The sequence below is a fragment of the Musca domestica genome, unplaced genomic scaffold (genome assembly GCF_030504385.1).
Source record: "Musca domestica strain aabys unplaced genomic scaffold, Musca_domestica.polishedcontigs.V.1.1 46, whole genome shotgun sequence".
NCBI classification, from domain to species: Eukaryota; Metazoa; Arthropoda; class Insecta; order Diptera; family Muscidae; genus Musca; species Musca domestica.
This window is the reverse complement of record NW_026712336.1, coordinates 6,129,989-6,396,303: the sequence shown is the minus strand read 5'-3', so window position 1 is coordinate 6,396,303 and position 266,315 is coordinate 6,129,989. Positions and strand designations below refer to the sequence as shown.

Here is a 266,315-nt window from a genome sequence, read left to right as displayed (position 1 = left end):
TTTTACACACACTACAGGGTGCTTCAGGATAAATATTCATGTCTAAAAAAACTGATCACAAATAATAGCTAAAAAGCCAGAAATGTTAATATTTAAGGAGTTATGGCCATTTTAAAGTATTGAATAATTCATGCCTAAAAACTGATCACAAATAATAGCTAAAAAGCCCGAAATGTTATTATTTAAGGAGTTATGGCCATTTTAAAGTATTGAATAATTCATGCCTAAAAAACTGATCACAAATAATAGCTAAAAACGCTGAAATGTTAATCTTTAAGGCGTTGTGACCATTTTAAAGTATTGAATACTTCATGCCTAAGAAACTGATCACAAATAATAGCTAAAAACGCTGAAATGTTAATATTTAAGGAGTTATGGCCATTTTAAAGTATTAAATAATTCTTGCCTAATAAAACTGATCACAAATAATAGCTAAAAAGCCCGAAATGTTAATATTTAAGGAGTTTGGCCATTTTAAAGTATTGAATAATTCATGCCTAAGAAACTGATCACAAATAATAGCTAAAAAGCTCGAAATGTTAATATTTAAGGAGTTATGGCCATTTTAAAGTATTGAATAATTCATGCCTAAAAAACTGATCACAAATAATAGCTAAAAAGCCCGAAATATTAATATTTAAGGAGTTATGGTCATTTTAAAGTATTGAATAATTCATGTCTAAGAGCTGATCACAAATAATTGCTAAAAGCCCGAAATGTTAATATTTAAGGAGTTATGGCCATTTTAAAGTATTGAATTACTCATGCCTAAAAAACTAAACACAAATAATAGATAAAAAGCCCGAAATGTTAATATTTAAGGAGTTATGGCCATTTTAAAGTATTGAATAATTCATGCCTAAGAAATTGATCACAAATAATAGCTAAAAAGCCCGAAATGTTAATATTTAGGGAGTTATGGCCATTTTAAAGTATTGAATAATTCATGCCTAAACAACTGATCACAAATAATAGCTAAAAAGCCCGAAATGTTAATATTTAAGGAGTTATGGCCATTTTAAAGTATTGAATAATTCATGCCTAAAAAACTAAACACAAATAATATATAAAAAGCCCGAAATGTTAGTATTTAAGGAGTTATGGCCATTTTAAAGTATTGAATAATTCATGCCTAAAAAACTAAACACAAATAATAGCTAAAAAGCCCGAAATGTTAATATTTAAGGAGTTATGGCCATTTTAAAGTATTGAATAATTCATGCCTAAACAACTGATCACAAATAATAGCTAAAAAGCCCGAAATGTTAATATTTAAGGAGTTATGGCCATTTTAAAGTATTGAATAATTCATGCCTAAAAAACTAAACACAAATAATATATAAAAAGCCCGAAATGTTAGTATTTAAGGAGTTATGGCCATTTTAAAGTATTGAATAATTCATGCCTAAAAAACTAAACACAAATAATATATAAAAAGCCCGAAATGTTAATATTTAAGGAGTTATGGCCATTTTAAAGTATTGAATAATTCATGCCTAAGAAACTGATCACAAATAATAGCTAAAAAGCCCGAAATGGTAATATTTAGGGAGTTATGGCCATTTTAAAGTATTGAATAATTCATGCCTAAAAACTGATCACAAATAATAGCTCAAAAGCCCGAAATGTTAATATTTAAGGAGTTATGGCCATTTTAAAGTATTGAATAATTCATGCCTAAACAACTGATCACAAATAATAGCTAAAAACGCTGAAATGTTAATATTTAAGGAGTTATGGCCATTTTAAAGTATTGAATAATTCATGCCTAAAAAACTAATCACAAATAATAGCTAAAATCGCTGAAATGTTAATATTTAAGGAGTTATGGCTATTTTAAAGTATTGAATAATTCATGCCTAAAAAACTGATAAAAAATAATAACTAAAAAGCCCGAAATGTTAATATTTAAGGAGTTATGGCCATTTTAAAGTATTGAATAATTCATGCCTAAAAAACTGATCACAAAATAATAGCTAAAAAGCCCGAAATGTTAATATTTAAGGAGTTATGGCCATTTTAAAGTATTGAATAATTCATGCCTAAAAAACTGATCACAAATAATAGCTAAAAACGCTGAAATGTTAATATTTGAGGAGTTATGGCCATTTTAAAGTATTGAATAATTCATGCCTAAAAAACTAATCACAAATAATAGCTAAAAACGCTGAAATGTTAATATTTAAGGAGTTATGGCCATTTTAAAGTATTGAATAATTCATGCCTAAAAAACTGATCACAAATAATAGCTAAAAACGCTGAAATGTTAATATTTAAGGAGTTATGGCCATTTTAAAGTATTGAATAATTCATGCCTAAAAAACTGATCACAAATAATAGCTAAAAAGCCCGAAATGTTAATATTTAAGGAGTTATGGCCATTTTGAAGTATTGAATAATTCATGCCTAAAAAACTGATCACAAATAGTAGCTAAGAAGCCCGAAATGTTAATATTTAAGGAGTTATGGCCATTTTAAAGTATTGAAAAATTATCACAAATAATAGCTAAAAACGCTGAAATGTTAATATTTAAGGAGTTATGGCCATTTTAAAGTATTGAATAATTCATGCCTAAAAAACTGATCACAAATAATAGCTAAAAACGCTGAAATGTTAATATTTAAGGAGTTATGGTCATTTTAAGGTATTGAAAAATGATCACAAATAATAGCTAAAAACGCTGAAATGTTAATATTTAAGGAGTTATGGCCATTTTAAAGTATTGAATAATTCATGCCTAAAAAACTGATCACAAATAATAGCTAAAAACGCTGAAATGTTAATATTTAAGGAGTTATGGCCATTTTAAAGTATTGAATAATTCATGCAAAAAACTGATCACAAATAATATCTAAAAAGCCCGAAATGTTAATATTTAAGGAGTTATGGCCATTTTGAAGTATTGAATAATTCATGCCTAAAAAACTGATCACAAATAGTAGCTAAGAAGCCCGAAATGTTAATATTTAAGGAGTTATGGCCATTTTAAAGTATTGAAAAATGATCACAAATAATAGCTAAAAACTCTGAAATGTTAATATTTAAGGAGTTATGGCCATTTTAAAGTATTGAATAATTCATGCCTAAAAAACTGATCACAAATAATAGCTAAAAAGCCCGAAATGTTAATATTTAAGGAGTTATGGCCATTTTAAAGTATTGAATAATTCATGCCTAAAAAACTAATCGCAAATAGTAGCTAAGAAGCCCGAAATGTTAATATTTAAGGAGTTATGGCCATTTTAAAGTATTGCAAAATGATCACAAATAATAGCTAAAAACGCTGAAATGTTAATATTTAAGGAGTTATGGCCATTTTAAAGTATTGAATAATTCATGCCTAAAAAACTGATCACAAATAATAGCTAAAAACGCTGAAATGTTAATATTTAAGGAGTTATGGCCATTTTAAAGTATTGAATAATTCATGCCTAAAAAACTAAACACAAATAATAGATAAAAAGCCCGAAATGTTAATATTTAAGGAGTTATGGCCATTTTAAAGTATTGAATAATTCATGCCTAAAAAACTTATCACAAATAATAGCTAAAAAGCCCGAAATGTTAATATTTAAGGAGTTATGGCCATTTTGAAGTATTGAATAATTCATGCCTAAAAAACTGATCACAAATAGTAGCTAAGAAGCCCGAAATGTTAATATTTAAGGAGTTATGGCCATTTTAAAGTATTGAAAAATGATCACAAATAATAGCTAAAAACTCTGAAATGTTAATATTTAAGGAGTTATGGCCATTTTAAAGTATTGAATAATTCATGCCTAAAAAACTGATCACAAATAATAGCTAAAAAGCCCGAAATGTTAATATTTAAGGAGTTATGGCCATTTTAAAGTATTGAATAATTCATGCCTAAAAAACTAATCGCAAATAGTAGCTAAGAAGCCCGAAATGTTAATATTTAAGGAGTTATGGCCATTTTAAAGTATTGCAAAATGATCACAAATAATAGCTAAAAACGCTGAAATGTTAATATTTAAGGAGTTATGGCCATTTTAAAGTATTGAATAATTCATGCCTAAAAAACTGATCACAAATAATAGCTAAAAACGCTGAAATGTTAATATTTAAGGAGTTATGGCCATTTTAAAGTATTGAATAATTCATGCCTAAAAAACTAAACACAAATAATAGATAAAAAGCCCGAAATGTTAATATTTAAGGAGTTATGGCCATTTTAAAGTATTGAATAATTCATGCCTAAAAAACTTATCACAAATAATAGCTAAAAAGCCCGAAATGTTAATATTTAAGGAGTTATGGCCATTTTAAAGTATTGAATAATTCATGCCTAAAAAACTGATCACAAATAATAGCTAAAAACGCTGAAATGTTAATATTTAAGGAGTTATGGCAATTTTAAAGTATTGAATAATTCATGCCTAAAAAAACTAATCGCAAATAATAGCTAAAAGCCCGAAATGTTAATATTTAAGGAGTTATGGCCATTTTAAAGTATTGAATAATTCATGCCTAAAAAACTGATCACAAATAATAGCTAAAAACGCTGAAATGTTAATATTTAAGGAGTTATGGCCATTTTAAAGTATTGAATAATTCATGCCTAAAAAACTGATCACAAATAATAGCTAAAAAGCCCGAAATGTTAATATTTAAGGAGTTATGGCCATTTTAAAGTATTGAATAATTCATGCCTAAAAAACTGATCACAAATAATAGCTAAAAACGCTGAAATGTTAATATTTAAGGAGTTGTGGCCATTTTAAAGTATTGAATAATTCATGCCTAAAAAACTAATCACAAATAATAGCTAAAAACGCTGAAATGTTAATATTTAAGGAGTTATGGCCATTTTAAAGTATTGAATAATTCATGCCTAAAAAACTGATCACAAATAATAGCTAAAAACGCTGAAATGTTAATATTTAAGTAGTTATGGCCATTTTAAAGTATTGAATAATTCATGCCTAAAAAACTGATCACAAATAATAGCTAAAAAGCCCGAAATGTTAATATTTAAGGAGTTATGGCCATTTTAAAGTATTGAATAATTCATGCCTAAAAAACTGATCACAAATAGTAGCTAAGAAGCCCGAAATGTTAATATTTAAGGAGTTATGGCCATTTTAAGGTATTGAAAAATGATCACAAATAATAGCTAAAACGCTGAAATGTTAATATTTAAGGAGTTATGGCCATTTTAAAGTATTGAATAATTCATGCCTAAAAAACTGATCACAAATAGTAGCTAAGAAGACCGAAATGTTAATATTTAAGAAGTTATGGCCATTTTAAAGTATTGAAAAATGATCACAAATAATAGCTAAAAACGCTGAAATGTTAATATTTAAGGAGTTATGGCCATTTTAAAGTATTGAATAATTCATGCCTAAAAAACTGATCACAAATAATAGCTAAAAACGCTGAAATGTTAATATTTAAGGAGTTATGGCCATTTTAAAGTATTGAATAATTCATGCCTAAAAAACTGATCACAAATAATAGCTAAAAAGCCCGAAATGTTAATATTTAAAGAGTTATGGCCATTTTAAAGTACTGAATAATTCATGCCTAAAAAACTGATCACAAATAGTAGCTAAGAAGCCCGAAATGTTAATATTTAAGGAGTTATGGCCATTTTAAAGTATTGAATAATTCATGCCTAAAAAACTGATCACAAATAATAGCTAAAAAGCCCGAAATGTTAATATTTAAGGAGTTATGGCCATTTTAAAGTATTGAATAATTCATGCCTAAAAAACTGATCACAAATAATAGCTAAAAACGCTGAAATGTTAATATTTAAGGAGTTATGGCCATTTTAAAGTATTGAATAATTCATGCCTAAAAAACTAATCGCAAATAGTAGCTAAGAAGCCCGATATGTTAATATTTAAGGAGTTATGGCCATTTTAAAGTATTGAAAAATGATCACAAATAATAGCTAAAAACGCTGAAATGTTAATATTTAAGGAGTTATGGCCATTTTAAAGTATTGAATAATTCATGCCTAAAAAACTGATCACAAATAATAGCTAAAAACGCTGAAATGTTAATATTTAAGGAGTTATGGCCATTTTAAAGTATTGAATAATTCATGCCTAAAAAACTGATCACAAATAATAGCTAAAAAGCCCGAAATGTTAATATTTAAGGAGTTATGGCCATTTTGAAGTATTGAATAATTCATGCCTAAAAAACTGATCACAAATAGTAGCTAAGAAGCCCGAAATGTTAATATTTAAGGAGTTATGGCCGTTTTAAAGTATTGAATAATTCATGCCTAAAAAACTAAACACAAATAATAGCTAAAAACGCTGAAATGTTAATATTTAAGGAGTTATGGCCATTTTAAAGTATTGAATAATTCATGCCTAAAAAACTAATCGCAAATAATAGCTAAAAGCCCGAAAAGTTAATATTTAAGGAGTTATGGCCATTTTAAAGTATTGAATAATTCATGCCTAAAAAACTAAACACAAATAATAGATAAAAAGCCCGAAATGTTAATATTTAAGGAGTTATGGCCATTTTAAAGTATTGAATAATTCATGCCTAAAAAACTAATCGCAAATAATAGCTAAAAGCCCGAAATGTTAATATTTAAGGAGTTATGGCCATTTTAAAGTATTGAATAATTCATGCCTAAAAAACTGATCACAAATAATAGCTAAAAACGCTGAAATGTTAATATTTAAGGAGTTATGGTCATTTTAAGGTATTGAAAAATGATCACAAATAATAGCTAAAAACGCTGAAATGTTAATATTTAAGGAGTTATGGCCATTTTAAAGTATTGAATAATTCATGCCTAAAAAACTGATCACAAATAATAGCTAAAAACGCTGAAATGTTAATATTTAAGGAGTTATGGCCATTTTAAAGTATTGAATAATTCCTGCCTAAAAAACTGATCACAAATAATAGCTAAAAAGCCCGAAATGTTAATATTTAAGGAGTTATGGCCATTTTGAAGTATTGAATAATTCATGCCTAAAAAACTGATCACAAATAGTAGCTAAGAAGCCCGAAATGTTAATATTTAAGGAGTTATGGCCATTTTAAAGTATTGAAAAATGATCACAAATAATAGCTAAAAACTCTGAAATGTTAATATTTAAGGAGTTATGGCCATTTTAAAGTATTGAATAATTCATGCCTAAAAAACTGATCACAAATAATAGCTAAAAAGCCCGAAATGTTAATATTTAAGGAGTTATGGCCATTTTAAAGTATTGAATAATTCATGCCTAAAAAACTAATCGCAAATAGTAGCTAAGAAGCCCGAAATGTTAATATTTAAGGAGTTATGGCCATTTTAAAGTATTGCAAAATGATCACAAATAATAGCTAAAAACGCTGAAATGTTAATATTTAAGGAGTTATGGCCATTTTAAAGTATTGAATAATTCATGCCTAAAAAACTGATCACAAATAATAGCTAAAAACGCTGAAATGTTAATATTTAAGGAGTTATGGCCATTTTAAAGTATTGAATAATTCATGCCTAAAAAACTGATCACAAATAATAGCTAAGAAGCCCGAAATGTTAATATTTAAGGAGTTATGGCCATTTTAAAGTATTGAAAAATGATCACAAATAATAGCTAAAAACTCTGAAATGTTAATATTTAAGGAGTTATGGCCATTTTAAAGTATTGAATAATTCATGCCTAAAAAACTGATCACAAATAATAGCTAAAAAGCCCGAAATGTTAATATTTAAGGAGTTATGGCCATTTTAAAGTATTGAATAATTCATGCCTAAAAAACTAATCGCAAATAGTAGCTAAGAAGCCCGAAATGTTAATATTTAAGGAGTTATGGCCATTTTAAAGTATTGCAAAATGATCACAAATAATAGCTAAAAACGCTGAAATGTTAATATTTAAGGAGTTATGGCCATTTTAAAGTATTGAATAATTCATGCCTAAAAAACTGATCACAAATAATAGCTAAAAACGCTGAAATGTTAATATTTAAGGAGTTATGGCCATTTTAAAGTATTGAATAATTCATGCCTAAAAAACTAAACACAAATAATAGATAAAAAGCCCGAAATGTTAATATTTAAGGAGTTATGGCCATTTTAAAGTATTGAATAATTCATGCCTAAAAAACTTATCACAAATAATAGCTAAAAAGCCCGAAATGTTAATATTTAAGGAGTTATGGCCATTTTAAAGTATTGAATAATTCATGCCTAAAAAACTGATCACAAATAATAGCTAAAAACGCTGAAATGTTAATATTTAAGGAGTTGTGGCCATTTTAAAGTATTGAATAATTCATGCCTAAAAAACTAATCACAAATAATAGCTAAAAACGCTGAAATGTTAGTATTTAAGGAGTTATGGCCATTTTAAAGTATTGAATAATTCATGCCTAAAAAACTGATCACAAATAATAGCTAAAAAGCCCGAAATGTTAATATTTAAGGAGTTATGGCCATTTTGAAGTATTGAATAATTCATGCCTAAAAAACTGATCACAAATAGTAGCTAAGAAGCCCGAAATGTTAATATTTAAGGAGTTATGGCCATTTTAAAGTATTGAAAAATGATCACAAATAATAGCTAAAAACTCTGAAATGTTAATATTTAAGGAGTTATGGCCATTTTAAAGTATTGAATAATTCATGCCTAAAAAACTGATCACAAATAATAGCTAAAAAGCCCGAAATGTTAATATTTAAGGAGTTATGGCCATTTTAAAGTATTGCAAAATGATCACAAATAATAGCTAAAAACGCTGAAATGTTAATATTTAAGGAGTTATGGCCATTTTAAAGTATTGAATAATTCATGCCTAAAAAACTGATCACAAATAATAGCTAAAAACGCTGAAATGTTAATATTTAAGGAGTTATGGCCATTTTAAAGTATTGAATAATTCATGCCTAAAAAACTAAACACAAATAATAGATAAAAAGCCCGAAATGTTAATATTTAAGGAGTTATGGCCATTTTAAAGTATTGAATAATTCATGCCTAAAAAACTGATCACAAATAATAGCTAAAAACGCTGAAATGTTAATATTTAAGGAGTTATGGCCATTTTAAAGTATTGAATAATTCATGCCTAAAAAACTGATCACAAATAATAGCTAAAAAGCCCGAAATGTTAATATTTAAGGAGTTATGGCCATTTTAAAGTATTGAATAATTCATGCCTAAAAAACTGATCACAAATAATAGCTAAAAACGCTGAAATGTTAATATTTAAGGAGTTGTGGCCATTTTAAAGTATTGAATAATTCATGCCTAAAAAACTAATCACAAATAATAGCTAAAAACGCTGAAATGTTAATATTTAAGGAGTTATGGCAATTTTAAAGTATTGAATAATTCATGCCTAAAAAAACTAATCGCAAATAATAGCTAAAAGCCCGAAATGTTAATATTTAAGGAGTTATGGCCATTTTAAAGTATTGAATAATTCATGCCTAAAAAACTGATCACAAATAATAGCTAAAAACGCTGAAATGTTAATATTTAAGGAGTTATGGCCATTTTAAAGTATTGAATAATTCATGCCTAAAAAACTGATCACAAATAATAGCTAAAAAGCCCGAAATGTTAATATTTAAGGAGTTATGGCCATTTTAAAGTATTGAATAATTCATGCCTAAAAAACTGATCACAAATAATAGCTAAAAACGCTGAAATGTTAATATTTAAGGAGTTGTGGCCATTTTAAAGTATTGAATAATTCATGCCTAAGAAACTGATCACAAATAATAGCTAAAAAGCCCGAAATGTTAATATTTAAGGAGTTATGGCCATTTTAAAGTATTGAATAATTCATGCCTAAAAAACTGATCACAAATAATAGCTAAAAACGCTGAAATGTTAATATTTAAGGAGTTGTGGCCATTTTAAAGTATTGAATAATTCATGCCTAAAAAACTAATCACAAATAATAGCTAAAAACGCTGAAATGTTAATATTTAAGGAGTTATGGCCATTTTAAAGTATTGAATAATTCATGCCTAAAAAACTGATCACAAATAATAGCTAAAAACGCTGAAATGTTAATATTTAAGTAGTTATGGCCATTTTAAAGTATTGAATAATTCATGCCTAAAAAACTGATCACAAATAATAGCTAAAAAGCCCGAAATGTTAATATTTAAGGAGTTATGGCCATTTTAAAGTATTGAATAATTCATGCCTAAAAAACTGATCACAAATAGTAGCTAAGAAGCCCGAAATGTTAATATTTAAGGAGTTATGGCCATTTTAAGGTATTGAAAAATGATCACAAATAATAGCTAAAAACGCTGAAATGTTAATATTTAAGGAGTTATGGCCATTTTAAAGTATTGAATAATTCATGCCTAAAAAACTGATCACAAATAGTAGCTAAGAAGCCCGAAATGTTAATATTTAAGGAGTTATGGCCATTTTAAAGTATTGAAAAATGATCACAAATAATAGCTAAAAACGCTGAAATGTTAATATTTAAGGAGTTATGGCCATTTTAAAGTATTGAATAATTCATGCCTAAAAAACTGATCACAAATAATAGCTAAAAACGCTGAAATGTTAATATTTAAGGAGTTATGGCCATTTTAAAGTATTGAATAATTCATGCCTAAAAAACTGATCACAAATAGTAGCTAAGAAGCCCGAAATGTTAATATTTAAGGAGTTATGGCCATTTTAAAGTATTGAATAATTCATGCCTAAAAAACTGATCACAAATAATAGCTAAAAAGCCCGAAATGTTAATATTTAAGGAGTTATGGCCATTTTAAAGTATTGAATAATTCATGCCTAAAAAACTGATCACAAATAATAGCTAAAAACGCTGAAATGTTAATATTTAAGGAGTTATGGCCATTTTAAAGTATTGAATAATTCATGCCTAAAAAACTGATCACAAATAATAGCTAAAAACGCTGAAATGTTAATATTTAAGGAGTTATGGCCATTTTAAAGTATTGAATAATTCATGCCTAAAAAACTGATCACAAATAATAGCTAAAAACGCTGAAATGTTAATATTTAAGGAGTTATGGCCATTTTAAAGTATTGAATAATTCATGCCTAAAAAAATGATCACAAATAATAGCTAAAAACGCTGAAATGTTAATATTTAAGGAGTTATGGCCATTTTAAAGTATTGAATAATTCATGCCTAAAAAACTGATCACAAATAATAGCTAAAAACGCTGAAATGTTAATATTTAAGGAGTTATGGCCATTTTAAAGTATTGAATAATTCATGCCTAAAAAACTGATCACAAATAATAGCTAAAAAGCCCGAAATGTTAATATTTAAGGAGTTATGGCCATTTTGAAGTATTGAATAATTCATGCCTAAAAAACTGATCACAAATAGTAGCTAAGAAGCCCGAAATGTTAATATTTAAGGAGTTATGGCCATTTTAAAGTATTGAATAATTCATGCCTAAAAAACTGATCACAAATAATAGCTAAAAAGCCCGAAATGTTAATATTTAAGGAGTTATGGCCAGTTTAAAGTATTGAATAATTCATGTCTAAAAAACTGATCACAAATAATAGCTTAAAACGCTGAAATGTTAATATTTAAGGAGTTATGGCCGTTTTAAAGTATTGAATAATTCATGCCTAAAAAACTAAACACAAATAATAGCTAAAAACGCTGAAATGTTAATATTTAAGGAGTTATGGCCATTTTAAAGTATTGAATAATTCATGCCTAAAAAACTAATCGCAAATAATAGCTAAAAGCCCGAAAAGTTAATATTTAAGGAGTTATGGCCATTTTAAAGTATTGAATAATTCATGCCTAAAAAACTAAACACAAATAATAGATAAAAAGCCCGAAATGTTAATATTTAAGGAGTTATGGCCATTTTAAAGTATTGAATAATTCATGCCTAAAAAACTAATCGCAAATAATAGCTAAAAGCCCGAAATGTTAATATTTAAGGAGTTATGGCCATTTTAAAGTATTGAATAATTCATGCCTAAAAACTAAACACAAATAATAGATAAAAAGCCCGAAATGTTAATATTTAAGGAGTTATGGCCATTTTAAAGTATTGAATAACTCACGCCTAAAAAACTGATCACAAAAAACAGTTAAAAAGTCCGAAATGTTAATATTTAAGGAGTTATGGCCATTTTAAAGTATTGAATAATTCACGCCTAAAAAACTGATCACAAATAATAGCTAAAAACACTGAAATGTTAATATTTAAGGAGCTATGGCCAGTTTAAAGTATTGAATAATTCATGCCTAAAAAACTGATCACAAATAATTGCTAAAAACGCTGAAATGTTAATATTTAAGGAGTTATGGCCATTTTAAAGTATTGAATAATTCATGCCTAAGAAACTGATCACAAATAATAGCTAAAAAGCCCGAAATGTTAATATTTAGGGAGTTATGGCCATTTTAAAGTATTGAATAATTCACACCTAAAAAACTGATCACAAATAATAGCTAAAAACACTGAAATGTTAATATTTAAGGAGTTATGGCCAGTTTAAAGTATTGAATAATTCATGCCTAAAAAACTGATCACAAATAATAGCTAAAAACGCTGAAATGTTAATATTTAAGGAGTTATGGCCATTTTAAAGTATTGAATAATTCATGCCTAAAAAACTGATCACAAATAATAGCTAAAAACGCTGAAATGTTAATATTTAAGGAGTTATGGCCATTTTAAAGTATTGAATAATTCATGCCTAAAAAACTGATCACAAATAATAGCTAAAAACGCTGAAATGTTAATATTTAAGTAGTTATGGCCATTTTAAAGTATTGAATAATTCATGCCTAAGAAACTGATCACTGAAATGTTAATATTTAAGGAGTTATGGCCAGTTTAAAGTATTGAATAATTCATGCCTAAAAAACTGATCACAAATAATAGCTAAAAACGCTGAAATGTTAATATTTAAGGAGTTATGGCCATTTTAAAGTATTGAATAATTCATGCCTAAAAAACTGATCACAAATAATAGCTAAAAACGCTGAAATGTTAATATTTAAGGAGTTATGGCCATTTTAAAGTATTGAATAATTCATGCCTAAAAAACTGATCACAAATAATAGCTAAAAAGCCCGAAATGTTAATATTTAAGGAGTTATGGCCATTTTAAAGTATTGAATAATTCATGCCTAAAAAACTGATCACAAATAATAGCTAAAAACGCTGAAATGTTAATATTTAAGGAGTTATGGCCATTTTAAAGTATTGAATAATTCATGCCTAAAAAACTGATCACAAATAATAGCTAAAAACGCTGAAATGTTAATATTTAAGTAGTTATGGCCATTTTAAAGTATTGAATAATTCATGCCTAAGAAACTGATCACAAATAATAGCTAAAAAGCCCGAAATGTTAATATTTAAGGAGTTATGGCCATTTTAAAGTATTGAATAATTCATGCCTAAAAAACTGATCACAAATAATAGCTAAAAACGCTGAAATGTTAATATTTAAGGAGTTATGGCCATTTTAAAGTATTGAATAATTCATGCCTAAAAAACTAATCGCAAATAATAGCTAAAAGCCCGAAATGTTAATATTTAAGGAGTTATGGCCATTTTAAAGTATTGAATAATTCATGCCTAAAAAACTAATCGCAAATAGTAGCTAAGAATCCCGAAATGTTAATATTTAAGGAGTTATGGCCATTTTAAAGTATTGAAAAATGATCACATATAATAGCTATAAACGCTGAAATGTTAATATTTAAGGAGTTTTGGCCATTTTAAAGTATTGAATAATTCATGCCTAAAAAACTGATCACAAATAATAGCTAAAAACGCTGAAATGTTAATATTTAAGGAGTTATGGCCATTTTAAAGTATTGAATAATTCATGCCTAAAAAACTGATCACAAATAATAGCTAAAAACGCTGAAATGTTAATATTTAAGGAGTTATGGCCATTTTAAAGTATTGAATAATTCATGCCTAAAAAACTGATCACAAATAATAGCTAAAAACGCTGAAATGTTAATATTTAAGTAGTTATGGCCATTTCAAAGTATTGAATAATTCATGCCTAAGAAACTGATCACAAATAATAGCTAAAAAGCCCGAAATGTTAATATTTAAGGAGTTATGGCCATTTTAAAGTATTGAATAATTCATGCCTAAAAAACTAATCGCAAATAGTAGCTAAGAATCCCGAAATGTTAATATTTAAGGAGTTATGGCCATTTTAAAGTATTGAAAAATGATCACATATAATAGCTATAAACGCTGAAATGTTAATATTTAAGGAGTTTTGGCCATTTTAAAGTATTGAATAATTCATGCCTAAAAAACTGATCACAAATAATAGCTAAAAACGCTGAAATGTTAATATTTAAGGAGTTATGGCCATTTTAAAGTATTGAATAATTCATGCCTAAGAAACTGATCACAAATAATAGCTAAAAAGCCCGAAATGTTAATATTTAAGGAGTTATGGCCATTTTAAAGTATTGAATAATTCATGCCTAAAAAACTAATCGCAAATAGTAGCTAAGAATCCCGAAATGTTAATATTTAAGGAGTTATGGCCATTTTAAAGTATTGAAAAATGATCACATATAATAGCTATAAACGCTGAAATGTTAATATTTAAGGAGTTTTGGCCATTTTAAAGTATTGAATAATTCATGCCTAAAAAACTGATCACAAATAATAGCTAAAAACGCTGAAATGTTAATATTTAAGGAGTTATGGCCATTTTAAAGTATTGAATAATTCATGCCTAAGAAACTGATCACAAATAATAGCTAAAAAGCCCGAAATGTTAATATTTAGGGAGTTATGGCCATTTTAAAGTATTGAATAATTCACGCCTAAAAACTGATCACAAATAATAGCTAAAAACACTGAAATGTTAATATTTAAGGAGTTATGGCCAGTTTAAAGTATTGAATAATTCATGCCTAAAAACTGATCACAAATAATAGCTAAAAACGCTGAAATGTTAATATTTAAGGAGTTATGGCCATTTTAAAGTATTGAATAATTCATGCCTAAAAAACTAATCGCAAATAGTAGCTAAGAATCCCGAAATGTTAATATTTAAGGAGTTATGGCCATTTTAAAGTATTGAAAAATGATCACATATAATAGCTATAAACGCTGAAATGTTAATATTTAAGGAGTTTTGGCCATTTTAAAGTATTGAATAATTCATGCCTAAAAAACTGATCACAAATAATAGCTAAAAACGCTGAAATGTTAATATTTAAGGAGTTATGGCCATTTTAAAGTATTGAATAATTCATGCCTAAAAAACTGATCACAAATAATAGCTAAAAACGCTGAAATGTTAATATTTAAGGAGTTATGGCCATTTTAAAGTATTGAATAATTCATGCCTAAAAAACTGATCACAAATAATAGCTAAAAACGCTGAAATGTTAATATTTAAGTAGTTATGGCCATTTTAAAGTATTGAATAATTCATGCCTAAGAAACTGATCACAAATAATAGCTAAAAAGCCCGAAATGTTAATATTTAAGGAGTTATGGCCATTTTAAAGTATTGAATAATTCATGCCTAAAAAACTAATCGCAAATAATAGCTAAAAGCCCGAAATGTTAATATTTAAGGAGTTATGGCCATTTTAAAGTATTGAATAATTCATGCCTAAAAAACTGATCACAAATAATAGCTAAAAACGCTGAAATGTTAATATTTAAGGAGTTATGGCCATTTTAAAGTATTGAATAATTCACGCCTAAAAAACTAATCGCAAATAATAGCTAAAAGCCCGAAATGTTAATATTTAAGGAGTTATGGCCATTTTAAAGTATTGAATAATTCATGCCTAAAAAACTGATCACAAATAATAGCTAAAGACGCTGAAATGTTAATATTTAAGGAGTTATGGCCATTTTAAAGTATTGAATAATTCATGCCTAAAAAACTAATCACAAATAATAGCTAAAATCGCTGAAATGTTAATATTTAAGGAGTTATGGCCATTTTAAAGTATTGAATAATTCATGCCTAAGAAACTGATCACAAATAATAGCTAAAAAGCCCGAAATGTTAATATTTAAGGAGTTATGGCCATTTTAAAGTATTGAATAATTCATGCCTAAAAAACTAATCACAAATAATAGCTAAAAACGCTGAAATGTTAATATTTAAGGAGTTATGGCCATTTTAAAGTATTGAATAATTTATGCCTAAAAAACTGATTACAAATAATAGCTAAAAACGCTTAAATGTTAATATTTAAGTAGTTATGGCCATTTTAAAGTATTGAATAATTCATGCCTAAAAAACTGATCACAAATAATAGCTAAAAAGCCCGAAATGTTAATATTTAAGGAGTTATGGCCATTTTAAAGTATTGAATAATTCATGCCAAAAAAACTGATCACAAATAGTAGCTAAAATCGCTGAAGTGCTAATATTTATGGAGTTATGGCCATTTTAAAGTATTGAATAATTCATGCCTAAAAAACTGATCACAAAATAATAGCTAAAAAGCCCGAAATGGTAATATTTAAGGAGTTATGGCCATTTTAAAGTATTGAATAATTCATGCCTAAAAAACTGATAACAAATAATAGCTAAAAACGCTGAAATGTTAATATTTAAGGAGTTATGACCATTTTAAAGTATTGAATAATTCATGCCTAAAAACTAATCACAAATAATAGCTAAAAAGCCAAAACTGATCACAAATAATAGCTAAAAAGCCCGAAATGTTAATATTTAAGGAGTTATGGCCATTTTAAAGTATTGAATATTTCATGCCAAATAAACTGATCACAAATAATAGCTAAAAAGCCCGAAATGTTAATATTTAAGGAGTTATGGCCATTTTAAAGTATTGAATAATTCATGCCTAAAAAACTGATCACAAATAATAGCTAAAAAGCCCGAAATGTTAATATTTAAGGAGTTATGGCCATTTTAAAGTATTGAATATTTCATGCCAAATAAACTGATCACAAATAATAGCTAAAAAGCCCGAAATGTTAATATTTAAGGAGTTATGGTCATTTTAAAGTATTGAATAATTCATGCCTAAAAAACTGATCACAAATAATAGCTAAAAACGCTGAAATGTTAATATTTAAGGAGTTATGGCCATTTTAAAGTATTGAATAATTCATGCCTAAAAAACTGATAACAAATAATAGCTAAAAAGCCGGAAATGTTAATATTTAAGAAGTTATGGCCATTTTAAAGTATTGAATAATTCATGCCTAAAAAACTGATCACAAATAATAGCTAAAAAGCCCGAAATGTTAATATTTAAGGAGTTACGGCCATTTTAAAGTATTGAATAATTCATGCCTAAAAAAACTGATCAGAAATAATAGCTAAAAACGCTGAAATGTTAATATTTATGGAGTTATGGCCATTTTAAAGTATTGAATATTTCATGCCAAATAAACTGATCACAAATAATAGCTAAAAACGCTGAAATGTTAATATTTAAGGAGTTATGGCCATTTTAAAGTATTGAATAATTCATGCCTAAAAAACTGATCACAAATAATAGCTAAAAACGCCGAAATGTTAATATTTAAGGAGTTATGGCCATTTTATAGTATTGAATAATTCATGCCTAAAAAACTGATCACAAATAATAGCTAAAAAGCCCGAAATGTTAATATTTAAGGAGTTATGGCCATTTTAAAGTATTGATTAATTCATGCCTAAAAAACTGATCACAAATAATAGCTAAAAAGCCAGAAATGTTAATATTTAAGGAGTTATGGCCATTTTAAAGTATTGAATAATTCATGCCTAAAAACTGATCACAAATAATAGCTGAAAATGCTGAAATGTTAATATTTAAGGAGTTATGGCCATTTTAAAGTATTGAAAAATGATCACATATAATAGCTAAAAACGCTGAAATGTTAATATTTAAGGAGTTTTGGCCATTTTAAAGTATTGAATAATTCATGCCTAAAAAACTGATCACAAATAATAGCTAAAAACGCTGAAATGTTAATATTTAAGGAGTTATGGCCATTTTAAAGTATTGAATAATTCATGCCTAAAAAACTGATCACAAATAATAGCTAAAAACGCTGAAATGTTAATATTTAAGGAGTTATGGCCATTTTAAAGTATTGAATAATTCATGCCTAAAAAACTGATCACAAATAATAGCTAAAAACGCTGAAATGTTAATATTTAAGTAGTTATGGCCATTTTAAAGTATTGAATAATTCATGCCTAAGAAACTGATCACAAATAATAGCTAAAAAGCCCGAAATGTTAATATTTAAGGAGTTATGGCCATTTTAAAGTATTGAATAATTCATGCCTAAAAAACTGATCACAAATAATAGCTAAAAACGCTGAAATGTTAATATTTAAGGAGTTATGGCCATTTTAAAGTATTGAATAATTCATGCCTAAAAAACTAATCGCAAATAATAGCTAAAAGCCCGAAATGTTAATATTTAAGGAGTTATGGCCATTTTAAAGTATTGAATAATTCATGCCTAAAAACTGATCACAAATAATAGCTAAAAACGCTGAAATGTTAATATTTAAGGAGTTATGGCCATTTTAAAGTATTGAATAATTCACGCCTAAAAAACTAATCGCAAATAATAGCTAAAAGCCCGAAATGTTAATATTTAAGGAGTTATGGCCATTTTAAAGTATTGAATAATTCATGCCTAAAAAACTGATCACAAATAATAGCTAAAGACGCTGAAATGTTAATATTTAAGGAGTTATGGCCATTTTAAAGTATTGAATAATTCATGCCTAAAAAACTAATCACAAATAATAGCTAAAATCGCTGAAATGTTAATATTTAAGGAGTTATGGCCATTTTAAAGTATTGAATAATTCATGCCTAAGAAACTGATCACAAATAATAGCTAAAAAGCCCGAAATGTTAATATTTAAGGAGTTATGGCCATTTTAAAGTATTGAATAATTCATGCCTAAAAAACTAATCACAAATAATAGCTAAAAACGCTGAAATGTTAATATTTAAGGAGTTATGGCCATTTTAAAGTATTGAATAATTCATGCCTAAAAAACTGATAAAAAATAATAACTAAAAAGCCCGAAATGTTAATATTTAGGGAGTTATGGCCATTTTAAAGTATTGAATAATTCATGCCTAAAAAACTGATAAAAAATAATAACTAAAAAGCCCGAAATGTTAATATTTAAGAAGTTATGGCCATTTTAAAGTATTGAATAATTTATGCCTAAAAAACTGATCACAAATAATAGCTAAAAAGCCCGAAATGTTAATATTTAAGGAGTTATGGCCATTTTAAAGTATTGAATAATTCATGCCTAAAAAACTGATCACAAACAATAGCTAAAAAGCCCGAAATGTTAATATTTAAGGAGTTATGGCCATTTTAAAGTATTGAATAATTCATGCCTAAAAAACTAATCACAAATAATAGCTAAAAACGCTGAAATGTTAATATTTAAGGAGTTATGGCCATTTTAAAGTATTGAATAATTTATGCCTAAAAAACTGATTACAAATAATAGCTAAAAACGCTTAAATGTTAATATTTAAGTAGTTATGGCCATTTTAAAGTATTGAATAATTCATGCCTAAAAAACTGATCACAAATAATAGCTAAAAAGCCCGAAATGTTAATATTTAAGGAGTTATGTCCATTTTAAAGTATTGAATAATTCATGCCTAAAAAACTGATCACAAATAATAGCTAAAAAGCCCGAAATGTTAATATTTAAGGAGTTATGGCCATTTTAAAGTATTGAATAATCCATGCCTAAAAAACTGATCACAAATAATATCTAAAAACGCTGAAGTGCTAATATTTATGGAGTTATGGCCATTTTAAAGTATTGAATAATTCATGCCTAAAAAACTGATCACAAATAATAGCTAAAAACGCCGAAATGTTAATATTTAAGGAGTTATGGCCATTTTATAGTATTGAATAATTCATGCCTAAAAAACTGATCACAAATAATAGCTAAAAACGCTGAAATGTTAATATTTAAGGAGTTATGGCCATTTTAAAGTATTGAATAATTCATGCCTAAAAACTGATCACAAATAATAGCTGAAAATGCTGAAATGTTAATATTTAAGGAGTTATGGCCATTTTAAAGTATTGAATAATTCATGCCTAAAAACTGATCACAAATAATAGCTGAAAATGCTGAAATGTTAATATTTAAGGAGTTATGGCCATTTTAAAGTATTGAATAATTCATGCCTAAAAACTGATCACAAATAATAGCTAAAAACGCTAAAATGTTAATATTTAAGGAGATATGGCCATTTTAAAGTATTGAATAATTCATGCCTAACCAGTAAAGAAAGTCTTAAAGTCGGGCGGGGCCGACTTTATGATACCCTACACCACTTTGCTAATTTAGTAGAGCTCCACATAACAATTAAAAGTTTTATGGGAGAATTCAATCATACACGCTATGATTATAATTTTAATTTAAAGTTCAAAGTATCTTTTAAATTCGGACTTGTATTGTCCATTTGGTGCACAATTAATTTAAAATCGGATAAATATATATATGGGAGCTATATTCAAATTTGTAAAAAATATTTCTGAGCTGTATTTGATATATTTCCCTGAATATCGTTGTTACGGAGTGCATATTACGGTTGTGGGTAACAAATATAACAAATCGGATGAATAATATATATGGAAGCTATAGCTATATCTGAACCGATCTTCACCAAATTTGACATACTAGCTTCTAGACTCTATTCGGCCGTAAGTGCCAAATTCCATCCCATTTGGACAAATATTAGACGTTTGGTGCACAATAAAAATTAAATCGGACGAAGTTATATATGGGAGCTATATCCAAATCTGAACCGATCTCGATAAAATTTAGCAAATGTATTTCTGAGCTGTATTTGATATATTTCCCCAAATATTGTTGTTGCAGAGTGCATATTACGGCGGCGGTGGACAAAAATAACAAATCGGATGAACAATATATATGGGAGCTATGGCTATATCTGAACCGATTTCGATCAAATTTGACATACATATTTTCAGGCCTAATTTGGGTGTATATGCGAAATTCCATACAATTCGGGCTGATATTACACGTTTGGTGCACAATAAAAGGCAAATCGGACGAAGATATATATGGGAGCTATATCTAAATTTTGACCGATTATTTCCAATTTTAATAGGGTTCGTTCTTGGGCCAAACAAATAATCTGTGCAAAATTTCATTTGGATCGGGCAATAAATGCGACCTGTACTTTGTTTACAAAAATACATGGTCAGACGGACGGACGGACAGACGGACGGACGGACATGCATAAATCGACTCAAAATGTGATTCTATGCAGATCATCAAAAGGAACTATGGGTCTATCTCGTTTCCTTTTGCCTGTTACAAACAAATGCACAAAGACATAATACCCTGACCACCTTGTGGTGTAGGGTATAAAAAATAACGTGAAAATGAGCATGATCCTTTTACAAAAGTTGGGGGCTATTCTAGAAGATTACGTACCAAGAATGAGCATTAAATGCCCAATTTCAGATTAGTCATTAATTGTACAATAAGAACTATAAATACCATAATTTCAAGGAATTCCATTTAAAATGTGAAGAAATTACGAAATGTCGATTGAACCTAACATGGAAGCTATACGGAACTGTAGACCTATGTGGACAATTTTTTAAGGGGAGTGGGAAACCACCACTACCTTTAAATGTCAAATTTTGAACAAATCCGTTAAAAAATTTTAGCTAAAGTATGAAAATAAAGGTACCGCTTTGCGAATCGGGGACCTATATACAACCAATAACAATAGTTTCTCAAAATATGTTAAAATCATGAACTTCAAGTACCGGTTTTCAATCAATACCCTAAACTACACTTTAAAAGGAACTTTAAAGAAATTCAGAAAAGTCTGTTTAAACCACCAAAATACTGTAGGGGGGTCATACTAAAATATTGGCCAATAGTGGTAGGTACCAATTATAAATTTCAAATACTAAATTCTAGAAGATTTGGTTTAAAATGTCACTGGGCCATATCGAAATCAGTAAGGAAAGCTCAAAAGTCGGGCGGGGCCGACTATATGATACCGTACACCACTATGCATATTTAGTAGAGCTCTCATAAAAAGGTTTATACAGGGCATTTCAGAGCTCTATGAGATATTTGGTACAAAATCAAATCTCTGAACCGATTTTTACTAAAATTGGTGTACTTGCTTATAGGCTGGTTTCGGTTGAATTTGCCAAAATTCATGCCATTTGGGCTGATATTGGCCATTTGATGCACAATTAACACGAAATCGGATGAAGATATATATGGGAGGCATATCCAAATCGGAACAGATTTTAATAAAATTAAAATCAACTATTTTTGGGCTTTATTTGATATCTGGTACCAAATATCATTCCTGTGGAGTGCATATTACGAATGTGAGGGACTTAAAGACCAAATCGGATGAAAGATATATATGGGAGCTATAGCTATATTTGAACCGATTTTTACTAAAATTGGTGTACTTGCTTCTAAGCTGGTTTCGGTCGGATTTGCCAAAATTGATGCTATTACGGCCATTTGGTGGTCAATCACCCGAAATCGGATGAAGATATATATGGGAGCTATATCCAAATCTGAACCGATTTCGATAAAATTTAAAACAGCTATTCCTGTGCTCCATCTAATACCTGGTACCAAATATCACGGTTGTGGAGTGAATATTACGAATGTATGGGACTAAAACACTAAATCGGATGAAACATATATATGGTTGCTATATCTATATCTGAACCGATTTTCACTAAATTTGGTATACTTGCTTCTAGGCTGAATTTGGTCCGATGTACTAAAATTCAGTCCATTTGGACTTATATCGGCCATTTGGTGCACAATTAACCCGAAATCGGATGAAGATATATATGGGAGCTATATCCAAATCTGAACCGATTTCGATAAAATTTAAAACAGCTATTTCTGGGCTGTATCTTATATCTGGTACCAAATATCATTCTTGTGGTGTGCATATTACGAATGTGAGAGGCTTAAACACCAAATCGGATGAAAGATATATATGGGAGCTATAGCTATATCTGAACCGATTTTCTCCAAATTTGATATACTTGCTTCTAGGCCGAACTCGGTTGGGTGTGCCAAAATTCAGGTAATTTGGACTGATAGTGGACATTTGGTGCACATTTAACCCGAAATCGGATGAAGATATATATGGGAGCTATAGCTGTTTCTGAACCGATTTTCTCCAAGTTTGTTGTATTTGCTTTAAGGCTAATCTCGGTCACATGTGCCAAAATTCGGGCCATTTGGGCTGATATTGGCCATTTGGAGGTCAATTAACCCGAAATCGGATGAAGATATATATGGGAGCTATATCCAAATCTGAACCGATTCGATAAAATTTAAAACAGCTATTTCTGTGCTCCATCTAATACCTGGTACCAAATATCACGGTTGTGGAGTGCATAGTAGGAATGTGAGGGACTTAAAAATCAAATCGGATGAAAGATATATATGGGAGCTATAGCTATATCTGAACCGATTTTCTCCAAATTTGATATACTTGCTTCTAGGCCGAACTCGGTTGGGTGTGCCAAAATTCAGGTAATTTGGACTGATAGTGGACATTTGGTGCACATTTAACCCGAAATCGGATGAAGATATATATGGGAGCTATATCTAAATTTGATCCGATTCTCACCAATTTCAATAGGATTCGTCCTTGGGCCAAACATACATTGTTTGGAAAATTTCATCTCAATCGGATAATAAATGCGACCTGCATTTTGTTCACAAGAATACATGGACAGACGGACGGACGGACGGACAGACGGACTGACATGCATAAATCGACTCAGAAAGTGATTCTATGAAGGTTCTCAAAAGTAACTAGGGGTCTATCTCGTTTCCTTCTCCATGTTACAAACAAATGCACAAAGACATAATACCCTTACCACTATGTGGTGTAGGGTATAAAAACTGATCACAAATAATAGCTGAAAATGCTGAAATGTTAATATTTAAGGAGCTATGGCCATTTTAAAGTATTGAATATTTCATGCCTAAAAACTGATCACAAATAATAGCTAAAAACGCTAAAATATTAATATTTAAGGAGTTATGGACATTTGAAAATTTTAAAAATTCATCTTTAAGATCTGGAAAGGCCTCTTGCGACCCTTAGAATTTGCAATTCCTTCGCTTTGAATTGATTTTGCTTTTGCCATTTTCTCCAGGGAAATCAGTTCAACTCCCAATTCAAATTGTTAACTCTGACGTCACAGTTCTAGGAAAAAACATCCAAATATATACTGCCTTTACCCTCTCGATGTCAAACTGTTGCATTATTACGTGCGAACACTACAACGAAAACTTCTCTCAACCATCAATGAAGTTGTAGTAAACAGAGCGACGACCATAAAAACAACGTTGTCTGCTTCCGCCTCCAGCAATTATGGACTTATTTTGTTACTTATTTTAAGGTTATGGCAATTGCATAACGACAGACAGGACAATAACATAAATTTACAGTTAATAAATCCAACACTATGCTCACCCGAACCACATTTGCACTCAATCCCGCACAGGAAGAAAGCGCAAAAGCTTTCGCCATCACTCTCAAACGTTATACCTGTATGAGTTCAAATGGCACTTATCTCTTTTACTCAATTCTGCTCTCATCCCCCAACTGTGAGTAGCAGCCATTAATAGTAAAACGGAAGTTCTGAGTACAGCAGCTGAGCATCCCGAGGATGCGTTAACAACCAGGAAACTTACTTGAATGTACTCGTAGGAGAAGAGCCAGCCAGAACACAGAAAGAAGGAGGCTAGACAAAAATGGAAAAAGGAAAGAATTAAATTAAAAATCAAGAGCTTTTCATTCATAACCTTGTAAAATGCGAGGGTAGGCATTTGCAAAGACACAGGAAAGAAATGAAAAAAAAAAACAGACAAAGAAGAATAAAAATGCGCAAAAAACACTTCGAAAGGAAAATAAAACAAAAGAAAATCGGGGAAAAAGTGGAATACAAAATTTTCCAAGCAAACAACATTTATCCAGAGGAAAATCCAAAAAAAAAACTAACAATAAAACGTGGAAAAATATCTACAATAAAAAAAAACCATATACATATCGGACATTTCCCAAAAAAAATGGGAAAATGTCACGTTTTTGTCATTTCCTTTTATATGTGTATATGCATATGTATATATGCAAACACACATACATCCTCCCTATACATATGTATGCACATCCTTACTCTCAAAGGTTATTAAATCGTCTGTCATAAAAATGCCTTCACCTTTTCACGAGGCTGCTGTTGCTGCTGCCGTTGATGATAATAATGATTTTCTTCTTCTGTCCGCAGTAACAGCTGGGCCAACCAACCAACCAACCGACCAGCCAGCAAGCTTGTTTGCTTGCTTTCTTGCATACATACCACACAGCTATAACCATGACCCCACTTAAACATAAATACTTATACACTCTCACTGCCATAAATACATACATTCATAAATCCAGCAAACTAACAACCATCCAGCCAGCCAACCGAGAAACCATCGAACATTGGTCGTTGTTCTTGTTGTTGTTTGTAATAACAATGCAATTTGTTGTGTGTCCTTACCAACTGGTCGTATAAATGTTACTGTAACCGGTTGAGAAGTTACGTTTTGTAACGATTGACTTTAATGAGATTGAGAGATATGAGAGATGAGAGATAATTGAGATTGCAAACGATTGACTTAATTGATTTCAATGAGACGAAGATATGGCTCTCTGGGTTCTTGAGATCTAGGTCCGGAAAGCTTATAAGTCTCTAAATTGTGTTGATACTATTGGACACCTCAATGAATCGCCAACGAAAGGCCGAGAACGTCTTCAGGAAAGATTAGAAGATACCGCCAATATAAGCGTTTTCACAGTAGTCGGTTACAAATTATATCAATTCGGTTTAGAAAAGACAATTTTACATTGAAACCAAATGTCTATGGAACACTCTAAGATAAAATATACAAAGTATCAGTAACGTTTTTATACCCTCCACCATACATAGTATGGAGGGTATATTAAGTTCGTCATTCCGTTTATAACTTATCGAAATAATAATTTTAGACCGAACAAAGTATATATTCTTGATCAGCGTAAAATTCTAAGACGATTCAGCCCTGTCCGACCGTCTGTCCGTTTGTTGTAATCACGCTACAGTTAAAACGAATAAAGATAGGAAGCTAAGATGTTGCACAGATCTGTCTTTTGTCTGCAGGCAGGTCAAGTTCCAAGATGGGCTCTATCGGTCCACGATATCGTATAGCTCCCATATAACGGTATCCCTAGATGATTTAGCCCTGTCCGTCCGTCTGCCCGTCTGTTGTAATTACGCTACAGTCAAAACGAATAAAGATAGGAAGCTAAAATTTTGCACAGATCTGTCTTTTGTCTGCAGGCAGGTCAAGTTCCAAGATGGGCTATATCGGTCCACGATATCGTATAGCTCCCATATAACGGTATCCCTCGATATTCGATATTTTGATGATTTTAGCCACATATTTCAACGGAATTGTCTGAAATTCTACACAAGGAGTTCCTTGTGAACACTTTACCCCCCTGAATGAGAATTGTCTATATAGGTCTATGATATTGTATAGCCCCTATATAACGGTACCCCCCGATATTCGGTATTTTGGTGATTTTATCGCATAGCCCCCCTATAACGGAACCCCCCGATATTCGGTATTTAGCCACATTTTTCAATGGAATTGTCTGAAATTCCACACAAGGAGTTCCTTGTGGGTATTTTACCCCCTGCAAGATAATTGTCTATAGTGGTCCACGATATCGTATAGCCCCCATATAATGGTACCCCCGATAACCGGTATTTTGATGATTTTAACCACATTTCTCAATGGAATTGTCTGAAATTCCACACAAGAAGTTCATTGTGAGTACTTTTCAGGCGTAGATTTATCTGTATAGGTCCACAATATTGTATATCACCCCAATATATCGGCACCATACGATAAGATTTTAACAGAATTTTTAATGGATTTAATTTTTTTGAAAATTTCCTTATTCGTTCCAAATGGTGGAGGGTATTCAAAGTTCGGCCCAGCCAAACTTACTGCTTTCTTACTTGTTTAATTAAAACATGTGAGAAAGCAGTAAGTTCTGCAGGGCCGAACTTTGAATACCCTCCACCAATTGGGAGGAAAATTTCAAAAAAAAAAAAAAAAAAAAACAGTAAGGAAAGGTAAAAAGTAGGGCGGGCCACTAAGCTCATTTAGTAGAGCTCCTGTAACGAAAGAAATTTATATTGGAAATTTTTGTTAAGTAGATCATACCAACTATAAACCTTATTCAAATACGTACCATGGCTTCAGAGTAGCCAAAATTTGAGAACAATAAACCTGATATCGGATAAAGATATGTATGAGAGCTATATCCAAATCTACTCCGATCTCGATACAATTTGACAAAGGTATATGGTAACAGATATATGGTAACAGATATCACTCTTGTGGACTGCATATTACGAATGTGAGGGACCTAAATACAAAATCGGATGAAACATATATATGGGAGCTATAGTTATGTCTGAACCGATTTTAACCAAATTCGAAGTACTTGTTTATAGGGTGAATTCAATATGAATTGCCAAAATTCAGTTCATTTGGGCTGAAATTAGCCATTTGGTGTAGAATTACTCTCATAACGGATAAAGATATATATGGGAGCTATATGCAAATCGGAGCCGATCTTGACAAAATTTTAAATTCATTTTTTCAGAGTTGTACCTGATGCCCGATATCAAATATCATTGTTATGGAGTCCATTATACGAATGTGATGGACTTAAACACCAAATCGGACAAACATAGCTATATCTGAACCAATTTTCTAATGTGCACGAAATGTACTAAATGGTACTAAATTTGTTACTATTTCGATTTAGGTAAAGTGATAAAGCTGGAAAACTGAAATTTGGAAATAAATTTACTATTGCCATGTAGGATTGGAATATGTAGGAAGCTTTGGAAATTCGTACTTATGTGTGCTAAACGGTACTGAATTTACATTTTGGGAGAACCGGTAGAGTTGAAATCTTGAATTTGGGAATGAGAATCCTATTAGATTGTGTGATGTACGTAGTTATGGAAATTTGTATTTATGAGTACTAAATGGTAATAAATTTGGTACAATTTGGATTTGAGTGCATCAATTCTGAAATTTGGAAAAATATTAATATTGGATAGCGGGGTTAATTGAGGTAGTTTTGGACATTTTTACTTAAACGTACATAAAAGTACTCAAAGCTGAAATTCTGAAATCTGAAGTTTAGATTACTTTTGGAGTGTAGGATTTGGATATGGAGATAGTTTTCGAAATGTTTACTGGATGTTAAAAAAAAAAAATTGGTAAAATTTGTAATTAGGCAAACCGATCCTGGAATCCTGAAATTTGGAATAAGTATTAGTATAGGATTGGGGTATGTGGGAAATTTTTGAAATTCGTACTTATGTGTACTAAATTTGGTACAATTTGGATCTGTGTCAACCGATAGAGCTGAATTTCCGAAATTTTATGTTGAAGTCACTGAAATTTTATGTTGAAGTCACTGTTGGTGTCTGTGGTTAAGATATGATATTGGCAATGTGTACTATTATTGTACTAAGCGGTACTAAATTGGGTATTGGGTAATATAGAGCTGAAATCTTGAAATTTGATACAGATGTCACTGTTGATGTCTGTGGTTAAGATTTAGAGATGGTTTTAGAAATATGCTTTATAATTGTTCGAAAAGTACTACATGATACAATATTGGGTATTAGAGATAGAGCTGGAATCCCGAAATTTGATATTGATGACTGTTTTGGTATCTGGTGTTTAGAAGCGGTGGGGCTTAGGAAATGTGTACTATAATTGTAAAGTATTAAGTGGTACTAAATTTGGTATAATTTGGTATTGGGTGAGGGAATAGAGCCGGGCTTCCGAAGTATAATATTGGTTTTGGGTGATGGAATAGGGCTGAAATTCTGAAATTCTTCCGAGTTTCGGTCGGGCCGGGCTTTGAAACGAATTTGGCAATTTTCAAAACATAAATAAAATCCGTTAAAAATTCTGTTAAAATCTTAAAAATACCGAATGTAGCCGTTATATCTGTCCATACGACGACATGGACTTGCATAGGCAAACTTTGTCATAACTAATTGCAATATTCAAACACCAAACTTGAAACAATTCCGGCGAATAATGTAGCTAAAATCATAAAAATACCGAATATAGGGAGGTATCATTATATGGAGGCTAAACCAAAACATGGACCTGCACAGACAATTTTCTGTCATAGACTGTAGTATCCGTTACGAACTTCAAATGCCAAATTTGAAATAATTCCGGTGAATAATGTAGCTACAATCATCAAAATACCGAACATTGGGCAGTACCGTTATATGGGGACTTTGCGAAGACGTAGACCTGCACAGACAATTTTCTGTCTTAGGCTGTAGTATACATTACGAACTTCAAATACCAAATTTGAAACAATCCCGGTGAATAATGTCGCTAAAATCATCAAAATACCGAATATCGGGAGGTATCGTTATATGGGCGTTCTACCAAAACATGGACCTATATGGCCCATTTTCAATACCAAAAGTCCTGCAGACATAACATACATTTAAGTTAAATTTTATCAACCTACTTCATTTCGTTCGGAAGCTAGAGTGATTTCCACAGACGGGTGGACACCGCTTAATCGACATAGAATTTTATGCTGATCAAAAATATATATACATTGTGGGATCTAAAATGTATATTTCGAGGTGTTACAAACGGAATGACAATCTTAATATACTCTCCATACTATGGTGAAGGTTAGAAAACGTAAATAATATATAGAACCTTAAAAGTCTGAATAATTAGTAGAATGTATGCCATGAATGCAACTAAATTGAATTCAGATAAAATAACTGAGCCGGTGACTATCTATGTGGATATTCAAGTGGCTCTTGAGGCTATAGACTCTTTCTGAAGAGTAAATTGATGTTTGACACTTCCCGCTGCTCTCCAGAGAAAGCTGATAAACTGGCAAGGAAGGGTTCACAAACATTAAACCTTGAGGTCGCCGACTCTCCACTCTTTGTCACTTTATCAGAGCATTATGATTATTCATTAGAGAGGAAGTCAAAGCGAATTGCTACAACGAATCACGGTCCAGCTGTCCACTAAATGTGTGATCGAAATATTTAAGTATATGAGAATTATTTCTCATATGAAGTAACGGTAATTCATTGCTTCCAGAATTATCATTGGTACAAGTAAGGCTCTATTTACAGTCGTATAAAATAACTCTGGCGATCTCTCAACTGTTTCTGAATACAATAACCTAGAGGTGGTTTAAATATAAAGATATGACAGAGCTTTTAAGAGCGGAAAAATTGATGGCACATAACGTTAGAGTTGGGATGATCGGCCTTTCTTGTTCCTTTCATCAAGAGGAATAGGTCTAGCACCTTTACGTTAAAGAAATCTTTCTATTCAAAACAAAAAGTCTATTAAAAATCCCACATTGTATTCCTTTGTGGTTCATTCAGAAGGACTCAATTCCAAAGACATTTAAAAAAAAAAGTTATTTAACAGCAGCAGTTTTCAGTTCATTTTCCTGTATCAGCGGCATCACACTGAGGAATAAAAGGTAGTTACATTTCTACAAAGTTTTGATTCCAATCATGGCTACAAAACTATCTTGTAAGTCATACAACTAAAATAACCGGTTCTCATTAAACCATTCATTCATCCTATATCCCTCTATTGCTCTTTCCCCACACAAATGCATAAGCGTTACAAGAACAAAACACACATACACACAATATTATATTGGCTTGCATTTAAATCCTTTGTTGATGACATTCGAATACGCCTCTCCATGTACAAATATATCCCTTTTGCCCCCACCCCCAGAAGCAGCAGTAAATATATATTCATGTATGGCTGTGTGCATATATTTTACTACATTTACACAATGAATACATATGTATGTATGTATGAATGTATACACACATGTAACAACATCTACATAAGGTCAAAAATACAACAACAGTAACCCTGTGCCTATGGCAAGGTTAGTTTTTAAAAAGCGATTTGTAACAATGAAATCACACCAACATCCTTAAATTATGGCTAAAAAGGAAATACGGTATAGCTGCAAAAGCAGAATGGCAAGCTGTAACAGCAACAGTGGCAGCAGTGGCAACAGCGACACATTTTGCTGTGGCAATACCGACGAATACAATGGCCATCTTTTGTTCACTTGCCCTTACAATCATCAGCCATGCCATAAGTGACTGACTGCCGGGCCATTCAGCGAGACAGCTAGACAGACGGACAAGAGACTCACATTAAAAAGTTGAAGAGCCCATCCCTCCAGACGAGTCTTGCTGTGAGCCAAATTTTTTTTTTGATTTTTTAGCATTCAAAGAGTTGCCATATTTTTGAAAGGGGGACATTCCTTTTTATTTGGGGAAAAGGAGAACAAATTTTAGTTCTTTCGAGATATAAAGTAATTGACAGACTGACCGATTGACTGACTTAACGATTCATCAACGCCCAGACGGAAGGGCTGAAGCTAGAAACTTGAAATGTTGGTTGAGGGTCACTTTTGGTTCGAAGGGGTCAGAAGAGGGTTGTTTTTTTTTTTGGAAATTCGTACTAGAACTAAATAAGGTACTAAATATGGTACCCTTCGTATTTGAGGAAGCAGTAAAGTTAGAACTTTTAAATTTGGAATAAGGGTCACTGAAGGAGTGTATGATAGATGTATTAAAGGGTTTTTGGAAATTCGCACTATAAGTGTACGAAAAGTACTAAAATGTACTATTTCGTATCATGTGAATGGTTAGAGCTAAAAATGTTGAAAAATTGATTCCCAGGTTGAGGAGTATAGTCGATATAGGGAGGCAGTGAAAGGGAAGTGTGTACTCATATACACGGAAAGTATTAAACGGTACTGAATTTAGTACAATATAAATTTAAATTTAATATTAGTGGCAGAGTGTGGAATTGGGATATGGGGGAAATTTTCGAAATTTGTACTTATGTCCATGAAAAGTACTAAATGGTACCAATTTTAATAAAATTTCGATTTGGGTGAACCGATAGAGCTGGAATTGTGAAATTTAGAAAAACGATAACTATAGCATTGTACGACTGAGGTATGTAGGTAGTTTTGGAAATTCTGACTTATGTGTACTAAATTTGGTACAATTTAAATTTTGGGAGAATCAAAAGAGTTAGAAATTTGGGAAATAAGATTACTATTGCATTGTAGGACTGAGGTAGGTAGATTTTGGAACTTCGTACTTATCTATACTATATGGTACAATTTGTACTGTTAGGGATGGAATCCGGAAATTTAGAATTGTGGTTACTGTGGGAGTGTAGGATTGGGGTATGTAGGAAACTTTGGAAATTCTAAACTAAATTTGGAACAATTAGGATTTTGGTGAACCGATAGGGCTGGAATATTGATATTCGGGAAAGCGATTTCTATTGGATTGTATGATGCAGGTTGTTATGAAAATGTGTACTTATGTGTACTAAATGGTACTAAAATTTGTACAAATTGAAATTGTGATGAACCGATAGAACTTGAATTATGAAATATGAAAATAACATTTCTATGGGATGGAGGTAGTTTTGAAAATTTTGGTCCGCACTCCTGAAATTTTGAATTTGGATGACTCTTGAAGTGTAGGATTGGGATATGTACTAAATATGTGGGAGTATATGATTGCATATGTAGAGAGCTGTGAAAATTCGAACTTATGTGCACTATACCGTTTACCCCATGAGGCGAATAATTTTCATTGACGTGATAGGGCCGGTCACATATAGTATTCGGTTTGGTATACGATGATGTTCCGTAGGAGTTTCGGTTCGTTGTTCCGTAGGAGTTTCGGCTCACTGTTCTCTAGGAGCTTCGGCTTGCTGTTCCGTATCATAGTCAAACATTGGTACTGGAGTAGAGGTAGTTATAAACAGTGGCGATAGCTAGAATAGCTGCCTAGCCATTGTAGGCGACCCGAATAGCTAAACGCGAACACACCCACAGTAAGCTACTAAACCCGAACGAGTTCTGATCCATTTACAAAGACCTAGACACCGGTTGCAGAACCAAAACTCAGTGAGCTACCAAACCAAAACGAGACCCTATCCATCTACAAAGACCTAGCCATCGGTGGCCGAACCTACACTCAGTGTTCACGGATAAGTGAACATGTTTTTATAATAAAAGAGAATAGCTGGGTCTACCTAGTGTAGAAGAGAAGGGTTAGTTAAACAGGGATCTTTTTAATACAGTCCACATTAAATACGATAAGAACATGTGGCGAGTAGACCTTTGAGTTAGAAATAAATAATTCAATTGCTGCATGTGGTATGTTTGAGTTAGAATACGGGATGAGATCTTAACTCATACTGATAAGCAAGTGTAGCATGTTTGCTTGCCACAAGTGAGATAGCTACGCATGTTTTGTGACCTCCCCTAGGATTTATGGCGGCATGGTGCACAGGCATCAGTGTTGCCGTTTTGGGCGTTTCCGTCCAAATTTGGGCGGAAAAAAGATAAATTTTGTGGTTTGGGCGGATTTTGGGCGGATTTTGGGCGGATTTTTTCCATATTGGGTACACATTTATTTCCCATTGTTTATTTTTACGTAATTTAATTTTTTTATTACTTACTGAATTTTATATATTTTTTATTGAGATAAATCGTTATTTATTTTATAGTTTTTGTTAGGTTTTTTAATAATATATATATATATATAATACATTAGGCTATAGCCATGCGGGGCCGACCATGTGATACCCTACAACACTACAATATGTTAGAAGCCCCCTCATGTCCAAATCCATTTTGGAAGATTTCGCTTTTGAAATTATGTCACGGAGCACTGCCCAGATATTACCCTTAGCATTTTGACCAGGGACATTTTCCCAATATTTATGCACTCTGTCGTGCTGTTAGTTTTTATGGTCCATTTTACAGCTAAATATATTCCAATGGTCATCCAAAATGCCAGAATTCTTCCCTGTTCTTACCTATCTTCTCAGGCGTGTCGATTGGCTTCAATTGTGTGATCAGGAATTTTTTTTCTGTTTTTGGCTCATTTAAACCCCTAAATATTTTGCGATCATCTCCAAAAGCAAGAGGCCCCTCTGTGTCTCCAAATTTAGACTCATCTATATGATTTGCTTGTCTACGATATTTGGCTATATTCGTCAACGAAATCAGCACAAAAAAGCCAGAAGTTCGCCTAATGTGTATCGCCTGTAAGTAATGTTGGTATTTTTTTACACAAAAGTAGTGGTCCATTCTACCCGCTGGTCCATTTCAACCCCTAAATATATTGCGGACATCTTTGAAAACAATAGGCTAAGCTCTTCTGAGCCTAACCCTACCTTTGTGAAAAATTTCGTGAGGATCGAACGATAATTGCAATCTGTATGTAAATAATAACCCTAAACTGTGTTGTAAAGTGAAAAAATATAACAAACAAATACTTCAATATTATAAGTCAATTTGAAAAAATCGCATGCGATAAAAAATATGAAAAAATAAAAAAATGTCACAAAATACTACAAAATCTATATGAAGATCATTATTGGTATCTTTTTTTGCGATTTTATAGTATTTATACTTTAATGCCACAAGGGCATTCTAAATTGACAACATTTGTCAAAATCGCTCCATTCTGAAGATATAAGCATTCTAGCTGACATCCCCTTCCTTTGTATATATACATTGTATATATTTCGCTATATATATCCGATATATTTACTATCGGCATCTACGTAACGGTCAGGATTGACCTGTTCGTCTATTTGTAATTTCGCCGGCGGTAAAAATATTCGCGGATTAATTGAAAAATTGACTTTTATATATCGCAAATGCTATGGTCTACTAAACCACTAAATATTACCTGATGACCATCAATTTGAATTGGAAGGCTTCTGTCCAGCCCTAATCTCTAGCCCCATGCTAAATTCCACGTCGATTGGTCTTTAATTACGACATGTAGAGAAACTGCAAAATCAGGAAATATTATGCGATCATCTCCAAAAAATATAAGGTTCTATTTTGGCCCCAGTCCAACCTCCATTCTAAATTTCATGAAGATCGGACCATAATTGCGATCTATAGAGTGATTACAAATTAACATAGACAGACGGACCGACGGTCATACATAGCTAGATTGACTTAGCTTGGCGAGATAGGAAGATCCATATATACTTTCCTATGTGGGAAACCAATATTTCGTGGTGTTACATAATTTTTGGCCCAATCAAAGATAATACCCCCAACACATAGTGTTGTAGGGTATAAAAACCTGAATAATAATAATGACTTTAATGTATTTAATACATTGAATTCTTGTATTATGTTACTTTTTCAAATATATATATAAAAAAAAAACTTGAAGTAAAATAACATAAAATTTTTAGTTTCTCTAATGTATTTAATACATTGAATGTAATAAAACTTGAGTACATTTTTAAGTATAGTGTAAAATTTTCAATAAAATTTACTTGAATACAAACTTCATATAAATTATTCAACTTTTTTACAGTTTGGGCGGATATGGTCGATTTTGGGCGGTTTTTAGAAAAAATTTGGGCTGAAATAAAAATTTCAAACGGCAACACTGACAGGCATGTGTACATTTGTATCTCTCTATTTCTCTCTTTCTCTCTCTCTTACACTTTATGCTAGACTAGGTTAAGGAAAATTATCATAACTAGAACTTAAGAATTATTTTAAATGAATAAAACAGTGTAGTAACAAAAGTAAAACGGTGCATACATTTCTTCCGCGTACACTCAGTGAGCTTTCAAACCAGAACTTAAATCCGTCTACGAAAAACTGGGCAGTTCATCCCGAGTATCCCCACAGTAAACTACTAACGTTTTTACCTTGAGTTCCCAATCCATCTCCACAACCAACATCCCAACCACCTACATCGCATACCCCGATTGTTCACCGCTCGTCAACACAATGAAGTTCCCGATCTCCTTCAAATTGTCAACATTCCGAAACGGCGAGGTGACGGAGCCCAATTACCGTAATTTTCTGATTAAATTCAACGCGTTAACAACCGGCGACCATAAGATCCCGATTACCTTAATATCGGCCACATTTCCGAACGCCAGCATCACCCGAATACAAATATCTTAATTCCTGATAACAGTCAAATCGTCTACAACCGGTGACCACAAGTTCCCGGTTACCTTCAAATCGTTAACGGCATTACCCAAACGTTGACGCAACATTGTAATTCCCGATCTTTCTCACCAAACAACATCCGACGGCAATCCACAAGTACCCTATTACCTCCGAATCGTTGGGTAATAACACTTCATATCAACCACCCCAGTACCTATTGTGAACAACCCGAAAGCATCGTTTCCGATTGTCCACGAGTCGTTCGCCTCCTTGCCCACGAGACGATTAAACGTCGAATTCTCGATCAACAATCAAAACAACACAACTTTGAATTCCCGAACAACTTCCAAGTCCATCCGCCATTATTTATTCAATATCCATCGTATCGTATTTCGATGCAAATAGATTGTAATTTAGTATCAACAAGTAAAAAAGCTGTAAGTTCGGCCGGGCGGAACTTTGAATACCCTCCACCATTTGGAACGATTTTGGCAACTCTAAAAACAATAAAATCAGTTAAAAATTCTGTTAAAATCTTAAAAATACCGAATGTAGCTGTTACATTAAGGTCTATACGACGACATGGACCTGTATAGGTAACATTTGTCATAAGCCACTACAATATTCAAATGCCAAACTTAAAAAAAAAACAAGTAAAAAAGCTGTAAGTTCGGCCGTGCCGAACTTTGAATACCCTCTACCATTTGGAACTAATTAGGACATTTTCAAACAATAATAATAAAATCCATTAAAAATTCTGTTGAAATCTCGGAAGGTGCCGTTATACGGGGGGATAAACGATATTGTGGGCCTATATAGACAAATCTATGTCTAGAGATAAAGTACTCACAAATAATTCCTTGTATAGAATTTAAGATAATTCCGTTTAAAAATGTAGCTAAAATCATCAAAATACCGAATATCGGGGGGTACCGGTATATAGGGTTTATACGATATTTAGGATCTATATAGACAATTCCCTTTCAGGTGGTAAAGTGCTCACAAGGAACCCCTTGTGTAGAATTTTAGACAATTCTGTACCGTCATATGGGGGCTATACGATATCGTGGACCTATATAGATAATTCTTAGCCAAGGGATAAAGTACTCACAAAGAACTCCTTGTGTAGAATTTCAGACAATTACATTGAAAAATGTGGCTAAACTCATCAAAATACCGAATATCGGGGGGTACCATTATATGGGGGATATACGATATCGTGGACCTATATAGACAATTATCTTTCAGGGGGTAAAGTGCCCACAAATTGCCCTCGTGTGGATTTTCAGACTATCCTATTAGAAGATGTGGCTAAAATCATCAAAATACAGAATATTGGGGGTACCTTTATATGGGGGCTCTACGATATCATGGACCGATATAGCCCATCTTCGAACTTGACCTGCCTGCAGACAAAAGAGAGATCTGGGAAAAATTTTAGTATTCTATCTTAATTCGTTTAGCCTGTAGCGTGATTACAACAGACGGGCAGACGGCCGGGCGGACAGGGCTAAGTCGTCTTAGAATTTTACGCTGATCAAGAATATATATACTTTGTTGGGTCTAAAATGATTATTTCGATGAGTTACAAACGGAATGACGAACTTAATATACCCTCCATACTATGTATGGTGGAGGGTATAAAAATAATCATCAAAATACCAAATATTGGGAGGTACCGTTATATGGGGGCTATACGAAGACGTGGACATGCACAGACAAATTTCTGTCTTTGGATGTAGTATCCATTACGAACTTCAAATACCAAATTTGAAACAATTCCGGTGAATAATGTCGCTAAAATCATCAAAATACCGAATATTGGGAGGCACTGTTAACTGGGGGCTATACGAAGACGTGGACCTGCACAGACAATGTTCTGTCATAGGCTGTAGTATTAATTTCAAACTTCAAATACCATATTTGAAACAATTCCGATGAATTTTGTAGCAAAAATCATCAAAATACCGAATATCGGGAGGTACCGTTATATGGGGGCTATGCCAAATACATGGCCCATTTTCAATACTAAAAGTCCTACGGACATAATATAAATTTGAGTAAAATTTTAACAATCTACTTCAATTCGTTCGGAAACTAGAGTGATTTCACAGTCAATATTTTGAATAACAAAACGCTCATAAAATCGAAATAAACATCCAATTCTCTTTAAATTTCACACCTCCCAATATTTTAATCAACGAAAGATCTGGAAATTTTCAATACTTCAAAATTTTGATTATCACATAAAATTGGAAAAATTATAATGAGCGGAGAACATCGTCGTAACATTGAGGACTACATCTATATATTTATAGATATTTAGTAGGTCCTAATCACATTTGTATCACATGATATAAAAAGGCCCAACCTTGTGTCATTTTCACTACTCCAATGTTCTGAAGATTTTGGTGCCACTTTTCAAATGGCCCAATAATTGTTCACAACAGCGATATGGCATTCTCCATGGCATACATACGTCTGCCCGCCTCCAGCATTTGCCAAAAAGTATGTGCAAAGGTGCCATCTTTACAACCAAATGTCTGGCTGTCTGGTTGGCTGGCTGCCTGCCTGGCAGGCTGACTGAGTGACTGACTGTTAATGGTCATGTAAAAGCGGCAAGGTTATACAATTTTTGATTTTAAACTGAACAATGGTTATAACAAAAAACTCACACACACGCACACACTCACACATTTTGGGGAAGGAAGTTCATACACCAAATCATTGGCAGAGCATCTGTAACAGAGGCGACAGAGAGGTGGAGGTGGCATCACCACCCCCACACACGCACACACACATGAAGTGGATAAGGCATTAAACGGAAACCAGTGAAACAACCCAGCAAGCATTTGGAAGTGTGTGACTCACTTCCATTTTAAGATGCCACTTCTGCGACGCTTCTAATCCTATTAAATGCGATAGTATGCACTTTTACAATAACAAAACTACTGTTGTCTACTTTCTATCGTCACGTAGTTGCTATTTAGTGGCGTCAAGAAACTTAAACGAAGGTGTCGCGTGTGCAGACACTATCTAGTGACTACCATCGGATAAAACAGTGATAGTTTGCCATCATTTACGAGTTGAACATAAATAAGACTTTATTCTATCTGAGGAATATAAGACACTGTGGCGCAGTGGTAAGCATGCCGGCTTTGCTCTCTGAACACCTCGGTTCGATTCCCAATCCAGACATCACATTTTTAAAACGAAAAAAAAATGTTTGAGAATTTCATCTAATAAGCAGTAGTTCTATGCAAATGAACATTGGAAAAAGAGACAATAACAATAAAAAAATAATAAATGCTTAAGTCTGGAGTAAATTTTTTTTTTTTTGTTTTTTCACTTCCAATAACTATCGAGGAAGTGACTTCCACGATTTTTAGAAAACTATCGCGGGCGTGGTTCATCTCTTCCCGAAGGATGATCCTTCCGGGGTGAGAAATCAGACGCGATGATTTCAATCGCTTAGGCGTGACTTCTAAGTGATTTGGGGGATAGATTTTGCTTGCTGGGAATAACGAAAAGAAAACCACTAGTGGGAGTGTGAGAGTGTGAGAATAGAGAACTTACAGTTGTTTTGCTGGGAGGCAATGTTAAAACATATGTTGGTGGCTGGCTCTCTCTCTCTCATTTTCTCTCGTTGGCTCATTGTGGGTGCTGTGGCGGCCAATAATAAAAAGAAACAAACAGATGCTGTAAAAGAGATTGTGGCTTACTTGAGTTAATAGTGAGACACAAACGGTAACGGCAGATTTAATGGGAGCGGAGAGTAAATTTAAGCTGTTAATTTTGTTGCCTGTGTTGTAAAAATTGTTCATAATTTAAGTAATTTGTTGCTGTTATTGTTATTGTCAGCAAGTTATTAGCGGATTTCCGTTAAAGCTTTCTTCCCTCATTACTAGCGTTATGATTTTTCTCCCCCCCCACACACACATCAATGGTGGGTGGGAAAAAGCTTTTTTTACTCTCATGCTCAGGCTCTCCCACTCATAGGGATTATGCTCTCGGAGGATTACATTTCCTAATTTGGTGGGCCGCATAACGGTGAAAGCCCAACAAAAAGAGTGAATCGAAATCATTGTCACTCATACGTCCAGCTGGACGACAACAATTTTTGTGTCAGTTTTCTGTGAAATGTTGCGCAAAGCAGATAAATGCGTAGCGAATCTTTGAATAAATTTAAATTAAAGCAAAGCAAAAAAAAAAAAAAATACAAACAACAAAAACAAATATCAGTTTAAGCAACAGCAACAGCAGCATCAGCATTACAATAACAACAAAAACAATAAAAATTTAAAAAAAAATCTGAAAATTCTGGAAGAAAAATTTTTGCTCAATTTAAAAATGTGAAAAAATCGAAATTTTCATTCAAAATTTATTTTCAAATGCTCAACGCCTCTGCTTTGAACCAAATTGGAAACGGAAGTGAAAAAATGTAAAAATAAATTTCATTTAAAATTTAATTAAAGTTACTTGGAAAAAGCAAAACGAAACGATTTGAAAAAAAAAAACAGGCACCTACTTTTTGTTCGCTCTCTTCCTTTGCAAAACCAGAAAAACGAAGGCTAAATTTCCATTCGTTATTGTCCCGTTGTGTTGTTGGTCTTAACAATTTTCGTGTTGTTCGTGCGTATTGCCAACGATGATGTATTTTGTGTGCGAGTGTGTGCGTGTGTGTGTGTGTGTGAGCGAGTGCTACGCTATCCCGTGTGTGCGGGTGTCAGATATGTAGATGTGTGTGTGAGTGCGTTTGAACATACAAAGTTGTAAGGATATGTTGTTGATGTTGGTTGTTTGTCACCCACTCCCCTCCTTCTGCTTCTCATCCACAGCTTCGCTCACTTAAAGAGAGTAGAGACATTCGATATGTGCTTGGCTGGTATGGTATGGCATGGCATTCAATGTAGATAGGTCCTGATTCCAAATGCTGAGGTTGTTACTGAGGTTGCAAGGAAGGTATTTTCAAGCTCATTCATTCATTTTTCCCACACATACATATACAAGGATCCACCTACACACACGTACGGAGACATATAATTGTGTGTGTGTGTGTTGTTTTATTTCATTTCTTATATGTATATTGTTTTGTTATTGCTTTCCCAGTAAATTGTTGTTGTTGGTGTTTTGTTTTTGGTTTAAGTTTTCAGTGCCACTGTGTCGTTGGTGGCTTCCGTACACACCTCGATCCCCTCTCTTTGCTAGGAAGATGGATTTGATTGTTGTTATCCTTAACCATAGGTAGCTTTGGGTTTTTTTTATTTGTTAATTTTGCTCCTGGCAATGTTAGTTTTTGTTTTTTCTTTTCTCATCTTACTTTTACAGATGTTTTTGTTGTTGTTGTTGTTTTTTCTCTGCACACAAACTACAATTTTCTGGATTCGCTCTTGTCAATGACACAGCGAATGCGAGCGAGCCAGCAAAAACAAACTGGATTTATGTCAAAGTCATTATAAGTAGGTTTTTATCTTTGTTTGAATCTATTTTGGTGTTTTTTTTTTTCTTCGTTATTTATTTATTTGACTTTTTTCTGCTGCGTATATTTAAAGTAATTCCATTCGATTTTCATTAAGTGAAATTACAGTTATTTGTCGAAGTTCATTGCGAACCAAGTTGTAATGTTGTTTGAAATGAAATTCAAGACTTTTGGGGAACTTGTTTTTCCAAGAAGCCAAGGGGACACTTGTTTGAAATTTTTGTTGGGTTTAACTTTCCATTTTTTATTCGCTTGAAATGTTTGAGTATACACTTTTTCATAAAACCTGAAACTTATAATTTTCTCTTCTACTTAATTTTAAAAAAGGTTTATATTGCATTAAAGTTAATAATACTTTATCATTATTTGTTTCTAGGCTGTAGGAAAGATAAGGCTCAGCCCTTAAAATTTTATCAATCATTTTTAATAGCAATACTACAACAAAATCAACTCAACAAGAACCGCATAGAAATTTGTTATTTTTTGGTAATGCTAGTGTAAGATTTATATATCTAACTAGTAAGGAAAGGGTGGAACCGACTATATGATACCCTACACTACTATGCGTATTTAGTAGAGCTTCTATAACAAAAAATGTTTATTTTGGGAATAGTCACAATTTGGAAATATCCAACTCTAAATCGGTTTCAACAAATTTCACGGAAGCTATTGTACCTCTGGTACCAAATAACATTGCTGTATAGTGCATGATATGACTTCGATAAGGAATATATTCAAAAATATTTATTGCAGTAATAGATATTCCGCACCGAGTTTCACCAAATGGAAAAATTCGTTTGAATATGAAAAAATCTATTCAATTTGGGCTGATATTACATAAATGGTGGTGATCGGATGAAGATGTCGAAGTTTTATAAAAATCTGAACCAAGTTATAATTATATCTGAACCGATTTTCACCAAATTTGGTGTGCTTACATCTAGACTGATTTCGGTCGGTTGTGTCACAATTCACTCCATTTGGGCTAATATTAGCCATTTGGAACTCGAAAACCCTGAAATCGGATAAATATATATAGGGGAGCTATATCCAAATCAGAACCGATCTCGATAAAATTTGGCAGATGTATTTTCGAACAGTATCTGATGTACGGTAACAAATATTATTGTTGTGGAGTGCAAATAACGCATGTGAAGAACTTATAAAGCCAAATCGGATGAAACACATACATGGGAGCTATAGCTATATCTGAACCGATTTTCCCCAAATTTGATTTACTTACATCTAGACTGAATTCGGTCGGATGTGTCAAAATTCAAGTTATTTGGACTGATATTGGCCATATGGTGCACAATTAACCCGAAATCGGTTGAAGATATATATGGGAGCTATATTTAAATTTGAATCGATTCTCGCCACTTTCAAAGGGATTCGTCCTTGGATCAAACAAATATTGTTTTGTAAATGTCATCTCAATCGGATAATAAATGCGATCTGCATTTTGCTCGCAAAAATAAGTCGACTCAGAAAGTGATTCTATGAGGATCTTCAAAAGTTACTATGGGTCTATCTCGCTTCCTTCTCCATGTTACAAACAAATTCACATAGACATAACACCCTTACCACTATGTGGTGTAGGGTATAAAAACAAAGAAGAACTATTGTTTTTCAAAGAACAAATAATTTTGTTTTTTTTTTTCTCTTGACACCTCCTTTCCCCCAGTTTTGGTTATTCTAAACTTTAACCCTTTGTGGAGGAGGTAACAGAAGGAATGGTTCGATCTCTACCATCATTATAACATATCTTGTGTTGATGAACATATTGAGATGTGCCAAGTATGGAATGGAATCGGATATTAATTTCGCGTTTTATGAGCATCATGGATATTCAAACTTTTAACCCTTTGTGGAGAGGTACCAGAAGGAGTAGACCTTGGATTAATAAAAATATTGTGATATGTGTAATTTGAAGGCTATTGGACATTTTATCAGAGTTATAATTATTCCAAATTTTGCCTGTTTGTGGGGGAGGTACTTGATGGAGTAGACCGATATTGTCCATTTTCGCTCCTGACCTAGCACTGATGCAAATATTAGGATGTGCAAAGTTGGAGCAACCTCGGATTATCTTTTCTTTTTGTGCTGCAAATAATTTTCTTTGAAAATGTTGCATTTTATGTGGCAGGTACCAGAAGGAGTGGGTCGATATTGCCCATCTCCAAACTCGATCTAAGTATGTATCAAGTTTAATCAAATCGAATATTCCAGTCGAGAGTTATCGCGAGCAACAGCCAGCCACATCGCTAGATCGACTCTAAATGTTCTGAAACGGATTTGGTCCAAGGAGACCTGGGGTCTAAAACCGTTGAGGCACGTTTTGGCGATATCAGATGATATACACCCTCTCTAGCTTTATGACGGAGGATGTAATTAGCATCAGGTTTGACAAATTGAGAAGGAAGCGAGATAGATCCATAGTTTATTTTGATGATCTGCATAGTATCAAATTCTGAGTCGATTTATGCATGTCCGTCCGTAAATGTATTTTTGTAGACAGAGTACGAATTGCAATTATTGCCTGATCGAGATTAAACTTTGTCATCATTACATTTTGTTCGGCCCAAGGGCGAACCCTATTGAAATTGGAGATAATCGTTTAGAACTCAGATATAGCTCCCAAAAATATCTTCGTCCGATTTGCATTTTATTGTGCATCAAATATGCAATATGAGTTCAAATAGGTTGGAGTTTGGCACGTACAATGAACTTGAGCATAGTGACTAGTTATAGCAATAGCTGCCATATATATTCTTCATCCGATTTTTTACTTTTGTCCTCCACAGTCGTAATATACACCCTGTAACAACTTTATTCGGAGAAATGAATCAAATACAGCTCAGGTATACCCTAGCCAAATTTTTTAATTTTTTCAAAAAATTTCAAAATGTTTGCCCAAGGCTTTTATACACCCCCCAGAATATTTTCGCGATAATATTCGGCATTTATTCTGATGCCACGGTCGATTAATACGAGCGGAGAGAGACCATCGGCTGTTATGGCGGCCCACACCATCACCATGGCCGGCGCTTGAGTTCTGGTGGCCAACCGAAGGTGCACATTTCATCTGACCTCTTTGGCAAGTAAACACGATCATTTTCTTTGTTTACAAACTGCTGGACAACGAATGTTTTCTCATCGGAGAAAACCAAATTCGGCAGTTCACCACTTTCGATCAAGCGAAGCAACTCTCTAGCTCCTTTGAGTCTATTTTCTTTCCGTTGCGGTGTAAGTTTTTGCACTTTTTGGAATTTCAATAGCTTTACCCCGAGCTCATTTTTCAATATTTTCCGAATGGAATATTGCGATATGTTCAGCTCACGAGCCATTTTTCAGTCGCTTCTTTACTTTTCGAACCATTTCTGCTGATGTTGCTGTTTTCTTTCATCCACTTCCTTGACGTCGGGCTACGCTACCAGTATCACGGTAACGAGCGATGGTACGAGACACAAACGATTTATTCACCTTTAAATGCTGGAGTGCTCTAACGATAGCCACTTATGGTTTTCCAGCCACATATAAAACCAGTAAGGAAAGCTCAAAAGTCGGGCGGGGCCGACTATATGATACCCTACACCACTATGCATATTTAGTAGAGCTCTCGTAAAAAGTTTTATACAGGGCATTTCAGAGCTCTATGAGATATTTGGTACAAAATCAAAATCTATCTAATTCTATCGTGCATTTTACGAACTATAGCTATCTCTGAACCGGGTTTCTCCAAATTTTACGTATTAGCTTCTAGACTGAATTCGGTCTTATGTACGAAATTCAGGTATTTGGGCTGATATTGACCATTTAGTGCACATTTAACCCGAAATCGGATGAAGATATATATGGGAGCTATTACCAAATCTGAACCGATTTCGGTAAAATTGATGTACTTGCTTCTAAGCTGGTTTCGGTCGGATTTGCCAAAATTGATGCTATTACGGCCATTTGGTGGTCAATCACCCGAAATCGGATGAAGATATATATGGGAGCTATATCCAAATCTGAACCGATTTCGATAAAATTTAAAACAGCTATTTCTGTGCTCCATCTAATTCCTGGTACCAAATATCACGGTTGTGGAGTGCATAGTAGGGATGTGAGGGACTTAAAGAACAAATCGGATGAAAGATATATATGGGAGCTATAGCTATATCTGAACCGATTTTCTCCAAATTTGATATACTTACTTCTAGGCCGAACTCGGTTGGGTGTGCCAAAATTCAGGTAATTTGGACTGATAGTGGACATTTGGTGCACATTTAACCCGAAATCGGATGAAGATATATATGGGAGCTATATCTAAATTTGATCCGATTCTCACCAATTTCAATAGGGTTCGTCCTTGGGCCAAAAATATATTGTTTGGAAAATTTCATCTCAATCGGATAATAAATGCGACCTGCATTTTGTTCACAAGAATACATGGACAGACGGACGGACGGACGGACAGACGGACTGACATGCATAAATCGACTCAGAAAGTGATTCTATGAAGGTTCTCAAAAGTAACTATGGGTCTATCTCGTTTCCTTCTCCATGTTACAAACAAATGCACAAAGACATAATACCCTTACCACTATGTGGTGTAGGGTATAAAAATCACACAATCACGCTTGAATTCCAGCACAAATAACTTTTTTTCTGGAAAATTCTCACAAAAATGCTTTGGTACGCTTGTCAGCAATATATTGTGCTGTCACTGGAATAATTTTAACAGATGTCGGACAAGTGACTTAGAAATGACAGCAGTCTGAAGTTGGTTGGTATATGTTTCTTCTTATTTTGTATTAAAGTGTCTCGCACCCGTAAAATGTTCTCCACAACAACGATATTTGGTCCCATCTATTAGATACAGCATAGAAATACCTCTGCCAAATTTTATAGAGATCGGTTTAGATTCATATTTTAATTCTACTTCTCGTTTGTTGTGCCTAAGATTTGTAATATCAGGTCAAATAAGATGGATTTTAATGAATATCAAATTTAGTAGAAATCGATTTAGAGAAGAATATACCTCCCATATGTAAGTTCATTTTGCCTTTAAATTATAAATCCTATAGCCTTAATACACATTCACAAATTATCATAGTTGGTATGATTAATGTTTATAAATTCCCCATAAAAAACGTTTATTTGTTACGAGTAGCTCTACTAAATATGCGCAGTGATGTAGGGTATCATAAAGTCTGTCCCAACTGACTTTTGGCCTTTCTTTACTGATTTTATTTTGTCCTCTGCTGGTATATAACTCTCTATCTTCGTATGTGTATTTAAGGGCTTTGTCTCAAACCTTACATGTACATAAACGACGGTGAGCCGAAAGCACGCACACACATATATCTTGTGTCTCTGTTACTCATTACTAAATTCTGAGGAAATGATTACTGTGACACTAAATTTTTTGTTGGAATGTAACATACTCTTCGATTGGACGTCTTCGGGGTGTGTTCACCCGTTACAGAATTATCGAGTGGATATTAGAATTCTGTATTTTTTCTTAAATCAATTTTCGAAGCCATTATTTAAATTTCCGCCTCTTTTGAATTTTGCAGTACTAATTGAAATCGAAATGAAACTAATTACAAAACTAAGTACCTGTGGATAATACAAAACCCCAAAAAACAATTCTGCAAACATTGTTTTAAAACAATTCACTAAATGAAACTCAGCCAAGCGAATTCTTCAATTGCATAAGTGTTAAAAAAAAGGATATGAAAACATTTTCCAAAAAAATATAATTTAATTTAACCTCCACACAAATAAACCACCACCAGCAATTAAGAGCAGTGTTGGTAACTTATTAATTAAGCCAAACAAAAAAAGTATAACTATCTTCATACTCACACAAACAAAAAAGAAATATTTAATCAAAATCAACAAGTTCCATAAAAGACAAAGACAATAAACAACAAGTTCAACAAAAACAACAATAAATAAATTAAACTCTTAACCAGGCGACAAAGCAGCACTTTTATTGTCCCTTCGGGAAGTGACAATTTTCATTCAGCTATTTAAAATTTTTAATGAAATTATTTTGAAAAGGCGACGAAAAAAAACTAAAAATTTCATATTTAATTTTCATGCAATTCAAAGCACGAGTCCTTCAACTTAAACTACGTTGTTGACTATTGATGCCACACATACGAGAGTACATACAACACAATACCCAACTGTGCGAGTGTGTGTGAATGTACACATGAGGACAATCTCTTAGAATTGTATTTACTGGACAATAAGCATAGGAACAACAGCAACAACTACTACAACATGAAATAAATGCGACATCGTCGACGACGACAACAATGACGATGACAACAAAAGCCACAATAGTATGCATATGGTAAGTACACGTGTTATTAAATATACATACATACATACGTATACGACATACAATAATGTACACAAATATTCATATATGCTACATGTATGTGTGTGACTACACATATTAACACACACGCTTACACACATAGTCATATGCGTACTTTTTTTGTTCGCAATGAGACATAATAACAAACAAAGCTCATAAAATGTTACAGTATCCGTTTAACTTATTATTACCCATATTCAAATGGGGGGAGTGTTTTGTAAAATTCACCGGAAAAAAATTGATGAATTGTTGGTAATTTATAAATTTGAAGATATTCAAGAATAATAGGCTGGCAGAATTGTGTGACTAGAATGGTTTAAAAACCAATCTAGCATATAAACTAGTTAAAACGCAAGCATGGTTGGAAATAAGGAGGATTTCTAAAAGTAAAAATAGCACTATTTTCAGCCAACAAGATGAGCAAATGAAAACATTGGAGAATATGCCCGAATGAACCCGTTTCAATTTTTTTTTTGGCAGGACTTATTTATTCCTAATAATCCCAAATAACATTCTAAATAGAAGTGGATGTCAATGCATAAAATCTGAACGAAATCTCTCAAATACCCAAAAAACCCTGAATAGGAAACTTTACCAAAACGTAATACGATTTTTTTTCAAATGAGAATCCCAAATATTAAACTATACCTATTTGCGGTATAGAATAGAATACAAACCATCAATATTTTAAGCCGTTACAATGGAGAAATGCCAATGGCAAAAACTTAACATATTTGTTTGTTAACGGAATGTGAACTCCATATACATACTATATCTAATTCTGTTTCGAAATAATATCAATATTTCAAAACGTGAACCGATTTCGATTTTATGCAGAGTTGACGAACCAAATGTAAACTTCTAATACCAAATTATACCTATTTCCATTGCCAAATGTGAACAAGCCTAACAAAATACCTGAAATCGGTCGGAATCCTGTTTTTTGAGGCCATAAGATACCAACCCAGATACCAACATTAGCTAATTCCTCTGAAATAATGAAGACCTGAAAGTTTTCTTCAAAGAAAAATAATAAGACTTAAATTTGTAAGATTTGAGAAAACCACGAGAGTAGAATATTTTTTTACAAAAAATCAAAGAAAAACAAGTAAAAACGCTGTAAGTTCGGCCGGGCCGAACTTTGAATACCCCCCCACCATTTGGTAAAAAATTAACAATTTTCAAAAAAATAAAATCCCTTAAAAATCTGTTAAAATCTTGAAAATACCTAATGTAGCCGTATATTAGAGTCTATACGACGATGTGGACCTGCATAGGTAACTTTTGTCACAAGCTAAAATCATCAAAATACCGAATATCGGGGGGTACCGTTATATGGGGGCTATACCAAGGCGTGGACCTGCACAGACAACTTTCTGTGATAGGCTGTAGCATCCATTATGAACTTCAAATGCAAAATGTGAAACAATTCCGGTAAATAATGCCGCTTAAATCATCAAAATGCCGAATATCGGGAGGTACCGTTATATGGGGGCTATACGAAGACGTGAACCTACTTTACCCATTTTCTGTTTTATGCTGTAGTATCTATTAAAAACGTCAAATACTAAAACTGAAACAATTCCGGTAAATAATGTCGCTAAAATCATCAAAATACCGAATATCGGGGGGTACCGTTACATGGGGGCTATACGAAGATGTGGACCTACTTTACCCATTTTCTGTTTTATGCTGTAGTATCTATTAAAAACGTCAAATACTAAAACTGAAACAATTCCGGTAAATAATGTCGCTAAAATCATCAAAATACCGAATATCGGGAGGTACCGTTATATGGGGGCTATACGAAGACATGGAACTACATAGCCCATTTTCTGTCTTAAGCCGTAGCATCTATTATGAACTTTAAATATTAATTTTGAAACAATTCCAATAACAAATGTCGCTAGAATCATCAAAATACCGCATATCGGGATGTACCGTTATATGGGGGCTATACGAAGACATGGACCTACATGGCCCATTTTCAATACCAAGAGTCCTGCAGACATAGTACACATTTGAATAAAATTTTATCAACCTACTTCATTTCGTTCGGAAGCTAGAGTGATTTCCACAGACGGACAGACGGAGAGACGGATAGTCGGACGGACATTCATAAATCGACATATAATTTTATGCTGATCAAGAATATATATACTTTGTGGGGTCTAAAATGTGTATTTCGAGGTGTTACAAACGGAATGACAAACTTAATATACCCTCCATACTATGGTGGAGGGTATAACAAAATAAAAAATAGAAAAAGTAGTCAGGCTTAATCCTATTATTGTTGTTTTTATAAAAACGACATTTGTTTATTAGTGGAGAAATATGGTAATGTTTATTAGGTCGTAGGGAATACCTAGGTTTCGGAAAGAGCCACCAATCTTCATTGTTTTTGTCTGGAATATTCTACCCAGGATTTATTTTAATAATAAACAACTTTTTTACCCATGTGACGAGATCGTAAGTTCAATAGAAGAGGAACCATAGAATTCAATTAAACCAAAATTCTTATGGAAAATCTTCCAAATCCTAAATGCAGAACTTCATTTTATTAAACAACATACAATTTCAATTGAAGCTATTGAAGAACAAAATGATTAATTCTTGTCGATAAACGTAGAAGAACATAATAAAATACGATGTGTAGCGCAAAGTATTTAAAGGTTAGCCTTAGCCTTAGTTTCAGATATCAGCAGCCCTTCCATAGATATGTATTCAATACTTTTTCTATATTCAAAAATCTTTCAAGGCATCTAAAAGATTTTCGGCTTAATCTAACATACTAATACCTAGTGTTATGACTAAGTTCTTCCATCGACTAAATTTTCAGCAAAAAATAAAAAAAAAACTAAAACTAATTATTTTTGAGTTAAGCTTAAGTATTGTGAAATAATCACATATCTCCGCATACGTCCAAGCTATGTGACTATTCTGCATCCAATTAAAATATGAACATTAAAACTGCATCTAAACTGGTACAGAAATTTTAAGATATAATCACAACATATCCAAATCTTCAAAATACATCAAAATTGGCAAAGTCTCTTATTGATCAATATCCTGCTGTATCTCGATCCGCATATAAAATTTTAAAGTTCGCTCAATAATAATTCCTATTCAGTACTTTTAGAAACCTTACTGTCCGAGTTACCTCATGCTTAATTTCTATAGTCTCTAAGTTCTTTTCAGAAGCTTTTTAATAAAATTTTTATATATCTTGTCGTTTTCAACCCTTTTCAATAAAGAAATGACCCTCATGCCAATAGTAGCCTTATTCTTTTGCAATAACACATTTCTGATTCCTTTAAGAGCCAAAAATGTTCGATTTTTCAAATCGTATTTTGAATAAAATTCGGCAGACGAAATTACATTCCATCAGAAGGCCAACTTTAACCGTACACTAATTTTAAATTTGGTACCCTCAGCCTTATGGCTAGATAGGGTATATATCAAAGCGTGCGTAGTCAAAATAATGGTTTTAGACTCTAGGTCTCTTTGGACCAAATCCGTTTCAGTATGTCTGGCTGGGCGCACGATAACTCTCGAAGGGAGTATCCGATTTGGTCCAAACTTGGTACATCGTAATATTATTATCTAATTTAGGTCGAGTTCGGAGATGGCCAATATCGATCCACTCCTTCTGGAACCTCCCCCATAAAAGGTCGAATTAAAAATTAAAAAACAATAATTTACTGCACAGAAATAGAAATGATAATACGATTTTGTTCCAACTTTGCGAATGCTAATATTTTCATCAGTGCTATGTCAGGTGCGAAAATGGACAATATCGGTTCACTCCATCGAGTACCTTCACCTCAAAGGGTCAAAATTTTGAATAATTAAAAGTCTAATAAGATGTGATATAAGAGGCCGATTGTCTTCAAATTACACACATCACAATATATGTATTAACCCAAGGTCTGGGGTGGATATGGAATATATCGGTCAACTCCACCAAGTGCCTCCCCCACAAAGGGTTAAAATTTTGAATAATCATGAAGCTCATAAAACACGATTCCATTCAGTCTTGGTTCATCTAAATGTTTCCATAAACGCAAGATCTGTTATAACAATGGTAGAGATCGGACCATTCCTTCTCGTACCTCCCCCTACAAAGGTTCATAGTTTTGAATAACCAAAACGATTATAAATTCCGAAATACGCATCCGGTTCTCTTCATATTTCGCACATCCCCTTACTTCTACTAACGCAATACATCGGAATACATCGGTTCACTTCTTGTGGTACCTCCCCCACAAAGGGTCAAAATTTGAAGAAGGAATACATCGATCCACACCTTGTGGTACCTCCTGCACAAAGGGCCAAAATTGTAATATCCATAAAATGCGAAATTAATAACCGATTCCATTCAGACTTGACACATCTCAATAAATCCATCAACACAAAATCTTTTATAAGAATGGTAGGGATCGGAAAATTTCTTATGGTACCTCCTCCACACGGGGTTTATGATTTTAAAAAGAAAAACGCTCAATGAAAGCGATGTAAGCATGCAACCCTCTTCATATCTCACACACATAAATATTTTTGCTAACACAAGATCTGATGTGAAGATGCTATATATCTGCGAACCCCTTCTGGTACCTCTCCCACAAAGGGTCACAATTTTCAATACTTTTATCGGTCATAATTTGCGAAACAATGCATCGTTTCTTTAAAACTTGCGATATCTAAATATTTCTCTCAACCAGAGACCTGAGATGATTACGGAATTTATGATTTCGCATAAAATTGGATATAAATGTTCGATTTTCTTTTAATTGTGCCTATACCAATATTTTTATCTGTATAAGAAATATGAAAATGGATTACTTGGGATGACTATATCCGGTACCTCACACACATTTTCCAAAAATTATCACATATGTTATACAAAGTGAAGGAAGTAGTCGATATAGTCCAAACCTGGCACGTCGCAATAATTATATCATATTTATTTATGTCCGATACGAAATGAACAACATTGGCCCATTCCTGCGGAATCTTCTCCATAGAAGGACAACAATTTGAATAATCATAACAGATGTCGACATATATTTAAATAACCGAACATTGGCTGAGGGTATACATCTGATGGCAATACCGACTGCTACTTTTTAACTTGTACAAATTTTATTTCGCCTAAAACAAATTTAAGAATTCGAGTTCTAACCATACACTAATCTGTACATTTTAGTACCCTGTAGTCCTTGTCTGATGTCTCTCACCAATGGTGTCTACAATCATCAAAACCAGAATATAAGTACTTTTTAGTACGAATTTTTAAAAACACCACCCTAGTTAATGTTAAAATATATAGTAAATTTGAGAATTTTTGCCCCAAAAGTATGGCATTTTAGCCCAAAAACGTGGTTTTATCAACCTTCTACCCACAACATCGATCAGGGTCTCTTAGTGAATTTCTGACTTTGTTAGACCCACAAATAGTAATACCACCTTTAAAGTGGTCCTTCAAAGCATCTTCTACTCCTCCATAACAATAGCCCATGTATAAAAAGGCCTATAGAACGCCTTTCACGTCTCCACTGCCATTATGCCGCTCGAGGGGTTGACTGGTGGCTAATTATCCTGTATCTGCTTTACATTCAATGGTCGTTGTCATTCAATGCCTTCCATGTAAGAACAAACACGTATTGTATTATCCTTTTGATTATTTGTAGTCATGAGACCGACCACCTCCCGAATTTAATTCTCTCACTCTCTCAGGTCTACGAGTGAGCGAGAGTGTGTTTGTGTGTCGTGTCGGGTCGTATACAATTGACTCCGCCTGGCTCATTTGTATCCTTTCATCTGATGCTGTTTGCAATGCCTCGGTGTCGACCATGGCTGGTAAAGTAAACACATCACTGTGTTGGTGTTGCCGTGAGTGTATCGGTGTGTGTGTGTGTGTGTGTGTTATGATTATTTACACAAGGATTGAAGTGTAGCAACATATACAACTACTCTATTATACAATGTATGTATGTGTGTAGTTTTGTATTTGTTGGTAAATATAGCAAAAGGCAGAAGGAGGAGGAGGTGGGGGAGGTAGTTTGTAGACAAGAGTTGGAGCTATACCAACAAAAAAAAAAAGATGTGTTTTTTTCCTTTTTGCTTTCGTCTTATGTATGTCACTTGTATTTCAGACGGAATAATGAAAGTAATGTAGCCTTTTAGTGCTATTAGGTCATTTCATTTTGGAAAAGGTGTTCGTTAGAAAAATTTGTTGAATTTCCTGTTGAATCTACTCTAATTACGTTTCGTGGAAATGTAATTATGCGGAAAAAAGGGGAGACTTAAAGACATCGTGGGGTAATAAAGTTGCGTGATGATAGTGGTGGTGATGATGATGATGGTGATAATAATTATGAAGTTGATAATGATGAGAACTCAGAGCTCCCTGAGAGAGTGCGTGTATGTGAGTGTGTGGTAGACAAGGTTAATAAAATTTATAGTGGAGTTACAATAAAAGTATTTAACGTTTTTATTTGGACCATAAAGTGAACTTTGTTAACTTATATTGTAGGCAAGGTATGTGGGGGTTTTATATACTTCCAAAACACCTGTTTTATTATATAAGTTTAAGCAACTTCTTTAAAAGTACGGCAACAAAAAATTTCAGATATTAGTGGTAGTAAATATACCAGTAGGCTGGTTGCACATGGGAGTATGTACGAGGTATATGCGAACTTAAGAAATTATGAGGGAACCGTAATGAAAAGCTTCCAACAAAGATTTGAGAAAAATAAAAACTTCTAAAGGGAGGAGATTCGAGTTTAGTCTAATGGTAGTAAAGAGGATGCCGTGTCATAATCCATACGGACATAACTTCCATTACAATTATGGGAATTATGACCATTGTTTTTTCGATCATAAACCCCATAATGGAATGGGGATTATGTCTAAAAAAATCGGCCATAATACCCAGAAAGTAGCGGACATAATCCCCATTAACGTGGGGTTTGCGAACATAAAACGGCAAGTAATTTTGTTGTGTGGGAAATACCCGGTTATTCGACCCAAAAGTTCGGATACATAATCCGGGTTTTATCCCCATAATGCAATGAAGTTTATGTTTAAAAAGAAATCGGCCATAATCACCGGAAAGTAGGGGATATAATCCCCATTATTATAGGGATTGCGAACATAAACCCCATTATGGGGTGGGTGTTTTTAACCTGATTGCGGCAAAGTATTTTTTTTTTATGTGGGAAATACCCAGTTATTCAACCCGAAAGTTCGGATACAAAATCCGGGCTTTATCCGGTTCTACAAAATTTTGTACAATATGAATATCATTTGAAAGTATTATAGAGTTATGAGGATTATGAGCATTGTTTTTCCGTCATAAACCCCATAATGAAATGGAGATTACGTCTAAATAGAAATCGGTCATAGTCCCCAGAGAGCATCGGACATATTCCCCATTATTATAGGGATTGCGAATATAACGAATATAATGGGTAGGTATTTTTGATCTGATTACGGCAAAGTATTTTTTTCACCGGCTTTTCGACCCGAAAGTTCGGATACAAAATCCGGGTTTTATCCGGTACTACAAAATTCTGTAAAATTGGTAACATTTGAAAGCTTATGGAAATACCTATATCAGCAAGTAGTCATATGATTTGGTTGGATAAACCGATTCCGGAGCTATACTAGAAATTGGTATTTTAGTAGCGGAACTTTTTGAAACAACATTAAAAAACCGAAAATTGACCTATTATGGGGTATTAAGATGTGCATACTTTCCAAAATGAAATTCGTCATGTAAATCGATAAAATACCAAATATAGGGAGGTACCGATATATGGTGCCCATACCAAGACCTGAACCTGCATAGACAATTTTCTGTTACAGGCTGTAGTAACTATTAGGAACTTCAAATACGAAATTTTAAACAATTTCGGCGAATATTTGACATAAAATCGTCAAAATACCGAATATAGAGAGGTACCATTATAAGAGGACCATACGATATCGTGAACCTATGTAGATAATTCTCTTCTAGGGGGTAAAGTACTCGGAAGGAACTCAATTCCATTGAAAAACTTGGCTACAATCATCAAAGTCGGGAGGTACCGTTATATGGGGGCTATACGATATCGTGGACCGATATAGCCCATCTTCGAACTTACCCTGCCTGCACACAAAATACTGATCTCTGCAAAATATTAGCTTCCTATCTTAATATTATTAGCGTTATTACAACAGACGGAAAGGCGGAGGGGCACCGTAAAGAGTCTGTAAGTTCGAATGTATTTTAATACCGTCCACCCTGTGAGAAGTTGACTAACCTCGAAATGTGTAACGTACCAATATTAGGCTATACCAATATTGGATATTTTTATACCCTTAGTCCCATTCTGTCATTTGATGCGGCCAAATGTGCCTCATAGAAATAATGGTTTTATACCCTAGGTCTCTTTGGACCAAATTCGTTTTCAGGACATTTGGAGTCGATCTAGCGATGTCCGTCCGTCTGGATGGTGCACACGCTAACTCTCGAAGGGAGTATCCGATTTGATCCCAACTTGGTACATTGTTGGGATCCACTCCTTCTGTTACCTCTCTCACAAAAAGTCGAAATATTTTACTGCACAGAAAGAGAAAAGATAGTCTGATTTTGCTCCAACTTTGCAAATCCTAATATTTGCATCAGTGCTATGTCAGGCGGGAAAATAGACAATATAGGTCCACTTCATCAAGTACCTCCCCCATTCTAACTGATATAAAATGTGTTTGTCTTCAAATTACACACATTACAATATTTTTATTAACACAAGGTCTGTTGTGAAAATGGATTATATCGGTCTACTCCTTCTGGTACCTCCCCCACAAAGGTTCAACATTTCGAAAATCCATGAAGTTCATAAAAAGCGATTCTATTCAGACTTGGCATATCTCAATAGTCCCATCAACAAAAGATCTGGAATATTTTACCACTTCTAAAAATTATAACATATTTCATGTAAAGTGAAGGAAGTAGTCGATATTGTCCAAACCTGACACGTCGCAATATTTATATGCAGTTTATTTAGGTCCGATACGAAATGGAAAATATTGGTCCATTCCTTTGGAACCTTGTCCATACAGGGTCATAACAGAAGACAAAATATATTTAAATAAATTAACATTGGCTGAGGGTACACATCTGTTGGCAAAACCGACCCACAAGGAATCCGAAATACCAAAATATAGCTGATTTTGTTGAAAAATCTTTTTAGTACTGAAAATCGTGTGGTAACTTTAATTGGGTCGATTTCAAAAAGTGGACCCACCTTGAATGCTTTGATTTGGTAGGAAATGGTTAGATATCTTTGAAGTACCAGGAATCAGGATGCATTTTTATATGAAGGCTACATCAAAAATGTTTTAAATGGGGTCTTCGACCAATATATTCTAGGTATTACAAATGGAATGGCAAATTTAATATTCCCCTCCCCCATTTTATGGAGCAGGGTATAAAAATGAGCCTTCGAAAATTAGAAATCTACACTAAGTAAACCTGAGCAAACTTTAATTGTTTCCATCGACATGAACACTCATTCCAACTTCTTCAAATTGCCCTACTAAATATTTTATTCAACAATGCACAATTGCTTAAAACCACCATCTTATTCTGATAACCTTCTGACCTAGTGACCTTGTTGCCCCCCACCACCCACACACAAAGCCTCTTTGTGGCCATTGTAATTTTCATTTCGTTAAATTTTCTTCAATTAATAATTCATTTTAAGGAAAATGCGGCATTTAAGCCCACAACGAAGATTCCATTAAATACCATCTAAAGAGGCCAGGCAATGAGTGCCACTTTAGCTGCAGTGCCCGCTGTTGCGGTGACAGCAACCGAGAGCTGGTTGTAAATGCTTAAACCAATTTGTATGCAACATTTTGTGGCAATAATTTGTTAAGTTTTTGTTATTTTTATATCCTGCATAAAATTTCACATGGATGGTATATTGCGCTCAGTATTACGTTTGTAATTTGTTGAAATAATAATTTAAGGCTCTATGAAGTACATATATTCTTAATTTGGGCGAAATTCGGAGACAGAGACGGCCATGTGCCCTCTGCCTATATGCGGTAATTAATCCTACTTTGAATGAGATTAATCCAGATCATAAAACTTTAGCTCATTATCACGCAAAGTCTCTAAAAGGGATTGAAAATGGGCTTTTGGGTCCATGATATGTTATGGCTTAGTATCGCCCAGTCCCAATTTTATGTTCAAGGTTTCAAGAGCTCAAAATTCGATTGAGTTTCTCTCACTCTCTCTCTCCTTCTCTCTCTCTATCTCTCACTAAGTTAAAAAGAGAAATAGAGCTTAATCTATTTTATATACGATCTCCAAACTCGATCTAATCTTGTCTATAATATTACGATGTACCAAGTTTTGACCAAATCGAACACTCCCTTCGAGAGTTAATGTGCGCACCAGTCAGACAACCATCCTGAAAGACGGATGAACATCGCCTGATCGGCTCGAAATTACCTGAATCGCAAAACCGTTAATTCGATTATGCACGTTTTGACCGTATCAAATGATATATACCCCCTCTTGTCATATGGCTGAGGATACAAAAAACCTCTTGAAATCTCTTTTACTTTCAGAAGATAGGCTGATATTCTTGAGCAATTAGAGAATGTCTTAGAAGATCTTCAATAACTAGAAATTCATTAAAAGGCCTTTAAAAATCTTCTATAGCGAGAAGATGTTTAAACTACCTTCTGTGGAGTTAGGACATTTAAAAGGTTTTTATTAGCCACATTGTCAGGCCTTTTTAAACAAATGACCTTTTTATATGACTTCTATAGAGAGAATATCTTTTAAAGATATTCTGTGGACAAAGGTCTTTCAAAGGTATTATAAAGCTAGAAAAGTTTTTAAACGGATTTTATAGCCAGAGCTTTTGAAGTGGGCTTTCATAGTCAGAAGACCTTTAAAAGGTCTCCCATAGATGGGAGACCTATAGAATTTTTTTTCTTTAAGGATAATACCTCAGAACATCCCAAGAAGGCGTGCTAAGAGCAGAATACCTATAATTTATGGGTTTTATAGCTCTTCTTTAAAGAGAAGACAATCGAAAAGCCTTCTATAGAGACAAGAACTTTAAGACCTTCAAACAAGTAAAAAAGCAGCTAAGTTCGGCCGGGTGGAACTTTAAATACCCTCCACCATTTTGAAAGTACTTGAAAATTAAAAAAAAAATCAAAAGAAAAATACATCTCAAATGCAACTCATTACAGGGTGAGATAAAAAATCTGCAACAAAGTCAAACGACATAATTTTTACATTTTTTTTTTTTTAATTTTATTGAATTAAAGCAAAAATATCGGAAATAGCTTCAAATTTTAGAATAAGTTTAGATTTGTTCGAATTGGTCACATTTGGCACGAATTATGGCCTTCAAACGGCCTATGAAGCCTCCACACGCTGCCCGAATGTTGCTTTGCGGAATTTTGGCACATTCCCGGCGAAGCGCTTGCTTGAGATGATCGACATTTTGGTATTTTTTAGTGCCAACCTTGTTTTCTCCAAAAATACTCCAGACACAATAGCCCAAAGGATTGGTGTTTTGGTGACCATTTTGCGCTGGAAATGAAGCGAGGAACCTCATTTAGTAACCATTCTTGGCTGGCGCGTGCTGAATCTTGTTGGAATGTCCAAGGTCTGCGGTCAAAATGTTTGCGTGCCCAAGTCTTAAATACACCCTCCTGAATATTTTCGCCACGAGCACGTGGTCCTTCATAAGTAATTTTGTCATAGGATGTAGTATTCATTACGAACTTCCTGTACGATCTATTTTGAACTTTAAATACCAAATTTGAAACGATTCCGGGGAATAATGTCGATAAAATCATCAAAATACCGAATATCAAGAGGTACCATTTTATGGGGGCTATACGAAGACGTGTACCTGCACAGACAACTTTCTGTTCTAGGTTGTAGTATCAATTATGAACTTTAAATACGAAATTTGAATCGATTCCGGTTAATAATGTCGATAAAATGATCAAAATACCGAATATCGGGAGGTGCCGTTATATGGGGGCTATACGAAGATGTGGACCTGCACAGACAATTTTCTATCATATTCGTTAGTATCTATTACGAACTTCGAGTACCAAAGTTGAAAGAATTCCGGTGAATAATGTCGCTAAAATCAACAAAGTACCGAAATTCGGGAGCTACCGTTATATTGGGGCTATACGAAGACATGGACCTACATGGTACATTTTCTGTCTTAGGCTGTAGTTTCCATTGCGAACTTCAAGTACTAAATTTGAAACAATACTGGTGAATTATGTGGCTAAAATCATCAAAATACCGAATATCGGGAGATACCATTATATGGGGGCTATACGACGACGTTGACCTGCACAGACAGTTTTCTGTCATAGACTGTAATATCTATTACGAACTTCAAGTACCAAATATGAAACAATTCCAGTCAATAATGTCGCTAAAATCAACAAAGTACCGAAATACGGGAGGTACCGTTATATGGGGGCTATACGAAGACGTGGACCTACATGGTCCATTTTCTGTCTTAGGCTGTAGTATCCATTGCGAACTTCAAGTACCAAATTTGAAACAATTCTTGTGAATAATGTTGCTAAAATCCTCAAAATATCGAATATCGGAGGGTACTGCTATATGGGGGCTATATCAAAACTTGGACCTACATGGCCAATTTCAAATACCAAACATAGATTTGAGTAAAATTTAATCAATTTACTTCAATTCGTTCGGTAGCTAGAGTGATTTCCACAGACGGACAGACAGATAGACGGACAGACGGACGGACATCGATAAATCGACATAGAATTTTATGCTGATCAAGAATATATATACTTTGTGGGGTCTAAAATGTATATTTAGAGGTGTTACAAACGGAATGACAAACTTAATATACCCTCCATGGTATGGTGAAGGGTATAAAGAGAGAGCTTCAAAAAGGTAGAACTTCTTAAAGCTTTCCTTTAGACGGATGTCTTCTTCTAAAACCGAGATACCTTTAATAATTTTCTATAACCACAAGACCTTTAAGAATTTCTCTAAATTTAGATGGCCGTTAAAAGGTCATCTGCAGACCTTTTGGAGTTATTCTAAAGCCAGAAGTTTTATTGGTAGTTTTATGTAGTCAGAATACCTTAAAAGGTATTAAGAGGTCAGCTATGGCTAGAAAACTCTTTGAATATTTTGTATAACCGCAAGATTTTAGGAGGTCTTCTACAACCAGAGGTCTGCTACAGAGAGAATAAATATCATGGGTCCTCACTAGAGGCTCTCTTAAAGAGGCAATACCCCCTATTTTTCAAGAGGCCCTTAAATTGTCGTCTATACAAGAGAAGGCCTTTAAAAGAAGTGCCAGAAGTAAGCGTTCTTTCTACAAAGAGACTTTCACAGGACCCTCTTTAGAGAGAAAAACTTTAAAGGATTTTCTGTAATGAGAGTATCTTCAATAGTCAGCAGACCCATAAAATACATTTTTTGTGGAGAGAGGACAATATGTCAATAAAATTATTTTAAAGGTCCTGGTCGCCCTGATATGCCTTTGGTGTTTAGGTACATACTCCTCAAAACAGTAGTCCACTGTCATCATAAAAAATTTTGTTTTGACTACACATACGTACGTATGTATGCAGATTTATGGGATTTTTCTTATGCTCAAATAAAAAAAAATCGGAAAGGAGGGAGATTTGGTCGTGATTTTTTCCTTTTTTCTTTGTTTTTATTTAGCATTACATCACTGCTGTGTACTCGCACATTAAAACGTGTTTGCATTTAACTCGAGTCCCAAGACACACACACACATATACTTACATATGTATGTGTATAAAAAATATACATGTGTGTGTGTTTCCCCCCATATTATACTGGCAAGCCTCGTTCTTGACAATGAAGACTGCCTTTGTGTGGCTGGTTGGCTTCCTTGTTGTGGAGGGAACACGATTTGTGTTAGAGGTTGGTTGGGAAAGTTTACAAGAAATTTCATTTGAGGCGCTGAGAGGTTGTTCTTTGTTTGCAAGGATAATAATATAAAGAAAGAAACGAAACGAAAGAGAGAGATTGCGGGATTTTCGAAAATGTCATATTAAGGATATGAAGAGTCGCTTTGTTATAGTAATTTAGGGATAATAATTTGAGGATTTTCTTTTCTTAAAATCCCAGCTAAGGAAGCTAATGGGAAGTGTTGTAAAATTTTGCAAAAATTTTTTTAAAGGATATCCTTTCATTGTGTGTGAACTGTATATGGTAAGCTGAATCCTCATCCCTGTTATATTATTTACATTATTTTGGTTTTATAATCCGCAAACCATTTGCACTTGCACATTTACATTACTTTGCATGAACGCTGCTCGTAAAACGACGTTTATTGTCGGAAATTATGCACATTTCAATGACCTTGACATTCATGCAGAGATGGCAGCCGTGAAATATGTGCATCGCAAGCACATATGTATGTATGTATGTACATATTAAAATATTTATTCACATGTTTTCGTATACCGGGGGTTCTTTTTTACGCACTTGTATGCTAATAGGTTCTTAAATACAGACAACTCTTAATAATTGTAATTACTTAAAGTAATTCAAATTAAATTTTATATATTTTCTGGTCAAATATTTGAAAAATACTAAAATTTTGCAAATGAGGTTATGGATGTTATGAAAAATTTTATTCGGATCTTAAATTCTCAGGAAGAAGTATGAAATTTGACAATGGCTTTTTAAAACAAATTTTGACATTCATATTTATTATTCATCATGTTGAGCCCTTATGGGGGAGGTTCCGAAAGAATTGGCAATATTATCCAACTCCTTTCTGATATATGTCAACGTGCCATATTTGGACTATATTACTTGATATGAGATATGTGATAATTTTTAGTTGAGGTGCCAGATATAGCGGATCTAGGTATACTACTTCATCTGATACAAATATTGGGATCTGCAAAATGTAAAACAATCGAACACTTATTTCTAATTTTATGCGAATAATTGTAAATCAAAATTCTTACTTTTAATGGGTGAGGAGGTATCGGATAGAGTGGGCAAAAAAAATCATTCACATCAGATCACTTCTTGACGGAAATACTAAGATATACCAGATTTGAACGCAATCACGTAAGTTATAAGAGATTTAAGTATTTAAAATTTTGATCATATATCGGGGAGGTACCGCAAGGGTAGGCCGATATCTATCATCTTCACACCATATCTGGTGTTAGTAGAAATATTGCGATGTGTGGAATTTTAAGAAAGTCGTATGCTTATTTCATACTTTATGAGAGACATAATTATTCAAAATGTTGATGCGTCGTGTGGGAGGTACCAGAAGATGTGGTCCGATATCTTGAATTTTCACACCAAATCTTGCATTAGTAGAAATATTGTGATGTGTGATATTTGTAAAGAATCGGACACTTATTCCCCATTTTAGGGCGTTTTGTCATTAAAAATTTGATCCCTCTGTTGGGGAGGTACCAGAAGGAGTAGATCTCATCTTTACACCAAATCTTGTGTTAATTAAAATATTGGGATGTGTACAATTTTAAGAGAGCTAGATGCTTACTGTAAATTTTATGAGAGATATAATTATTCGAAATGTTGACTCGTTGTGGGGGAGGTACCAAAAGAAATGGTCCGATCTCTTCCATCTTTATAACAGATCTTATGTTGATTGGAATATTAAGATGTACCAAGTCTGAATGGAATCGGATGTTAAATTTAAGTTTTATGAGCTTCACGGCTATTTGAAATGTTGAGCCTTTGTAGGGGAGGTACCAGAAGGAGTCGAACGGTGCAGAGCTTGGGTTAATAAAATATTGGGATGCGTGAAATTTGAAGACAATCGGACTCTTACATCACATTTTTAAGTGTTATAATTATTCAAAATTTTGACCCTTTTGTGGGGGAGGTACTAGATGGAGTGGGCCGACATAGTCCATTTTCGTACCTGACATAGCACTGACGCAAATATTAGGATTTGCATAGTTTGAACAAAATCGAGTTATCGTTTCCCTTTCTGTGCAAAAAAAATAATTTTTTTTTTGAAAATTTCGACCTTTTGTGGAAAGGACTGGACCAATATTGTCCATCTCCGAACTCGATCTAACTTTGATAATAATATTACCATGTACAGAGATTGAACCAAATCGGATACTCCCTTCCAGAGTTATCGTGCGCACCAGCCAGGCAGACAAACAGACGGACGGGCATCGCTAGATCGACGCCAAATGTCCGGAAACGGATTTGGTCCAAAGAGACCTAGGGTCTGAAACCGTTATTTCGGCTAGGCTCATTTTGATTATATCAGATGATATATACCATCTTTAGCCATATGGCGGAGGGTATAACAAATTCGTCATCCCAACCAGTAATACTCGAGCGTAACCGACTATATGATACTCTACACCACTATGCGTATTTTGTAGAGCTTCTGTAACAAAACAGTTTGTTTGAACCTTATTTGAATGGGTATTTTTGTTTTAGAGAAGACACAATTTAGGAATGTATTAAAATATATTTATCTGAACAATATATAAACCGGACCGGGTTTCACCAAATGGAAAAATACGGCTGAATATGAAAATATATATCCAATTTGGGCTGATATTACATATATGATGTACAATAACCGTAAAATCGGATGAAGATGTATACAAATCTGAACCGATCTCGATAAAATTTGCCAGAGGAATTTTCGAGCTGTACTGATGTCTGGTATCAAATATCATTGTTGTGGAGTGCACATTACGCATGTGAGGACTTAAAGCTCCAAATCGGATGAAACATATATATGGGAGCTATAGGTATATCTGAACTGATTTTCACCAAAATTTGAAATACTAGCTGCTGGTTCAGTTGGAAGTGTCAAAATTCAGTCGATTTGGGCTGATATTAGCCATTTGGTGCACAATAATTCTGAAATCGAATAAAGATATATATCGGAGCTATATCCAAATCTGTCGCGATCTTGACAATATTTAAGGCACTTGTTTCTGAGCTGTATCTGATATCTGATACCAAAGATCGTTGTTGTGGAGTGCATATTACGCATGTGACGGACTTAAACGTTAAACCGGATAAAACATATATATGGGAGCTATAGCTATATCTGAACCAATTTTCACCAAATTTGATTTACTTGCTTCTTGACTGAATACGGTCGGATGTACAATTAACCCGAAATCGATTGATCCGATTATCACCAATTTCAATAAGGTTCATCCTTGGGCCCAACAATTATGAATTTCATCTTAATCGGATACTAAATGCGACCTGCATTTTGTTCACAAAAACACATGGCCAGACAGACAGACTGATTGACTGCATGCATCGATTTATCGCTTCCTTCTCCATGTTAGGGTATAAAAATCGGAAATATATTTTACTAAATCTCAAATATCTGACTATATACGTCGACGAAATCAGTCTCAACGCTGGGTGAGATAAAAAAGGCAACAAAGTCATTTTTTTAATTTTATTTAATGAAAGCAAAAAATGTCGGAAATTTCATGAAATTTTAGAATAAGTTTAGATATTTTCGAATTGGTCACCTTTGGCACGAATTATGGCCTTCAAACAACAACAAAGACGATAGCAAATAGGCTCAGTTCATCTGATGATCAGTATTCTGCATGCTGGGTCTAGGACCAATGTTTCGAGGCGTTAACAAAATTTTAGCCCAAAAAAACTTCTAATAGCTTCACAAAGTAAATAAATATACTTTGCATTTAAGTAGTTCTTGTTTTTTTGGATTTGATTTTTTGATTTCGAAATAGTACACTTTTTAAAATTGTCAGTTGAAAACTAAAAAATAATTTAAAAAAAAAATTAAATTGGAGAACAAAACAACTTTCGAGAGAAAATTTAAAGAATTAGAACCTTACCTTACACTCGTTCATGAAGGTCTTCCCCGGTCTGTATTTATGGGTATTTATGGTAGCCGATTGATAATGCCTTATTATGAAACCATTTAGCGAAAAATATGATTTCCTTTAAAATATACATATAATATATGTGATCAGATGAAAAACGAAGTAAAACTAAAGATGTGTTGGAAGATATGTTAAAGGATGCTGTGCCAGAGAATGATGTAGCTCATATCATACATAAAAATGAGGATTTGAAATGGGCGGACTTAAAATTTGGAGTAGATTAACGGGGTAGTTCTTCCATATTAATGGTGAGTAAATAGCATTAGAAATGATTTTTTTGTTCATTCCGGGTCATATGGAATGTGTTTATACCCTCATATTTATACCTACATGAAATGTGTTGATACGGCCAAAAAGTGTCTAATAGAAATTGCGATTTTAGACCCTAGGTCTCTTTGAACAAAATTCGTTTCAGGACATTTAGAGTCGATCTAGCGTCCCTCCGTCTGTCTGTCAGGCTGGTGCGCACGGCATATATCGTATTATTGTTTGGTATATCGTAATATTGTTCTCAAACTTAGATCGGGTTCGGAGATGGGCAAAAACGGTTTACTCCTTCTGGTACATACCCCACAAAAGGTCGAAATTTAAAAAAAGTATTTATTGCACAGAAAGAGAAAAGATAATCCGAGTTTGTTTCAACTTTTGAAATCCTAATATTTGCATCATTGCTAGGTCAGGTGCAAAAATGCACAATATCGGTCCACTCCATCAAGTACCTCACCCACAAGAGGGTCAAAATTTTGAATAATTATAACTCTTTCAAAATTTGATTTATCAGCCCGATTGCCTTCAAATTACACATCACAATCTTTTTATGACCCCAAAGTCAACATTTTGAATAGCCTAAACGATTATAAAATCCGAAATAAGCAGCCGATTCCCTTCATATTAACCCAATGTCTGGAGTGAAGATGGAAGATATATCAATCCACTTCTTCTGGTACCTCCCCCACAATGGATCAACAATTTGAATAACCAAAACGAAATAAGCATCCGGTTCCATTAATATTTTGCCCATCCCATTATTTGTACTTACACGAAATCTGCTGTGAATATGGGATATACCGGGATATACATCCGATTCCATACAGACTTGGCACATCTTAATATTTCCATCAACACAAGATGGTAGAGATCGGACTATTGCTTCTGGTACCTCCCCACAAAGGGGAATCCTTTGAATAACCAAAAGGATCATAAAATCCGAAATAAGCATTCGGTTCTCTTCATATTTCACAAATCCCATTATTTCTAGTAACACGAGATCTGCTGTAAAGATGGATAATATCGGTCCACTCCTTCTTGTTCGTTCCCCACAAAGGGTCAACATTTTCAGTATCGATGAAACTCATAAAACGCGAAATTAAAATCCTATTCCATTTAGACTTGGTACATCTCACTATTTCTACCAGCACAAGATCTATTATAAAGATGGTAGAAATTGACCATACCTCCTGGTACCTCCCCGATAAAGGGTCAACATTTTTAATAACCAAAACGATCATAAAATCTGAAAAAAGCATCAGGTTCTCTTCATTTTTCACACAATTCATTATTTCAATTAACACAAGATATGCTGTGAAGATACGATATATCGGTCTACTATTTCTAATATTTTAATCAACACAACATCTGTTATAAAGTTGGTGGAAATCGGACCATTCCTTGTGATACCTCCTCCACAAAGGGTCAAAATGTTGAATAACCAAAAGGATCATAAAATCCGAAATAAGCATTATGTTCCCTTCATATTTCACACATTCCGTTATTTCTAGTAACACAAGATCTGCTGTGAAGATTGGATATATCGGTCTACTCCTTCTGGTACCTCCCCAACAAAGGGTCAACATTTTTTAATATCCATGAATCTCAATAAATTAAATTAACATCCGATTCCATTCAGACTTGGTACATCTCAATATTTCTATCAACACAAGATCTGTGAAAAAGATAGTAGAGATCGGACTATTTCTTCTGGTACCTCCTCCACATAGGGTTCAAGATTTTGAAAAACAAAACGCTCAAAGAAAGCAAATAAGCATTCAACTCTCTTCAAATTTCACACATACAAACATTTTTGCTAATAAAAGATTTGTTATGAAGATGATATATATGCGATCCCCTTCTGGTACCTCGCCCACAAAGGATCCGTGTTTTTTTTTATAAAATTAAGAAAAGTTTGCTTCTCTACCCTCAATGTCTCCCCAAATCTGTTTTTCCTAAAATCGCATTTAACTTGCTAAACAATAACACTTTTCCCATTCGAATCTGTATGTTAATGAGTCTTTTTTTTACATCGCATTTGCCACAATCGTATTAAAAACTCATTGTGCGAAGAATATGTCTAATGCGAAATTGCATTATTTCTTAGCATACACGTGTGAAAAACTTGCAAGTGAAGGAAAATCCCCCTTCCCCCACCCTCTGCGCTTTCACCTTAAAAACAATATAACAATTTTGACAACTCAACGGAAGAATGAAATCTTGATAACTTATTATTATGGTTTATTATACAATTGTGAAAAAAGCATTTCCGTGTTAAATTTCAGAACTTGTGAACCTCGTCGAAGACGTACACACACATATATACCCTCCAATACATACATATGCGACACCTGAACAACAGCGGTAGCGGCAGCAGCACCAGCATTGTGAGCGAAACACCATCATCATGAAATAAACATGTCATAACCATTTAAATATTCCATCTAAATGGAATACGAATATTATTCGTACTCATACCTCTCCATATATTATATGGGTATATGAAAAACAGAGGACGCATATTTACATAGTTAGATTCCTCATATGAATGAATTTTGCCACCCCCCTCCCTGCCTTCTAACAACCTTTTCCCATTTTTCACCTTTTCAAATGGAATTGAATTTTAAAAGAAATTTTCTGCATCAATTCCATTTTCATTATGGCGTATGAGTAATATGGAATATGGAATTTTTAGAAAATTTGACAGAAGGTAAACAAATCATCGGCAACGGTAGCAGTGGCAGTGGCAGCGGCTTCGACAGCAGCAGCATTGTTGTTACACTCACTCCTCGCTTTGAGTGTATGTGTGTCAGTTTTTGCAGAGATGGCATATGAATGAGCCAAAATTTGAGTGCATGTAATTAATAGTAAGGAGAGCAGAAGAGATAGAGAAAATGAAAAAAATAGGTTAAAATAAATAAAAGCACATATGAGAATTAGTGTTGCCAATTGGTTATGATGATAAATTATTGATGATTGATTTTAAAAAATCAAGCGAAAGGAAAGAAATCTTTGTTCATTGATTTCCAAAACTAAAAACTTTCATTGGTTAGAGAAATTTGAGCTGATGAGAAAGTGTTATTGCAAGTCCAGGCCAATAAAAATTTCGGAAGAGTTTGTTTTAAGGCTACCACGATCAAGTGGAAGACAATAAACGTCACTTGGACCTAGACAATAAAAGTGTGCTTATGGAACTCTTTCAGATGAAAAAAATTGCCTCATCGCTTTATTAGCGGAGTTTGGGTTGTAGGGTTTTTCGTATTTAATTGAAACCGATTGGTATGATACGAATTTCCATACCGTTTTATACTCCGAGGCGAGACATAGGTATTTTTATCCTTTGTCGTATGGCTGAAGAGGGTGTATATTTCGATACGATCTGTAGATTTGTCATAGGTTACCCTCACAATATATAGTATTTAATTTCCAATAATAGTTTACAATGCATTTTCTAAAAACTTGGTCCAAACTTGGTACATAGTCATACTATTGTGAAATTTAAATCGAGTTTGGATATGGATAACATTGGTTCACTCATCGCGTTCTAAAGGAATGGATCAATATTGTCCATTTCGTAACGGACCTAAACAAATATGACATAAATATTCCGACGTGCCAGGTTTGAACTATATCGAATACTTATTTTACTTTATATGATATACGTGATAATTTTGGGAAATATTTAAATCTGCGTGAGGTACCAGATATAGTCGGCAGAAGTATGCCACCTATACAGAAAATATATTAGTATTGGCAAAATTGCAAAAAAAATCGAACATTTATATCCAATTTTATGCGAACTCATAAATTCCATATTCATCTCAGGTTTCTGGTTGAGAGAAATATTTCTATGTAGCAAGTTGTAACGAATCGCTAATAAAAGATAAAAGTATTGAAAATTGTGACCCTTTGGGGGTGAGGTACCATATGGGGTCCGCAGATATATATCATCTTCAAAATAGATCAGGTGTCAGTAAAAATGTTTGTATATGTGAAATTTGAAGAGAGTTGGAAGCTTATTACGCTTTCTTTGTGCGTTTTGTTTTTCAAATCTTGAACCCTATGTGTGAGGGAGGTACCAGAAGAAATGATCCGATCTCCACCATCTTTGGAACAGATCTTGTGTTCATGGAAATATTTAAATATACCAATATCTAAATGAAATCGGATGTTATTATGAGCTTCATGGTTATTCATAATTATGACCCTTTGTGGGGGAGGTACCAGAAGGAGTGCACCGATACATCCCACCTTCACAGAAGATCTTGTGTTAGTAGAAATATTGGGATGTGTAAGATATGAAGAGAACCGTATGCTTATTTCGGATTTTATAATTGTTTTTGTTATTGAGCTTTATTAATATTGAAAAATTTTGACCCTTTGTAGGGGAGGTACCAGAAGAAGTGGACCGATATAATTCATATTCACACCAGACCTTGGATTAATGAAAATATTGTGATGGATACTCCCTTCGAGAGTAATCGTGCGAACCAGACAGTCAGACAGACGAACATCGCTAAATCGACTACAAGTGTTCCGAAACTGATTTGGTCCAAGAGACCTAGGATCAGAAACCGTTATTTCGATAAGTCACGTTTTGGCCGTAATTAAACGGTTTTTTTAATTTCATAAATACACGGTCAAGTATATGCATTTACATTTCGAATGTTTAAAGCATACTTTAAAGCGCTTTCAATAACCCTTTACATGTTCAAAGAAGCACTATACTATTTAAACTATATGCTATATACTCCTATTTCAGATACTTATACCATATTTCTATTATACTTATTCTATTTAACTATTATTATAACCATTTAATATTAACTTATTGATAGCGCCTGAAAGTATGCTATGCAAATTCTATATGTTAACAAGTTTACATTTGACTCTAACATTACGTGTGAACAAGCTTTTAGCTAAAACCAAAACTAAAAATTCGATACCATAATGTTGCCTCCATTATACTTCCAATATGGCAAAGCTGATGCTAAGGTGTAACAGAAAAATGAATTTTTAATTTCAAGTACATAAATAAATCACAAAGGTCTTTTAACAATTCATGCATACACACACACACACACGCAGGTGTATGTAAGCACAATTTTGTGGCATATGAATGTGTTTGTGTGTGTGCCGTTGAGGGTGGCTGTGTGCGAATTTTATGACAGTTTTGTGAGGAAAAGAAACGCAGAAGGACACTTGTCAAAGGGCATGTTTTCCGTTGTGCCGACAAGTGCTTATTCCAATGTCAGGGTGAAACTTAAACGACGTTTAGTGAGCTGTAGTTTTTAGAGCGGTTTAAATTTGACTGTGGAAATTTATGCATAAAAGAAATGGAATAATTTAGATTGTTATTGTTCGGACTTATTTAAAGAAGTCACAAACATGAAAACAAGAAATCCTTTTTATTTTCAAAATCAGATAATAACTTTTTCTTCGTCAGATAAAGCTAAATATCCAATAGCCGGATTCTAGGTCTAACAGTGCAATAGTTAGTACTCTTAAGTACCTTCTTCGAATAATTTTAATACCCTCTACGATCACACGAACCAAGTGTAACTTGAATGTAAAATTCAAAGTTGTTCGCACTTTTTATACCCTCAGCCATATGACTGGATAGGGTATATGTGCTGAAATCCGTCCCATTTGATCGAATATTTGACATATGGAAAATGGAAATCAGACGAAGAGCGACGAGCTATGACTAAATTTTGACCGATTTTCTCCAATTTCAATAGGGTTCGTCTTTGGACCAAACAAATGATTTGTGGATAATTTCATCTGACTCGGTCAAAAAATGTACATTGCTTACAAAAATACATGGACAGACGGGTGGACTCTGGATGTGATTCTATGCAGATCATCAAACGCAACTGTGGGTCTATCTCGCTTCCTTCTCTATGTTATAAACAAATGTACGAAAACATACTACCCTTACTACAGTGGGGTGTAGGGTATAAACACGAATGTTAAAACTTTTGGTTGCGAATTTTAAAAAACGCCACCTTGTCTAATGTCTCATATCAAAAGTGAATACAGCACAAAAACTAAAACTAAATTGTTTGTACATATTTGTACAAATTCCTTAAAGTCCCACATTATCCTCCAGCGGCTTCCTTATGCCAGATATCAATATTCTAGTCTTATTTATTTATTTTAGGTGTTATGAGATAGTCAATCACTTCGAAGTTGCAATTTTTTATGTCGATAAACAAATTTTCAGAATCGAGAATGAGATTCCGCAAATATTCGCAAACCAAAAATCAGACAGCTCTTTTTTATCCAGAAACTTTGATATAGCTTTCCATAGTTCTATAATTGTTTAAACTTTTGAAAACATTTTAAATACCAAACCAGTAAGGAAAGCTCAAAAGTCGGGCGGAGCCGACTACATGATACCCTACACCACTATGCATATTTAGTAGAGCTCTCGTAAAAAGGTTTATACAGGGCATTTCAGAGCTCTATGAGATATTTGGTACAAAATTAAAATCTATTTAATTCTATCGTGCATTTTACGAACTATAGCTGTCTCTGAACCGGGTTTCTCCAAATTTTAGCTTCTACACTGAATTCGGCCTTATGTACGAAAATTCAGGTGATTTGGGCTGATATTGACCATTTAGTGCACATTTAACCCGAAATCGGATGAAGATATATATGGGAGCTATATCCAAATCTGAACCGATTTCGATAAAATTTAAAACAGCTATTCCTGTGCTCCATCACAAATATCACTGTTGTGGAGTGAATATTACGAATGTAAGGGACTAAAACACTAAATCGGATGAAACATATATATGGTTGCTATATCTATATCTGAACCGATTTTCACTAAATTTTATATACTTGCTTCTAGGCTGAATTTGGTCCGGTGTACTAAAATTCAGTCCATTTGGACTTATATCGGCCATTTGGTGCACAATTAACCCGAATTCGGATGAAGATATATATGGGAGCTATATCCAAATCTGAACCGATTTCGATAAAATTACAAACAGCTATTTCTGGTCAGACGGACGAACGGACGGACGGACAGACGGACTGACATGCATAAATCGACTCAGAAAGTGATTCTATGAAGGTTCTCAAAAGTAACTGTGGGTCTGTCTCGTTTCCTTCTCCATGTTACAAACAAATGCACAAAGACATAATACCCTTACCACTATGTGGTGTAGGGTATAAAAATGCTTCCTCTCCTCGTAAAGCTTTCATTGTTCTTCTTGTTCAGCTGCACTTTTAACGTCAAAATTCAAATTTCAACGAAAAAAACAAAACAAAACCCAAAATTCAAAATTCATGCCTAGGATTTGTTGCGAGATTTTCAATTTTTTTGACAATTTTTTAATGTCCCGAAATACAAAACAAAAAATTAGCAGCTACAGACCATGGATAATACTGATAACAACAACAAAAAATACTTACAATGAATTTCTAATCGCTTGACTATGCTTTTGGAGGTCCGTTATGTTGTTGTTGTTATTATTTTCGACGTCCAGCGTACAAGTGGATTGTTATGGCTTTTGGTGTACTGTCTCAACGACGAGAGTACCGATCCATCTAATCTTATGTAATCTGTTTTGCAAACACATGGTAATGATGGCTGCCAGCCAGCGAGGGAGGAGACATGAAGTGCCAAGGAAAAAGGGAGAGGGGAGCAATAACATCCTTTTGCAACATACATGTAGATGATATGTCAGCACCTAGTTACGAGCGTGTGTATGTTTGGTTGTGTGACTGTATCTCCTCGTTTTGTGTGTGTTTTTGTCTATGGAACATGAAACAGATGCATCTATGGCTCCTATGCACAGAACGGCACAGTTGAAGGATGAAAATTCGATAATCGATTAATGAATGCATAGAAAAGCTGCAGAGCAACGATGGCAGTAGCCAACATATCCCCCGATTCCCCGTACTCCCTCTTTTCAGCAGCTACCTCTTTTTAATAAATGTCGGTCGGTTGGTCGGAGGTGCATGTGAGTGTGCATTTGCACTCTATGTAACGTTGTCGTTCCTAGAATATGTTCCATGGACTACTACGAACGACTACTCGATTACGAAAGGACTACCCAAGTTGACTATGAATGCATCATTAATTTGCCACATGAATGGTTTTTTCGTAACAACAACGACAACAACAACAGCAGCAACAGCAAAAAAGTGGTTGTTTGTAATGCCATTCAATGAAAAACGAAGGTCATCGAATGCTCGCGCGCTTTGCCTTCAATACCAAAGTGAACTTGAATATTTATGTTATCTTTCTCCTGGCTAAAAAGCGTTCTTACTTATGCCAGCTACTCGCAGCAACTGAGACATATAAATCATTATATTTTCGAATTTTTCCTTTTCTTTTCTTGGAAATTCATTTTGTTTAACAATATATTTTGCATATGCAGAGGATAAGGTCAGGTCATTTGAGATGTGTGATTCTCTCAAGGAGATTTGAAACAAGTGTGATTGGAAAATTAGGTTACAACATTTTAATGCGAGGAAACGGAAAATCTATGATGGTCCCTCAGAGGAGAGGAGACCTGTCAAAGTTCTTTTATGGGGAGAAAAGCTGTAAGAGGTCTTCTATGAGGCGAAGACTTCCTAAAAGGATTTTATTTGGAGAAGACTTCTTAAAATACGTTTATATGGAGAAAACATCTTAGAGATCTTCCATACAGAAAGACTTGTTGTAGGTCTTCCGTATGCAGAATGCATGTCGGAGGTCTTTTGTATTCTGCAGAGGGTCTTTTGTATGGAGAATGTCTGGCGAAGGTCTAGAAGTTCTTCGACCGATAGGACGAGAAGGCATGTCAGAAGTTTTCTATGAGAAGAAGAACAGTCAGAGGTCTTCTATATGGAGAAGACCTGTAAGAGGTTTTTTATGACTCATTACAGATCTTCTGTAATGAAAAGACTTACCCAAGGTATTCTGTACAGAGAAGACCTGTGGAAAATCTTCTGTATGTAGAAGGCTTGTCTAAGGTCTTCTTTATGGAGAATACCTGGCGAAGGTCTTATGTATTAAGAAGATCGGTTGGAGATCTAGAAGTTCTTCGACCGATATGCGGAGAAGACCTGTTAGAGATTCTATAAGGAAGAAGTAGGTCTTCTATCCGATGAAGACCTTTCAGAGGGTTTTTATGCGAAGAAGACCTGTAAGAGGTTTTCTGTGACTTATTAGAAATCTTCCACACGGAAAATACTAGTTGAAGGTATTTTGTATGGAGAATGCCTGCCGAAGGTTTTTTTGTATGAAGATGCCTACCGAAGGTCGAATACATTTCCAAGGTCTTCTGTGTGGAGAAGGCCTGCCGAAGATCTGCCGAAGGCCTTCTGTATAAAGAAGATGGGTTGAAGATCTATAATTCCTTCGACTGATATGGGGAGAAGATCTATCAGAGACCTGTCAAATGTTTTCTATGAGGAGAAGATCTGTCAGAGATTTTCTATGAGGAGAAGACCTATCTCAGGTTTATTTAAGAAAGAAGAACTATGAGAGGTATTCTATAACGAAGAAGACTATGAGGAGAAAATCTGTCAGAGGTCTATGAGAAGAAGACCTGAAAGAAGTTTTCTATCCGGAGAAGACCTATCTCAGGTCTTATTTAAGAAGGAGGAACTATAAGATGTATTCTACAAAGAAGAATACCTTTCAGAGGACTTCTATGAAAAGAAGACCTGTCTGAAGTTTCCTATGGGGATCGGACAAAGGTCACCACTGCAGAGAAGATTTATCATAGGTTTTCGTTTCGCAGAAGACCTGTCAGATGTCTTTACTGTGAAGAAGAGCTGTGCAATGCCGAGTAGATCATTTAGAGGTCTTCTCTTTATAGATGACCGGCCAAACGTCGACAAAGAAAACCTATCAGATGTCGTCATTTCGAAAAATGTCTCCGTCTTTTGTAGGGAAGAAGAAGTAGGTCTGCGAAGAAGTTTTTTTAGAGGTTTTCTATTCTGAGAAGTCCTTTTAGAGGTTTTCTTTGCGAAGAAGACCTGTCAGATGTTTTCAATGAGGAGAAGACCTGTCACAGGACTTCTGCAGGGAAAGAGAACTGTCAGGGGTCTTCTATAATGAAGAAGACCTTTTAGAGGTCCTCTATGAAAAGAAGACTTTTCAGAGGACTTCTAAGGGGAAAAATCGTTCAGAGGTCTCCACTGTGTAGAAGATTTATCAGAGGTCTTAATTCCGGAGAAGACCTGTTAGAAGACCTCCCAGAGATGTTCCATGCAGAGAAGGCCATTTATAGGTCTCTCTTTACAAAGGACTAGCCAAGCGTCTACGAAGAAGAGCGGTTAGAGGTCCTCTTTTTGGAGAAAACCTGTTCAGGGGCCTTCACTGCGAAGAAGACCTGCCAGCGATCACCGTTGCGCAGAAAAACTGTCAGAAATCTTTACTGAGGAGAAGACGAGTCGGAAGCCTCCACTACGAAGAAGACCTATCACTGCTCTCCATAAAGGAGAAGGCCTGTAAGAGGTCTCCTTAAAGGAGGAGACTTGTAAGAGACCTCCTGATTAGAAAATATCTGCCAGAAGTCCTCTATCAGTCCAGAAGTCCTCTGACAGGTCTTTCCTTACCAGGCCAGATGACTTCTATGTGGTGAAGACCTATCAAAAGCAGAAGACCTCCGGGGTTTTAGACCTCAAAACAGTATTTTATATAAAAAGGCATCTTAAAAGTGCTTTTACACCTCTTGTTGGACTGCCATGCCTTTGGAAGCTCTCCTTTGCGAAGAAGACCTATTATATAAAGAGAAGACCTTTTTGAAGACCAAAAAGAGATTTCTGGACATAGATGTCCACTTTAAGGTCTCCAATAAATTTTTTTTTTAAATCTTCATTAAAATAGAAACCTTCTACAGCCCTTCTGTGACTAAAGCTGATTCCGTATTTATTTTTCATAATTCCCCTTTTTCTAATGTTTGCAAAAAATGAACCCCTTTAGCTAGCCATTTTTTCATATTTACCATTCAAATATTAAAATTTTGTTGAAAGTAATTTGCCTTTCTCTAAATGCCCCAATTGCAATTTCAGATATTTCCATAGTTTATTTTCATTCCGGGGAGAGGGGGAGAAACAAAAAAAAACTAGTAGATAAACATTTCCTTTGAGATTTCGGACAGAGATAACAATACAGATCCACAAAAAAAGAGCCAAGCAAAGCTAAACTAAGCCAATTCCATTCAAACCCCTCTTTTTCTCGTACTCAACTATATCCAACCCTTGGGTTTTTGATATTCACATTTTATGATGACCTTCAAGCCACCGCCCATTCAAACCACCCAAGCAACCAAAACGGAAAAAAGTGAGCATTCGCGTTTTCCAAAGCTATGTGTAATATTTTATTAAACAGCATACCCCCTTCGCCCTCCCTTGGTTGCAATGACTTGAAAGTTCCGAAAAAAATATTGTTTAACCAAAAAATATTTAAAATGTTTAATGTAAACAAACCAAGTTCAAGTTGGAGCTAAAAAGGTGGGGTTAGTTATTGCCGTTGGCGTGTCTGATGTCGAGAACGTTGCTGTGGCGGTGTGAATGAAATGCAGCGTTCAGTAGAAGAATTGCAATGTGGATGTGGAGGAAACTTGATTGCAGTAGGATAAATGATAGGGGCCTTTTGAAAAAAAAAAAAAATAATAATAATTTTTAAATGTTTTTTGTTGTGAATCTTACGGCTTGAAAATAAACCAGTAGTTGTTATTGGTTTAATATGTGGTGCATATTTTTAGAATAAATATATTCCTACATTTGACACAAATACTGCAAGGAAAATTAAACCATATATGTAAGACTTAACTAAAGGAAATTCCGATATCCAGGTATTACAGGTCAATTCGTATCTGCATGCAGATACCATTCCATACCATCCATTTACAGTATATTATAAACCATAATTTTCTTCTGTAACAATTGCATACTTTGAGGCGGCATGATTTATAATCAAAGCAATATAATTATTTTTCACTGACAATTGCATGCTTTAAGGAGCCATTTGACAACATTTTTATACCCTACACCACAGGTTAAGGGTATTATGTCTTTGTGCATTTTTATACCCTACACCACATAGTGGTAAGGGTATTATGTCTTTGTGCATTTGTTTGTAACATGGAGAAGGAAACGAGTTAGACCCATAGTTACTTTTGAGAACCTTCATAGAATAACTTTCTGAGTCGATTTATGCATGTCCGTCCGTCTGTCCGTCCGTCCGTCCGTCCGTCCGTCTGTCCATGTATTCTTGTGAACAAAATGCAGGTCGCATTTATTATCCGATTGAGATGAAATTTTCCAAACAATATTTTTTTGGCCCAAGGACGAACCCTATTGAAATTGGTGAGAATCGGATCAAATTTCCCATAGCTCCCATATATATCTTCATCCGATTTCGGGTTAAATGTGCACCAAATGTCCACTATCAGTCCAAATTACCTGAATTTTGGCGCACACAACCGAGTTCGGCCTAGAAGCAAGTATATCAAATTTGGAGAAAATCGGTTCAGATATAGCTATAGCTACCATATATATCTTTCATCCGATTTGATCTTTAAGTCCCTAACATTCCTACTATGCACTCCACAACCATGATATTTGGTACCAGGTATTAGATGGAGCACAGAAATAGCTGTTTTAAATTTTATAGAAATCGGTTCAGATTTGGATATAGCTCCCATATATATCTTCATCCGATTTCGGGTTAATTGACCACCAAATGGCCAATATCAGCCCAAATGGCCCGAATTTTGGCACATGTGACCGAGATTAGCCTTAAAGCAAATACAACAAATTTGGAGAAAATCGGTTCAGGAACAGCTATAGCTCCCATATATATGTTTTATCCGATTTGGTGTTTAAGCGTCTCACATTCGTAATATGCACTCCACAAGAATGATATTTGGTACCAGATATAAGATACAGCCCAGAAATAGCTGTTTGTAATTTTATCGAAATCGGTTCAGATTTGGATATAGCTCCCATATATATCTTCATCCGATTTCGGGTTAATTGGGCACCAAATGGCCGATATAAGTCCAAATGGACTGAATTTTAGTACATCGGACCAAATTCAGCCTAAAAGCAAGTATATCAAATTTAGTGAAAATCGGTTCAGATATAGATATAGCAACCATATATATGTTTCATCCGATTTAGTGTTTTAGTCCCATACATTCGTAATATTCACTCCAGAACCGTGATATTTGGTACCAGGTATTAGATGGAGCACAGGAATAGCTGTTTTAAATTTTATCGAAATCGGTTCAGATTTGAATATAGCTCCCATATATATCTTCATCCGATTTAGGGTTAAATGTGCACTAAATGGTCAATATCAGCCCAAATCACCTGAATTTTCGTACATAAGACCGAATTCAGTCTAGAAGCTAATACGTAAAATTTGGAGAACCCCGGTTCAGAGATAGCTATAGAATTAGATAGAATTAGATAGATTTTGATTTTGTACCAAATATCTCATAGAGCTCTGAAATGCACTGTATAAACCTTTTTACGAGAGCTCTACTAAATATGCATAGTGGTGTAGGGTATCATATAGTCGGCCCCGCCCGACTTTTGAGCTTTCCTTACTGGTTTTGTAACATGGAGAAGGAAGCGAGATAGACCCATAGTTAATTTTGATGATCTCCATAGAATCACTTTCTGAGTTGATTTATGCATGTCAGTCCGTCCGTCTGTCTGTCCATGTATTCTTGTGAACAATATGCAGGTCGCATTTATTATCCGATTGAGATGAAATTTTCCAAACAACATTTATTTGGCCCAAGGGCGAACCCTATTGAAATTGGAGATAATCGGTAAAAATTTAAATATAGCTCCCATATATATCTTCGTCCGATTTTCCTTTTATTGTGCACCAAACGTGTGATATCAGCCCGAATAGTATGGAATTTTGCACATACAACCTGAAAATAAGTATGCCAAATTTGATGGAAATCGGTTCAGATATAGCTATAGCTCCCATATATATTGTTCATCCGATTTGTTATTTTTGTCCTCCACAGCCGTAATATGCACTCTGTAGCAACAATATTTGGGGAAATATATCAAATGCAGCTCAGAAATACCTTTGCTAAATTTTATCGAGATCGGTTCAGATTTGGATATAGCTCCCATATATAATTTCGTCCGATTTACCTTTCATTGTGCACCAAACGTTTAGTATTTGTCTAAATGGGATGGAATGTGGCACTTACGATCGAATTGAGTCTAGAAGCTAGTATGTCAAATTTGGTGAAGATCGGTTCAGATATAGCTATAGCTCCCATATATATATTGTTCATCCGATATGTTATATTTGTTACCCACAGTCGTAATATGCACTCCGTAACAACGATATTCAGGGAAATATATGAAATACAGCTCAGAAATATCTGTGTCAAATTTTTTCAAGATCGGTTCAGATTTGGATATAACTCCCATATATATCAAATAAGTCCGAATTTAAAAAAATACAAATGATTCGGCATAGTTAGTCTTTTGAACTTCATTTTATAATCATAGCGTGTATGATTGAATTCTCCCATAAAAACTTTTAATTGTTATGTGGAGCTCTACTTAACTAGAAAAGTGGTGTAGGGTATCATAAAGTCGGCCCCGCCCGACTTTTATACTTCCTTCACTGGTTATTATCATAAATTTTATTATTTCTTTAATTTTTTAAAATTGTTTGATTTAATTTTTTTCATATTTTGCCTCCACCACCATTCACCTCAAATCCGCCCCTACGACAATTTAAACAATGTGCACTTGTTTATCTGCATGATAGATATTTAACTTTACTTACTTTCACAGCTACGCTGGCTAACCTTTGAAAAATATTATGGCATTCCTAAGGTCAGAGGTTGAATAGAATGGCATGGAATGTTAAGTTTGAAGTTTTCCATTCAGTTTTTACATTTTGTTTTATAAAATTGCAGTAACCAAACCACAATAGCATCGTCATCACAAGTGGGACACAACTAAAGGAGGGAATTTTATTGGGATTGGTGACGAGGAGAGTGATATAAGATATTGCGTATAAAAAGGACCTTCATGTGTCGGCTGAAGAGTAGGAATATCAGAATTTCCAACCTAGAGGTAAATTGTGGAGCGACTGAAATCTACAACATATCAATAGTAGCTAACTGATGTATATACAGGGTGAGATAAAAAAACTGCAACAAAGTCAAACGCCATAATTTTTACATTTTTTTTTTAATTTTATTGAATGAAAGCAAAAAATGTTGGAAATAGCATTATGATGGCCCACACCATCACCATGGCCGACTCTGGAGCTCTGGTGGCCAACCGAAGGTGCACATTTCAGCTGACCTCTTTGGTCCGATCATTTTGTTTGTTTACAAACTTCTAGACAACGAATGTTTTCTCATCGGAGAAAACCAAATTCGGAATTTCGCCACTTTCGGCCAAGCGAAGTAACTCTTTAGCTCTTTTGAGTCTATTTTCTTTCTGTTGTGGTGTAATTTCTTGCACTTTTTGGAATTTCAATGGCTTTGCCCCGAGCTCATTTTTTAATATTTGCCGAATGGAATATTGTCATATGTTCAGCCCACGAGCCATTTTTCGGCCACTGCGACGCAGGTTTCGATCAAGTCTTTTTTTACTTTTCGAACCATTTCCGCTGATGTTGCTGTTTTCTTTCTTCCACTTCCACTAACGAGCGATGGTACGAGACACAAAAGATTTATTCACATTTAAATGCTGGAGTGCTCTAACGATAGCCACTTGTGGATTTTCAGTCAAATATGAAGAAATTACACTATTACGCTTAAATTCCATCACGAATAATTTTTTTTCTGGAAAATTCTCACCAAAATGCTTTTGTACGCTTGTAAACAATATAATGAGCTATCACTGGAATAATTTTAACAGCTGTCGGACGAGTGGCTTAGAAATGACAGCAGTCTGAAGTTGGTTGCAGTTTTTTCATCTCACCCTGTATTTATGCTCGAAAGGATGTAAATTTTCGATTTATCTTATCTTCCATTTTCGTTTCTAAGTCTGTAATGAATATTACAATGTGTCAAGCTTTGACTTCATAGGGAATTCGATTCGTACTATATAACATTAGGTATAATTCTTCGGATATTTTGAACTTTTGTGGAAGAGATACAAGAAACATTGAACCGATATATTCCATTTTTACATTAGATCTAACATTGACAAAAAATATTTATCTGAAGGGGTTGTCCAATTTTGTCAATGCATGCAACTTATATAAATCTGAAACAATTATTACCTAGTTTAAACCATATCCCGTCATATGTATAAGTGATGTGTTTATTTTTTTGAACGTCCTTTATTTTGAACGTCCTTTATTTTTGACACAAATTATTGTGATGCCCGATGTTTGAAGAGAATAGGGTACCAATTTCATATCGTGAGGAAGTTATTTTGACCCTCTTTTGGAGAAGTAAAAAAAGGACTGAAGTAATACTTTTGTATTTTCCACTATTCTAAAAAGTTTGTCATTTTGCAGAGAACTGTCCATATAGGTCCAAATATGACCCCATATAAAGGTACCATCTGATATTAGGTATTTGGATGATTATATCCACATTTTTCAATGAATTTTCTTTTCTGAGCTTACTTTGGATGTTCGGTATAGGTATCATCTTCCCGGGTAAAAAAGTGTCAGTACAGTTTTTTGTAGCCCCATATAACGATACCTCCCGCTATTCAGCATTTTCACGATTTAGGCCACATTTTTTTCAAGGAAATTTTCGTAAGGGGGTCCAATCTCATATACAGGTCCTTGTCTTCGTATAGCCCCATTCAATGGATCTCCCCGATATTTGCTATTTTGATGAATTTTCCCACATTTTTTTAAAAGAATTGTTTCCTTAAACTCCATATAATTATACATTCAGCTACTCAGTATTTTAAAGATTTTGGCCACATTTTTCCACGGAATTGATTCAAAATTGGTATGTGAAACCTACTATAGACAAAACTTGTCTATGTAGGATCACATTGTTGTATCTCCCCATATAAAGGTACCATCCTCTTTATTATATTTTGAAGATATTAGACAACGTATAAAGGGCATTAAAAATTCAGCTCTGCCAAACATAAAGCTTTTTTGCTTCTTCAAAATAATTAACTTACATGTGGAAGGTATCCACAATCTAATCTATCCCCTAATTTAATCTAGGGGTAAAAGCCGTTATTTTGCTGAGAAACATTTGCGATCGTATCAAATGATATATGCCCTTTGTAGGTATTGAAAAGGATTTTCCACGAGGATCATGAATAGTTTTGCTTTTGAATTTATTTGGGCCCCAAATTTGTCACTCCCAGATACCAGATCTATTGCACTCTTCCACTGTTTTCCATACATGGTATATAATTTTCCATGTTTTCCCCACCTTCGTAGTCGATGTATGCATCCCTCAAATCCATGGTAAAATTTTTGACTTTAAAAATGTAATTCCAAACGAAACAAATTCCCAAAGTGTTACACTGTGAATGTTAAACAGTGAATAAATTTACTTCTAAATAAACATAACATTTTCGACTTCATTAAAATTCTGAAAACATTGCAAACAATAGCAAATTAAATAGATATTTTTTGTGTTGTTCTCGATACACAATAGCAACAGAAAAAATATAAAAAAATAAACGACGAACCTGATAATTTCTTTTGTATATTTTGCAATACAACAACAATAACAACAAAAACAATAAAGGAAATCAAAAATCAATAGGCACACACACACACACATACATAGATACAAAGCTATTGTGTATTTTGTATATATTCCTATTTTCTATTCTCTCTCTCTCTCTCGGCATTATCGAAATGTAAGATGTGTCGTTGTTTTTCCTTTTTTTTTTGTTGCTTTGCTACAACCTGGCGGCAAAATCGTTTAAAGGAAACTACTACAAAAAAATAATAACAGCAACAACAAAAACTATAAACTTAAACAGGAAGGAAATGTTTGTCATTGTAGTAGTGGTGCTGGTGATGATGTTCATGTGTGGCTTGCGTTCAAAAAAAAGCAGAAGAAGAAAAAAATCTGTTAGACACCTACATAACTTGTGTGGCTCTATAAGCCTATTGAAGTTTCTCCATGGAGAGTGTGCAAGCAAAGAGGAGACGTGTGTGTGTGTGTGTGTGTGACACAAAAAGAAATCAAAATTCTTCCACTATTTTTCCTGAGCATTATTGAAATGTATTGAAGCATAGAAAACGATTGCCAGAAACAATTTTTTTTCCATTTTTGAATGACAAAAAAAAAAAAAAACTTTGCAAAAGGAAAAAAATCTGAAAACATGTTTTTTTTGCCTAAGAGCCAAAAAAATGTGTTTCTTTGAAATCAAAAATTTGACCCTGAAGCTGGATTTAAGAAAAATTTTATAATAATTTTTGGAATACATGTACATATAGCATATTCATGGGTAGATATGTTTGTGCCGTAACATAACCTAATTTAAATAACAATTATATACAAAGAAATAAGTACAACAACAATGATGGTAGCTGCAAGTTGTTAAGTCACATGAAATGTCCTTGCCTTCCATGGAAAAGTTTTCACAGATCTAGCTCTATGGCAATGACATGGTTTTCTTGTTTGCTATTTAATTCGCCAGATATAAAGTGAAATTGACAGATACACACACAGAGTGATGATGGGTGTATTCAGGTGGTTCATTCAGAACATAAAAGAATATTAATTTATTTTGCAAAACGAAATCTTTCTTTGTCATCCGGTCTGCAGGACCTTAAAATATTCTTTGGAGATATATTATATATATGTATATTTATAAACTGCGTAAACTCCTATGCCGATTTAACTATACCCGTCTGTTAAACTAACGGTTGAGCTCGCACTTTAAAATGAAGCTTTGGTATTTTGCACGCATCGGTCCACGTTTACTGTTTTCCAATCTACAACCAAATCAACTGTATTTTAATATTTTGGATTCTCAAGAGGTATATTTGCTACACGCAGAAAATATTCAGTGTAGGTCCGCCATTTTCGTGTAGCCATATAAATTTACATAAATTTTTACAAAATCGACTAAACCAGTTGTGATTAAATATTTCGGATTCTTGGTGAAAACTCTGATATCAGATATAGCTCCATATAATGAAACTTTAAATTTTAGGTTTTTGAGTAAATTCGATTTAAACAGAACTAAATTTTTAATATTGTAGAGGGTTCGGCCCTGTCGAACTTAACAATGTTTTTATATTTTTCCGCCGATTCATGGATTGAACATGCTAGCAACGACATCGTTAGGCGTATGTGTCACATTCAACATTACTAATAATGTCAACAATTTTCCCTCAAATTAAAACTGAATTATAAAAATAATTTGGATTGTGTTAGTAATTGATTTTCTCTGAAATTCTGGAAACGATTGTATTTTTGCAAACTTAATTTGGAAGTTGCCGTCAATGCGAATGTTTTTATACCCTACACCACATTGTGGTAAGGGTATTATGTCTTTGTACATCTGTTTGTAACATGGAGAAGGAAATGAGAAAGATCCATTGTTACTTTTGAGGATCTTCATAGATTCACTTTCTGAGTCGATTTATGCATGTCAGTCCGTCCGTCCATATAGTTTTGTGAACAAAATTCAGGTCTCATTTATTATCCGATTGAGATGAAATTATCCAAACAATATTTGTTGGTCCAAAGGACGATCCCTTTTGAAATTGGTGAGAATCGGTTAAGAGTTTTGTCAAGATCGGTTTAGATTTGGATATAGCTCCCATAAATATCTCTATCCGATTTCAGGTTTTTTGTGCACCAAATGGGCTGCATTTTGGCACTTTGACGGAATTCAGCCACTTTGCGGGGGAGATACCAGAAGGAATTGTTCGATCTCGACCATCTTTATTGCTGATCTTGTGTAGATAGAAATACTGAGATGTACTAAGTCTGAATAGAATTTGAATTTAATTTCGCGATTTAGGAGTTTCACGGATTTTCAAAATTTTGACACTTTGTGGGGGAGGTACCAGAAGGACTGGACTGATATATTCCATCTTTACAACAAACCTTAAGTAAACAAAAATATTGTAAAGTGTGGGTAATTTGAAAACAATCATACTCTTACATCACATTTTATAAGAGTTATAATTATTCAAAATTTTGACCCTTTGTGGGTGAGTTACTTGACGGAGTGGTACGATATTGTTCATTTTCCCACCTAACCTAGCACTGATGCAAATATTTGGATTAGAAAAGCTGGAGCAAAATCGGATTATAATTTTTCTTTTTGTTCAGTGAAATGTTTTTTTTTTTGAAAGTTTCAATTTTTAGTGAGGGAGGTAACAGATAGAGTGGACCGATATTGCCCGCATCCAAACTCCATCTAAATTTAATAATAATAAAAATTCGACCAAAAAATCCTCGCATTGTTTTCGGACACTGTATAATAAAGACAAGGAAATAACACCCTAATACCCTCCACCTTTGGGTAAAGAAAAAAATTTATATAAATTTATCTGAATTTAAACGCGTTCCACTATGAACTACAAACGCCAGTAAGAACGTTTGCATAATGCTGCTAAATTTTCAAAAAAAAAAAAAAAAAAAAAACAATGTGGGTGGGCCTGTTGCCTGGGGCAATACCAAATCGGAAACCTCTATAGCCAATTTTATACTTCAAAGATTGTCATCTACATATTATTCTAAAATACCAAATTTGAAAGAATTTCGTGTGTGAATGTGACTAGGATTATCAAAACACCGAATATCGGTGGGTTTCGTTATATGTGCATTATAGGAAAACGTGGACCTAAGTATTTAATGTTAAAACCCATTATGAACTACATATACAAATTTTTAGACAAATCCGTAGAAAAATGTATCAAATATCATGAAAATACTGAATATCTGGATCTTCCGTTTTATGGGGCTATACAAAAACGTGGACCTATATATACAATGTTTCGCCACTGAAGCTAGAATCCATTATGAATTACAAATACCAATTTTTAAACAAATGAGACAAAAATCATCAAATTACCGAATATTAGAAGGCACCATTATATTGCGACTAGGCACATTACAAATGTGGGTCTAACATAAAGATAGTTAAATCGATTTAGAATTTTATGGTGAATACTTACAGGGTGAGATAAAAAAACTGCAACAAAATCTAATATCTTTTTTGCAGTTTCTAATAATTTTTAAATATGTTTTTCTTTTAAATTTTTGTTGAATGAAAAATATCGAAAATAGCATCAATTTTTAGATAAGTTCAGATTTGTTCGAATAGGTCAACTTTGGCACGAATTATGGACTTCAAACGGCCAATGAAACAGTCACACGTTGCCCGAATGTTGCTTTGCGGTATTTTGCCCATTCTCGGCGAAGCGCTTGCTTGAGGTGATCGACACTTTGGTATTTTTAGTGCCAACCGTGTTTTAAAAAATACTCCAGACACAATAGTCCAACGGATTGGTATCCGGAAATTTTGTTGGCCGTTATGCGCTGGAAATGAAGCGAGGAATCTCATTTTGTAACCATTCTTAGGTGGCGCGTGCTGAGTGCGATGGTGCTGAGTCCTGTTGGAATGTCCAAGGTATACTGCCAAATTGTTTGCGTTCCCAAGGCTTAAATACACCCTCCAGAATATTTTCGCGATAATATTTGGCATTTATTCTGATGCCACGATCGATTAATACGAGCGCAGAGCGACCGTCGGCTGTTATGGCGGCCCACACCATTACCATGGCCGGCACTTTAGTTCTGGTGGCCAACCGAAGGTGCACATTTCCAGCTGACCTCTTTGTTTCGGGTTTCGATCAAGTCGCTTCTTTATTTTTCGAACCATTTTTGCTGATGTTGCTGTTTTCTTCCGTCCACTTCCTTGACGTCAGGCTACGCTACCAGTATCACGGTAACGAGCGAAAGCCACTTGTGGTTTTCCAGCCAAATATAAAGAATTCACACTATCACGCTTGAATTCCATCACGAATAACTTTTTTTCTGGAAAATTCTCACCGAAATGCTTTTGTACGCTTGTAAACAATATAATGTTCTGTCACTGGAATAATTTTAAAAGCTGTCGGACGAGTGGGTTAGAAATGACAGCAGTCTGAGATTGGTTGCAGTTTTTTCATATCCCCTTTATACTTATATTCTGACCCTACCCTTGCCAAATTTCGTGATGATCGTGTCATAAATGCGACATGTTGCATATTACAAGTGAGCATGGACAGACGGACGGATGGACGGACACACATATCTAGATCTAATCAGCTCGACAATATAGGAAGATCTATATATAACTTACCACGTCCAGGACCAATATTTTTTTCGGGGCCTCAAAGCGATATAGGACATAAAAACCTTGGGTATTATCGACAAATATGGCGCCCTTCCAAATTTTATGACAAATAAGTGCAGAACATTTTGGTTTTCTACGATGCTGTTTAAAGCTAATTTTTAATAGTATTTTAAAAATAGGTTAAAAAAGAGACCAGAGAGCTTAAGGGTAAACATTTGCGGCCAAAAATGCCTCACATTGTTTTCAGTAATATTTCAGAGGAATCTGTATAACAACAATGAAAGGTTTCTAAGGAATTAAACAATTTAAAAAAAAATAATATTGGGAATTTACATCCATTTTTTTGCGGTGGATTTTAAAGAATAGCTTTTTAACTTTCTGCCAAAAAATGGTGAACTTTTCATTCAAAATACCATTAAAGAAACATTCTGAGGTTCGTATATATCTGGTGTACATACTGAGAGTGTATATGTGCCAGTAAATATACTCTCTTGTTTAATGTAAAATTCAAATCCTCCAAAACGAATAATTTTTTCGTAACACCCCACATTAATATCTACTAACATCATCCGGACCAATTTCTCTAAACCCCTAATTCATTATTCAACATTGTTCGCCAAAAGAAAACATGAAAAAATTCAAATGACAAATCAAACGTTGATGAACTAATGGAATTGACAACATGTGTTAATCATTATTTTCATCAAATTCAATTAAAAAAGAAAACTTTAACAAACTCACTCACATCCCGGACGTACAAAGACTCCCGCACACATACATACACACACATGTATACACAGTCAAACAGAGAACTTTTTTTTATCCAACAAACAACAAAGTTTTCCCTTTATTGTTGTTCATTTTGAGTTTTTTTTATGTTCTTGTCTTGTTGGATTTTTGCAATAAAGGTTCTCTTTAAAAAACCAAATAATAAAAAACAAACTTTTTTTCTTCTTTTAGATTAAATGCCGAACAAGGGGCTTGATATTGCAACAACATCGAGAACAACAACAACCATAAAACAGAAGCTTTCTTTCTTTTCACTCCCGCTTTCTCTCCCTCTCTCGATTGGGAATATTCCGTTGTCATTGTTGTAGCATTGACATTTCAATGGATTCATTTGTGTGAGTGCAGTTCACAAGCCTTCAATACCTGACAATGTCAATGATCAAACAAAGTCGAACGATGACAACGCTGTCATTTATGCCAACAACAATGCTGGATGATGTGTCGATGCAAACGATGTCTATTACCTCAATGAAGATGACGATGATGATGATGGCAAAGACTACGACTTCCATGATGATGATGATGACAAACGCCGTTTCAGTTCGATGCTGCAGTCAACACGAATAATTTCTCTGTGACACAAAGACAATTTCAATTCTACACAAAAAAAAAAAAAAAAAAAAACTTAAAACAATTAAAAAAACTAAAGGACTCTAGAAATTGTGCCAATGTGAAATTTAAAAAAATCTAAAAAAAAATACTTTATGCATCCTGAAATCTAACTTTAATAACATTTCAAAATAAGTCCTCCAACAAGCCAATATTTATATTCAATCTACAACCATAACAACAACAACAAAAGTGCAAAAAATAAATTCAACTTACAATCCATTGCCATCATCTTCAACACCATAACCATGGACAAGAAAGGTTCCTCGGGTTCATCCAAATCCAAATCAAAAACGAAACAGAAAAAACTCAAACCTAACAAGGAGTCCAGCACCTGTCTGGATGTCGATTTGTGGGAGGTAAGATTCACAAACATATATACATATTATTATTTTTGGAAATAGCAATTCCCAATAATATTTTAAACGTGGAAAACCCATTGGGAGTTTTTGGGAATTTTATTCTTCGTCTTCTTAGCTGGTTTAATGCTGGATACAGTTAGCATGAATCTTTTTTTCGGCGAATTTACAATTTTTAATTCAGGAGAAAAGGATCCTGCAAACTATTGGAAATTAATTGTATATTATTTTCCTCATGTAACAGTTTGTAGTACAGAACAGGGTTCCAATTGTTAGCGTTACTCATACGCAATTAATTTAAAGCCAAAATAAATATTAAGCAAGTAAAAAGGCATCTAAGTTCGACCAGGCCGAACTTTTAATAACCCCCCACCATTTCGTAGAAAGTCTAAAAATTTCAATAAAAAAGCCGAAAGCTACCACTTAAATGAAAACCGTTTTATGGGGACTATACGAAGACGTGGACGTGCATACGAAATTTTTTGTCATAGGCTGTAGTGCCCATTTCGAACATTAAATACGAAATTTATTACAATTACGGTGAATAATGTCAAAAAAAAAAAAAAAAAAAAAAACATGAAATACGGTGTTTCGGGAGGTACCGTTAAATGGAGGCTAAACGAAGATATGGACCTGCATACGAATTTTTTTGCCATAAGTTGTAGTACCCATTAAGATCTATCAATACGATTCCGAAACGATTCCGGTGAATAATGTTGCTGAAATCGTCTAAATACCGACAGTCGGGTGGTACTGTTATATGGGGGCTATACGAAGACGTGGATCTGCATATAGAAATTGTTGTCATAGGCTGTAGTACCCCTTACGAACTTCAAATACGAAATTCGAAATAATTCCATAAAAAATGTCGCTAAAATTATGAAAATACCGAATATCGGGAGGTACCGTTATATGGTGACTATACGAAAATCTGAACCTGCATACAAAATTTTTTGCCATAGGTTGTAGTACCCATTAGTATCTTCTAGTACGAAATTTGAAACGGTTGCGGTGAATAATGTTGCTGAAATCATCAAAATACCGAATATCGGGAGGAACGAAAACGAACTTAACCTGCCTATTGGTAAACTATACATGTATGCAAAATTTTAGCCTTCTATCTCAATTCGGTCGAAAGATAGCGTGATTACAACAGACAGGCGAACAACGCTAGATCATCTTAGAATTTTACGCTGATACAGAATATATATACTTTGTAGGGTATGTTATGAATATTTCGAGGAGTTTCGGAATGACAAAGTTAATATATCTTCCATAGAATGGTGGAGGGTATAAATATGGGATAATTTTTTCCTGACATATTTCGAGAAAAAAATTAAATATGACTGTAAGGAGTTAAATAGTAGCGGTCGCACGGTGGCTTATTATTTAATTTTTCGTGGCCAAACACCCAACCTCTTATGGTAGTTGATAGAAAATATATGAAAACAAAATAATCCAAAAATAAGCTGAAATATGATACCGTTCATGATGAAATATGTAGGCATGTAGGAAATCATCATTTCCGAAAGATACATTCATTTTTCTACTATGTTCTATAAAGGATTTGATAATGCTTGACAAATAAGTGGAATTATAGTCCTTAAGAAGTGGAAACTCACTAAAATGGACTTTCTATAGCCCACGCCACATAGTGGTAAGGGTATTATGTTTTTGTGCATTTGTTTGTAACATGGAGAAAGAAGCAAGATAGACCCATAGTTACTTTCGAGGATCCTCATAGAATCACTTTCTGAGTCGATTTATGCATGTCCCTCAGTCAGTCTGTCCGTCCGTCTGATCATGTATTTTTGTGAACAAAATGCAGGTCGCATTTATTATTCGATTGAGATGAAATTTTCGAAACAATATTTGTTTGGTCTAAGGAAGAACGCTATTGAAATTGGTGAGAATCGGTTCAAATTTAGATAAAGCTCCTATATATATCTTCAACCAATTTCGGGTTAATTGTGCATCAAATGGCCAATATCTGTCTAAATGACCTGCATTTTGAAACATTCAACCGTACATTCACAAGTACATCAAATTTGGTGAAAATTGAATCGGATATAACTAAAGTCCCTCACATGCGTAATATGCACTCCACAACAAAGATATTTGAGACCTAACATTAGTCACAGCTCGAAAATACCGCTGCCAAATTGTATCTAGATCGGTTCAGATTTTTTTTTTCAGCTTCTATATACATCTTCATCCGATTTTAAGGTTATTGTTCACCATATATAAAATATCAGCACAAATATTCAACCGGATTTTTTCATTTGCTGAAATTCGGTCGAGTATTTCTATTGCTCCAATAAGTAGTTTTTTAATATAATCCCAAATTGTGACTTCTCTAAAACCATGATGTCCATTCAAATAAGGTAAATATTTGGTATGATCTACTTCACATAAATTCGCAATAGGGTAAGTGTACAGTAGTCGGCACTTTTAGGATTTTCGATTTTTCAAACTTTCAACATTCTGAGAGAAATCTTTCAATTGCTAAAATATAAATTTGTCCAGATTCCAAATCTTGTTTAGTTTTCGAAATAATAAACAAAAATTGAATTTGTTTTTATTAAATTGGCAAAATTTGCAATTTTACTAAAATAGTAGTTTTTTTGCCAGTAGTCGACACCAATGCTCGGCATGTCTATTTGCCAGTAGTCGGCATATGGTATTTCAGTAAAAAAAAAATATTATTTTGTATATTTTTTACAATGCTATATTACTAATTCAACGACGATTTTGTGAGGAACATATTTTACCCATGGTCTGAGAGTATCACTAGGCATTAACTTTATAATTGTGAAGGTTTACTAGCCAGCGAACTGTAGCATAAAAAAAACCCCTCGATTGAACAATTAAATAAATTGGTAAAATTGATTTCAATGTCCGAATTTCGCTTATATTTTGGTAAATATTAGATCAAGGATAAAAATGGGAAATATAAGTCCCCTGTTTCTGGACCATAAACTCAAAATTTAAAATTTTCCATAAAAATATATTTAAATTAAATAAAAAGCGAACAAAAATATAAAATGTATTTGATAAAATATACACGACAAGATGAAATGGCTGAAGGTAAATCTTAAAATTTTGCACTAAGGTCACTCTTGGTGCATAGGCGTGTGATAAGGCTGGGATTCTAGAAATTCATACTTAAAGTGTGCGAAAAGTACTAAAATTTACTAAACATGGAATGGAGTAAAAGATAGACGTACAAAAGGGTTTCTTGGAAATTCGATACAGGAATTTGGTACAAGAATCAAGATTTGAAAGCAATTTTGGTACTGTGTACTAATTTTGGAAATGTGTTCTACAAGTGCACGAAAAATTCTAAATAGTACTATATTTGGTACTGGGTGAATAAATAGTGCTTGAATTCTGAAATTCGGTATGAGGACTCCTCAAATTTGATATTAAGGTATCTTTTGGTATCTGGAATTGAGATAGTGAGGTAATTCTGGAATCGTGTACTATAATTGTACGAAAAGCCCTAAATCGCACTAAATTTGGTATTGGGTGAAGGAATATAGCTGAAATCTTGAAATTTGATATGGATGTCACGGTTGGTGTCTGTGCTTGAGAGTAGGAGGTGGTTTTGGATCTGGATGCTATAATCGTACAAAATAGAAGTAAATTTTTAAAAAATTACAGAGCTGAAATCCTGAAGTTTGTTATTAAGGTCACTTTTAGTATCTAAGGTTGAGATATGGAGGTGGTTTTGAAAATACGTACTATAATTGCTCGAAAATTACTAAATAGTAGAAAAATTTATATTGGGTGAATGAATAGTGTTGGAATCCTGAAATTTGATATGATGTTGGTGTATGTACAGGGTGAGATGAAAAAACTGCAACCAACTTCAGACTGCTGTCATTTCTAAGCCACTCCGTCCGATAGCTGTTACGTCAAGGAAGTGGATGGAAGAAAACAGCAACATCAGCAGAAATGGTTCGAAGAGTAAAGAAGCTACTTGATCGAAAACCGCGTCGCAGTGGCCTTAAAATGGCTTGTGAGCTGAATATATCGCAATATTTGATTCGGCAAATATTGAAAAATGAGCTCGGGTAAAGCAATTAAAATAACAAAAAGTGCAATAACTTACACCGCAACAGAAAGATAATAGACTCAAGTAGTTGCTTCGCTTAGCTGAATGTGGTGAACTGCCGAATTTGGTTTTCTCCGATAAGAAAACATTCGTTGTCCAGCAGTTTGTAAACAAACCAAATGATAGTGTTTACTTGCCACAGAAGTCAGCTGAAAATGTGCACCTTCGGTTGGCCTCCAGAACTCAAGCGCCGGCCATGGTGATGGTGTGGGCCGCCATAACAGCCGATAGTCGCTCTCCGTTCGTATTAACCGACCGTGGCATCAGAGTAAATTCCGAATATTATCGCGAAAATATTCTGGAGGGTGTATTAAAGCCTTGGGCACGCAAATATCTTGGCCGCAGACCTTGGGCATTCCAAAGGGGCTCAGCCATATCGCACTCAGCACGCGCCACCCAAGAATGGTTATAAAATGAGGTTCCTCACTTCATTTCCAGCGCACAATGGCCACCAAAATCTCCGGATAAAAATCCGTTCGACTATTGTGTCTGGAGTATTTTGGAGAGCAAGCAAGTGCTTCGCCGGGAATGGGTCAAAATACCGTAGATTAACATTCGGGCAACGTGTGACGGTTTCATTGGCAGAAGGAAGGAAGGCCATTATTCGTGCCAATGGTGACAAATTCGAACAATTCTAAAACTTGATCCTATTTCCTACATGTTTTGCCTTCATTCAATAAAATTAAAAAAAAAAATATAGCGTTTGACTTTGTTGCAGTTTTTTTATCTCACTCTGTACAATCTAGTGGAGCGGTAATAGATAAGAGGCAGCAATACGCAAAGTCTGTCAAGCCGTTGGGGCTCTAGCATTACTAGAATATTCCTTTGTATATAGCAATCGAATAAGCTGGAACTACGCTTGAAATGTTTTTATGAGGCTTTAATTTCTTTAAATGTATCTTTTTATTTCCTCAGTCTTATGACTGGAGAGGGTAGATATGATTTAATACGACCAAAACGTGCCTCATGGAACCAAATCCGGATCCAAATCCTTTGGACCAAATTCGTTTTAAGACAGTAGGAGTCGATCTAGCGATGTCCGTCCGTTCGTCTGTTATTTCGAAGGAAGTATCCGATTTGGTCCAGGCATAGTACATCGTAATATTATTATCAAACTTAGATTGGGTTAGGAGATGGGAAATATCGACCAACTCCTTTTTGCACCTCCCAAAAATTCGAAATTTCCCAAAAAAAAATAGTGCACGGGAGGGATCGGACATTCCTTCCGGTACCTCCCCCACAATGTTTTGAATAACCAAAACGATCATAAAATAACAAAATAAACATCTGGTGCTCTTCATATTTCACACATCCCATATCAGACTAACACAAGATATCGGTTCACTCTTCTGCTACCTTCCCTACGAAGGGTCAACATTTTGAATATCCAGGCACCATACACCCGATTCCATTCACAATTGGCACATCTCAATATTTCTATCAACACTAGCTCTGTTATAAAGATCCTAGAGATCAAGCCATTCCTTCTGGTACCTCCTCCACAACAGGTCAAAGTCTTGTAAAACTAAAACGATTATAAAATCCGAAATAACCATCCTGTTCCCTTTATATTTCACACTTCCTTTTCGAAAATCCACTTTTTTGTTTGAGTTCTCGACTTTTTTCATTACATTCTAATGTTCATTTGTAGTGCATCCAGCCCCCAATGGAAAAAGCAAAAACGGAAAAAACACACAAAAATAAATATACTGTCCTACAAGCAGATGTCGCAAATCTGTCATGGAACTTGAGTAACCTTGTATGTGGCAAAAATTTATTTGGAAATTGCCAACAATTGACGTTGACACTTTTTTTGCTTTGTTTTGTTAGTTTGTTTTCTCGGCAAGTTTTTTCCTTTTTGGTGTTGGTGGTGTGGCGAGAAGAGGTTGGAGGAGGCCAATGGGTGTTATAATAAATGCAAAGACATGATGGTTGGAACATTTGCTAGACTCATATCCCTCCTTCGACAAGATTTTCATGACCACAGCAGCAGAGCAACAGCGATGAGCAGCAACTGTTGTATGAGCAAATATTTTAATAGACAAACACACACACACATACAAGCGTATATACACATACACTTATGTTGATGTGATTTCCATTATTTCCAGCGAATGTATTTGTGAATGAATGGCCTTTGCCTTTTGTGAGGGGCTAGAGTGAGGGAATGTTGGCAAAGTAGGGGGAGGAAAATATAATATAAAGTATAAATGTAATAGTTTCCTTGTACCTTAGTTTGGTGGGCGGAAGGGGAGGAAAAATATTGTTTTTTATTTGTTGGCTAAGTTTTTTCCTTATTTTCTGCCTCCTTCTTTTTTTGAAATGAAATATCAACCACGTCAACAACAATTTGGCCAAGAGCCAATTTAAACATTTGATAGCTTGAACTCTAGCTGGACTGGACGAAAATATTGTTGTTTTTCTTGTTACTGTTGTTGTTGTTTTTTCGTTAATTTTATTTTGTCCAGTTGTGCAAAGAGTACTTAACTGCCAGATATCTTAATAAATCCAAATAGCCTAGATAGTTCTAATAAACTATTTCCTTGGCTTCGAAGGAGGAAGAGGTCGTCGATCACAATATATCAGCACAGAATGTGAAAAATATGTAAATTTCGAAATGACTTATTGGCATATTTTAATCATTAATAACATCGGCCAAAGACATATTCATGTTCGTTCTGTCTCTTCAATAAATCATCAATGTGTTCTTGGCAGATTTGTTTGTTCGGGCGGTTTTCTTCTTTTTTCTGCACGGTGGAGGAAAATCCCATTACGACGACATATTAAGAAAATTGTTGGGTGATTTACTATAATGGAATTTTCTATTCGTCATATGTGGTGATGATTTAATGGGGTAAGGGGAATGGGGAAAAATGAGGATGGGAGGTGGATAACGGCCATAAGTCTTCCATAGGTAAACTAGAATTCCAAAAGAGAACCAGTGGGGAATGGTCAAAAGTAGGGCGGGACTGACTATATGATACCCTACACCACCATGCGTAGATCGTACCAACTATGAACCTTATTTGAATGCGTATTCTGGCTTTAGAGTAGTCACAATTTGGGAACGATATCCAACTCTGAATCGATTTTCAACCAAATTAACGGATCTTTTTTACCTCTAGTACCAAACACCCTTACAGTACAACGTGAGATGAAAAAACTGCAACCAACTTCAGACAGCTGTCACTTCTAAGCCACTCGTCCGACAGCTATTGAAATTATTCCAGTGACAGCTCATTATATTGTTTACAAGCGTACAAAAGCATTTTGGTGAGAATTTTATAAAAAAAAAGTTATTCGTGATGGAATTCAAGCGTGATAGTGTGATTTCTTTATATTTGACTGGAATACCGCAAGTGGCTATCGTTAGAGCTCTCCAGCATTTAAATTTGAATAAATCTTTTTGTGTTTCGTATCATCGCTCGTTACCGCGATACTGGTAGCGTAGCCCGATGTCAAGGAAGTGGACGAAAAAAAAACAGCAACATCAGCAGAAATGGTTCGAAAAGTAAAGAAGCGACTTGATGGAAACACCCGTCGCAGTGGCCGAAAAATTAATAGTGAGCTGAACATATAGCAATATTCCATTCGACAAATAATGCAAAATAAGCTCGGGGTAAAGCCATTGAAATTCCAAAAAGTGCAAGAACTTACACCGCAACAGGAAGAAAATAGACTCAAAAGAGCTAATGAGTTGCTTCGCTTAACCGAAAGTGGTGAACTGCCGAACTTGGTTTTCTCCGATGAGAAAACATTCGTTGTCCAGCAGTTTGTAAACAAACAAAATTATCGCGTTTACTTGCCAAAGAGGTTAGCTGAAAATGTGCACCTTCGGTTGGCCACAAGAACTCAAGCGCCGGTCATGGTGATGATGTGGGCTGCCATAATAGTCGATAGTCGCTCTTCGCTCGTATTAATGGACCATGGCATCATAATAAATGCCGAATATTATCGCGAAAATATTCTGGAGGTTGTATTAAAGCCTGGGGCACGCAACCTTGGACATTCCAACAGGACTCAGCACCATCGCACTCAGCACGCGCCACTCAAGAATTGTTACAAAATGAGATTCCTTGCTTGATTTCCAGCGCACAGTGGCCACCAAAATCTCCCAATACCAATCCGTTAGACTATTGTGTCTGGAGTATTTTGGAAAGCAATGTTGGCACTAAAAAATACCAAAGTGTCGATCACCTCAAGCAAGCGCTTCGGTGGGAATGGGCCAAAATACCGCAGAGCAACATTTGGGCAGAGTGTGACGATTTGATTGGCCATTTAAAGGCCATAATTCGTCCCAAGGTGACCAATTGGAACAAATCTAAACTTATTCTAAAATTTGATGCTATTTCCGACATTTTTTGCATTCATTCAATATTTTTTTTAAAGAAATGTAAGAATGATGGCGTTTGACTTTGTTGCAGTTTTTTTATCTCACCCTGCAGAAGACCTGTTAGAAATCTGTAGAAAGAAGACTTCTTATAGATATTTCATAGTTGGAAGAAATTCTTCTAAGAAGTCTTTTTCAGTAGACATAAGAAATTCTTGAGGCTTTTTAAGAAAACCCAACTTTTAACAATCTGATCCGATTCTCACCAATTGCAATAGGAGTAGTCTTTGGGCCAAGCAAATATTGTTTGAAAATTGTTATCGCAATCGGATATTAAATCGGAAAGTAAAATATATGGAAATGCGGACGGACTGCCATGCATAAATCGACTCAGAAAGTGATACTATGAAGAGTCTGTAGAAAGAATACTTCTTATATTTATTTTATAGTTACAAGAAGTTCTGCTAAGAACTGGTTTTCCGTAGAACTTATTTCATAAGAAGTTATTAAAGCCCTCTATGAAAAGCAGACTTTTCCCAGGGTTTCTATGACGGGGAAGCTTTTATTGGCCCTACATGGATAGGAAACCATTTGATAGTCTGCTATTGTTGAAGGACCTCGTATAGGTCTTCTATAGATACAAAGTCTGGTATAGGTCTTTTATAGGTAAAAGAACTTGTATAGCTCTTCTAGAAAGAACACCTTGTATATATATTCTAAACAGAGGAGACGCTGCATTGGTCTTCAAAAGAGAGAAAAGAAAGAGGACATTTATAGGTCTTCTATAGATAGAAGACCTTGTATAGGTCTTCTATAGATAGAAGACCTTGTATAGGTCTTCTATAAATAGAAGACCTTGTGTAGGTCTTCTAAAGATAGAAAACCTTGTATATGTCTGCTATAGATAGAGGACATTTATAGGTCTTCTATATATAGAAGACCTTGTGTAGGTCTTCTATTGATAGAAGACCTTGTATATTTCTGCTATAGATAGAAGTCCTTGTAAAGGTCTTCTATAAAAAGAAGACCCCGTATAGTTATTCTGTAGATAGAAGACCTGTTATAGGTCTTAGGTTTTCTATAGATATAAGACTTTGTACTGGGGTTCTAAAGATATGAGACCTTTTTTAGGTCTTCTATAGATAGAAGACCTTTTATAGGTCTTCTATAGATAGAACACCTTTTATAGATGACGTTGCGTAGGATTTCTATAGAATGTTTGTCCAAAGTACTTTTTAGTACTTCTTCGTACGAATTTCCAAAAATCTCATCTAATCGCCCACCTAGCCACCAATAGCGACCTATATACGAATTTTCAAGATTCTATCCCAAGTAGTTTTTTCGCGGCTATGAGACTATCAGTCATTAATCTTTGACAATTGAATTTTTGCATGTGCCATTAACAAAACTTACCTTTATACAATTCTGAATGAATTAGATTTTTATTTATTGCAATTCCTCCACAAGACATCAGTCCACTTTTATGGAAAATCTATTCTTATCTAAACAATCAATGTTGTTGTTTGTGTTTTTTTTTTTTTTGCATTTTTATTTTGATTTAACCAAGCGGAAATTTACAAATAAATATTTTGATTTTGATTTGTTAAAATTCCATTCAACTTGACTGCATTGATGCTGATACTCATGATGATGATGATGATGATATGGATGTGTTATTGTTTTCTTTTCATGTTTTTCAATTTTTGCAGGAAAATGAAGATCGTTTCACTTCCATTGAATTGCCTCCGGGCCAAAAAATGCCATACAACAATGCACCTGCCCCCATTCCGGCACCACCAACACCCAAACCTGCCAAAGTGGATAAATCATCGGCGGCCAAGGGACAGCAGCCGCCAGCAGCGACCATAACCTCGGTGCCGACAGTGGCTACGTTGCGTGACGTCGACTCACATGCGGCCCTGCTCACGTTGGACGTGACGGCCCAGAGTGAGACCAATGAACCGGAACGAGGCAATTGGACGGGTCGATTTGATTTTCTACTCTCGTTGTTGGGTTACTCAGTCGGTTTGGGTAATGTTTGGCGTTTTCCGTATTTGTGTTATAATAATGGTGGAGGTGAGTAAATAATTTTAAGAATTGTTTTTTATTTTTATGATTTTGTTTTGAAGACTAATAATAGTTGTTAATAGATATAGAGAATTGCTCCTGAAATAAAAAATATAAAGCACGACTTATTGAAAAATTATACTATTCTACAAATGAAAGATTTAAAATTGTAATGGTATGTGGAAATCGCAATCCATAGGCAAAGAATTCTCCAGATATGGATATAAAATCTGTTCTTGTAGTAACAAAACATGTTTGTGCCCGTCCACCAGTACATGTAATTTATAAACAAAATACAGATTAAATTTCATTTCAAAATACAGATTAACAAGTTTATATTGGGAATTTATGTGAAGTAGATCATACTAGCTATGAACCTTATTTGAATGCGTATCATGGCTTCAGAGTAGTCACAATTTGGGAACTATATCCAACTCTGAGTCGATTTTCAACAAATTTGACGGATGATTTGTTGTTTGGTGAAGAATAACCGTAAAACTGGATGACGATGTAAAAAAAATCTGAACCGATCTAAACAAAACTTGGCAGAGGTATTTTCAACTGTATCTGGTGCCCGGCATCAAATATCATTCTTGTGGAGTGCATACCACGCATGTGGGGGACTTAAACACCAAATAGAATGTAACATATATATGGGAGCTATAGCTCTATCTGTACCGATTTTCACCAAATTTGAGGCAAATGCTTCTAATCTGAATTCAATCAGAATTCCAAGATTTAGTTCATTTTTACTGATATATGCCATTTGGTGCACAATAAATCTGATATTAAATCGAGCTATATATAAAATTTTGATCCGATCTCGATAAAATTTGACAGAGGTATCTTTGAGCTCCATAAGTTATCTGGTACCCCATACCATTGTGGTGGAGTGAATATTACGCATGTAAAGGACTTAAACAGAAAATGAGATGAAACATTTACAGAGGAGCTATAGCTCTATCTGAACCGATTGATGAACCAAATTTGATGCGCTTGCTTCTAACTAAACTCGGTCGGATTTGCCAAAATTCAGGACATTTGGACTGGAAATCGGTCGAAATTCAGGTCATTTGGAAATATATTGGCCATTTGGTCCACAACTAACCCGAAATCGGTTCAAGGTATATATGGAAACCATATCTAAATTTGAACCGATGCTCACCAATTGTTTAGAAAATTTCATCTCGATCGGGCAATAAATGCGACCTGTACTTTGTTAACATAAATACATGGATAGACGGACATGCATAAATCAACTCAGAAAGTGATTCTATAAGGATCCTAAAAAGTAACTATGTATCTATCTCATTTTCTTCTCCATGTTCGAAACAAATGCACAAAGGTATAAACCCCTGACCACAGTGTGGTGTAGGTACACATAATGGGGGCTCACAATTAGAAGTCGCTTAGAGGCCATAAGCCCCTGCATACTAACCTCTTCTGGCAGAGAAGAACAGAGTGGCACTTTCATTGATAAAATATATTTGTCGCTGATTTCTCCGTGATGGAGTTGGACAGGCAAAGTCGCCTACAAAGGTAGCCACGACTAGCTGGCATAACTCTTATAAAATATGAAGAAGCACTTGATTTTCTTGACATTTTGGGCATCTTCACTTTTATAATATTACACTTATGATTGTAGAGGGTATATATCATGATATGATGGTTTTAGACTTCCATGTTTCCATTTTTGAAAGTAGTTTCCGAACAAATGGAATTTAACTATCCTGTACGTCTGTCTGTTTGGCGGGTATGCACGAAGGGAGATCCGGTTTTGTCCAAACTTGGTTCATTTAATACGGTAACCCCTTCACAAAAGTTCAGAATTTCACAAAAATTTACGAGTAAAAAAGTAGATTACTTCGACCGGTCGGAATCTATAATACCTTCTACCATTTGTAAGGAACTTGCACAGTATAAAAAGGCCCGTTAAATTGGAAAAAAAACGAATATCAGGTCTTACAGTTATATGGGCGGTGCCTATTGGGAAAGTCTAGTTTGAGATATTCTGTTGAAAAATGAAGCTAAAATCATCAACATACCAAATAAAGGGAGGTATTGTTTTATGGGGGCTATTCTATTACCAATAATGTACCAGATAAGGCAGAGCTCCAAATGCCAAGTTTGCTATATATTTTTTTTAAATGTCGAATATTGGGAGGTGCCCTCATATGGATACCATATGAAGATATGGGCCTGTATGGGCGATTTTCTGTCTTAAGCGAACTACATTACGAACTACAAATACCAAACTATTCGGGTGAAAAGTGCTATACAATTCATTCAAATACCGAATATCATAAGGTACAGTTATATAGGGACTATATCAAAACTTGGACCTATGTGGACAGTTCCATGCAATGATGGTTCTTACATACTGGGAACACCAACCGTCCATTTACAGCTAAGTCGGGATAAAATTGTGATTAAAACAACCAAAAGACCTTAAATCTGGCAGTACAGATATGTGGGAACTATACCAAAATGTGGGACGATATGGCTCATACCAAAAATGCTGCAGAGGTAAAATACATCTGAGTAAAATTTTAAAATTCTACTTCATTTTCTTTGGAAGCTAGAGTGATTTCCAAAGACGGGCTGATCTACATAGAATTGTATGCTTATCAAGAATTTGCGCGGTCTTCAATTTGTATTTCGAGGTGTTACAAACGCAATGACATACTTAACATACCCTCTACACTAGGGTGGGGGTATAAAAATATATATTTCATGGGAAGCTAAGGGGCACACGAAAATTTGAACAACCTACGTTAAAATATTTGTATCATACTAAGTCAGCCCTACAAGAGTCCACAAAAAATACCACGAATACTACGAGGTCGGGCCGAACATTTGGTATCTTCCACCATGAGGGAATGGAAACAATGGTAAAAATGTCCGATGCAATGGACCCTTAATTATTGATGACATTATTTCGATTAGGCACGTTTTGGCCGGACCCTCTGTAGCCATATGGCTGAGGGTATAATAAATAAAATTATTTTAATAAAAAAACTAAAAAAATATTACCTTGCGCATTGTAGGTCCTATTTGCTATTTGGTGACAAATACCAGTTTTTATACCCTACACCACAAGGTGGTCAGGGTATTATGTCTTTGTGCATTTGTTTGTAACACGCAAAAGGAAACGAGATAAATCCTTAGTTCCTTTTGATGATCTGTGGTGGCTAGTGTAAATCACATTCTGAGTCGATTTATGCATGTCCGTCCGTTCGTCCGTCCGTTCGTCCGTCCGTCTGTCCATATATTTTTGTAAACAAAGTACAGTTCGCATTTATTGCCCTATCCAGATGAAATTTTGCACAAATCATTTGTTTGGCCCAAGGACGAACCCTATTGAAATTGGAGATAATCGGTCAATATTTAGATATAGCTCCCATATATATCTTCGTCCGATTTGCCTTTTATTGTGCACCAAACGTGTAATATCAGTCCGAATAGTAGGAAATTATGCACGTACGATCAGATTGGACCTGAAATTAAATATGCTAAATTTGATCGAAATCGGTTCAGATATAGCTATAGCTCCCATATATTTTGTTCATCCGATTTGTTATTTTTGTCCTCCGCAGCCGTAATATGCACTCTGTAACAACAATATTTGGGGAAATATATCAAATACAGCTCAAAAATAAATTTGCTAAATTTTATCGAGATCGGTTCAGATTTGGATATAGCTCCCATATATAACTTCCTCCGATTTACGTTTTATTTTGCACCAAACGTCTAATATTTGCCCAAATTGGATGAAATTTGGCACTTACGACCTAATTGAGTCTAGAAGATAGTATGTCAAATTTGGTGAAGATCGGTTCAGATATAGCTATAGCTCCCATATATACTGTTCATCCGATTTGTTATATTTGTTACCCACAGCCGTAATATGCACTCCGTAACAAAGATATTCAGGGAAATATATCAAATACAGCTCAGAAGTAACTTTGCCAAATTTTATCGAGGTCGGTTCTGATTTGATAAAATCCTTTCCTTCCTGGTTTTTCATATATTTTGGATTTCGCCGGAAAGTGGCATATTCGCAGTTGAATGGAATTTTTGGTGTATTTCATACAAGACAAGAGTCAAACATGAACTCGGACTTGTCCTTAACCTTAGATCCATGCAAATCTCCTCATCGAATGGTCTATAATGTGCAGACAATTAGGACAATTTTCTGTGTTTTCGGTCTATAAAATATATTTTTTTTCTGGCCCTAACCCCATCTAAAATTTTATAAGAATTTTATTAGAAAAATTCCGATCTTTATAGTGATCACTATAAAAATGGCTTAGATCATCGGGGTATTATAATGAACGGCAACCGTGATGTTGCTAATATTTTGGGTCAATCCGACGTATAATGTACTCACAAACTCCTCTACTTTGTTGACATATGACCCATAAAAATCTGAAAAATTCGTTGTTAATTTTTACCTTGAGATATATGAAGTGCGGTATATATGTATGTATGCCTTAAAAATGTAGCATCGTACACATATTTACCATTTAAGGACCTATTGCCAATTTTCTCGTATCTGTAGTCAACTGTAATCAATTATTAAGAACGAGAACGTAATTAATTTTCAATGTTATTATGAAAATCTGTTAAATATTTATTTTTTGGTGCTTAAATGATTGATTTGTGATTTTAAAGAAATCCCTGATTTTTTGCCACTCAATATACAAAAATGTCAAAGGCATTGGAAAGTGAGAAGCTTGTTCTTACTTTCACCAAAAAGTAGCTATGAATCATTTAAGTGATTGATGGCTACCTTTTAGATGTTCCCCTTTGATTGATAACTCCTTTTGGAGAGAAAAAACAAAAAACATATTTTTTCTTAGGAATTTCTAATGACCACTGAAGATGATTTAAAATTTCAAATTTCCTTTGACGTTTATGTGAATCCTATGTTTTCTAATCATCCATTATCCATTTCTCTTTGTGTTTTTTTGCAGGCGCTTTCCTTATACCCTTCACCATTATGTTAATTATTGCCGGCCTTCCCCTGATGTTCATGGAGCTGTCATTCGGTCAGTATGCCGCCCTGGGACCGGTGGCCATCTATCAGCGTTTTTGCCCATTGCTTTGCGGTTTGGGTACGGGCATGATTATTGTCTCGGCCATTGTTATGTTGTACTATAATCTCATTATTGCCTGGACTATATTCTATATGTTTGCATCGTTTCGCACCAAGCTGCCGTGGCAGAACTGTGAGCCCGAATGGAGTACAGAAAGTAAGTGACCATAAATTGAATTTTAATTTTTAAGAGGGTGGCAAAGTGGGGTGGGGGTTTTACAAACAAACAATTGTGGTGTGTAATGTTGGCACAAAAACCACTTACCTTTACAAAAAAAAGCGAGCCCACAAATTTTTAATGGCTTTGTTTTCAATATTTAATCATGTTTGTCGATTGCTGGAGACAAGAAAACGGAAATGAAAAAAAAAAAACGATCCTAATGGTTTCTAATACAAGGACTTTATTTTTCAAATGGTCACGGATAAGGCTTTAAAATTGTCCTTAGAAAAATACATTTTATATTTTTATGGTGGGAGCAAAAATAACTAACATTGGCGTGGGTGAAATACATTCCAATGGGGATTTTAATGCAGGATGGAATCTAAATCCCATATACAACGCCCATGTCTATTGACAACTCCCTCCTACACTTTAACCACCATTAATATTTGAAGAATTGTCTTTTTTTGTTTTTGGCTTCTATTTTGGTTTTTGCGGTTTTTATATATATGTGCGATGTCCAAGTACAATTTGTGGCTTTTGTCTGTAATTGAAAAAAAAAACCGAACTGAAGGAAATTGAACGTATTTTTTTTAGCATTTCAATTTACCCAATATTGTGTTATAAATTTGAAAGAGACTGAAAAACAAATAACCTCCATGACTTTAAATAACACATAAAAGTCATAGATGTCAACAAATCTAGACGGCCATTGTCAATTGCGATAAAATTGTCTCGCCTCAGTGTGGTGGGTGTGGGAGGAGGAAGGGGAAATGGATTTGTTAAATTGTCCAATTTCAAAGTTTATTGATATTCTTGGATTTTTTGTTTTTATTTTCGTATACATAAATATGTGTCTATGTAGGTCTCTTTTCAATCTCTTAAATGATTTATATTTTATGGATACCTATAACAGGTATAAAATATATTGTTTATATATAGCCATCCATTAAAATCCCATTTTATGTCATTTGTATTTCTGACTTTATGGGGGAGAAGAAATTACATAGATGTAAAGAAAATATTTATATTTTTATTTTAAAACTTTTCTTGTCAAAAAAATCCTTTTTGAATTGTTTCAGAAAACAAGCCTAACATTTTAAGGCTATAAGGAAACGCACAAAAGTAATATTTTGCACCAGTTCCATTTTCAATTTTTTTAATTTTTGATTGCTCATAATCCTAGTTCTGACTAACATGTTGTTATATTATACAAAATTCCCAAATCTGATGGTATCGAATTAAGACAGAATTCTGTTGCCAAATGTTGCAAAAACCTCAGAACTACCAAAACTGAAACCTGAACCGAATTCATTTTTTTGTACAGAGCACACGATCTCAATGAGAATTCCAAAAAAAAAAAAACGAGTAAAAAAGCAGCTAAGTTCAGCCGGGCCGAACTTTTTATACCATTCGAAGGAACTTAAAATATTAAAAAAAAATTAGATAAAAAACTTTAAATACGGGATATACGAAGACATGGTGCTGGATAAGTCAATTTCTTGAATAGGCTGTAGTACCGATTCCGAACTTCAAATACGAATTTTGAAACAATTTCGATGAATAATGTCTCTAATATCATCAATCTACCGAATAAAGGGAGGTACTGGTGTATGGAGGCTATACTAAGATAAAATGTAGACCTATATAGACAATTCTCTACCAGGGGGTAAAGTACTCAGAGAGAACTCCTTGTGTGGATTTTCAGGCTATGACGTGGAAAAATGTGGCTAAAATCATCAAAATACCGAATATCGGGAGGTACCATTGTATGTGAGCTATACGATATCGTGGACCTATATAGAAACTTCCCTTTCAGGGGGTTAAGTACTCACAGAAAATTTCGTAGAATTTCAAACGTTATTAAAAAATGTGACTAAAATCATCAGAATACCGAGTGTCGGGGGTACAGTTATTTGGGGGATATACGAGATCGTAGACCTATTTAGACAACTTTTTTTCAGGGATTAAAGTAGTTACGAAGAACCACTTGTGTAGGATTTCAGACAATTCCATTGCAAAATGTGGTTAAAATCATCAAGATACCTAATATTGGGGGACCGTTATATGGGGTTTATACTATAAAGACAATTCCCTTTCAGGGGGAAAGTGCTCACAAGGAACCCCTTGTGTAGAATTTTAGACAATTCCGTCGAAAAATGCGGCTAATATCATCAAAATACCGAATATAGGGGGTACCGTTATTTGGGGGCCATTAGATATCGTGTACCGATATATCCCATCTTCGAACTTGACCGGCCTGCACACAAAAGACTGATTTGTGCAAAATTTTAGCTTCCTTTCTTAATTCGTTTTGACTCTAGCATAACTACAACATACGGAAAGATGGTTGGACGGACAGGGCTAAATCGTCTTAGAATTTTACGCTGATCAAAAATATATATACTTGGTTAGGTTCAAAATTATTATTTCGATGAGTTAAAACGGTGCTATGTATGGTGGAGGGTATAAATATATATAAAAAAAATTATCACTCGGTTTTGCTGTTTAAAAAAATTAAATTCTTTCAGCAGAAAATACTACAATTTTCTATCAAGAATTGCTTGACATTTTTTTTTAAATGTAGAAAATATGGCCGGATGTTTCTAAAAAAGATTTTTTTCTGGAAAAATATATCTTGGTGAAGGCCACAATTTGGAAAAATACGCTTAAAAATGCAAACACCTTTTAAAATTTTGAAAAATATATCAAGATGAAAAAAGTCCTAAATGCGAGGAAGGTCTTGAAAACTTGATCGTTGTTTAACATTTTTTTATGAAAAATTGTCACGTTATTACTTTTAAAGACAAGAATTTCAATAATTTCATTTCAAGTTCTTAGAACTTTTTGAAGGACACACAATAAATATATTTAAAACAAGTAAAAAAAAAACATAACTTTGGCCGGGCCGAACTTTTAATACCCTCCACCTTAGGGTAAAGGAGGTACCGCTATATGGGGTATAAAAACGAGAACGTGTACATACAATGTTTCACCAACAGAGCTAGATCCTATTAAGACACACAAATACCAATATTTAGTCAAATCCGCAAATAAATGTGGCAAAAATCATCAAAATACCGAATATCTGGAGGTACCATGATATGAGAGCTATACCAAAACGTGAACCTATACATACAATTTTTCGCCGCCGCAGCCAGAACCCCTTACGACCAACAAATACCAATTTTTAGACAAATCCGTAAAAATGTGACAAAAACCATCAAAATACCGAATATCGGGAGGTTGCGTTATATGGGGGCTTTCCACAACGTGGCAAAACTCATCAAAATACCAGGTACCGTTATATAGGGATTATATCTCATTTTTAATGCCAACCATCCTAGACAAAATACAAATTGTTCTGCTAAATTTTGACAGACAGACGGACATCGTTAAATCTACTTAGAATTTTAGACTGATTATTAATATACATACTTTATGGGGTCTATGACGAATATTTAGGGATGTCACAAACGGAATGACAAAGTTAATATACCCTCCTTTCCAAGGTGGAGGGTATAATAAATTATTTATATAAAGACCAGAAGTTTCTAAAAATATTTTTATAAACTGCACAGATTTTGACCCAGAAGATTGTTTTAATTTTTTTTATAAATTCTTTGTTCTTGGCTAGAACGTCAGAACAGTGAATTAGGAAAAATCGAATAACAGATTATCATTATCATTCAAAAATTGAGCCTTTCTGGACCTAGTACTAGAAGTACTGACGTATTATTGTCAATATTCGCACCTGACCTTAGACATATCTAAATATTACGATATGCCAAATTAGAAGTTTATGGAGACTATCCCAAAAACCTGAACAAATTTCGATTTTTTTTTGTAAAGGGTTAATGTTCTCCATAAGAGCTCTGAACTCCATAATATATCTTTTCATTGGAAAATGTGGTTCAAATTTCCAAAATGCCATATCTAAACTGGGAAAGATATACAATTTTTGTTCCCATAAAATTGCCAGATATAATATGTGACCCAAATTTAAGTCCTCTAAAATACACAAAAATTTAGACATTTCGGAAAGGCCCCACTAGCAAGTCGTGCTTCCATAATTTCCGAAAATATCTCACATTTGTGATCTTTTAAAGTTCTCCCCATTTCTCCGCACATTTCGTACCTGTTTAACCATAAATTTAGTTATTTTCTCTTCCCATATGACATTCCATATGTACATATCTGTGTAACACTTAAAGTTGTCATAAAAAAGGAAATCTCAAATCGTAAATAAACGCTTAGTGAGGGTGGTGTGAAGAGCTGCACCAGCAAATGGGACAAAGTTAAGCGGATATGTTTATGATTTAATACAGCGTTTTTTATATCAATATTGTTAAGCTTCCGGTTTTTGTAAACGGAAACAGCGTGACTTCAATGAGGATTTTTTTTTTTTTTTTAAATGACAGCGGCAGCAACAACAACTACAACAGCCGTATCGAAAGTCATAAAAGCAAATATTTTAAAGAATGTTAGCTGGAAGTAGGAAGTGGGGTAGCGTGGAGCAATAGGAAGAAAAATTGTAAAAGCGAAATGTTCAAAGGTGTCTGTAAAGACGATGATGCTGACTTGAAGTATTACATTTGGTCATATCAATGTAATGGTTATGATGGAGAGGGAAAGGAAAAGGAGGTGGCTGAAAATAAGTATACCCGCTCCGCTGTATATCATCCTTCGCATCATCAACGTGACAGCATAAAAAGTGTACAATCTTCAAATAGCAATTAATAATCGAAAAAGAAACCGGCAACTGGCTATCAAATTTTGGTAAGTCATGTTTTGAAGCCAAGGTACCTGCCATTATTTTGATAGCTTCCGAACATGACATATTTGTTTTGTGATATATTTCATTTTTATCCTTAGACCTATTCCTCGTCATAAATAACATGGGTTGACATAGGAATTTTATAGGCCCGCAAGCATTTTCATTCACTTTTAATAAATTGTTTTTCCATTCTTTTTTTGTTTTCTTCGGCTATAATTAAAAACATGATAGCTCACTTTTCGAATAGGAAAACAAAAAAAAAAAAAATAACAACACGCGAAGGCAGAAAAATGAAAAATCAAATACCTGTATTGGACAGGATGTTGTTGTTTTTTTGTTTTCTTTGGAAATATTAAATTTTAATCCAGCATTAAATTGAGGTAAGACCAGAAATGAGTTGCCAGAATTTTTCTGAGGAGACCCATTCGATTTGGGTACCAATTTTTTTAAAGGTTTCGAATGTTCTCACATAATTTCTTACAAATAACAGGATTTCGGAAAAGTGTATGACAAATATGTGGATACTCTTTCGTATGACCTGCAGGACTAATTGGTGATTGGTTAGGATTATGTATTTGGTGACTTGCCAAATATGAAGTGCAAATCACAATTTCCTTTTCGAATAAAACTTCAACTTTCAATTACACTGTACAACATCAAAACCAGTAAAGAAAGTCCTAAAGTCGGGCGGGGCCGATTTTATGATACCCTACACCACTTTGCTAATTTAGTTGAGCTCCACTTAATAATTAAAAGTTTTTATGGGAGAATTCAATCATACACTCTTTGATTATAATTATAATTTAAAATTCAAAGGACTAAATATGCCGAAGCATTTGTATCTTTTGAATTCGGATTTGTTTGCCCATTTGGTGCACAATTAATTTGAAATCGGATAAAAATATATATGGGAGCTATATCCAAATCGGAACCGATCTCGATAAAATTTAGCAAAGGTATTTCTGAGATGTATTTGATATATTTCCCTGAATATCGTTGTTACGGAGTGCATATTATGGCTGTGGGTAACAAATATGACATATCGGATGAACAGTATATATGGGAGCTATAGCTATATCTGAACCGATCTTCACCACATTTGACATACTAGCTTCTAGACTCAATTCGGTAGTAAGTGCCAAATTCCATCCCATTTGAGCAAATATTAGACGTTTGGTACACAATCAAAGGTAAATCGGACGAAGTTATATATGGGAGCTATATCCAAATCTGAACCGATCTCGATAAAATTTAGCAAAGGTATTTCTGAGCTGCATTTGATATGTTTCCCCAAATATTGTTGTTACAGAGTGCATATTACGGCGGCGGTGGACAAAAATAACAAATCGGATGAACAATATGTACGGGAGCTATAGCTATATCTGAACCTATTTCGATCAAATTTGGTATACTTATTTTCAGGCCTAATTTGGTTGTGTGTGCAAAATTCCATACTGTTCGGGCTGATATTACACGTTTGGTGCACAATAAAAGCAAATCGGACGAAGATATATATGGGAGCTATATCTAATTTTTTACCGATTATCTCCAATTTCAATAGGGTTCGTCCTTGGGCTAAACAAATGTTGTTTGGAAAATTTCATCTCAATCGGATAATAAATGCGACCTGCATTTTGCTCACAAGAATACATGGACAGACGGACAGATGGACTGACATGCATAAATCAACTCAGAAAGTGATTCTATGGAGATCCTTAAAAGTAACTATGGGTCTATCTCGCTTCCTTCTCCATGTTACAAACAAATGCACAAAGACATAATACCCTTACCACTATGTGGTGTAGGGTATAAATAGCGTTTTGAAAGTTCACATCGAAAGTAACCCCTCATCCACATTTCTATGCCCTACACCACATAGTGGTAAGGGTATTTTGTCTTTGTGCCTTTGTTTGTACATGGAGAAGGAAGCGAGGTAGACCCATAGTTGCTTTTGAGGATCTTAATTGAATCACTTTCTAAATCGATTTTTGCATGCAGTAAGTCCCTCACATTTGTAATATGCATTCGACAATAATGATATTTGGCGCAAGATATCTTATAGAGCTCGGAATTACATCTGCAAAATTGTATCAAGATTGGATCAGATTTAGATATAGCTAACATATATATCTTCAAGCGATTTCGGATTAGTTGTGCACCAAATGACCAATATCTGTCAAAAATTTCTAAATTTTCGTACATCCGATCGAATTCAGTCTAGAAGCAAGTACATAAAATTTGGAGAAAATCGGTTCAGATATAGCTATAACTCCCATATATATGATTTGGTCTTTAACTCCCTCATATTCGACAACAATGATATTTTTAAGATATTTGGGATGTTTTGGATTCCGGTTCATATTTTCCTCATATGACTGTATCTTTCAGCAGAATTATCGCAAAATTTGCATCTGAAGTTCGGCATGGGTCCAGATTTTCATATATCGGGGCTATACGATGAGGATGATATATGGAACAGTTTTCGACGGAAATATTTTAAATTTTGAGTTTGTATTTGTATTTATTTCCTATGAGAGAAAATTGCCCAACCAGGTTCACATCTTTGTATGCCCCCCCAACACAATGATACCTCCGGATATTCGTTATAATACCCTCAGCCATATGGCTAGGGTCAAAACGTGCCTCATCGAAATAACGGTCTCTTTGGACCGAATTTGTTTTAGGTTATTTGGAGTCGATATAGCGATGTCAGTCCGTCTGTCTGTCTGGCTGGGCATAACTCTTGAAGGGAGTATCCGATTTGATCCAAATTTGGTACATTGTAATAATATTATTAAACTTAGAGATGGACAATATCGGTCCACTCACGTCCCACAGAAAAGTTCGAAATAAAAAAAAAAATAATAAAAATCTGTAAGTTCGGCCGGGCCGAACTTTTAATACCTTCCACCATTTGGAACGAATTTGGCAATTTTCAGAAAAACAAAATCAGTTAAAAATCAGGTGAATAATGTCGCTAAAATCACCAAAATACCGAATATCTGAAGGTGCCGCTATATGGGGACTATACGAGTACGTGGACGTGCACAGATAATTTACTGTCTTAGGCTGTAGTATCCAGTACGAACTTCAAATAAAAAACAATTCCGGTAAATAATGTCGCTAAAATCATTAAAAATACCGAATATTGGGACGTACTATAATGTGGGGGCTATATCAAAACGTGGACCAACATGACGCATTTTCAATACCAAAAGTCCTGCAGACATAATATAGATTTGGATAAAATTTTATCAGCCTACTTCATTTCGTTCGGAAGCTAGAGTGATTTCCACAGACGGACGAACATCGCTAAATCGACATAGAATGTTGTGCTGATCAAGAATATGTATACTCTGGGGGGGTCTAAAATGTATATTTCGAGGTGTTACAAACGGAATGACAATCTTAATATACCCTGCCTTTTATGGTGGTGGGTATAAAAATTTACTGCACAGATTCCATTCAAACTTTGCACATCTCAATATTTCCATCAACACAAGATCTTTTATATAATATATAATAGGGATTGGACCATTTCTTATGGTACCTCCCCCACATAGGGTACAAGGTTTTAAAAAAAGCGAAGTAGGCATACAACTCTCTTCAAATTTTACACATACCAACAGTCTTGCTAACACAAGATCTACTGTGAAGATTATATATCTGCGAACATCGCCCACCAAGAGTCAAAATTTTCAATGATTTTATGTGTCATAATTTGGCCAAAAAGTCAGCGATTATTTACAACTTGCTATATCTAAATATTTCACTAAACCAGAAACCTGGGATGAATATGGCATTCATCGAGATTTATGATTTTGCACATATCTCTTATAAAGTATAGGAAGTATATATATGAACTATGTAAAGTATAGGAAATATGTCACGTTGTAATATTTATATTAGTCTTAGGCCAGATACGAATTGTTCAATATTGACTAACTGCTTCGGAACCTACTCCATGGAGGGTCAACAATTTGAATAATCATATCTCAAGGCTGGGGGTATACATCTGACGGCAAAACCGACTGACTGTGCTACCTTATTTATTAACTTGTTTTTCGATATTTTTAACAAATTTAATTCATATAGGCGTATGAGATATAGGGGTGTATGATTGCTGACAATGCGTATACGCCATCGTCAATCACCAATTTTCCCATTGAATATTTAGTATAACGTAAAAAACGAGGTATATAAATGATCAAAACTTTATAATCCCTTTATGAAAACATTTATATCGCTTGATATTCATTGAAAAAAGAAATCCCACTCTCTAACATAAAACCATTTATATTAAACAGCAGCAGAGAAATTCATCTTGATAAAATACTAAGCTAAAATATTTTTATCCTTATGCCATTTATTGTAACGCTAGGCAGGGAGGTGGTTGGTAGTATCCTCCTTTTTATTACAAGAAAAAAGCCTACGTGAAGACATCTTAAGAGATGAAGACGAAAAAAAAAAACGGAAATACCTATCAAAACACTTAGTCGGCAAAACTTTCACTAGCAGATGCAAGGGAACAAGTTAAGAAAATATATTGCCAGTGTTTGTTTGGCTGGCTGGTGGTTACAGCGACAGCGGTGATGACGCTGACGACAAAGTATGACTATGACGACGTTAATATTTTCATAGAAGATTTATGGCATTCTTAGTAGCATCAAGAAGAGGTAGTTTTTCTACCGTGAAATTTATATTTGTTTTTCACACAGCATGTTAGTAAAAGTGGCTTGTGGTTGCCTCAGGGAGGAGGAGGAGGGGTGGGGAGGAGGAGAGGCTGCACCAGAGTAGAGTGGGTGCTTGAAATACATTTTTTTTGGATTTTTTGTTATGCTCGGTTAGATGTTACTGCACAGCAGACACACACATTTTACAGGGAAATTGTCTCAAAAGCTTAACTTCCATTGACTGTGAGTCTCGGATGTTTAACCACCCATTTTAGTGTTTCGGTTCCACCTTTTTTCACATTTTAAATGTTAAAAGTAGACAGCCAACGCATAAAGTAATTCTCTTTTTTTACATGTCCTTACACAAAAAAATGGAAGGAAGAAGAGGAAGAAAAAAACTAAATTTATATAAATTGTTTTATTTCAAAGTCCCATTGAATGGCAGGCAGAATATTGAAATTGGGGGCGTCGGAGGAGGTGTCACAGAAATTTGCATAAATCTAGAGATTTTCAACTTTGCAATTTTTAATCTGTGTCCTTGATTTGTATTTTCCGCAAATATAGAATATTCCTTTAAGTGGGAAGAAAGAATTTAACAGCCTTTTTACATGTTTCTATTCTAAATCCCTATACCCTACACCTTTTATTGGGGTATGGTATTATGTTTTTGTGCATTTGTTTGTAAGATGGAGAAGGAGGCGAGATGGACCCATAGTTACATTTAAGTATTTTCATAGAATCACTCTCTGAGTCGATTTATGCATATCAGTCCGTCTGTCCGTCCGTTTGTCAATATATTTTTGTGAACAAAATGCAGGTCGTATTTATTATTCGATCGAGATGAAATTTTTCAAACAAGGTCGAACCCCATTGAAATTGATGAGAATCGGTTCAAATTTAGATATAGCTCCCATATACTTCATCAATCGATTTCGGGTTAATTGTGCACCAAATGGCCAATATCTGACCAAATGACCTGATTTTTTACAAATCCGACCGAATTCAGTCTAGCAGCAAGTACATCAAATTTAGGAAAAATCTGTTCAGATATAGCTATAGTCATTCGTAATATGCACTGGTACCAGATATACGATGCAGCTCAGAAATACCTCTGTCAAATTTTATCGAGATCAGATCAGATTTGGGCATAGCTACCATGTACAGGGTGAGATGCAAAAAACCCTGCAACAAAGTCAAAAGCCATAATTTTTCCATTCTTTTCAAAAGTTTTTTGAATGAAAACAAAAAATGTCGGAAATAGCATAAAATTTTAGAAAAAAATTAGGTTTGTCACCTTAGGCACGAATTTTGGCCTTCAAAAGGCCAATGAAACCATCACACGCTGCTAGATTGTTGCTCTGCGGTATTTTGGCCCATTCCCGGCGAAGCGCTTGCTTGAGGTGATCGACACTTTGAATTTTTTTAGTGCCAACCTCGCTTTCCAAACAACTCCAGACACAATAGTCCAACGGATTGGTATCCGGAGATTTTGATGGCCATTGTGCGCTGGAATTGGAGCGAGGAACCTCATTTTGTAACCATTCTTGGGTGGCGCGTGCTGAGTGCGATGGTGCTGAGTCCTGTTGGAATGTCCAAGGTCTGCGGCCAAAATGTTTGCGTGCCCAAAGCTTTAATACACCCTCCAGAATATTTTTGCGATAAAATTCGGCATTTATTCTGATGCCACGGTCGATTGATACGAGCGGAGAGAGACCATCGGCTGTTATGGCGGCCCACACAATCGCCATGGCCGGCGCTTGAGTTCTGATGGCCAACCGAAGGTGCACATTTTCAGCTGATCTCTTTGGCAAATAAATACAATCATTTTGTTCGATCATTTACAAACTGCTGGACAACGAATGTTTTCGCATCGGAGACAACCAAATTCGGCAGTTCACTACTTTCGGCCAAGCGAAGCAACTCTTTAGGTCGTTTGAGTCTATTTTTTTTCTGTTGCGGTGTAAGTTCTCGCACTTTTTGGAATTTCAATGGCTTTAGCCCGATCTCATTTTTCTATATTTGCGGAACGGAATATTGCGATGTGTTCAGCTCACGAGTCGTTTTTCGGCCACTGCCACGCGGGTTTCGATCAAGTCGCTTCTTTACTTTTCGAACCATTTCTGCTGATGTTGCTGTTTTCTTCCGTCCACTTCCTTGACGTCGGGCTATGTTACCAGTATCACGGTAGCGAGCGATGGTACGAAACACAAAAGATTTATTCACATTTAAATGCTGGAGTGCTCTAAGGGAGTGCCACTTGTGGTTTTCCAGCCAAATATTAAGAAATCACTCTATCGCGCTTGAATTCCATCACGAATAACTTTTTTTCTGGAAAATTCTCACCAAAATACTTCTGTACGCTTGTAAAAAATATAATGAGCTGTCACTGAAATAATTTTAACAGCTGTAGGATGAGTAGCTTAGAAATGACAGCAGTCTGAAGTTGCTTGCAGTTTTTTCATCTCACCCTGTAGTTCCCAAATTATGACTATTCTAAGGCCATGATACGCCTTCAAATAAGATTCAGAGTTGGTATGATATATTTCAAATACATTCCCAATATTTTTTTTTGTTACGGGAACTCAAATAAATACGCATGCTGGTGTAGGGTGTCATATGATCGGCCCCGCCCGACTTTTTGCCGTTTCCTTACTGGTTTTTGCTACTGAATTGTCTTTGCTTTTGATATCCTGGCAATTTAAAACTTCCAAATCGTTTGACGACACTTCTACTCCACACACATTGTTGTCTCTAACGATGATACTTCACTTTCTGTAATAATTTCATTATTAGCACCGCCAAAAAAAATTCTTCCCTCATTCCAAGTTTATGTTTAATTTTATTTCCCTACACGTGCGTGTCATATGCCATTCTCATAAAATTTTGTTAATGTCTTAAAATTAAATACATCTACGAAAATTTCTCATCTCCTTCACTGTGGCGCCCAACTTGTTGTTCGTTCGTTTGTTCCTAGCCTTGGCATCATCATCATCATCTACTTATTTCCTCCTCCTCCACCCCAGTTTTTGGGCCTATTGTCATTGCCTCAATATCTCATCCATCATAGACACTTACCACATTTGCCACAGCAATTATTTATTCTTCTTTTTTTAAAGTGGCTTTAACATATGATTTAATTGGGTCATACTCTGTTGTTAATTGCTCCTCCTCCTGCATGTACAACATTTCAGTTTTAAACAAAGGCCATGAGGCGGGACGCCGCTATTGAATAATGTACAACAATTTATATGAAATTATGTTTTTCGGAAAAAAACACAGTAGCGAAAACGAAATTGGAGGAAAGGCAAGGGAAAGGAAGAAGACAGCTGCGTGAACAGATACCAACGGTAGTGAAACTGATAATAAGTGAAAATTTGGTCAGAAATGTTATAAGGATCTTTTTCAGATAAAGAGAGAGAGAGAGAGAGAGAGAGAGAGAAAGAACAAATGTGCTGCAAGTTGGGTTTTAAAATTTAATAAGATTTAAAATCAAATCAAATTAAATGTGAAGCATTGGTAATATTAAACTTGAACACCATTTTGAAGATAAATTACTACAACCTCGCCCGCCAAAAATATCCATGGGCCCACCTTGAATAATTTAAAAGAACATGCATGTTTCAGTCGATTTTTCAGGTTATGGATCTACATCCAGATCTATACCATGTCTTGGACCCGGAATGTAGGGTCAAACATCTGGGTATCCGGGTTCGACCCGCCAAGAAAAGAATGTGTTCCCGGAATCAAGGTACATATACCAAATTCTGCAAAAGAATTAAAGAAAAACAAGTAGAAAAGCAGTAAGTTTGGCCGGGCATCCGCCATTTGGAAGAAATTTTCAAAAAAAAATCCATTAAAAAATACTACTAAAATCAGAAAAATACCGAATACAAGGAGTTTAACTTCTATTGCCATATTCAAATCATCATAATACAGAATGTAGGCTGTAGCGTTACATGGGGCTATCCGAAGACCTAGGCCTGCACATACAATTTTCTGCCATAGGCTTAAGTACCCATTAGGAACTTCAAATACGAAATTTTAAACAATTTCGGTGAATAAAGTCGCCAAAATCATCAAAATACCGAATTGGGAGGGACCTATAGGAAAACTTGGACCTATTTGTGAAATGTTTTCTCATAGGATATAGTAACCATTAGACACTTCAAATTGTAAATTCAAAACATTTCGGGTGAAAAATGTGACACAAATCATATCGAATATTTTGAGGTACAGCTATATGGAAACTAGATGAAAAATTAGCCCTACATTGCAAGGATGTTTCTTACATAAGACAAAACACACGTCTGAATAAAATTTTCTCGACCTACCTTATATCGTTTGGAAGCTAGATTGATTTCAATAGACGGACGGACATCGCTAAATCGACAAAGAATTTTATGCTGATCAAAAATATATATACTTTGTGGGATCTGAAATGTAGAAATCGAGATGTTACAAATGGAATGACAAACTTAACATATCCTTCATACTATGGTGGGGGGTATAAAAAATCCGAAAGTTTTCACTAAACTACAGATGTTTGAAAAAAAAGAATATGGAAGTTTTACCCAAATTTGAACCGAACTCTATAAAATTTAGCAGAGATATTTCTATCGTTTTACTGGCTCAAATATAAAACCGGATGAAACATATATAAGGGACCTTAAGCTATATCTGAACCGATTTTCACTAAATTTGACACATTTTTTCCAGGCTGAATTCAATTGTATGTGACAGTAACCAATTTTCTGGAACTTATTTGAGCCATTTTGTGGGATCAACTGTGATTTTTTGTATTCATTGGTCTAGAGACCACAATAAACTTTTGAAAATATTCCATTGAAAATCTTGGAGAGATCGCATTGAATCTACAGTAGAACCATATTATTATTTCAGGAAAAATACTGGAGAATCAAACAGCAAAATGACCTTACTATGTGCTCAAGCAGAATGTGAAAGGATGTTACAGCTAAGCACCTTAATAACTTCACAAGGATAGGGGGGAATTCTTCTACATAAAAACTTAACAAGCACTAAAATAAGAATACGTGGAGATTATACTACGAGGGATATTTATAACTTCTCAAGCAAGCATATATAAGGATAATAAATATGAAAAGATTACATCCTTAGGGTATAGGACAATGATTCGCGACGTCAATTTTGCAAGGCCTGCAGCAGAGGACTCAAGGACAACATACCTTAAAAAATCCCCTGCAATGGCAAGAAATGACTCTTAAAAATACTCAAACAATGATTATTTAAGGATATATTGGTTTAAAAAGGATTTTTTGGATTAGAAAGAGTGCATGCAGATTAAGACTAAAATACCTCAGGATATCTCTGATATTTTTGTAGCTGGTTATGTACTCTAATGCAGGATGTGTAAAGTTAATGCAATTTGTTTACCTACCCTTGAAAGTCGCCCTGTATCTGACAGTAACCTTTTCAAAATTGTTCTTCTTTTTACACTTTGCTTTTTTAAGGGTTTTGACCCAATTTTGCCGCCACAGGAGATAAGAAGAAGAAAAAGATAAAAAATCGGAAATCGTTTAAGAAAAGTGAGAAAGTATCCTTTTCCTTTGCAAGGCTGCTGAAATGTCTACCCCTTGTCTATCAACAAAGAGCTAATTAAACGATATTTCTTAGTCTGAAGATTAAAGTATAAGCAGATGAGTCTCAAAACTCAGGCTGTTTTTGTTTGAGAGAACACCACGGCATCCTTGCGTGATTTTTATACCCTCCACCATACTATGGAGGGTATATTAATTTTGTCATTCCGTTTGTAACTCCTCGAAATATAGAAGGCTAAAATTTTGCACACATGTATATTTTCCCAGTAGGCAGGTTAAGTTCGTAAATGGGCCTTGTAGGTCCAAGTTATTATATAGCCCCCATATAACGGTACCTCTCGATATTCGGTATTTTGATGATTTTAGCGACATTATTCACCGGAATTATTTCAATTTTGGTATTTGAAGTTCGTAATGGATACTACAGCCTAAGACAGAAAATTGTCTGTGCAGGTCCACGTCTTCATATAGCCCCCATATAACGGTACCCCCCGATATTCGGTATTTTGATGATTTTAGCGACATTGTTTACCGGAATCGTTTCAAATTTGGTATTTGAAGTTCGTAATGGATACTTCATCCAAAGTCAAAAGATGAGACATGTAGGTCCACGTCTTCATATAGCCCCCATATAACGGTACCCCCGATATTCGGTATTTTAATGATTTTAGCGACATTATTTACAGGAATTGTTTCAAATTTCGCATGTGAAGTTCGTAATGGATACTTCAGCCCATGCCAGAAAATTGTCTGTGCAGGTCCACGCATCCAGTTCTCTTCAAAATACACACATCACATTATTTTTATTAACCCAAGATCTAGTGTGAAGATGTGATATATCGATCCTTCTAGTATCACACACACAAAGGTTAACATTTTGAATAACCACGTAGCTCCTAAAACGCAAATTTAACATCCGATTCCATTCAGTCTTGGCACATTTCAGGACAATTCCTTCTGGTACCTCCCCCATAAAGGGTCAACGTTTTGAATAACCAAAACGACCATAAAATCCAAATTAGCATTCGGTTGTCTTCATATTTCACACATCCCATTATTTCTATTATCACAAGATCTGCTGTGAAGATGGCATATATACGTTCACTCCTTCTGGTACTTCCCACAAAGGGTCAAAATTTTAAATATCTATTAAGCTCATAAAACGCGAAATTAACATCCGATTCCATTCGGCACATCTCAATATTTCCATTGAAACATATGTTATAAAGAAGGTAGGGATCGGACATTTCTTCTGGTACTTCTTTACTTTTATCTGTCATAACTTTCAAAACATGTCAGCGATTCTTTACAACTTGTTATATCTAAATTTTGCTCTCAACAAGAAAGCTGAGATACTTATGGAATTTACGCATAAAATTGGATATAAATGTTCGAATTTCTTGTAATTTTGCCCATACCAATATTTTTATCTGTAGTAGATGAAGCATTAAAATGGAATACTTCGACGCAAGTTTCAACATTTTCTGAAAATTATCGCATATCGCTTATAAAGTGAAGGAAGTTACCAACATAGTCGAAACCTGACATATCGCAATATTTATATCATATTGATTTAGGTTCGAGTTAAAATAGACAATACTGGTCCATTCCTGCGAAACCTACTTCATAGAGGGTCAACAATTTGAAAAATCATAACAGAAGTTAAAACATATTTAAATAATCGACAATTGGCTGTTATTTCATATTTTCGTAGAAAAGAAATTACGCCAGTCCTCAGTTACTTGTATTTAGAAGTTCCATGTCATATTTTCCAACTTTATTGTCTATAATTTCTAAAGATATTCTCTATATTTAAACGTTCTGATTTATAGCTCATCTATCATATATTCCAATTTTAAGTATTTGAAGCCAACCCATTTGGCTATAAATTTATTTTATCCATGGTAGAGCGTATACAAAATTCATCCCGTATGAAATTAACCTATATAAGGAGCCTTTTTATTTTTTTTTTTTCAAATAAGGATAAAATGCTTTATATTTACTTTATTTTCTATTAATGGATAAAATATACAAGAAGCATTAGGGCGTATAATACTTGCCGTAATGTATACGCCTAATTCAAGCATTCCTTGCTAATAATAATTGGTGCATTGAAGCGTACAATTATTGTCAAAACGTATACGTAGGCTAACTTGCCATAAAATGTTACTAAATATAAAACCCTTCACAATTTTCACATAATTTCCCGAAAATTTCTTCAAATCATCTCCCCCGCACAATCTAATCCGAATCGATGCAATTTTACCACAAACTAAATTCCCTCTAATTGAATAATATATTCTTATACGATGTCATAAAGAACTACATAACTAATCCACTTAACAAATAGTTCAGCACATGGCAAATAAAGACACAAAACGTTTGCCAACCAAAGGAAATTCTGGCAGGCTTTGACACTGCGAGGGGAAATCCCCCGAGAAACATTTGGCATTATGTTCAACACAGTTGTGAATGTTATCTCTCAGATGACACCTTAACATTTAACAGGCAATTGGACGTTTGAATGTTGTTTTTGATTTTGTTGTTGTTCTTGTTATTGTTATCAAATACTTGAATAACTCCAAGGATTTGTAGGCACATCATATCCTTCGAAAGTGAACCTGAAATCTCAAAGGTGCCAATGAAATGGCAAGGTACCACCATCAATCAAAAAGAAAAAAGGAAAATGAAATCTAGTAGCAGAAAATCTTTAATTCACACTTACAATTAACAGACCGACACATACAAACGTGACATGGCATCCCCAAACCATCGCAAACAACTCCAAACACACACACACAGACGCACACTTGTGTGTGTGTGTGTGAAAACAAATGTAATGAATAACATTTATGTCAGATGGAATCTTTTTGAATGACATGAGATATGAATGTAAGTAACAAGCGTAACGTTCCAAAGGGGGGATGGGCGGAGTTGGGAAGAAGGAGGAGTGTTGTCTTAAATAAATTTCTTTTGTGAATTTTGTTGTTGTTGCTGTTGTTGTACGTTGTGTGTGTGTGTTATAAATTACAAGGTAGACGGTCGACTTGCCGGAGAGACAATGTAGTCAATTACACAAGGTAATGTCAAGGTGTAAGTAAATTAAATTTTTTTGTTGCAATGAATTATTTCGAATGGGAATTTTATTTCGAAATTACAAGCTATTGTTGATAAGGGTGACAATACGAAAATTACGCATCTCCATATGCCGCTGTTGTTCTAGCAAGCAATTGCTTGGTGTATCCTTATACTTCATCACTCTGGAACATTTTGGGGAGTTTTAGGTGACAAGTAAAGAGAAGCAAAGTGGAATTTTTGGCAAAGAACTGAATTCAGTTCTTAATAAGTGAAGTTAGGTGCTTTTTATAAATAGATATTGTTTCCGTACACTTATTACTTTATAAAGGTTGGGGATTCAGAGTGGGAATAGATGAGTAATTTTTTTATACCCTCCGCCATACATACAGGGTTGTCCATATTCGACGGACCCATCTGGCAACGCCATAACTTTTGACAGAGATGTCACATCGCTTAATGACATACCGCGTTTGAAGCGTCACTCCAAGCAGATTTTTAACCATGAACCAACACACCCCACGCGAGCGCTCTGAAATAGTTGAAATTTACATTCAACAGAAGAAGTCAATTGTGAAAACTCAACGTGCTTTTAAAACATAAAAATGTGAGAAGTGCGCCTTCTAAGAATACCATTAAGCGCTTATACGAAAAATTTTCGACTGGTAAGGCTCTTTCTAATCCGAAGACGCCATATAAAAGTCGACCAAGGCGATCGGCCGAGAATATCGCTGCCGTACGAGCCAGTGTTGAGAGGTCCCCAAGAACATCCCAAAAACGCCGTTCTCAGCAGTTGGGCATGGCTCGGTCCACTTTACAACGGATTATTGCATTGATTTGCATTTGTTCCCGTACAAAATTCAATTGACGCAAAGAATGTTGCCTGCGGACAAGCCTCGTTTGAAACTCATCAAAATAATAATTTTACCCACCATAAAGTACATATATTCTTGATCAGCGCAAAATTCAGCGACAATTTAGCCCTGTCCGTCTGTTGTAATCACGCTAGATTCAAAACAAATATAGATAGGAAGCTTATTTTTCGCACTGATCTGTCTTTGGTCGCAGACAGATCAAGTTCAAAGATATTCCCCGATATTCGGTATTTTGGTGATTTTAGCCACAATTTTCAAAATAATTTTCTGAAATACTACACAAGCAGATCTTCGCTGCTATTTTACCACCTGAAAGAGAATTGTCTATATAGGTCGTATAGCCCCCATATAAAGTTACCCCCGATAATAGGTATTTTAATGATTTTAGCCACATTTTTTAATGGAATTGTGTGAAATTCTACACAAGGAGTTCCTTGTACATTACCCCCTGGAAGAGAATTATCTATATAGGTTCATCCCATATAATGCCTATATTGGCACCCCCAGATATTCGGTATATTAATCAATTTAGCGACATTATTTACCGGAAATGTTTAAAATTTGGTATTTGAAGTTCGTAATGAGTACTACAACCTATGACGGGAAATTGTCTATGCAGGTCCATGTCTTTGTATAGCCCCCATACCACGGTACCTCCCTTTATTCGATATTTTGATGATATTAGCGACATTATTCACCGGAATTATTTCAAATTTCGGATTTGAGGTTCAAAATTGTTACCAGAGCCTTATAACCCCCATATAAAGGTTTGCATTTGAGCGGTATATTACGAAGATTTTTTTTAGAAATTTTTCAAGTTCCTTCGAAATAGAGGGTATAAATAGATTGGCCCGGCCGAACTTAGCTTCTTATTTACTTGTTGGAGTTAAATGCTTAATTAGGAAAAGTAGTCCAACTTTGGGTAATCGTATTCTTACATCCTCCAACATACAGGGAGAGATAAAAAAAACTGCAACAAAGTCAAAAGTCACAATTTTTAATTTTTTCTTAAATTTTATTGAATGAAAGCAAAAAAATGTCGCAAATAGCATCTAATTTTAGAATAAGTTTAGTTTTTTTCGAATTGGTCTCCTTTGACACCAATTATGGCCTTCAAACGGCCAATGAAATTGTCATACGCTGCCCGAATGTGGCTCTGCGGTATTTTGACCCATTCCCGGCGAAGCGCTTGCTTGAGGTGATCGACACTTTGGTATTTTTTAGTGCCAACCTTGCTTTCCAAAATACTCCAGACACAATAGTCCAATGGATTGGTATCTCGAGAATTTGATGTATATTGTGCGCTGGAAATGAAGAGAGGAACCTCATTTTGTTAGCATTCTTGGGTGGGCGCGTGCTGAGTGCGATGGTGCTGAGTCCTGTTCCAACGTCCAAGGCCTGCAGTCAAAATGTTTGCATGCCCTAGGCTTTAATACATCCTCCAGAATATTTTCGCGATAATATTAGGAATTTATTCTGATGCCATGGTCGATTAATACGAGCGGAGAGCGACCATCTGCTGTCATTGCGGCCCACACAAGCACCATGGCCGGCGCTTGAGTTCTGGTGGCCAACCGAAGGTGCACATTTTCAGCTGACCTCTTTGGCAAGTAAACACGATCGTTTTGTTTGTTTACAAACTGCTGGACAACGAATGTTTTCTCATCGGGGAAAACCAAATTCGGCAGTTTACCACTTTCGGCCAAGCGAAGTAACTCTTTAGCTCTTTTGAGTCTATTTTCTTTCTGTTGCGGTGTAAGTTCTTGCACTTTTTGGAATTTCAATGGCTTTGCCCCGAGCTCATTTTTCAATATTTGCCGAATGGAATATTGCGATATGTTCAGCTCATGAGTCATTTTTCGGCCACTGTCGCTTTTTTACTTTTTGAACCATTTCAGCTGATGTTGCTGTTTTCTTCCGTCCACTTCCTTGACGTCGAGCTACGCTACCACTTTCACAGTAGCGAGCGATGTTACGAGACACAAAAGATTTATTTTCATTTAAATGCTGGAGTGCTCTAACGATAGCCACTTGTGGGTTTCCAGCGAAGTATAAAGCAATCACACTATCACTCTTGAATTCCATCACGAATAACTTTGTTTCTGAAAAAATTCTCACCAAAATGCTTTTGTACGCTTGTAAACAAAATAAGAAGCTAATACTAATTTAAAATTGGAACAGCTGTCGGGCGAGTGGCTTAGAAATGACAGCAGTCTGAAATTGGTTGCAGTTGTTTCATCTCATCCTGTAGCTACAGCTCCCATATATCCGATTTGGTCTTTAAGTCCCTCACATTCGTAATATGCATTCGAAAACAATGATATTTGGTACCAGGTATTTTATGGAACTGGGAAATACCTTTGCCAATTTTTTCGAGAACGGCTAAGATTTGGATATAGCACCCATATACATATATCCTTAATCCGATTACAGGTTTATTGTGCAAATAAATGCTAATATCAGCCCAAATGGAGTGCATTTTGGAACTCGGCTCCGATATACATTTTTTTTAATATAATCCCTCTAAAAATAATATAATGCACTCTATAGCCATGTTATTTTGTGTACAAGATTAAAATATCTTCTTCAAATTTTATGAATATCGATTCAGAATTGGATATGCAGCCCACATATTAGTTCCGTCTGAAACCAAACTATAACTCATCTAAAGCCAAATGTTGATAGATGGTATGATCTACTTCAAATAAATTATTTCTTACGCGAGCTTTACTAAATATGCACTGTGGAGTAGGTTATCATATAGTCGGCCCCGCACGACTTTTACTTTTCCTTACTGTTTTTTCAATTTTTCGGGAAAGCTCCCATATATAAGTACCTCCTGAGTTAATTTATTTAGTGTGCTTTGGTCATATTTTCCAATTGATTTGGCTGAAATATTTTACCTCTTAGAGGACAGAAAACATCTCTATGCAAGGATTCCAAGAAATGTAGATCAGAAAATTTCAAAAAAGTGTGGCAGAGGGACGAATTTACCCATATATTTAGAATAGTTTGCAATGTAAACGTACATAACTCCGAACGGCTGTCTTCTCTCGTTAGCTCAACTTTCATAATCTACAGAGTTTGTCCTGTAATTTTGGAAAAGCAAAGCTCATTTATGTTGCGCAGTGTAATTTAGTACAACTCGTTTCAAAAACGTTAAAAATAGCTTGAATTTTTGTTATAACCGCAGTATAACGATAACGTCCGATTTAAGGTGCTTTGAAGTTACGGTTAAATTCGTTTTATTAAAATGTTCGAGACCTAAAATGTTGGGACTATCTTTTTCCAGTTTTTCCTCAAAAATAATTATTATTATTTTTCCTAGATGCCATATCACATACCTTTTTCATGTAATACACACCCCTCTCACTGTCATCTCTGCTAAGCTCCCTTTAGCATAAAAGAAGGCTAAAAAAAACGAAAAACCAATTGATATTCAATGTGTCCTCTCACCCCCCCTTTCACAATAACATTCCATCAATAGTTGTAGTAATACTACCAAACATGAATGGGATAGATACATATTCATAAGAGTGAGATACGAAGGATTGTCAGACATTGGTTATCCTTTTATAAATTCATGACTAGAAAATTGTTATGGCACACAACATTCTGGAGGCTCTTATAGTAATTGTCAATGGGGTTTCTTTCTCTTTCCTGGAAAACCATATCTATCTGTCTGTCTGCCCTGGTTTTCTTTTCCTTTTGTCGTTTTTTGTTATGCATACAAAAACAACAGCAGCAGCAGCAACAACAACCCAACTTCATTAACTAAACTTTAATGTGGAAATTGAGAGAAAAGGAAAAAAACGGAGTGGAAAACGAGAAGGGAATTTAGTAAACCGGAAAACCAACCGTAAAGTGAAGCAGAACAAAGACTCTATTATGATGTTGATTGATATATACATATGTGGCGGTGAGTGGGTGTGTGTGTAACCACATATTTTCAATGTTACAGAAATACATATATGTGTATATCAACATATTTTTATGTATTTGTATAGTGTTGCCCCACATATGTATACTCTGTAGATAAAACTATAACCAAGTGCCTAACGTTATACGGAAATGTGTATATGTATTAGTGACATTAAATTATTCGTTTATTGTATAGCTGAGCCAAGCTCTTTTTTGTTGCTGTTGTATCGGAATAATGACTACACACGAGAATGCCATTGAAATGTCTAATCATTTGACTGTTAATCTATTATGACTGATAAAGTTTTACTCAAATCGGAACTCCATGTGTGAAAACCACTAGAAAGAAGTGCTCGATTAGTTTGCGAATTGGAGATTACTATTCGAAAATAAGAATTTTATGCTGATATTCGCATTTATAAATATTTTAAGTGGGTATAAATGTATTTTATTAATTCGTCTAAGTAAACCAAGGAAACCCATACTTATACCTTTCGAACAAAAAATGAAGGATTTATTTAAACTATCATTCCTTAGCACCACTTCAAAATATTCGGGGCAGTTTTTTAATCAAAACTCTTTAACTCTACAACGTTAAGAATAATTTTTGATTGAACAGGCATAATTTTAAGCCTTTCTGTATTTGATAAAAATCGGTTACGTGGTTCTTGACGAAGTTAAGGTCATAGTTCAACTATCTCTTCTTAAATTCTGCGATATAATGAGGCTCGTCTTTTTATGGCTACAATGGAGTCACTGTTACAATTCCGTGGAATAGTGGGACTTACATAACACTGTGCAACACAAAAAAATTATCCTAACAAAAGATATATATATATACTTTAACCATTTCGTTCCGAGATATAGAGTAATCTGGAAAAGTTCAAAATTTCGAAGAGTCAGGTTTACACATATGTAAAGTCACGCATGTGCATGCAAACCATGATTTTTAAATTTGGTGAATCAGTTACATATATTGGTAATAATTCCTCATCATTACCTTTCCAGTTTATTATTATACCCTCAGCCTTATGATTTGATACGGTCAAAACGTGCCACATAACGGGTTTAGACCATAGGTCTCTTTGGACTAAATCCGTTTCATGACTCCAAATGAGTCGATCTAGCGATGTCCATCCGTCCGTCAGTCTGGCTGGCTGGTGCGCACGAGAGTATGGGAGTATCCGATTTGGTTCAAACTTGGTACATTGTAAGATTATTACAAAATTATATCGAGTACGGTGATGGGCAACATCGGTACACTCCTTCTGGTAACTCACTCACAAAAGGTCGAAAATTTCAAAAAAAAAAAAAAAAAAAACAGTAAAGAAAGTCTTAAAGACGGGCGGGCCGACTTTATGATACCCTACACCACTTTGCTAATTTAGTAGAGCTCCGCATAACAATTGAAAGCTTTTATGGTAGAATTCAATCATGCACGCTATTATTATAATTATAATTATAATTATTATAATATATAATTATAATTATAATCATAATTTAAAGTTCAAAGGACTAAATATGCCGAAGCATTTGTATATTTTAAATTGTGACTTGTATTGCCCATTTGGTGCACAATTAATTTGAAATCGGATAAATATATATATGGGAGCTATATCCAAATCGGAACCGATCTCGATAAAATTTGCCAAAGATATTTCTGAGCTGTAAATTATATATTTTCCTGAATATCGTTGTTACATATTGAATATCGTTGTGCATATTACGGCTTTGGGAAACAAATATAACAAATCTGATGAACTGTATATATGGGAGCTATAGTTATATTTGAACCGATCTTCACCAAATTTGACGTACTAGCTTATAGACTCAATTCGTTCGTATGTGCCAAATTCCATCCTATTTGGGCAAATATTAGACGTTGGGTGCACAATAAAAGGTAAATCGGACGAAGTTATATATGGGAGCTATATCCAAATCTGATCCGATCTCGATAAAATTTAGCAAAGGTATTTCTGAGCTGCATTTGACACATTTCCCCAAATATTGCTATTACAGAGAGCATATTACGGCTGCGGAGGACAAAAATAACAAATCGGATGAACAATATATATGGGAGCTATAGCTATATCTGAACCGATTTCGATCAAATTTGGCATACTTATTTTCAGGTCTAATCTGGTTGTATGTGCAGAACTCCATACTATTCGGACTGATATTACACGTTTGGTGCACAATAAAAGGCAAATCGGACGAAGATATATATGGGAGCTATATCTAAATTTTTACCGATTATCTCCAATTTCAATAGGGTTCGTCCTTGGGCCAAACAAATGATTTGTGCCAAATTTCATCTGGATCGGGTAATAAATGCGAACTGTACTTTGTTTACAAAAATACATGAACAGACGCACGGACGGACATGCATAAATCGACTCACAATGTGATTCTATGCAGATCATCAAAAGGAACTATGGGTCTATCTCGTTTCCATTTACCTGTTACAAACAAATGCACAAATACATAATACCCTGACCACCTTTTGGTGTAGGGTATAATAAATAAATAAATAAATACATAAATAAATATTTTACTGCACAAAAAGAGAAAGGATAATCCGATTTTGCTTTCCATCAAATACTTCCCCACAATGGGTTAAAATTTTAAATAAATAATAATTTTTATAAAATGTGATGTAAGAGTCCGATTATCTTCAAGTTACACTCATCAATATATTTTTATTAGCCCAAGGTCTGGCGTGTAGATAGAATAAATCGCTTCACTTCTTCTGGCATCTTCCCCACAAACGGTCAACATTTTGAATATTCATGGATCTGGCAGATCTCAATATTTTCCTAAGCACTATATCTGTTATAAATATGGTAGAGATCGAATTATTCAGACCTCCTTCCATAAAGGGTCAAAGTTTTGAATAACCAAAACAATTATAAACTCCAAAAAAAGCATCCGGTCCTTTTCATATTTCACAGATCACAATATACACCAAGGTCTGGTGATGGAAGATGGGATATATCGGTCCACTCCTTCTGGTACCTCCTCCACATAGGGTGGACGTTTTGAATATCTATGAAGTTCATAAAATACGAAATTAACATCCAATTCCAATCAGACTTGTAACATCTCAATATTTCCATCAACACTAGATCTGTTATAAAGATGGTAGGGATCGGACTGTTCCTTCTGGTACCTCCTCCACAAAGGGTCAAAGTTTTGAATAAACAAAAGGATTATAAAATCCGAAATAAGCATGCGGTTCTCTTCGAACTACACACATCACAATATTTTTATAAACCAAAGGTCTGGTGTGAAGATGGAATATATCGGTCCACTCCTTCTGGTAACTCTCCCATAAAGCTCATAAAACGCGAAATTAATATCCGATTTATATTCAGACTTGGTACATCTCAATATATCAATCAATACAAGATCTATTATAAAGATTGTAGAGATCAGACCATTTCGTCTTGTACCTTCCCCATATAGGGTCAAAATTTTGAAAAACAAAACGCACAAAGAATCCGAAATAAGCATTCAACACTCTTCAAATTTCACACACACAAACATTATTGCTAACACAAGATCTGTTGTGAAGATTTTTATACCCTACACCACAAGGTGTAGGCAAGAGGAAACGAGATAGACCCATAGTTACTTTTGAGGATCTCCATAGAATCACTTTCTGAGTTGATTTATGCATGTCAGTCCGTCTGTCCGTCCGTCCATCTTTCCATGTATTCTTGTGAACAAAATGCATTTATTATACGATTGAGATGAAATTTTGCAAACAACATTTGTTTGGCCCAAGGACGAACCCTATTGAAATTGGAGATAATCGGTAAAAATTTAAATATAGCTTCCATATATATCTTCGTCCGCTTTGCTTTTATTGTGCACTAAACGTGTAATATTTGCCCAAATAGGATGGAATTTGACTCATACGACCGAATTGAGTCTAGAAGGTAGTATGCCAAATTTGGTGAAGATCGGTTCAGATATAGCTATAGCTCCCGATTCATTGTATTTGTTACACACAGCAGTAATATGCACTCTGTAACAACAATATTTGGGGAAATATAGCAAATACGGCTCAGAAATACATTTGCTAAATTTTATCGAGATCGGTTCAGATTTGGATATAGCTCCCATATATAACTTCGTCTGATTTACCTTTTATTGTGCACCAAACGTCTAATATTTGTCCAAGTGGGATGGAATTTGGCACTTACGACCGAATTGAGTCTTGAAGCTAGTATACCAAATTTGGTGAAGATCGGTTCAGATGTAGCTATAGCTCCCATATATATTGTTCATCCGATTTGTAGTATTTGTTACCCACAACCGTAATATGCACTCTGTAACAACAATATTCAGGGAAATATATTAAATACAGTTCAGAAATATATTTGCCAAATTTTATCGAGATCGGTTCAGATTTGGATATAGCTCCCATATACATTTTTATCCGATTTCAAATTAATTGTGCACCAAATGGGCAATACAAGTCCGAATTTAAAAGATACAAATGCTTCGGCATATTTGGTCCTTTGATTGAATTCTCCCATAAAAACGTTTTATTGTTATGCGCAGCTCTACTAAATTAGCAAAGTGGTGTAAAGTCGGCCCCGCCCGACTTTAAACCTTGCTTTACTGGTTTTATGTGGAAATGTCCTTATTATGATATCGTGGGGTTTTTCGGGGTACACTATTTGGTACCTTTTAATAGGAATTTCATACAAAACTAAACTAATTACATGCCCAATAGTATTTTCGACAAAATTTCAATTTTCAGTCGTTTCGCTTGTCGTTATACTCAAGTTTTTTTCTTTCCTGCAAGAAAATGCTATACCTTATGAGAACCTGAAATTTTAAATATTAATGAGTCGATTTGGTAAAAAAAAACGATGAAATTTCCTGTCAACTAAGAACCTAAAATCACCAAACTATGCCAATTTCTTCTCAAACTCTACCAAATTCATTCAAGGCAAAGTATATTGGAATGTACCTAAGAGTACACAAAATAAAATTCCTTTCCTTGGATTGAATTTCCACGAAATCGTAGATTGGTTGGATTTTTTTTTAATTTTTTTTGGGTTCTTAAGGTCACAATTTTGTCCACAACGCAAGGCTAACATACACACATACCTAAGCCACGTACTGGCCAATTTTAATCAGTTAATATATTTTTTGCCAACCCAAAAATTCCTCAACTTCTTTTCTTAAGTTTATTAAGCCTTTAAGAAGATTTTCTTTATGGCAAACAAAAAAAAAAGCTGCAAACGAAAACATTCCATCATTGCCTACTGATTGCTCGTTATAGATAAACCTTTGCCACCAATACCCACACTCTCAACCCCTCAAATAAATCTGAAATCCGGTTAATGTTGAAAAATCTATGCAATTTATTAAAGTCTTTGCGACAACTTGATTAGAAAGTGTAACTTTCAATTTTCACTGAGACCTTTTAACCCCACCAATGTAATGGGGTGAAGGGGGCTCTGTTGATTTGTTGTCTGTGTGTGTGTGTGTCTGACAACAACGCCGACATCGAATTCTCAGAAGTGTGTTTATCATATTCTCTAGTTCGTGTTGGTAGTTGTTCTTGTTGTTGGCATCAAACGAAGATGATTTTCGTGTCCTTTTGTTTTGTTCTCTCTGTGTGTTTGTCTCATTTAACGTCGTCTTCAAAACTAAAAGCTTTATTGTGTTATCATCTTAATATTAAATGTATGCGTGTGTGTGTATGTGCATGTGTTGTTTAAAATGCTTATGTGTCAGTTGATGTATGTGTAATTTTTTTTTGGATTTATATGGTTATCCAGCAGCTGTATCATTTAAAGTAGGAAGAAAGGATCTAAGACTTTTCGCCTAACACTTTTGTGTGTGACTCGAATGTGTTGTTTTTTTTTTTTTTCAAAGAAAAAAATGTTTATCTTGCTATTGGAGGCAGTGTTGCCAAATTGAATTTGTGAATACTTTCAATGCCAAAGCTGTTAAATTTTTATTGCACTTCATCATAAGATGATGTACAAGTGCAAAAACGGAAAACATCCTCCCACAAAAAGTCGGAAATATTATATCTCTCGGATAACCGACCAATAGAAACTGCAGACATCACATTGTGTCGGATTATACTTTTCGTCAGACAAACATCCAAAGAGCAGTCGCCTAAGCGCCTGTTGCTGTGCATTCACTATTTAGACGATTTTTAGAAGTTATAAAATCGGACGAACTACCTCTGGAATCGGTATAGGAAGATGACCCGATTCACGAAAGATATCGGGTTGCCATGTAACATCACTTATTAGTCTTGATGGCATGGCGAAATGTGGTCACCTTTCTCTATGTGGGTGGTGGACAGCAATGCACAGTGGTTCTGATTCGTCTTTCTAGATCAAAATTCTGACCTATGGCTAGATTTAGCGATGTCCGACCGTCTGTGGAAATCACTCTAGCTTCCGTACGAAATGAAGTAAGTTGATTTTACTCAAATGTATATTGTATCTGCAGGATTTTTGGTATTGAAAATAGGTCATGTAGGTCCCCGTTTTGGTGTAGCCCCACCTCCCGATATTCGGTATTTTGATGATTTTAGCGAAATAATACCGGAATTGTTTCCAATTGCGTATTTGATATTTTCGCAATGGATACTACAGCCTATGATAGAAACTTGTCCGTACAGGACCACGACTTCGTATAGCCCCCATATAATTGTACCTCCCGATATTCGGTATTTCGATGATTTTAGCGACATTATTCACCGGAATTGTTTTAAATCTGGCATTTGATATTCGTAATGGATACTACAGCCTAAGACAAAAAATTGTCTGTACAGGTCTACGTCTTCATATAGCCACCATATAACCATACCTCCCGATATTCGGTATTTTGGCGATTTAGGTGACTTTATTCTCCGGAAAAGTTTATGTATTTGAAGCTCTCAGTAGATACTAAAGACTATGACAAAAAATTGTATGTGCAGGTTTTCATATAGCCCCCATATAATGTTACCTCCCGATATTCGACATTTTGATGATTTTAACTACATTATTCACCGAATATTTTTTTTTTAAGTTTCGCATTTAAAAATTATGACAAAAGTTGCCTATGCAGGCCCTCGTCGTGGTATAGACCCTAACGGCTACATTCGGTATTTTTAAGATTTTAACAGAATTTTTAAGGGATTTTTTTTAATTGCCACATGCGTTCCAAATGGTAGAGGGTAATCAAAGTTCGGCCCGATCGAACTTACAGCTTTTTTAGTTGCTCAATTTTATATTTCAGTAAAATCTGATCGATGACCAATGACCAACTGCTTGGCTTTTTATACACTCAGCCATATGTCCAGAGATACAGCCAAAACTTGCCTAATCAAAATAACGATTTTAGATCCTAGGTCTCTTTGGACCAAATCCGTTTCATGACATTTGGAGTCGATCTAGCGATGTAAGTACGTCCGTCTGACTTGCTTGCTGATGCCTACGATAACTCTCGAAGGAAGTATTCGATTTGGTCCAAACTTGGTACATCGTGATATTATTATTAAACTTGGATCGAATTCGGAGATGGACAATATGGGCCTACTCCTTCTGGTACCTCCCCCACAAGAAGACACAATTGTCAAAGGAACTATTTTACAGAAAGAGAAAGGATATACAGATATTGCTCCAACTTTACAAATCTTAATATTTACATCAGTGCTAGACCAGGTGCGAAAATAGACAATATCGGTCCACTCCATCAAGTACCTCTCCCACAAAGGGTCAAAATTTTGAATAACCGAAACGATTATAAAATCAGAAATAAACATTGGATTCTCTTCATATTTCACATATTCGATTATTCCTACTGCAAGATCTGCTGTAGAGATGGGATATATCGGTGCTATATCTCTGGTAACTCCCCAACAAATGGTTAAATTTTTGAATATCCATGAACGTATAAAACGCGAAATTAACATTCGACCCCATTTAGACTTGGCACATCTGATTGTTTCCACCAACACACAATCTTTTATAAGGATGGTAGAGATCGGAACATTCCTTGGTACCTGCCCCATAAAGGGTCAAAGTTTTGAATAACCAAAACAATTATAAAATCAGAAATAAGCATGGGCTTCTCTTCATATTTGACATATCCCATTATTTCTACTGACACAATATCTGCTGTGATGATGGGATATCGATCCATTACTTCTGGTACCTCCCCCACAAAGAGTTAGAATTTGAAATAGCCACGAAGCCCATAAAACGCGAAATTAACATTCGATTCCATTCAGACTTAGTACATCTTAATATTTCCATCAACACAAGATCTGTTATAAAGATGGTAGAGATCGGACCATTTCTTCTGGTAACTCCCCCACAAAGGATCAAAGTTTTGAATAGCCAAAATGATTATAAAATCAGAAATTAATAATAGATGCTCTTCATATTTCACATATCCGGCTATTTCTACTAACACAGGATCTGCTATGATGGTGGGATATATCGGTCCATTCTCTCTGGTACCTTCCCCACAAAGTGTCTATATTTAGAGTATCAATGGCGCTCATAAAACGCGGAATTTACATTCGATTCCATTCAAATTTCAAACACTAGATCTGTTATAAAGATGGTAGAGATCAGACCATACCTTCGGGTACCTTCCCAACATAGGGTTTTGAAAAACAAAGCAACGAAAGAAACTTTCAATACTTTTATCTGTTATAACAGGAGTCAAAATATATTTAAATAATCGAACATTGGCTGAGGGTATACATCTGTCGGCAAAACCGACTGATACTCTTTTTCTTGTTATTTGCTAAATCGCCAAAAATTTCCCTGGCAACCCTGGAAGCTACATTCAATTGAAACACATTTACCTAGGTTCCAACGTGTCCATGTATATGTGTTTGGGGATACTTCTTTATGGCATCTTCGTGCCTTGCCTTTGAGCCGATTTGTATTGCTTTGTAATTGTTGTTATTGTTGTTGTTGCTGGTGTTTAAATATTGCTTTGCCGGATTGTTATGATGAGGACCTTAGAGACGACGACGGCGACAAGCAAACGAAATTGTAGACGTGCCATTTGAACCTTTACACTTTTTCTGCATCATCTTCATCTTCTTTTAGCATTTGTCCACGGGTTAAATACTGTCACTGAAGCTGTGAGTGCTCAAAAGACTCAAACGGTCTTTCATCTCGGAAAAACCACCCAACCAAACAACTCACCTCCCATCCAACACCCACAAAAGGGTGTTGTTTGCTGTTTGTGCCAAGCTTGTTATTGTTGTAGTTGTTGTTCTATGGTATGTTACGTGGTGGTATGTTTGTTGGGTTGTCTCACTTGTGTTGTTGGTGTTCTTCTTCTCCTTGTACCCGGATAAGGATGTGAATGCTGCCCAGACATGGCAGGCAGGGAGGGAGGGAGTGAGAGTCATGCTTGTGTACGGGTTATTGCTATTGTACAAGTCGTTTGTGCCATCTTCATTTTTATGGTAGTTTCTTCTTGATAACCAAGTGAGGGGGGGAGGCAGGGATGGATATGTTTGTTTTTCTTTCGCTAGCAGTTTTGTTTTCTTCATTTGTTTTGCTTTCTTCAAATGTTGTTTGTTATTCGGCACACACTCTCCCCTGTTCCCCCTGATTCTCATGCTTTCTTTTGCGGCGGAAGGAGGTATTTAAGTTTATTTGGGTTATCATCTTTCTTCAAAATACAACAACAGCAATAACAACAACAAACAGATGTTAATCAGAAACAATTTCATTCTATCTTCCCTTTCATTTGTTCCTAAATCCCAATTAGACACTTGCACGCGCCAAACCGACATTCGTACATACATACATGTCAACAAACTTAAATACATATATGTGTAAACACATGTATGTGTGTGTTTTTGGTGTGTATGTATGAAAACATACCAATAATCATGTAAATGTTTATGGCTACATTAGGGTGTATAATTAATTTAAAGACAAATTTGGGAATCCCCATTCAATTTACTTCAATCATTAAATCGAAAAAGTAACAATCATTAGTTGTCATAGGTAAATAGGTGGGTGGAGCTGAGGGTGTGGTTGGTGCATTTTGGCGGTAACCTTAGGACACGTTTGAAAATGTAGATGAAGGATGTCTTTAATACAATTTAACAATTATGGACTGAAATTAAAAAAAGTAACAATCGGGTTTTCCGACAGATGTATTCCCTCAGCCAATGTTAGATTATTTAAATTTATCTCGACTTCTGATATGATTATTCAAATTGTTGACCCTCTGTAGAGTAGGTTCGGAAGCAATTGCCCAATATTTTTCATTTCGGATTGGATCTAAATAAATATGATAAAAAACAAGTAAGCAAAGGCTACAGTCTAGCGGGGCCGACCGTTGAATGCCCTACAACATTATAATAAACCATACAGTTTATATAGGCGAAATACTCGACAGAATTCCACAAGATATTGTGACAAATAATAAAAGAAAACCATAAGGTTTCGTTCTCTAATTTTCGAATAATAGCAATTTAAACTAATTTGCTCATTTCCAATTTATTGGTAGATGTTGCACGTAAATGGTCTTCCTTGATCTGGAACCAATATTTCCCAAAGACCTATAATCTCTCAGAAGTGGCAAAAGATTAACATTTATTATTGATTTTGACTGAAACGCATCTATATGAGATACAGACATTTGACTATATTCTTCAACTAAATCAGCGTTAACGAAATAGTCAGAAGTGCGTCTTTCCTGTATTTGTGAATTCTCCAAAAAGTCACTGGAATGGACATTTTCGTATTTTGTCTACAAAAGTTGTCAAACTATTTCACACATTGAATATTTTTGGATGTCCATCCAAAACTGCTTGGCTTTTGTAATGTCCGGTAACCCCCATTCAAATGTGCGTGAGGATCGGGCGATAATTACGACCTGTCGACAATTTTGCAGTTTTTTGGTCCATTTCAACCCCTAAATATATGGCGATCATCTCCAAAAAGAGAAGGCTTCTATTCTGACCCTCATCTTATCCCCATGCAAAATTTCGTAAGGATCGGGCCATAAATGAGATCTGTATATGATATCCTGATATCCTAACTACTTAGCTTTGTTAGCTGTAGAAATATTACCAAATGTTTAATTCAAAATGAAAATATGCCAAAAATATGACAAAATTGAAAAAAATATGAGAAAAATTTACAAAATCAATATTTTCATCTTTAGAAAGATATTTTTATGCGATTTTTTTAGACGTTTTTTCTTTCCTGCAAAGAGGCCATTCTGAATTAATGAGAACTGTCGAAATCAGTTCAGCCGTTCTCGACATATAAGAGATCTTTCAAGCATATCTCCTTTGATAGACATATATATCGCACATATTTTGCTATATATCCGATTTGTTGGATAATAACATCAATATAAAGGTCAGAAGTAACCTTGAGATAGCTTTGTGATTTCACCGGGATTTAAAATATTCGCGGTTTAATGCAAAATTTTGAATTTTTTCAACACAAAAGATATGGTCTATTTTACCCGCTAAATATTATCCGATGACCACCTAAATTAGTAGGCTTCTTCCCCGACCTAAACTCTAGCTACATACGAAATTCCGTCGAATTGGTCTATAATTGCGACCTGTATAGCTACTGCAAAATCCGACATTTTTTCCGTATTTGGTCCATTTCAACCCCTAAACATTTGGCGATCATCTCCAAAAGCAATAGGGTTCTATTATGGTCCAAGCCCCACCTACATTCTAAATTTCGTGAAGATCGGGCCATAATTGCGACCTGTAGAGTGATTACAAATTAACATGGACAGACGGACAGACGGACGGACGGACATACATAGCTAGATCGACTCAGCTCGGCGAGCTAGGAAGATCCATATATACTTTCCTATGTGGGAAACCAATATTTCGAGGTGTTACATAATTTTTGGCCCAATCAATTATACTCCCAACACATAGTGTTGTAGGGTATAATTAATATTGCGACGTACCAGGTGTGGACTATAATTGTTACTTTCTTCACTTTAAATGAGATACGTAACAAAAAAAATGTTCAAATGGCCGAGTGGTACCAGATATAGTCAACCGAAGTATTCCATTTTCATACTTCCTTTAATACAGATAAATATATTGGGATATATCCATTTTTATGCGAAATCATAAATTCCATATTAATCTAAGTTTTCTGGTTGAGAGAAATATTTAGTTATAGCAAGTTGTAACGAATCGCTGACTTGTTCAAAGTTCCAGTGAGGTACCAAAGGGGGTTCGTAGATATATATCATCCTCACAAAAGATCTTGTGTTAGCAAAAATGTTTGTATGTGTGAAATTTGAAGAGAGTTGGATGCCAATTTCGCTTTCTATGAGCGTTTTGTTTTTCAAAATCTTGACTCTTTGTGGGAGAGGTACCCGAAGAAAAGATCCGATCTCTACCATCTTTATGACAGATCTTGTGTTGATGGTAATATCGAGATTTTCCAAGTCTGAATGGAACCGGATATTAATTTCGCGTTTTATGAGCTTCATGGAAATGGAAAATGTTGACCCTTTTGTGGGTGAAGTCCCAGAACCAGTCGACCGATATATCCCATCTTCACCATATATCTTGTGTTATCAAAAATATTGAGATGTGTGAAAACAAAACTTTTAATACCCTCCACCATTGAGTAAAGAAAACATTTTTATACAAAAGTATCTGAATTAAAACGTGTTCCACTATAAACTACATATACCAGTAAGACCGTTTGCATAATGCAGTTAAACTTTTCAAAAAACCATATAGTGGTTGAGGCCGTTATATGCGGGCCATACCAAAACCGGAACCTATACAGGTCGAGATGAAAAACTGCAACCAACTTTAGACTGCTGTCATTTCTAAACCACTCTTCTGATAGCTATTAAAATTATTCCAGTGACAGCTCATTATATTGCTTACAAGCGTACAAAAGCATTTTGGTGAGAATTTTCCAGAAAAAAGTTATTCGTGATAGAATTCAAGCGTGATAGTGTGATTTCTTTATATTTGGCTGGATAACCACAAGTGGCTATCGTTAGAGCACTCCAGAATTTAAATGTGAATAAATCTTTTGTGTCTCGTACCATTGCTCGTTACTGTGATACTGGTAGCCTAGCCCGATGTCATGGAAGTGGTCGGAAGAAAACAGCAACATCAGCAGAAATGGTTCGAAAAGTAAAGAAGCGACTTGATCGAAACCCGCGTCGCAGTGGCCGAAAAATGTTTCGTGAGCTGAACATATCGCAATATTCCATTCGACAAATATTGAAAAATAAGCTCGGGGTAAAGCCATTGAAATTCCAAAATGTGAAAGAACTTACACCGCAACAGAATGAAAATAAACTCAAAAGAACTAAAGAATTCCTTCGCATGGCCGAAAGTGGTGAACTTCCGGATTTGGGTTTCTCCGATGAGAAAACATTCGTTGTTCAGCAGTTTGTAAACAAACAAAATGATCGTGTTTACTTGCCAAAGAGGACAGCTGAAAATGTGCACCTTCGGTTGGCCACCAGAACTCAAGTGCCGACCATGGTGATGGTGTGGGTCGCCATAACAGTCGATGGTCGCTCTCCGCTCGTATTAATCGACCGTGGCATAAGAATAAATGTCGAATATTATTGCGAAAATATTCTGGAGGATGTATTAAAGCCTTGGGCACGCAGACCTTGGATATTCCAACAGGTATCAGCACCATCGCACTCAGCACCCGCCATCCAAGAATGGTTACAAAATGAGGTTCCTCGCTTCATTTCCAGCGCACCAAATGGCCATCAAAATCTCCGGGTACCAATCCGTTGGACTATTCTGTCTGGAGTATTTTGGAAAGTAAGGTTGCCACTAAAAAATACCAAGGTGTCGATCACCTCATGCAAGCGATTCGCCGGAAATGGGCCAAAATACTGCAGAGCAACATTCGGGCAATATGTGACGGTTTCATTGACCGTGCCAAAGGTGAAAAATTCGAACAAATCTAAACCACTACTTTGAATAATTATATCTCTCATAAAATGCGAGATAAATGCCTCCCATACAACGGGTCAAAATTGTGAATAATAACATCTTTCATAAAATGTGAATTAGCACAAGATTCTCTTCAAATTTCAAATATTTCAATATTTTTACTCAGGCAATTTCTGGTTTGAAAATGATATATATCGGTCAGCCCCTTCTGCTATATTTAAAACGACCTTTTTTGTCTGTAATACTACCGAATACACTATATACCTCATATCAACGGATCCCAAGACCTATTAATCCGAAAATATAAAAATATGTTAGAGAAGGAAGAACTTGCCCCTTCTATTTAGGATAATATTACTATATAAGCATAAACAAGTAGTGAATTTCTGAGGGTATGCAGCTGTCTGTAAAAATACTACATTGACCCATCAAATTTAATATTTCTATGTCAATTATGTTATACATTTCACCCTGCTGTTCGCATTTTTTGATTTTAGGTCAATGTACATAATTCTATTGTTGTTATTGACATAATATAATAAAAATGGTATTGAACTCATTTGTAAGCAAATATAATATGAATTTTGGATGTCTCAATACAATTTGTTGAGTAAGGTTTGACATGCTTTCCTCTGCAAATATTTAATGGAGTTTATGATTATGAGCAGGATATTTATACCCTCCATCATAGTATGGAGGGTATAGTAAGTTTGTCATACCGTTTGTAATACCTCGAAATTCTATGTAGATTTAGCGATGTCCATCCGTCTATCCGTCTGTCCGTCTGGGGAAATCACTCTAGCTTCCGAACGAAATGAAGTAAGTTGCTAAAATTTTACTCAAATGTATATTATGTCTGCAGGACTTTTGGTAATGAAAATGTGCCATGTAGATCAACGTTTTGATATAGCCCACATATAACGGCACCTAGCGATATTCGGTATTTTGATGACTTTAACGGCATTGTCCACCGGAATTGTATCAAATTTGGTATTTGAAGTTCGTAATGGATACTACAGCCTATGACAGGAAATTGTCTGTGCAGGTCCACGCCTTCGTATAGCCCCCATATAATTGTACCTCCATATTTTCGATATTTTGGTGATTTAAGCCACATTATTTATCGGATATGTTTGAAATTGGGTGTTTGAAGTTCGTAATCGATATTACAGCCTATGACAGAAAATTGTCTTTACAGGTCCACTTCTTCGTACAGGCCCCATATAACGGTACCTCCCTATTTTCGGTATTTTGGAGATTTAAGCCACATTATTTATCGGATATGTTTGAAATTAGATATTCGAAGTTCATAATGGATACTACAGTCTGTGACAGAAAATTGTCTGTGCAAGTCCACGTCTTTATATAGCCCCCATATAATTGTAACTCCATATTTTCGATATTTTGGTGATTTAAGCCACATTATTTATCGGATATGTTTGAAATTTGATATTTAAAGTTCGTAATGGATACTACAGCCTATGACAAAAAATTGTCCATGCAGATCCACGCCTTCGTATGTTCCTCACAAAAAGGTACCTCCTGATATTCGGTATTTTGATGATTTTAGCAACATTATTCATCGGAATTTGGTATTTAAAGTTCGTAATGGACACTACAGCCTATGACAGAAAGTTGTATTTGCAGGTCTACGTCTTCGTACAGCCCCCATATAACGGTACCTTCCGATATTCGGTATTTTGATGATTTTAGCAACACTATTCACCGGATTTGTTTCAAATTTGGTATTTGAAATTCGTAATGGATACAACAGCCTATGACATGAAATTGTCTGTACAAGTCCACGTCTTCATATAGCCCCCCTATATCAGGACCTCCCTATTTTGGGTATTTTGGTGATTTAAGCGACATTATTCACCGGAAATGTTTCAAATTGGTTATTTAAAGTTCGTAATGGATAATACAGCCTATGACAGAAAATTGTCTTTGCAGATCCACGTCTTCATATAACCCCATATAATTATACCTCCCTATTTTCGACATTTTGGCGATTTAAGCCGCATTATTCATCGGAAATGTTTGAAATTTTGGTATTTGAAGTTCGTAATGGATACTACAGCCTATGACATGAAATTGTCTGTGCAAGTCCACGTCTTCATATAGCCCCCCTATATCAGGACCTCCCTATTTTGGGTATTTTGGTGATTTAAGCGACAATATTCACCGGAAATGTTTCAAATTCGTTATTTAAAGTTCGTAATGGATAATACAGCCTATGACCGAAAATTGTCTTTGCAGGTCCACGTCTTCGTACAGCCCCCATATAGCGGTACCTCCCGATATTCGGTATTTTGATGATTTTAGCAACATTATTTACCGGAATTTGGTATTTAAAGTTCGTAATGTACACTACAGCCTTTGACACAAAAGTTGTCTGTGCAGGTCCAAGTTTTGGTATAGCCCCAATATAACGGCACCTCCCGGTATTTGGTATTTTAATGTTTTTAGCGACATTATTCACCAGAACGGTTTAAAATTTGGTATTTGAAGTTTGTAATGGATACTACAGCATATGACAGAAAATTGTCTTTGCAGGTCCACATCTTCATATAGCCTCCATATAATTGTACCTCCCTATTTTCTGTATTTTGACGATTTAAGCGACATTATTAACCGGAAATGTTTCAAATTTGGTATTTGAAGGTCATACTGGATTGTACAGCCTATGCCAGAAAATTGTCTGTGCAGGTCCACTTCTTCGAATAGCCCACATATAACGGTACCTCCCGATATTTGGTATTTTGATGATTTTAGCTACATTATACACCGATTTTTTTTAAGTTCCTCATTTGAGTATTGTAACGGCTTATGACAAAAGTTGCCTATGCAGGTCCATGTCGTCGTATAGACCCTAATATAATGGCTAGATTTGGTATTTTTAGGATTTAAACAGAATTTTTAACGGATTTTACCTTTTTGAAAATTGCCAAATTTGTTCCAAGAAGTGGAGGGTATTAAAAGTTCGGCCCTGCCGAATTTACAGCTTTTTACTGTTTTTTTTTTTTTTTTTGAAGGCTAATATTTTGGTCTTTTTTTAATGCAGAAAAAAATGAATTGCCCTTCAAAAAAGTTAAAGATAATTTTCAAAAAATATCGTTCTCACTTTATTTGAGAAAGCGAACACCCCACATGACCGAATCTCCTGGCAACCCTTAACAATTCACATTAATAACAATTTAAATAATTTGGTGTTTTATTTCTCTTTATTCCCAACAACAAATGTGTAAAATAATTCCCACATTCATTGGATGACCTTTGACGGAAATTCTTTTCATGCTTCTTGATCTAACTGTCTGTCCGTCCATCTGCCTGCCCGCCCTTCTCTCACGCTCTTTTGATGAAGGAAACTATTATTTAAACGCTTTCATAATCCTTTTGATTTAACGCAACTTTCACTATCATCAGTAATCATTCAATTTCATATCCTTTGACTTCCTGGATGCCATCGAAAGTGATGAAAGTTTCTGAAAGACACATCAATGAGAGAATACGCAACAACAAGAATAACAACAACAAATATTTAGTGAAAAAGTTTTTCTGCTGCCTTGACGTTTCTCTTTGTTTGTTTGCTTGCTTGCGTTTCGTGCTTAACGAAAAATCCCTCTGCCAAGCAATTCATCATCAGCCCTTGAGGCGTTATGGTTATTTGACCCGAGCACCCACATTTCCCCTACTCAGCTGGCACTTCAGCATAAATTTCGGATGAGAATTCATAAATGTGAAGAAAATATCCTAGCAACCCGGGCACACATCCCATAACCCAGCTCTCTGCTCTGCTCTTCTGTCCTCATCCCGTTCACCCTACAACCCAAAACAGCTGGATAGAAATAATAAATGAAAGGGTTAAACTATGGTTGGCAAAGAAAAAAGGAAACAATGAACTGAAGAAAACATAAGTGGGAATGAGAAGAAAAAGAAGGGAAGACGAAGAAAAAATTGTTTCAAATGTTCCACTGACACCTACACCATCACTTGGGGAATGGTATAAAGAAAACAACAATAGCAAATGGCAAATTAATTTATAAAAGGAAAGGAAAAAGGATCCACACATACACATACACTCCTTAACAATTTTTCATAGTATTTAAGAAGTGGCAGTCAGTGGCCGTAAGGAGAATGACTAGCTGGCTGACTGACTGACTCACTGACTGAATGCCAACGATGAGTTCCCATTTGGCCTTAACACCGAACAACAATGACTAAGTAGACGGATAATGATGACGATGATAGTATATCAAATGATGCTTCATTTCATATTTTTGTCTTCAACTTTTTTTCGCTGAGTTTTGGTGTGTATGTGTGTGTGTGTGGGGAGGGGGGTATTTCGTATTTGTTGTTGCTTCTTTACGAATTTTATCCCACGGAATTGCAGGGTTAATGAAAATCTCATTAAATGTTTCATTATGTTTCCCTTTTTTCATTTTGGGTGCAGATCTTGAAATGGAAACCCTTTGAAAAATTCATACACAATTTGTGAGTTTAAAATACGGGATTTTTGTAATGAGATTTTTTATTTTCGTGGAAAAAAACTTATTAAATTCGTGAAATAAAACTAGACATTTAATTAAATTAAAATTGCATGAATGTGACAAGGAAGTGCTGTTAATGTCAAGCTGCCAAATAATTAGTTTGATGCAGGATTTTGGAGTTGGAGTCTATGACTCGGATTAGAACAATGTTGCTCGACTTAATTTTAATTTAATAAAATTTTAATTTTTTAAAATTTTTCCAGTTGTTGCTTCACCATTTTTCAAGGTTTAACCATCTTTGGAAATAAGGGAAATTTAGATTAAAAAAAAAAAAAAAAAACAAGTTCAAAGGTATCGGTCAGGTTTGCCGACAGATGTATACCCGCAGACACTATCCGTTTTATTATGATTTGCATCATGATTACTCATACTGTTGGCCCTTTATTGGGGGTAGTTCGGAAGAAAGAAAGTCGAACAATCATTATGCTAATCAAAATGTGGAACTTTTATGGGAAACTACGAGAAGGTGTGGGACGATAAATTCTATATTCACAACAGATCTCTAGATGAGGGATATATTTAGAATACCAAGTTTGAAGAGAATAACTGATTTGTTTCCCAAGTTAGAAGAGATATATGGATTGAATATTGAAAACTTTTTTTTTTGGGGGGGGGGGGGGGGAGGTGTTACAAAGAGGGTTGTACCGATACTGATCATCTTCACAGCAGATCTTGCGTTAGTAAAAATATTGGGGTGTGTGAAATTTAAAGAGAATGAGGTGCTTGTATCGCACTGTATGAGAGGGAGTATGGAGGGTATATTAAGTTTGTCTTTCCGATTGTAACACTTCGAAATATACATTTTAGACCCCACAAAGTATATATATTCTTGATCAGCATAAAATTCTATGTCGATTTAGCAAAGCCCATCCGTCTGTCCGCCTGTGGAAATCACTTTAGCTTCCGAATGAAATGAAGTAGGTTGATAAAATTTTACTCAAATGTGTATTATGTCTGTAGGACTTTTGGTATTGAAAATGGGCCATGTAGGTCTACGTTTTGATATAGCCCCCCATAGAACATATATTGTCTGAGCAGGTCCACGTTTTATAACACCCATGGTACCGCCCTCTATTCGATATTTTGATGATTTTAGCTACATTATAAACAGATTTTTTTTTTCAAGTTTCGAATTTGAATATTGTAATAACAAAAATTGCCTATGCAAGTCCACGTCGTCGTATAGACCCTAATATACGGCTACATTCGGTATTCTTAAGATTTTACCACAATTTTTAAAGGATTTTATTTTTTTGAAAATTGCCAAATTTGTACCAAATGGTGGGGGTATTCAAAGTTCGGCCCGGCCGAACTTACAGCTGTTTTATTTGTTATTATTCAAAATTTTGACCCGTTGTGGGGGAGGTACCAGAAGTAGTGGTTCGTTATATCGGTTTTTTATACCAGATATTGTGTTAGTGAAAATATTAAGATGTGCGAAATTTGAAGATCATCGGATTCATATTTTACATATTATCGCAGTTACCATTAATCCAAATGTTGACCTTTTCTGGAGGAGATACCAGAACCTGTATTCGATAAAAAAAATATTCGGAATTGTAAAATTTGAAGAAAATAGGGTATTTTTTCGTGCTTCATAAGAGATAAGTGTTCAAAATTTTGCTCGTTGTGGGGGGGGGGGGGGGAGATACCAGAAGGAATGGTTCGACCTATCCCATTTACATACCACATATCTAGTGCTGCTAGCAATATTGGGAGGTGCGAAAGACAATTGGACCCTTATTTCACATTTTATAGGCCTTGACATTATTAAAATCTTTGAACCTTCGTGAAAGAGGTACTAGAAGGAGTCGGTCTATACTGTCCATTTTCGCACCTAACCTGGCACAGATACAAGTATTAGGATTTGCAAAGTTTTAAAAAAAAATCGGTTGATCTTCTTCTGTGAGGTAAATCATTTTCTGTCAAAATTTTAACCTTTTGTGGGGGAGGTACGAGAAGGAGTGGACCGTTTTTGCCAATCTCCGAACTCGATCTAAGGTTGATAATAATATTACGATGTACCAAGTTTGGGCCAAATCGGAATTTTTCTTCGAGAGTTGCTCTGAGCACCAGCCAGACAGATAGAGAGACGGCCGGACGGTCATCGCTAGATAGACTTCTAATGTCCTGAAACGGATTTGATCCAAAGAGACCTGGGGCCTAAAACCGTTATTTCGATGAGGCACGTTTTGGCCGCATCATATGATATATATCCTCTCTAGCCTCAATCGCCTTCTCTTTTTACGTGAAGCCCAATATACAGGGTGAGATAAAAAACTGCAACAGAGTCAAGCATTTTTTTTAAATTTTAATTGAATGAAACCAAAAAATGTCGGAAATAGCGTCAAATTTTAGAATAAGTTTAGATTTGTTTGAATTGGTTACCCTTTGCACGAATTATGGCCCTCAAACGACCAATAAAACAGTCACACGCTGCCCGAATGTTGCTCTGTGGTATTTTGGCCCATCCCTGACGAAGCGCTTGCTTGATGTGATCGACACTTTGGTATTTTTTAGTGTCAATCTTGCTTTCCAAAATACTCCAGTCACAATAGTCCAATGAATTGGTATCCGGAGATTTTGGTGGCCATTGTGCACTGGAAATGAAGCGAGGAATCTCATTTTGTAACTAGTCTTGGGTGGCGCGTGTTGGGTCCTGTTGGTATGTCCAAGGTCTGTGGCCAAAATGTTTACGTGTCCAAGGCTTTAATACACCCTCCATAATATTTTCGCAATAATATTCGGCATTTATACTGATGCCACGGTCGATTAATACGAGCGGAGAGCGACTATTGGCTGTTATGGAGGCCCACACCATCACCATGGCCGGCGCTTTAGTTCTGGTGGCCACTTGAATGTGCACATTTTCGTCTGACCTCTTTCGCAAGTAAACACGATCATTTTGTTTGTTTACAAACTGCTAGACAACAAATGTTTTCTCTTAGGAGACGGAGAAAACCAAATTCGGCAGTTCACCACTTTCGGCCAAGCAAATCAACTCTTTAGCTCTTGTGAGTCTATTTTCTTTCTATTGCGGTGAAAGTTTTTGCACTTTTTGGAATTTCAATAGCTTTACCCCGAGCTCATTTTTTAATATTTACCGAATGGAATATTGTGATATGTTCAGCTCAAGAGCCATTTTTCGGCCACTGCGACGCGGATTTCAATCAAGTCGCTTCTTTACTTTTCGAACCATTTCTGCTGATGTTGCTGTTTTCTTCCGTACACTTCCATGACGTCGGGCTACGCTACCAGTATCACGGTAACGAGCGATGAGACAGGACACAAATGATTTATTCACATTTAAATGCTGGAGTGCTCTAACCACAACCACTTGTGGTTTTCCAGCCAAATATAAAGAAATCACACTGTCACGCTAGAATTCTATCAGGAATAACATTTTTTTTCTGGAAAATTCTCACCAAAATGCTTTTGTACTTGTATAGTGAGTTGTCACTGGAATAATTTTAACAGCTGTCGGACGAGTGGCTTAGAAATGATAGCAGTCTGAAGTTGGTTGCAGTTTTTTCATCTCACCCTGTATTACAGGTCATTTGTAGTCGATCAATCGATCCTCTTTACGACTTAGTCCAAACTCAGTAAGTATTCATTTGGTGCATTGATTCAGTTTGATAATGTCAGGTATCATCACACTCCATCTTCTGTCTCCCACAAATGGTCAAATTTGGACTAATATATAAAGTCTCACGCACTTTGACTCGATACAAAAATGGACAATGTAAATTTTTGAATGATCAAGTAATTATATGCCAGAGACAGTGAGCCCCGCTGTCTCCGGAATTTCCAACTAATAGGGTAAAAAATTAGAATAATCATAAATCTTGTACAGTTTGAAATAAAATCTCGAGTTCCTTAAAACTTAAGTATGGTATGAAAATTAACAAAATCGAATCATCTCTTCTGGAACCTCTACGACTTGGGTGGAAAATATTTAACAATCACAACTTTCATAAAATGGGTCATCGTTTTTTTTTTAAATTTTTTTTACGACAGAAAGGTTTTAAAAATATAAATTTTGGACTCCTCTTAATTTAAACATGGGGTCAAAGGCTGTAAGCATATAGCTTTCCGTTAAACCAAATAATTGTGTTCTTACTTCTTATTTTTCTTTTAGTGGAACACAAGGTTTTATAATCACTATCTCTCTACGTCCCATTGCCTGTTTTTCTCACCATCTTTGTTGTAATTAGTCATGTGTTGTATGTATGTGTGTAAATGCTCTTTTTATCCAACTCTTACTTTCAACCACTACCTTGAAACTATTGAACTCATACTCTCAAAAGACGGCATCGACATCCTTTAAAAGGTCAATCTAAAATAGCTGATAAAAATTCCACAACCACTTAAAGTTGCGCTGGAAAGGGGCCATTAATTGTTTACCGAAAGATTTTCCGATAACAATGGAGCGTTTTATCTGATTATCGTCAAGTTTTTTGCATTAAGTAATATTAATAATGGTTATCAAGTTTCTCAAGTACACACCATCTTCCAATCCATCCATTCATTTTCAGTTACCTCTCATCCAGAGATACAACATGTATTGAGTTGCGAAGTCTCTCCCTCTCCTCCCATCCCTTAATAAGAATATTGGCGTTAATGATGGCAAACATTATTAACACAATGATAATGAAGTGATATTCAATACATGCTCATAATTATAATTATTAGAAGCTTTGTTATTATTGTTGTTGGAAATTATGTAATGAAGTCACAGGGGAGATGATGGAACTTCTCCCTCTCCTCTCTTATACTTCATTTTTGCTGTAATGGCCTACTTTCTGTGCGACAGTATCTTCTTCAACTTTAGCATTTGCCCATTTAAAAGTTCAATTAACCGGAACATTTCTAAGGCACGTGCTTTCGATTGTGAAGGTGAAGCTGATGGGTTTCCTCGTAAATGGTGTGAAAGAGCGGACAAGAGATTGGATATTAAATATTTAATATTTACAGCTGGGAATTTTTCTATTGAATTGAATAATAATTTCTCTCGTTCTTGTCGGAATAAGGGACATCCATCAATGTGAAGCGAGGGTCTCAGTTGCTCAGTTGGTATTCTTGGAAAATGGAAATTATATATGGATGTACTTTAGGGGAAAATTGCTACTAACCATATTTGTAGTTAAGTTTAATTAATGAATTCGAGGGATAGTGAGCGAGGGCAAAAGAAGGGAGATCCAATAATTTCTTGTTCCATTACGTAATTGCTTACATGTGAAATTGATTTAAGATTAAGTATTTGGAGTTACATATGTATCTGTCATATAACTGTAGACTTAAGATCTTAGAATGGACATGACGTAATTTGGGTGGGACCTTCAAAAAGAAGTTATTTTTCTATATAAATCTTTTCATACTTTGTCACGAATATTTCAAGGAATTTTTTAGCAAACTTTTAGGCCTTCCCCATACTTACAGGGTGAGATAAAAAAACTGCAACAAAGTCAAAAGCCGTAGATTCTATATATTTTTTTTTCAAATTTTATTGAATGAAAGAAAAAAATGTCGGAAATAGCATCAAATTTTAGAATAATTTTAGATTTGTTCGAATTGGTCACATTTGGCACGAATTATGGCCTGCCTATAATCGGTGTTCACCGGAATGGTTTCAAGTTTCGAATTTGAATATTACAATGGCCTATGTTGTCATAGGCCTATGCAGGTTCATGTCTTCATATAGAACCATGTATGTACAGGGTGAAATAAAAAACTGCAACAAAGTCTAACGCCACACGCTGCCCGAATGTTGCTCTGCGGTATTTTGGCCCATTCCCGGCGAAACGCTTGCTTGAGGTGATCGACACTTTTGTATTTTTTTAGTGCCAACCTTGCTTTCCAAAATATTCTAGACACAATAGACCAACGGATTGGTATTTGGAGAATTCGGTCGCCATTGTGCGCTGGAAATGAAGCGAGGAACCTTATTTTGAAACCATTCTTGGGTGGCGCGTGCTGAGTGCGATGGTGCTGAGTCCTGTTGGAATGAGTCCGTAGCAAAATAATGAGTCCGTAACAAAAGAAGTTTATATTGGGAATTTATTTCAAGTAGATCTTACCAATTACGAACCTTATTTGAATGCATATCAAGGCTTTAGACCACTCACAACTTGGGAACTACATCCAACTCTGAAAAAATTTTCAACAAATTTGACGGAGCCTTTTTACCTCTTGTAACAAATAACATTGATGTAATGTAAGAATTATATTAAAAATATTTAGTGGATCAATAGATATGCCGGACCGAGTTTTACCAAATTCGGTTGAATATGAAAAAATCTATCCAATTTGGGCTGATACTACATATATGGTGGACAATAACCATAAAGTCGAATGGAGAAGTATATCGAAAGTATATAAAAATCTGAACCGATCTCGATAAAATTTGCCAGAGGTAATTTGTAGCTGTACCAGATGTTCGGTATCAAATATCATTGTTGTGGAGTGCATATTACGCATGTGAGGACTTTAACACCAAATCGGATGAAACATATATATGGAAGCTAAGCTATATCTGAATCGATTTTCACTAATATTTCAAGTATTTGGTTCTGGGATGAATTACGTCGAAAGTGTCAACATTCAGTCCATTTGGGCTGATATTGGTCATTTGGTGCACAATAAACCTGAAATCGGATAAAGATGTACATGTGAGCTATATCCAAATCTGAACCGATCCTGACAAAATTTTAGGTACTTATTTCTGATCTCTATCTGATATCTGGTACCAATAATCATTGTTTTGGAGCGCATATTACGCATGTGAGGGACTTAAAATCCCAAATCGGATGAAACATATATATGGGAGTTATGGCTATATCTGAAGCGATTTTCACCAAATTGAAAGGTGCTTCGGCACTGAATTCGGTCGAATGTGCTAAATATTCAGGTTACTTGGACTGATATGGCCATTTGGTGCAGAATTAAGCCGACATCGATTGAAGATATACATGGGAGCTATATCTAAATTACGTCCTTGGGCCAATCAAATATTTTTTAAAAAATGTCATCTCAATCCATGGGTGTATCTCGCTTCCTTTTCCATGTTACAAACGAATGCACAAATACATAATACCCTTACCACTATGTGGTGTAGGGCATAAACACATTTTAGGGTCAAAGTCGTATTATGTGTGAATTTATGAAAAATACTCCTAAAAAGCATCATTTTTGAAGTTTGAATTCAAAGACAAAACTATTCTTCATAAAAATTCATTTTAATATAAATCGAAAAATATTCACATCACTGTTGTCACAAAAGTCCCGAAAATATTTTTCCAATTTTTTGATCAATTTTTCCTCGGAGTTTTTTTCGAGTTGCAGCCTGAAAGTATCGTAAAATTTCGTTTTAGGCAGAAAGTGTAAAAAGAAAAAAATATTCTACACAAAATGTCAGTATTAATCTTAGAATATATTATAAAATAACTAGGTTTAATATTTTTTAAGAAATTTATTATCGACTTTGCAAAAAAAAACCAGTAAGGAAAGCTCAAAAGTCGGGCGGGGCCGACTATATGATACCCTACACCACTATGCATATTTAGTAGAGCTCTCGTAAAAAGGTTTATACAGGGCATTTCAGAGCTCTATGAGATATTTGGTACAAAATCAAAATCTATCTAATTCTATCGTGCATTTTACGAACTTTAGCTATCTCTGAACCGGGTTTCTCCATATTTTACGTATTATCTTCTAGACTGGTGATTTGGGCTGATATTGACCATTTAGTGCACATTTAACCCGAAATCGGATGAAGATATATATGAGAGCTATATCCAAATCTGAACCGATTTCGATAAAATACCTGGTACCAAATATCACGGTTGTGGAGTGAATATTACGAATGTATGGGACTAAAACTCTAAATCGGATGAAACATATATATGGTTGCTATATCTATATCTGAACCGATTTTCACTAAATTTGATATACTTGCTTCTAGGCTGAATTTGGTCCGATGTACTAAAATTCAGTCCATTTGGACTTATATCGGCCATTTGGTGCACAATTAACCCGAAATCGGATGAAGATATATATGGGAGCTATATCCAAATCTGAACCGATTTCGATAAAATTACAAACAGCTATTTCTGGGCTGTATCTTTTATCTGGTACCAAATATCATTCTTGTGGAGTGCATATTACGAATGTGAGAGGCTTAAACACCAAATCGGATGAAAGATATATATGGGAGCTATAGCTATATCTGAACCGATTTTCTCCAAATTTGATATACTTGCTTCTAGGCCGAACTCGGTTGGGTGTGCCAAAATTCAGGTAATTTGGACTGATAGTGGACATTTGGTGCATATTTAACCGGAAATCGGATGAATATATATATGGGAGCTATAGCTGTTTCTGAACCGATTTTCTCCAAATTTGTTGTATTTGCTTTAAGGCTAATCTCGGTCACATGTGCCAAAATTCGGGCCATTTGGGCTGATATTGGCCATTTGGTGGTCAATTAACCCGAAATCGGATGAAGATATATATGGGAGCTATATCCAAATCTGAACCGATTTCGATAAAATTTAAAACAGCTATTTCTGTGCTCCATCTAATACCTGGTACCAAATATCACGGTTGTGGAGTGCATAGTAGGAATGTGAGGGACTTAAAGATCAAATCGGATGAAAGATATATATGGGAGCTATAGCTATATCTGAACCGATTTTCTCCAAATTTGATGTACTTGCTTCTAGGCCGAACTCGGTTGGGTGTGCCAAAATTCAGGTAATTTGGACTGATAGTGGATATTTGGTGCACATTTCAACCGAAATCGGATGAAGATATATATGGGAGCTATATCTAAATTTGATCCGATTCTCACCAATTTCAATAGGGTTCGTCCTTGGGCCAAAAAAATATTGTTTGGAAAATTTCATCTCAATCGGATAATAAATGCGACCTGCATTTTGTTCACAAGAATACATGGACAGACGGACGGACGGACAGACGGACTGACATGCATAAATCGACTCAGAAAGTGATTCTATGAAGGTTCTCAAAAGTAACTATGGGTCTATCTCGTTTCCTTCTCCATGTTACAAACAAATGCACAAAGACATAATACCCTTACCACTACGTGGTGTAGGGTATAAAAACAAAACAAATAATTTCGAAAGTGTTTCCCAATTTTTATCTTGGCCATTCTTTGAGTTAACGCCTAAAAGTAACATAAAATTTGGTTTTAGGCAGAAAGTATTAAGAAAGAAGAAATATTCTACACAACGTTTCACTATACATTTCAGAACAAACCATATCTCTTGGTAAAAAAGTTGTTAAGAAAATTATTATCAATTTGGTAAAAAAATAATATTTCCGAATTTATCTCGACTTCTCCTTGAGTTAAGGCCTGAAAGTAACATCAAATGTCGATTTAGGCAGAAAGTGTTAAAAGAAGAAATATTCTACACAAAATTTCACTGGTTATATTAGAGTAAATTATATATCTAGGTTTAATAGTTTTAAAAAAAATATATATTCAAAATTAAAATATTACAGTTAAAATGATATCTTCTCTTTTTTACTGTAAAATAAACATTTATCCAATCCGAGTCAAAATTTTCTTTTATACTTCATTTTTTTGAGAAAGTGTCAAAGTAGGAATTTTTCTAAATCAAATTTTATTGTGAGTCTCTGAACAATACATTTTATATTTTCCACAAATTTTATCACTTTTTCCGAATTCGCATCAAATTTTTTATATAATTTCAGTGTTCATTAGCCAGTCTGGGTTGAGGAAAATTCTAAGTATATTTGACAGTACCCGGCTTGTAGATAAAAACATAAAAAATCGGGTTCTTAGGCCAAAAATATTCAAGTCATTTATATGACCTTGACCACATGCAAAGGGACCTAAATATTTTGAAATATTTCTCACAAAATGAAATGAATAAAAGTCAATAGAGAGCTTTAGATTTCTTCAAGTATGTTTTGAAATGGACATTTCAGGTCCACCTTTGGTTGTAGTTCCTGTTTAAGGGAACAGAAACAAAATAGCTACCCGGTCGTAATGGAAGGCTCTTTTGTGAAACCCTTATTAAATAAGTTTTTTTTGTTTTAATTTTACATTCTTGCCAAAAACCATACCCTCAAAACTTTGGAAACTCTCGCCGAACTCTCTCCCCTTCCAAAACCAACAATATTTTAGAAACTCTTTAAAAAAACTGCCAACTTTCCAAAGCAATACCAATTTTTAGAAAATATTTCTTTTTCGTTTCATTTTGACCTTTTGACCATATGTTATGTTATGGTTTGTTTGTTTGCATTGTGGTTAATTTTACATTTTATATTTCAAACAAAATATGGAAAAAGGGCTAACCACAGGCAGCTCCCCTTTTTTCCCAAAAAATAAGACTAGCACACATACACACACTTAAAATAATATCAAAGAAAAACAAAATTAAAGGTTTTGTTGGAAGAACCAAACCTTTATTCATTCATCAGCAAAAATTGTAATCAGTTTAGTAGTGGTGTTGCTGGTTTCAGAGAATACAATAACCACAACAGCAGCAACAATGACAACAAAGTTTCACTCCCATTCAATGGATGACACAATGACAACATTTCAATAAATTAGAAAAAAAGGCACGAAAATATCGAAGGAAAATTTGTCTAAAAAAATGGGCACAGAGGTAATAGGATTGCGGTCAAGGAGCGGAAATATTAAATTGGGATTTTAAAAGAGACCCTCTTCGATGGAATTAATGAAAATTGAAGTATTTAAAATTTAGTTAATTATTTTTTTATACTTTAAAGATAATTTGAGTTGATTGAAATGGAGTATAGAACTATGACCTAATCAGAGTCCATTTCTGAGAGATTTTTAAAATGTAATTTTCATATTTTAGTTTAGTGCAAAAGAAAATTTTTTTCACATAAGATCAACAATTTTTTAATTTTTTTCAAAATTGGTTTTTCGATGTCGCTCGATTATGAGAGAGAATGTGTGAAAAATTCCTATGAATGATTGGTTAAAATTATTATTAATTTAAACATTGAATATGGGAAATTAGCTGCCATACGAGATGATAATAGTGCGAGCTTCAAGTGGCAATACCGAATATAGGGAGATATTTAAGATAACGTAAACCTGTGTAAGCTGACCTTCAAAAAAACTCGCTCGAATTTGAAAAAAGAGTGAAACTCACTTGAATTCAGGCGGATGCCCTCCTGCTCCTCTCTTCCATCTCCACTATTCCCTCTTCTACATAACACAACAACATCGAAATTACAGCAAACATCTTCCCCTCAATTTCACTCTCAGAGCAAACTCTTGTTCTTTTTTCAGCGAATCTGCTCCCACTCTAATTTTTCAAACAGAAGTGAATGGGAGCGCTGCCTCACAAACGAAAAAAAGTGACGAATAGATTTTGTAAAAAACTCCCACTCTTTGAGCAATCCTGCATGTTTCGATCCCGAGTAAAAACGACGTTTTCGTATAGACTTCATATAACACTACCACCCAATATATGGTATTTAAAAAATTTCACCGATTTTTTTTTTAATGCTGCAAGTTTCTCTTAATTGTTGTAGTGTATTCAAAATTCGGCTCGGTTGATTTTTACTTAATAATTTTCCTCAATAGATGACTAATTCCACACATCACTAAATTGTAACCTCTAATTGTGTTAATTTCAGATTGCTTTTCCTACGAAGCTGCTGACAAATGCGATTCTATAAATGGAACTTTTTATCTGAGGGAGTGTTACAATGCCACCTATGCTGAGGAGCATAATATTACCGAATTGGCATTGCATGCTTTGAAAAAGCCACCAGCGGAGGAGTATTTTACGTAAGTTGCAATAAAAAGTTGAAACAAGTAATATTAAAAATTATTGCTTATTATTTCTCCCCCATTTAAACATAGGAACTATGTTCTCGGCTTGTCATCGGGCATCGAAGAAACGGGAGCCATCAAAATTTCACTGGCCGCTTGTTTATTTTGTGCCTGGACCATTGTGTTCCTGTGCCTCTGCAAAGGTGTACAATCATCGGGTAAGGTGGTTTATTTTACCGCCCTCTTCCCGTATGTGGTCTTGGTTATATTGTTTTTCCGTGGTGTCACATTGCCGGGTGCCGGAACGGGTATATTATTTTATCTAACACCGGATTTCAATCAGTTGGCTAATGCTCAGGTGAGATGGAAAAATAATGAAATGTTTACTAATTTTGTGAAATTTAAAAATATATTTTTACAGGTTTGGGGCGATGCTGCAGTACAAATCTTCTTTGCCTTAAGTCCAGCTTGGGGTGGCCTAATTACATTGTCGTCGTATAATAAATTTTCAAATAATTGTTACAAGTAAGTGTGTTTAATATTCATAGAAATCGATTGCGGAATCTATATCTAAAAAATTTTAAGATTAATATTAAGAGCAGGATAGATGTACCAAAGCGCATTTTGAAATTCAACCATTAAGATTACGAAAATATCTAAAACGGTAATAAACTTCTAAAATGGTACCATTTGGTATTATGTGAATAGATAGAGCTAGGTAAGTTGGTACGAGAATTAAAGTTGGAAAATAAGTTTGATACATGAAGGTGGTTTTAGAAATGTGTTCTAAGCGCGCGAACTGCACTGAATGGTACTATATTTAGAACATTTTGGTGTAGGTTAAACGGATGAAGCTGGAATTTTGAAAATTTGTATTTGGGTCCCTCTTGATGGTATATTTGTGATAAAGAGGTGGCTGTGGAAATGTGTACTACAAGTACACGAAAAGTCCTAAAGAGTACAATATTTGGTATAATATGGTGTTGGGTGAAGAGATAGTGCTTAAAATCTGAAATTTGGTATTAGGGTCGATGTTCAAGTGTAGCTTTGTTATGGAGAAGGTTTCGAAAATGTGTACTATAAATGTGCGAAAAGTACTGAATGGTACTATATTTGGAAGGAATAGAGCTAATATCTTGAAAATCGATATTTCGTATATTTGTACGAAATGTACTAAATTGTACTAAATTTGGTTTTGGGTATATGGCTGATATCCTGATAATTGATATTTCGATTGCTGATGGTATCTGTATTTTAGATTTGGCGGTTTTTTGGAAATGCGTCCTATATTTGCACGAAAAGTACTAAACGGTACTATATTTGGTATTGGGTGAAAGAATAGAGCTGATATCCTGAAATTTAATATTTCAACTCCTAATGATATCTGTATTTGAGATTTGGCGGTAGATTGGAAATGTGTCCTATATTTTTACGAAAAGTACTAAATGGTACTAAATTCGGTATTGGGTGAGGGGATAGGGCTGGAATTCTAAAAATTGATTACATATCACTGTTAGTGTCTATGGTTAATTTATGGAGGTGGTCTTGGAAACACGTCCTATATTTGTAAGAAAGGTACTAAATAGTAAAAAATTTGGTAAAGGGTTAAGGGATAGGGCTGCAATCCTCAAATTTGATATTGTGGTCTCTATTGGTATCTCGAATTGAGATATGGAGGTGATTTTGGAAATGTGTACTATAATTGTACGAAAAGTGATAAATGGTACTACATTTGGTATTGGCGGAAGAGCTAGAGCTGAAATTTGATATTGAGCTTGTATTGGTGATTGGTTTCTAGGCTTTACATATAAAGACGTTGAAATAGTTTTGGATTGAAAAATTGGATGTGGATAAATTGTGCAATTGTTCTACAAATAAAATTCGAAATGAAAGATTCTGAAGATGTTTTGGTGTAAAAGGTTACAATTTCCCTAATATTCTTTTCGAAAAGTGAAAAACTTGAATATTATATAAAACCGATTTTGACCAAAATTTGGAGTACTTGCTTCTAGGCTGAATTCCGTCGGAAGTGCCAAAATTCACTCCATTTGGGATATGGGAGCAATAAAGATATATATTGGAGCTATATCCAAACCTGAACCGATCTTGAGCTGTATCTGAGCTGTATTTGATACCAAAGAGCAATTACGCATGTGAGGGACTTAAAGCCCTAAATCGGATGAAACGTATATGTATATGGGAGCTATAGCAGTATCTGAACCAAATTTGGAGCACTTGCTTCTAGACTGAATTTGGTCTGATGTGCCAAAATTCAGGTCAATTAGACTGACATTGGCCATTTGGTGCAAAATTAACCCAAAATCGGTTAAAAATATATATGGAAGCTATATCCAAATCTGTATCGATCTTGAAAAATTTAGCAGACGTATTTCTTTGCTGTATCTGTTATCTCGTAAAAAATATCGTTCTTGCGGAGCTATAGCTATATCTGAACCGATTTTCATTTCCAAATTTGATATATTTGATTCTAAACTGAATTTGGTCGGTTGTGCTAAAATTCAGGTCTCTGGACTGATATTGACCATTTGGTGCGCAATTAACCCGAAATCGGTTGAAGAGCTATATCTAAATTTGAACCGATTCTCACCAATTTCAGTAGGGTCAGTTCTTGGGCTAAACAAATATTGTTTGGAATATTTCATCTTAATCGGATAATAAATGCGACATGTATTTTGTTCACAAAAATACATGGACCGTCGGACAGACGGACTGATATGCATAAATCTACTCAGAAAGTGATTCTATGAAGATCCTCAAAAGTAACTATGGGTCTACCTCGCTTCCATCTCCATGTTACAAATAAATGCACAAAGACATAATACCCTTACCACTATGTGGTGTAGGGTATAAAAAGGCCTAGCACGAACTGTCGGAACGAATCTAAAATTTAAAGGTGGCAGCAGATAGATTCTTAGATCGGATATTTTTTGACGAATCTGGAGACAAAACTTTTAATGTTAAAATAAAGAATTTGCACCATTTAATATTACTTGGTTCGCCACATTCGAAAGATTAAAAAATCGATTTCGAAAAGTCTACTTTGATTTTGAAAGGGTATACCGGAGATCTTTTTCCACTTAGCTGGATATATATATCCTAGAATTTTAATAAGAATAATCCTTAAAAAAATGTCTCCCATAACATTACTCTTTCAGGGATTCCCTAATTGTGGCCTTTTGTAATATAGCCACCTCGTTCTTTGCTGGCTTAGTTATATTTTCAATTATTGGATTTTTGGCCCACGAATTAGATGTGGAAGTGGAGAAAGTTGTGGATCAAGGTGCCGGCTTGGCCTTCATAGTCTATCCGGAGGTGGTTACACGTCTACCCATTTCGCCCGTGTGGTCTGTGCTATTTTTTGTCATGCTATTAACCCTGGGCTTGGACTCACAGGTAAGTTTCACAATCAACCCTTAATTTAACTTTCCATTTTATATTAATTTCTTATCCCTCTCTCTCCCTCTCCTTAGTTCGCTCTGATGGAAACTGTTACAACTGCCATTTTGGATAAATTTCCAAATTTAAGACAATACAAAACATGGGTTGTACTATTTGTTGGGATATTCGGTTATGTTGGCGGTCTCGGCTTTACCACAAATGTAAGTTGGAGATTGGAGTCTAAAAAGGGTTTATTTTAATATTTTCTCTTTTTCTCATTTTTTATAGAGCGGTATGTATTGGCTGCAGCTGATGGACAAATATGCCGCCAATTGGTCTGTCCTATTGATAGCCATCTCAGAATGTGTTCTCATTGCCTGGATTTATGGTTCACAGAATTTCTTAAATGATATCCAGGGTATGATTGGTAAACGCTCGAAAATGTGGAACTACTTTTGGTCGGGTATGTGGCGTTTTATAACACCGGCAACATTATTGGTAAGTTGAAGCTTAGAAATTCAATGTTGAAGTCATTTGTTTCTTTTTCTCAAAAAATTGAATTCTCAAGGCAAGGGCTCCAATATACTGATGAGATTTTTTCTCAAAACCAACAACACCCGGCTTATCCTCCATTCCTGTTTTTTTCTCTTCCAGTTCATTTTATTCTTCAATTGGGTTGAATACAAACCAGCCTCCTATGGCCAGTATGTCTATCCGCTGTGGGCCGATGCAGTTGGTTGGGTAATTGGTTTGCTGCCAGTATTGGTTATCTTTTTGGTGGCCTTTAAACAAATCTACAATGGTCCCGAACATTTGGGTGTCAAAGATCGCATTGCGTTTTTGTTGAAACCCACAGAAGAATGGGGTCCGGCGGGAAGACCCTGTCTCTATCCAGATCGTTATCAAAATGAAAATACGGCCAGTCTAATGGAGGGAGCTATAGCGGAGGTGTTGCCCTTCGAAGATAATGGCACCACTTTTGGGGCTGGCAGTAATCGAGGAGCTGGCGGTGATGGTGGTAGCATTGGTATTGGCAGTCAAAAGGAAGCAATGCAGCTCTGAGAGCGAGCTATGGCATCGACTTCGACATTTGCCCCCAAGCAAATGACTGATGATACCGGTGCTATTACCATGACCACAGCAACTTCGAATGTCAATGGCAGAAATGAGCGCAAGGAGGCAAATGGAAATGTAAGTTAGACATTTTAAAATAAAGATTTCTGATTAATTAGTTTTTTTTTTTTTCAGAAAATGGATCCCGGTCCCATGGTGGCCATAAAAACGGCCCCGGCCAACACATGTCAACCGGGACCCAGCATATTGAAATCAAAAGGGGGCAAACCCTCAGATAGTGTAGGCAGTGTGGGTGGAAAACCTCCACCTGAAATAAGTCCCAGTAAACAGCCTTTGATCCAGGCCGAACTGCGGGCCAACGATAGTGTGGTGTCTTTCCTCAACGAAAAGACCACTCCACTGGCCACCGAAACCATTAGCGATAAAATAACCAAAGTAACTGCCACAATAGTATTGCCCACAACGGCGGCAACATCGATAACAACACAATCGAAAATCTTAATACCAACAACAACAACGAGCACTGCAGCCAAACTGGTGGTGGCCGGTACAGCTGACAGTGGTCGCGAGCTTAAGACCTTAACCACTTTTGCCACAACAACTGCCAAGCCAACGATCAGCGATATCGTGAATACCAAGGCATCCACTGGAGGTGGTGTTGGTGGCAGTGGTACAACAACAACGATGGTCACCCAGGTGATCAATGGTGGTGTGGTGGCAACCCCGACCACCTCCTTTGCTGTGACCATGGTGCCAATGGTAACAACTACAACCACAAAGCCGGTGGCCAGCGCAGGCATTGCCACAACCAGCGTTACTGCAAGCGCAGCAAAACCAATAACTGCCACCGCTTCGACGATAACAAAACCGACGGTGGTAAAAACTGACCCCGGTGGCGGCAGTAAAATTCAAACGCAGGTTGTATCTACAACCGATTTAAGCCTTACAACGACAACCAAATCAGCGGCTGTGGCTAATTGTGTAACCAAACCTCTGCAGGCGACCGCTGTCGGAGGCAAAACCAGTGATTCAACCAACAAAAGTGCTGCCATTAAAACTACGAAAACTTCCACCACCAGCGTTGTCACTACGCCAACTACAATACCAGCTACATTAGCTACAACCCCGATGGCGGTGAGTAATAATAAATTACCGTTAAGTGCTACAACGCCACCAAAAGGCCAGGATGCCCCATCAACGGCGGCGGCCACATCTTTAAAATCAACAATGGTGGTGTCCAGTAGTTCAGGTCGGCCCACAACTTTGGTTGACTCTACGAAAACACAGGTTCCCCTGACATCTTCACCTGCTGGAAAAAGCATGACTCCCACATCTTTGGGTAAGACGCCAACTGGAAAAGCTTCCTCAACAAATGTGGAGAGTGGCAAATCTTCAACACCGGCAGCTGCAGCAACGCCATCTACAAAAGTGACTTCCACATTAGCAAGTACAACAACCTCTGCATCAATCACTAGCCAAGCTAAGACATCGGCTGCCCCCACAACAGTGGCACCTACAAAGCCAACTTCATCAGTAGCTACAACTACCACAAAACCCCAATCCACAGGTAAGTCGACAACAGCGCCATCTTCCGCCAAACCACAAACAACAGCCACAGCATCTTCCACAACCGCCGCTGCAACACCTGCCACATCCAGTAGCAAGGCCAGCTCATCGGTTACCGTATCTCAGACACAACCAGCAACGCAAAAATCCGCTACCACAGTTTCTGAAAAAATATCAGCCACCAAACCCATAGCCACCACAACTACAACTCCACCACAGAGTTCGGCAAAAGCAACGACTTCTCAATCTACCACAGCCAGCATCACAGCTCCAGCCGGAGCAGCAGCGCCAGCTGTTGTCAAACCAGCACCCACAAAAATTGCCAAAACTTCGGTGGTAACATCCAATGACAAACCCATTTCAACAACAACAATACAGAAACCAACAACATTTTCTACAACCCTAACCAAAGCTACAACCACAAATGTCACCACCAGCCCGGCTACAAGTGGTGGTACATCTACGACACCTGCCACAACTGCAATCACAAAGACCACTACTTCCACAACATCTGCTCCCAAGACAACAGCAACGACATCTGCAGCAGCAACCACAAAATCTCAAACCACAGCCAAAACGCCAACAACCACAAACAGTGCTGCAACAGCTAAGACAACAACAACAGCAACCACAAGCTCTACTACAACAGCGCCAAAACTATCCAGCAACAGCACAGGATCCACAACATCAGCAAAAACTTCAACATCAACCACCAGCAGCAGTGCAGCAGCGGCCACAAGCAAATCGTCAACTACAAAAAGCGCCACAACCCCCAGTGTTGCCACCTCTGTGGCAAAATCAAGCAAGTAGTTTTAAGTATAAAGTTTTCCGTATATCTACAACCCAAAAAACACCCCCCATAAAAATAGTGTTCTGTAAAAATTATTTAATTCGAATTGAATGGTGTCTACTGCAGTTATCAAAAAATAAGCCATTGTGGATCAGGAGGGTTTCACAGGGGGTTGATGTTATGAGGTTTGCACAAAATTTCTTGACCATTTTTCAAAAAGTTAGAGTTAGAGATGTTTCTATAAAGATCGATTATGACAACACTTTTCTGAAGTACTCGACCGTGTCATATTTCAAATAATATGACATATGCCACATATTCTACAAAAAATGATGAATAAATATTATTTTCGGCGCTCCTAGGCGAATAAAAACAGTTAAATGTTCCATATTTTAGGAAGACCAATTGTATTTATCTGGACTTAAGTTTAAAGTTATACAAATAGAGAAATGTCCAAAGTCCAGCCGAGTTTCACAAAATGGAAACATACGTCCCGAAATTCACTCCATTTAGGCTGATATTAGCCATTATTTACACAATAAACCCGAAATCGGATTAAGGATATATATCGGTGCTATATCCAAATCTTCGTCAATCTCCATAAAATTTGGCAAAGGTATTTCCGAGCTCTATAAGATGTCTGGTACCAAATATCATTATTGTCGAATGCATATTACGAATTTGAGAGGTTTGAATACCAAATCGGATGAAACATACATATGGGAGCTATAGCTATATCTGAAATTTTCACCAAATTTGATGTACTTGCTTCTAGACTGAATTTCGTTGGATGTGCCAAAATCCAGGTCATTTGGACTGATATTGGTAATTTGGTGCACCATTTGACCTGAAATCGGTTGAAGATATATTAGGGAACAATATCGGAATCTGAACCGATCCTGACGAAATTTGGGAAAGGTATTTCTGGGCTACATCTAATACCAAACATCATTGTTGTGGTGTACATATTACGAATGTGGGACTTAAAACCCTAATCGGATGAATCATATTTATGGGAGCTGAAGCTATATCTGAACCGATTTTCACCAAATTTAATGTACTTACTTCTAGACTAAATTTGGTCAGATGTGTCGAAATTCACATCATTTGGGCTGATATTAGATAAAGATATATTCTAATCTGATCTAATCTGGGAGCTTTATTCTAATCTGATCCTATTTCGATTAAATTTGACGGAGTTATTTTTGAGCTTCATAAGTTATCTGTTACCAATTATCATTCTTGAGGACTGTATATTACGCGTAAACATATATATGGGAACTATAAATTTGATGTACATATTTCTAGGCTGAATTCGGTCGGGTGTGCCAAAACCAGGTCATTTAGTCTGATATTGGCCATTTGGTGCACAATTAACCCGAAACCGGTTGAAGATATATGTGGGAGCTATATCTAAATTTGAACCAATTCACACCAGTTGCAATTGGGTTTGTCTTTGGGCCAAACAAATATTGTTTGAAAATTTTCATGTCAATCGGACAATAAATGCCATCTGCATTTTTTCAGAAAAATACATAGACAGACAGACTGACATGCATAAGCCGAGAAGACTCAGAAAGTGATTCCATGGAGATCCTCAAAAGTAACTATGGGTCTATATCGCTTCCTATTCCATCTTACAAACAAATGAACAGAGACATAATACCCTTACCACTATGTGGTATAGAGTATTAAAAATAATGTTGTCGCACAGTGTAACTAAAATATTCAATTCAATGTTTTTATAACCTCCAACATAGTACGTTTGTCATTCCGTTTGTAACAACTCGAAATATACATTTTAGACCTCATAAAGTATATATATATTCTTGATCATCATAAAATTCTATGTCGATTTAGCGATGTCCGTCCGTCTGTGGAAATCACCCTATCTTCCGAACGAAATGAAGTAGGTTAAAAAAAATTTTACTCAAATGTATATTATGTCTGCAGAGCTATTGGTATTAAAAAATGGGCTATGTAGGACCATGTATGGCCCCCATATAATGGTACCTCCCAATTTTCGATATTTTATTCTATGTCTGTGCAGGTCCAAGTCTTATATATTAAGTAGCCCCCATATAACGGTACTTCCCCCATATAACGGTACCTCCCGATATTCGGTATTTTGATGATTTTAGCGAATATATTCACCGGAATTTATTTATTTAGTCATAATGGATACTACAGCCTAAGACAGAAAATTGTCTGTGCAGGTCCACGTCTTCGTAGAGCTCCCATATAACGGTACGCCCCGATATTCGGTATTTTAATGATTTTATGGACATTTTCACCAGAATTGTTTCAAATTTGGCACTTGAAGTTCGTAATGGATACTACAGCCTAAGACAGAAAATTATCTGTGCAGGTCCATGTCTTCGAATTTTGATGATTTTAGCGAATTTATTCACCGGAAATATTTCAAATATGATATTTGAATTTCAAAATGGATACTACAGCATATGACAGAAAGTTGTCCATGCAGGTCCACACCTTCGTATTGCCCCCATATAACGGCACCTCCCGATATTCGGTATTTTGATGATTTTAGCGACATAATTTACCGGAATTATTTCAAATTTTGTATTTGAAGTTCGTAATGGATACTACAGCCTAAGACAGAAAATTATCTGTGCAGGTCCATGTCTTCGAATTTTGATGATTTTAGCGAATTTATTCACCGGAAATATTTCAAATATGATATTTGAATTTCAAAATGGATACTACAGCATATGACAGAAAGTTGTCCATGCAGGTCCACACCTTCGTATTGCCCCCATATAACGGCACCTCCCGATATTCGGTATTTTGATGATTTTAGCGACATAATTTACCGGAATTATTTCAAATTTTGTATTTGAAGTTCGTAATGGATACTACAGCCTATGCCAGAGTTGCCTATGCAGGTCCACGTCGTCGTATAGACGCTAATATATGGCTACCTTCGGTATTTTTAAGATTTTAACAGAATTTTTAACGGATTTTATTTTGGAAAATTGCCAAATTTGTATCAAATGGTGGAGGACATTCAAATTTCGGCCCGGCCGATTTTATAGCTATTTTACTTGCGTAATTTCCAAATAAATTCCAATTTTTCCGAACTTAATGCTTTTTTACTTGTTTGGCATTATTTTTGTTGTAAGGAACATTAAATACGGAGACCTTGCTCCTTGAAGCTTAACCTTAAGGATAAAGTAATACTTCATAATCGTTCGCTCATTGATTTTAGTTCCTCGAACTACATGCTACTGGCCTAGTTAATGTGCACTTTTCAATGAATCTTTTGTGAACTGAGGGAAGTGAATGACCTGCATAGTAAATAACTATGTGAACTAAAGGAACTATATGAACGAAAGAGTTGAATATGGTTCCTATCACAGAGTGGTTTTTTGAAATAATTCCTTTGGGAACTGCACTTTTTTAAGTTGGCAATGTTTTTAGGCTTTCAATTCTAAAGTTTTCCATTTTTTTGCTAAATTCCACTAAATTCTATGCAAGCTTAAAATACACCCCTCTGAAACACTCCAGATCCCACAAGGCATTACGTTTTTAACAATAAATTAAAAGCTATTTTTAAGTATAATTAAGATTTAGTTTAAAAAGTCAAATTAACAAATTATTAATACGTTTTATATACAAATACAAATAACCTAATATGCAACTACATATGTTACTCTTAGAATAGAATGCAACTCTGTTGAACTAAAATAATGAATAATGGTCGTGGATAGATGGCGTTGCGGTACTCTAATGTTTCTTGTAGTTTATTATAATAACGATTTTAGAGATGTTTTTTAAAAAATATTTATAAACCCAAAAATTTTGAAGCCATTTTTCAAGAGAAAAAATATAGATTTTTACTCAAATACTAAAAATAAAAGTATTAGGGTAATATTTTTTATAAAAACTGTATTTGGTCTTTGGATGGGCTAGTGCTGTATTTTTTCAAAAATACTGAGAGCTTCCAATGTTTGGAAAGGAAAAAAATTGATTTTTAATAAAGTTATAATAAATTCAAAATGCCAAATTCCAAAATTGTTCCCGAAACTAAACACTTGTGACTTGACTTCCTTTGAAAATGAAGACTACGTTTTTTACTAGCACTTTTTATAAACCAAAATTTTTTGTACCGCCACAGTCAGTAATAGACGGTTTGGAATTGCTTTGTTATCTAGAAAGAAATACTGAAATTCAGAAAAACAACAAACAGCAACAATATACGCGAAGTCAGGGATTGAGAGAATAATGTTAACATTATTTTTGTTATTACATCACATTTTTTTGTTATTAATAAAATAAAATAAAAATTATTAAATTATATTTACAATAGTTAAGAATACAACAAGAAATTACATAGTTAAAATAAATACACAACAAATTAAAAATATAAAAATAACAACAAAACTAGTAAATCAAAAGTACCTAGAAAGTATAAAAAAAGGAAAACAAATGTTTCTTCAAAGAAAATAGAATAAATCAAATTTCTATAACGAAACATAGGATAGACAAACTTCCGAAATAACCTTTAGAGAAAAAATTAAATAAAAATTATATTTAAATTAAGAAAATAATAAAAAAATAACTGTTAAACATTATTTAAGTTAAGAAAATGCAAAAAATTCGGCGAACTCTTTCAATGGCCTATGAAAATTTTCATTTGCCTTGGGGTCCCCCTGGCCGTCAAATCAAATTATAGAAATGCAGTATTAAATAAAAATATAAATTTAAAAATAAACAAAAGTATTGTTTTGTAATACACTCAATGATGCCAAATTATCCCAGATTAATAAATATAAAATAAGAAAATATAAATAAATATAATTAAAATAATTAATAACAAAAGAAATATGAAATATATATATATTTATATGTTTTATATGTGTTGTAGCCATAGTTAGTGCCATAGTTTAACAAAATAATATAATAAAAAAAATAAAACTAGTTACAATTAATAAAAAACATAACCCTATTGTGTAAAAAAATTAAATTAATTTTATCAACTCCTTGTCAAAGGAATTTAAAAAAGAAAATAAAAATAATAATTTTTAACGTATTGTGATATTTTGTTCAATTTTTTAATGACGAATGTATTTGTTTTTTTGTTTGTTACCAAATGTGAAGTTGTATGTATGTATGTTGCATGATTTGTAGAATGTATTGTTGGTTAGTTACTTAAATAAAAAAAGAAATTATAATAATTTATGTGGAAAGTTTGTTAATGAATTCTCGAAAAAATAAATTCTTGAAAGTAGCCAATGCTTTAATAGGTCGAAATATTTTACAATTTAATATGCTGTATTACAAAATTAAGAGGTATTAAAATAAGTTACTAAATTCAAATTTTGGCAAATTCAAAATAGAAATTTCTATCAAAAAATATAATTTAGGAATCCGTTTTCAATTATTCAAGTATGAAGAAAATAATTAATAAAATAATATTTATGGATCCAATTTAAACAATGTAAGGCTACTCCGAAAATTGACCTTCAAGTCCAATTCGTAATTTAGCCTTTATATTAAATTTTAGGTTTTTTTTTGGAATGTACCAGAAGAGCTGCGATGAATTTGTTAATACATCTCGACTTTAACTGGTGGAAAGTTTACACCAATTCTTATATTCCCATCATTTGAGTTTTATGGACATATAAAGTTTGTAGTCAAAATATATCTATGTGAAATAGTGGCATAAACGTTAAAGAAAACCTAAAACTATTAAAGAAAATTCCACAACCATACAGAGCCTGTACCCATGAGCCTTATCATAGGCAAACATTCGTTTACATTGATGAAATAATTCAAAATCAAATTCGATTGTCAATTTGGACTTTTTCATATCAAAGTCGATTTCAGATTTTTATTATGTCTAGCTTTGGCAATAGATAGATTGATTTTAGAAAAGAAAATTCTAGTATAAAAAATTATAATTTTATGAATTGTCGCGTCGAGATAAATTATCTCGAAATAAAATGAAAGCCGATAAAAAATTATAAACACAAAATAGATTAAAAAAAGTTAAGTTAACGATATCCAAACTTTTCAATGACAAAAGTCGGATTATTATTTTTATAACCTACAAAACTATGTGTTGGAGGATTATATGTTTGATTGGGTCAAAAATGATATAATACTTCGAAGTATTGGTCCCCCACATACGAAACTATATATGTATCTTCCTTTATCACCGAGCTGAGTCGATCTAGCTATGCATGTCCGTCCGTCCGTCTGTTCATGTTCATGTTTGTAATCAGTCTACTGGTCGCAATTATGGCCCGATCCTCACGAAATTAAGCACTGAGTTGGGGCTGGCGTCAGAATAGAAGCCAATTGTTTTTAGAGATGATCGCATAATATTTAGGTTGAAATGGATCAAAAACAGACATATTTACTGAATTTCAGTTGCTCAATTAATCCAATCGACGTGGAATTTAGCATGGAGTTAGAGTTGCCGGTCAGAAGCCTACAATTTTGTTTGGATCGGCATCGGACAATATTTACCATATTCCCCTAAACCTAAACCGAGAATATTTTTGGAGATATAACAAATGAAAGAAATTTTCAAATCGCAATATTTTTATTAACCCAAGGTCTGGCGATAAAATGGAATATATCGCTCCACTCCTTCTAGTACCTACCTCGCAAAAGGTCGAATTTAAAAATATATATATTTTCTGCACAGAAAGAAAAACGAAAAATCTGATCTTGCTCCAACTTCGCAAATCCTAATACTTGCATCAGTTCTAGGTCTGGTGTGAAGGCTACGAATAACCGAAACACTTATTAAATTCAAAATAAGCATCCAGTTCTCTTCATTTTCGAATATGCCATTATTTCTACTAACACAAGATCTGCTGTGAAGATCGGATATATCGGTCCTCTCCCACAAGGGCAAATCTCAATATTTCCACCAATACAAGATCTAAGGATGGTAGGGATCGGGCCATTTCTTCTGGTAACTCCCCCATAAAGAGTCAAAATTTTTAATAACCAAAACTTTCATAAAATCCGAAATAAGCATCCGGTTCTCTATAAATTTCACAAATGTTATTATTTTTACCAGCACAAGATGTGCTGTGAAGATCGGATATATTTGTGCACTCCTTGTGGTACTTCCCCCACAAAGGGTTCAAAACTTGGAAAAAAAAAAACACTCAAAGAAAGCTAAATAAGCATCGAATTCTATTCAAATTTCACACATCCAAACATTTTTGCGAACGCAAAATCTGTTGTAAAGATGATATATATCTGCGAACTCCATCTGGTGCTTACCCCACAAGGGGTCAAATTTTTAAATAGTTATAACTCTCATAAGACACGAACTTTTCAAAAAAAATATCAAATATCTCATATAAAGTGAAGGAAGTAGTTGATGTAAAATCCAAATCTGATAATTAATATTAATATTTTTATAACACTTATGTCAGATTTGAAATGGAAAATATTGGCCCACTCCTATAGAACCTCTCCTATGAAGGGATAACAGTTTAAAAAATCATAACGCAAGTCGAAATATATTTAAATAACCGGACATTGGCTGAGGGTATGCAGCTGTCGGCAATACCGACTGATTCCATTTTACTTGTTTTACCAAATTTTTAGTATTTTGAGTTATCAATATGTAATACCCCTACCTGAAATAGATATGAATATGAGTCCACGATTTGGTATTGACCTTGAGTTTATTTTCAGTGTTTTCCAAACGATTTGAAATTAAAATTTAAATACTAAATTGCTAAGTGGCTGCCTTAAATCTTCTTCTTGACGTAACTACCGATGTTGGAATGGATTCATACATCAAGATGATTCTGCAATGTAAATTCTTATGATTTTCATGCATTTTAAGGACTAAGTCAGCAAAGATACGCGGGTTCCTAAAAATCGGCTGCTTTGAGTTCTATTAGTTGAAAGAGTAATGGACAAACCTGAGTTTTATTTCAATTGTCCCTAAATCTCGATTTTTTTATGGTCCGACGTGGTGCTTCACGACGAACCAAAAATGTTTCATTTTGGCGAATTTATAGTCTTGTGAGGTATTGAGAAACTTTATAACGCTTTCGTATTTTGGTATACTCCAAATTATTTCGATTACAAATGGCCTTAAATAAATATTACGAAATGTATTGAGGAACCTACGTTTCAGGATTTCTTTATAAATTACAAATAAAAAATTTAATCACAATGAAATAACTTCAAAATACAAATTAAATTTCAAATACAAATATAATTGAATTTACAAATTATCATTATATAATTCAAATATTTTATATTATAGTTGAGAACATTTAGACAATTCATTTAAGAACTTTCCACAATAAATAATGTTAAAATATAAAACCTGCATTAATTAATGATAGAGAAAAAGGAATAAAACGAGGAAATCATATAAATGTGATGAATGTTGTCTTTATTATTAATGTTTAGTCCTAGATACGTACCTACTATACAAAAAAAAAAAAAAAAAAAACAAAGATATATATTTACACCACTACCAACCGCCACCACAATAACAACTACAGAACATATACCCAGAGAAATATAAACATATATTTATTTATTATAACAAAATAAATAAAAAAAGAATTATACAAAATAAAACGAATAATGTAATGGAATCAAATCAAATATTTATTAACCTACCTAGAAGAGATATTGTGTTGAAACTTGTAACCCATCTGAAAAAAAATTCTTCCTCAAGAAACCTATACTAAAGCAAAAAAATTAAAACAAAAACAAACTTCAATGTAGAACATGCATTTTAGGCCAAATGAAAAAATTAAGAAAAAAATAAAAAATAATTAAATAAATAAATTATACATTTAGGGTGAAACTCATAAAACTACCAAAAACAAACTGTGTACCTTCGATGTTATATGTATGTATGTGTAGTTGATAAATAAAAAAAATGCAAAACTGAATAACCTGTTGACTTAATATAAAGTAACTATAATATAATATTACATGTAATGTTTAATATTTGTTTTAATTTACTGATGAAAATAATTTTGGTTTTTAAGAAATTATGTTTTTTTACCAAAAGAAAATTAATGTGGCTGTTAAGATAGTTAAAAAAAGAGATAATATATATAGTTATAATACGAAATAATTATAATAGATGTAACCATATAAGTAGTACAAAATTTTGTTTTTATTAAAATTGGCAAAGAGAAATAATTTTAAGCATTGGGACATATTTTCAATATCCATTAAATTTTCCATGAATTAATTAATTTCCACAGTAATGGCAACACTATTCATACACGGTAATTCACAAAACTCAAAAGTTGCCATTAGTTAAAGATACGATTTCAAGATTTCAATCTTTATTGCAGAATCTTTAGTTGTCGTCATAGAAGTTGCTGTATGGTATTTGATTTTAAATTTATAAAATTTAAAAATTTTATAATTTGTATTCTTCTAAAAAGAGACCTCCTTTTTTGTAACAAAATTTTAATATTCCATTTTTTGCTTTACAAATTCAAAGTTTGATATATTTTCACTTTTGATAAATAAGTTAAAGGTCATCGTGTTATGGTCATATGTAAAGTAATTTTTTCACATTGTATAAATAAAAATTTTGTAGCAGACTTTCAGGCGCGACTAACAATTTTTAAACTTTATTGGAACACAACACTTTTATTAAATATATACTGACAATGTTATATAATATGTGTTTATATTACACATATACAGGGTCAGATACAAAAAACTGTAAAAAAGTCAAAGGCCATAATTTTTACATTTTATTTTATTGAATGAAGCAAAGAAATGTCGGAAATAGCATCAAATTTCAAAATAAGTTTGGACTTGTTCGAATTGGTCACATTTGGCGCAAATTATGGCCATCAAACATCCAATGAAACCGTCACACGCTGCCCGAATGTTGCTCTGGGGTATTTTGGCCCATTCAATGCGAAGCGCTGCTTAAAATGATCGATACTTTGGTATTTTTAGTGCCAACCTTGCTTTCCAAAATACTCCAGAAATAATAGTCCATAATAATGCGGAGATTTTGGTGGTCATTGTGCGCTGGAAATGAAGCGAGGAGTCTCTTTGTTAGTTTTGAGTGCCAACCTTGCTTCCAACCGATTGGTATACGGTGATTTTGGTGGCCATTGTGCGCTGAAAATGGTGCGACGAATCTCATTTTGTCTCATGGCGCTGAGTCCTGTTGGAATATCCAAGGTCTGCGGCCAAAATATTTGCATGCCCAAGGCTTTAATACACCCTCCAGAATATTTTCGCCATAATATTCGGCATTTATTATTAATGCGAGTAGACAGCGACGATCGGCTGTTATGGCGGCCCACACCATAACCATGGCCAGCGCTTGACTTTTGGTGTCCAGCCGAAGGTGCATATTTTCAGCTGACCTCTTTGGCAAGTCAACACGATCAATTTGTTTGTTTACAAACTGCTGGACAACGAATGTTTTGTCATCGGAGAAAACCACTTCCTTGACGTCGGGTTACGAAGCCAGTATCACGGTAACGAGCGATGGTACGAGACACAAAAAATTTATTCACATTTAAATGCTGGTGTGCTCTAACGATAGGCGCTTGTGGTTTTCCAGTCAATTTTAAAGAAATCACACTATCACGCTTGAATTCCCTCACGAATAACTTTTTTCTGAAAAATTCTCACCAAAATGCTTTTGTACGCTTGTAAAAAAATATAGTGAGGTGTCACTGGAATAATTTTAACAGCTATTGGACGAGTGGCTAAGAAATGACAGCTGTCTGATGTTGGTTCCAGTTTTTTCATCTCGCCCTGTAATCCAGAATTTATTATATTCTGGTTATTGATTTTCCGAGGAGTTTTATGTGACCTGTTGGAGTATATAAAATTCGTATATAAGTATGACACCATTAAAAATACTAATTATAAATCGGGTTACAAATCAATTTTTTGTGAAGGACAAAATTTGGTTTCAATCCTACTATTTCAATAAAGCAAAATAATGGGTTGGTAATCATATTTGCAATGAGTGTTTTCCTGGGTTCGCTGACGACAACCAAAGAATTTTTTTCCTTGTAAGTCTTTTCTTGTAATTGTACTTGTAATTGTTTTTATAAATTTATTATTTTTTGTTTGTGATGGCCGTTCCAATATTATTGTTATTATTATTATTATTATTATTATTATTATTATTATTATTATTATTATTATTATTATTATTATTATTATTATTATTATTATTATTATTAATTTAAAAATATAAAAAAAAATAATTTCATTTAACAAATTCATAAAAGCACGAGCTTGTCTCTAGTTATAATAAAGTAGTTGTTATTTTTTATAGCTATTTTATAATAATATATACCCATACTTTTATATATGACTAAGTGAAACCTATACTACTACAAAACCACTATTCATATCTATCTGTATATGATGATAATAACACTATAGCCAAATATATGGAAACAAATTAACCTATTCACTAATCTCTGTGAAATCTACATAGTATTAACCCACCTTTTATATTTATTAGAAGACGGGACAGTATGCAAAAAATCTAATATTGATTTACATCACTTCCAGGAAATAATAGTTTTAATAATTTATTAAGTTAAAAAACAATATAAACATTGTTGGGCGATTAGGGTAGCGTAATATTTAAAATGTTAATATTATAAATTGTTTTACATTATACGCTGTCTCAAAGTGTATAGGCGGACTAGTAATATTGTACAACTGTCAATGTGGGGTTGGAAAGTTCCATTGTAATATTGTCAAATACCATCGCTTGACGTTTTACCCTTACAATTAATAACTGCTTGGTTCCATTTTAGAAGAGATCTTAATGCTTCAGTTACATTTCAAGGCCCTGAATAGCAAACTATTTAGGTGATTCGCTTTTGGTTAAGGGAAAAATGTGCCTCAAAGCCTATTCGATCATTGATTTACTGATTTAACATAATCATTCAAACTTGAAATTCCTTATTCCAGAACAAGACCGTGAACTAGTTTTTTTCACTTGATTTCACACTTCGAGTAAACTCTTATATTATATCCAAAAGTTTGACTCCCACTCTTATCAAAGAGGAGTACTTGCAATAAAACAAAAGAGTAAACTGATTGTATTTTTCACTCGCTGATAAAATAAGAAAAATTAACTTACTCTTTCACAGTTTCAAATAAGACTAGCAAGATTTCCTGGTCAAACCCAAAAGTGCATCATCGAAGTAACTGTTTAGACTCCAGGTCTCTTTGGACCAAATCCATTCAAATTGTACAAATCCCAATATTTGTATCAGTGCTAGGTTATATGCGAAAATGAACAATATCGGCCCACTAAATCAGGTACCTCCCCCACAAGGGGTCAAATTTTTGAATAGTTATAACAAGTTTTCGTTTTCGTGTATTAAACTTTTATCAACGCATCGGTCCACAGCTCCCCCACAAAGGGCCAACATTTTGAATAATTATGTCTCTCATAAAATGCGAAATAAGCATCTGATTCATACTAATCTTCACAGCCAAGTTAATTAATTTTTGAAATAACGTGTGGCGCCCAATGTGATCAACCTTGCACCAGTGTTTTTTATTGTTCGCACACGTTTGAGAATAATCACCTCCTTAATAAGTGGTACTTCCTACAAGAAGAAAACTGAAGGCTAACCTATAATTTTGTCAAGAAGTTTATTTCCTCTCTATGAACTCTAACTACCAATTGCATCTAACAATGATATTTGACCACTGGGAATATGATTACACCCAAACAGGTACTGAAAGAAATTCTGAAGAATTTCTCATGAAGATGATCTATTCTCAAAACTGGTGGTACCTGCTGCTATATGAAAACTAGGATCTAAAATGCATTTGAGTAAAATGTAATTCAACTACTCAATACTGTTCGGAATCTATGGTAATTTCAACAGACGGTTGGACGGACAATGCTAAATCGATACGGAATTAATGCAAATTTTCGAAGATTGAAAAACGAAATCGCAATCATAATATAACATCCATAGTATGATGGAGGGTATATAAAAATGATAATTAATTAGTCCTGACAGAACTAGTCATATGAAAACTTTTACAGATGTATATTTTTTTTTTTTTTTTGCTGCAACAAAGCTATAGTTTGAGGATATCGTTTCCAGGATCAATTGCTGAAACCTGTAAAAATATTGAATTTTGCCCGACTCTGTTAGAATTTGTTGTTGTTGTTTTAACTGCCAAACAACGTTGAAGTAACATCAACTCAGACTCAGTGGGATATTTCATTAGTTTTGCCATGGTAAGCCATAGTTCTGTTGATTAGTAGTTGATATTCTGAGAATGACTAATTTAATATTTTTCTGTTTATGATGTTCTTTTCTGAAATTGAATTCGAAAAAAAAAAAATATTTTTCACCAATTTTACTCCATTTAAATATTCTTATCCCTGATCGCCCAACAATTTTACAAATAAATATTGTTTATTATCCTATACAAACTTAACTTGATCCCACAAACTACTATAAAACAATACAACTTATACTAATATTACAAAAACAACAACAAAACCCATACATATACTACACTTAGTTAAACAAATAATACTCCCTTAGTGTTCTGTGTTTTTTATTCAGAGAACAAACAAAATAACTAATTTTAGAAAAATACCGAATTATGGCAAATGATTTTAAATGAAGAGGAAAAAAACAGAAAAAAATATTTATACATGACAATTATATATATTTATATTTACACACACAAATAAGGATTAACAAAACAGTATTAAAACTTAAACTATAAAAAAAAATTAAAAAAATAAACAAAGAGAAAAAAATCATACAATTTCCGTTAAGCAATATGTTGTGTTATTTTGTTTTAAAAAGTGAATACAATGTTACTATAACTTATAAAAGTACTAAATTATAAAACAATTAATGAAAGCAAAAAATAAAACAAATTAAGAAAAATTGAAGAAAACGTACTTTAGAGAAATAAAAACGTGGCCAAAACAAATATCTTATCCAGAAAATGAAATGTGTTGAAAATTTTGTTGTTCTAATTAAAAAACTAGTTATTTTGAAATCAAATTACAAAGAAAAATGAAATGAAACCCCAAAATACAAGCATAAGCTAGTGAAAATTATTTATGTTTAGGAAATAAAAATAAAACTTGAAAAAAAAAAAATAAAACACTTCACATAACATACAGACACATACACATAGTAGTATATAAATATATTATATACCTATGTATATGTAATTACTTTACAACCATAAGATAATGATGATGTTGATGACGATCATGCTAATGATGATGAAGAATATGTATTAACAAAAAAAAAAAAAATATTAAAATCACCATGAAACCATAAATAAGTATTATAATTATAAGTATTAGAGATATTTAAAAACAAATGGAAAAAATATATATTTATGAGTTTTAAACAAATTTTATTGAATAGTGTTTTATTTGAAAAATGGAACTTAGAAAATGGGTATTATCTAATTGGTATCTAGTTTAAAAGTAAACTGTCAAGCCATTTGCAACACCTTGAAATTTTGTCTGACAGTCTCTCAATTCAAATCAAGATAGAGGCAATATTACATAATATGTTCTTTTCATAAAATGACAAAGATTTTTTGGAAATAACGACTCACATATTACTTTTAGACCAAACTAAGAATTTATAATCTCGTTCAGCAGCCATATCCGACCGTCTGTGCACCATATAACTGTACCTAACGATATTTGGTATTTGAATGATTTATGTCGCATTATGTCGAGAAAATTGTTTCAGATTTCATATTTGTGGCTCGTAATTGACTATAACGCTGGGCGTTTTTGTAAAGTCCTCATGTATTTCTGCCACCCGATATTTGGTATTTTAAATATTTTACGAAATTTTTCAGCGGAGTTTTCTTAAATATAGAAATATTGATTCTTAGTTTATCAAGCAAAATCGATTTAGCTATCGGTGTTACTCCGTCCGAATTAAGTTCTAATTACACAAGGGTTGGCAGTTTTTACACTATTTGGCCCGATATATGGATTTCTGATTTTCATTCCAAATTTAAATGTTATGGTCTGTTATGGAATATAAACATTTTTACTACGATAACCAATTTTCCCTTTATGATATCGAAACGAGTAAAAAAGCTGTAAGTTCGGCCGGGCCGAACTTTCAATATCCCCCATCATTTGGAACAAATATATAGCAATTTTCAAAAAATAAAATCCGTAAAAATTCTGTTAAAATCTTAAAAATATCGAATGTAGCTGTTATATTAAGGTTGTTTTTTACTTTACCTGTGGTCTGCCTTTTTTAATTAACAAGACATTTATTTCACATTTAAAATTCAATTTGAGCACAATCTTTATTGGCATATAAAAACAGAAGTTTTCAGTGGTTTCAGTGGTTTGTTTTTATGTGGCAATTTCAAATGTTTATATGTTGTTTAAGTTTAATAATGAGTGTAATTTTTAGTGTATTTTCTTTCTAAATTCGTGTAAGTGTTGTATATGATTTTGTGTGTGGAAATTCATGTATTTTTTGTAAATTGTGTAATAATTTTTGTTTAACGTTCTTCGTGTTGGATATTTGTTGATTAAATATTTTTTTTTTTTTTTTTTTTTGATGATGGTTGTTGTGTGTTGTATGACAATGTTCTATAATTATGTTTGTTAATTTAAATGTTCACTTTGTATTGTCTTTAATTTTCACTTGTCACTGGGGAGCACTTTTGAACTTTCGCGGGCGCGATTTTAAGACGAACTGTGTCGATGCCTAATTTGCATCAGCTTAGCAACCAAAATTGCAAATCAATTTGTTGCTTATTTACTTCCAGTCAGTTGGAAGTTACCGGTGACTGCGCATTTGTATGGGTGCAACATATATTTACAATTTTGCCGCAGTGGCCGTTAACTCCAACTGACAGTGGAGATCAAAAGTTTACGCATTCGTAAACATTTCTGGGCCCCCGAGTGACAAGTGTAAATCTTTCAATTCCGCTTGCTCCATACAATTTTCGGCAGCAGGCATGTTCCGGATCGGTCCAGCGAACACATATCCCAGTTGTGTGTTGAAAGCCCGTACATCCCCTAATCCAACCGCCACACACCCACTTTTGCGAATCGCATTGTATGTGTCCGCCCCTAATTCCACATCGATAGGCGTGTTCCCCCTAGGATCTGGGTCGGCGATGGCGTAATTAGTGAAGCCCCGGGTGGGGTCTTCCAACAGAGCCTCCGAATAAAGTCGCCTGGGGAGTTTGTCGCTCACCACCGCATTTACTTGCAGCGACCAGCTGCTGCTAATTCTTCTGGGTCGTATCGTGAATGTGGTTATGCGTTGCCCCTTATATATGCGGTGCTGCAGGCCAAACCGCCTATATGCCGCATATGAAATGGTGGTCATAGTTGCCGACTGGCTCATCAGTGCCCGCACCATTACGAAACCTTCCATCCCTTCGGCCATTAACCTCATCATTACGGTGGGCACCAACACCAAATCCCATGCAAAGACTGGTGCGTTTATAGCATCCATATTCAGAGGCACCTCATCCAGCTGTGATGCCCCGTGCAGGGTCGTATGGTGCCTGCTGTCGCAACGCCTGCAGCCATCCAGACTGGGGCAATCGGGGGCAAGATGGCTCCTTGCCAGACAGTTCCGACAATACCCACGTCTTTCCACTGTCTCATACCTCTGAAACGGGGTCTGTCGCCGGAACACCGGGCACGAGTAAAGGCTGTGGTCCTGTTGGCATAGTCCACAGGAGTACTGCCAGTTGCTGGGTCTCTCGTTTAAAAGGCGTCGGTTGGGCCTTGCCTCACGTCGGCTTCTCGGTGGCTGGTTAGGACTGCGGGCTGTTCGATTGGGTTGTGGGGTTGGGCGGTTGGGGCTCCGGGCTGAGTTACTGGGGCTGCGGCTCCGGTCTTCCAGACGCCAGTCCTGATTTGGTAGATAAGCAGCCATATCTGTAAAAAACAAGAAGCGAGTACTAGGTTCTTTTAGGAGGAAATATCCGGCTAGTCAGTCGGAGAATAGTTTGACAATTTTGGTAATGGGTCTGCTTATATTGCCACCAGAAGTCCGTATATCCACTACCCGAGTATTTTGATCCGTGCCCTGATAAGATTTTTGAACGCGACCCAACTTCCACTCGTTTGGAGCGAGTCGGTCATCCTTTACCACTACTAAATCTCCCTCTTTAACGTTGTCTTTTTGGTATTTCCATTTGGTTCTTCGATGGAGTTCATGCAAATATTCTAACTTCCATCTGTTACAAAAATATTGAGAAATCACTCTGAGTCGTTTCCACCTATTTACTAAATTTATGTCTGTGTCTGAAACATCGGGCTCCGCTGGAGCAAGTATTGATGTCCCTATAAGAAAATGACCGGGAGTCAAGGGTGACAAATCATTAGGGTCGTCGCTAGATGGACTTAATGGTCGCGAATTGAGACAAGCTTCAATTCGGGCTAAAATTGTTGTGAATTCCTCAAACGTAAAGTTCATTTTTGGTAGACTTTTCTTTAAATGAAGTTTAAATGACTTAACTCCTGCTTCCCACAAGCCACCCATGTGCGGCGCACCAGGTGGGATGAATTTCCAACTAAGATTTTGGTAAAAATTGCTGTCAATCGTATGTGTTTGGAGGCTTTTGATAAGCGCAATTCTATCTCTTTTTATTAAATCGACAGCACCAACGAAATTGGTTCCATTGTCGGAATAAATACAAGACGGACACCCTCGACGGCTAACGAATCTTGAAAACGCGGCAAGAAATGCGTGAGTTGAAAGGTCGCTTGTTGGCTCTAAATGTATTGCCTTGGTTGCAAAGCATATAAAAAGACACACATAACCTTTTGTGATAAAACAAGCTCTTCCAGAGTAACTTTTGATGTTGAAGGGTCCCGCAAAATCGACACCAGTATTTGTGAAGGGTCTGGACAGAAAAGTTCGTTCGGGTGGAAGTGATGCCATTATTTGTTCCTGCGTCCTTTTTTTATGTATAATGCATATTTTACAGTGACGAAGAGTTTTCTTGACCAGCGACTTTAATCCAAATATCCAGAATTCGGACCTTATTATTCGAGTCATCAACTGATTTCCGCCATGCAAAGTGAGTTTATGAACAAAGTCCACCAACAACTGGCTAAAGATTGCTCCATGTGGCAAAATTATAGGATGTCGTTCATTGTATGTTAAGGCAGTAGATTGTACCAATCTTCCATTGGCTCTCACGATGCCTTTCGAATCTAAAAATGGGTTTAAGGTCAAAAGTGAACTTGTTGATGAAATTCGGGTCTTTTTCTTCAATGCTTCATATTCGTTTATGTAGAAGAACCTTTGAGTCTGTATTATGCTTGCTCGTTTTCCATCTTGAATTTCGGCAGCTGTAAGCTCGTTTGACGTCATCCTAAGTTGTTTGTTTGATCCAGTGTTTTTCCTGAACCTCAAAGCATATGCGTATGAACGATAAACTTTGGCTAATGATGAAAAATTCTTTAGGGGGTCATCTTTTTCCTCAAACAGCGTAAGAGTTTTGACTGCTTTTGCCTCCAAATTAGTATCGCTTTCAGTGGGATTTGATGGCCAACGTTCCTTAGGCAATGTGAGCCAGTGGGGTCCATGCCACCAGAGTTGTAGATTATGTAATTCGAGAGGTGAACATCCTCGGCTGGCTATATCAGCTGGATTGTTTTCAGAGTCAATGTGCCTCCATTTCTCTTGACCCACGCCCTCAGAAATCTCCGAAACTCGGTTTCCCACAAATGTGCTCCAATGACAAGGTGGCTTTTTTAACCAAGCCAACACAATCGTGGAATCTGTCCAAAATTGGGTCGAATAGTGAGAAATTTGTAGATTATTCATTATCGAGACTGCCAGCTTGGACAACAGAACTGCGCCACATAATTCGAGTCTAGGAATAGAGAGTTTTTTGATCGGAGCTACACGAGTTTTTGCAGCTAACAAGAATGTACGTGCGCTTTTGTCAGTATTCTCAACTCGAATGTATATTGCTGCTCCATATGCGTTTTCCGAAGCATCACAAAAGCCATGAATTTCCACCGTACTGTCTGAGGTGTATTGAATCCATCTTGGTACTTCAAGTTTTTTTATATTTTGGCTATTTTTCACGAAATTATTCCAGTTTATTTGGGTCAAAGGCTTCAATGTTTCATCCCAATCAATTTTGTCCAGCCAGATTTGCTGCATTATCAGTTTTGCTACAACCACCACTGGCGCTAGCCATCCACAAGGGTCAAACAATTTGGCTATTGTTGATAGGACTTCTCTCTTAGTATATCTATCTTGATTTTCCATTTGTGGTGGCGTGAAAGAGAATAAATCTCCGGATATATTCCATCGAATCCCCAATGTTTTTGTGGAAGCATCCTCGGAAATATCTAACCAATTCAGTGGCAGTAAATTTTCTTTCGGAATATCTTTGATTACATTGTGTTCATTTGAGGCCCATTTCATTAGAGTAAATCCAGCTGAGTCCAAAGCAGCTACTAATTCCTTTCTGGCCATGATTGATTCCTCCAATGTATGGCCCCCAGCTAGTACATCATCAACGTATAAATTATTCAATATTATATCCGCTGCTCTAGGGTGCGAATCTTTAACATCTTCTGCTAACTTAATGAGCGTTCTCAATGCTAAAAACGGCGCGCAGTTTACTCCAAAGGTCACTGTTAGTAATTCGTAATCCTCTACAGGTTCTGCTGGTGATTTCCTGAATAAAATCCTTTGATATTTTGTTTGACTTGTGTCTAAAAGTATTTGCCGATACATCTTTGTAATGTCGGCGTTAAATGCGTATTTGAAAAATCTCCATTTCAAAATTTGTAGTACTAAGTCCTGTTGTAATATGGGTCCAGGAAATAGTATGTCGTTTAGACTTGTTTTATTCGATGAAGGGCATGAAGCGTTGAATACGACTCTTAACTTTGTTGTAATACGATCTGGTTTTATTACTGCGTGATGTGGCAGATAATAATTGGGCATATCGTTTATTTCATTTGGGTTTATTTTCCTCATATGGCCAAGTTCGAGGTACTCGAGTATCGAATTGTCGTACTGTTCCTTGATATCTGGTGTTTTCATAAGTTTCCTCTCCATTCGATAAAATTGAGCTAAAGCAATATTCCTAGAAATCCCCAATTCCTCGCACTTTTTAAATGGGAGAGTCACAACATATCTTCCATTCTTGTCCCGTATTGTTGTATCAATGAAATTCGTTTCGCAATATTGGTCTTCTTCTGACCGTAAGACTTTTTTAGGGGTCTCTTCCACCTCCCAAAAACGTGTAAGTATTTTCTCAATAGATGTTGTGTTTAGCAATGCAATTTGTTTTCGTTGGATAGCATTTCCAGGTATGGGTCCTCCGACGATCCATCCAAATTTTGTACTTTGAGTTAAAATTGATCCATAAGTTTTCATTGGAACTCCAAGCGTAAATATCAAAGGTCCTATGTCCATACCGATGAGTAAATCAATTGGTTGACTAATGTAGAATTTCGGATCAGCAAGTTCCAATGATGTTAAATCTCTAAGTTGTGATCTGTCTAAATTTTGTGGTGGTAGATGTGATGGTAAGTTCTTTAAAACTGGAGCCCAAACTTCCAGTTTAAAGCTAGGGTCGAACTTGGATCGTAAGGTAAACAGACAAGATTTCGTTGATGTCTCTGCAACAAATTGACTTAATCCAGTAACATGAACTAAGCTGTTCCGTGTTGGTAACTTCAGAAGATTTTTAAGTTTTTCCGAAATAAATGTTGATTGTGATCCAGAGTCTATGAGCGCTCTGGCATCGTAAAGTTGTCCTCTGGTTTCTATCTGCACCATGGCTGTAAAGAGTAGGGTACCTCCAGATTGTTGCTGACTAATTTGCTTATCTTGAAGGGTCAAAGTTGTAACTGTAGCTGGTTCAAGGTTGGGTGTGGACTGTATTTGTGTTGTTTGAGCGGCGGCGCTCTTTCTAGGTTGTGTTTCCACTCGAGCTAGGTATGTATTTGTAGATTGGGTTTCCGTTCCCTTATGTAACAAAGTATGATGTCTCATTGTGCAAGTTCGACATCCAAATCTACTTTTACAATCCTTTACACCATGGTGCGCTGACAAGCAGTTATAGCATAAATGAGATGTTTTCACAATATGAATTCTATCATTTACATTTTTTCTTAAAAACTCCGTGCAATCTCTGACAAAGTGATTAGCCTTGCACACCTGGCATATCTGGGCATTTTGTGTATTATTGTTTGTACTGTTCTGTGGTTGTTGCTGATTAAAATTTGACCTTCTTCCCAAATTATTCGTACTCTTTGTGACATTTGTTTGAAATGTATTCGATAATCTAGGATTGTTGTAAATAGGTTGTTTCTGCTGAGAAAATTTCGAAGTCGTAGGCTTTATATTTCCAACAGATTCCATTGTTTTGAATTTGTTCGTTAAAAATGTGTTGAATTGTTCCCATTCTGGGAGTATTTTACAATTGCTTAATGATTTCTCGAATTCCTCTAGAAAATTTCTTGGTAATTTTGAAGAGCAAAGGTATATTAGAAGAGGATCCCATCCTTTGACATCGACTTCTAGCAATTCCAAGGTCTGTATACAGCTGTTGACAGTTCGTTGTAATTTTTGTATCGAATGACTTGAATCGGCAGAAACTCCAGGTAGATTAAAAAGTGTTTTTATCTCCTCATTTACTTGCATCCGTTTGTTTTCATACCTATCAGTAAGATTTTTCCATGCAAGTTCAAATCCATCATTAGTCAATGGCACGTGACTAATAATTTCCTTTGCTTCCCCAGTGGTTTTTTGTTTCAAGTGAAATAGTTTTTCTACGTTGCTTAGCTTTGTTCCTTTTATATAAATTGCCGTGAATAAGTCTCTAAATGTGGGCCATTCTCGATATCCTCCTTTAAAAGTGTCCGTATCGCATGGTGGTAAGCGAGATACGGAAGCAAAATCCCTATCCTTTCCCTGCTGTGTCGTTAATGACTCTCGTTTTGTTTTTTCCAACATCTGTTTTTCTCGAACATTCTGTAATTGAATGTTGACGGCACTTAAAGCCTTTTTATATGCGTCCATCGCCTCCATGTAATTTTTCCTTAACTTGTTTTTATCAATAACCTTTTCTCCTTCCTTTGCTTCATGCTCTCTGCAATCGATATAAGCTCTCCTTACTTGACTCCAATTTGAATTCAATTCTAAACGTGTAGTTTCCAAAGTGTCCACAGTATCCTCTGGGTTGGTAATTGAAAAAATCGAAATAAAATCCAACAAGTCGTTGACGCTGTTAGCGAATTTGTCGCTTAGTGATTTGTCCATCTTCTAAGTTGTGCGAGAAATCTTTCAAAAAATTTGGTTTATTGTCCAAAATCCAAAAGAAGCCCAACGAGAAGGAGTTACTCTGTTTAGGAATTCAACTTTTCTTCAACTTTTTGTGGTTCAAAAGCGAGAAAGTGTCTTCCTTTTAAATTTGCAACGAATTACCTATTGGGTCAATATTTCCAAAGCCTACCGAGAAAATCTGAACAAATTTAACTTTTTGTGAACGCTTCGACGGTGATAAGTTTGTCAATCCAAAATCTGGAGAAATGTTTTTCCAAAATTCGTCCTTACGTATTCGAATATAGTTGGATGAGCGAAATGTCGACTGAAAGAAGTTTTATCCGATTACAAAAGAAAAAGAGATTCCGCTTCAAGAAAAACGAATTAAAGAACAAAAAATTAAAAAAAATCTATAAATTCTTCAATTGATGAACACATGTACCAACGATTTAAAAAAATCAGTGAAATTGTATATAAAAAAAAATAGTCAGAAACTTGAAGAGTAGTTATTGGACAGCTCCGTCTATCCACCAAGTGAGATGTATGCCAAAGTAGAAAATGTTTGCTGGGTTGTCGTAAAATTTCGAAAAATGCAAATTCCAAAATTGCATACAATCTCTTATGATCTCCTTTTTTAGGAAGCGTTTATAGCTTGTTTAATTTAAACTTTTCTCCAAAAGTAAGTTTCTTTAAAGTAGGGTCTGAATATTTCTCTAAAGCGAAAAATATTCTAAGTGCGCTACGATATTATTCAACGAAGAAAAAACAATTTCGGTGGACAAAAAGATTTTTGGGTCAGAACCCCGGATATTGTTTCCAAAAAGTTTTTAAAATGTAATAAAATCCGAAAATATTCCAAAAAATGAAAAATTTCTGGGTCAAAAAACAGTCTTTTTCATCAAAAAGAATTAAAAAAGTTACATAATTCCCAAAATGATTGCAAAAAATTTAGAATATTTTAGATCAAGCAAGAAAAAAAGCTGAAAAATTATAAAAATTAATTATATTAATTAAAAAAGATATGAAGATAATATGGTTAATTAAATTCCGTCTGTCCACCAGACGCTGATAAAAAAAATGTTTCAAAAATGTTGATTTTGTCTGTCCATCAGACTTCCACAATTGTGTAGAAACTTTAGTAAATCACAGAGGTTAGGATTTATGGCATAAGTCTATGTCACCAGACTTTGTTATCTAATTCGGTATGTATTTGCTTTTAAATATGACGCTATGTATTTTGCGGCGTTATGTTTTTCAAATATGTATATGTATAATTTGAGATATAAAGTTTATGTATTCGTAGTGACGCCAACTTTCCAAAAAAATTCCATATAGAAAACTGTATGTACAAATATGGCGAAGTTAAATGCCTGAACTCCACGTTCAGCTAATTTCCATGAAAAAAATGGCGTTTATATATTTGTGATGACGGCAAATTTCCAAAAATTGCATGTATGTGCAAATATGGCGAAGTTAAATGCCTGAACTCCACGTTCAGCTAATTTCCACAAAAAATGGCGTTTATATATTCGTAATGACGCCAACTTTCCAAAAAAATCCACTTTTTTTTTTTGTAACGGCAACTTATTTTGTGTGAGTTTTTTGTATTAATGTCCGTCCGTCCAAAAGATCACCGATATAATTTTTTGCCAATTTTTAGGTTAATATTCCCAAAAATTGCGCAAAAAATGTCAATGGGGCAAGCAGCAGATTCCAAAAAGGTGTCAAAGAAATTTGCATATATGGCTCCGAACAAATATTAATGATCTGCCAGAACCAAAAATGCTTTCTGTGTCTTTAAAAATTCAAAAACTTTCCACAAGTACTCACTTTGACGAATTTCTGGGTCTTTTCTGGGCTTTTCTGGTTTTATCTCCTCGAATATGCTGGGTCTCCTTTTTATGTTTTGTAGGTATTTTTGTATGTTGTAGTTTTATACCACTTTGCACTGTTCACTGTTTGTACGTATATGTGTTTCTTCTGTGAAAAAAAATTATAATTTTTATATATTTTTTATTTGAAATATATTTTGCATTTTTCGCACTGTTTTCCACTGTGCAAGGTCCGTTTTTGCACCACTGTGAAACGACAATTCGTTTTGCAGGGTCACTTTTAGTAAAGACACGAATTTTCCAGTTTTTTCCTGTTTTCGTAATTTTTTCCACTTTGCACCACTATTCTTTTTTTTTGTACCACTGTCGAATTTTTTACCACTGTTCAACTTTTTATCACTGTTCAACTCTTTTATCACTGTTCAACTCTTTTTTCACTGTTCAACTCTTTTTTTTTTTTTTTTTTTTTAATAATCTATTTTGTTCTTTTTATTTTGTAATGAAAACATTTTTTTGTTACACTGTTAATGAACCCTTTGGTTCATTATTCTCTTTTGTTCCGCTTTGTATTTATTTGTTCAATTTTTTTTCCACTAAGCAGCTCCTTTTGTTCTATTTTCTTTCCTTTGATCTTGTACTTCACGGTTCTTATGCTTTATGTTTTAACTTCTTTTTTTTTTTATATGTTCGATGAACTTTTTGTGTTTGTCATGCACTGATGTATGTATGTAAACCGCCTTGTTTTTCGTTTTTAGTTATTTAAAAAACTTCACTTTTATCCGGCGTTGAAGGATCAAATGTTTTTTACTTTACCTGTGGTCTGCCTTTTTTAATTAACAAGACATTTATTTCACATTTAAAATTCAATTTGAGCACAATCTTTATTGGCATATAAAAACAGAAGTTTTCAGTGGTTTCAGTGGTTTGTTTTTATGTGGCAATTTCAAATGTTTATATGTTGTTTAAGTTTAATAATGAGTGTAATTTTTAGTGTATTTTCTTTCTAAATTCGTGTAAGTGTTGTATATGATTTTGTGTGTGGAAATTCATGTATTTTTTGTAAATTGTGTAATAATTTTTGTTTAACGTTCTTCGTGTTGGATATTTGTTGATTAAATATTTTTTTTTTTTTTTTTTTTTTGATGATGGTTGTTGTGTGTTGTATGACAATGTTCTATAATTATGTTTGTTAATTTAAATGTTCACTTTGTATTGTCTTTAATTTTCACTTGTCACTGGGGAGCACTTTTGAACTTTCGCGGGCGCGATTTTAAGACGAACTGTGTCGATGCCTAATTTGCATCAGCTTAGCAACCAAAATTGCAAATCAATTTGTTGCTTATTTACTTCCAGTCAGTTGGAAGTTACCGGTGACTGCGCTTTTGTATGGGTGCAACATATATTTACAATTTTGCCGCAGTGGCCGTTAACTCCAACTGACAGTGGAGATCAAAAGTTTACGCATTCGTAAACAAAGGTCTATACGAGGACGTGGACCTGCATAGGCAAGTTTTGACATAAGCTATTACAATATTCAAATGTGAAACTTCAAAAAAAAAAAAAAAAAAGGAGAATAATATCGTTAAAATCATCAAAATATCTGACAAATGAACTGACATTTTTCTGTAACCGGCTGTAGAATCCGTTACGAACTTCAAATATCAAATTTGAAACAATACCGGTAAATAATGTCTTCAAAATCATCAAAATACCGAATATAGGGAGGTGGGCCTGCACAGACAATTTCCTATCATAGGCTGTAGTATCCGTTACGAACTTCAAATACCAAATTTAAGACTATTCCGGTGAATAATGTCGCTAAAATCATCAAAATATCAAATATCGGGACGTACCGTTATATGAGGGCTACACGAAGACGTTGACTTGCACTGACAATTTTCTGTCACAGGATGTAGTATCCGTTACGAACATCAAATACCAAATTTGAAACAATTCCGATGAATGATGTCGCTAAAATCATCGAAATGCCGAATATCGGGAGGTACCGTTATATGGCGGCTATACCAAAATGTGGACCGATCTATCTCATTTTCAATACCAACCATCCTAGACATATTACAAATTGTTCTGTCAAATGTTGAAGCTCTACGTCAAATAATGTGGGCTGTATCGTGATTCCAATAGACAGACTGAATATATACATCATGAATATATATACTTTATGTGGTCTACGACGAATATATATGGATGTTACAGACGGAATGACAAAGTTAATATACCCTCTTTTTAAGGTGGAGGGTAAAAAACAATTATATTAAAAATAAATTTTTAGCTGATATTGAATTTTTTAACAAAACTTATTCGCGTAAATAATTTTCATCTCAAAAATCATCAATATTAAGAATTTTTGTCATTTTTGAATTCAACCGACATTTATTTGTGAATTGTGGCAAATGTTTGTCGATATTTTTTATTATCGATTATCATGTTATCGTCATAATTTGCTCCCAATTATTATTATTATAGACACAAACCATTTTTTTATTGTGAATGTGTAGATAGCGAAGCTAAAAACCACATTGGGCGACAACAGGGTGCATCGAAAATAAATGAAAACAATACATGTTTTGTTAAACTATATGCCAAAAATTGTGGAAAAAATCAACAGGGTGCATTGTATGAATATATATTTGCTATAAATTTTAATGGAATTAATTTTTTTAATTAAAAAAAAAAAGCACGTTTTAATTAACTGCTTATTGGATTGTCAATTCCATTGATTATACATAAAATAAATGATGTGTCTTCGTATTTGGGATTCAGTCTGTCAATTTTGCAACAACAAAATAACGACGGTATACCGAACAAAAAATGTCTATTTCATGCTGGTAAACGAATGCATAAAAAGTGAAGAGAAATTAAAATGTTTAAGCTCTATTGAGCTTACGGTCTCGACACTTGGATAAAAAGTTTTAGTCATAGGAGTTATTTTAAAATAACTCTTGGGGGGAATATACCCACACATAAGGCAAGGATTGGTTGATCTTTCCGAAAGCATGGTATTATCCGCCTTATCCCCTATGCAAAAACTACCATCTTTCGCAATTAAAAAACAAATTTTATTTTTATAAAAAAAAAAACAATAATTATGGAATTAAGCCTGACTATTTAATAGAAACGAAATAATTTTTTTCGTAATTTTTGGCCAGGAATCTTATGGACATATAAACTAAAATTTTTAAAGTCGCACTAACATGAAAATTGAATAGAATTGTCTTCTTTTCGTTCAAGATTTGTTTTAATTTCTATGGCCAAAATGGCAAAAATGTGAAATTTCGAAATATTGATGCTTGACCGATCACGCAATATATCGATCATACCACTTGAATAGATCTACCTATATATGTCCGACCGTCTGTCCATATTAATTTGTAATCACCCTACAGTTGGCAAGTATGGCACGATCATAACAAAATCGAACACGCATTGTCAGAGGATTTAGGGGATAAAGTCGACCAAACTAGATTTTTACAGATCACACATATAAACCAATCGACGCAGCCTGAGGTCAGAATAAAAACCTTCCATTTTTGGAGATAACATATTTAGAGGTTGTAATGAAGCAAACAGATTTTTTTCTGTAGGTCACAATTATAGAACAATCAACGAGCCATATTTGCATTGAGTTAGAATTTAGGACAGCACAGTTGCCCACACTTTTATAGTCGTTTGATTATATTAAGGGGTTGAATTTTACCATAACTTTTGTGAGGAAATTTCCATAATCTTCATTCAACCGTGAATATATTTAGTATCGACATTTATTTCCAGGCGGAATGCGGAAATCAATGTATCAGAAAATGTTGTCGTCAATAAGTGAATATTTCATAATTAATAACGAATGGAGAGCATACCATCTGAACTTGGCATTAATCCCATAGCTGACATTTCATACCCTTTACCATTCCGTTTGTAATATATCAAAATTATTATTTATTTCTCCTTAGTGTATATATATTTGATCAGCTTAAAATTTTTGAAGTTATCGGCCTTAGTGACTAAAATTTGACTCATGAATACATTATTTTTTATAAAATCGAAAATGTAACACATTGGTTTCCATTTTTTGTATACCCTCAGCCATAGGGTATATCAATTGATACGGCCTAAACATATATTATAAAAATAACGGTTTTAGAACCCAGGATGCTTTGGACCAAATCTAATTCAGGACATTAAGAGTCGATTTAAAGGTGTCCATCCGTCTGTCTGTCTGGCTGGTGCGCACTGTTAATCTCGAAGTGAGTATGCGATTTGATCCAAACTTAATACATCGCAGTATTTTTGTCAAACGTATATCAAAATTGGAGATGGGTATTATCGCTCCACTTTTTATGCTACCTCCCCCACAAAAGGTCAAAATTTTCAAAGATAACTTTTTACCACACTGAAAGAGAAAGATCATTCGTCCCAATATTTGCCAGTCCAAGGTCAGGTGTGAAAATGGCCCACTCCTCAAAATATTTTTAACTCTTATAAAATGTAAAATTAGGGTCCGATTGTCTTTGAATTTCTTACATCCTGATATTTTTTGTTAATAAATGATCTGGTGTGTAGATGGGCTATATCGGCCCATTACTTCTGGTAACGGGTATAATTTTTGAATAGCTATAAAACTCATAAATCGCGAAACGAGCATCCGATGATTTTCAAACTCGGCACATCCCAATATTTCAATCGATATAAGAGCAGGTGTGAAGATGGGATGCATCGGACTACTCCATCTGGTACCTCCCCCACAACGGGTCAAAATTTTGAATAATTATAACTTTCATAAAATGCGAAATAAGCATCCTATTGTCCCAAAAATCCCACACATCCCTGTATTTCTACTAACACAAGCACTGTTGTGAAGATGGTAGATATCGATGCACTACTTCTCGCACCTCCCCAACAACGGGTCAACATTTTAAATAACCATGAAGCTCATAAATCGCGAAACGAGCATCCGATGATTTTCAAACTGGGCACATCCCAATATTTCTATCGATAAAAGAGCAGGTGTGAAGATGGGATGTATCGGACAAAGTCTTCTGTTGTCACTTTCACAACGGGTCAAAATTTTGAATAATTATGACTCTCATAAAATGCAAAATATGCATATGATTCTCTTCAAATTTCACATATTCCAATATTTTTACTAATGCAAAATCTGGTATGAATATGATATTTATCGGCCTACCCCTTCTGGTACATCTCCCACAAATGGACACAATTTTCAATATTTATATCTCTCCTAATTTATAAAACAAGTCGGAGATTTTTTTTCAACCATAGATATAGAATTGAATATGGAGTACATCGGCTTACTCCTTTTCGTACCTCCCCTCAAAAAGGTTAAAATTATAATTAATTATTTATTTAAAAAAAAAATGGGAAAAATGTGTGATTTTCTTCAAATTTTTATAAGTTTTAGATGATGTGAAATACTTTGGTCCACTATGTCTGTACCTTATAACCTGTCATAGCTGAGGGTATATATATGTAGGCAAAATCGACTGATGTTTTTATACCCTCCAGCATACAGAGTATGGAGGGCAAATTAAGTTCGTCATTCCGTTTGTAACTCATCGAAATAATCATTTTAGACCCAGCAAAGTATATATTTTTGATCAGCGTAAAATTCCCGATTTAAACCAGTCCGTCCGTAATCACGCTACAGTCTAAACGAATTAAGATAGGAAACTAAAATTTTGCACAGATCTTTTTTTTTGTCAGTGGGCAGGTCAAGTTCGAAGATGGGTTATATCGGTCCACGATATCGTATAGCCCCCATATAGGGGTACCCCCCGATATTCGGTACTTTGATGATGCTAGCCACATTTTTCAATGGAATTGTCTGAAAATCCACACAATGAGTCCCTTGTGAGTACTTTATGCCTTGGAAGAGAATTATCTATATAGGTCTACGATATCGTATAGCTCCCATATAACAGATCCCCCATTTTCGATATTTTGATGGTTTTTGCCACATTTTTCAACGGAATTGTCTGAAATTGTCCCCATATAACGGTACCCCCGATATTCGGGATTTTAATGATTTTAGCCACATTTTCCAATGGGATTATCTGAAAATCCACACAAGGAGTTCCTTGTGAGTACTTTACCCCTAGATATAGATTTGTCTATATAGGTCCACAATATCGTATATCCCCTACATATCGGCACCTTCCTGTATTAGATATTTTAAAGATTTTAAAAGAATTTTTAATAGCCTTTATTTTTTTTGAAAAATTTATAATTCGTTCCAAATGGTGGAGGGCATTCAAAGTTCGGCCCGGCCGAACTTACTGCTTTTTTACTTGTTAAATACTCTCTTTGCCTCATTTTAAATCGGTTTTACTGGTACATGCTATGACATAATATTACGATACCGCCTGGTATTCAATATTTGGAGGGTTTTACAAAAAAAGTATTTGGAACAGTTGCATTGCGATCTATTCCAATTGTTTTAATTTCTTCATAGTGGAGGGTATCAAAAGTTTGGAATGTCGAATTTAACGCCAGTTTTATTTATTCTATATAGGACCTAAATAAATAGATTTTGGAGAACATTTTAAATTTGAGTTGAATTTGCGAAATTCTTGGCCCCAGCGTTTAAAATCACCCCCTATGAACCAATTTCAAAACTGGTCTACGTTTTAGGCCCTTTTTTATTTTATTTATCTTTGAGGACCCTGCGACATTTTTGATTTCTGCTTTGAGTATTCTAATTACGGTAAATTCTGTAAAAATATTTAATCTAAATCTCACGATTTAGAGTGCTTTCAATCTAATATTGTAATCAAGTCTGAATTCTCAAACCAATGTTCTTCTTTTACATTCCTGCTAATTTCATAGTCCCTAAGTTGTTGCATTTACGACAATTTTATGTTAATTATATTTCATACAAATATTACATGTTTTGTCTTCGAAGTTTTTTGTGCTTTCACCCTCTGGTCGACTACCTTCTCCTTGACAACAGGTGTTGCATAGACAAATTTTCAAACAAAAACTTTTTCCTTCTCCGGCAACATAGCTCGGGGTGACATAGCCAAACAAAGTAGCAAGTAAGAGGGTCAAAGGTAAAATATGGCCGTTGGCCACCAACAAAAAAGCAGCACTTGGGAGGACTTTGGCAAATGAACAGCGAACTGTGAAGACAAAAAGAACTACAGAGGAAAGAAAACTTTGCTCCATAGTAATGGGTCCACATGGACCGCGTTTAAATGCCTTTAAATGTTGTCATGCTCTTAGGAATTTGTCTTCAGCTCGGAGGACGGAACTTACTTAAACTACAAGAAAAACACGCACACACAAAAACTTGGACATTGAAAAAGAAGAAGAAACAGAAGCAGAAGCAATGTGCAACACTTGTTTTAGCAATTTCCATAATTTTAGATTGGGAGCTTTTTTCTTTTTCCTCCATTTTTTTGCGTTAAATTCAAACACCCGCCAGCCATCCAACAATGACCAGTGAAGTGGAAACAGCACCAAGAGCAACAGCCGCCGCAGCAGCCTTGACTACACCAGTCGTCGCTTGAATAGCAGCAACAAATGGCCTGTCCTTTAGCTGGGCACAGCAAAAGAACTAAAGACAAATGAAACCAAATTTATGAAAAGTGCAAACAGTGCTAAAAAATAACAAACTTTTCCTCAACGCCTTATCCACCTCCTATTCTTGCCATCATAATCTACTTGAGGAGATTGAGATTTGTTCTGGTGTCGTCTTATTTTATTATTTAATATATTAGAAAATTCTTAATGCAAACATTGTGATATATAAATATATTCTTTGCTGGCTATCTGAAGGTGGTAATGGTTTTTAAATGTTCAGCACCGTGGAAAGGTTTTGTGGCAGAATATTTATGGAGATTTGAAAAAGAATTCAAGTAAAGACGGTATAGAGTTTTGTTATTGGGAGGGTTGAAACCCTTAACAATTTATACTATTAAATGGCAGGTGGGACCAACATTTTTGACACCCCAATTCGGTATTCGAACGTTATATATGGTTTCTGAGGAGCATAAATGACATAAACCTATATTGAACCCAAAATTAAGGTAATTATCTCCCCAAATAATCAATTACTAGATGAAGCTTTCTTGTATTATATTTTGCAGACGATAACATTAAAAGAATGCAAAAAAAAACGGTGATTGGTACCAATAACTACTTCAAATTCCAAACCACAAGGAATTCCGTATAAAATGATCTCTACCGTACCCAATATGGGGGAGTACCAGTATGTGATATTTCAAAAAATTACCTTTGCTTCTAACTTCAATTAATAGATTTCAGATAGTTCCATTGAAAAATCTGACTAAAATCGTCAAAATACCTAATATCGGGAGCTCCCAAAACGTAGATATCCTTAAGAAGTTCAAATACCGAATTACAGACAACTCCATGGAGAAAAGTGGCTAAAATTATTATAATAACGATCTATTTTCTAGAAGAGGGAATAGAAAGTGTACCGACTGTTTTTTTGTATAACTCTCCTAAAGGACGTTACTGGAATTTAGTGGGTTTAGAGTCCTTTTTTATTTTGCTAACAAAATGCAGGTCCCATTTATTACCCGATGAGATGAAATTTTCCAAACAATACCGGTTAGGGCGAAGGACGAACCTATTGAAATTGGTGAAAATCGGTTAATTTTTAGATATAGCTCTCATACATATCTTTCGGGTTAATTGTGCACCAAAAAGCCAATATCAGTCCACATGACTTGATTTTTAGCACATCAGACCCAATTCAGTTTAGAAACAAGTACATCAAATGTGGAGCGAATCGGTTTAGATATAGCTATCGCTCTCATAAATATATATATATATATATATATATATATATATATATATATATATATATATATATATATATATATATATATATATATATATATATATATATATATATATATATATATATATATATATTATATATATATATATATATATATATATATATATATATATAAGATTCATCCGGTTTGGGATTTTAAGTACCTCACAAGTGTAATATGCACAATGATCAGATACAGCCCAAAAATACATCTGTCAAATTTTATAAAGCTCGAATAAGATTTGGATATAGCTGCCATAAATATCAGATTCATTGTGCACCAAATGGACTGAATTTAGGCAATTCCGACAGAATTCGTCAAGTACTTCAAATTTTGGTGAAAATCGGTTCAAATATAGCTCTCATATACAGGGTAAGATGAACAAACCACAACCCACTTCAGACTGCTGTCATTTATAAGCCACTTGTCCGACAGCTGTTAAAATTATTCCAGTGACAGCTCATTATATTGTTTACAAGCGTACAAAAGCATTTTGGTGAGAATTTTCCAGAAAAAAGTTATTCGTGATGGAATTCAAGCGTGATAGTGTGACTTTTTTATATTTGGCTGGAAAACCACAAGTGGCTATCGTTAGAGCACTCCAGCATTTAAATGTGAATAAACCTTTTGTGTCTCGTTACCGTGATACTGGTAGCGTAGCCCCCCGACGTCAAGGAAGTGGCCGGAAGAAAACAGCAACATCAGCAGAAATGGTTCGAAAAGTAAAGAAACGACTTGATCGAAACCCGCGTCGAAGTGGCCGAAAAATGTCTCGTGAGCTGAACATATCGCAATATTCCATTTGGCAAATATTGAAAAATAAGCTCGGTGTAAAGCCATTGAACTTCCAAAAGGTGCAAGAACTTACACCGCAACATAAAGAAAATAGACTCAAAAGAGCTAAAGAGTTGCTTCGCTTGGCCGACAGTGGTGAACTTCCGAATTTGGGTTTCTCCGATGAGAAAACATTCGTTGTCTAGCAGTTTTTAAATAAACAAAATGTTTACTTGCCAAAGAGGTCAGCTGAAAATGTGCACCTTCGGTTGTCCACCAGAACTCAAGTGCCGGCCATGGTGATGGTGTGATCGGCCATAACAGCCGATGGTCGCTCTCTGTTCGTATTAATCGACCATCAGAATAAATGCCAAGTAATATCGCGAAAATATTCTGCAGGGCCTTGGGCACACAAACATTTTGGTCGCAGACCTTGGACATTCCAACAGGACAACACCATCGCACTCAGCACGCGCCACACAAGAATGGTTACAAAATGAGGTTTCTCGCTTCATTTCCAGCGCGCAATGGCCACCAAAATCTCCGGATACTAATCCTTTGGACTATTGTGTCTGGAGTTTTGTTTTTTTTTTTTTTTTGAAAGCAAGGTTGGCACTAAAAAATATCAAAGTGTCGATCACCGCTTCAAGCGCTTCGCCGGGAATGGTCCAAAATACCGCAAAGCTAAATTTTGGCAGCGAGTGACGGTTTCATTGGCCGTTTGAAGGCAATAATTCGTGCCAAAGGTGACCGATTTTCGATATTTTTTCAATAAAATTTTTGATTTAAAAATTGGATGCTATTTCCGAAATTTTTCAATAAAATTTTTGATTTAAAAAATTTAAAAAAAAAAATTAAAATTATGCCGTTTGAGTTTGTTGCAGTTTTTTATATCACCCTGTATATCTTCAACCGATTTCGGGTTAATTGTGCACCAAATGACCAATATCTGTCAACATGACCTGAATTTTTGCACATGCGACCGAATTTAGTCTAGAACATTAAATTTGGAGAAAATCGGAAAACTAGATATAGCTATAGCTCCCATATATATATATAAGTTTCATCCGATTTGGGGTTTTAAGTCTCTCACATGCGTAAGTGCAGTCCACAAAAATGATATTTGGTAGCAGATAACTTATGGAACTCAAAAATATGAACCTCTGTCAAATTTTATAGAGATCGGATCAATAGAGATCGGATAAATATATCTTATCCGATATCAGGTTTATTGTGCACCAAAAGACCGGTCCAAATGAATTGCATTTTGACAATTCCGATAGAATTCATTCTAGAAAAAGCACTTCATACTTGGTGAAAATCGGTTCAGATATAGCTATAAGTTCCATATATATGATTCATCCGATTTGGTGTTAAAGTCCCTCACATGCGAAATATGCATTCCACAAGAATAATATTTGGTACCACATATCAGATACAGCCCAAAAAATACCTCTGTCAAATTTTATCGAGCTAGGATCAAATTTGGATATATATACATATCATTATTCGATATCAGGTTTATTGAGCACCAACTGACCAATATCGATCCAAATGACCTGAATCTTGGCAATTTCAACAGACTTCATCCTAGAAACAAGTACTACAAATTTGGTGAAAATCGGCTCAGATATAGCTATAGCTCCTATAGATAAGTTTCATCCGATTTGATGTTAAAGTCCCTCACATGCGTAATATGCACTCCACAACAACGATATTCGATACCGGACATCAGATGTAGCTCGAAAATACCTCTGCCAAACTTATTCGAGATCGGTTCAAATTTTTATATACCTCCGATATACATCTTCATACGATTTCAAGGCTTTTGTTCACCATATATGTAATATCAGCCCAAATTGAATAAAGTTTTTCATATTCAACTGAATTTTTCCATTTGGTGAAACTCGCTCCGATATATTTATTGCTCCAATAAATATTTTTTATATAATCCTTATCGAAGTCATATCGTACACTATATAGCAATGTTATTAGGTTCGTAGTTGGTATGATCTACTTCACTTAAATTCCCAATATAAACTTTTTTGTTATGTGGGCTCTACCAATTACGCATAGTGGTGTAGGGTATCATAAAGTCGGTCCACCCAACTTTTGACCTTTCCTTACTGGTTTTATATTGCAAAATATTGAGTTTTGTTCCACTGTGCCGCAAATCTTCTACAAATTTGTGGTCGGTCGTCTGTAACAATTCTCGTTGCAAGACACAAAAACTTTAATTGAAATTTTACGTTTTCTTTGAAAAAGTACTCTGCTGGACTTTTTTTTCCTATGCCGTTATTTTATTATCAACTTAAAGTTTTAAATTTATTAATAACGAAAAAAAAAAAAACACCAACAATGAACAAAAGGAGAACGACATGACAGATCCCCGCCATTAGACCAACCAAGTGCTCTCGTCTTCGTCCTTCCTTCGTAAACTAATTTCAAGAACAATGAATTTTTATGCAAATGCAGGAAGGCCAAAGGATGTCAAGGCACAACGAATGACAAACACACACACACACACACCGAAAGAACACAGAAACAGGAAGTGAGAAAAACGTCGCTGAACGCATACATACATTCATAAATACAAACACTTGCACATGCAGTGTGTAGGAAATGACATGGCAAACTTTGTCTTTGCCTTTCTCCGCTTAGAAAGTGATGTTCCAGCGAATGTGGTCATAAATCTTTTGACACCAAACAGTAATAAAAAAAATATCTGAAAATATTTGTTGTAAATTTGTGCAAGTAAATTTATTAGGTTGTGATGTTGAAATTGTGTATTAATGGACATTTAACAACTTATTGGGGTTACATTAAGAAATTTTATCAAAATCGAATGAGAAATGTGGCAAAAGAATATGAAAAACGTCAAATAGATCGGCAAGTAAACTGATCTAAAATTTTTGAGGCGTTGTTGTTATACCCTTCCATCTTAAGGCAGCCTACACATAATGTTAGAGTCAATTGTAAATTTACTTTTTCTATATTTATGTTAAGCTTTTTTATAGCATACATTGAGGCGCTTCAACCCAACTTGTTATCTGAAATAAAACTTGATGGGCTGACTGACTTAACGACTCATCAGCGCAAAGCTAGAATCTTCAAATTTCGGGTGAGGGTCACTCTAGGTCCGAAGGTGTCAGATAAGGCTGGGTTTTTGGAAATTCGTACTAGAACGGTTACAAAACGTATTAAAATGTACTAAGCATGGTACCCTTTGTATTTGATGAAGGATTAGAGCTACAGGTGTTAAATTTGGAATAGGGGTCACTAATGAAGTGTGTGATTGATGTTCCAAATGGTTTTTGGAAATTCGCATTATACGTGTCCGAAAAGTACTTAAATGTACTACATTTAGTACCATTTCTTATCATGTGAACGGTTAGAGCTAAAAACTTGAAGTTTGGAATGGGAATATAGGTTGAATAGTAGAGTAAATAGAAGGAAGTAGTTATGGAAGTGTGTACTCATTTTTACGAAAAGTATTAAACGGTACTAAATTTGGTACAATTTGAAGAAATGGATGGAGTTGATATCATGAAAATTGGAAATACGATTACAGTCGGAGTGTAGGGTTGGGATATGGCGGAAATGTTCGAAATTTGCACTTCTGTGCGCGTAAAGTACTAAACGGTACTAAGTTTAGTACAATTGAATTTAGAGGAATGGATGGAACTGGAATCCTGAAAATTGGAAATAAGATTACAGTCGGAGTGTAGGTTTGGGATATGAAGGAAATTTTCGAAAATTGTACTTACGTGCACAAAAAGTTATTAAACGGTACTAAATTTGGTACAATTCAAATTTTGGGTGAACGGGTAGAGTTGGAATCCTGAAAATTGGAAATATGATTACAATTGCATTCTAGACTGAGGTATATAGGTAGTTTTCGAAATTCGTACTTAAGTGCACTACTTGGTACTAAATTTGGTAAATTTAGCTTTGGGATACCCAATAGAGATGGAATCCTGAAATTTGGATATAATATTACTTTTGCATTGTAGGACTGGGGTGTGTAGGTAATTTTGGAAATAAGTACTAAATTTACAATTTAAATTTTGGGTGAACCAGTGAGAATTGGAATCCTGAAATTTAGAAATAAGCTTACAATTGCATTCTAGGACTGAGATATGAAATTCGTACTTATGTGTACTAAATGGTACTAAATTTAATACAATTTAAATTTTGGGAGACACAATAGAGTTGGAATCTGGAAATTTGAACATAAAATTTCTATTGGACTATATGATATAGGTAGTTATGAAAATTTGTTCTTATGCGCCCTAAATGGTAGTAGGTTTGTTAAAATTGTAATTTTGGGTGAACCGGAAGAGTTGTAATCCTGAAATTTGAAAATAAAATTTCTTTTGGACTGTGTGATGTAGGTAGTTATGAAAATGTGTATTTAAGTGTACTAAATGGTACTTAATTTGGTACAATTTGGATTTAGGTGAACCGTTAGAGCTGGTATCCTGAAAATTGGACATAAGATTACTATCAGTGTCTAGGATAGGATTGTGTAAGAAATTTTGGAAATTTGTACTCATATGCACTAAATTGGGTACAACTTGGATTTGGGTGAACCGATATAGCTGGAATCCTGAAATTTGGAATTAAGGTTGAAGTGTAGGATTGGGATATGTAGGAAGCTTTGGAAATTCGTACTTTTCTGTACTATATGGTACTAAACTTGGTACAAATTGAATGTAGGCGAACCTGTAAGTATGGAACGCTGAGCTCTGGACTTGGGATTGCTGTGGGAGCGTAGGATTGGGATATGGAGCAAGCTTTGGAAATTTAGTATTTATCTCTACTATATGGTACAAATTGTATTTAGGCGAACTTATAAGGATCAAAGTCAAACGCCATAATTTTAACATTTTTATACCCTCCACCTTGGAAAGGAGGGTATATTAACTTTGTTATTCCGTTTGTAACATCCTTAAATATTCGTCTTAGACCCCATAAAGTATATATATTCATAATCAGCATAAAATTCTATGTCGATTTAACGATGTCCGTCTGTGTGTCTGTCCGTCTGTCTGTCTGTCTGTCCGTCTGTCGGTCTGTCTGTCCGTCTGTCTGTCCGTCTGTCTGTTGAAATCACCATACAGCCCACATTATTTGACGTAGAGCGCCAAAATTTAGCAGAGCTATTTGCACTGTGTCTAGGATGGTTGGTATTGAAAATGAGATATATCGGTCCACGTTCTGGTATAGCCCCCATATAAAGGTACCTCCCGATATTCGGTATTTTTGTTCTTTTTGCCACATTTTTTCACGGATTTGTCTAAAAATTGGTATCTGTTGGTCATAATGGTTTCCAGCTCCTGTGGCGAAACATTGCATGTATGGGTCCATGATTTGGTATAGCCCCCATATAACGGTACCTCCCGATATTCGGTAATTTAATGGTTTTTGTCACATTTCTTCTAATGTTTCTTTTACCCTAAGGTGGAGGGTATTAAAAGTTTGGCCCGGCCGAACTTAATGTTTTTTACTTGTTTAAAAATGTTATTGAATGAAAGCAAAAAATGTTGGAACTAGCTTTGGCACGAACTATGACCTTCAAACGGACAATGAAACAGTCACACGCTGTCCGAATGTTGTTCTGCGGTATTTTGGCCCATTCTCGGCGAAGCGCTTGATTATTATATATTTTTTATTTTTTAGTGTCAACCTTGCTTTCCAAAATACCCCAGACACAATAGTCCAACGGATTGGCATCCGGAGATTTTTAAGGCCATTGTTATCATTCTTGGGTGGCGCGTGCTGAGTGCGATGGTGCTGAGCCCTGTTGGAATGTCCAAGGTCTGCGGCCAAAATTTTTGCGTGCCCAAGGCTTTAAAACACCCTCCAGAATATTTTCGCGATAATATTCGGCATTTATTCTGATGCCACTGTCGATTAGTACGAGCGGAGAGCAACCGTCGGCTGTTATGGCGGCCAACACCATCACCATGGCCGGCGCATGAGTTCTGGTGGCCAACCGAAGGTGCATATTTTCAGCTGACCTCATTAGCAAGTAAACACGATCATTTTGTTTGTTTACAAACTGCTGGACAAGGAATGTTTTCTCATTTGAGAAAACCAAATTCGGCAGTTCACCAATTTCGGTCAAGCGAAGCAACTGTTTAGCTCTTTTGAGTCTATTTTCTTTCTGTTGAGGTGTAAGTTCTTGGAATTTCAATGACTTTACCCCGAGCTCAATTTTTTATATTTGCCGAATGGAATATTTGTGATATGTTCAGCTCACGAGCCATTTTTCGGGCAATGCGACGTGGATTTCGATCAAGTCGCTTCTTTACTTTTCGAACAATTTCTGCTGATGTTGCTGTGCTATTTTATTCTGTCCACTTCCTTGACGTCCGGCTACACTACCAGTATCACGATAACGTGCGTACGAGACACAAACGATTTATTCACATTTAAATGCTGGAGTGTTCTAACGATAGCCACTTGTGGTTTTCTAGCCAAATATAAAGAAATCACACTATCACGCTTGAATTCCATCAGGAATAACATTTTTTCTGGAAGATTCTCACCAAAATGCTTTTGTACGCTTGTAAACAATATAATGAGCTGTCATTGGAATAATTTTAACAGCTGTCGGACGAGTGGCTTAGAAATTTCAGCAGTCTGATATTGGTTGCAGTTTTTTTCATCTCACCCTGTATTTGGTATAATTTGGTATTGGGTGAACATATATGTAGTGTTTGGAATCTGGAATTTGGTATGTTTGTATCGCTGTTCATTCGTAGCCTAGACATATGGACATGGTTTCAGAAATGTGTACTAGAATTGTGCTAAAAGTATTGTATGGTACAATATTTGGTAGTGAGATAAAAAACTCTGAAATTTGGTATTAAAATTACTAATGCTATCTGTGTTTGAGATTTGGGGGTGGTTTGGAAATGCGTCCTTCATGTGTACGAAAAGTGCAAAATGGTACTAAATTTAGTACAGGGTGTCAAATACGATTTTGAGATCTAGCATAAACATTAATTATTTGATTTCTTTCGCCGTCCCAACACAAGGTATAAGATCATCCTTGTAAATAATACACCACTGAAGCTTCGCATAAATGAAAACCCCCCTCAGCTTCACTATTTAAAGAGTTCAGCTTTATTTTCTACACCTTTAAACAAACTTTTTACAAATATTTTCCATAAACTTTTCCACGATGTTTCTAAGAATTCAGTTCATTCCAAAATAAACGACATGTTTGTGTGTGGGATGTATGTATGTATGGGGGTGTTGCGAACTTTGGTGATTTCCTGTAAGATAAGCTCGCTCTACGCGCTTGAATTTCTTTCACAATCCGTGTGTAAATTTGCATAATTTGACAATTGTTTTTAAATTGTGAAATAACAAAATTTTTATTTGAGTTTTTAATTGTTTTCCCATTTAGTTTTCATGGCTTCAATTGTTTTACTGCGTGCATACATACACACACACATACATATACGTGTATGTATCTACATTCAGGGGTGATGCTGTTTATATCCGATTGTTTCATTTCGGTTAGAAGTAATAAAAACTTTTTTGTCGTATATTTTCGAGTGTTTTTGGTATTTTTTTGTGGAGCTATACAATGGAAAAAGTTTGCTTTGGACATTGTTTTTTTGGGGGTGTCGTTAAGTTGAGTTCTTTGCATAGATGACAAAGTTAGGTTAGAAGGACACATGGGGCCAAATGATAAACCGCTTAATTGGTTTGGCAACAAATTTGAACAATTAATTGCAATCCATTGAATTGAATTGTAATTGTGGTTTTAGGTAGAGAATAATTTAATGTAGTTGATTTTGTATGGGGGACTGTGTGTGTGTGCGGTGGCTAAGTTTATTTTAGTTTTCAACTCAATAAAAAAAGATGCAGGTCGAATAAATTAAAAGAAAGCAGCGGTTCCTACAATCGATCATAGTCGATATAAAAGACAAGCTTATCATTTCCAGTCTCAAATTAAATGACAATGATCGAAAATTAATTTTCATCTTAATGGATAGGGTACACAACACGTAAGCGTTATGTGTAAAGCATGGCTAGACACATCTATCAACATAAAATCTGTGATTGTGTATGTTTCACAGACAAGAACATCAAGAGAGTGAATCTCCCTCTCTCAATAAACATAGTGTGTGTGCTAATTCTTTGTGAAATTGTAAATGAAATCAAGCAAAAGGAACTCCTACTTCATTGAAAACTCAAAAGCTACTGTCTGTCTGCAGAGCATATTTGTTGTTGGCAAACAAGCAAACCGTTCTTGTGGCGGTATTATTGATCGTTGGTGTGTTCTGCACACAAAACTATGATTGCGTGTAAGGTGTGGTGAATAGGCCGAAGGCGGTGTGTTGACCAGCCCTGGTGACCCCGGTAAATTGACTTTTTGTTGACTTTCTGCATCTTCGTAGCATACTTTTAAGCGCTCTAAACAAACTAGTTATAAAGTTTCAGTCGGTGTTCCGACAAATAAATACCCTCACCATTAGCCCTTCCTTTTGGAAGACATACCAAAAAATTGGATCTACATATCTCAACTTTTCTTTAGACCTATGATCTCTTCCAGAACTGAAAGAATGTAAAAGTTTTTATTACGATAACCTATTTTGGAAAAAAATCATGTGGGCAGATTCTTGGAGGTTTTGGGACAGAGCACTAATGTTAGTACACATATTGCAATTAGTGAAATTTGAAGATAACTGGGGAATAATTTCACATTTTATGAAAGTTATGATTTTTATACCCTACACCACAAGGTGGTCAGGGCATTTGTTTGTAACAGGCAAAAGGAAACGAGATAGACCCATAATTCCTTTTGATGATCTGCATAGAATCACATTCTGAGTCGATTTATGCATGTCCGTCCGTTTGTCCATGTATTTTTGTGAACAAAGTACAGTTCGCATTTATTACCCGGTCCAGATGAAATTTTGCGCAAATAATTTATTTGGCCCAAGGACGGACCCTATTGAAATTGGAGATAATCGGTCAAAATTTAGATATAGCTCCCATATATATCTTGCCTTTTATTGTGCACCAAACGTGTAATATCAGCCCGAATAGTATGAAATTAGACCTGCAAATAAGTATGCCAAATTTGAACGAAATCGGTTCAGATAAAGCTATAGCTCCAATATATATTTGTTATTTTAGTCATATGCATTGTGTAACAACAATATTTGGGGAAATATATCAAATACAGCTCAGAAATACCTTTGCTAATTTTTATCGAAATCGGTTCGGATTTGGATATATCTCCCATATATAACTTCGTCTGATTTACCTTTTATTGAGCACCAAACGTCTAATATTTACCCAAATGGGATGAAATTTGGCACTTACGACCGAATTGAATCTAAAAGCTAGTATGTTAAATTTGGTGAAGATAGGTACAGATAAAGCTATAGCTCCCATATATATTTTTCATCCGATTTGTTATATTTGTTACCCACAGCCGTAATATGCACTCCTTAACAACGATATTCAGGGACATGTATTTAATACAGCTCAGAAATATCTATGACAAATTTTATCGATATCGGTCTAGATTTGGATATAGCTCCCATGTATATCAAATTGGCAATACAAGTCCGAATTTAAAAGATAGAAATGCTTCGGAATATTTAGTCTTTTGAGCTTTAAATTATAATTTTAATCATAGCGTGTATGATTAAATAAAAAACGTTTAATTGTTATGTTGAGCTCTACTAAATTAGCAAAGTGGTGTAGGGTATCACAAAGTCGGCCCGCCCGACTTTAAGACTTTCTTTACTACCGAAGAAAATCGGAGAACACATTTCACAATTTACCCAAGTTTTCATTATTCTAAATCTTTACCTCTTGGGCAGTTATGACGAGTAGTATGTCAATATATTCCATGAAATCTCCTGACCAAAATTTGTTATCAGTATTACCACGGACCAAGTTTGGACTAATCGGCTACTCGAATCGTTTTATATATTATATATTTATGATTTTTTCTCCAATTTTTTTGATATTTTAAAAAGAGTGGACATCAGATCTTGTGTTGATAAAAAATTTGGTATGTGCCACTTGAAAAGTGAAAGTACCAGAAGTAGTGCTTCGTTCTATTCGTTCTTCATATGAGATCTTGTGTTGGTACAGATATTGAGATGTACGAAATTTGAAGATATTCGAACATTTAATTTACACTATATAAGGGTTATAAGGGATTAAGCCTTTGTGTAGGAGGTCTTACATATTCCATCTTCCCAGTAGGCTTTTAATTGATAGAAATAATGGTATGTGCCAAGTTTGAAAGTAATCGGATGTTAATTTTGCTTTTTATGAGCTTCCTGGTTAGTCTGAATTTTAATCCTTTGTTGGGAAGATACATGATGGGGTAGGCCGATATTGCCTATTTTCCCACCTGACCTAGAACTGATAAAAATATTGGTTTTTGAAAAGTTTGCACGAAAGTGGATAATATCTTCTTGTTTTATACGATAAAATATTTTCTGGGAAAATTTTGACCTTGTACCAGAAGGAATATCGGTCTATATTGTCCATCTACGAGCTCGATATAATTTTGAATAACATATTACGACGTACCAAGTTTGAATCAAATCGAATACTCCCAACGAGACAAACAGACAGACGGACATCCCAAAATCGACTCCAAATGTCCTGAAACGGACTTGGTCCGAAAAGTCCTAGGGCCTAAAGCCGTTATTTCGATCAGGCAAGTTTTGGCCATATCAAATGATATACAGGGTGAGATAAAAAACTGCAACAAAGTCAAACGCCATCATTTTTAAATTTTATTGAATGAAAGAAAAAATGTCGGAAATAGCATCAAATATTAGAATAAGTTTAGATTTGTTTGAATTGGTTACCTTTGGCACGAATTATGGCCTTCAAAATGCCAATGAAACCGTCACATGCTACCCGAATATTGCTTTGCGGTATTTTGGCCCATTCCCGGCGAAGCGCTTGCTTGAGGTGATAGACACTTTGGTACTTTCTAGTGCCAACCTTGCTTTTCAAAAAACTCCAGACACAATAGTTCAACGGATTGGTATCCGGAGATTCTGGTGGCCATTGTGGGCTGGAATTCAAGCGAGGAACTTCATTTTGTAACCATTCTTGGGTGTGATGGTGCTAAGTCCTGTTGGAAGGTCCAATGTTTGCGGCCAAATGTTTGCATGCCCAAGGCTTTAATACACCCTCCAGAATATTTTTGCAATAATATTCGGTATTTATTCTGACGCCATGGTCGATTAATACGGGCCGAGAGCTACCATCGGCTGTTATGGAGGCCCACACCATCACCATGGCCGGCGCTTAAGTTCTGGTGGCCAATCGAATGTGAACATTTTCAGCTGATCTCTTTGACAATGAAACACGATCATTTTGTTTGTTTACAAACTGCTGGACAACGAATGTTTTCTCATCGGAGAAAACCAAATTCGGCAGTTCACCACTTTCGGGCAAGTGAAGCAACTCTTTAGCTCTTTTGAATTTTTTTTTTTAGAATTTGAATGGCTTTACCCCCAGCTCATTTTTCAATATTTGCCGAATGGAATATTGAGATATGTTCAGCTCACGAGACATTTTTCGGCCACTGCGATGTGGGTTTCGTTCAAGTCGCTTATTTACTTTTCAAACTATTTCTGCTGATGTTGCTGTTTTCTTCCGTCCACTTCCTTCACGTCGGACCAGTATCTCGGTAACGAGGGATGGTACGAGACACAAAAGATTTATTCACATTTAAATGCTGGAGTGCTCTAACGATAGCCACCTGTGGTTTTCCAGTCAAATATAAAGAAATAACACTATCACGCTTGATTTCCAGCACGAATAACTTTTTTCTGGAAAATTCTCACCAAAATGCTTTTGTACTCTTGTAAAAAATATAATGAACTGTAACTGGAATAATTTTAACTGCTGAGGATGTGGCTTAGAAATAACAGCAGTCTGAAGTTGGTTGCAGTTGTTTCCTCTCGACCTGTATTTCTATATATTTCTATATATACTCTAATTTTTCAAAGAAGAGTAACTCGGGAGACTGCCTCCCACACATAACAACAGAATTTGGAGTAAACTTCGTATAAAACATCCAATCTTCAAGCAATCCCGCTCACATGCAATTTTAACGCCTGAGTGGAAACGCGCAAATCTGTGTTTTATCTGAATTCTATTTTTATACCCTACACCACATAGTGGTAAGGGTATTATGTCTTTGTGCATTTGTTTGTAACACGGAGAAGGAAGCGAGATAGACCCATAGTTACTTTTGAGGATCTCCATAGAATCACTTTCTGAGTTGATTTAGTTGTCTGTCCGTCCGTCTGTCCATGTATTTTTGTGAACTAAATGCAGGTCGCATTTATTATCCGATTGAGATGAAATTTTGCAAACAACATTTGTTTGGCCCAAGGACGAACCCTATTGAAATTGGAGACAATCGGTAAAAATTTAGATATAGCTTCCATATATATCTTCGTCCGATTTGTCTTTTATTGTGCACCAAACGTGTAATATCATCCCGAATAGCATGGAATTTTGCACATACAACCAAATTAGGCCTGTAAATAAGTAGGTCAAATTTTGTGGAAATCGGTTCTGATATACCTATAGCTCCCCTATATATTGTTCATCCGATTTGTTATTTTAGTCCTCCGCAGCCGTAATATGCACTCTGTAACAACAATATTTGGGGAAATATATCAAATGCAGCTCAGAAATACCTTTGCTAAATTTTATCGAGATCGGTTCAGCTGTGGATATATCTGCCATATATAACTTCGTCGGATTTACCTTATATTGGGCACAAAACGTCTAATATTTGTCCAAATGGGCACTTACGACCGAATTGAGTCTAGAAACTAGTATGTCAAACTTGGTGAAGATCGGTTCAGATATAGCTATAGCTCCCCTATATATTGTTCATCTGATTTGTCATATTTGTTACCCACAGCCGTTATATGCACTCTGTAACAACGATATTCAGGGAAATATTTCAAATACAGCTCAGAAATATCTTTGCAAAATTTTATGGAGATCGGTTCCGATTTGGATATAGCTCCCATATATATTTTCATCCGATTTCAAATTAATTGTGCACCAAATGGGCAATACAAGTTCGAATTTAAAAGATACAAATGCTTCGGCATATTTAGTTCTTTGAACTTTAAATTATAATCATAGCGTGTATGATTGAATTCTCCCATAAAAACTTTTAATTGTTATGCGCCTCCAGCAAACCTCGTCTTTTTTATAGGATTCACAAACAACAAAGAATTGTTGCATTCGGCATTCGGCATTCTGTTTTTTGTTATTTCGTTCACTTCTTTTGTGTCAGGTATTTTTGATTCGAATGAATGACAAGAATTACGAATACCTTTTGATTGCGGACAATTGTTGTTGCTGGTAACTGAATCACGTTTCGTATTAAATAAACTTGGCAAATTATCGCAATGCCAATTGATCCTGTGGCTAACAATAACAAATCCATTTTGTTGAAACAGCTGTGTAACAAAGTTGAGGTGGGGGAATGGATTTTTTTTTAACCCGAGAGAGTTAAATTCTGTTTTTTTTCTGCCTGCATTTTAAGCTGCAGCTATCGTTAACAAAAAGAGTTCTGTTTTTTTTTTTGCGCTTTGCCACAATCAATAAATAAACATTTATATTGGCCCAGGGTTTTGGTGTTACGGTGGGTGGTCTTTGTCGTTGCAGAGGTATGTGGTTTGAAATTAAATGTTTGTCGTCGCAAAAATGCAAAGCGCAATTGCTGAGCACTGAGTGCTGAGTGCATTGTGCCAAATAAACCGCATTATTCATGGAAGAGGGTAATGAAATATTGTGGCTAGCGAATGGTAATTAATAGCATCATATAGTTAAACTAGTCGAGAGTAAGGCATGTTTCCGGCAATAATGAATTTAAGGCAATTGACATACGACGAAATTTCAGGTAATTCATTAGCGAAATTCGGTAAATGAGAGGAATAATTGTGAATAAATTATAAGTAATTCATTAGTTGGATTCGGAGAGTATATTTAATGTCATATTAAATTTAAAACAGCTTATCCAGTTATTATAATTTTTAGGTTAGTGCTTCGTAAGAAATTACGAATTTTAAGCCCAGGTAGAGCATTTTTAAAAGAAGAAATACATTCACATAAAATTGATGAAGTCAATAATTATCTGATGTGCTAAATTGCATTTTTTTTTGTAAAATTAAATGTTGAAAGAACTGTTCATTATTGCACACCATAAACCGGCAGTTAATTATACCCTCAGCCTGGTTAACGGTAGTAATTGTCTAATCAAAATAAATCTTAAAATTTGATTCCAAAGAAATTACAAATGTGCCTTATGTGTTTTAGACAATATCTGTTTCAGGACACTTGGAGTCAATATAGCCATTCCATCCGTCTGTCTGGTTGGTGCGCACGATAAACGTCATTGTATTTTTACACCGTTTGTAACATCCCTAAATATTCGTCGTAGACCCCATGGTGTATATATATTCATAATCAGCATAAAATTCTAAGTCGATTTAACGATGGCCGTCTGTCGGTCTGAACAGAACAATTTGTATTGTATCTAGGATGGTTGGTATTGAAAATGAGATATATCAGTCAACGTTTTGGTGTAGTCCCCATATAACGGTGCCTCCCGATATTCGGTATTTGATGGTTTTCGCCACATTTTTTCACAGATTTGTCTAAAAATTGGGATTTGTTGGTCGTAATGGTTTCTAGCTTCGGTGGCGAAACATTGCATGTATAGGTCCACGATTTGGCATAGCTCCCATATAACGGTACTTCCCGATATTCGGTATTTGATGGTTTTTGTCACATTTTTTCACGGATTTTTCCAAAAATTGGTATTTGTGAGTCATAATGGGTTTTAGCTCCGGTGGCGAAACATTGTATGTATAGGTCCACGTTTTTGTATTTATAGCGGTATCTCCCCTTATTCGCTATTTTGACGATTTTTGCCACATTTTTCCATGAATATGTCTAAAGATTGGTATTTGCAGGTCATAATGGGTTCTAATGTTTCCTTTACTTTATGGTGGAGGGCATTAAAAGTTCAGTTCGGCCAAACTTGTTTTTAACTAATTTCGATAGAATTCAAACTTGATATGTCCCCCACAAAAATTCAGAATTTTGAAAAAATTGTGTATCTTGGCTCATGGTAATATTATTATCTGGTTCGGATCAGTTGAAAAATTCGATGGTATTGTTCCACTTTTCCTCGTAACTTCATCACAAAAGGGGCAAATTTTTAAAAACATTTACTTTCATAAAATGGGAAATTAGTGTCAGATTCTTTTAAAAATTCGGTCATCACAATATTTCGTCAATATGAGATCAGGAATAAAAATTTAATATTTTTGGAATTTACTATTGCGAAAATGGGTAATACTTTATTTTTTTTATACCCTCCACCATACATAGTATGGAGTGTTTTTTAAGTTCGTCATTAAGTTTGTAAATCCTCGAAACAATAATTTTAGGCCTAACAAAGTAAATATATTTTTAATTAGCGCAAAGTTCGAAGAAGATTCAGCACTATCCGTACGTCCGACTGTTATAATCATACTAGACTCAAAACGAATTAAGATGGGAAGTTAAAATTCTGCAAGCAGGTCAAGTTCGAAGATAGTCTATATCGGTCCACAAGGAGTTTCTTCTGAGTACTTTACCCCTTAGAAGAGTATTCTCTATATGGGGCCACGATATTCGATATTTTGACGATTCCAGCAACATTATTTACCGGAATTGTTTCAAATTTCGTATTTGGAGTTCCTAATGGGTACTACGGCCTGTGACACAACTAGCCTACGCAGGTCCACGTCTTGGCATATCCCTCATATAACAGTACCTCTCCATATTCGGTATTTTGACGATTTCAGCGACACTGTTTGTTGTTTTAAATTTCGTATTTAAAATTTTAAGGGAAAAGGTAAAAAAGAAACATTTTATGGGCTATCTGGTCGATTTTATTAAACTATTATGGTGAAAACTCGTATTTTTTCAAGGAAAATATTTTAATGCATGTCCAGATTTTTAATGCAAAAATTCCCAAAGTGCTCCGGGTGGATTTTTTAAAAAATTTTCTTTAAGAATCCTCTGGTCGGAAATCAAGGACCTACTTTTCGAAATTCGCGATTTTTGAAAGAAATTTCCATCAACGATTTCATGTTTGAAAATCGTTAGCTTTTTGAGGTTTTAAAGATTCCATTGACAAAATTCGTAGATTTTTTTGCAGTTTTTTTTTTAACGATTTCGAAGAGAAAATGTAAATTTTGATTTTTTTAAGATATTTTTTAACCGGGACCTCCCGCTCAAATGTATGATTTTTTAAGATTTTTGTTGAAAATGTTTTAAGAAGGACCTCTTAGCCAAGATCGCAAATTTTGAAAGAAATGTTTCTCTAGGATTTCTTGTTTGAAAATCGGGAAATTGGGAATCGCCTGGTCTAAATTAGTGGATTCTTTCAGAAACACGATTTCATGACCTCCTGTCAAAAACGGAGACTTAGAGGTCTTGTTTTTGGAAACCTAAAACAATCGTTTTTATTTATTTTATTATTATTATTATTATTATTATTATTATTATTATTATTATTATTATTATTATTATTTTTTAAAAGGAGCTCCATATTGAAAATTTGTATTTTTTAAGAAAATTGCTCAATGATCACCTAGTTGAAAATAGTGGATGGGTATTATATGCCGTTCAGAATTCAGACAATTTTTGGTTACAAATTTAAGTTTTGTTGTTGCAAAATGGTCAGGCTTAATTTCTTTATTGTTGTTTTTATAAAAACAACGTTTGTTTATTAGCGGAGAACGATGGTAATGTTTACCAGGGGGTAAGGCAGGAAATACCTAGATTTCTGAAAGAGCCACCAATCCTCATGAGTTCCCTTGTTTTTTGTCTAGGATATTCTCCCCAAAAGTTATTTTAAAAATAACTTCTATGACAAAAAACATTTTTTTTACCCAAGTGAATTAAATAAAACTAAAATTCTTTTGGAAAGTCTTCTAAATCTTACAACCGCACTTATAAACATTTACGTCTTTCTCCACTTGTTATGCTTTCGTTTTACCTGAGCGAAGTAGTATAACCATGTAAGTTGGTTTTGTCTGTTACAACAAAAATCCCCTTCGTCGACCGTGCCTTGTCTATTCATAGAACAGTGTTGGCTTGTTTTAATTTTTATACCCTACAACACTATGTGTTGGGGGTATTATAAGTTTGATTGGGACAAAAATTATGTAACACCACGAAATATTGGTTTCCCACATAGGAAAGTATATATAGATCTTCCTAGCTCGCCGAGCTGAGTCGATCTAGCTATGTATGTCCGTCCGTCCGTCTGTCCGTCTGTCCATGTTAATTTGTAATCACTCTACAGGTCGCAATTATGGCCCGATCTTCACGAAATTTAGAATGTAGGTGGGGCTTGGACCAGAATAGAACCCTATTGCTTTTGGAGATGATCGCCAAATGTTTAGGGGTTGAAATGGACCAAATACTGAAAAAATGTCGGATTTTGCAGCAGCTTTACAGGTCGCAACTATAGATCAATCGACGCGGAATTTCGCATGTAGCTAGAGTTTAGGGCGGGGAAGAAGCCTACCAATTTGGGTGGTCATCGGATAATATTTAGCGGGTAAAATAGACCATATCTTTTGTGTTGAAAAAATTCAAAATTTTTCATTAAACCGCGAATATTTTAAATCCCCGCGAAATCTCAAAGCCATGACAAGTTAATCCTGATCTTTACATTGATGTTAACATACAACAAATCGGATATATAGCAAAATATGTGCGATATATATGTCTATCAAAGAAGATATGCTTGAAAGAACTCTTATATGTCGAAAACGGCTGAACTGATTTCGACAGTTCTCATTAATTCAGAATGGCCTCTTGGCAGGAAAGAAAAAATCTCTAAAAAAATCTCATAAAAATATCTCTCTAAAGATGAAAATATTGATTTTGTAAAATTTTCTCATATTTTTTCAATTTTGTCATATTTTTGGCATATTTTCATTTTGAATTAAACATTTGGTAATATTTCTACAGCTAACAAAACTAAGTAGTTAGGATATCAGGATATCATATACAGATCGCATTTATGGCCCGATCCTTACGAAATTTTGCATGGGGATAAGATGAGGGTCAGAATAGAAGCCTACTCTTTTTGGAGATGATCGCCATATATTTAGGGGTTGAAATGGACCAAAAAACTGCAAAATTGTCGGCAGGTCGTAATTATCGCCCGATCCTCACGCACATTTGAATGGGGGTTACGGGCATTGCAAAAGCCAAGCAGTTTCTAATGGCCATCCAAAAATATTCAATGTGTGATATAGTTTGCCAACATTTGTAGACAAAATACGAAAATGTCCATTCCAGAGACTTTTTGGAGAATTCACAAATACAGGAAAGATGCACTTCTGACTATTTCGTTGAAGAATATAGTCAAATGTCTGTATCTCATATAGATGCGCTTCAGTCAAAAACCAATAATAAATGTTAATCTTTTGCCACTTCTGAGAGATTATAGGTCTTTGGGAAATATTGGTTCCAGATCTAGGAAGACCATTTACGTGCAACATCTACCAATAAATTGGAAATGAGCAAATTAGTTTAAGTTGCTATTACCGAAAATTAGAGAACGAAACCTGACGAAACCTTTTTTTTTATTACTTGCCACAATATCTTGTGGAATTCTTTCGAGTATCTCGCCTATATAAACTGTATCGTTTATTATAGTGTTGTAGGGTATTCAACGGTCGGCCCCGCTCGACTGTAGCCTTACTTGTTTTTATTATATTTTTTAAAGGACCTCTTGAGGTTTTGTGAGAGCATCTTTTAAGGATTTGGTCATTTTAACAATATCTTTTTTTCTAGGATAAAAAATCCAGGATTTTGTAATAATATAGACTATCTTGTTAATAACCCAAAACATATGCTTAAATTAGAGGATTTAATTTTTTTACTAAAAACATCTATTTATTTATTTTTTTTTTATTTACAACCATTTCGCAAACTGTTTAAGTAGATCCTTTTCATTTCTAACTTTTTTAGAAGTTTCTTTATTCTAAAACTTTTTGTATCTCAATTATCTACGATTTCTTTCACACGGTCATCTTAAACACGTATTTACTAGTAATTATTGTCGCCTCTCTTAAACCATTTTCAAATTGAAAGGAGAGAAAAAATTTAGTTTTAAGGACACCGTATGCACTTACCAAATGTCAAAAGGAAACGGAAACAAAAATATATTTGCATACTTTTTATTACGCCTACAACTCCCTTCGTTATTTTTTTTCGTCCTTCGTTGTGCCTTACATCGTCTGTTTGTTGGCATTTGTTGTTTTGTAGTTTTCGGCCTTATGTTGTTTTCCGGTTATTTTATCATAACGCCTATTGTTGTGTTGGTACAATAACAGCATTTTGCAGTTATCAGCGATTTTCGCCCTTTTTTTAAGGAGGTAGGGAAGGAAGTTTAAAAAAGTTATATCAATTCAATGTGGTTTGGAAAGATAATGCGGAAATTTTACTACTTTATATTAAATATGTAAGTTTTCGAGATGGATAAAAAGGCATATTGGTCAAAGACTAGTTGAAAAGGCTATGGCTAAAAAACTACAGACTGAGTTGAAAAAAAAAACGCAACCAAATTCAGACTGCTGTCATTTCTAAGTCACTCGTCCGACAACTGTTAAAATTATTCCAGTGACAGCCCATTATGTTGTTTACAAGCGTACAAAAGCATTTTGGTGAGAATTTTCCAGAAAAAAAGTTATTCGTGACGGAATTCAAGCGTGATAGAGTGATTTCTTTATATTTTGCTGGAACACCACATGTGGCTATCGATAGAGCAATCCAGTATTTAAATGTGAATGAATCGTGAAACTGGTAGCGTAGCCCGACGTCAAGGAAGTGGACGGAAGAAAACAGCAACATCAGCAGAAATTGTTCGAAAAGTGAAAAAAGCGACTTGATCGAAACTCGCGTCGCAGTGGCGGAGAAATGTCTCGTGAGCTGAACATATCGCAATATTCCATCCGGCAAATATTGAAAAATGAGCTCGGGATAAAGCCATTGAAATTCCAAAAAGTACAAGGACTTACACCGCAACAGAAAGAAAATAGACTCAAAAGAGCTAAAGAGTTGCTTCGCTTGGCCGAAAGTGGTGAACTGCCGAATTTAGTTTTCTCCGATGAGAAAACATTCGTTGTCCTGCAGTTTGTAGACAAACAAAATGATCGTGTTTACTTGCCAAAGAGGTCTGCTCAAAATGTGCACATTCCATTGGCCACCAGAACTCCGCTCGTTTCAATCGACTTTGGCATCAGAATTAATGCCGAATATTATCGTGAAAATATTCTGGAGGGTGTATTAAAGCAACATTCTAACAGGACTCAGCACGCACCACGAAGAATGGTTAAAAATGGTACAAAATGAGATTCCTCGCTTCATTTCCAGCGCACAATGGCCACCAAAATCTCCGGATACCAATCCGTTGAACTATTGTGTCTGGAGTATTTTGGAAAGCAAGGCTGGTACTAAAAAACACCAAAGTGTCGATCAACTCAAGCAAGCGCTTCGCCGGGAATGGGCAAAATACCCCATATTGGCCGTTTGAAGGCCATAATACGTGCCAAAGGTGACCAATTCGAACAAATCTAAACTTATTCTTAAATTTGATGATATTTCCGACATTTTATGCTTTTATTCAATAATATTTAAAATATTATGATACCCTACACCACTTTGCTAATTTAGTAGAGCTCCGCAAAACAATGAAAATTTTTTATGGGAGAATTCAATCATACACGCTATTATTATAGTTATAATTTAAAGTTCAAAGGACTAAATATGCCGAATTATTTGTATCTTTTAAATTCGGACTTGTATTACTTATTTGGTGCTCAATTAATTTGAAATCGGGTAAAAATATATATGGGAGCTATATCCAAATAAAATTTGGCAAAGATATTTCTGAGCTGTATTTGATATCGTTGTTACGGAGTGCATATTACGGCTGTGGGTAACAAATATAACAAATCGGATGAACAGCATATATGGGAGCTGTAGCTATATCTGAACCGATCTTCACCGAATTTGACATACTAGCTTCTAGACTCAATTCGATCGTAAGTGCCAAATTTCATCGCATTTGGGCAAATATTAGACGTTTGGTGCACAATCAAAGGTAAATCGGACGAAGTTATATATGGGAGCTATATCCAAATCTGAACCGATCTCGATAAAATTTAGCAAATGTATTTCTGAGCTGTATTTGATATATTTCCCCAAATATTGTTGCTACAGAGTGCATATTACGGCTGCGGAGGACAAAAATAACAAATCGGATGAACAATATATATGGGAGTTATAGCTATATCTGAACCGATTTCGATCAAATTTGGCATACTTATTTTCAGATCCAATCTGATCGTACGTGCAAAATTCCATATTATTCGGGTTGATATTACACCTTTGGTGCACAATAAAAGGCAAATCGGATGAAGATATATATGGGAGCTATATCTTATTTTTTACCGATTATCTCCAAATTCAATAGGGTTCGTCCTTGGGCCAAACAAATGATTTGTGCAAAATTTCATCGGGATAGAGCAATAAATGCGAACTGTACTTTGTTTACAAAAATACATGGACAGACGGACGGGCGGACATACATAAATCGACTCAGAATGTGATTCTATGCAGATCATCAAAAGGAACTATGGGTCTATCTCGTTTCCTTTTGCCTGTTACAAACTAATGCACAAAGACATAATACCCTGACCACCTTGTGTTGTAGGGTATAAAAATGCAGAAATTATGGCGTTTGATTTTGTTGCAGTTTTTTTATCTCACCCTGTATTAACGTCGATATATGTAGGCGAAAATGTCAAAATTAGCCCGAAAATCTATTGGAGAATCCCGGTCGTCTGGAGATTTTGTAAGTGTTCAAAAAATCCATTTAAATAGCGCTGTGTCTAAATGACTACGGCTATGATTACCCCACATTTTTCATTTGAGCTTGACTTCATTTTCTTTACTCCTTTTACAAACGCAATAATTATTTTGTTACGTCTGTTTTTCATACGACTACGGCTATGATTGCCCCACATTTTTCATTTGAGCTTGACTTCATTTTCTTTACTCCTTTTACAAACGCAATAATTATTTTGTTACGTCTGTTTTTCAAATTTCTTCCTCTCTGTATTTTTGTCTTTTACAAACAAATGTAAGTCAACACTTAGCACACATTTGCAAACAAGAAAAAGCTGAATGGTCCGCAAGGACAGAGTAACAGGAAAAGTGGCAAAAATATACGTTCGTTAACCGGGCAAAAGTAACAAATTAAAAAGGACTCAACCAGAAAACGAGTCACAAAGGGTGACAAAGGCCAATGGAAGAGACAAACAAGCCAGTGGCAAAAATATATATATATTTTACAACTATTCAAAATAATTATTTAAATTTTCTTATTCACCTCTTTTGCTTTTCTATATTGTTTTGACTTCGTCGTAACCTTTTTTTTCGCCAAAGACAAAGTTCCATTGCAAGTGTTATAAACTTGTTTTCGAAACCATAACAATTTTGAAAATGTTGGCAAATAATTTAAACAGGTGTTTCCGTTTTGTCCATTCGCCAGAGGCCAGAGCAAAAGTTGAAAGTTACAAATGCGATTATGAAGGGTTTCCGGGTCGGTAACGGATATTGCTAACACCAAAGCTATGAAATATTATTTCCATAATAATAATTGTGGAAATGTTCGAGTGTGTGGTAATGGTGGATATATGTATTGGGAGGTGTGAGGAGGATGTTGTATGTTATTCACATGTGTGAGTGAGTGTGTGAATTTTTGTTTTCTAGAAATATAGAATGGAAATAGAAATCAATAAAATAACAAGTATTGGAACATTGTTACGATTTTAGAAGTTGATAGAGAGTCACAAAATACATCGAATGTAAATTTGAAGGATTCGAATGTACAAGGTTCTGATTCCAATTTGTACAAAAGCAAAAAGGATTATTCACAAAGCAAAGAACACTACCAAATTTTTAAATTTTGAATCTGCTTAAAGTTACAGAGTTCGTCAAAAGAATGGGGGCATAAAATTTAGGGAGGAGAGCTGTCCGTAAGTCTTTAAAAATATGGAATGTCTTTCGCAAGAAAAAGCAGGAAAACTACACTGGAGGCGAAATGAATCTTCGAAAGACATCAGGTCAAAACCAATATTTGTTGTAAAATACAAATTTTCGAAGAAAAAATGTTTCCCTTTCCCGAAGAATTAAAAAAAATAAAGTCAACAAGTGAAAAAGTCCTGAATACCCTCCAACATTTAAGGAAATTTTAAATTTTGAAAAAAAGAAATCCGTTAAGAAATTCTGTCAAAATTATCAAACTACCGAATATAGTGAAGTACGTTATATGGGACTTACAGACAGACAGACGGACTTCGTTAAATCGATATAGAATTTTTTGCTGAATTTAAATTTATCTTTCGAGGGTTTACAAATGGAATGGAAAACTTAATTTACCCTCCCTATTATGGTGATGGGTATAAAAATAACAAAGAACAAGTTAGTTGGTTTTGTCGTCATATGTACAGGATGAGATAAAAAAAAAAAAAAAAAACTGCAAACGAAGTCAATCGCCATAACCTTTTATACATATTTTAAATTTTATTGAATGAAAGCAAAAAATTTCGGAAATAGCATCAAATTTTAGAATAAGTTTAGATTTGTTCGAATTGGTCACCTTTTGCCATTTGGAATATTGCGATATGTTTAGATCACGAGCCATTTTTCGGTCACTGCTACGCGGATTTCGATCAAATCGCTTCTATACTTCTCGAACGATTTCTGGTGATGTTGCTGTTTTCTTTCGTCCACTTCCTTGACGTCGGGCTATGCTACCAGTATCACGGTAACGAGCGATAATATGAGACACAAAATTTTTATTCACATTTAAATGCTGGAGTGCTCTAACGATAGCCAATTGTGTTTTCCAGCCAAATATAAAGAAGTCACTCTATCACGCTTGAAATCCATCACGAATTATTTTTTTTTTTCTGGAAAATTCTCACCAAAATGCTTTTGTACGCTTGTAAACAATATAATGAGCTTTCACTGGAATAATTTTATCAGCTGTCGGACGAGTGGCTTAGAAATAACAGCTGTCTGAAATTGGTTGCAGTTTTTTCATCTTACCCTGTATATTTGTGCTTTTGGATGTAGCTCAACCGATTTCGGGTTAATGTTACACCAAATGGTCAATATCTGTCCAAAAGTCCTGAATCCTGATCCGATCTCAATAAAATTAGACAGAGGTTTTTTGAGCAACGTAAGTTATCTGATATCAAATATCATTCTAGTGGAGTGCATATTACGAATGTGAGGGACTTAAACACAATATCGGATATCTGAACCAATTTTCCCCAAATTTGATGTACTTGCTTTCAGATTAAATTCGGTACGATTTTTTAAAATTCAGTTTATTTAGACGGATATTGGCCATTTGGTGCACAATTAACCGGAAATGGGTTGAAGATATATATTGGAGCTTTATCTCAATATCAATTGATTCTCACCAATTTCAATAGGGTTCGTCCTAGGGCCAAACAAATATTATTTGGAAAATTTCATTTTATTTACAAAAATACAAGGACAGATGGACGGACAGACGGACCGAGATGCATAAATCGACTTAGAAAGTGATTCTATGAAGATCCTCAAAAGTAACTATGGGTCTATCTGGCTTCCTTCTCCATGTTACAAACAAATGTACAAAGGCATAATACCCTTACCACTATGTGGTGTAGGGTATAAAAAACGTATTTGGATTATGAGTGCTTGAAAGTATGCTACAAAAATGTAAGATATGATATGTGAAAAATTCTCTTTAAAATATAAGCTATCGATGGAAATTGATCTTGCCAAATTAAACATATAAATACCACAAAGCTACTGTAACTACCTAGACAATTATTTGGAAATAGGTTAACTTGGGTACTACTACTGATAAATGTCTGTGAAAGATCAAACATGGTTTGAAATACATCGGTTCTTCATAACCTCAATAAAACAACTTTAATTCTGTGAGTTATTTGCAGATGTATGATTCTTAGCGAAAACAGAAATTGCTAACTCAAGAAAAAAAAAAACAAGTTAAAAAGCAGTAAGTTCTGCCGGGCCGAACTTTGAATACCCTCCACCATTTGGAACGAATTTGGAAATTTAAAAAATTTAAAAAATATAAATTTTAAATTTTAAAAATACCGAATATGGCCGTTATATTGGGGTCTATACGACGTAGACCTACATAGGCATTGTTTGCCATTAGTCGTTACCATATTCAAATTCAAAACTTGAAATAAACTGTGAATAATGTAGCTAAAATCATCAAATTATCGTATATAGGGAGGTACCGTTATATCGGAGCTGTGCGAAGACCTGGACCTGCATAGACAAATTTCTGTCACAGGCTATAGCATCCATTACTTACGTCAAATTTCGGTGGGTTTGTACGTAAACTCGTCAAAATACCGAATATAGGGAGGTACTGATATATGGGGCCTATACGAAGTCCGGGACCTGCATAGACATTTTTCTGTCAAAGACTGTAGTTCCCATTACCAACTATAAATACGTAATTTGAAACAATTCCGGTGAATAATGACGCTAAAATCATCAAAATACCGAATTTTGGGAAGTACCGTTATATGGACCTGCCCAGATAATTTTCTGTCATAGGCTGTAGTATCCATTTCGAACTTCAAATACCAAAGTTGAGACAATTACGGTGAATAATGTCGCTACCCCCGTTATATGGGGGCTATATGAAAACGTGGACCTACATGGCCCATTTACAAACTTAAACATGTATATATATATATATATATATATATATATATATATATATATATATATATATATATATATATATATATATATATATATATATATATATACTTTGTTGGGTCTGACATGAATATTCGAGGAGTTACAAACGGAATGACAAAGTTAATATACCCTCCATAGTATGGTGGAGGGTATAAAAACGGATTTTTTTAATTATGCCACTCTTTGAGAACATATGCGAAATGCAAAGTGCTCTTCACATTTATATTTAGCATTTGATGTATACTTTTAGGGGTTCTCACAATATATTTACAATTCTTGTGTAATTTTTGAATAACCTTTAACGTTACCGAATTAGTGCATCAAAATGCTTTTCAATAGTTTTTACAAAACTTTTTCAATTATTTAAATTTAAATTCAATTTTCAATTTCATTTTCCCCAATTGATTCGCTTTTTCCCCCCATTTCGGTGATAACGTGATAAGTACATGCATTACATTCTCACATTTGATTTCACTTTCCTTTTTATCCGTCACATTTTATTCTCCGTTCTTCCCTTCATTCAATACAATGCCATTTTTCCCTGATTGAATCATCAATTTCAATCAAAGTATTCTTGAAACAGAACCCGCTGTCCCCCTTTCATTCATTCACTGGGGGATATCATGGATGTACTTCATTGTAATGGATGATTGTTTGCCAATTCATCGCACTTCAACTGGATGTGTCGTCTTTGGCGATGTACATGTTTCAATGTATTTGTGTGTGTGCGTGTTCGTATGTCCGAATTTGAATTTATCAAAGGAATATTATTAAAATTCATTGACAAATGGAGATATTACCGAATTCTGAATGGGTTCTTCTTTAAACGGGGCGTTTCTCTTGTTTTTCTCCTAGGGCAAGTTTGTATGTCGTTCTGCATTTACATTATGTGCTGTTACGTTAAAGGGCAGATATATCGAAAGGGTCAGTTGGCAAGGAATTTAACTAGTCATGTGTGAAAATGGCCTTAAGATTTGTAAGGGGTAAAAACCTCGAAATACACATTTTAGACTCCACAAAGTATATATATTCTTGATCAGCATAAAATTCTATGTCGATTTAGTAATGTCCGTCCGTCTGTGGAAATCACTCTAGCTTCCGAACGAAATGAAGCAGGTTGATAAAATTTTGCTTAAATGTATATTATGTATGCAGGACTTTTGGTATTGAAAACGGGCCATGTAGGTCCACCCATATAACGGTATAGCCCCCATATAACGGTACCTCCCGATATGCAATATTTTGATGTTTTTAGCGACATTATTTACCGAAATTGTTTCAAACTTGGTATTTAAAGTTCGTAATGGATACTACATCCTAAGACAGAAAATGAGCCATGTAGGTCCACATTTTCGTATAGCCCCCATATAGCCCCCATATAACGGTACCTCCCGATATGCAATATTTTGATGTTTTTAGCGACATTATTTACCGAAATTGTTTCAAACTTGGTATTTAAAGTTCGTAATGGATACTACATCCTAAGACAGAAAATGAGCCATGTAGGTCCACATTTTCGTATAGCCCCCATATAACGGTACCTCCCGATATGCAGTATTTTGATGATTCTAGAGACATTATTTACCGGAAGTATTTCAAATTTAGTATTTGAAGGTCGTAATGAATACTACAGTCTGTGACGGAAAATTGTCTGTGCAGGTCCACCTCTTCTTATAGCCCCCATATAACCGTACCCCCCGATATTCGGTATTTTGATGATTTTAGCGACATTATTTACCGGAATTGTTTCAAATTTGGTATTTGAAGTTCGTAATGGATACTACAACCTATGTCAGAAAATTGTCTGTGCAGGTCTACGTTTTATAACTCTCATGGTGCCTCTATATATTCGGTATTTTAATGATTTTAGCTACTTATAAACATTTTTTTTCAAGTTTCGTATTTGAATATTGTAATAGCTTGTGACGTCGTCGTATAGATCCTAATATACGGCTACATTCGGTATTTTTAAGATTTTAACAGAATTTTTTGAAAATTGCAAAATTTGTACGAAATGGTGGAGGATATTCAAAGTTCGGCCCGGCCGGACTTACAGCTTTTTTACTTGCTTAATATTTATCTCAAAAAAAATCTCGTTTAAATATTTTCTTCCAAAAAATTCTCGTAAAAGTATTTCTTTAAGCTGCCATTTATGAATGCCTCCTCTTTAAATCGTTTCCTGGAAATTTCCATTTAACATTCCAATAAGCTTACAATATTTTAAGTAGCTACATTCAATAACAATTTTATTTTTTTAGCAAATACGATTTTGAACGAAAAAACACACAACAATTTTAACAATTCGGTTAAAATAAAGTGCATGCCATTGGTGGTGTGGCAACAAGAAAATTCTTGGCACGTTCATGCAATTTTCTCACCATTTAAGTGCGTGCAGTTTTTTTGCAATTGGGAACAATGGGAGATTATGACACTGAAGTGGGGGCAAGAAGCGGTTAGGATATATTAAAACCTTTTTCAGAGGGAAAGTATTTATATCCTACACCACAAAGTATTAAGGGTATTATGTTATCGTGCATTTGTTTGTAACATGGAGAAGCAAGTTACTTTTGAGGATCTTCAATCACTTTCTGAGTCGATTTATGCATGCTAGTCCGTCCGTTCGCCCGTCTGTCCCTGTATTTTTGTGAACAAAATGAAGGTTGCATTTATTATCCCATTAAGATGAAATTTCTCAAACAAAATTCGTTTGGCTCAAGGACGAACCCTATTGAAATTGATGAGAATCGGTTCAATTTTAGATGTAGCTCCAATATAACCAATTTCGGATTACTTGTACACCAAATGGCTAATATTAATCCAAATTACCTGAATTTCGACAAATCCAACTGAATTCAGTCTAGAAGAAAGTTCAACAAATTTAGTGAAAATCATCTCAGATATAGCTATAGCTCTCATATATATGTTTGATCCGATTTGGAGTTTTAGTCCCGATTTGGTGTTTAAGTCCCGATTTGGTGTTTAAGTCCCATTCTTAATATGCGCTCCACAAGAATAATCGTTGATAACAGATATAAGACACAGCTCAAAAATATCTCTGTCAAATGTTATGGAGATCGATCTTAATCCGATTTCAGGTTTCTTGTGCACCAAATGGCTAATATATGCCCAAATGCAGAGAATTATGGCACTTTCGACCGAATTCAGCCTAGAAGCAAGTATATGGTATAATATGCACTCCATAACAATGTTCTCTGGTGCTAGATATTAAATACAGCTCTGAAATAAATATTTCAAATTTATTCAAGATCGAATAATATTTAGATATGGCTCCCATACATAGGATGAGATAAAAAAAAACTGCAACAAAGTCAAACGCCATAATTTTTACATTTTTTTAAAATTTTATTGAATGAAAGCCAAAAATGTCGGAAATAGCATCAAATTTAAGATAGATTTAGATTTGTTCGAATTGGTCACCTTTGGCTCTTTGTGCTCTGGAAATGCAGCGAGGAACTTCATTTTGTAACCATTCTTGGGTGGCGCGTGCTCAGTGCGATTGAGCTGAGTCCTGTTGGAATGTCCAAGGTCTGCGGCCAAAATGTTTGCGTGCCCAAAGCTTTAATACACCCTCCAGAATATTTTCGCGATAATATTCGGTATCAGATTTCAAGCACTGTCTCTTCACCCAATACCAAATTGTACCAGATATAGTAATATTTAGTAATTTTCGTACTTTGCAGAACACATTTCTAAAGCCACGTCTTTATGGCAAAACTACCATCAACAGGGTTCGAATACAAAATTTCAAAATTCCAGCTGCTGCCATGCACCCTGAAACAAATTCTTCGAAATTTAGTACCACTCACATAGTACCAAATGGTATAATTTTGGAAGTTCAGTACAATATTAAAAATTTTCGTTAGCTTAAAGTTTTTCCAAAAACCCTTTGGTACATCTATCCTGGACTTTATTGGTGCCCCTCTTTCCAAAAAAGTTAAAAAGCAGTAAGTTCGGCCAGGCCGAACTTTGAATACCCTCCACCATTGGGAATGAATTTGGAAATTTTCAGAAAATAAAATCCCTTAAAAATTCTGTTAAAATTTAAAAAATACCGAATTTAGCCGAATATAGCCCCAATACAAGGGTCTCTACGACGTGAACCTACATAGGCTTTGTTTGTCATAAACTTAAAAAAAGGTGAATAAAGTCGCTTAAATCATCAAAATACCGAATATAGGGTGGTACCGCTATATCGGACCTATAGGAAGACCTGGACCAGCATAGACAATTTTCTGTCACAGGCTGTAGCATCCATTACGACCTTCATATACGACATCTAAAACATTTTCGGCGAGTATTGTACCTAAAATCGTCCAAATACCGAATATAGGGAGGTACTGATATATGGGACCTATACGAAGACCTGGACCTGCATACACAATTTTCTGTCACAAACTGTAGTTCCCGTTACGAACTCAAAATACGTAATTTAGAACTACTCCGGTGAAAATTGACGCTAAAATCATCAAAATACCGAATATTGGGAGGTAGCGTTATATGGGGGCTATACGAAGCCGTCGACCTGCACAGACAATTTTCTGTCTTTGAGTGTAGCATCTATTTCGAATTTTAAATAACAAATTTGAAACAATTCCGGTGAATAATGTCCCTAAAATCATCAAAATACCGAATATCGGGAGTTGCCGTTATATGTGGGCTATATGAAAACGTGGACCTACATGGCCCATTTACGAACTTAGCCTGCCTACTGGAAAATAACCATGTGTGCAAAATTTTAGCCATCTGTCACAATTCATTCGAAAGATAGCGTGATTACAACAGACAGACAGACGGAATTTTACGTTGTTCAAGAATATATATACTTTGTTGGGTCTGACATGAGTATTTCGAGGAGTTACAAACGGAATGACAAAGTTAATATACCCTCCATAGTATGGTGGAGGGTATAAAAATTCTTGGTATCCGCATTTTAAAATCGCAGCTGACTTAGTTGGAAATGATGGCTTAAAACATCAAAATTTTTGCACCTACAAAGCCTTATATAGTATCAAAAATCCAGGACACAATATTAACTATTTCTCCATGACTTCAACAGGTAGACAGACGGACATTGTTAAATCGATCCAGAGTTTTAATGTGAAGAATCAATGAGTTCTCCAACAAATATTTCGAGGTGTTGCCGACAAATTTAACTTGTCCTCCATTTTAAGTCGGAGGTTGTATAAATTGCTTGCAATTTGCCAAGAAAATACGAAATCTCTTAAAACCTTCAAATAGTGAAAACCTTTTTTTCATAAAAAAATAATCTTCATTCTATTGAAAAAAAAAAAATCCCCCACTGTGCCTCCGCCAAAGTTAAATATGCACCAAAAACTCTTTTAATTGAACACATTGTGAAATGGTTTTATTTGGTGCATCCCTTTTCGTATTGTCGAGATTGTTTTCCCTTTCCCGCTACACACACCCTTTACCTTAAAACCTTTTTTATTTACCAAACATTTAAACATTCTGCAAAGCGAGAGAAGAAAAAAACTTTATTTTAAAATAAAATAAATTCACAAAGGTCTTAGCCGGTACGTGCTTTAAAGTGGGCGTGCATTTTGCACATTCTCATGCTGTGGAAATTCAACTCGCAATGCTTGAATGTGTGTACGGGTGTGCGTGTGTACTTTTGCGTTAAAAGTAATATATGTGTTTGTATGCATGTTCGTACGCCTTGTGCCGTTGAATGTGATTTTAAGTTTATGGCTGATTGCAGTTCCGTTTCCGTCTGTTCGTTCGCTCGTACATTCGTTCGTTTTACACAACAACAAGAACAACACCAGCAATAACATTTGTTTCATCGGCAACCGCGTTCTTTTGCTATTGACTTTGTTAGCCGGAGTGGGAATTTAATTGTGTATAATTGAAGTAAAGTTGACCCAATTTTGTATGGCGGTCGAGCAAGCTATTGAGGGGAGTGTGAATGTCAAACTGTGTGGGCAGGACGTTATCGAATGAATTGCTTTTGTAAGATATTTTTGATTGAAATGACAAATTGCTACAATGGACACTTTTTCCTTATGTTAATTTTTTAAAATTCTGTTTTGAGAGGTTTTTAAAGCATACAGTTGTAAGGGTTGAAAGTCACTTAAATTTTATGTTAAAACTTTTAAATTATATATTTTTAATTAATTAATTAATAAATAAATATTTATAAGCCAGAAAAATTGTTGCATTTTAGACAAAGAAAACCTTCACAAACCCACACGCAAACATTGAAAAGCCGAAACACTTCCAAAAGGAGACAATGCTTGGTGCTGTTTGTGGTCCAGAGGCATAATTGGGTTATTATACCCTCAGCCATGCGGCTAGAGAGGGTGTACGGCCAAAACGTACCTCATCGAAATAATGGTTTTAGATCCTAGGTCTCTTTGGACCAAATCCGTTTCAGGACATTTGGAGTCGATCTATCAATGTCCGTCCATCCGCCCGTCTATATGTCTGTTTGTCTGGCTGGTTGCTGTGCACCCGAAAGGAGTATCCGATTTTATCCACACTTGGTACATCGTTATAATATTACTATCGAACTTAAGTGGAGGCCGGAGACATGCAATATCGGTCCACTCCTTCTGGTACCTACCCAACCAAAAGAAATTTTCACTGCACAAAAAGAGAAAATATAATCAGATTTTGCCCCAACTTTGGAGATCTTAACTTTGCATCAGCGAAAAGGGACAATATCGGTAAATTCCATTAAGTATCTCCCCACGAAGTGGCAAAATTTTTAATAATTATAACTCTTATAAAATGTGAAATAAACGTCCGATTGTCTTCGAATTACATACATCACAATATTTTTTATTAACCCAAGGTATGGTGTGAAGATGGAATGTATCGTCCTTCTGGTACCTCCCCTAAAAAGGATCAACATTTTGAATATCCATGCGGCTCATAAAACGCGAAATTAAAATACGATTAAATTCAGACTTGGTACATATCAATATTTCTAGCAACACAAAATATATTATAAAGATGGTAGAAGTCGGACCATTTCTTCTGGTACATCCCCAACCGGGGGACAAAGTTTTTAATAACCAACATGATTATAAAATCCAAAATATGTATCCGGTTCTCTACATATTTCACATATCCCAGTAGAAATAGTAGAAACTAGTAGAAATACTAACACAAGATATGCTGTGAAGATGATATATATCGGACCATTCCTTCTGATACCTCCCACATAAAGGGTCAAAGATTTGAATAACCAAAATGATCATTAAATCCGAAATAAGCATCCAGTTTCCTTTATATTTCACACATCCCATTACTTCCACTAACACAGGATATGCTGTGAAGATGGGTTATATCGGTCCACTCTTTCAGGTACCTCCCTACAAAGGATCAAATTTCTTAATACCCTTGAAGCTCATAAATCGCGAAATTTACATCCGATTCCATTTACAATTGGTGCGTCTCAATATTTCCATCAGCACAAATTTTGTTATAAAAATTGTCGGGATCGGATCATTCTCTCTGGTACTTCCCATACAAAGGGTCAAAGTTTAAAAAAACCAAACGCTCAAAGAAAGCGAAATACAATCCCATATAAACATTTTTGATAACGCTAGATATGTTGTGAAGATTATAGATATCTACCAACTCCTTCTAGTACCTCACACACAAAGGATCGCTATTTTTATACCCTCCACCATTCTATGGAGGGTATTTTAGCTTTGTCATTCCGTTTGTAACTCCTCGAAATATTTAGAACAGACCCTACAAAGTATATATATATATTTTGGATCAGCGTAAAATTCTAAGGCGATCCGTCTGTCTGTCCGTCTATCTATCTATAAATCTGTACGTCTGTCTGTTGTAATCATGCTATCTTTTGAAAGAATTGAGATAGAAGGCTAAAGTTTTACATACATGCATAGTTTACAGTGGGCACGTTAAGCTCGTAAATGGACCATATCGGTCAACGCTTTCGTATAGTCCCCATATAATGGTACCTCCCGATATTCGGTATTTTTATGATTTTAGCGACATTATTTACCGGAATTATTTCAAATTTCATATTTGAAGTTTCTAATGGGTACTACAGCCTATGGAAAAAAAAATTGTATGCAGGTCCACGTCTTCGTATAGTCCCCATATAACGGTACCTCCCGATATTCGGTGTTTTGATAATTTTAGCAACATTATTCACCGGAATCGTTTCAAATTTCGTAATGGAAGATCTTAATGGGTACTACTACAACCTATGGCAAAAAAAATTGTATACCGGTCCACGTCTTCGTATAGCCCCCCATATATTCGGTATTTGGAAGATCTTAATGAGTACTACATCCTATGGAAAAAAATTTGTATGCGGGTTCACGTCTTCGTATAGCCCCCATATTACGGTACCTCCCGATATTCGGCATTCCTTCTATTGCCATCTTCAGTCCAAAACGAAATTTTAAGTTACCTTCAGGCATCAACTTGAAAAAAGGACGAGGAAAAATTTATCAGAAATATTAGGAAATATGTTTGCATTATTTGGCAACATTGCCTGTGTTTTCCCGATTTTTAAATGGATAAAGAGATTTCTGTTGAATGGTAACTTATAGTGAAATTTGATGAAAAGTATGAAAAGTCATCCTTCTAAAGTATTGTCTTGTAGGAGTAATTTGCGTGGAATCACATATAGTAAGGCTTTAATATTCAAAGTTCTTTTAAAATTTATAAATTCCTGGTATTTAGGTAAGAGTTAGACTTTTGATGTACTCTAGTAACTGCAATAGAATTTTAAAACAAATGATCTTGTAGAATATTCTGATTTGCTACGCCCCCGTTAAAAGCAAGTAAACAAGATGTTTGGTAAAAATTTGGCAATTTAAAAAAAAAATAAAATCTTAAATAAAAATTCTTTTAAAATCTTAAAAATACCGTATATTAGTTCTATAGGACAACGTGGACCTGCATAGGCAACTTTTGTCATAAGCTATTAAAATATTCAAATGCGAAATTTAAAAAAAATTGTTTATAATGTAGCTAAAATCATCAAAATACAGAATAAAGGGAGGTACCATTGGGGTTATAAAACGTGAACCTGCCCAGACAATTTTTTGGCATAGGCTGTAGTATTCATTACGAACTTCAAATACAAAATTTGAAATAATTCCGGTAAATAATGTCGCTAAAATCATCAAAATACCGAATATCGGGGGTACCGTTATATGGGGGCTCGGCGAAGATGTGGACCTGCACAGGCAATTTTCTACCATAGGCTGTAGTATCCATTACGAATTTAAAATGCCAAATTTGAAATAATTCCGGTAAATAATGTCGTTAAAATCATCAAAATACCGAATACCGGGGGGTTCCATTATATGGGGGCTCAACGAAGACGTGGACCTACATGGCCCATTTTCTGTGTTATGCTGTAGTATATATTAAGAACTTCAAATACCAAATTTGAAACTATTCCGGTAAATTATGTCGCTAAAAACATCAAAATACCGAATATCGGAAGGTACCGTTATATGGGGGCTATACGTCCTGCAGACGTAATACAGATTTGAGTAGTTTTTTATCAACTTACTTCATTTCGTTCGGAAGCTAGAGTGATTTCCACAGATGGACAGACGGACGGACGTCGCTAAATCGACATATAATTTTATGTTGATCAAGAATATATATACCTTGTGTGGTCTAAAAGGCATATTTCGAGGTGTTACAAACGGAATGACAGACTTAATATATCCTCCATACTATGGTGGAGAGTATAAAGTACATTTTTGGTAACTCGTCTGAGGGCTAAATTTTCTGAGCAAAATAATTCTATTTTATCAACTTATTGTTATCTAAAGTCACCATATACCTAAAAAGTACGTATCCCAAGGAATCTTAATGCGAAAATATAAAAAAAATGTTAACAAATATGGAAGGGGGATGGGGAGAGGGAGGCACTAATAGCTTTAAGCACATATAGTATAAAAATAGCTTTTTAAAATTTAGTAGAAATCGATTCAGATTAAATATAGTTCCCATTTATTAGTTCCATTTGTACGTATTCTATACTTTCTTTACTAATTTCAATCGTTAAAATTCCAATTTTCAATAAAAAAACCCACTTTTCTTAAAAACCAATTTAACACAATTATACTTTAATATCCAACCGAACAAATAAAATGGCAATACTCCACAACAGAATACCATAATAGAGTTCAGGGTTTATTTGTGCACAAAATGAGAATAGGAAAATGAAAAAGGAAATAACCGGAAACACGTAATATGTGACATTTTATGAGGTCGAATAATATAAAAACAAACACATACTTGACCATAACACCAGCACCATAAAAATCTCACTCGTATTTGGGCTGAGAAAGGTTGGGGGGCAACTAAACTCAACATGGCTAGAGGAGTGAAAGTGTGAAGTGGATAACAACATTGCATGGCATACTTGTATGAAACAACCAACCTCTCTGCAAAACAAAATAACTAACAAACAACATACCGGTCATTCGTCGGGTCAATATACCTGTAGCAATATCCGCAAAATTCCAAATAAAAAATGGTCTATGGTTTTTATAACACATCCTCTGTTGCTGTGTGTGTGTGATTGTATATCCTTGTATTTTTGTTATGTCCTGCATTACTAACATTGTTGTTTGTTGATGATATTACGATTGTTAGCCAGGATATTTATAGATTAGATTTAATGAAATTCTATAACTTATTGTATTTACACATACTCTATCTGTATAAGTGTGTGTTTGAGAGAGAGAGAGAGAGAGAGAGAGGTCAATAATACCACACACGTTAAATGACTTTGCTCCCTAACACAACGTTCTTTATGTTTTCTCTGTGTAGGTCGTTTTTTATGTTGTTGCTTCCCGACACCATGAAATTCGACATAAATGTGAAAATGTTTGCGATTTATTGAAGGTCATAAATTCGTTGAGTTACTGCTGAGAATTACTGCCTGTTGTTCTAGTCAATAAACTCATTCGAGGACCATAGCAAATGGGCAACGATTTGAAGTATTATTCTTTGAAATAGACCATAAAGTGTGCCTCTATACGTGGTGGTCCCGATATGAGTCTTTGTAGTGAATATTTGTAAATATCAGGTGGGAAGGGTACATGTAAATAACTTTGGGGGTGGACATTTTTGTATTATGTTAATTGTAAGGTGACGAAGAAGTTTTAAAAAAGTAGAGTGGTTTGTAAATAATTAAAAGGGGCACCAAAATTTGTTCATTCAAATTCCAAAAAAAAAACAGTGAAAAAAGTCTTAAAGTCGGGCGGGGCCGACTTTATGATACCCTACACCACTTTGCTAATTTAGTAGAGCTCCGCATAACAATTAAAAATTCATACACGCTATGATTATAATTAAAAGTTCAAAGGACTGAATATGCCGAAGCATTTGTATCTTTTAAATTCAGACTTGTATTACCCATTTGGTGCACAATCAACTTGAAATCGGATAAATATATATATGGGAGCTATATCTAAATCGGAACCGATCTCGATAAAATTTGGCAAAGATATATCTGAGCCGTATTTGATATATTTCCCTGAAAATCGTTGTTACGGAGTGCATATTACAGCTTTGGGTAACATATATAACAAATCGGATGAAGGGTATATATGGGAGCTATAGCTATATCTGAACCGATCTTCACGTACTAGCTTCTCGACCCAATTCCGTCGTAAGTGCCAAATTCCATCCCATTTGGACAAATATTAGACGTTTGGTGCACAATAAAAGGTAAATCGGACGAAGTTATATATGGGAGCTATATCCAACTCTGAACCGATCTCGATAAAATTTAGCAAAGGTATTTCTGAGTTATATTTGATATGTTTCCCAAAATATTGTTGTTACAGAGTGCATATTACGGCTGCGGAGGACAAAAATAACAAATCGGATGAACAATATATATGGGAGCTATAGCTATATTTGAACCGATTTCGATCAAATTTGGCATACTTATTTTCAGGCCTAATTTGGTTGTATGTACAAAATTCCATACCATTCGACCGAATATTATACGTTTGGTGCACAATAAAAGGCAAATCGGACGAAGATATATATGGGGGCTATATCTAAATTTTGACCGATTATCTTCAATTTCAATAGGGTTCGTCCTTGGACCAATCAAATGATTTGTGCAAAAATTCATCTGGATAGGACAATAAATGCGAGCTGTGCTTTGTTTACAAAAATACATGGACAGACGGACGGACGGACATGCATAAATCGACTCAGAATGTGATTCTATGTAGATCATCAAAAGGAACTATGGGTCTATCTTGTTTCCTTTTGCCTGTTACAAACAAATGCACAAAGACATAATACCCTGACCACCATGTGGTGTAGGGTATAAAAAGCACGAAATTCTATTTTTTTAATTAAAAAAAATTAACTTGTACTGTTCGAACTTGGAGATATATTTGGTAAGACCGATATTCGATTTCTGATCAATCAAAGTAAAAGACCATATAGCCTTAAAAGAGATGTTAATTCCCATCGCAAAGTGGTTCAGAATCATGGTTTCCTGGTCAAAGTGTTACACATTTTGAAAGGTTCGGTGAGGATGTGAGAATTTTAAAGTCACAATTCAACCTTTAACCATTTTGTCATTCTGCGACACAATGCGGGCTTTATTTATGTGAACCAATTTTTTTATACCCTCCACCATAGTATGGAGGGTATATTATGTTTGTCATTCCGTTTGTAACACCTCGAAATAAGCATTTTAGACGCCACAAAGTATATTTATTTTTGATCAGCAAAAAATTCTATGTCGATTTGGCGTGGGAATCACTCTAACTTCTGAACGAAATGAAGTAAGTTGATAAATTTAGGTTAAGGTTTTGGTATAGCCCCCATATAAAGGTACCTCCATATTTTCGGTATTTTGGTGATTTAAGCGACATTATTCACCGGATATGTTTCAAATTTGGTATTTGAAGTTCGTAATGGATACTACAGCCTATGACAGAAAATTGTCTGTGCATATAATGTTATCTCCCGATATTCGGTAGTTTGATGATATTAGCTACATTATTTACCGAATTTCTTTTTTTGTATATATTATATGTTTTTTGTTATAACGGGTACATTAGGTATTTTTAAGATTTTAACGGAATTTTTAACAGATTTTATTTTTTGAAAATTTTCAAATTCGTTCTAAATTATAGAGGGTATTCAAAGTTCGGTCTTTACTTGTTTATCATAACAAGTAAAAGAGGCGTTATGTTACGCATACAGCGACAGAAAAACGTTTTTTCTAGTCCAATTTTTATATAATATTTTCACAAATGGGTGTTAGACATCTTACGCTCTCTTGTCTGTTTCCATTTTCTACAAATCGCTTTTAAGGAATTTATGGTCTTAATTTATTTTTTCATTTTTTTTTTTCAAATTTTCATTGTACTCCGTACATTGGACTACACGGACACTTCCATCTTTTAATATGATTTTTTATTGCTTTTTTTTTTTTTTTTTTTTTTGTTTGTTGTGCTACGTATGAAGAAACGCAGACATCGATTTTAAATATTACGAGATTGGGGGAGTTACAAGAAGTAGTGAACAATATTTTCCATTTTCCCCCCTGATGAAAGACGCATCAAAATATTATGATGCGCCAAGTGTGAACTACATGGGGTACTCTTCAGGCTAAATATGATCTTAGTATTCTTTCAACATTTTGATATTTTGTGGAAGGAAGTATCAGATGGGGTGATCAATATTGCCCATCTTTGAATTTGATCTAAATAGCACCGATGTTTAGACATAATCGAGAACAGAGCGACATATTTGTCATCATATGACTATATATCCAAGGTGAGATGAAAAAACTGCAACCAATTTCAGACTGCTGTCATTTCTAAGCCACTCGTCCGACAGCTGTTACAATTATTACAATGACAGCTCCTAATATTGTTTACAAGCGTACAAAAACATTTTGGTGAGAATTTTCCAGAAAAAAAAATTATTCGTGATGGAATTCTAGCGTGATACACTATCAATATATTTGGCTGGAAAACCACAAGTGACTATCGATAGAGCACTCCAGCATTTAAATGTGAATAAATCTTTCGTGTCTCGTACCATCGCTCGTAACCGCGATACTGGTAGCGTAGCCCGAGGTCAAGGAAGTGGTCGGAAGAAAACAGCAACATCAGCATAAATGGTTCGAAATGTAATGAAGCGATTTGATCGAAATCCGCTTCGCAGTGCCCAACAAATGGCTCGTGAGCTGAACATATCGCAATATTCCATTCGGCAATACTGAAAACAATCTCGGGGAAAGGCCATTGAAATTCCAAAAAGTCCAAGAACTTACACCGCAACAGAAAGAAAATAGACTCAAAAGAGCTAAAGAGATGCTTCGCTGGGACGAAAGTGGTGAACTGCCGAATTTGGTTTTCTCCGATGAGAAAACATTCGTTGTCCAGCAATTTGTAAACAATCAATATGATCGCGTTTACTTGACAAAGAGGTCAGCTGAAAATGAGCACTTTCCATTGGCCACCAGAACTCAAGCGCCGGCCATGGTGATGGTCGCTCTCCGCTCGTATTAATCGACCGTGGCATTAGAATAAATACCGAATATTATCGCGAAAATATTCTGGAGGGTGTATTAAAGCCTTGGCACGTCAAAATTTCGGCCGCAGACTCTGGACATTCCAACAGGACTCAGCACCATCGCACACAGCACGCGCCACCCAAGAATGATTACAAAATGAGATTCCTCGCTTCATTTCCGCACACTGGCCAACAAAATCTCCGGATACCAATCCGTTGGACTATTGTGTCTGAAGAAATTTTTGAAAATACAGCAGAGAGACATTCGGCCAGCGTGTGACGGTTTCATTGGCCGTTTGAACAAATCTAAACATATTCTAAAGTTTGATGCTATGTTCGACATTTTTGCTTTCATTAAATAAAATTAAAAAGAAAAAAATGTAAAAATTATGGCGTTTGACTTTGTTGCAGTTTTTTATCTCACCCTGTATATGTAAAAGAATAGATCTTTTTTGCTTATAAGTCAAGAAACGCTGGGCCGGTTTTCACAATTCTTTTAAAATCGGTATGGTCTCTTGTCAGAAAAGGATAAAATCTAAGAAAATCGTGGAAAAATATACCAATAAAAAAGTGAATATCGTTTGTCCCATTTCTTTCCATTTTTGTCATATTTTTTATCGCATGCGATTTTTTCAATTCGACCTACAATTTCGAATTGTAAGTTTTCTAAATTTTTACACCCCGCAACACTCGTTTTGAGGGGTTTATATACACGTCGCAATTATCGTCCGAAATTTTGCATGGAGGTAGGGTTGGGCATTCAAATGAACTAAACAATTACAATTTTTCTAATTTTGTAGTCGCTCTTAGGCTACAAGTAAAAACTAATTTCGCATCAGAAGTGAGTTAAGGACAGGGAAGAAGTCTAGCATTTTGGTGACCATTGGATTATATTTAGCTGTAAAATGGACCACATTTTTTATGTAAAATTGTTTTGAATACCTAACAACACGACGCGGCGTGCATACATATTAGCCAAATTCTCTGGGTCAAAAACCTAAGGGTAACATCTGGGCTGGGCTCTTTCACATTATTTCAAAAACGAAATCTTCCAAAATGGATTTGGACATAAGGGGACATGTTCGAAGCAGTGTAGTGTTGTAGGGTATTACATGGTCGGCCCCGAACGACTATAGCCTTTGCTTTCTTGTGTATAAATTTACACCAAATATAACAACAATTCACGACCACGCGGGTCAAAAAATGAGGCTTAATTCATATATATTTTTTAACACCCCTTCATACATTTTTATCTGCAACATATTATACACCCTATCAGTTTATATAAAATTTCTCAATTTGTTAATATATTATCGCTAGGAATAAACATCCTTCTCTTCAAAAATTCATACTCACATAACTCACATGTTTATTTGCATTTTATATGAAATATAAAAATAATATCAATTTTATGCTCTACTAGCTGGCCCGGTCCGCGTTGCCGGCCCGTAGTTTTAGTCTGTAATGCAAATTTTATATAGCATAATCTTTCACAAATCTAGCTCATAAAGGTGAACAAATTTTAATATAAATATTGATCCGACTAAATAGAAATAAATACCTATGGAAGGAGGGCAAAATAATTTCTGAATAGTCAAAGTTAATTACGCTTTTACACCCATTACCATAGCACCTCAAATTGCGCATTAGCGTCCCCAAAAAGTCTATGTTCTTGTTCATAGTAAAATTCAATGACGATTAAACGAATCGATAAAAATCACTATAGATCGGCGGCCCAGGGGATTATATGGGGACTGTATCAATATATTTACGTATGTTGACATTTTTCTGAAAGATGGTTCTCTACTCACAAAGTAGCCTAAATACAGCAAAATCGATTGGAAAATGTGATCAAGACCCTCGAAATAGAAAAGCCAAGATGCCAAATAATGGCCAAATCATTTGAAATACGTGGCCAAGACCACAGTCATAGCTGGAATCAGGGATACATTTATAAGAGGGTTATACCAAAACGTGGCCCAACCAATATTCTCTTGGGGGTTACAAATTCAATAATATACAAAATTTTCTTTTCTGACCACACATTAGATGTGAAAGTGGACTTGGGGATACTCCAATGTGGGGACTTTACTTAAATAAATTCCTATGTGGCAATTATCTGTAAGATGGTTCCCTACCCCAGGGTGGCATAAATTTTTTTAGCCAAATCCATTGATGAATGTGGTCAAGACCAATATAAGCTCTACTCTGAAAATTTCAAATTTTATGCGAAGAGGTTCTCTACCCCCTTAGAAACAAAAATGCCAATTAATGGTCAACAAATGAAAAAAGTGGCCAAGAACCCAAAAATAGCTTAAATCATACGATGGTTATATAAATAGGAAATCGGGTTGCACCCTTATCCGTGAGTTATGAGCGATATCGTGACCTGCAAAAGCGATTTAAGGTATCTTGAATGTTTGGGAAGAATTTTGGGAAAGATAGAAATCCTTTTCTTACTAAAAGTCCCATTCGCTCTACTATTTTGCACCCTTTAAATTTGGTATTTTACTGATTGTACTCCCAAAGAATTTTGCATTTGAGCTCTCATTGGACGGATTATTGTCACATGAAAGAAGTAGGTCCATGCTTTGAAATGAGCCCCATTAGGATTTTTCGGTAATTTGTATTTGTTTAAATGTGTTCGCATCTTCCAGCTGAACTACGATGTCGGCCCTGGAGTTGAAAGGTAGATGTCAGTTAACATCGTATTTCGCACTTATTTCATTTTTTGGTGAAAAATTGTATGTAGTGAAAAATTATTATTTATTTTGTTCACAAAAAATCCACTGAATTCAAATTGAAAAAAATTGACAAAAGAATAATATCAAATTGAAAAAATCTTCAACTTTTTCGCTGATTTTTTACAGCAAATGTTTAAAGATCTATACAAAGTTCATCAATAGAATGTGCTATTATTTTAAAATTCGCTTCCATTGAAATTTGTTTTCGATTTTTTCCCGATTTGACAATTTTTGCAATTAAATCTTTTTCGTGATTTTTTAGCGATTTTGAAAAAGTAATTATCTTTTAACTTTGGTGTGACGGCGTTAAGTTATTTCGATATCATCTATTCCGTTTCGCCACCTAATTCGGTACTACACTTCCATGTAACCCGCCATCAATTTCAGTTCTCAAGAAATCAAGTCAATTAAATAAATTGGTATTAATATTCGAATTCAAAAATAAATTATAAAAAACACTACAAATGTACATTAGAAAAAAGAAAGTCAAAATGGAAAAAAAATCATGCAAAATAAAACATTACTATTGTACATTTGAAAAGTCAAAATGAAAATGTTAATATATCACATTTTTACGCGATTTTTTTGGATATTATCCTTTTCGGAGAGGAGACAATTCCGAATTTGTGTGAATCGTTAAAATCAGTCCAGCGGTTCTTAAGTTATAAGCGTAGTAACTAACACAACTTACATTTATATATATAGATTAACTCAATAAACATGAACATAAAACTTTTGCATAACAAAACTTTATTTATTTTTTCATTTTCTGTTTTTGTGTGACAAACAAAGTGTCGACACATTAAATACAAAATGCAAAATGTGTCTGGCTAATCGAAATAAGTTAAGTTTTAGAATAGTTATACTTCACTTGGAGTGAGTGAGTGATTGATTGATTTATTAGCAATTGAATTGAAGAAGTTAAGTCGTTAAAGGATGTTGCGAACACAAGTTGTGATCGAGTTGTGTTTACAACAAGATGTCATTGATTGTGAATGGAAAGAGAATGGGTGAGGAAATTTGAGAAAATCTCTGAGGAGGAGTAAATTCAATTAAAGAGAGAGTTAGTTTGGGGGCAATTGAATATTTGTGTTTTTAAATGGAATTATTTTAGGGTAATTTGTCAATAACTGAAATACGTTGCCCAATTTTATTTTATTCTTTAATTATAGAAATGTCAACATTTTTAAATTTATCACTTACAACAACATACATGAGAGTTTAATTTGAAAAGAGTAAGTTATTTTTAAGCATTTCTATAGAAATATTGCTTGTGAATTTTCCAACTATGAAAATATTTTCCTTTGTTACAAATCATTGTTATGTCGAAAATTTGAAACTAAAATACTAATTTAAAACCAGTAAGGAAAAAGTCGGGCGGGGCCGACTATATGATACCCTACACCACTATGCATATTTAGAAGAGCTCCCGTTACAAAAGAATTTATTTCAAGCGGATCATATTACCTATCAACAACCAACCCTACCCAGATCCCAGAGTCAGTGAACTGACAGTGGAAGTCAAAAGGTTGGTACAGGAGCATAAGCGGAAAAAGTGGCTAGACCATCTGAAGTGTTGCAACATTGGAACCGATTTCTGTAAACTGTGGGTAACGGTAAAGTCACTCTCGAACCCTGGGAAAAAGAATGATAAGACAGCAGTCACATTTAACAACATAACGGTTACTGATCCGAAGAGGTGCGCTGGCCATTTTAACCGCCAATTTATCGAGCACCCCAAGAGTGATAGGGCGAGGCGAAGAGTACTACGTCGTATAAGAGCTCATCCCGCCGAGGATGTACCTCCACAGTTTACGATGGGTGATGTTGCGATTGTCATTCGAAACGCTAAGTCATCTAAAGCGTTGGGCCCGGACGGAATATCAATGGTAATGTTGAAGTAACTGGATACACCGGGAGTTGAGTATCTAACCAAAGCCCTTAACTTGTCGTTGGCCAACCACATAGTTCCCGAAGTCTGGAAAATGGGCAGGGTGGTCCTGCTACTGAAGCCTGGCAAGGATGCCAGCAAAGGCGAATCATACAGGCCAATTTCGCTTTTGTCACCAGTAGCAAAGAGTCTGGAGGCTTTACTCCTCCCCTGCTATCCAGAGGAAGCTATTCAGTTGCTAACCATTCCGTCCACTACATAGCACTACAACAGCATTGCACATCATATCCACACATATCAGTAGAGGACTCAACCAGAACAGGCCGTGCCATAGAACAGTAGTGGTGGCTCTAGACCTATTAAAGGTCTTTGATACGGTCAACCATGCCACGCTGTTCGAGGACGTAGAGAATACTACCCTCCGGCCAAGTTTGAAATGTTGGATAGTCAACTATATGTGTGGACGTCAGTCGTACGTGGAATTCCGGAATAAGAAGCCCAAGCCTCGTAGAGTGAAACAAGGAGTACCCCAAGGTGGGGTGATATCTTCGGAACTGTTTAACCAGTACCTTTTCGGAATTCCGCGCCCTCCAGACGGCGTCGAGATCGTAACAAATGCGGATGACTGTACGATTATGGCGTCGGGTCCTGTAGTTGATGACATATGTGTCAGGGTGAACAACTATCTCACGGAGCTTGCCGCCTTCTTCCATGCGAGGAATATGATTTAGCACATGGACTGCGAAGATGAGAACACAGCTGAATGTGCAGGTCGAGGGGCACATAATTCCGACCACCAACTACCCCAAAATCCTTGGGGTCACATTCGATAGCATGTTCAAGCCTTCCGCGCAAGCCACAGCTATTTGCGATAAAATGAAAAGTAGGAATAAGGTCCTCAAGGCGCTGGCCAGCAGCACTTGGGTTGGGGATAAGGAAACTTTGTTGACCTCTTATAAAGCGATAGGTCGGTCTGTGCTTAGCTATGTGGCTCCAGTGTGGTCGGCGAATACGGGTGCAACGCAGTGGAAAAGTATTCAGACCTGCCAAAATGCCACTCTGAGAACTGCAACAGGGTGCCTCCTCATGACTCCTGTGGACCATTTACATGAGGAGACGAAGGTTATTCCCTTACGTCAGCATAAGGTATATATGACAGTTGAAGGTACATAAGACAGCTATATCCGAAATTCAGGTCATTAGGACTGATATTGGCCATTTGTCGCACAATTAACTCGAAATGGGTTGAAGGTATATATGGCAGCTATATCAAAATCTGATCCAATCTTAATAAAATTTTGCAGACGTATCTGGTATTTAGTAGTGGAGTGCATGTTACGCATATAAGACCCTTAAAACCCAAAATGATTCATATGAATGAATCATATATATGGGGCTATATCTATATCTGAACCGACTTTTACCAAATTTTGGTGTACTTGTTTCTAGACTGAATTAGGTGGGATGTACCAAAATTCAGCTCATTAGGACTGATATTGGCCATTTGGCGCACAATTAACCCGAAATCGGTTGAAGATATATGTGGGAGCTGTATCCCAATCTGAACCGATCTTGATAACATTTAGCAGAGGTATTTCTGGGATGTGTCTGACATTTGGTACCTAATATTATTCTTGTGGAGTGCATGTTACGCATATGAGACCCTTAAAACCCTAAATCGGATGAAACATATATATGGGAGCTATAGCTTTATCTAAACCGATTTTTACCAAATTTGGTATACTTTCTTCTAGACTGAATTCGGTCGGATGTACCAAAATTCAGGTCATTAGGACTTATAGTGGCCATTTGGTGCACAATAAATCAGATATCGGATAAAGATATATATGGGAGCTATATCCAAATCTGAACCGATTTTGACAAAATTTTAGGCACTTATTTCTGAGCTGTATGTGATATCTGGTATCAAAGATCATTGTCGTGGAGTGCATGTTCTGCATGTGAGGGACCTAAAATCGGATGAAACATATATATGGGAGCCATAGCTATATCTGAACCGATTTTCACCAAATTTGATGTACTTGCTTCTCGATTGAATTCAGTCGGAATTGCCAAGATTTAGTTCAATTGTGCTGATATTAGCCATTTGGTGCACAATTCACCCGAAATCGGGAGCTATAACTAAATCTGATCCAATTATCACCAATTTCAATAGGGTTCGTCCTTGGACAATACAAATATTGTTTGCAAAATTTCATTTCAATCGGATAATAAATGCGAACTGCATTTTGTTCAGAAGAATACATGGACGCACGGACGGACTGACATGCCTAAATCGACTCAGAAAGTGATTTTATGAATACCCTCAGGAGTAACTATGGGCCTTTCTCGCTTTATACTGTCTGTTGCAAAAAAATGCACGAAGACATAATAGCCTTACCACTATGTGGTGTAGGGTATAAACATGTTTATTTTTGCTTACTTTTTATTTATGGTTTAAATAGTTTAAGTTTTTTGACCTCTAGCCATGATATATGACTTGCAATGGCATCTATGTTACTTTATTTGCAACAATGATAAAATATTGGAATTTTTTTGAAAACTATTTTCCTTGAATATTTATTAATTATTCAAATATATTCCTATAGACAACGAACATTTTTACATATTGTAAATTATTCCACCCACCCACCATATTTTTCTGCTCTTCCTTCTAAATGCAATAAAAATCCCTATAATTTCTTGCACTTGTCTAGGCTTAAAATTATTACCAATTTCAACACAGCCATGGCAAAGAGCAATGTCTTTGGCCAAATTTATTGGATCCTTACTAAATTGCATGCCATTGAACCCCATTGATTTATGCCAACTATGTTTAAGATTTACAACCGAACAAATGAATGGACAAAATGAAGAGAAGCATTTCGAAATTGAACATTTGTCGAATATATGTATCTCGAAAACCTGCATACATTTCAAATGGCATTCGTTTGTAGTAGTAGTAGAAGTTGAAGTTCTGAAATGTTAAATATTTATGATAAAAGAAAACTTATAGATTATTGGCATCTAACCAAACTAAATATTTAAAATTCAAACAAGCATAACAAGATGGGTTTTCTTGGAATTTACACTGAGAGGAAAATAGATAGATAGATTCAAGTTTCAAATTAAATTTGGAAATTATACGAAAAATTGTAATGGGTTCTGTGAAGAAAATATTTTGAAATTTTTTAATTTCAATATTTTCTGAGATTTTTTAAATAAAATCCATTAATTTTTTCGGTGTCAGAAAAAAACATTTAAAGCCCTTCGAACACAACAACGTTCAGTTGTCATACAGCTCCTCCCCATACATGCAACCATGCATTAAGGATATCTTCTAAAACAATACAAGTATTTTTTTTTATCTTAAGGTCATCATAAGAATGTAACATTGGAATTGGCATGGAAAGTAAAGAATGTCTGTGAGTATGCTCATTTCTCTATATGTATATACAATTGCCCGCAGGACTAGATTCGAACAATAAATATGTATTATTGGTTTGAAGCTGCTACTGTTACGTTGGCAGTGAAAAAATGCAATATGAATGGGTTATCACAAAACATATCTCTTAAAGACATACCCGAGTCATCACAGAGATGGACAATATCCTAGAAAAAAAGTCAACTTAGATATACATTTTTCTGTAGACAAAAAGTCATCTCAGAGATGAACTTTTCTATAGAGGAAAAGTCATCTCAGAGATGAACTTTTCTATAGAGAAAAAGTCATCTCAGAGATGAACTTTTCTATAGAGGAAAAGTCATCTCAGAGATGAACTTTTCTATAGAGGAAAAGTCATCTCAGAGATGAACTTTTCTATAGAGGAAAAGTCATCTCAGAGATGAACTTTTCTATAGAGGAAAAGTCATCTCAGAGACGAACTTTTCTATAGAGGAAAAGTCATATCAGAGATTAACTTTTCTATAGAGGAAAAGTCATCTCGGAGATGAACTTTTCTATAGAGGAAAAGTCATCTCGGAGATGAACTTTTCTATAGAGGAAAAGTCATCTCGGAGATGAACTTTTCTATAGAGGAAAAGTCATCTCGGAGATGAACTTTTCTATAGAGGAAAAGTCATCTCGGAGATGAACTTTTCTATAGAGGAAAAGTCATCTCGGAGATGAACATTTCTATAGAGGAAAAGTCATCTCGGAGATGAACTTTTCTATAGAGGAAAAGTCATCTGGGAGATGAACTTTTCTATAGAGGAAACGTCATCTCGGAGATGAACTTTTTTATAGAGGAAAAGTCATCTCAGTGATGAACTTTTCTATAGAAGATAAGTCATCTCAGAGATGAAGTTTTCTATAGACGAAAAGTCATCTCAGAAAAGACCATCTCTCAGAGAGATGAGTTTTTTCCTATACGGAAAAGACCATCTCTTAGAGAGATGAGTTTTTTCCTATACGGAAAAGACCATCTCTCAGAGAGATGAGTTTTTTCCTATACGGAAAAGACCATCTCTCAGAGAGATGAGTTTTTTCCTATACGGAAAAGACCATCTCTCAGAGAGATTAGTTTTATCCTATTCGGAAAAGACCATCTCTCAGAGAGATGAGTTTTTTCCTATACGGAAAAGATCATCTCTCAGAGAGATGAGTTTTTTCCTATACGGAAAAGATCATCTCTCAGAGAGATGAATTTTTCCTATACCGGAAATATAATCTCAAAAGGTCACTTTCTTAATAGAAATTACTAAATATTCATTTTTTTAAATCTATTTTTTATATATTTTTTTTAATATATTCCACTTTAATATCCTTTTTTTAAAATATTGCTAAATACACTGCCACATAGAATCCTATACATTCTGATAATGGGATACTGAATCACACTTAATATTTGATATTACAGTTGTGTTTGTATATTCTTATCGGAATAATGCAAAAAAAATATTCTCAATATATTTAAAATATATAAATATCCCACAATGAGAAAAAAAAAACGGAATACAATGGAGTTTATTCCCATTCGCCCTTGGGCATTATTCTTTAACAAATACCAATGCACCCTCATTTATTTACATACAAAATATTACACATATATTTGCAATATGAGTGTGTGTCTGTGTGGGTAAATACAAATCCCGATATGATACTACTGCAGCTGTAAAAACAAATGGTTGAAAACAATGGTTAGTTGTGTAGACGCATTTGTAATCATAAAAAATAGCTTATAATCCCTCCCCCTCCCCCTCCCCGTCACACCCTTGGTTGGTGAACACAAACAATCGGCTGCAAACGCATGTAAATGAAAAATGTGTCATTATTTAAAAAATAAAAATGCAAGAACACTAATAAAATTGAATAATAACAAAATATTGTATAATAAATGAATATGGAATTTGCCCGAAGGCAAGTTCAGACAATGAATGCATTTTTAATTCCATATTTCACAATTAGTTAAAAATCTTGTGCGAAAAAATAATAGAATTTGTCAGCAGATATGTATTGAATTAGCAAATGATAATGTAATTATGTATTACAAATACCTTCACATTCTAAAGAAGACTTTTGTAGGTCTCATTGACAGATAAACGTTTTCCTAACGAAAGAAAGAATACCGTCCAAAACTTTCCTATGGATACATGGCCTTCTTTGGACTACTTCCAAAATAAAGTAAATTTTTATAAATATTGAAAACAGAGTAATTTTAATAATAATATTTATATGCCTTTCAAATATTATTATTAAAATTACTCTGTTTTCAATATTTATAAAAATTTACTTTATTTTGGAAGTAGTCCAAAGAAGGCCATGTATCCATAGGAAAGTTTTGGACGGTATTCTTTCTTTCGTTAGGAAAACGTTTATCTGTCAATGAGACCTACAAAAGTCTTCTTTAGAATGTGTTCTTTCAATAAGAGAGTCTCTGAGGTTTGTCCATCACTAGAAATTCTCCCAAAAGAATCCGAAGTATCCTTCAATGGATACCCTAGAAAGGGTTTTCATCTACAGTAGGTTTTCAGAAGTTCATGAATCTATAGGTCTTTAGATGATCTTCTATTTTAAGTGGATCTTAAGGAGCTTTTGTATCTATTGGAGTCGTTCTAAAAGTTAATTTATTGATTGAGAATGTTTAGATGAACTTTTTATAAGAGACCTTTAAAACATAGGTTATCTACTGGCGCCTTTCAGGAAGACTTCTATCGACAAGGGAATTTTTGTATGTACGATATTCAGAAGGTTATATATTAATGGGAGATGTATTAGACATTTTAAATGGGTCTTCTATCTACACCACACCTTTACAGGCATATTAATACGAGACATACAGAAGGTTTTCTATCTTCTGAAGATTTCCCATTTATTGAGTTCCATTAGAAGATCCTCGATTCGAGGCCTTCAGAAGGACTTCTAAACATACCACCAGGAAGTTTTTTCTAAAATTCTAGAAAAAATTTTATTTACGGACAACTAAGCAGCTAAGTTCGGCATACGGTTGAGATAAAAAAACTGCAACAACTTGAGATTGCTGTCATTTCTAAACCACTCGTCCGACAGCTGTTAAAATTATTCCAGTGACAGTTTATTATATTGTTGACAAGCGTACAAAAGCATTTTGGTGAGAATTTACCAGAAAAAAAGTTATTCATGATGGAATTCAAGCGTGATAGTGTGATATCTTTATATTTGGCTGGAAAACCTGGCTACCGATAGAGCACTCCAGCATTTAAATGTGAATAAATCTCAAGGAAGTGGACGGAAGAAAACAGCAACATCAGCAGAAATTGTTCGAAAAGTAAAGAAGCGACTTGATCGAAACCCGTGTCGCAGTGGCCGAAAATGGTTCGTGAGCTGAATATATCACAATATTCCATTCGGCAAATATTGAAAAATGAATTCGGAGTAAAGCCATTGAAATTTTAAAGAGTACAAGAACTTACACCGCAACAGAAAGAAAATAGACTCAAAAGAGCTAAAGGGTTGCTTCGCTTGGCCGAAAGTGGTGAACTGCCGAATTTGGTTTTCTCTGATGAGAAAACATTCGTAGTCCAGCGGTTTGTAAACAAACAAAATGATGGTGTTTACTTGCCAAAGAGGTCAGCTGAAAATGTGCATCTTTGGTTGGTCACCAGAACTCAAGCGCCGGCTATGGTGATGGTGTGGGCCTCCATAATAGCCTATGGTCGCTCTCCGCTCGTATTAATCGATCAGAATAAATGTCCAATATTATTGCGAAAATATTCTGGAGGGTGTATTAAAGCCTTGGGCAAGCAAACATTTTCACCGCGGACCTTGGACATTCCAACAGGACTCAGCACCATCGCACTTAACACGCGCCACCCAAGATTGGTTAGAAAATTAGGTTCCTTTCATTTCCAGCGCACAATCGCCACCAAAATCTCCGGATACCAATCCGTTGGACTATTGTGTCTGGAGTATTTTGGAAAGTAAAGTTAATACTAAAAAGTACAAAAGTGTCGATCATTTCAAACAAGGGCTTCGCCGGGAATGGGCCAAAATAATGCAGAGCAACATTCGTGCAGCTTATGAAGGATTCATTGGCCGTTTGAAGGCCTTAATTCGTGACAAAGGTGACCAATTTTAACAAATCTAAACTTATTCTAAAATTGGATGTTAATTCCCACATTTTTTTGCTTTCATTCAATAGATTTTTTTTTTTAAATGTAAAAATGATGGCGTTTGACTTTGCAGTTAAAGTTTTTACTCATTACGAATTTTGTCGAAATCGGTCCAGATTCGGATATAGCTCTGAAAAGTATATTTCACAATCATTTTGAGGGACACAGACAATAAAAAATATATATTTTTCACAATAAAATGTACCAAAATATTTTAAAAGTAAAATATTTCGGATTTCCACCCAGAGAATTAAAGCGGAATGGGGGCCATGGGATCTTAGAATGGAGCTTTTGCCCGATGTTGTTATTTTTCTAAACTTTTTTATATTTTACATAAACAAATATTTTTTAACCAGTGGGCTACACGAAATGGTTTCGAACTTCATATTTGTTCTCCCTGATTTAATGTCAATGAAGTACCATCAATATTTTATTAGTCCCATAAAGATGAATTCTGAATCATATGATCAAGTTCGGATTAGAATAAATAAAACTTTGCACAATAGATCACATACAGTCTAGATTTTTCCCTGTTCAATGTGGTTTCGATTTATTTTTAGATAGCTTCCAACCGATTTCAACTTTTAATCACATTAATGCAGAAAATCGCAATACTATCCATTTAATGCGATGCTAGTTGGTATTATTTACTTAAAACATATCCAAATTTGTTGTGGAAACCTCTGCTAATTATATGGGCTGGTGTCGGGTATCCTGTAGTCGATCACATCCTACTTTTGTTCACTTTCCTTACTGGCCAATTTTTAAAATACCAGATTATCTTACATCACGAGAAATATATCGGACAGTTTAAATTCTACTGAAAAAACTACTTTTATAAAAATAGCCAACTCATTTACACGCTTCACTAAATTTCAAGTTCCCCCTCCTTTCAAATCATGTTATATCATTGTAATGTTAATATAAACTGTCAGTCACAAACTATGTCGAACATATGCCAGCCTGTGTGACGTAATGAATGACACACTATCATCACCGCCATGGTCATTGCCATTTACTATAAACGATGCTCTCGAACACTGTCCCATGCTTTGTGTGTCCATTCAACTGCATCGAATATTGCATTAAGTCCAATGTCCTGATTTCCACTGAGTTCATATAGTTGTTGTTGTAGTTGTTGCTGTAGTTTTGGTCATAGTGTCAATAGCAACTAGTAGGATTTGCATTGAACACAAATCGATGGCATATAGAAAATTTATACTGCTGCTGCTGATGCTAACAACAAAGTTGTTAATTTTACAAATACAAGTTGTTGTCGACCGTTTGTCTGTTTGGAAAATAAGCGCATGCATTCAATGTTTGCAGAAGAGGCTATTTACACATTGTAAATATTACAAAAATATATTTATATCTTTCATTACATTGCATATATTACTTGTTTGTGATAATATACATATATATGTACATATAAAATAATTGTAGGGTAATAGCCGGCAGATGTTAGGCAAATATACATTTTAATATTGAATTGCAATGAATGTTGATTTTGATGAAAATTTTTCTAAATTATCTTGATGTTATATTATTAAAATTAGAGGAGACATTAAACCACCATTGAAACTTTGAAATAAAATTTTCAGGTTTGCAGATAACAAAATTTCGTAGGTAATGAGGTATTAATTCCTAGAAAAAAAGGCAGCTGTATGAGCTGTATAACCCAATATAAGGTAATGTAAACGAACTATCTTATTCATTATTAGTAATTTGAAAATAATGTTTTTTTTTTTAAAGTGATATGTAAAATCCTATAAAAATTAACATCATCTCAAAGTCTGTACGTCTGACTACAATTCCTAAGGTGGTGAGTTCGAGATTTGGTGTCGGCAAATGAAGAAAAAAAAATAATAAAATTGATGAGAATTTGGAAACAACGTTTTAAGTCTGCAACATCAGTTCAATACCAGGAGCGGAGAAGTGAACTCAAAAAATATATAAAGATTTCTAAAAATTGGTAAAGAGACCTATTTATACCCTACACCACAAGATGGTCAGGGTATTATGTCTTTGTGCATTTGTTTGTAACAGGCAAAATGAAACGAGATAGACCCATAGTTCCTTTTGATGACCTGCATAGAATAACATTCTGAGTCGATTTATGCATGTCCGTCCGTCTGTCCAAGTATTTTTGTGAATAAAGTTCTGTTCGCATTTATTACCTAAGGGCGAACCCTATTGAAATTGGAGATAATCGGTAAAAATTTAGATATAGCTCCCATATATACCTTCCGATACCGATTTGCCTTTTATTGTGCACCAAACGTGTAATATCAGCCCGAATAGTATGGAATTTTGCACATACAACCAAATTAGGCTTGAAAAAAAGTATGCCAAATTTTATCGAAATCGGTTCAGATATAGCTATAGCTTACATATATATTGTTCATCCGATTTGTAACAATAATATTTGGGGAAATCTATCAAATGCAGCTCAGAAATACCTTTCCAAATTTTATCGAGGATGATTCAGATTTGGATATATCTTCCATATATAACTTCGTCCGATTTAACTTTTATTGTGCACTAAACGTCTAATATTTGCCCAAATGGGATGAAATTAGGCATTTGCGACCGAATTGAGTCTAGAAGCTAGTATGTCAAATTTGATGAAGATCGGGAAATATATGAAATACAGCTCAGAAATATCTTTGCCAAATTTTATTAAGATCGGTTCAGATTTGGATGTAGCTCCTATATATATCAAATGGGCACTACAAGTCCGAATTTAAAAGATACAAATGCTAATTATAATCATCGCGTGTATGATTGAATTCTCCCATAAAAACTTTTGATTGTTATGTGGAGCTCTACTAAATTAGCAAAGTGGTATAGGGTATCATAAAGTCGGCCCCACCTGATTTAAAGACGTTTTTACTGGTTTTTATATAAAACCAGTACCTACCCATCTTCCTATATTCACAAGAAAAATACGCTTCTTGTTCGATTCTTCAATTTTACAATAATTATGCATAGGATCTGATTTAGAGGTTAGGCTCTGAAATAATGCCTTTAATCTTTATCTTCTTCTTCTTGGAGAATTGGATTTATAGTTTGCCAGAAAAGGGGTACCCGAACCCCAAACTTCCAGCAATTCTAAAGAAAAAAGTGTTAAAAATTATATTATCTTTGAACATGGTTACATGAGTGATATACCAAAACATGAACCTGGCTACGCAACTGTCTGCCAGGGAATGTGGGAACTATTACAAACTCCGATTGCCAACCATGAGAAAATTCCGCAAAAAAAAATATCTAAAATCATCCAATTACTGAATATAGGGTGGGTGGGTACCGCCATGTGGGGGTTATACGAAAACGTGTACGTGGATAGACAAGAATCTGTCACAGACGTGGGATAAAATACCAATATAGGGAAAATTCCGTTGAAATGCTTCTGAAAGTGTCTAAACACCGAATAAACACTATATGGGGTCCATGACACAATTTGGACCTGGAAACTCAAATTGCCGAACTACAGCCAATTCCGTTGAAAAATATGGCAATCATGGAAAAAATACGGCAAATCGTTATGTGGGGGCTATAACCGTATGAAAAATTCTTATAAGGAGCCCGAAATATTAAATCACGAATGATTTATTTGGAAAATGGGACATATACCTTCAACTTGCTGAAAGTCATATAAAGGTACCTATTATATGGTGTATTTACCAAAAGAATTTGGCTAAAGTGAATATTTTTTGCGAGATCCATGCGATACCCAAAATGTTCAGAAAAAACATCAAAATAACGAAAATCAATAGGTACCTTTACGTTGTGCGTCATTTTTATAACCTTAATGGTTTTTGACACTTGGTCCCTTTAGACCTAATCAGTTTTCGGATATTTGAAGTCTACCTAGGATGTGCGTTCGTCAGTCGGTCTGGCTGGTGCTCACGATAACTCTCGAAGGGAGTACCTTAGGATTCAAACTTGGTACATCGTAATATTATTGGCAAACTTGCATCATTGTACATCCCCCCCAAAAGGTCAACATTTTCATTGAAAATAATTTTCCGTATACAAAAAAATCCCAATATTTTTATCAGTTCTATGTCAGGTGCAAAAATATACAATATCGACCCACTCTATCATATAGCTCTCGCAGTCTAAATTTTAAATAATTTTAATTTTTAAAATATATGAATAAGCATCGGTTCTCTTCAAATTTTACACGTCCTAATATTTATACTAATACAAAACCTGGTGTGAAGATGGGATTTATCCACTCCCTCTGATACTACCCCTATAAATAAGCATCCGATAATTTTAAAACTTATCACATCCCAATATTCCTATCAATACATAATCAGGTGAGAAGATAAATAATATCAGACCACTCCTTCTTGTACCTCCTCCACAACGTGTCAAAATTTGGAATAATAATAACTCTTATAAAATACGAAATATACATCCGATTCTCTTCAAATTTTATACAGCTCAATATATCTACTGACACAAAAAACTGCTGTAAAGATAGAATATATCGGTCAATTCCTTTTGGTACCTACCCCACAGAAAAATTTTGAATAATTATATCTTTTATAATTTGCAAAATAAACGCTCGATCCTATTCAAATTTCACAACATTCCATATTTCTACCAACACAACACACACCCGATACATACTCGACTCAGAAAGCAATTCTATGAGGATAATCAAAAGTAGCTATGGATCTCTCTCGTATTCATCTCCATATAAGAATTATTTTTGAGAAGTTGCTTTATGTGCCATGGTTGCAAGTCCAATACCAGCGAACGACTAAATAAAGAAGTAACAATTCCGCTAAGCTCGATCGGACCAAACTTTTAATTCCATTTACCATTTGGCAAGAAATTGCAGAATATAGAAAAATTTAAAAAAAATTATCTACAGTGATCAACAAATACCACAATTACGAAAAAAAAATTATATAAATCATTAAAATACCGAGTGCATAGAGGCAGCATTTTATGGAGGTTATACAAAGCCGTAAACAGGTTTATGCAATTTTCTTTCATAGCAAATAGCATCCATGGCGAATTCAATATTCTATATTTGAAATAATTCCGGTAAAAAAAATGTAGCTTAAATCGTAAGAATACCGAATATCGGGAGGTACTGTTATATGCGGGCTATACGAAGACGTGAATCTGTACAGACATTTTTCTGTTATAGCATAATATGGCTACGACAAAATATTGAAAATCTGAAGGTACCTTTATATGGTCACTTTGCCAAAACGTAGACCTATAAACAGAGTTCTCTGCTAGGATGTTTCGTACATAGACCAGGGGCTAGAGAAAAATGTTCTTCCTATGAATATACATACGTATTCTAATAATAAAAAAACCAGTAAAGAAAGTCTTAAAGTCGGGCGGGGCCGACTTTATGATACCCTACACCACTTTGCTAATTTAGTAGAGCTGCGCAAAACAATTAAAAGTTTTTATGGGAGATTTCAATCATACACGCTAAGATTATAATTATAATTTAAAATTCAAAGGACTAAATATGCCGAAGAATTTGTAGCTTTTAAATTCGGACTTGTATTACCCATTTGGCGCACAATTAATTTGAAATCGGATAATAACCGATCTCGATAAAATTTGGCAAAGATATTTCTGAGCTGTATTTGATATATTTCCCTGAATATCGTTGTTACGGAGTGCATATTACGGCTGTGGGTAACAAATACAACAAATCGGATGAACAATATATATGGGAGCTATAGCTATATCTGAACCGATCTTCACCAAATTTGACACACTAGCTTTTAGACTCAATTCGGTCGTAAGTGCCAAGTTTCATTCCATTTGGGCAAATATTAGACGTTTGGTGCACAATCAAAAGTAAATCGGACGAAGTTATATATGGGTGCTATATCCAAATCTGAACCGATCTCGATAAAATTTAGCAAAGGTATTTCTGAGCTGCATTTGATATATTTCCCCAAATATTGTTGTTACAGAGTGCAAATAACAAATCGGATGAACAATATATATGGGAGCTATAGCTATATCTGAACCGATTTCGATCAAATTTGGCATACTTATTTTCAGGCCTAATTTGGGAGTATATGCAAAATTCCATACAATTCGGGCTGATATTACACGTATGGTGCACAATAAAATGCAAATCGGACGATGATATATATGGGAGCTATATCAAATTTTGACCGATTATCTCCAATTTCAATAGGGTTCGTCTTTGGGCAATACAAAAGATCTTTGCAAAATTTCATCTGGATCGGGCAATAAATGCGACCTGTACTTTGTTTACAAAAATACATGGACAGACGGACGGACGGACGGACAGACGGACGGACGGACATGCATAAATCGACTCAGAATGTGATTCTATGCAGATCATCAAAAGGAACTATGGGTCTATCTCGTTTCCTTCTGCCTGTTACAAACAAATGCACAAAGACATAATACCCTGACCACCTTGTGGTGTAGGGTATAAACATTCAAATCTTATTTTTTGCTGAAAAAATATTTAATTCTTATGCCTCAGCCACATCACTCTCAAGAGTTTAAAACCAGAAATTTCTTATTTCATTTTTAAATAGGTCAAGTATTTCTAGTTTTCTCTCTCTCTCTCCTAGTTACTTAAATGTAGTCTTGAAACATAGTGCTGCATTTGTTTTTCCATCTATATTTATGTTTTTATTTATATTATCACTAAATAGCCTGGCATATAAGTTAATTTCGAATTGCAATTAAATAAAACCATTTTGTGAGTATTTATGCAAATATTTGAAATTGTTTTTTTTTTTTCTAAATAATTTGTTTTTTTGTCAGTTTTTATGGAATTTATCATTGTTGTTAAATAATTCAATTCCAACTAATGTTTTGTATAAATGACAACGAGTTGTTGTTTGAAGAAAAAAGAAGATATGCATAAAAATAATAAAAACAATTATGATATACATATATGCATATAATTGTCCCCTTTAAATTATGTAAATACACATTGGAACATATTTCATATTTGAAACGAAGTTTACATTAGGTGTGATGGAAATTTCTGGTACATAAAAAACAAAAACAGTAAGGAAAGGTCAAAAGTCAAGCGAAGACGACTATATTATACCTATGACTTTTCGTAGAGCTCCCGTAACAAAAATTCGATTGAATATAAGAAAAATTATTCAATTTGAGCCGATATCACATATGTGGTGGACAATAAGCGCAAAATCGGGTGAAAATGTATAACGAAGCTATAAAAAATCTGAACAGAAATCAATAACACTTGGCAGAGGTATTCTCGAACTGTACTCAATGTCCGGAATTAAATATAATTGTTGTGGAGTTCATATTACGCACGTGGGGGACTTTAACACCAATTCGGATGAAATATATGTATTAATTAAATATAATTGTTGTGGAGTTCATATTACGCACGTGGGGGACTTTAACACCAATTCGGATGAAATATATGTATGGGATCCATAGCTATGTCTGAACCGATTTTCACCAAAATTTTAAGTACTTGCTTCTGCGCTGAATTTTGTCGGAAGTACCAAAATTCAGCACAGTTGGGCTTATATTATCCATATGGTGCACAATAAATCTGATATCGTATAAAAATATATATGGGAGCTATATCCAATCTCGATAAAATTTGACAGAGTTATTTCTGGGCTGTATATAATATCTGGTACTAAATATCATTCTTGTGCAGTGCATATATGGGAGCTATAACCAAATCAGAGCCGATCTCGATAGAATTAGGCAAAGGTATTTCTGAGTTGATATATTTCCTCGAATATCGTTGTTACGGAGGACTTATTATGTCCGTGGAGGCACACATAACAAATCGGAAGAACCATATATTTCAAACGTCATAACTTTTACATTTTTTTTTTAATTTTATTGAATGAATGCAAAAAATGTCGGAAATAGCATCAAATTTTAGAATAAGTTTAGATTTCTTCGAATTGGTTACCTTTGGCACGAATTATGGTCTTCAAACGGCCATTGAAACCGTCACACGCTCTGCGGTATTTTGGCCCATTCCCGGCGAAGCGCTTGCTTGAGGTAATCGACACTTTGGCATTTTCTAGTTCCAACCTTGCTTCCAAAAAATACTCCAGACACAATAGTCCAACGGATTGGTATCCGGAGATTTTGGTGGTCATTGTGCGCTGGAAATGAAGCGGGTAATCTCATATCCAGAATATTTTCGCGATAATATTCGGCATTTATTCTGATGCCACGGTCGATTAATACGAGCGGAGAGCGACATCGGCTGTTAAGCGAAGCAACTCTAGCTCTTTTGAGTCAATTTTCTTTCTGTTACGGTTTAAGTTCTTCCCTTTTTTTAATTTCAATGGCTTTACCCCGAGCTCATTTTTCAATATTTGCCGAAAGGAATATTGCGATATGTTCAGCTCACGAGCCATTTTTCGGTCATTGAGACGCGGGTTTCGATCAAATCGCTTCTTTACTTTTCGAACCATTTCTCCTGATGTTGCTGTTTTCTTCCATCCACTTCCTTGACGTCGGGCTACGCTGCCAGTATCACGATAACGAGCGATGGTACGAGACACAACAGATTTATTCACATTTAAATGCTGGAGAGCTCTAACGATAGCCACTTGTGGTTTTCCAGCAAAATATAAAGAAATCACACTATCACGCTTGAATTCCATCACGAATAACTTTTTTTTCTGGAAAATTCTCACCAAAATGCTTTGTACGCTTGTAAACAATATAATGTGCTGTCACTGGGATAATTTTTATAGCTGTCGGATGAGTGGCTTAGAAATGACAGCAGTGTGAATTTGGTTGCAGTTTTTTCATCTCACCCTGTATATATGGAAGCTATGCCCAAATCTGATCCGACATAGGTATTTCTGTGCTGTATCTGATATCTGGTACTAAAAATATTGTGGAGTGCATGTTACGCATGTGAGGGACGTAAAACCCAAAATCAAATGAAACATATATGTGGGAGCTATAGCTGTATATGAACCGATTTCCCTTAATTTAATGTACTTCCTTTAGGACCCAATTCGGTGGGATGTGCCAAAATGCAGCTCATTTCGACTGATATTGGCCTTTTGTTGTACAATTAACCTAAATCGGTTGAGGATATATATGGGAGCTATATCTAAATTTGAGCTGATTCTCACCAATTTTAACAGGATTCGTCCTTGGGCCAAACAAATATTGTTTTGAAAATTTCACCTCAATCGGATAATAAATGCGACTTGCATTTTGTTCACAAAAAAAATGGACGGACTGAATGACATGCATAAATCGACTCAGAAAGTGATTTTATGAAGATCCTCAAAAGTACCTATGAGTCTATCTCGCTTCCTTCTCCACGTTACAAACAAATGCACGAAGATGCAATACCCTTACTACTATGTGGTGTAGGGTAAAAAAAGCCCCTGGAATTATGCTTTACATATACACAAATTACATTAATACTCCTTCTACATTAGATTTGAGCCCCGGTTCTAACAACCCTAACAAACGTGGATTATCATTAAACCATAATTTATTGAACCATAATAATGTTCAAACGATTGAGCCTATTTTAAAAATATTTTAATGCTAGATATTATACCCATTTGGTACACAAACTGTGTATTCTTTTTATATCCCTGTATCTTTCAACAAATGCTCACACACCTAATGTAAATAAACTACATTTTAATAATACACTTCAATTACACATCACAACTGTGTGTGTACATTAGTACATATTTAGATATAAATAACTATTTAAATAGTAAATATGCCTATGTGTCTGTATTTAAAGCGGATTATTTGTTGTGTTTTTTTTTCTTTTTTTTTTTGTTTAATTTCCTCTTTGCTTTGTTGTTGTTGCATTATAATTTTAGTTTAATACAAATGCTCCAAACATGAAATGAAATATCAAAAGCCATAATTTAATGATTTAATTAAGCCGGGGAAATTGCCAATTAGTTGTAAATTTGAATTATTTAAAGATGAAATCGTTTAGCTTTTAAATGAAACAAAAAAAAAATAAATAAATAATCAACAAAAGCCCATTTAATTGTGTTTTAAGTGTCATTGTGTTTGCGGGAATGAAATTTTGCAAAAAAAAAATAATAATAAAACTTTTAAATATTAATTATTGGTAATGACATTTAAAGGGCATTCCAGGAAATCTATTGAATTTAAACTGTTATTGCAATAAATGAGGAAAATAGAAAAAAAATTTAAGGTTAATGACACTATACAAGTTGGTGAAACACGATTTTCCAGTTTAGAATAAGATTTGTAGTATCTATGTTATATTAAAATACCTTCGAAAAAAGGACTATAAGATCTTGGGAATAGCATGTTCCAACTAACTATTCTTAAGGCTATGTGTTCCTAATATATTGAGCTCTCAATGTTTGAGTCTGAAATGATATTTGAGGGATATATAGAAATTATTTATGGAATATTTTATATTGAACTAATAAAGCAGACGTTAATTTCGGGCTGGTCGTACTTTTGATATATTTTACCTCAAAGCAAAGAAGACATTTCGCTGAGGTACCATTTTCGGATGTCAGATGTTATTTCGGTGGAGAAAACAAAAAAAATATATTTCAAATCCCTGTAATGATATATTCCACCAACAAATGTTGCAATAAATATAAAAAGATCGTGGTACCGAATTTGAAAATGATCACAATCAAAATACGGAACATGGATACAAAGCACGAGCATTAAATATGCAATTTCACATTATGCAGTAAAAATTAAAAAAACGTGAAAATATAGAATTTGATGGGGTTCCGGTACAGCTTTTGCAGGGGAGAATTGTGTGGCTACAGAGGGTATATAACATTTGATACGGCCAAAACGTTCCTCATCGAAATAACGGTTTACGACCCTAGGTCTCTTTGAACCAAATCCGTTTTAGGACATTTGGAGTAGATAGAGAGGTAGCCGTTCGCCCATCCGTCAGGCTTTTTTGCACGATAACCCTCGAAGGGAATATCCGACTTGAACCAAATTTAGTACATCGTAATATTTGTGCCAAACATTAGGGCAAGTTCGAAGATGGGCAATATCGGTTAACTCCTTGTGGTACCTTCCCCTCAAAAGTTCGACATTTTCAAAAATAAAACAAAAATATCAAGTACCTCCCCCATCAAGTATTCTCCCCACAAAGGGTCAAAATTTAAATAATTACAACTTTTATAAATAATATATAAGAGTCCGATTGTCTTCAAATTTCACACATGGCAATAATTTTATTAACCCAAGGTTTGGTGGAACATATCGGTCCACTCCATCTGGTACCTCTCCCACAAAGGATCAAAGTTTTGAATAACCAAATCGATTATAAAATCCGAAATAAGCATCCGGTTCACTTCATATTTCATACACCCCATTATTTCAACTGAAACAAGATCTGCTGTTAATATAGAACATATCGGTCCATCCCTTGTGGTACTTCCCCCACAAAGGGTACAAATTTTGTATGTCCATGAAGCACATAAGTCGCAAAAATAGCATCCGATTCCATTCAGACTTGCCATATCTCAATATTTCCATCGACACAAGATCTGTTACAAGGATGATAGTGATCGGACCATTTCTTCTGGTACCTTCCCCGAATAGGGTTCAAGATTTTGAATCCAGCTCTCTTCAAATTTCAGGCATTCAAACATTTTTGCTAACACAAGATCTGTTGTGAAGATTATACATATCTGCGAACCTCTTCTGGTGCTTCAGTCTTAACCTGCTACGACGCAATATTTATATCATATTTATTTAGGTCCGATACCTTTCCTTCGGAGCCTACTCTATAGTGGGTCAACAATTTGAATAATCATAACAAAAGCCAAAATAAATTTAAATAATGGAGCATTGACTGAGGGTATACATATGTCGGCAAAACCGACAGATAATTTTTAACTCGTTTTTTGTCCATTTGAGATAATATTTTTCACAGGAACGAAACCTGGGTCAGATTTAGCTTAAGATGCTATCCACAATTTTCTTTAAGGTTTATTGTGCGCAAAACGGATAGGTTTTCCGATAAAAAGTTCGTGTGCCAAATTTGGTGCAAATGGGATCAGATATAGTCTATAAGCAATTTCATATCGAATCACTTGAACGTCCTTGAAAAAAATTTGTGTAAAACAGAGGTTCAGATTTTGGACAAATTCCCAACTGCATATCCCTCTGACTCGGTCTAAATATTTTGAAGTCCCAAGTTCTGACTATAATATAATCTGTCAAGTTACATTTCATATCTATATTATATACGATTTTAAATGTATTCCTCTTTTAAGCAGTAATACGTACTTAATAACGACACAAATCGCCTTTCCCTAAAGAGAATAATCCTATAGTGTGTGTGTTAAATCCTATAATAAACTGATGATAATTAACAACAAATTCCTTCTCCAATACCGCGCACCATTTTTCAAAAGTAATTTCAAAAATTGACAACAGTCAATGACATATTGAAGATAATTCATTTGTATGCAATGCAATCGTATTTAAATTACTTCTCCTTGAGTATGAAGTACTATACCTACGCTTAATTTTACAGGCCTTTATTCGTCATTACTGTTGAGATGCGTTAAGAGTTAATAAAGTTGGCGCATGTTTGACGATAAACTATTTTAACCCTTCGGCAAAAAAAAAAAAAAAAAAATAAATAAATAAAAAAAAATAAAAAAATAAATAAATAAATAAATAAAAAAGTCATGTGAGTATTGTAAATACCACATCTGAAGGTTTTTTTTTAACGAATTATTTCACCTTCTCAAGCTGTAGAGTAAATCTCCCCATCTCATATTTAATGCTAAAATTCTCCAAAAGACTTCAGTGATATATGGGTTAATATTACTTTGCATTCAAATGGTGTCACCGTTATGAAACTCGAACATATTTAATATCCGTTGAATGCGCCATCCAGCGAGCATGCCAGGTATTTATTCTTTGATAGATGAAAATGAGTTGTCAGCTGTCATGTCATCGGCTTGTGATGGAATTATCGATATAATTCAAAGTAAATACACAGCATACATATCTTCCTCATTTGACATATAAATGAAGAGAAGGCGTGTGACAAGAACAACATAATATGAACCATATTGCTAAGAATTTAACAAGTAAGAAGCAGTTAAGTTTGTCCGGGCCTAAGTTTTTATACCCTCCACCAGTTGGACAATAACTCATAACCAAATAACAATAACCAAATTCAGACTGCTGTAACTCTTTAGTCACTCGTCCGATAGCTGTTAAAATTATTCCAGTGATAGCTATTATATTGTTTACAAGCGTACAAAAGCAGTTTTGAGAATTTTCCAGAAAAAAAAGTTATTCGTGATGGAATTCAAGTGTGATAGTGTGATTTCTTTATATTTGGCTGGAAAACCACAAGTGACTATCGTTGGAGCACTCCAGCATTTAAATGTGAATAAATCTTTTGTGTCTCGTACCATCGCTCGTTACCGTGATTCCGGTAGCGTAGCCCAACTTCAAGTAAGTGGACGGAAAACAATAGCAACATCAGCAGAAATGGTTCGAAAAATAAAGAAGCAACTTGATCGAAACCCGCGTCGCAGTGGCCGAAAAATGGCTCGTGAGCTGAACATATCGCAATATTCCATTCGGCAACTATTGAAAAATGAGCTCTGGGTAAAGCCATTGAAATTCCAAAAAGTGCAAGAACTTAAACCTCTATAGAAAGAAAATAAGCTCAAAAGAGCTTAAGAGTTGCTCCGCTTGGCCGAAAGTAGAGAACTGCCGAATTTGGGTTTCTCCGATGAGAAAACATTCGTTGTCCCGCATTTTGTAAACAAACAAAATGATCGTGTTTACTTGCCAAAGAGGTTTGCTGAAAATGTGCACCTTCGGTTGGC

At 34.8% G+C, this 266,315-nt stretch overlaps 2 protein-coding genes across 2 annotated transcripts; one reads left to right on the top strand and one right to left on the bottom strand.

The window, feature by feature from the left end:
* The first annotated feature begins 40,250 nt into the window (after positions 1–40,250).
* Positions 40,251–169,689, top strand: LOC101898649 (uncharacterized). Its single transcript, XM_059127621.1, is given in 13 exon segments — positions 40,251–40,577; positions 47,180–47,967; positions 89,440–90,236; positions 100,393–100,759; positions 105,727–106,005; positions 159,056–159,209; positions 159,285–159,552; positions 159,616–159,719; positions 162,371–162,608; positions 162,686–162,814; positions 162,882–163,091; positions 163,248–163,784; positions 163,842–169,689. Coding segments are annotated over 11 exon segments (4,599 nt in total). The 5' UTR covers positions 40,251–40,577; positions 47,180–47,967; positions 89,440–90,125; the 3' UTR covers positions 166,044–169,689.
* An 11,612-nt stretch (positions 169,690–181,301) lies between these two features.
* On the bottom strand, positions 181,302–190,456 carry LOC131804578 (uncharacterized). Its single transcript, XM_059127631.1, has 2 exons — positions 190,137–190,456; positions 181,302–182,938 (listed from the first exon to the last, which is right to left on the bottom strand). Exon 2 carries the CDS (start codon positions 182,934–182,936, stop codon positions 181,914–181,916), a length of 1,023 nt encoding a protein of 340 aa, XP_058983614.1. The 5' UTR covers positions 182,937–182,938; positions 190,137–190,456; the 3' UTR covers positions 181,302–181,913.
* Positions 190,457–266,315: the final 75,859 nt, after the last annotated feature.

Bases quoted from the DNA above. Each gene is read 5' to 3' on its own strand.
- LOC131804578 (XM_059127631.1), bottom strand. From the start codon at position 182,936: ATGGCTGCTTATCTACCAAATCAGGACTGGCGTCTGGAAGACCGGAGC.